Below are 288,358 nucleotides of genomic sequence, written 5' to 3'. Positions count from 1 at the left end.
ATGTGACACATGGCAGGCTTTGTTCTTGTTGTCCATAAACAAGTGTGTGTCGTGTTTAGAGCAGAGTGATGCAACCTGGAGGCACATTCATCTTCATTTCCTGCTCACTGACTTGTGCTATGTGCTGTCAGATCAATATCTGAACCAGTCACTGCACGGAAGTTGTTCTTTCGTAAACCGCATCGTGCATGTAGATGTTTCCGCACACCATGCATTTGTACTGCAAAAAAAAATGACATCATCAAACTTTCCCTGCCCGGTGTGAGTACAAGCATAGTCCTTGTTAGTTACGAAAGGCATGTTTTCCAATCAATGGCTGTCAGCTCTGATGATTTAAACCCGCTGTCGTGACTTCATCACCTCTAAAGAACGCTGCCGGATCAATAGCGTTTTAATTTGTCCACAAATCAACAGCAAGGCCACAGAGCACACACACGGCAGCCTGAATCACATATGTGAGTCACCCAGCACTGATCACTCGGCTCCAAGGTGTTTCACACACATTTCCATACAACTCCCACACAGTAACACAGCCATTCACACACAGAGGAAGCAGCCCGGGTCAAACATGTGAATTGGCTTGAGGCGAATGAGAGCTCCGGCCTTGTGATGTGAATAGTTGTCACATCTTTGACGCTGCGTGTAACGACCACCGCGCGACCGTCGTGTCAGGTGGAGGCAGAGTTTATCTTCGCGCCGCGCTGATAATTAGGTCGACACAGCCAACTAATCAGTTCACAGTGCGCTTGCACCGACGTGTGGAATTCTGCAAGATGAAAGAGAGGTGTGATTTTACACGGTTGTTGGCAGTGTTTGGGATGTCCGCTGCCTCAAAGTGCAAATTGACACAGAGAAATACTTGATTCTAAATAACAGATACTGCTGCGACAGCTATTTCATGACAATTGTTAAACAATGATACTCTCAAGCCAACACCCAATAGGGTGGCTTATCCATCCATCCATTTTCTATACCGCTTCTCCTCTTTTAGCCATCTTTAATTCATATACTGACCTGACCTTTCTCATACAAGTCCACATTAATACACTGTACATCATGGGTGTCCAAAGTGTGGCCCAGGGGACATTTGCAGCCCACCGCTGTTTTTTTTTTTTTTTTTTTATTGGCAGCATATTTAAAAAATGTAATTTAATGAGAAAACTTAAAAAAAAAAAACAACAGCAAAAAAAATAAGCAGTAATTTTACAAGAACAAAGTCAAAATATGAAAAGAGAAAGGCTGGAATATAACAAGAAAAATGTGTACTTTTCAGAGAATAACGCAATAAGATAATAATAATAATAGTAATAATAATATCAATACACTTTATTTTAAAAACGCTTTACATGGTAAAAGCAAACAAATACAAGTGTACAAAACAGCAAAATAACAGAAAGTGAAAACCAAAAAGCAGAGTTCAGAAGAATTAGTTAGAAGAGCATACAAAAGACAAGATTAAAAGATTGCGATGTGATGCGTTACTAAATATGTTCGTTTTTAAAGAGTTATCTGTTAAAAGCAGTGCAGAACAAGTGTGGTTTGAAGTTAGTCTTGAAAGTGTTAAGGTCAGCAGAGGCGGAAGTGACTTCCAAAGGGAGGAGGCGGCAACAGAGAAGGCCGAGACAAACATAACAACGAATAAATCAAAATTCGGTTCCTGAAAATATATAATGTTACAAAGTTATAATGTTACAAAATCAGAGTAGAAATATTATGGGAAAACAGTCATAATTACGAGGAGGAAATTTACAAGAAGAAAGTTGAAAGAGTTAAAAAAAAAAAGCAAAAATGAAAAAATGCTGTAATTTTAAAGTCCCTGTAAATAAAGTCAAAATATTAAGAGAAAAAAGTTGTTTTCTAGGAAAAGAAATCTACATTTTACGGGAATAAACTCATAACATTACGTGGAAAAGTAATGTAATTTTAGTAGCATAGAGTTGAAATATTAAAGAAAAAATATTTTCTTTTTTTAAAAGTCATAATAATATGAGAAACAAACTAAACAAAATGAAGTTGCAATTTTTTTAAAATTAGGTTGGGGAAAAAAAGTCATAATATTATGGAAATAAAGTCAAACTATTCGGGGAATAAAGTCATATTACAAAAAGAAAACTTACAAAAATTCTTTAAATGTTATATAAAATATTATACTGCATGTATATTATTTATAATTTACAATATTATATACAGTATATATATAATATTGTATGAATATGTACTGTACGCTGCTTTTCCTGGATAACAAGTGACATCAAAGACCTTCTGAACCTGAAAAAGATGACCTTCAAAGATGGTGACACACAATCACTGCGTAAGCGGGTACAGAAGGAACTAAGAGTCAAGGAGCAGTACAGAAGGAGAATAGAAGACATGAAGGAGGTGTGGCAGGGAACCATCACAGAAGACCATCACAGGCTGCAGCTCAAAGAGAGGTAGGTGCCCACATTGAGGGGGATGTGAGAAGAAACCACTTAAACCATTTTTTAAGAGGTTTGACGAGCCCATGCCACACACAGCAGCCTCCACACAAGTCACCAGCACGGAAGAGGACACCTCTCCTCACCCTCTTCCCCTCACACAACCCACAATAACAGCAGCTCAAGTACGTGGGGAGCTAAGGAGGTTGCATCGCAGCAAAGCAGCAAGTCCGGATGGAGTGTTGGATCGAGCATGGCCAATGTCCCAGTTAACACACAATCTTTACAGCGCAAACACCGTCAAAATACGTCATCCATCAAAACATCTTGCCCCATCCACTTAATTGCAGAGCCATTTTGTAATGTAATAGTCATTTACAACAGAGATCTTTATCCAATAGTCGTGAGCTATGGAACAAGCCATAGCACCTTTAACACCATCCAGCCTCAGCTCCTCAGGGACAAACTGACACAGATGGAAGTCGGATCACACCTGGTGGCATGGATCACAGACTACCTGACTGGCAGACCTCAGTACGTGCGACTGGGGAACTGCACGTCCGACACTGTGACCAGCAGCACGGGAGCATCGCAGGGAACTGTGCTCTCTCCTGTTCTGTTTAAACTGTACACGTCTGACTTTCAGCACAACTGTGAGGTCTTCTACCAGACTGTGGTAACTAGTGCCTTCCCGTATGCAGTTGGGTGCTGGAGGTGCAGCCTCAAGAAGAAGGACGCCACACGCCTGGATAACCTGGTGATGAAGGCAGGCTCTGTCATTGGCACTGAGCTGGACAGCCTGACATCTGTGGCAGAGCAAAGGACACTGAGGAGGCTCCTTTCCATCATGGACAACCAGCATCATCCAATGCACAGCATCTCCCAAAAGAAGAGCAGTTTCAGTGGCAGATTACTATCACTCCCCTGGTCCACCGAAAGACTGAGCAGATCATTTCTCACCCTTTCAACACAACACAGGGGGAGCAATAAAAACACACACAGGACTGGACTCTGTCTCTCTTGCCTTAATTGTTTTATTTTATTTTGTGAAAGTATCTATCTATCTATCTATCTATCTATCTATCTATCTATCTATCTATGTCTGTCTGTCTGTCTGTCTGTCTGCCTGTCTGTCTGCCTGTCTGTCTGTCTGTCTGTCTGTCTGTCTGTCTATCTATCTATCTATCTATCTATCTATCTATCTATCTATCTATCTATCTATCTATCCATCCATCCATCCATCCATCCATCCATCCATCCATCCATCCATCCATCCGTCCGTCTGGATATCCATCCATCCATCCATCCATCCATCCATCTGTCTGGATATCCATCCATCCATGCATCCATCCATCCATCTATCCATCTACGTATCTATCTATCTATCTATCTATCTATCTATCTAATGCCATACAATTGCTTTTGTGAAATCTAGGGCGCCGTGTTGGGTGAAGGCCTTGGCCCTACTCAACTGACTTGAAATTTCTCACACAAGTCTAGCTTAACACACTCAACAGCAACCAAAAATTGCTAGACTGTAACATTTCATCAGACGAGGGTACTGTTAATAGGTTAAGAAAACTACCAAAAGTTTAGCCCCTCACCCGACAAGTTTGATTGACTTGAAATTTCTCACAGAGGCCGCTCTCACAAGTGAAGCATATCATTTTGACTGTTATTAAGCTCCAAACTTACATACAAATTGAATCGAGATGAAAAAGAAATAGCCAGCACGCTGGCCCTATGTGGTCTCTCCAGCAGAAGGTGAACATCTCCAACAAGACAATAAGATACTCTTTAATCCTCACCCCAGGCCCTGTGAGAGTGACAGTCGACTAATTAAAATGTCTGAGACGATCCAGCTAATTAATTGAAGAGATTAGTGGTTTCACTCATTCCACTGGGAGAAAGGCCTCTCAAACAATGTGTTTTACGCTGCAATTTCAACAAGGAAAGACCGGCAGACAGAGGGGGAAAAAATGTTATTAGCCGGTTTGGATGTGCTGTTTATAGGCTCCCCATGTTGAATTAATTACTCAATTTTAGTTTGTATTTCCACTGAGCCTCTGAGGCGGCGGCGTGTGTTTTTGATTTATGAATTATTCACACCGTGGCAAGATGGCAGTTTATCATTTCAATAGAGGCACAGACAGTGTAAATAAAAGACTTTTTTTTCCCCCATTAGCATCTTGTGATGTGGCTTTGCAGTTATAAATCTAGAAGCGCTCAGAGAGTTACACAGCACACGTAATAACTCAAAGCCTTCAAGGATTGTTGGCTTTTGTTGAACTACATTCTTAAACAGGAAAATTTAACGTTAAGACTGAAGATTAAGGGGGACAATGCACTATGGAGAAGTATTTTATATACATCTTTTACATAGATTGACGTAGATTGACCCTTGGGACCTCCGAGTCACATTAATAAAATAGTCATGATTAATTACCATTCCCCGCTATGTCTGAAATATGCCAATTTATATACTGTACAGTGGAACCTCGGTTAGTGTCTGCCCCGGTTAGCATGTTTTTCCGTTAATGTCGTAAATTTATGCTAAAAGTTTTAACATTTTCTACTTAGCATACAATATTACGGAGCTCCGCAGGGGACATGGAGAAAAAAAAATATTGATGGGTAAAAAATATATATTTTTAGAGATCTCGCAAAACTGTTTTGCGTTCCGTCGCAAAACTTTTGCAAGAGAACGTAAAACTATTTTGTGAGATATCACAAAACTCTTTTGCGAGATAACGCAAAAGAGACTGTGGTAAAGTTCGAAACATATTCACATATTCAATAACTCCCAAGTGAATGGTTCTAACACAGCAAACCATACTTCTTTCCAACCGTGGCAACACAGACAAACAGCTACAAGCCAGTTTTTATCAAAACGAGCCGTCTTCTGTGCAGTCTGACTTCTATTGATCTCTATGAGAAGCCGGCAGCGCAGGGACCATCTACAAATGTCTTTTTCTTCTTCTGTGTTATGGCTGTTGGCATCAATGTTGCCAACTCCTCAGTAAGACAAGTATCTATTGGCTGTTCTGAAAGGTGATAGATGGTGTCATAGGCTAGTTTGCATATTATTTGCATATGATGCTGTAAGAGATAAAACCACAAGTCGAATTAGATTAAAAAAGTGAGTAAAAACACCTTGATTATGTTTAGAACTACAAATATATGTACAAAGCAAAAAGTTTGTGAAAATGGACTTTTACATAATTTAGGGCAACTTTTATTAGGTTGTGAATAAATTCACTTCTGTAACGTGTAGGACCACAAAACTCACCTCACACATCAACGGCCTTCTCCTGTTCATACTACAGCAAAGACTTTGGGAAAATGTGCTTTTAAATCATTTTTGGGAAATTTTATTTTTTGATAAATGCAATTCTGTAACATGCCCGTTCAATAGCTTCACTTGACCATTGATTTATGAGGTGAATTTTGTGGTCTTACTCTTCACGGAAGTGAAGCTATTGAATGGACATGTGTCAGAATTGGCATTTATTAAACAATAAAAATTCCCCAAAATGATTTAAAACCACAGTCTCTTTTGCGTTATCTCGCAAAAAAGTTTTGCAAGGGAACGTAAAAGTTTTGCGAAATCTCGCAAAATATATATATATATTTTTTACCCATCATATTTTTTCTCATGTCCCCTCCGGGGCTCCGTACAATATGGTGTGCGTCTTGTCATGTTATTAACACACTGTGTGAGTCCAACTGTGTTCCTAATGTATGTTTTTTGTAAATGACAAAACATCAGTAGCTTCTAGCAAAGAAGCTAGCTTCCTAACAAAATAGCTCCCAGACAGGAAGTGAGCAATTTATTTTATTTTTTTAAATTTATTTTGTATTTTTTTTCCAATCAACTTTATTAATGCCTTACAAATTACATTAACAGTGCATCAAACCATGGGCATTAACAAATAACAGTTGGATAACAAAAACACATAATATAAATCGTACAGAAATCGATATTAAAGAAATAAAAATGTAACAGAAAAGTGATGAATCAATTTTTTAAAAAAGTGAGCAAATTATTATTAAACTATTATTAAACAGTTTATGATCAGCGGTTGACTCAAAAATGTTAACACAAAACATGATTTTATAGTTTTATTTGCATAAAACAATTCTAAATGCATATAAATGACGAATGCAAGAGATGAATGAACATTTAAGGTTACCTTCACCTTCACTGAAGACGTGATTTTTGAGGTGAGTCTTCCCAAAGACACGCTGGACACCATTTCCTCTTTTGTCATGAGTTATTTCCTAAATTAAATTCAATTAAGTAGTGTTTTTCGTCTTCTTTATCACAATGTTGGCACTTGAAACTTTCTGTGCCTCAATTTTTGGCTATTGGTTATTTAAATCAAGCTAATAAAAATACCACACGCGTGAATATCAATTTGCTTTTAACGAACCGTGTTTATGATGAAGAATGAAGGACTGCGTCCAAAGACGTCACGTAATTTAAGATGAATTCGCATGTTTGTACTGAGGACGTATTCTATGGGATTTCCGAGTGTACCTAAATGCAGCAAAATGTACTTCCGTGGTAAGGGTTGCGGTAGTGAGTGATAAGAATATCCACTTACTCTTTTTCTTTGTTCAGTTTATTTAGACCACACATACAGGCATAATAAAGAGGCTATTGTGATGTTCGGAGTGTCTTTGAATGCACCGCGCGGTCGTCTCGTGACACTGAGAAAGTGTCGTTACAAATGACAAAGGGACTAGAGACGTGCTTGTAAATTGGAGATGCAATGTTGGAATTACACTGCTGTTGACGTGGGCAGGTCAGAATTAAGTTATGAAAGAGCCTTAAACTTATTGTGACACTGTGGGGGGCACTACAGTGTGCCCCCGTCTACCTTAATAACAGAGAGGTGTGGCTTGCCGTGATGCACATGTGTTAATTATCTTAAAAAAGTTTAACGTAATTAATAAAATATTACTTGCCGCCACAACCGCGACATTTTTGAAAGCCCGACCTCAAAGATCCGTTCAGTGGTTTCTTGAAACATGCAAGAGAAGGGTTTTGTCCAGCAGGGGGCAGCAGCCTGCCGTTCAACAACAATGTGTGTGCACTGACGACTGGATTCTTCACACAGAGTGAATATGTATTGCATCTGTAAAGTCAGTGGGATGCGAACAAGATGAACCAGAAAAAAAGAATTCAAAGTGTAGGAGAGCACAAAGCTGGAATGGATTGAAAAAGTATGCAAGAGGAGAGGACGGAGACACAGCATCTTTCATTGGGGCCACAATGGCAGCCTTCACAAGTGGAATGTGGGCATTAATAATGCATACAGTCCAGGATGGTAGCTCGCGAGCAGAGGGGTTGTAGTTTATAGGGGTGAAAGGTCATTGTAAGCATCATCACCAATGGAGAGTCATTGTCTGTCGATGTGAGCTTTTCATGAGTATCCTCAGAAAATGAGAATATGAGGAAGATTTTCATTTGTCATTGGTGAAAAACAGCAGAAATCCTTCCGCTGTCCTTCATCTATTTGGCAGTTGTCAACCTCAGGATGTAATGCACATCACTGCCACCTACAGGACCGGGGTGGCTCACTATCAAACACAGATACACAGAAACTGTTTATTATTATGTGTATTATTAATAATAATACTGTGTATTATTTTTCCTTACAATATTACATGTTTATTCTCGTAAAATTGCAACTTTTTTTCTCGCTAGAATGCAGCTTTTTCCTCTTAATACTTTTTTTTTTTGTAAAATTACTGCTGTTTTTTTCATTTGTGCTGTTGTGTTTGTTTACAATTTTCCAACTATTTCAAATTTCTTCATGTACATTTTCTTCTCATAATTATGACTTAATAATCCCATAATGTTTCAACTTTTTCCGCAAACAAATTTTCCAAAAATTACAACTTTATTTGTTTGTTTTTCAGAATATTACAGCTTAACGAAAATAATGTCATATTTAAGCTTTATGTTACTAAAGTGACTTAAAATGAATTATTTAAATTAATATTTTGACTTCATTCTTATAAAATTACTGCCGATTTTTCAATTTTTGCCGGTTTTTCACCCCTGCTTTAGGGTGTTTAGTCGAATCACCACCAAATTTGGTGCACACCTTAAGGGTACTGACAAGCACGTGTTTGTAAAATTTGAGCAAGGCACAGGCGGGACTGACCAGCTAAGTGTCCATAAGCCATGGGCCATTTTGCTAAGGATAATAAAAGTTTGGGGATATTTGTATTACATGTACGCTAGCATGTCTTCCTTAGAATTTTGGGTTGTATTATTGTTTGGCCTTCCTCGATGGAGGTCTGTGCTCTGCTGAGAGATATGATATTGTTGTTTTTCAAACATTGTATGTTGACTTGACCTTGAAAGCACTGTCTGGAAGGCAGACCTCTGGGACGTCCCGCTCCCCTCCCCCCCTCCGCTGCAAGCCCCGCTGGATCAATACTGGCTTGATGAGTGAGTTCATGTGAGCTCAGCAAGATGACACAACAGGTTGCAGAGGCTGACAAAAGTGCTCCGTCAAACACACTAATGACCTCCTCGATCGCCCATCGCAGGCGCTCGGCTAAGTTTAGCAGGGAATCCAGGACGGGTGGGTCGGCTTTCACACGACAGTGCTCAAGTAAATATCTACAGAGGACGCAGAGAAAGACAAAAAAATGATTAATAAAGGGTCCAGTTGCAGAAAATGACTCGTACCTGTCAAAATTTGGGCTGGAACGTGTGGCCGCTCATTGCTGCATAAGGGGCGGATGCTGCTCTTTGTCTTCTGTCTTTTTACAGCATGAATTTGTGTAAATCAACCTATTTCATTATGCACAGCATCAACAGAGGACTGGGCTCCCACACTGGCACGGCTCTTATTTTAAGATGTGTAGAGAAGCCTGCTTTTTTACAACGCTGTCCTCCATGAAGTGGTGGACGTATACACAGGATGAGATCATCTAGATGGGGAGATGTGGCATCATGTCTTTAAGGAAGGGGTTTTTTCCTTCATGACGTCATGAAATCCCAGAACTTAAAAAGCACCAATTCTCTCAAACGTGGAGCAAGCAAGGGAGATGATAGATTTTTCTCACATAAACAGGCTCTTAGGAGACATATTACTATTGTAACCTTCCAAGAAAACGTCACTTTTGCATAATAGGGGATCTTTAATACAGATTACGCTGTGGCTGTTTTTTTATTGGCCTGTAGCGCATTTAAAAAAAATAACTTCATAAAAAAAATTGAAGAAAATAACCAACAACAGCAAAAATGGCAGTAATTTTAGAAGAATAAAGTCAAAATATTAAGAGAAACCGATTGTAATCTAACAAGAAAAAGTTGTAATTTTACGAGACTAACCACATAATATTATGAGGAAAAATAATAATTAGTAGCATAAAGTTTAAGTATTAAAGTAAGACTTTTTTTTTTACAGTCATTATATTATGAGAAACAAACATAACAACAAAGTTGTAATATTTAAATAGTTGGAAAAAGGGGAAAAAAACAGCTGTAATTTTAAAAGAATAATATCAAAATATTAAGAAAAAATATTACAAAAAATGATTAAATAAATGAAATGTAAGTAAGAAAGTATAAAGTCAAAATATTAAGACAAAAAAAGTTGTCATCTACGAAGAAAAAAGTCATCATTATATGAGAATAACGTTTTGAATAATGTTTTTTTTTTTAAAGTTGTGATATTATGAGAAACAAACAAAACAAAATAAAGTTGTACATTTTGGGAAATTGGGTTGCAGAAAAAGTTATAATATTATGGGAATAAAGTCAAAATATTATAGAAATAAAGTCAAAGAAAGTTGAAATAGTTGGGAAAACAAACAACATCAGAAATGGAAAAAAACAGCTGTAATTTTACAATAATAAGATTCAAGAGATTCAAGAGAGTTTTATTGTCATGTGCATAGTAAAACAGCAGTTATACTATGCAATGAAAATCTTATTCTGTTCATTCTCCCAAGAAAAGAAAGAAAACACAAGAAAGAATAAGAACATAAGAAACATAAACACATAAACATATATACCAATAAATTAAGCAACAACAACAGAAGAGACATTAATACAAGTAAATAATACAAATAAATAAATAAATAAATAAAGTGCTATGAGTGTGTGCGTGTGTTGCGTGCGGCGTGTGCGAGTGCTTCGTTGAGGAGCCTGATGGCCTGTGGGTAAAAGCTGTTTGCCAGCCTTGTGGTCCTGGACTTCAAACTCCTGTAGCGTCTGCCTGACGGTAGGAGTGTGAATAATGAGTGTTGTGGATGTGTGCTGTCCTTGATGAGGACTTAATAAAGTCAAAATATTAAGAGAAAAAAGTCGTATTCTAACAAGAAAGAAAAGGTCGCAATTTTACAAGGATTAGTAATGTCATTTTAGTAGCATGGAGGTGAAATATAAAAAAAAAACAACACAGTTTTATTTTTTAAAAGTCGTAATACAATGAAAAACAAATAAAACAAAATAAGTTGTAATTTTTGGAAAATTAAGTTTGGGAAAAAGTTATAATACCATGAGAATAAAGTCAATATATTATGGGAATAAAGTCATAATTACAAAAATAATATTTACCAGAAGAAAGTTGAAATAGTTAAATAAATAAAAAAAAACAGCAGACATTAAAAAAAAGAACTGTAATTTTACAAGAATAGAGTCAAATATGAAAAGAAAAAAGTCTTATTTTAATGAGAAAAAAGTAGCATTTTTGAGGAGAATAAATGTGTAATATTATGATATAAAATAAGATGCTTTTAGTAGCATATAATAATAATAAAGCAATCAAAGCAAAGCATATAATAAAGAAACAATATGCTAGTTGTAATATGAGAAACAAACTAAACAAAATAAAGTTGCATTTTTATAATGTTATAATATTATGGTAATAAAGTCATCATATTACAAAAAGAAACTTTAGGAAGATTATTTAAGAAGAACGTTGAAATATTTGATCAAATAAAAAAAAAACATCAAATATGTGACATATGGAATAGTTCATACGCCTGTGTGAAAAAGCTGAGATGCAGTTTTTTAAAAATATATATAACTCCTTAGCATATCTACATGTGTTGCTTTACTAAACATCAAATGTGGCCCTTATTTGAAAAACGTTTAGGCACCCCTGCCTATTCGTGCAGGTAGGTTGTACCTAAAGCATCCAAGACTCAAACTTGCTCTACAAATAAACAGCCCCCATGTAGACAAGTGTGTAATTTTATTTGTGGTATAATGAATGTGTTGCTTGCCATCTCCCATCTACCTAACGTAAGCTCTCACAGCAACTCCTCTTGCAAACACCTATAAACACACACACACACACACACACACACACATATGCACGCTGGAGTTAATGGGACGCGGCATTGAAGCAGCAGAGGATAATAGAGCGCAAACAAGCAAGGCTGTAGCAGGAAGCGAAAGGTGAAATAGGAAAGGCAGCTGGGTCAGCGAGGGGAGGCGATATTACGGCCAAGCAGACGGGGTTGAAGGTGGAATTGGCAACACAAAGCACACATCGGACTATCTGTGTCTGAGTAGCTCTGGGGAGGGAAGGCACTCCACTCGTTCTTTTAATGGAATATGGAATGGAGTGTGCTCATAATGCAACTTTAATATGCATTTGTGCACTGAGACGCAGAAAAAGGAATTAGAATTTGAATTAAAAATGATGAACGATGCAAATTGAACTCGTATTTTTTTCAACTCTAATACGTGCGCCCACTTCTATGGTGTGTGTTTAATGGAGAGCGCATACAGCATTCCATGCTTTAAACACACCAAAATAAACAGTGCAGAGAGTCACCTGGTAAGCATGCAAGGTGTCATGAATACACTTGGGTAGATCATTAATGCTCACATGCAAGAACAGGACATAAAACACAGGAGCCACACTTTAATGTAGCGTTATTGTTGACTCAGCATTTAGCTGGACTTTACACTCCATGCCACAGTTTTTTTAAGCTAAATTGTTCTGGAGGCTCCATTTTCAAAAATCTAAGGACAGGGTGGCCTTTCACTATTGTTCTTATTTAGTTTTTTTACCTCACCAAATACTGTAGGTGGTTTAGTCAGTCATCAATAAAATTATATAATAATTAATATATATTATAATATAAATAGGCTGCTCATCAGCTGATCAAAAGTTTGAAGACTACAGCTCAAAAAATCCCGAACCCCCCTAAAATAGAAATGAAATGTTGAAAAAAGGGGTGAGTAATGATCAGTGGTGCTATTCTTGTTAATCAGCTGAAAGATAGGTTTGTGCATGCTTGATGCCAGTGTTTCCAGGAGGCTAGTGGGAATGTTGCTCCAGGTGGTGAAAATAGCTTAGCGGAGGGCATCCACTGTCTGGAACTCATGTCCGTTTTTGTAAACGTACCTTGCCGTCCATCCTCAAATGTTCTCAAATGGATGTAGATCAGGGGAACACACAGGATGGTCCAAAAGAGTGATCTTATTCCTTTGGTAGAAGTCCTTTCTCTTGTGAACTACAGCGTTGTCCTGTTGAAAAAGCCAGTCATTACCACACAGACGAGGGCCTTCAGTCATGAGGGATGCCCCCTGCAACATCTCAACATAGCCAACTGCTGTTTGACGCCCCTGCACAACCTGAAACTCCATTGTTCCATTGAAGGGTCATGATGGCCCCCCTCCACTGTGCCGTGTAGAAAACATCTCAGGTGGGATCTCCTTGTCATGCCAGTAACGTTGGAAGCCATCAGGACCGTCAAGGTTACATTTTTTCTCATCAGAGAATAAAACTTTCTTCCACCTTTCAATGTCCCATGTTTGGTGCTCTCCTGCAAATTCCAAGCAGCCAATTTTGTGGCCTTGAAGACAATTTTTTGTCTTAAAAGCCTCTGGCAGATGGGGGTCTGTTGATTATTGGACTGCACTCGGCACCAGTAACAACCTTCATTTGGGCCGAGGACGGTCCCGTGACAATTTTTTGTGTCTACCCCTTGACTTTTTTGTTCCATAACCTTCAGGATGTTTGAAGAAGTTTCAAATGAGTGTCTTACTGCGTCCAACCTCAGCAGCAATGGTGCACTGCGAGAGGCCTTGCTTATGCAGCTCAACAATCCCACCGCGTTCAAAGAGAGAAAGCTTTTTTGCCTTTGCCATCAAGAGATCATGACAGTGTGAATACCTGACACTAAATCACATTCAATCCACATTTTTGCCAAAATGTTGCCCTTTAAAGGCTGTGCACTTAAACGTTTGATCGGTTGATGAACAGCCTATTTCACTTTCGTGCTTCTTTGCAAGAAAATGCTTACTCAAAAAATGTTTTGTCTCACTCCCATTTCTTCTTTTTGCATTTTGAAGCTCTACTTAAAACCTCCTTAAGATCTAACGGTGCAAAATGTACATTCTTACAATTTTTCAACTGGTCTTCAAGAAAGGTGTAGCTATGTAAATTTGACACATACCTGTAGTACTTAAAGCAACAATGGTATGTGAGCTTGGATGACTCATGAGGACACATTGGAACAAACCCATCCTTGGTTTTATGCATCGTTATGTGAAGTAGATGTATAATTGTCTTAGTACTGCAAACGGCTGCAAACGTAGCCTTGTGTTTCTCCCACCACACACAGATCACGACCTTCCAGGCTGATACCAAAAGTGGTGCGAAACCTGTGAGGGTAAAAACATGAGCCTGGAGTGACCACAGCATGAGGTTTGTAATGTAATGTCATCCAATACAAAAGAAGCAACTACCTCGGTGTGATGCATATTGTTAAATAAACAGCTCTCTTACCGCTCGCATTTCAGTAGATCAGTACCCACTAGTGTGTCTATTAGCGCCACTTTTGGTGTATATACTGTAAATATGTACACACAGCTTATTGCATAGTTTGTACTGCACACAAGTGTATACCCGTACCATAACAAACACACACACACACACACAATAACGCATCACTCAGGTGGATACAATCTGCTGCTGTGTAAACGCTGCGATTAAGAGATTTATCACCTTCCCAGCAGCACGGCAGACTGACAGCTTGGCTGCTCAAATAAGAACTCTCTGTGGTCCCGAGTCACGTGATTGCTACACATGTTGCAGTCTAAGTTGGAGATAAGAAGAAAGCAGCAAAGATCATAGCACTTCCACTGATGCCCTGCCTACAATGCTTGCAGCCCAGCGGGAGCATTAGTGTCTGGGGTTTGCTCTGACATGCTGTGATGTATCAAGCTGCAGTGCTAACATTACACTCACATTTTACCAGCAACATCATGTTAGGTTTGCCGAAGAAAAACTAAACCAGGGGTGTCCAAACGTTTTTCCAGCGAGGGCCAAATGGTGAAAAATGAAAGGATGCAACTTTGCCACTTTGATTATTTGTAAAGCAACACATGTAGATATGCTAAGAAGTTATACATATTTAAAAAAAATGCATCTCAGCTTTGTCATATAGGTGAAAAAGCTGATTATTAATATCAACTTCATTCTTTTTTTACCATTTTTGCTGTTAAAAAAAAATTCCAAATATTTGAAATTTCTTCTTTAATTTTTTTTGTCATATCATGAATATATTCCCATGAAATAACATCTTCCCCCAACCTACTTGTCCAAAAATTACAGCTTTATTTTGTTTTGTTCAATTCTCATGGTATTACAACTTAAAAAAAACTATTTTTTCTTTAATATTTCAAGTCCATGCTACTAAAATCACATTATTTTTCTTCATAGTATTACGAGTTTATTCTCGTAAAATTTTGATTTTTTTCTCTTTATAGTACGACTTTTTTCTCTGAAATTCTTGTCTTCATTCTTGTAACATAACTTTTTCCGCAACCCAATTTTTCCAAACATGTTGTTTCATAATCTGTTTTTTTCATTTTTTAATATTTAAATTCTATGCAACTAAAATGATATTATTTCTCTCCTCAAAATTATGACTTTATAGCCATAATATTTTGACTTTATTTTTATAATATTCTAACTTTTTCCCAAACCAAATTTTCCAAAAACTACAAACTTATTTTTTTTTCTCGCAATATTACGACTTAACATTTTTTTCTAGTTTTTCTTTAGTATTTCAACTCTATGCTACAAAAATGACATTATTTATCCTCCTAATATTATGAGTTTATTCCTATAACATTTCAACTTTTTTACTCGCCAGAATACAACTTTCTTAATATTTTGACTTTATACTTGTAAAATTATAGCTATTTTTTCAATTATCTAACTTTTTCAACTTTCTTCTAGTACATTTTCTTCTTGTAATTATGACTTTATTCCCATAATATTTTGACTTCATTTTATTCATTTTTTCTTTAATATTTTAACTAAAATGACATTATTTTTCCTCATAATATTATGAGGTTATTCTTGTCAAATTATGACTTTTTTCTTATAATATTTTTACTTTATTCTTGTAAAATTACCGCTTTTCAATTTTTTCTTTCTTTTTAACTTTTTTTTTTTTTTTTAGTTTTATTGTTAAATAAATTGTATTTTTAGAATGGGCCACGAGCCAATAAAAAAAAGAGCTGCAGGCCACAGCTAGTCCCTAGACTGCACTTTGGACACACCTGAACTAAATGATCAAACTTTGTGGCAGACTAACAGATAGTTGGCAGGCCTTATTTTAAGATGTGTAGCAAAGCCTGTTTTTTTAGACTGAAAAAGTGGTGTGTGTAAATGTTTGTGCGAAGTGAGCAAGTGAGTAATGGACTTGATGAGCGTGTGACCTAATGAACTGTCCATTACGTGTGCTACAATCTACCCTGAGTGGCTTACTCTTCGCTCTCCCCTCGATCACCTCGCTCTAAGCCAACAGCATATTTGTTATCACCGTAGCGCTCGGCTTCTTCACTCACACACCATCCCTTATCTCCTTAGCCCCCCCTACTACTCCTCCTCCGTCTCTGGGGCGCCAGACAACTGTTTTTTTTTTTTTTTTAAATGAACCACAGTTCATCTGAAAGGCACATGTCCTACCCTGCAGGGCTTATCAGGCAGGCTGGCACCTCTCCTTCCTGCCCGTCGTGTGTTTGCAGATCTGTTTAAATGACACGCAGCATAAAAATGTAAAGACAAACAGTCCTTTAACTGTCTCACAAGAGGGGATTTCAGTCTGCACTGTTTTACAGTGTTCCCTCCTTTATCGCCGGGGATAGGTTCCCAAAATAGCTCGCAATAAGTGAAATCCGTGAAGTAGTCAACTTTATTTGTTTGCAATTATTACACTGTATATGTTTTAAGGCTGTAAAACCCCTCACCGTACACTTTATACACTTCTCTCACACAGGCATTAACATCTTCTCACATTTCTTTCTTGTTTAAATGCTCTCAAAATTCAAATTTCATATGAATTTTAATGATCAACCCACAGGCTGGATACAAGAAATGGTGAAGTGACTCACGTGTATTTCACTCCTGTAAACATGTCTTTTCGTCCTGGCGCCATTCTGATGTACTGTTTTTGCCAGGGAAGCAGAGAGGAGATTGATTGACAATGATCTACAGCCAATCAGGATTCAGAAGACAATAGGCGTGCAGAGGGAAGAGAGAGACACTAAACTTCCCATAATGCAATTCTTCTGAAAGGGTCAGGCTCGGCCTGTAAAAGTGTTCATACGCTGTAATAAAAAAAAAACCCAGCGAAACAGTGAATCTGCGAAAGGGAGCGAGGGAACACTGTACTCGCAATAGACACACCTGAATACACACACACACACACACACACACACACACACACACACACGCATCCCCATAGAGAAAGATGGGAGGGTCAGACGGACCGCACCCTGCACCTCACTTTGCTTAAGCCAAACTTTTTCACGCAGTGAAAAATAAAAGGAAGCAGCTTTGCCACTTTGATGTTTTGTAAAGCAACACATGTAGATATGATAAGATGTTATATTTATTTGAAGAAAATACTGCATCTCTACTTTGTCAAATGGCTGAAAAAGCATATTATTACTGTAATATCAACTTCAATCTTCCAAATATTTCAACTTTCCTTTTAACTAATCTTTGTAAATTTCATTTTTGTAAAATTATGACTTTATTCTCATAATATTTAGACTTTATTCCTGTAATATAATATTTCCCCAACCTAATTTTCGAAAAATGACAACTTCCATCCATCCATCCATCCATCCATTTTTTGTTTTGTTAATTTTGTTTCTCATAATATTACAACTTTTGAAAAATAATGTATTTTTTCTTTACATATTTCAACTCTATGCCACTAAAATGATATTATTTTCCTCATAATAATACAAGTTTATTCTCGTGACTTTTTTTCCTTGTTGGAATGCAACTTTTTTCCCCTAATATTTTGACTATACACTAAGTCCCCAACTTACGAACATCCGATATGCAAACATTTGGAGATACGAACGCAAGCTGACTGGTCTATTTTTTCATGTATTTTGCCTTTTGGAACTCCATATTTATACTGCTACATGCTCGACCAGTAGAGGGCACTGTGACACTGCTAATGGGACCAACAGGTACAGGAAGCCGCTCGGGAGAGAAAGCTAAATAGAAAGCTAAGTTGTAGCTGTATGATACAACCCGGACAGAGCGTGTGATTAAAGTTTATGAAGAGTTAATAGGCCTGCTTAATTCTACACCACCCACAGAACACTACCTCTTACGACCATTTGTCCTTTTTTCAATATCTCCTCCTCCTCCACCACAACGACGTATGCTGGACCACTCCTCTTCAAAGGTAAATAACATTTATCATTACGTATTATTATATCACTTTTATTATTGTTTTTTTCATTAATTATCCTCGTTTAATATTACTACTGCATCCAAACTCATATTTACATACATACACATATACTGTATATGTATACACGTACATGTAGTACCGATATCATTGGTAATATTACCTTTTCCCCTACTTAAGAACAATTTGACTTAAGAACGGTCGTCTGGAACCAATTGTGTTCGTTGGTTGGGGACTTAGTGTATTCTTGTAACATTATAACTTTTTCCACAATCAAATTTTTGAAAAGTGAACTGTATTTGTTGTTTTGTTTGTTTTCATAATATTAGGACTTGTTGTTGTTTTTTTTTTTTTCAATTTTCTTAACATTTGAATTTTCTTCTTAATTGAAAAAAAATGGCAATATTATGACTTATTAGCTTTATATTATTTTTTATGATAACTTTTAACCAAATTTTCCAGAAATTACAACTTTATTTTGTTTTGTTTGCTTCTTATAATATTACAACAAAAAAACAACACATATTTTTCTTTAATATTTCAACTTGATGCTACTGAAGTTATTTTTCCTCATAATGTTACAGCGTTATTCTCGGAAACTTACAACTTTTTCTTGTTAAATTGCAAATTTTTACTCTTAATATTTTCAGTTTTTTTTTTTGTTGTTTTCTTATTACATTATCCATCCATCCATTTTCTATACCATATTTTTCGAATGTAAAAAAACAGGTGCAGGCCACAAATGGCCCCCGGGCTGCACTCTGGACACCCCTGCCTTAAGGCAACACATGCAACCAGCTGCAATTTCTATGTTTACTATTCAAACACGGGGCCGCGTGGTGGCCTAGTGGTTAGCATGTTGGCCACACAGTGAGGAGATCGGGAAGATCTGGGTTTCAATCTCTGTTGGGCATCTCTGTGTGGAGTTAGCATGTTCTCTTCGTGCGTGCGTGGGTTTTCTCCGTGGTTTCCTCCCACATTCCAAAAACACAAATGTTCGGTTAATTGGCGAATCTAAATTGTGTGTGTGAATGGTTGTTTGTCTATATGTGCCCTGCGATTGCCTGGCGACCAGTCCAGGGTGTACCCCGCCTCTCGCCCGAAGTCAGCTGGGATAGGCTCCAGCATACCTGCGACCCTAATGAGGATAAGTGGCATAAAAGATGGATGGACTATTCAAACACTGAGAGCCTACAGTATCTTAATGTTTGAGTGGATGTCCACCAATGCAATGACCTTTATGGCTATGACTGTATTATACTGGACATAACAATAACAATACACAAGCAGTGTTCTTTTTACCCTTTATATTCTACCTGGGCTATGTCGATCAACATGATGGAAGTGTTAAGTCGAAGGCAAGCTTGCAGCTTATGACCCAAAGACATTCTATTCAGTTGGCTGCTGCTGTGGAAAGTAACGACCCCAGCGGGCATCAGCAGCCCTGATAGCATCCGTCAGGCAGCACAGCCACGCCATTTGTCATCCTGACAGCCTTACTGTGGATGTTCACATTAGATGACAGCACAACGGATGGATAGCTTTTTCTAGCTCTTATTAGTCAGGTGGGATAGGCTCCAGCCTTGAAACCTAACAGGATCAGAGGCTGAGAATGAATGCACTCTCATAAACGCACACAATGTGCTATTGTGGAAAAAAAAACACTACAAACCCGACGTCTGGAATACAAATGTCAGGATTGTCCAAAGTGCGGCAGAATTTAACAAGAAAATAAAAAAAACACAAACAAACCAAAAAAAAGAAAGAAAAAACATTGTTATTTTTCACTTATAAAAAAAGGAGAACAAAAAAAATTCAAATATTGAGAAAAAAGTTGTAATACAATGAGGAAAAAGGTCACAATTTTACAAGAATTAAGTAAAAATATTAAGAGAAAAAAGTTGTAAACTAACGAGAAAAAGTGGCAATTTTACAAGAATGATGCTGAAATATTATGAGGACAAATAAGTAGCAAAAATTTGAAATATTAAGGAAAAACCTTTTGTTAAAAGTTGTAATACTATGAAAAACAAACAAAACAACAAACAAAGTTGTCGTTTTCTTTAAAACGAGGTTGCGTAATATATAATGCTGCAAGAATGAAGTGAAAATATGATATAAAAATCGTATTCTAACAAGGAAAAAAAGGTGGAACTTTCTGAGAAAAAATAAGGTCATGTCATAGAGTTGAAATATTAAAGAAAAAATACATTACTTTTTGAAAACTCATACTATTACGAGAAACAAACAAACAGTTGAAAAAGTTATAATGTTATGGGAATAAAGTGAAAGAAAAGAAAATGGACAAAGATTATTTAAGAAGAAAGTTGAAATATTTGGAAAATGTAAAAAAATATAGGGAAAAAAAGAGTGAAGTTGACACTAATAATATGCTTTTTCACCGAGGTGAAGTATTTTCTTGAAATATATAAAACATATTACGTAGCAACCACAAAATATCAAAGTGGCAAATTCGTATCCTTTCATTTTTCACTATGTGATCCTCGCTGGAAAACGTTTGGACACCCCTACCCCATGTTTTCAGGTCTTTGATGTGTGTCTTTACAATCCTTTTTTGCAATCCTTTTTTGCAACCCTTTTTTGTCGCAGGTCGACCACATGCATGATAGAGCCTAGCACAGCACGCCCACTTTATGCCTGTTTGTGTTAGCTTGGCAGTCTGAGTCATTGACTGTCAGTCAGGTGTGAATTATGCTAACCTGGCCAGCACGGTGTTTGTACTCATCCCCTCTTATACAGTAGATAGCCCAAAAGGGTTGCGAAACATTCCCACTAATGTCCAAAATTGGAATTGACGGTGCAGTTTTGTGTGGTAAAGTTCATAAACACTGTAGCAATAATGTAGCAACAAAAAGGCCTTTTAAGAAACCAGGAGTTTTGGCGACCGCTTCAGGAAATGCAGGATGTTTTGTGATGTTCCCACAGTAGTGTTGCCGACTTTGGCTCGTTCACAAAAACCATCTGTTGAGGGGAAACATTGTGCTCCAGTTGTCCTTGGTTACAATAATAACAAGGGGACCTTGGTGTACCAATCCACAGACAGTTTATCACCAAAACCTCAACCTGGAATGACCAGTGTGCTCAATAATAACAAAAATAATAATAATAATGATAATAAAAAGGGTGTGTCATAACTGACACAGTGGAAACACCACCTGATACAAGTGTAAAAGTAACCCGTAAACCTCGAAGCTGCTGTATATCATCAACACGAAACTGCCTCTAACTTTCAAAAGTACAGCGAGCGTTATGTCACTCATTGTATCATTATGCAAATCATGTCTCTTAACACGCACGGACACGCACCAGTTAGACTGTTTGTTGTCACCTAATGATAGTGATCTGACAAAGTTTAGCTACAAACGTTAGTTATCATTGAATGTATATCCAAACTTTTTCCAGCGAGGGCTGCATACTGAAAAATCAAAGGGCCATTTTTACATTTTTTAACCCAAGCCATGTAGGTCTGCAAATACATCTCATTGACAAAGTGTATTATTGGTATGAATGAACTTTTTCTTTTTAAGTTACTCTTTTTTGCTCATTTTGCCATTTTTGCTGTGCTTATTTTATTTTTACAAATACAGTCATGGATAAAATGATCAGACCAGCCTTGTTTCTTCAGTTTATTGATCCATTTTAATGCCTGGTACAGCTAAATGCACATTTGTTTGGACAAATATGACGATGATAACAAATACAGCTCCTAAAAGTTTCATTTAAGAGCTGACATCTCGCAACTTCCAAGGTTTTCTTGATGATAACCAAAATCACTTCAGTTCTTACATGAATAGCTATAGCATTGCACTGCCATAAAATTTAAAGGGATAGTTCATATTTTTTGACATGAAGTTGTATGACATCCCCATCAGTGTTGTGGTCCATTAACAGCGACTTACCCCCCCACTCGGTCTCCTTAGTCCAGTTCTGGTCAGATTTCCGTGATGAAGAACGTAGTCGCTGGGGACAATTAAGTACACTAAGTGGGGGGTAAGTCGCTGTTATTGGACTACAGTGCTGATGGGGATGTCATACACCTTCATGTCAAAAAATCCAAACAATCCTTTTAACTCTTATGAGCTGTTTTTGTTGTCATTGTTGTCATTGTTATATTTTTTCCATGACTGCATTTCAACTTTCGTCTCATACATTCTTTTCTTTTATTATATTTGTATACTCATAATATATACACAATAATCTATTGATATATTAATATTTAAAATAGATCATTATTATTGTAATATTATAACTTACCCAACCTAATTTTCCTAAAATTTCCCACTCTATTCTCTGTTTTGTTTGTTTCTCATAATATTGACTTAAAAAAACGTGTTTTTTGTCTTTAATCCTGTAAAATTCCTGCTTTGCTGTTGTTTTCTTGTTTAAATGTATTTTTAGAACGTGCCCCCGGGCCACACTTTGGTCACCAGTACGTGAATATCAGAGAGCCATGAGTTACCAGTCATCTTAGTCGGACTCAACGACAATTTACACCAACTTTTATTATTTAATTGTGAAGCATATGAACATGTTTTAGGCTCAACACGTTCTTTTAAATCATTATCGGTAACATATGCTAGCCAGTGGTGGCGTTCTTCTGTTTTTCGGTTTAAAAAAATGTCATCTTAAGCCAATGACACACTTAATTGTCGCGTAGGTGTAACATGTAAAAATAATACAACATTTAGCGCTAAGTGACGACCTGTGTGGTATGTCTTCCATTAGCATCCCTTGTTGAGGCTGCTCCTTCTTGTGTTATAAAGAAGGTTAAAAAAAAGAAAAACAGACGGAAAAAACATTTGCAAAAATCCCATGAGGTACGCTGAGTGCTCTTTTGGTAGAGTTTTACAGAGAAGTGTGGTTACAATTCTGAATTGTACCACGCGGGGGGCGTCCGACTGTCGATATTCAACTCTAGAAAGAAACACAGGGCAACGGTGTTCCACCTACAGAACAATACAAAGCTCCTCCTAGAGCAGCGGTGTCCAAAGAGCGGCCCGGGGGCTATTTGCGGAGCACAGCTGTTTTTTTTTTTATTGGCACATTCTAGAAAAAAAAAATGTAAAAAGCAAAATTGGAAAAATCAGCAGTAATTTTACATGAAGAAAGTCAAAATATTGAGAGAAAAATGCTGTAATCTAACGAGAAAATGTCAAAATTTTGCAAGCGTAAAGTTTGGAGCATGAAGTTGAAATATAAAAAAAAAAACAAGGGGATTTTTTAAAATTTGTATGATTATAAAAAACAAACAAAAACAACAAATACAGTTGCGATTTTTGGAAAATTAGGTTGTTAGAAAAAATACAATGTTATGAGAATATAAAGGCAAAATATTATGGGAATAAAGTCAAAGCTATGAGGAAAAAATGTACAAAGAAGAAAGTTTAAATAGTTGGAAAAAAAAATGATTTTTACAAGAATAAATCAAAAATATTAAGAGAAAAAAGTCACATTCTAATTTAAAAAAAAAGTCACAATATTATGAGAATAAACATGTAATGTTATGAGGAAAATAATGTCATTTTAGTAGTATAGAGCAGAAATATTAAAGAAAAAGTATACATATATTTAGAAGTCGAAATATATTGCGAAACAAGCAAAACTAAACAAAGTTGCCATTTTTGGAAAATTAGGTTGGAGAAAAAGTTATAATATTATGGGAATAAAGTCAAATTATTATGGGAATAAAGTCATAATATTATTTGGAAGATTATTTAAGAAGAAAGAAAAAAACAACAGAAAAAATGGGGAAAAAAAGATAAAAAACTAAAGTTCATACAAATGTATGATTTTTCACCTATATCACTCAGCTGAGGTGTATTTTTTATTTGTTTTATATAATGTATATAACTGTTTAGCATATCTACATATAAAATATCAAAGTGGCAAAGTTGCATCCTTTCATTTTTCACTATGTGACCCTTGCTGGAAAAAGTTTGGACACCCCTGTCCTCGAGGACTGGCATCTGCACACAACTTGAACGGTGCCAGCTGTCTTCATCCAACTACTATTAGTAGTCAGTGTGCTAATATGCTAATGAACCAACCAGTGTCTCAATGTCCCTCGCATTGTCATTTTGCTGTAGACAGGTGGCGCCCCTGAGATGGATGTGTTTGCGTCGCATCCCGACATGGTTCTGCATGCACAAGCAACACAAACACATGTAAACAAAGTTAAGTGTCTTCGCTGTACACACAACCTTATAAGGTGTGTCCTCAGTGTCTTACCAAAGCGCCTTTTTCAGCTGTTTTTTTTCAGAGTTTGGGCAACACAACCTTCCGTTCATGAATCAAGGGTGCACAGAGAGGACAGGATATAAATCACGGGACGTAAGGACGGGTGTCAACCCTTAACTCTTGTTTGGACAAAGAGAGCAACGACAGCTTGGAAAAGGTCTCGATCACCTTCAGGCGTCCAGTGAAAGACACTCACACTAAACTCGGAGATGGAAAGCTGTTTGTATTCATATGTCAGGCAGGAAGGTCTGTGCCCACGGCACCACGTGCACTTGGGTTCCTGCCAACAGCTTCACGGCCCCACCCGCATCCTACCCCACCCATTGTGACAGACACAAAAGCTGTCTTAGAATGAGCTCGGAGAAAGAGGTACTACTTTTTATTCCTCTGTCATTCCGTTCCTTCCTCCTGGCAATGGTGAAAGAGAAAGTCAACAACCGTGCAGAAAGAGCAGGAGGAGGCCGCAGGAAAGACAGACCTCTGCACGGAAGTCCACTCAGCCTCAACAGAGAACATGCTTCAATGAGAACACCAGGAAAGAACATTGGGGAGTGTCAGTGGAGTATAGTTTGTCCACCCCACTCAAAGATACATCTGTCAGGTGTTGGGATTGACCCCGTAGTCCCATATGAATCTTGACTAGTAATCAGGGACACCTTTCATAAAAGACAAGACTGCAGTGACGTTAGCAGTGTGTTTAGTTTTACCATTTAAAGTCGTCCCTTGTATATCACGGTTAATATGTTCCAGACCTGACCGTGATAAGTGAATTTCTGCCAAGTAGGATTCAATATTCATTTTGTAGTTATGGCATACAAAACCTGTTTATGACTTTCTAAATACAGGCTGTAAGATTATTAGAGCCCTGTAGATATGAAATAACACCCTAATAATCACTTTTACACTCCTGTTATTCTTTGTTTACATCACATCGGGCAGGCTACGGGATCACTGCAGGGACATAACAGACAGCCGCCGCTAGCATAGCAAGCAACCGAGCAAACTAGTTAGCCCCTCCAATTTACTTATTCTAAACTTAAGAAAGTGTTTCAAACGGAGTGGGGAAGAAGGACAAAGAAGCCAAAAACCTACCACTTCCACACTGAGTGACATGGCATGTCCGTCTCAGCCTTGGCACGTCGGCTCGGCTCTGCTGGCTCAGTAGCCAGTCTCCATGCAGTGTGAAAGATAATGTAATCTAACGTCATGTCTCATAACATTACTGATGAGCACAATACTACATATAACTTGTCTAATAATAGGCTAATAATATATTAAGGACTATATATATTCTCAACTGGTGGGTCAGTACCCAAAATCGCAGACCCGTTTTTAATGCGGGTCTTTCCCTGGCAAAAAAAAAGGAAAATTATCTTGCACTTTTATTCCAAAGATGTTTTTTATGTGGCGGGATGTAGTCTGTTAATACTCCTATAGGTGGTGACAACACTCTGCTTGTACTGCAATGTGAAACCCGCTGTCACAGAAGTAGAAGCACAAGGTTTGTTAGTAGTTTACTGCCATTATGTGATGTTGAAAGTGTTAGTAAGTATTTTGTGCTTATTAAGTATCAGCTGTTTACATGGAACTTGCATCTTAGTTTCCTATTTAATTGTCATATTGGGAGGTGTTTCAAATGCTCTACACGTTTGCCCAACCAGTCTACATGTGTTTTGTGGACTTGGAGAAAGCATTCCACCGTGTTCCTCGAGGACTCCTGTGGGGAGTACTCCAGGAGTATGGGGTACCGGACCACCTAATTCAGGCGGTTCGGTCTCTGCATGACCGATGTCAGAGCTTTGTCTGCATCACCAGTAATAAGTTGGCCTTGTTTCCAGTGAGGGTTGGACTCCGCCAGCGCTGCCCTTTGTCACTAATTCTGTTCGTTACTTTTATGGACAGAATTTGTAGTCACAGCTAGGGCTTTGAGGGGATCCGGTTTGGTAGCGGCAGGATTGGGTTTCTGCTTTTTGCAGATGATGTGGTCATGCTAGCTTCATTGAGCCGTGATGTTCAAATCTCACTAGATTGGTTCGCAGCCAAGTGTGAAGCGGCTGGGATAAGAATCAGCACCTCCAAGTCTAAGTCCATGGTTCTCACCTGGAAAAGGATGGAGTGCCATCTCCGGGTCGGTGTTGACATGCCTGCCCCAAGTAGAGGAGTTTATATACCTCGAGGTCTTGTTCACGAGTGAGGGAAGGTGTGGTACTGCTGTGGCATCTTCAGTGATGCAGACTCTGCATCTGTCCGATGTGGTGAAGAGGTAGCTGAGCCGAAAGGCAAAGCTCTCAATTTCCCGTTTTTATCTGTTTTCCTACCCTCACCTATGGTCATGAACTGTGGGTAGTAATTGACAGGACAAGATCGCAGGTGCAAGCTGCCGAAATGATTTGCCTCGTTAGCGTGGCTGGGCTCTCCTTTAGAGATAAGGTGAGAAGCACTGTCATCCAGGAGAAACTTGGAGAGAGTAAGATCTGCCGGATAGTTGAATCTCGGATTCAGGAGGAGCAGTGTGGTTTTCGTCCTGGACTCGGCAGAGTCCTTGAGGGTGGATGGGGGTTTGCCCAACCAGTCTACATGTGTTTTGTGGTCTTGGAAAAGGCATTCGACCGTGTTCTTCAGGGAATCCTGTGAGTAGCACTCCAGGAATCTGTCATCCGGGAGAACCTCGGACCAGAACCACTGCTCCTTCGCATTGAGAGGAGCTAGAAGAGGTGCCTCCCGGACGCCTCTCTGGGGAAGTGTTCAGGTCATGTCTGACCGGTAGGAGGCCTCGGGGAAGACCCAGGACGCCTTGGAAAGACTATGTCTCTCAACTGGCCACCATCCACCACCACCGCCTTCCCTTTCTGACATGAGTTGTTTCTTGAATTCAATAGTTCTCACCTCGCTACTGTAACCCAGAATGGAGACAAAGAAAATTGAAGCATTTTGATAAAGAAGGTGAGAAACACTATCAAATTCAAGCAATAACAAAATAATTTCATTAATAAATAAATAAATGTAATTTTTAATTAATGAATTAATTAAATGTCTTCTATTTTTTATGCTATGATATGAAATACACTACTTTTTAAAATTTACCCGGCACATTAGGTGAATTTGCACAAAGTATCGGTATCGCCGATACCAGCCTGAATTTTACGCAGTATCGAATCAGTGGTATCGCACGTCACTAGTATAAAACAAGCACACACAAGTTCTTTACCGTAATGCAACACTGTTAAAACACACACTGTTTACTTTGAGGCAACTCCAAGTTTTGAGTGTTCCTCTTTAAAACATGATTTTTTTTTTAATTCTCCATGTTGCAGTCAAGTTTTTTTAGTGACAGTATTTGACACCAGACACAAACTAAGCTCATACGTCACAACATTTACAGTATATGAAGAAGAACATTCACTGCGGCACCATATACACAGAATACTGTTGGTAATATTATGTCTTGTTTTTTTCCTTTTTAACACCATTGCGGCGACACAGCCGTATAACCTCAACCTCCCGTCAGGAGGCAAAAAGACAGAAGAAGAGTAGGAAGAGACGGAGGAGGGAGGCACAGGCCTTCCTGCTTGTGTAATGCATTAGGATGGCGACAAACTCCATATGTCAGTGAATTCACATTTCACTATCACTGGCCATTTGTTTAGGTACACTGATCGAATACATGAACTATAAAAAGAAAATCGTACCTGACCTCCTTCTAACATTTTGTTTTATCGGCAGAATCACCTTTCGGTATGATGCATGTGTAGTTTTACAGTACTTGTATTGTACCGAATGATGTGTACCTAATGTTGTGGCCGGTGAGTGGATAAAGTCATTCCAGTCAGTAGCACTCTCTAAGCCACTCACTTCCAGCTGCTAAACAGCTATTGATGAACCGTCCGTTCCGTGGCTTCCAGAGGGCGCCTTTCCAATCTTTTTAATCTCTTTTTATCCTCCTGTACATCGACGGGAAAGCAACAAACCTTTTGCACCTTTGCTCAGCTACTAGCAATCAGAATATTAGGTACACCTGCATGAGTTGTATGTAAAATAACATGCACTTAAAAAGATAGTAATTTGAATTATTGTGGTTGTAGTTTGCAGTGGTGTAACGCGACATTGCATTGTAGGAGTGTTTTGTTATATGATGCTACAGCAAATGACAGCCACCATAGTGAACATATCATTGAAGAGCCCCTATCGCACAGTAATATGTGTCCCTAGAGTCTATTTATGACCACCAGAAGGGAGAACAATCTATCATGTCTTTTTAGTCCACTTTTTAGAGAATAGGCACTCAAACGGAGGCTTTTGCAGGCTTCGCTACACATCTTTAAACAAAGCCTGGCGCTCTATACCAGGCACATTGGCAGCTGTAAGTTTAGTCATTTTGTTTATTTTCACCAAATAGGCTAACCTAGCATAATGTTGCAGGTTAAAATGTGACTAATGATACCACCACGTTTGTGTCCTCCCGTCCCGCTCCTTAATTTTACATTGGACAAGAGTTACATTGGCACGGCAGTGGTTTTCACCACCATCACCCTTCAGTGACATTGCAAAAAATGTTCTACTCAAACGTCTTAATGTCTTATATTTAAAGGGTTTGTTTGTGACAACTGTGCAGCTGACTAGAGGGCGCTAACTTTGTGTTACAAGTGTCATGTGGACAGCACATTAAATCCACCCACTTTTGGGTTGCGACCCACTAGTTGAGAATCACAGGTGTACAGTACACAGTAATCCCTCGTTTATTGCGGTTAACTGGTTCCAGACAAACATGTGATTGGGATTTCTCTTCGTGAATTTTTTGTAGTTAAGAGCATAGAAAACATGTTTACCACCTTCTAAATACAGTTTTTAACATTATCAGAGCCCTCTAGACATGACATAAGACCCCTAAAGTCATCTTTTGATTACCCGATATAGGTGACATACTAAGAGAAAAAAAGCCATTTAAATAATACTCATGCTGGTGTGTGTTGCTATAAATGTGTTCATAGGGGAGCTGAGTGGCAGGCAAACAGGAAGTGTTGTCGGGGTTCAGAGTTGTCGTGAGTTATGGCTGCAACTATTATTATTATTATTATTGTGCCTGTTGTGAGATAATTTAAACCTGCAATAAAAGCCTGTTGTTCCGGTGATGAAGTCTGGTGCTTGTCTCACCAGACAATTACTGACACCTGGTGACCATTGTAGAATACTGCATTCACAATTTGAATTGTCTTCTAAATGACTTATATTTGTATTTTAGTTCATTTAGACATTTTTATGCTTGGAAATGCTTCATGTAGGCAAAAAATATGTAACATTTGCTCAAATATGCATTTTGTTTTCGAATAAAAGGCCGTATTCAACCACAAAACAGGAAGATTTATTCATGAAATTCCGTACGTGTGTAAGACAGGAAGTGATGTCGGGGGTTCAGAGTTGAGTTTTAACTTGGAGTGGATTACGGCCGCAACAATAGCCCATGTTATAATTATGATGATTATTATGTTATTATTAGGGTGGCTGTTGTGAGATAAGCACCTGTTGAGTGTCTCTCTGAACAATACAGTAACAATACTGACACCTAGTGACCAGTGTACAATACTACATTACTTTGCGTCTTTGCATACGTCTTCTGAATGCCTTACATTTTTATTTCAGTTCATTTAGCCATTTTAATGCTTGAAAATGCTTCATTTAGGCAAAAAATATATAAAATTTGCTCAAGTCTATGTATTTTTTGACTAGTAATAGGCTATATTCAACCACAAAACAGCATGATTTATTCGAACTGTGATGTGGCGAGGGACGACTCTGTAAAAATTGGATACGACGCACAACAGTGCTTCCTGGAGACAGACACTCAGGTCATTAGCATTAAAGCAACAAACACGCAAAACTGTGTGCTCCCAATAGGGCTTACTTAAAGCACATTTAAACATGTACAGTAAATTCCAGCATCAAGGCTAGATGTTTTGTTGATAATCATATAGTCAAAACTGAGTATTATCTTTTTTAGCTTGCAGGTGTACCTAATGTTGCGGCCAGCACGTCTCCACAACAACACAGTACTGAGCTTATCTGTATTGACATTCATCACAAGGTTAAAACAGAGCATTCATCCTACTGTTCAAGGCCTTCAGGTCCACACAGAGCTTCTATTATCCAATACTGTTGCTTCTAGATAATAAGAGCTCACATTCGCCGCTCTCCATTCTCCACATACTCTGCCAGGCTGTTCAGCGCCGTCTCCTCGCTTTTCGACTGGAGCACGTGATCCCCCTTCTTGGACGGCTTTTTGGTGGCCCGTGACAGCTTCCTCCTGAATGTATCGCCGGCAAGGAAGTACAGAATAGGATCCACGCAGCTGTTGAGGCTCGCCAGGCCGCGGGTCACCTGGTAGGTGGCGTAGACCCTGTTGTTAAAGTCGCACATGGCGGGGCTCTGGAAGTACAGCCTGGCCCGCATGTTGAGATTCTTCATGACGTGGAAAGGCAGGTAGGAGACAGCAAAGACGGCAAGCACAATGATGACCAGGTGAATGGATTTCTGCCGCAGGGGTGCGTTGTTCATGTCGTTGTAGATTAAGGCTTTGACGATCATGCCGTAGCAACAGAAGATGATGATGAAAGGGATGCAGAAGCCGAACACAGTCAAAGTCATGCTGTAGATGAAATAACCAGGCAGCTCGTCCTCTGTGGTGGTGTCGTAGCAAATGGTGGCGTTACGCTTCAAGCCAGTGCGAGAGTAATAAAGGATGGGCGAGATGGCGAGGATCACCACAGCCCACACCATCGCGCTGGTAATGACCGCGTTCTTCTTCTTGAGTCGGCCCAGAGACTTGAGCGGGTGCACCACCCCGGTGTAGCGGTGCATGCTGATGCAGGTGAGGAACAGAATGCTCCCGTAGAGATTCACGTGGAAGATGAAGCGCTGCAGCCGGCACAGGACGTCGCCAAATATCCAATCGGTCTTGTTGAAGTAGTAGAAGATGAGGAAGGGCAGGGAGAGTACGTAGCAGAAGTCGGCCAGTGCCAGGTTGAACATATAGACGGAGATGCTGCTCCACGGCCTCATGTGGCACACAAACATCCAGATGGCCAGACTGTTGCCCACCAGGCCCGTGATGAACACCATGATGTAGACGGTGGGCAGGTAGTAGAACTGGAAGCCCGTCTTGGTGAGGGAGCATCCTCTCGAGTGGTTGTGCAGTTCGCTCACGTTCAGCAGGGAGGTCAAGTTAAGGTCAGAGGTCATTGTGTCCGTCAGGGGCAGAGGCTTGACCTTTTACTGCAGAAGAGCAAAGAAAATATTGATATGAAGACACCGGAGTCTTATCTCGGCTGGGCATGCCCGGAACCCCCAACCAGGGAGGCGTACGGGAGGCACGGGAGGCACCTGGACCTCAACTGGCTCCTCCTTATGTGAAGGAGCAGCGGCTCTACTCTTAGCCCCTCCCAGATGGCCGAGCTCCTCACCCTATCACGTCACAACCGGACGTACAATTTTTTGCTGCAGGTTTTTTTTGTTCATGAAAAATGTAGGTGTGGTGACCATGAAGGAGTAAGGTCTCAACACACACGGAGGACATAGGAAATATCTGAACGTGCGTTGGCCACACTTATTTACGTATGTGGGGTTCACATACGACACACATAGGAGTCCAAAAAGTGCGACGTATGAATAAATTGACATTTTTCCCAAATCTGAAACCATCAAACTGAACGAAAGACACACGTTGACTGTACAGACGATACACGAAATGTACGAATCCGGGCGGGGGCCATTTGCTGGCCTCAGCTTATTTTTTATTGGCCCCAAATCCAATTAAACAACCCCGCCCCCCCAAAACACCCCAGCACCACTGGGGAAAACAAGGAGCAAAAGATGTAACCTAGCGAGGAAAAGCCGAAATATTGGGACGGTTAGCATGTTTTTCGGTTAACGTAAAAAAAAATTGTGTGCATTCTCCGATTAGCGTCTTGTCGTGTTGCTAATAGTGTGAGTCCAACTGTGTTGTTGTTAGCATCCTATTAGCTATCTTACAAAATGGCAGCCTGTTATGTTACGTCACCTGGCTATGATGTCATCAGCGGTTGACAATGCAAATAAATGATGAATAGAAGTGACAAATGAACATTTAAATGGTCAGTGACATGATTGATCAACTTTGCTGAAATATGTTATATATTGTTTATAATTTTGTTCTACATTGTTAGTTTTTTGAAAACGAATGGTAATTCTGCAAAAATTACATTTATTGTCCATGGCGCCACCCACAACAAGCTAGCTCTTATTGTTCAGTCTAATTTCCGGAAGTGACATGATCGGGACGACACAAACATAGCGGTGTACGAGACAGAGGATGTTTAAAGTGATTATAGTAAAGATTTGAACGATGTGTCAACAGTTTTCGAGGAGAAAAGAAGAGAAAAACATTTGAAGATGAAATAGAGAACTTGCAGAGCATGGACTTCAGCCTTACGCCTTCAAAACACAGAATGGTAAGTGTAAATTACTCTGCAGTTGCTTATCCTTCAGTTATTGTTTTAAATCGGCTTCTTAATTAACGTAAAGGGGTCTTTTTAGCCTTTTTATTGTGTCGACGCCCCCGCCGCCCAACGTCAACATATCGCTGTGAAAAGATGTTTATATAACATGTATAATGCTTTGCAGGCTTGTCGCAATCATGGAATAGTGTTTACAATACAATATGTAAACAAGACTTGACTTACTCTGTTCTGTGGCAACTGTGACGTTGTTATACTGTAATTTCAAGCCAAATGCTTCTTGTAAAGGTGTTCCTTCATAGCAGTCATCAGTGAATTGTTCACTGCAAAGAACAGAACTCGAGGTGGACGTCCATTTGTTTCTCGTTCTCTGTACTTGCTTCATCCATTGTAGTCTTTTGGAAAAGAAAACAAACTTACAGTTTCACTTGGATACTGCGAACAGCCAGCAGCAACACAATATTTTGGCATGACTACAATTTTGCTGAAAAAATATACTGAACGAAGTTGATGAGCTACCTCGAGGAGCGTTTTTTTTACTCAGCTTTAGCTGAAAGGTGTTACTCCGCTCATGTCACTTCCGGAAACGACGCTTTGCTGCGACGAGCTGGTCATGGCTGGCGCCACGAACTATAAATGTAATTTTTGTGAATTTCTCGTTCGCTTTCAAAAAACAAACAAAGCAGAACATAATTACAAACAATATATAACATGTGTAAGCAAAGTTGTTAAATCATGACAGTGACCTTTTAAGGTTACTTTTACCTTCATTGAACATGTGACTGTTCCCATAGACGCGATGTGGCGGCAAGATCAACCACTGCCACCTTCCTGTTTGAAGTCACGTCAAGAATCACGTCTTCAATGATGGTAAAAGTAACCGTAATTAAAGGTTAATTGATCCCTATCATTCATCATTTATATGTATTTATATGCATTTGGAATTGTTTTCCTGCGATTGGTATACCCCTGCGACCCTAATGAGGACTTAACAGCAAAAAAAAATGAATGAATGAATGGAATTATTTTATACATGTAAAATTATAATTGTAAAACTATAAAAACGTATTTTGGGTGAACATATTTGGCTTTCTGGAGGAGATGCATTGGATTTACATTATTTCTTATGGGAGAAATCTGGACTATCTGGAATGAATTTGTGACGCTAACCAGGGTTCCACTGTACTAACAATTACTAATACACGCTTTGTCACCTATAACACAAGGCTGACTTTGCATGCATATAAAACGTTGTTGTTTTTATCAAAATGGTCCCCGCATCCTCTGACTTTTCCATATGCGACCCTCGCTGGAAAAATTTTGGACACCCCTGACGTAGACGAAGCACCTGTCAATCACAGGGAGAGAGACGAAGATTCACATTCACACTTACACGCAATTTTATAGCTTTTTTATGTTATCAAATATTCAAAGAGCTGACATTCAAAAATACACCGTGCTGCCCCAAGCTCAATTTTCGGTCGCAAATTCACATTTAAATGCACTTGACCTCTGGGTTTAATTACTCCCATCATAGCACACACACCGTTAGCGGCACGGTGGAGCAGTGGGTGGTTTTGTAGCACCATGGGGAGCATTTTAGGGAGGTATATGGTGACTTGCTCAAGGGCAGCTGCGTGGGGCGAATCAGACCCAGAGGCTTTTGGTCACAGGTTGCATTTGTAAGCACTACCTGTATATTTTCTTTACTGTTTTGGCTTTCATGTTGTGTAACCGGAACCATTATACAGTGTATGTTTATACATATTCTGCATTTGACACATGATTACAGTGTTGCAGCAAACACACACGCTGGATGACGGACACATACACACACACACACACACACACACACACACACACAAGTACTCACCGCTCAGATCCACTTGAAGCCCACATTCCTTTTCCCGCTTGGGAGATTAAAAAAAAAGATCAGGCTGAGTCAGGTGTCTACCTTCAGAAAGTTGCGCACTTTCGACCTTGCGCTGACGCACCAAGCCCGTGTGAGTGAAAGTCAGTTTCCATGCGCTTGTTGCGTGGAAGTGGAAGGCGGCCAGCAGGCAGGCAGCGCGGTGCAGGGACGGAAGCAACAGAAAGAGACAGCTGCAGGCGTTGGCATGAATGAGCTCCAGAGAGGGAGAGAGAGTGGAGTGGAGCTCTTTGCGGAATGGAGAGGGGAGGTGCACCAAAGCCACAAAAACCACTCAGTGCCTTCCCAGACGCGGACTAACTCCTCCTCCTCCTATTACTGAACCTTTGGCTGTGTAATGAGCATTGGATTATAGGATCATCCCTCATAATAATATCCCATATCTGAAATTTGTAGTCTAGCCCTTAATAATACTTTTAGGGATGTGCTTTTGGGGGATAAATTCCACCCTGGCTCTCCAAAACATTGCTCGTGAGCTATCAGTTAGCATGTGATGACATTGGTTTAGTTTCTGATCTGATACTGAGTAAAATTCTGGCTGGTCTTGGCGATACCAATCCGGTACCAACTTTGTGCAAATTCACCTAGTGTTTGGTAAATTAAATAAAAAAGGTGTGTATTTCATGTCATAGCATAAAGAATACATGACATTTAATTAATTTATTGATTTTTTTAAATTTTTTTGGCCCATATCACCCAGGCCTAATAGAAAGAGTGCCATATTTATTTGAAGCACTTTGCCTCAACAAATGTCATTAAACATTATGAGTAATAGTCAACTAAAATAACATGTTTTCCTTCTATCAACAAGTAAGACAGGTTAGTCTTAATAAATTAGTCTTAATAAACTCACAAGTAAGAATCAGGTTAAATAATGCTGGCAAGGATACCATTTGGAAAGCTGCACAAACATCTGTAAAAGGTCAAAGTAAAGCGCAAAGTATGAAACTCTGGATTAATACAATCAGTAAAATGATAAACTGTCCTCATTCAGCACGTCATGCACAAACACAACATCAACCAAACATATTCAAATAGAAGTATTACAGGAAGACGCCGTACCCCCTCCCTCGCACAACTGGCACTTTGTAGTCATTGCAAATTGCATATTTACACAACCGAAGGCGAAACATGGAAATACTTGTTATTCTAGACCGCGGACATACTGAGCTGAACAAGCTTGTTACTATGTGGAGCACGTTATCATTCACGATATCATTACAGAATATACATCAACAAATGATACCAGTTTGAACCAATATCAAATTTTTATGCCGATCGATCGTCCATATTGCATAACCTCTCCTTTCATTTTTTAGTAGCTCTAATAGTGATGAATATTGGACACCCCTGCTGTGGACAATAGTTATTATAGTCTGCACAATATGAATTATACGCTACAGTTGCTGCTGTGGAATGTGTGATGAGAAACTGATCTGCCATAACTTTAGGTCCACCTGCATCTAATAATATAAGGGTGCCTTTACGAAGACAATAATGCTCAAATGTTGGTTTCACTTTGGGAAAAATAAGTCAATCATAAATATATACTGTATATATAATGTATATATACTTATACATGCAAATATTTGAATTTTTTTTCATTTTAAATAAATGTTACTTTAATATAAGAATAAAAGTAGCAATATAAAAAAATAAGGATAAACAAAAAATATTTTAAAAATAATAATGTATTTAAATTCAGTCATTTCAACACATTATAAAATGGGAATACAATTCTATTTTAAATTAAGGATGATTTAAGTAATCGGATTTAATACTGCATTAGATAATGAGGATGATGAAGCTACCCATTTTTATTGGCACTGACATAGAAGTATGAATTGAACAATATGATTTTATTGCTTTTATTATATATTTTATTGTTATGATTCCACCAATGGGGCCCTGATACTACAATTCACCATGGCAACAGCGGTCAGAAAACGGTCGTCTTTGTTCAGCCCAGTGAAAGTGAAAGTGTTAATGCGTGCTTATGGTGACTATGAACACATTGTATAGAAAGAAAAGCAATTTAGTAAAATTAATATAGATCTGATGTGGGAGAGAATTGCTGCCCGAGTCAATAAGCAGCAGTTTATTGACTGAACTTTTAATCACATTTTCTTATTAGCCCAGAGGTGGAAAAGTGGTGGAATGGCATGGAATACAATTTCATTTTAAATTAGGTGCAGTCCCAAGGGGGACAAACACACAGGGAGGCAGCTGAAAATAAAATATAAAAATCTTGATCATATATGTTATTTGTTTTAATTGTATTGTACATGTAAAGTAAATATTGTTAAGTGTGCCTTTAATGTTTTTCAGACATATATAAATTAATAAATCATGCTCTTTTGTGGTTGAATATGGCCTATAATTAGACTAAAAGTATGCATATTGAAGCAAATGTTACCTTTCTTTGCCTAAATTAAGCATTTTCAAGCATAACAATGGCTAAATGAACTAAAATACAAATACAAGGAATTCAAAAAACCACATTCAAATTGTGTATTCTAAATGTAGTATTGTAGAACGGTCACTAGGTGTCAATAATTGTTGGGTGAGACAAGCACCAGACTTGATCGCCGGAACAGCAGGCTTTTATTGCTGGTATAAATGATCTCACAACAGGGACAATAAACGAAGGGCTTTGCACAGATTTTCCTCTGATGTGAGGGAATGTCGGTGGTGTGCGATATTGGTATTGATATGTATGGCTGGAGGATATTACTCAAGTTACGAGCTATGTGGCTGTCATGAAAGACAGTGTAATGTTTGCTAACTGACCATGGTAACTATGACTCCAGGTTTGCCTTTCCTCTCTTTCTGGAATGGAAAACATTTATCTCCCTCATCTCAGGGTTTACAGGCTCAGAGTTTTCCCTGAACCTGCTTTCTGGAATACCCCTGTGCTCTGCATCATTGTGGTTCTACACCCCCCCAAACTACAACCACAGTAATAAACATATTGTTTAATTCATTTAATTATTGTTTAATTGTTTAACGACTGGTTAACGACTGATTCATGGGACCCAGAATTCCTAGCTGCACCCCCACTACTGGCTACATGAAAAACATATGACTTACTTTTTCAAGAGTACACATATCGCACGTGAAACTGACACAGGATGAGACAACTTCTTTAAGGAGACGTTGGATGTGACCGCACGTTGATGGAGCTCTAAGCAGGACCTCCAGATAAGTGAGCGAACACTCGGCGAACCCGGTGTCTTCTACCGCTGAGACCGCTACCGCTGGTCATCTCGTCTGATGAATTCAATTATTTTTCAGGTTATTAGCTTAGCCTTCTGACTGTGGCGCACATACGGGCGAGAGTTTGGCCACATGGCTGCGTTATCTGACTGACTGATGATCACACCGTGAGCCTCGAAAACTCACCATACTCTGTCAAGTGTCTGTTCTTCAAACGCCGTATTAAATTAAGGCTAGTCCCGCGAGATAGTTTTCGTGGCATGTGTTGGTAGTTAAGTTCCACACAGTAGACAGGACTGTTTTTCTTTTGGTATGCCTGCGTACTGTGAAGGAAAGTGGGAGGAGGACACTGCCCAAGACACACGCAGGGATCGCAGGTGATCGGCTTTTGTGATTAGCATTAAAAGGCATTTATCGGCATTACGTGAGCTTTCATGGAAATCGGGCAATACTGATCGGTGGCCGATTGATCGGAGCATCCCTAGTCGTAAGGGTCATGGCTGTACAAATCTCTTCCTAGTTTCTACCTGAAATAATCCTCCACAGTCATAAGGTGCCGCACGTGGCAGCATACTATAAATAAAATCAACTAATGTCTTGTTTACCTCAGTCACTGTCTATGGAGGAGACAGCAGAATGTGTTCATCGCAAGAGACTGCAGGGAGAACAAATGGTGCATGGCTGCCAAGGATGCAGGGGCAGAAGGTTAAGTTAATTATGTTGGGATGTCTCAAAACGTCTGCAACATGCAGAGAGCCAAGACTGTAGTGTAGCAAAAATCTAATTCAGGTTATTCATGAAATGCCCGTTGAAAAAGATATATATATTTGTGTTTCTTAGGCCGCAGGTGTCAAACTCAAGGCCCGCGGGCCAGCCGTATTGTTTTATGTGGACCGCGAAAGCTGGAATTAATGCATGTCGAAAAAACTTTTTAGCATTTTAAAAATATTTTTAATGTTCATTTTATTTTTATGTTTTAATATATTTATATTATATGAAGTAATAAATTAATTTAAAAAATCAGAATGACACTTAAAAAATTAAATGCTTAAATGTATTTGTTACTTTTTAATATATTTATATTGTATTAAGTAACAAAATAATTGAAAAATCACTTACTAAATGTATTTGTTCTGTAAATTTGGACAAAACATTTTAACTGCATGCAATTAGAGTTTTACTTTTTTTTTTTTGCCAAACCCCATATAAAAAGAAGAATATATTATTTGTATACTCACTTTTCTGCTTGGCACCTTGACTTCATCCAATGTAATTTGTTGGTAAAACAATGCAAGGTGAAAATGATAAGAATCAAATGTGTCATAATATCATGAGGCGATGATACATTCATATGGTTCCATAGTTACAGGTGGCCCTCTGAGGGTAACCATAACTGCAATGTGGCCCATGGTGAAAACCAGTTTGACACCCCTGCACTAGACCAAACAAGAAGCAACATACACAATGTTAAGAGGAGCTAAGCTTAAAAAAAAACAAAAAAAAAAACATTCTCGCTCCTGGCACATTGCTTTTTTTGGCTCTAGTCCCCAACCCCACCCCATCTGTTGGCTGATGCATTGTAAGACGGATTCAAATGTATTAAGTTGGCAAGGTGAATGGACCTTCCCTGCATCTACTGTGTGCTCTTTAAAGTCTCGCCACATTTCACAAACTGCTTCAAGCCACTTACAGCTTCCTTGTGTGACAAATAAGTGTGCATCAATGTTGCTAAGTGTTTCTATCAGCATGAGGCCGTCTTATAAATATAAATCACGTCACCTGAATTAAACTAAGTAGTGTGTCTCCAAAGACTTGAGCCATTTGTGTTATTGTTGCCCATTTAATATACTTCTGATAAATTATATGAAACAATCATTAAGCTATGTCACGTCATCATTTGGATATTCTGCTAAAGAAAAAAGTGCCATCTGGTGGCCCTAAAAAGAAGCTAAAAAATCAACAGTAAATAGCCCATTGATCACCTTGATGTGTTGAAAGTGGATAAGGTGTCTCCCACCTAATCTTAATGACAAGTGTGAAGCAGTGAACATTTGCTCCGGGTTCTGACCTGTACTTCTTTCCATGCCGCTCCACTGGCTCCACCAACAATCCAATCAGCATCACTAAGTCACACGTTCCTGCTTGTGTCATTTTCATTAGGCAGATGGAAAGCCACACTCCAGCGATGCTGACCCTCGTTCCGGTTGCATCCTCAGCCGAGCGTCTGTTTCATTGGGGAAATCAACATGAATGAATGAATATTATTCATAGGTTGCGTATTTGTTGACGCTGTCCACCCTTACATTTGGTATTTGTCTCCTAGCATTCATTATGGAAGACTTTTCCATTCTTTTATTTACATCCCCTACTTCTCATCCATAAAAGCAACACCACACTCCTACTTTTGCCTGCTTTATCTGTATCTTAACACCCTTCTCTGATCTTTTGTATTCTATCTACTTGTAGGTTCTTCCTTTTTGTTCTTGCATGCGCATATTTCACATGAGAATCCACATTCCGGACAGCTGCTGTGGTCAGCTGGTTTGAATGAACGCTTCACACACATGGAAGTTGTCAGTTAGGCCTGTCCTGCTCTATGTGCCCAGTCTTTACAGTCTTAAAATACATGATTGGAATCACAAGAAAACACATAGTTAAACAAGTACCATAAACTGCATGGTCAAGCAAATGCAATAATATTAAATAATTACAGAAAAATGAATGTTAAAGTGTATAAGAAAAAAAATACAGTAACAATATTGTAGATTTTATAGTAGACTGTACTGTACTTTCAAATATTTCAAAAATAATAATAGTATTTCTTTTGTTTAGTTGAAAAGTCTTCCCTCAAAACGGGTAGAATTTAAGTCAGGGGTGTCCAAATATTTTCCAGCGAGGGCCACATGGTGGAAAATTAAAGCAATTTTGCCACTTTGATATTTTGTAAAGCAACACATGTAAATATGCTAAGAAGTTATATATATTTCAAGAAAAAAATACATGTCAACTTTGTCATATAAGTGAAAAAGCCTATTATTAGTATCAACTTCACTCTTTGCTCTTTTTTTCGTCATTTTTGCTGGGGTTTTTTTTTTTAATTCAAAATAATTTCAACTTTCTTTCTACAATTTATTTTTCTAATATTATGACTTTATTCCGATAATATTATACATTTTTCTCCAACCTAATTTTCCCAAAATGTTATTATGGTTATTATTTATTTAAAAATATATTATTATTAATATTTTTTATATTTCAACTGACACTTTTTTCTCATATGATAGTTTCTTCCTCGCTAGAATACAACTTTTTTCTCTCAATATTTTTACTTTATATTCGTAAAATGACAGCTTTTGAAAATGTTTGCGTTTTTTTTTCGAACTATGTCAACTTTATTCTTGTAAATGTTCTTCTCAAAACTATGACTTCATTCCCATAATATTTTGACTTCCATCCATCCATCCATTTTCCATGCCGCTTGTCCTCGCTAGGTTTGCGGGGGTATGCTGGAGCCTATTCCAGCTGACTTTGGACTGGTTGCCAGCCAATCACAGGGCACATATAGACAACCATTCACACTCACATCTACAGGCAATTTAGAGACTCCAATTAACCACACATATTTTTGAAATGTGGGAGGGACCCAGAGTACCCGGAGAAAACCCACGCACGCATGGGGAGAACATGCACATTCCACACAGAGATGCCCACACAGAGATTCGAATCCAGATCTTCCCGATCTCCTGACTGTGTGGCCAAAACGCTAACCACTAGGCCACCGTGCAGCCTATTTTGACTTTATTACCATAATATTAGGACTGGGCGATATGGAACAAAACGTATATCTGGATATACAGTAAGTAAGGTAAAGTAGGTCATTCTCTTGTTGAAATAAATATAGAAAAAGTCAAGTATGATCTTTTTTTGTAACAAATCTTCAGCAATGCTCAAAATCCTCAGCTAATAACAGGGTAAACTCTTTTAGAAGACACAAGCATGTCCTTATTTTGTGCCAGGAGCACCAACCAGTCAACTGCATCAGGCTTAGCAACTGTCTGACTTGAACATTTGTGGTAGAGCTTGTCGTGCTAAATAATTGTGACTGCGAAGATCACTGGACATCGCGAGTCCATTGTTTTCAGCAGGTGTTTGAATCCATTTTTTCCACTGTTGCAACGGGGACCATATCTTGAGCAATGTGATAGGACACCACTTCGTGCTGTGGCAGGAGAATGTTTTGGATGTATTCACGTTTGGTGGCAAAAACTATTTTTGTAATGCTCTGAATTTGAAGTACCTCCAAAATACTGAGCTACGACGGAATATTAGGGCCGCATTCTGACTAATTCTTCCAGCCGGGCTTCTGCTCCACCCCTCCCCCCTTCTCTTGCGTGCACGGAGGGGGGCGGCCCATGAGCTCACACAGTGCAGAGAGATGAGGGACAGCACAAATCCGGTCTATATCGATGTGAACGATATGGCTGTTTATGATATCGTGCTTAAAGTAAATATCGATATATTAAAAATATGAATGTATCGCCCAGCCCTACATAATATAACTTTTTCCACATCCTAATTTTCCAAAAATTACAACTTTATTTGTTGTTTTGTTTGTTTGAGGAGGTCTTCAAAGTATTCCTTCGACTGGTCCTCAACATCTCAAGTCGAGGTCAGCAGCACACCATGCCCACCATACACGGGGTTGACAGTGTACTGCTTCCTCCTACTGAGACGGCGGACGGTGGTCCAGAATCTCTTCAAAGCCATCTGTAAGTCATTCTCCATGACATGCCCAAAGTCTTCTACATCCGAGTTTTTGGACAGTGTTTATTTTGTGCAGCAGCCGAAGACTTTTTCCGCAGTTCAATCGATGGCTGTGAATGTCAGTGAGGTTTTGGGTGAACCACGAGAAGGTCAGTGTGCCCACCCAATGGAAATGCCACCGTGATGGAGTTCTCTAAACAAACTCTGATGTTGCATCAGTGATGCATGTATAGTGTGTGTTATTGGAGGAGCATCATCCCATTGATACACTGTGAGGTTAGGTTGACCAAAGCCTCATGCATATTTGATCCTGTGGTCGTGTTTCATTTAGCTGTGTGTAATGTGATCAATCAATTCATCTGACAAATATGCGTTGTAATGAAATGCCAGCTTGGTCTCCAGTGAAACAAGATGTTAATGTTTCCTTTTCAGCTGGTTTATTCCCCAGCGTAATCCTCTGACAAGCAGCCCACACAGTTTATGTTTATCACAGCAAGTAAACAAACTTTTATCACAGTGGGAACTTGCATGTTCTTATGTTCACAATAAAAAAAAAAAAAAACACAGAAGTATGACGGATGATGCAAATGCTCACACTAAGGCACCGTCAATCGCTAATGTGTTGCGATTTCTTATCTCACGGGAGCTATTCTAAAATTGTTCTCATGAATGAATTGAAAAACTAAGAATTAGGAAACATTTCATTCAAAACATTTGTATGCCCACGCAACATGAAAAACCTGTAGCACAGGGGTGTCCAAACTTTTTCCACTGATGGCCGCATACTGAAAAATGAAAGGATGCTAGGGTCCCATTTCTTTTTCTATCTCTTTCTTATATATATATATATATATATATATATATATATATATATATATATATATATATATATATATATATATATATATATATATATATAAATATAAGTAACTCAATGTACCAATACGAGCCAGTTTGAATTTAAATATGAATTTTAGGCTCTTAAAGGTATTGAAAGCTTTGAGGGTTGTTTTATAATTGGATGTAATGGAAGTAAACAGGAAGAGAATACTTGAAGCGCCTACAAGCCTCTCTTTCCATTATATTTACTCTTCATGGATGTTCAGCAGCCCTTGGATACAATTTCACCTTTGAGCCTCATAAACATACCCCTGCTCCTGCTCAACAGTTGTTTTTCAACATAGTAGCATAAAAATATAAGCTACTGATATGAAACAACAGTGCTATGACTAATGGAATGGCTTTAGCTAGCTTGTTGAAATAAATTGTTACAAGAACAATTTCTACTTTTACAGCAACAGTTAAAAGCACAAATTAAAACAGTGATTAAAATACGCAATAAGAAATTATTCCAGGCTCCCCCTACAGTTGTACTTTATTTCAATTATAATTTTTTGTTTTTGTATGCTGGTTGTTATTATTTTGATCAGGCACCCATTTGGACAGCCATTATGGGGACACTGGAGAATGAATGGAGTAAGTTCAATATTATGCATTTATGTCAGTCATTTAATATAAAACATGCTTGTGAAGAAGTAAGTGATTAACAAGATATTGTGTTTGGGATATTGTGGTCTTATAGAGATTAATGTTACGTTTGTGGTAACTTTAGTAGTGTTTAAAGAAGGACGTTAGGAAACATGTCAGGGCGTGATCAAATGCAGGACAAGTGGGGTTGGCAGGACGGTGATTTCAGTGAATTGAGTACCCATTTCAAGCAGGTTTCTGTGCATGCTCTCTGTGACAAGTGATTTGAGTGAATCGAAAACCAGATTCACTTTAAGTGAGTGACTCGTCAGTAAATTGATTCGAGTCCCCCATTACTACTGTCCTGTTTTTTTTTTTATCACAGCACATGGCAAATAAGTTAGTCCATTTGGTGTTTATGAGATACTTGACAAATCGTCTTTAAATGTTAATATACATTTGTCTATATGTGCCCTGCGATTGGCTGGCGACCAGTCCAGGGTGTACCCCGCCTCTCGCCCGAAGCCAGCTGGGATAGGCTCCAGCATGCCCCGCGACCCTAATGAGGATGAAGCGGTATAGAAAATGGATGGATGGATGGATGTTAATATACCCCTAATGTATCTTTTCGAGAACACCAAGTGACATTGTGGAAGTCCAAGCAATCTGAACTCTTGTGGTCTACCGCTGCAACAGTTTTCAATGAATCGATGATTAATCGATTATGCAATTAATCGTCAACTATTCTGGTATATGATTGTTTTTTTAATTTCAAAATGTCCTCTAATTTCAGCCTCTCAAATATGAATATTTTTTAATTGTATTAGTCGTCCTTGAGGGCGGGCCACACGGTGGTCTAGTGACAGTGACAGTCTGGAGATCGGGAAGATCTGGGTCGATTCTCCCTTGGGCATTTCTGTGTGGAGTTTGCATGTTCTCCCCATGCGTGCGTTGTCTCCAGGTACTCCGGTTTCCTCCCACATACCAAAAAAAAAACATGCATGTTAGGTTAATTGGCGACTCTAAATTGTCCATAGGTATGAATGTGAGTGTGAATGGCTGTTTATCTATATGTGCCCTGCGATTGGCTGGCGACCAGTCCAGGGTGTACCCCACATGTCACCCGAAGTCAGATGGGATAGGCTCCAGCATGGCCTAGTGAGGATAAGCGGCATAGGAAGGTGTATGGATGGATAGTCGCACACGCCGCACGCAACACACGCACACACTCATAGCACTTTATTTATTTACTTATTTATTTGTATTATTTACTTGTATTAATGTCTCTTCTGTTGTTGTTGCTTAATTTATTGGTATATATGTTTATGTGTTTATGTTTCTTATGTTCTTATTCTTTCATTTGTTTTCTTTCTTTTCTTGGGAGAATGAACAGAATAAGATTTTCATTGCATGGTATAACTGCTGTTGTACTATGCACATGACAATAAAACTCTCTTGAATCTTGAATCTTGAATAGTCATCCTTGAAAGCAGACCTATTATCTTTGTGTTTCAGGCAAAGCAAGATATTCACATACATTAGCTTTGACTTTGGAAAACAGTGATGGACATTTTTGCCTCTTTTCTGACATGTTGCAGACCAAACCACTATCCGTTTGTGTTTGGCTCATATTGATTTGGCCCGTCTTGGAATTCTTGTTTTCAAAAACCTGGCCCAACTGAAGTTGAAGTTGAATAGCCCCGGTCTAGGGCCTAACGGACTACTTGATTAATCGAAACAACAAGCAGATTCAGATTCATCGACTAAGAAAATAATCGTTAGTTAGCCCTACTCCCATCCCATCACCTTAATTGTTCCCAGACCTTATTTACTGCCAATGACCAGAAGAGTGTTATTCAAGTGGCATTTAAGGGAATTAAAACTCTAATGGGTCAGGCTGCTGAAAGTGGTCCCAAAAGTGTGACACGGCAAGCAAAACCTACATTTTCCACTTTTACTTAAAACAACCCTCATTTAACAACAAAGCAATGTTTACTGAACATGTAGCATTCAACGACTGCACAGTAAAATGCTACACGTGCTTTCAACTTACCTTAAATTGTCACAAACATGCTCCAAAATTACGATGCATCTACGGGACACTTGTAGCGTAGCGAGCAGTCAGTCCATGATCCCAGGTGGGGGAACCAACAGGCCGAGGCCGTGTGTCACCTTGGATCCAAGCCAACCCAGAGGCAGGGAGTACTTTCAATGTTAGAGCAGACCTGCCAACATTTACAAATTTCCAGTATCATACTCAGCATGCAATTTGACTCTTGAATACGCTTTTATCCGTCACTGCCCTCTGATTGTTGCATTTTCCTGAGTTGAGTCTGTACAGTACAGATAAAGAAATAGATATTATCAGTTTCTCAATAGTATTTCAAATTGGGGGAGGCGTGAAAACACTTACCACCCACTTTGGGCTGTATTCCCAAACAACCCGACTGAGCTGGCCTCACACTGTCCACCGGCAGAGCCTCCGTCAGAAGGACTTGGGCCTTTGCGTGGCACTGGGCAAAGCGGGTTTCTGTATGCCACATTTTGGCGGGGATTCGGTGCTAGGCTCTTCCCTCTTTGCTCGTCGGGAATCCTGGTTAGTTTCTTTTCTGCCACTTAGTTATATGCTTAAATTCCGTGGGTTGTAAAAGGGAGGTGTAGCCGTGGCTCCGAAGAGGCTTCCTCTCATGTGGTAGCTGGCGTGGATGAGCATGGAGGGCACCATTCGATGTGCTTGTAGTAGCAGAGAAGTGCTACTACAGTACTTCCTCCGTGCTGCAAGGGGCAACAGCGAGGCGTACGGGTCACAATGAAGAGGCAGTAGAAGTAGATAGCCAGCATTTAAATAAGAAAAGTAGATGCTGAATGGAACTTGGTTATGGAGTAAATGTGGTTAATGGAGGAATATTACTGTGACAGTATAAATGAGTGAAAAGTGAAAGGAGCTAGCTATATCATTGTCATTGCACGACTGTTCATCTCGTTAGGCTGAAAGCTCCATTCCCTCACTCCTCCTTTAAATGTATGAAGTTGCAACATCAAGTGAAAGAGCGGTCAGGTCAAATGACAAGATCTTTCCAGAGTAAACATTTTGAAGCATCAAATGTGGGAAAGAATGCAGCCAGACGGATGCACAGGATTGCATGCCAGCCTAATGGACAATTCTACTCGATAATTTGTTGGCCCCCGCGGCGGGAAACGAGGATGCAAGGAAAGGCTGAGTGCAAAGTGCTGGAGAAAAGAGTCGCAGGGCTAATAGCACACATTAGCTCTTTGTTGGTGCCCCTTGGTGGACATAGTGCTGACTCATGAGCGAAACACACAGCAAACAGGATGTACGTGATCTTTCCCAGCAGAGGCTCACGTCCACCCACGGCGAAATAAATGAGATTTTATGACAGTATCACTTTCTGCATTTACGAAGAAAATAATGCTCAGTGTTGACTGCGACTGTCAGAGTATTAATTTAACAATTTTTATTATTGTGGTTGTAGTTTACAGTGGTACAGCATACTGAGAGCTTTATGACATTTTGTCCCTCTGGTGGAGCTAAATAAGATTGCTCTCAGTATGATGCACAACTGCAAACTACTAGAAAGTGACACAAGAAATATCAAGTTACTGCCATCAAGCATAGTCATTGCCATCCCTATTGTGGGGAATTGATTGCTAATTAATTACGTCTTGAAGCTGTTAGGAATGAAATATTTTCCACTCTGTTTTACACAAGTATGGCAACATATTTATGCCTATCTGTCACAGAGACATAACACACTCAGAAGACCTTTCACTTGGAACAAGTTGTTTTTATCTGTGCACATACACAGACATAGTTTCTAGATATGCCACCATTTTAATCTCTGTGTGAGGAACGATCAGCTGTCCAAACTAAAACCGTCTGGAGCCAGTTTAAACTAATATCCCAACAACTAAAAAAGAGTAGTTTATACCCATTACGCCAACTCTCTGACAGAAGTCATAAAAGAAAGCAGAACAGAGTTCCTTTTCAGAGATTGATTGGACTTCACTAAACCTTTGTTGACCGCTAATCGCTCTCTCCAGCGCTGGCATTGGAATTGTTTGCATCTACTCCTGTTTGAATTCAATTGTAAACTGCCCTTGAGACTCCTAGACTCATTTCACAGCTGTTAGAATAAAAGAATCCAGGTGGACTTTCGTCTTGTAAAAGGGCCGGTCTGAACAAAGCAATTGAGTAGAAATGGAACGCACTACTTGGCTGCAAACCAGCAGAGGCGCTGTTGAGCCATTCTCCACTGGTTTGTAGTCAACTACGCTATATCCACTCGACAATTTTCAGCATCGTCTCCTGAAACGCACAGCTAATGCTTCTCGAGGTCGTCATCCATGTTTTTTTTTATTGGATCTCGGGAGCCACAAGTGAGATTCCCATTTCCCAGTGAGGCACTGACATGACATCATTTCCACATTATTGATTTTCTGTCCAATATTTTGGAAGTGATATATGATTGGGCTAAGAAAAGTAATAGCTCATTCCCACCTGCCTCACACTTTGTTCTACAATGGACTGGTTGTTTGACACACTATAGCCAGCCATTCATCAGTCCACCTCTCCAAGCAACACTGAGGATTTTTTATTATGTTTGTAAAAACATATTTTTATGCAGCTCTCATCAGACTGTGTACGTGTACCTGATCTTGTGTCCAGCAGATGTGCTGCAGTTTTGTGCTTTAGAAGTAACATGACTGACTCATCGTGTGGAAATGAATCAGAATGGCTACAATTCACGTTCAAAAACGTGCTGGAAAACTGAACAAAGGAACAAAATAATGACTTGGTTGAACTTTTCCCATTAAGGGAGGAAGCCACCATAAAATGAATGATCTCCCAGCGTGGCCTGTGCATCTTATGAGCTTTATGGAGTCTTTATGCACAATAAATGAAGAGTGTGAATCATTTCACACGGTGACCGTGTGAAATGATCTGCCTCAAGACGCTAAGGAGCACACAGCTGTGAACGGTGATACGTGACCCTGAGAACCAAGAGTGAGAAGGAAAATGTAAAAAAAGAGAACGTTGACATGTTGTAACAAGATTATTTTGCTCACTGTGTTTCTGACAAAATACATTCTGGACCTGTTAAACAATCAATGCAATATCATAAATAATATCATAAATAAGTGTCATATTTCTAGGAAAGGATGTTTTACACATTGTTATATGTTTTTATTTATATTTTCATTTAAAAAAAGATTTACTTTTATTATTTAAACATCTGACTAGGTGTTATACTATTATCAACATTTTTGTGGCCAATCTAGCAAATGGTGAGGACAAAAGCATCAGTCGAGTAACTACATAGTATTGTAGTATTGCTAAAGTGACCAATATTGTATACAGTAATCCCTCGCTACATCGTGGTTGAATACAGCCTATTAGTAAAAGAAAAGTGCATATTTTTCGTCTTTTTTTTCCTAAAAAAAAAGTGTAAATGTGATCGCTATAATGTACGCATTACTACTATTTACATCCATTCTTGTCCTCAGTCATGGTAAGCTACAGTGAATGCGCGATAATCCTTTCGCTGGCAGCCAAGGCGCTCGTATTATTTAAGACACAGACTGTCAACCAGTTGCTAGTCTTACGAAGCTCGGTGCATGTCTCTACAATTGATTAATCTAAGGATTTATGGCTGATTCTAATCAATCCAGGAGGTGCAACCTATCTCTCACTTGTCCCACCGGATATCCGGTTGCATCGGTTTATCATTCACAACCCTTGTAATACTAATGTAATGTAATAGGGGTGTTATTTCATGTGTAGAGGGCTCTAATATGTTAAAAACCATAGCTACAAGGTTATAAAAAGGTTTTCTATACCATAACTACAAATAATATAGTGAAATATAGGTGCCTCAGACTAGTTCATAGGTCCAATTTATGTTTGTCACGGTCATTCATAATTTTCTGCATTTTTTAAATGTCTTTTTTCTGTTAAATTACTGATCACGAGTTACGCAGCTTGCCCTGGCAGCTCAAGGTCAAAGGTCGCACCAGCAGGTATTCGCTCTTTGTCAGTGCGTTAGCAGCTCCAAAGTTAAAATAGGATTTACCTCACCACTAATTAGTCAAAGTGGTACGTAACAGTTTAATTGTTCACCTTATCTCCGACAGAACGAGCCAGCGTTTGAACCAGTCCACATACAGACGCTTACGTGGAATGAAAGGTAGTCCTGGGCGGATGTCTGTGAAATTAAACATCAGGTATGTGCCGTCAAAGGGACCCCCCAAACCTGCCCGCCCCCTCCCGCTGTCACATTGCTGCTTATCAATATGCTGCAGCATGACAGGAGCTGCAGTGAGATGGATAAAAAGGCTCAGGGGGGAGGAGGACTTTAAAGGCACATGAGGTGGACGCCACACAGAGAGAAAAGAAAGGTGACAACAGGGAGCTTTGGTGGGGGAGGCAAAGGTTGAATGAGTAAAAGAGAAAGCAGGACCAAGGACGAAAAGAAAGGCGAAAAAAGGCTTGACAGAAGAGATGAAAAAAACAAACAAAAAAAAAAGAACAGGCAGGAGGCAGCAACGCATTACATCTGGCGGAGAGAAAAGGCAACGCAAATAACCGAACAATCTCCTCTTTCTTGTTGTTGAAGGCAAAGCAAAGCAGAGGAAGGCAGCGGTGCACTATGGGAGCTCGGAGACACTCACTGGGAGATGGGAAGCTCCAAAAGAATAGCAGCAGAAACAATAAATGCACTGTTGCCACAAAATTTTTACTCCAGAAGAAACCCTTTTAAAGAAATACGTCAATGAAAACGAAGCTTTTGATGATAAACTGTACAGAATGTAGTGTATTCTTACATTTATCCTAGTCTATTCCAGCTGGCATTAGGATGAAAGGAACCCTGGACTGGTTAAACTATCAAAATGATTCCAGTGGTTTCTGAAGCAAAAGAGTTCTTTCTAGTGATGTACTGGTCACTGTGTCACAGCAGCTCCACGAAACAGAGTGTGTGTGTGTGTGTGTGTGTGCGTGTGTACAAAGAAGGCAGGGAGGGAGGAGTATACACTCCTGAAAATTTTAAGATCAGCTGAAAAATTCCAAGAATTTACATTTTGCACTGTTGGATCTTAAGTCGAGCTACACAATGAAAAAAGAAGAAATGGGAGTAAGACAAAAACAATTGAGTAAGCAATTTTTTGCAAACAAGCATTAAATTGAAATAGGCTGTTCATCAGCTGATCAAACATTTGAGACCATGACTAAAAAAATGTTTGGTGCATGCTTGATGCCAGTGTTTCCAGGAGGCTAGTGGGGATGTTGCTCCAAATGGCTTCACTGTCTGGAACTGATGTCCATTTTTGTAAACTTCCCTTGCCATCCATCCCCAAATGTTCTCAACTGGATTTAGATCAAGGGAATGCGCAGGATGGTCCAAAACAGTGAGCTTTTTTTTCTTGAAGAGGTTTTGTCAGGCGGGCATTGTGAAGTGCAGCTGTTGAAAAAGCCAGTCATTACCACACAGATGAGGTCCTTCGGTCATGAAGGATGCCCCCTGCGACATCTCCACATGGCCAGGTGCCGTTTGACGCCCCTGCACCATGTGAAGCTCCATTGTTCCATTGAAAGATAATGATGGCACCCCCTCCACTGTGGTCCTGTGTCTTGACGGACAGCCAACGGGATCCACCGACTCATTTTTTGGGTCTACCACATGACTTTTTTGTTCCATAATCGTCAGGATGTTTGAAGAAGTTTCAAGTGACTGTCTTACAGCGTCCAACCTCAGCATCAGTGGTGCGCTGCGAGAGCCCTTGCTTATGCAACTCAACAATCCCACCGCGTTCAAAGACAGAAAGCTTTTTTGCCTTTGCCATCAAGAGGTCATGACAGTGTGAATTAATCCACATTTTTTACAAGATTTTGCCTTTAAAGGCTGTGCTCTTGAACTTTTGATCAGCTGGTGAGCAGCCCATTTCACTTTAATGCTTGTTTGCAATAAATTGCTTACTCAAAACATTTTCTTGTCTCACTCCCATTTTCTTCTTTTTGAATTTTGAAGCTCTACGCAGAACCTCCTTAAGATTCAACAGTGCAAAATGTACATTCTTGCAATTTTTCAGCTGGTTTTAAGATTATGATCCCAGGTGTATGTGACTGAGAGAGAGACATTAAAGCTGTCTGCGACAAAATTCTGCGGAAAAGTGATATTTTACCGGACATTTGGGTATTTGTTAGCTTTTGCTTTTGCTTGAGTGCAAAACATGTCGAGGAGGTGGACGGAAGTAAACGAGGGACGTTCATATGCTAATGGTAAATGTTTTAATGTAAATCCTACATCCTTTATTCACGTACATTCTGAGGGTTTTGTTCAGTAAAAACCTGTAAATTTAAAATTCATGTTTTTGAAGTGGTCTGTCATAAATTCTTTTGCATTATTTCATTAATTACGGTTTGTGATTGTTACAAAAGGCACTAAATAATGCATGCAGTCATCCTTCGCCATGCAGTTCAAATTTTGCGGGTTCACTCTAGCGGGGTTTTTCAAAATGAATGAATTAATAAATTAGCGTGGTTTTGTGGTTGACTACGGCCTATTGTTGGTAAAAAAAAAAATATGCATATCTAACCAAATTGTACATAATCTTGGCCTAAATTAAGCATTTTTGAGCATAAAAATGGCTAAATGAATAAAAATACAAATATAAGGCATTCACAAGATGCATTCAAAGACGTGATATGTAGTATTCTACACTGGTTGACTTTTTCCTCTCTATCCACTTCACACGTTATCAAAAATGAACTGATTTACTGACTCGCTAAATCCAAATAAAGGACTAAAAGCAGATAATGACTTATCAGAAAGTGAATGAAGCGCTGGTTAATGTTTAGCTCATAAAAACATGAGTCATGGCCGAAAATTGTTGTACAGAAATAGCCCATAAGAAAATAAATGTAAAAATATATTTTTTTCAATGTAAACTTTCAGTCACCTTCGGTTTGTTTCATATATTGTGCATATATATATATATATATATATATATATATATATATATATATATATATATATATATCCATCCATCCATCCATTTTCTATACCGCTTCTTCCTCATTAGGGTCGCGGGGGCACGCTGGAGCCTATCCCAGCTGACTTCGGGTGATATATATATATATCTCATATATCATATATATCATATATATATCATATATATATATATATATATATATCTCATAGTGTATATATATATATCATATATATATATACTGTATATATATCATATATATATATATATATATATATATATATATATATATATATAATATATATATACATATATATAAGGCTTATCTGATTTACTCTTGAAAGTTTCATTTTGTATAAATATACTAAGAATCTTACAACTGGTTTCACTGTCTGATGCATTACAAACAAGTTTCAAACAAAAGAGATAAAAATTATAAGATTTATATTTATGTTTTCCATATGGGAAACTAAAGTGTGGCATTATGCTAAGTACTCCCTCATTATTATTTCATGGTTACCTCACCAACCATTTACTTGACCTTTTGTGAGTGATGCATTCTGAGTATTCATTAAGTGTTATGCATTACCTTATGGTTTTAGCCCTCGCAATTAGCTAGCAGTGTTGAGTAGTTGTGGTCATTTAATGTATTTTTGGACTGAACAAGGCCAAAATATAAAAATGGTGGCATTCTGAACAAGTTAAAGTTTCATAAATTCCACTGTAGATCAGCAGGGGGCAACTATCACATGATGGATGTGATGAAGCAAGATGTTATCTTGCAAACTTACTAATAATCCATCTTTAAAAAACTATTTTTAAGATTAAACAATCTGTTTATTATGCTAACAACAGTACAGCTATTACACACTAATAAGCAATCATCATGCCAGCCGCTGTCAAGACGGGTTACACCAGGGGTGTCCAAACTTTTTCAAGCGAGTGCCCCATCGTGAAAATGAAAGGATGCAAGAAGTTATATATATTTCAAGAAAAAAACACATCTCAGCTTTGTCAGATACAGTAGGCGAAAAAGCCCATTATTAGTATCAACTTCACTTTTGCAGTTTTTGTTTTTTAATTTTCCCAATATTTCAACTTTTCATCCATCCATCCATCCATTTTCCTCCACTTATCTGGGTCACGGGGGCAGCAGTCTCAGTAGGGAAGCCCAGGCTTCCCGGTCCCATACCACCTCCTCCAGCTCCACGGGGAGGACACCAATGTGTTCCCAGGCCAGCTGTGAGACATAATCCCTCTGGTGTGTCCTAGGTCTGCCCTGGGGGATTCTCCCGGTTCGGCATGCCCGGAACACATCACCAGGGAGGTGTCGAGGAGGCATCCGGACTAGATGCCCGAGCCACCTCAACTGCCTCCTCCTGATGTGAAGGAGCAGCGGCTCTAATCTGAATCCCTCCCGGATGACCGAGCTCCTCACCCCATCTCCAGCCACCCTACGGAGGAAACTCATTTCAGCCACTTGTATCTGTGATCTCGTTCTTTCGGTCACGACCCAAACCTCATGACCATAGGTGAGGGTGGGAACATAGATCGACTGGTAAATCTTCACCACGACGGTTCGGTACAGCGACCGCATTGCTGCAGACGCTGAATGCTGATCCGCCTATCAGCCTTATGCCCCAAGCTTTTCTCACTCGTGAACAAGATCCTGAGATACTTGAATTCCTCCACCTAGGGTAGGATCTCATTCCCAACCCGGAGGGAGCAAGACACTCTTCTCCGACTGAAAACCGTTGGCACAGATTTGGAGGTGCTGAGTCCCATCCCAGACTCTTCACATTCAGATACAAACCGCCTCAGTAAATGCTGAAGGTCACAGCCCGATGGGGCCATCAGAACCAAATCATTTGCAAATAGCAGAGATGAGATCCAAAGGCCACTGAACTGGACTCCCTCAATGCCTTGGCTACGCCTAGAAATTCTGTCCATGAACAGAATCTTATGAACTGAATCTGTGACAAAGAGTAGCTTTGGCGGAGGCCAAAGTTCACCGGAAACAAACTCGACCAGGCTTCTGCTCCGGTTGTACAAGGATCCAATGGCACGTAATAGTGCGCCACCAACACCATACTCCCGGAGCACCCCCCACAGGACACCACGAGGGACACGGTCCAATGCCTTTTCCATGTCCACAAAGCACATGTAGACGGGTTGGGAAAACTCTTGAGTACCCTCCAGTACCCTCGCAAGAGTGTACTGTGAGGTACTGTTCCCGACATCCATGCAATGTTGAAGAGACGTGTCAGCTAAGACACACTCAACATCCAGAGCCTTGAGGAATTCAGGGCGAAACTCGTCCACACCCGGAGCCCTGACACTGGGGAGCGTTTTGACTACCCCAGATACCTCAGCCACAGTGATGGAACTGTCCGCGTTTGTGTCCTCTAACTCTGCTTCCTCTATGCAAGGTATGTCAGTGGGATTGAGAAGGGCCTAAAAGTATTCCTTCCACCGTCAGACTATATCCTCAGTCGAGGTCAGCAGGCCCCCGTCCCCAATGTAAACAGTGTGTGTTAACACTGCTTGCCTTTTCTGAGGAGTTTGCCAGAACCTCTTCGAGGCCAACTCCATGGCCTCACCGAACTCCACCTCGACCTCGCCTCGACCACCGCCGAAGCCACGTGCCGCTTGCCCTGCCGGTACCTGTTAGCTGCTTCAGGAGTCCCAAAAGCCATCCATGCTCGATAGGACTCCTTCTTCAGCTTGACGGCAGCCCTGACCTCTGGTGTCCACCATCGGGTTCGGGGTTTGCCACCACGCATCTCCAATCGGAATATGGCTCATTTGGACTCAATATCCTCATCCTCCCGTGATACAACTACAAAGTCGACCATTGACCTGCGGCTTAGGGTGTCCTGGTGCCAAGTGCACTGGTGGACATCCTTATATTCCAACATGGTGTTTGTTATAAACTGTGGTTCGCACAGAAGTCCAACAACATCACACCACACGAGGGGAGAGGTCGTTCCTCCCAATCACGCCCCTCCAGGTCACACTCTCATTGCCCAAGTGGGCGTTGAAGTCTCCCAGTAGAACGACGGAGTCACCAGTTGGGGTGCTCTCCAGCAATCCTCTGATGAACTCCAAGAAGGCTGGTAACTCTGAACTGCCGTTTGGCGCGTACGCACAAACTGTCAGGACCCTTTCCCCAACCTGAAGGCATAGGGAAATGACCCTCTCGTTCACCGGGCATGATTCCAGCACAGAGGCACCGAGCAGGGGGGCTATTAATAAACCCCAGACCAGCTCGCTGCCTCTCCCCTGCAGCAACTCCAGATTTTCAACGTTCTTCTTAAATAATCTTTGTAAAATATATTTTTGTAATATTATGACTTTATTCCCATGATAGATGTTATTCCCACAATACTACCTCATTTTCCAAAAATAACAATTCCATTTTTTTCATCACGTTACGACTTTATAAAAAAATTTGTAGTATTAGTATTTTTTTAATCTATTTTTATTTTATCTATCCTACTAAAATGACAGTATTTTTCCTCATAATAGAAATAAGTTCATTCTCGTAAAACTTTTTTTCTTGTTAGAATACGACTAATTCTTCTCTTAATATTTTGACTTCATTCTCATAAAATTCCAGCTGTTTTTTACATCCTGCTGTTGTTTTTTTTTAAACTTTCCAACTATTTCGACTTTCTTTTTCTACATTTTCTTCTCGTAATTGCAACTGAATTTCCCAAAAAATAATTTTTGTTTTGCTTGTTTCTTGTAATATTATGACTTTAAAAATATAACATTTTTTGTCTTATTATTGTCACTTTATTCTTGTAAAATTACTGCAAAAGTTTCCATTTTTGCTGTTAGTTTTTACCGTTAAATGATTTTTTTTTAGAATGCGCCACGGACCTTTAAAAAAAACTGCCACTGGCAGCAAATGGCCCGCAGGCCGCACTTTGGACACCACAGATTTCCACAAAAGGCAGTGTGTCAAGTCTTATAAAGTATGAAAAAAAGTATTAAAAAAAGGATGTGTTTGAGCGAGAAATGACCCGGCAGAGCTTAATAAGTTCAACTTGATGCTGCTGCCGCTACAGCCAACTCTCGGAGGGAATGTCTCGATTAATATCTTGCCTCCAATATCCTTTGGTCTTTTCGCCTCCTCAGAACCATTTATTCTGGGAGATATTAAAAAGGAGCCGAGCAGAACTAATATTATTTGACTTTGCATTGCACATAGCCAAGTGAGAACAGGTTATTTTAAAGTCTACTAAGGTGACAGAGGTGTTCCAAGCAATGGGAAATAACACTGATATTGGCTAATCAGTTAGTGCACGTTGAATTAGACATGGTTAGACACAGCTTGAGATAGTAAATGCATGTGTGTGTGTGTGTGTGTGTGTGTGTGCGTGCGTGTGAAGAGGTTTTATCTGGTGGGAATGCGCCCTGGGGCTGAGACGGCACTGAGCAGGCAATGACTAAGCAATGATCGCACAATGAAATGAAACTGATTCTCTTCGTCACCTTTCGACCTCCCGCATCCTTTCACGGTCTTATCAAGAATGCATTTGATACGTTTAAAGAAGATATTATTTCAGGCGAGAGCTGTGCAGTAGCTGGAACAAAAACAATCAACTTCCTGATGACTATCTCTTTAAAATGTTTGTTCTTCCTGTTTGGCTGGAGAAATACAGCATTTGAGCAGTGGAGGAGGACAAGTACATACAGGACAGACCAAAAGTTTGGACACACAGGTGTGACTTGTAGCTTCTTTATAGCAGGGGTGTCTAAACATTTTTCCAGCGAGGGCCACAAAGTGAAAAATGAAAGGATGCAACTTTGCCACTTTGATATTTTGTAAAGCAACACATGTAGATATGCTAAGAAGTTATATATATATTTCAAGAAAAAACTGCATCTTAGCTTTGTCATATACAGTAGACGCCCCTACAACGTAAATAATCCGTTCCGAGAACCTTTATGTTATAGGGTTTTTATGTTATACGAAGCGTAAAATACATGTAAATAGCCTAATTCGTTCCAAGATCTTCCCAAACTCACCCCTTTGGTCCTTCAAAATATTCAAAGTCCACCTAATATGGTGCGAAAATATAAGAAAACGTTAGCATAAACATAGTAGAGTAACATTCCAATATAAAATAAGGTAATAAATAAGATTACTGTAAATGAATAAAACTGAAAATCTTACCGTTCACGAAATGTCTTGATCAGGAGCACACAAGTGGAGGCAGGAAGGAGGAGAAGGAGGAGGACTAGCCTCAAAGAGTCTAAGAGTCATCTGGTCTCAGAGACAAACGCATACGCACTACACGATAATGCTGTGTGCAAAATTTTAATTTGTAAATTAACTTAATTGTTTAAGTTAGTTTCAGGGGGACTACGAAGAGGAAGGAGTTTGAAGGGAGAAACCTGTCTCTCACACAAAAAGCTGTATAAGTCAGCCAATGAGATGAGAGCGTAGGCGGTGCCCCAAAAATCAGCCAATGAGATGAGAGCGGAGGCGGTGCCCCGGAAATCAGCCAATGAGAGCGTGAAGCGTCCGAAGGCGTCACCAAGTGTTAGTCTGAACTTGCACCGACCTGAGGCATTAATAAAGTTGATTGAAAAAAAAAATACTTGCACCGACTTGACGCTTTACGTTATATGGAATTTCTTCCGTAATATGAAGCAAAAACGTTACATAAATTCTTTACGTTCAGTGGAATTTATGTAAAAGGAAGTTTATGTTATGCGAGGTACTACTGTATGTGAAAAAGCATATTATAATCTTTTTTATAAATAATTTTAGATTTTTTTTTTACCATTTTTGCTGGGGTTTTTTTCAATTTTTCAAATATTTCATCTTTTTTTTTTAAATAAGCTTTGTCAATTTTCTTTTCATAATATAATGACTGTATTCCCATTATATTTTGCTTTATTCTCATATTATAACTTTTCCCCAAACTAATTTTCCCAAAATAAACTGCAAATGTTGGACTAACAAACCGCATTAAAGACTTTGCTGTGTAAACAATTAGACTCATAAATTGTACAGCAAATTCTGTGATGATAACCAAGAGATAGTCTTTTGTACTGTAATTGGACTGAAACTGCAACCCCCCCTAATGCTGTATCATTTATAGCTTCCTTGGTCCAGAGCCTCTTTGGCAATAGAAGAAGAAGTCAGACAAAAAACGGGTCACACAACGAGGGCAGCTGTACCCGCAGATGAACGGCTGCCATTCACACGCTGGCAGGATGTCCGTCTGCGTTAATGTGTTTAGCGAACAAAGGAATGAGGGATATACAAGACTTGTAGCTGGCCTTCATTGTGGGTTAGTGAAAAAAGCCTTTGGAGAAAGATCCCAGAACCAGCCTGGGCTGCATGAACGATGCGGAGGCTAACGGCTAAGCACTGCCACTTGAAGACAGGGAGGAACCCGGAGGTGTCAGTGCCTGTATAGACAGGCGGGACTTCCGGTATCAGTGTCTTCATACACTGCCTGCATGCAAGGTATTCATGCTTGAACGATACACAAAAGCTGTAATAGTTGGAAAATGCAAAAAAAAAAAAAACAACAACAGCAAAATTGGAGTCAAGTTAATTCATCCATTCAGCAGAGCATAAACATATCTTTAATGCATTTAACTTGTTGCTAAACAGATGCTCTAACAAGAGCTGCTGAAAAAAACTCAAAAAACTAACTAACAAGGCAGTGGAAAGAAGGCAGTGACAAGCGCCTTGCAGCTCATGTACACATCCAACCCCTTCATTCTGTGTATTTTACATGAAAGAAATTATGAAAGTCACGGTGTATAATAAATGTTTCTGCAAACATCAGTGCACTCAGTGCAGTGCACTCAGACAGTAGGCTCCGCTGCGCACTTAAGAGGAGAGGAGAGATTTGCTGCAGCCTCATCTCAGCTTTTTGCCCTGGATTTCGTCAGAGACTGTGCAAATTCAGCAATTTTTACATGAGACAATTTTAAAAATGATTGGAATTACCCAAAAATATATTTATAACACAGTTCTATGGATGAATATTAATATTTCTGCCTCCACTGACCGCACGTCACTGGTCGCAACAGCCGGGGGTGTGAGTTGCACATGCCATATTCTTCCACGGTAACTGGTTCTTAAATTAAGTTTTTAATTAATGTACGGGAGCGTGTCTGTTCGCGGAATTCTGGACCACGTATAATGCAGTTTAACACCATTACAAAACCAATATTATCTTGGCAAAAACAGAATTCATGCCACAGCTTTTGTATTGGATCACCAACCACTCACAATAGTCCACTTACTGCAAGAGAACTGCAGGCAGGTTCCTGTTGTTCTGCATTAGAAGGTTGGTGTTAAACTGTGGATCGATAGAGCTCCTCTCCAGGGGAAAAGATGTGATTGGGTTGAACTGCTGCTGCTGCTGCTGCTTTGGCTACTTTCACTCCACTTTCCCATCTGCTGCTGCTGCTGCTGTAAACAAACACACTTACGTGTAATCACACACACCTCCATGCACACACACACACATACTCCTGATCCAAATTTTGCAAGAATGTACATTTTGCGCTTGTTGGATGTAAGTAGAGCTTCAAAATGCAAAAAGAAGAAATGAGAGCGAGACAAAAACATTTAGAGTAATTTATTGCAAACAAGCATTAAAGTGAAAAAGGCTGTTCATCATATGATCAAATTTTAAGAGCAAAATGGCCAGAATGTGGATTGAACGTGTTTTAGTGTCAGGTCATGATGAACACTGTCATGATCTCTTGATGGCAAAGGCAAAAAAGCTTTCTCTCTTTGAATGCGGTGGGATTGTTGAGCTGCATAAGCAAAGCCTCTCGTCGTGCACCATTGCTGCTGAGGTTGGACACAGTAAGTAAACATCGTGAGGGTTATGGAACAAAAAAAGTCAAGTGGTAGACCCGAAAAAATGTCACGGTCCCTAAGCCGGAGGATCCTATTGGCCGTCCATCAAGACACAGGACCATCCTCGGCCCAAATGAAGGTTGCTACTGGTGCCGAAGTGCAGTACAATAAGCATCAGACACCATCTGCCAGAGAAGAAAACATCAAAAGCCTCGTCTCCTGCAACGCCAGAAAACTGTCCGTTTCAAATTTGCAGGAGAGCACAAACATGGGACATTGAAAGGTGGAAGAAAGTTTTATTCTCTGATGAGAAAAAATGTAACCTTGATGGTCCTGATGGCTTCCAACGTTACTGGCATGACAAGGAGATCCCACCTGAGATGTTTTCTACACGGCACAGTGGAGGTGGCGCCATCATGAGCCTTCAGTGGAACAATGGAGCTTCAGATTGCGCAGGGGCGTCAAACGGCAGTAGAGATGTGGAGATGTTGCAGGGGGCATCCCACATGCCTGAAGGCCCTCGTCTGTGTGGTAATGACTGGCTTTTTCAACAGGACAACACTGCACTTCACAATGGACTTCTTCCAGAGTATTAGCTCACTCATAAGGAAGAATAAGGAGGAGAAATAAGCTCAACATTTGGGGATGGATGGCAAGGGAAGTTTACAAAAACGGACATCAGTTCCAGACAGTGGATGCCCTCCGTGAAGCCATCTTCACCACCTGGAGCAACATTCCCACTAGCCTCCTGGAAACACTGACATCAAGCATGCATAAACACATTTTTCAGCTCATTAACAAGAATGGTGCAGCTATTTATTACTAAGTACATATTATTTTTTATTGTGGGTTTTCGGGTTTTTTTGAGCTATGATCTTTACATTTTTGATCAGCTGTGTTTGTGTTTCACTCCCATTTCTCCTTTTTGCATTTTGAAACTCTACTTAGAACCTCCTTAAGATCGAACAATGCAATTTTTCAACTCGTCTAAAAGGAAAACTGCACTGTTTTTCAGAATTGTTCCCATCATCCACAATGCTTATGTGAAACATGACCACACGTCTTTTTCTTTTCCGTGTGTTCTAAAGAGAGAGAGAGAAAAAAAACAGCTACCATGTGGGTGCTAACAATACACGTAAGGGAACACACCTATTTCGACTATAAAGTAAAAAAAACTCCAAAAAATGATAGTGGCGTGAGGCGCTGTTCAAAACAATGCGATAGGACACCAATCTGTACTGACTAGGAAACAACAGAAACACTCCATTTCTGCCGGCATGGCTTGACAAGCTACACCACCAAGTCATGCCGGTGCAAAGACCTGCCCCCCATCTCTTTTGTGTTGCGGGCTCAGCTTCTAAAACCTGTAGCTCACCCTCCGTATATCCAGGCTTAAAAAGATAAGCTTCTGGACCCTCATTTGACCAAAAGTAGTCGTCGTCGGCGGATCTCACAAAGTCTGCCATGATTAGTAGTAGCAAACAGACACGCGCTTGACACTCTGCTGTTGTTGATGCAAGTCAACATCAATGCGGCCAGGAAAGAAGTTCGGTGATGTTTAAAATGATCAAAAACAGCAAAATACTGTCAGTATTCCCTGTTGACATGAATGTTGATGTTAGTGAATAGTCACAGCATGTATGGAAAACCATAAAACCTTCTTGGAGGTGCATTGCTAGCGCCGTCATGCTCACTGTATTTCTCTCTTGAGAACGTACAGAAAAGGGAAAGAGGTGTGCTAATGTTTCACATAAGGATTGTGGCTGATGGGTAAAATTCCAAAAAAAGTGCACGTTTCCGTTAACATTTTGTTCAGCAGTGTGTTTGCCATAGTCATGTGGATGCAACGCTTAAAAGCCAACTCGGCATCATTTTTAAGATGAAGTGAAGAATGGGGCATGGAAGATTCAGAATACAAACACTAGCCAGGAGCTCACGACTCACCTTCCCACAATGCACTGCATTCCAACGCCACTGGTTGAATCTCTATAATGGGGTTCAAGATGAGGTACAGTGAAGAGCGACAGCCATGGCACAAGGTCGTAGCGAGTGAGTGTGAGGAGGGCAACAGAAGTCACATGATTGGATCAGCGCTGCTTCATGAAGTGACCACATGACTACATCACATGGCCAGCCAACTGTAGGATGGTTGGTAAGAAGGAAATTATTCTGAATTCAAACAAGCTATGATGCTTCCTCCAAAGATAACAACGCTCAGCTGTGAGGTCACAGAGGTTTACCGTTATGTTTATTATTGAGGTTGGAGTTTGCACTGTCTGCATAATGTTAAGATGTTTCTAATATTTTAGCAGGTAAACAAACACTTGCTTATCTTTGTAAAGGCAACTTTTTCAAAATAATTCTTCTACTGAATTTTAAATCTCTCATCCTAAAATATCAGCGGCCCATCCTGACAAGGCGGTCGCTCCATCTAGCGGTTGGACTGTGCATTGCAGTATTGTTACTGGAGCCCTTGTAAGGCCTCCTATTTTTTTCAACATTTACCTGTAATGCCTATAAAAAAATGACACCATTTAAGTCATCGTATTTTTTATTACATTTTTTCAAATCCATAACAGCAAGAATCAAATATAGCAATGCAGGCCCCCTGGGAGGCAAAAAAACCCCAAACAAATGTGTGAAATTCCACCTCCGGTCTGATTGGACATTTTATGGCTTTAGACTAGCTAAACGTTTAGTCTCTTGACTGACACATCCTCCCTCGTGCGGGAGGGAAAAGGGGTCCGCTGCAGTAAAACACGCAGAAACAAACGGGCAGCAGAGGACATAATACATCATATCAGCACTACTAGCAGAGAAAACAAAACAAATGGTTCTATCTACGCATGCGTGCTCGCAGCAGGTGATGACGACCAAGGTGATGTGGTTGCTGACCAAACCACAGAAAAACCCCCACAAAAAAACGGTTGGTTTCATCTTTTAGAAGCACAGCTTACATGAACGTGAAGAACACACGTAGCGCTATGGTCTTTGTGCCGCACGTCTCCTAGTGGCGACTATACTGTAGTCTCAGGATTTTTTTTTATTTTATTTTTAAATAAACCACTATTCTATTTTTTGTATAAATATCTTATTCCATTACATGTTGATATTGTATGAATAATTTAAATACATCTTCCTCTGTAACATGTTTTCTTAAGTCTTAGTACTGAGTGTTTTTTTTGTTATGTGTTTCCTTTAACATGCATGTGTCCCCGTGTTAAAGAGACGGTATGTGTTGTGTTGTTTCGGCCTGACAGTAAAGTGAGGGGAGTGACCCCCCCACCCTCCCTCTTCCGGACGGTTACCTGGCAAACTACAAGCTGCTGACAAATTAAAACAAGGAGGAAGAGCGACAATAGACCCTTTTTACGGTGACATCAGATCACTCAAAGGAAACGTGCACGTTTTTTTTACCTTTTGCCCATCATCCACAATCCTTGAGCACATGTGTCTTTCTCTTTTCCGTGCGTTGTAAAGATATAAAAACTGCTGAAAAAAGGCAGCTAAAATGCACAAAATGAGACACACCTATTCCACCTATAAAGCCTTCTGAAAAACCTCAAAAAGCGCCAACAACGCCCTATTTACATAATGTGACCTGCATATTAACCAAACTACAGCGACATTGTTATTATTGGTATTAACATTTTTACACCTAAGAACTACTTTACTGGTGTAGTGACACCACGCAATACCACACCAGCCAGCTACTAGCCAGCTAGCAAATAGCTCCACCACACACTCAGGCCACTACCGAAAGGTAACGCTACGTATTGGCACTGCCGCCACTGCTGTGTTTTTCTCTTTGAGTTTGAAAAAGCTAACGCTAGCTGTGGTGTTCCTTTCTACGTTGCTATGTGAAATCAATGCACCCGGGAAGGAAGTTGCGCTAATGCTTTAAAAGACCAAAACACTGTAAGTCTGACATGTTATCACAGCATGGATATAAAACCTTAAAACCTTGTTGGAGGTTTTTGAAGATGCTTTAATAGCAGGCTTTCTAGGTGGAATAGGTGTGTCCCATTACGTGCATTAATTAGCAGCCTCGTTTTAGCTGTTTTTAGATCTTTTCAATGCACAGAAAAGAGAACTATAGGTGGGTTCATGTCTTACAGAAGGACTGTGGATGAAGGGCAAAATTCTTTTCCTTTAAAGGTCCCATGTTATGGTATTTTTCAACAATTTTAAATGTCTTAGAGGTCCTGTTCTCAGGGCATTGAACCCATCGCAACTGGACTGTTCAGGTTGAGCAAACGGGTGAGGGAGATGATGTGGGAGACATATTAATGATATAACAAGTTTAAAAAGTTTGTTTTCTATAATAGGGGACCTTTGAGCGCCGTCTTTTCCTGGAGTTATCAGCACTTAAACGAAACATCTTCCCCTTTAATCGAAATTCCTTTAGGGTGGTCAATAACAAAACATGATTTAATGTCTGTGGTGAATTTCTTTACATTTTATGATATAAAGCAGAAGTGCCGTCACCATAAAAAGGTCTACTGGTCTGTCCTGAAAGGGGGCGGGGTTAGAGAATGGCAACTCTTCAGCACCCTTTTTGACGCAAGCTATTTTTTTTGACATGTTTGTTCAGCCTTTCATAAGATTGTTTTTGTTGTTATCCTAGCAAAACACTCTGTCATTACAGACATATTTTTTATATTCAAAATAAGATCTCAATATACATGATTCTCTCTTTTTTTTCGACTATGTACAGAAGTGCAAAAAGTCAAACTTTCATCGCCCCATTCTGTCCCCGCGTGGGCTTCCTGTCATGTGACACCGCCGGGGCAACTCCGCACAATACCTGTCAACATTTGCATTTGAAAATAAGGAACATTTTCCAGAAAATGAGGGAAAAGAAGGGAAATTCTGGTCTTTCCGACACAATTTTACAAAGCACAGTGAAAAGATCCGACTGCTTAAAAGACCCGACTACTGTGGCGCAACCTTGTCGTGTTATCCTACTTTTATTCGGAAGACCTGACTGTACCGGCCGCCGATGTTGCCCGAGTGTTGCCAAACGGACCGGAAGCTTAAAGTAAAATTACGGGAACAATACGGGAAACAAGGGGCGGGGGGTTGACAGGTATGCACCAGACAAAAATACAAAAACAGAGAGATCAAATATGCAGCTTGTTTTCCAACATGGCCCATTTTCCAAGGAGTAAAAATATCCAAACAGTAATTATTATTATTATTATTTGAAATGGATACAGTAGAAAATAACATTTGTACTCTAAACACGCAAGAACAATATCTTTTTTTAATAGTCTTTTTTTCTCTTTTGAATTTATATGACTAATTACAAACCTTACAATCAGTTAAAATACTACCCGGTTGCCGTGGCGACAACCCTGCCTCTCTGTTCTATTATTATGTCATCACTTATATAAAACGTATTTGCTCAAAGAACACAAAGAGACTAGATAAGTGAACAATAATAATAATAATAATAATAATAATAATAATAATGCATACGCTTGGTCAATATGCATAATGTAGAAAATATTGACCTTTACAATCGTCATACTCAAACTAAATATACATACACGGAATTCCACGCAAACAGACATGAGAACACCTAAAGTCTGCTTAGAAGAAAGATAAATAGAACCAAACATCGTACAAAGAAAAGGAAAAGGCGTCAAGATCAGGCAAACGCTTGGTTTGAAATGTTGCATTGTGCTGACCCGACGGTACATTCTAAGGCTTCTGATGAGGAATACCACCGTCACATGAAATACGGCAGACATAGCGGAGATCTCCGTATGATCTTTCCTTGATGACGCTCCCGAAAACTAGTCCAGCCACCAAAAACAGCAACACAAGAAAATACTTTGGCAAAAAAAAGAAAAAATCCAAAAATCTGGTAAACAAAAGTTCTTAAATGAATCCAACAGCAAGAAGAAATCTACATTGACGATCTGTGGGAAACAAAAAAAACAAAAACACACACAAACATCCGCCAGTAGTTGTCCTGCCAACTGATTACTTATTATCACCACCAGGGGGAGTCTTGGAGCAACCGCGTGGAACTTAAGGAGAGCGACATTCAGTGGAAGATTTGAGGATTGTGACGACAAATAGTGACGCATTAAAGGGAAACTGATTGCTTTGCATGACGGCTGATAGAGAACCATTCACGTGTTAGCAAAGTATGGCCTTGCGCTCCACTCCCACCTGCATCCATAACATACTCACTCACGCGTTTCCACACCAGCATGTGCGACAGAGTCCCCGTTCTTCGTCTCCTCTTCAACTCAGACATAACGTGCGCCTTTGTGTGAACACACCAGAGACAACAACCAATGACGAAACATACAAAAGACGCCATCCTTTCTCCTCCGTGACGTACAGTACGCAGCGATCTGCTCGTCTTTTTCGCTTCATGTTGACATTCAAAGTGTGCCCGGTGAATAAAGGTTAAATGTATGCAGTGTGCATGTAGTGCACGGGAATGGGATTGGAGCAGACCCGCCTCTTGTCCTCTTCACGCGGAGATTCGGGAGGTTTCTTTCTGCTTCTTTTGTTTGTTGAACCGCCGGTCTTGCTCTCCAGTTCCACCTGGAAGGAAGTTGACACAATGAAAAGATGACATCAGGGGTGTCCTTCTAAAACTAGAATTTAACAAGAAAACCACAAAAAAAAGCCCAAACAAAACAAACAGGTCGTAATTTTATAATAACATTGCAATATATTGAGGAAAAATGATGCAATTTTAGTAGCATCATGTTGGAATATTACATTTAAATACAGTATTTTTTTTGAAGTTGTAATATTATGAGAAACATCCATCCATCCTTTTTCTTTGCCGCTTATCCTAATTAGGATCGCGGGGGCTGGAGCCTATCCCAGCTGACTTTGGGCGAGAGGCGGGGTACACCCTGGACCGGTCGCCAGCCAATCACAGGGCACATATAGACAAACAACCATTCACACTCACATTCATACCTATGGACAATTTAGAGTCTCCAATTAACCTAACATGCATGTTTTTGGAATGTGGGAGGAAACCGGAGTACCCGGAGAAAACCCACGCACGCACGGGGAGAACATGCAAACTCCACACAGAAATGCCCAATGGAGATTCAAACCCAGATCTTCCAGATCTCCAGACTGTGTGGCCAACATGCTAACCACTGTGTGGGCCAGAAAGTTTAAATATTTGGAAAATTACAAAAAAAACCCAACAACAGCAAAAATGGGGAAAAAGAGCAAAGTTGATACTAATAGTAGGCTTTTCCACCTATATCAGCCCCGGGCCGCGGCCCGTTACCGGGTCGTGCGTCATTTGGTACGGGGCCGCACAGAAAGAAAAAAATATTTTTTTGTTTTATTTTGAAAAGTGGCCGGATTCTCTCTGTTACATCCGTCTCACTTGACGCATGTCCATTGTGCGTGTGCTAACTTTATCTCATGCCGCACAGATAGACTACTACTGTATTTTTACCATTTTTCTTTCACCTCATATTTGGTGTCAAATGCTGATACTATGTGGGAAGGCATAAAGGTAAGTTTTGATGACTTATTGAGTGCTAATGTGCTCATTTGTCTCAAGTGAATTCATGCTAGCTCACTGCCTTTGACCTCACACGACATACAGCGATGTAATCATCTCTCTGGAAACACTTGGCTGGAACTTGAACTGGTGGATGGTGGGGCGGCATTCATTTTGTGCTTTTAATTTGATGTTATTCATGTCTTAGTTTTACACAATACATAAAAAATAAGATAAATTAGATCGCTATAATGTACGGACCAAGCCATGACAACTTCTTTACAACTTCGTAGCATATCTACATGTGTTGCTTTACAAAATATCAAAGTGTCAAAGTTGCATCCTTTCATTTTTCGCTATGTTGCCTTTGCTGGATAAAGTTTGGACACCCCTGATATAGATGGTACATCCATAAAATGTCCTAACCCCAATCACTTTGAAATGATGACAAAAACGTTACATTTTCTTGGAAAAATCTGGGAATATTTTGTCAAACGAATCCCTGTCAAAACTCAAACCTAAGCGTTATTATCACTGCAAAGAAATGTTTGCTCTTCTTGCGCTTTGCGGCCGTAAAGCATGAAGAAACATATCTGGAAGAAAGATTTGATGATGAAACTGTTGCAAAAGTAGCAGATGAAAAGTTCTTTGCTTGCTTCATGTTACGTCATAAACAGCATTTTTGATTGGCAGGTGAGGTGAGTTGAGAGTACATACTGTTCCGGCCGATGCTCCTACATCTGGGTGACATATTTGTGACTAGTCAGATGGTCTGCAGATATTATCGGAATCTGATGGGGAGGGGGGAAACAAGAAGAGGTGAAAACACCACAAGAAAAACAAACAAGGATGATGCTCACAAGTAAAAACGCCGAACACGCATGTAAACTTCTAAGCAATCACGACAGCTCACAAGTTCAGAAGATTCAGCCTCATGCTTTCTCATTCATATTTCATCAGGAGGAACTCCAGCCAGACACACAAACAGCAGAGGGCGCCGGAGAGACGGGGAGCGAGAGAGAGCGAGCGAGAGAGAAAGAGAGAGAGAGAGTGGAGCAAACCTGATTGGCTGAGGCGGTTGCAAAGGGAACACTTGTGGCAGATGTCGTGGCTGCAGACACAGTGGCCGGAGAAGCACCGTGCATCATGGGTACTTTGGAGGGAAAGATCACACAGGCGTTTCAACCACAGCCTCATTTGCAGCATCCTTTCTATGCCTGCCCATACCAGAGCTCTGAAACATGACTGCATGACTCCTTCCATCAGGATTCTTACACTTAATCCACAGGTTTGTAACAGTATAACTTAGAAGAAAAACAGACAACCTTATTAGCAAGGGGAACAGAATAATAATTCCCCCCAAAAAATCAATAATTACAAATAATTATAGTAAGAAATATTTTAAAAAAAAATCTGAAATGGTAAAATAATATTATATTTTTCACAAAATAAAAACTACAATCAGTTATCTCTTGATGGTAAAAAAAAAATGCATTTTAGAAAAATAATAAGTCATCAAAAAAATAAGTCATCAATAATTAAAAAATAATTAAGACTTGTCAGAAATATTTGAAAAATAGCTGAAATGATAAAATTCTATATTTTTCATAACATAAAAAGTACACTCAGTAACCCCATAATGATAAAAAAATTTGATAATTAAAAATAATTAACCCTTGTCAAAAATATACAACAAATCTGAAATTGTAAAGTAATTCAATGTCTTCATAAAATAAAAAGTATGCTTTGTAACCCCGTAATGATTAAAAAAATAAATAGAAGTAATCAATAATTACAAATAATTAAAACCTGAATTTGTAAAATAATATTCTATTTTTTTATAAAATAAAAAGTACACTCAGTAACCCCTTAGTGCTAAAAAAATATATATTTTAGAAAAAAAATAATACATTTTTAGAAAAAAAATAATACATTTTTAGAAAAAAATAAATAAGTACAAATAATTAACACTTGTCAGAAATCATTTTACAAAATGTCTGAAATTGTAAAATATTCGATTTGTTATTTAAAAAAAAACTACTGTCAGAAAGTTAATGACAAAACAAAAAAAGTAATTTTGGAAAGTAAGAACAAAAATCTATAAGAATAATAATTACTTGTAAAAAAAATCTTAAGAAAATATCTGAAGTTGTTTATATATATATATATATATATATATATATATATATATATATACACACTGTATATATATATATAAATTGTAATTGTGGGCAACAGAGTTTAGCTTTTTGTGGAAGAAATATGATTGGTGAACATAAATAGAAACAATTTAAGAGATGGTGTCTATGTGTTTTCTGAGTGCACAATACAGGCCATTACTTTTACAAATAGTGCAAAGAAAGTATACAGACTAGAAGCTCTCAGCGCTCTCACATTTAGGAGTCATGTGTATAGGCAGACATTGTAATGCAGTGTTCGAGATGGTTAGGGAGCTTGGGGACAGAAATTCTGCAACAAGCACGAGGTGACAGGCAGACCTGCAGCACAGCACAAGTGTGTGACCCAAACAACAACAATGTAGTTTCATGTGAGGTTGGAGGTCAGCCAGACGTTGACTTGTGTGGAGGTGGAAGGTGTCACTTTGTGTCGTGGCTTCACATAAAGCATGGCTTTCAATAGAATCAGGAAGTAAAGCTGGCACCTACCAACACTTGTTGCAGGCGTCATGCACAATATGGAGCCTGCCCATCATGCATTGCAACAGGAAGTGGAGTGGAAAGGGAGGGGAACAAAAAAAAAATGAAGAAAAGTCATTACAAGTGTTATAAAAATCAGACAAGATTGGCTTGAACCTGCATGACAACACGACATCCTCGTACTGTTGCTTCACTACATTGTCTTACTACAACTAGTCCAATTCATTGTGCATGAAATCCTACTAAACTACCATCACAACAGGATCAGGATTCAGAACCTTCAGAAAGCGTGCAGCTGAGTCCTGCCAGCCCAGTGGTGCAGCGTCTATTGTAGAGTTTGGATCTCTCGGTGGCAGCCTATTCTTATAGACTCTCGGAGGAGAATGTGGCACACAGCGGAAGGTGACAGTACACACTGGATGTGCGTTAAATGTGTCATGCCCACTGGTCATTTACGTGGGCTTTGCCGCCATTTCACGCTCGTACTCCTGCACTTTCACTCTTTATATGTCACTTATTTCCCTTCTTAGACCCACACATTTGAGACAAACGGAAGCTGTTGTGTGACTTGGCTATCTGGTCGCTGAGCTCTAACAGGGCACAAAAATATGATGTTGCATCTGCTAGCAAATATGTACTTTATCTTCCTACGTGACTTTATTCTCTCAATATTCAGACTGTTTTCTCAGTAAATTATGACTTTGTCTTCTAATATTATGACCTTTATCTTGTCTTATGACTTTCCCCCCTATAATATGAAGTCTTCATTCTCATTACTTTTTTCATAAAATGACTCATTTTTCTTGGAAATTCATTAGACTTCATTCTTGAAAAACTATCACCATAGTTCTAATAAAAGTTTTATTCCAATATGCTAATATGTGTTCTTGGAATATTTGACTTTATTGTCATCATTCTCTGACTTTAATACTTCCGATATTATGACTTTATTGTCACAGTATTACAACTTTTTCTTTTTAAATGTATGATTCACTTAATGCTAGGATTTATTCCTCTGCTATTTTAAAACCTTGGCACAGTAGTCTAACTTTTGGTCATAAAAATAAGAACGTTTTCTTGGAATTTGACTTCTGAGTATGATTTTCATATTATTACAAGACCTGAAGTATTTTTGACTTTATTCTCATAATTCTCTAACTTATCTTTCAATATTACTGCCACAGTATTGCAGCTTGTTACTTTTAAAATGAGGAATTTTCTAGTAATATTGTGACTGTTTTTCCCCTCATAAAATAATGAGTTCTCGACACTGTCACTTTTTCCTCATAAACCCACCTTTTTTCCTGAAATATTTTGACTTTATTTTCATAATTCTTCTCTGACATTAATCCTTCCAATATTCTGACTTTATTTTCACAGTATTACAACTTTTTCTCTTTAAAATGTTGACCTTTTTTTGTCAATACACAAGTTTTTCTTGTAATATTACAACTTCATTCTTATAATGTCCTGAAATATTTCGACTTTATTCTCATAATTCTCTGACTTATATCTTCCAGTATTATTGTCATAGTATTGCAAGTTGTTACTTTTAAAAAGAGGAATTTTCTATTCATATTCAGACTTTTTTTTTCCTCATAAAATATTGACTTACCTGTATGATCACTTTTTCCTTACAAATTAAACCTTTTTTGCCTGAAATATTTTCACTCCATTCTCATAATTCTCTGACTTATATTTTTCAACATTATCGCCATAGCATTGCAACTTGTTACTTTCAAAATTAGGAATTTTCTCGTAATTTTATGACTTTTTTTTCTCATAAAATAATGACTTTTCTTGTACTATCATACCTTTATTCTCAGTTCATGACTTCCTAAATGGGATGCTGTTAAAAGGTGTTTTTCCTCGCCTCCATCGCCAAAGTGCATGTTTTCTTGAGCTACATGGTCTGCGCTGTCTCATCATACCTTTTCCCAGAATGATGGTTTCATTTGTGTGCGCATGCGTGTGAATGTACATGCACATGCCTAAAATGATGGTGACCCTCCCCCCACTCAAACCCTGCTTGTGCCCCCATCCCCACCACCAGGAAACATCATCATCATCATCACCTGACGGGATGAAGGCAGCCTGCTGCTGGAACTGCATATTGGCCAGAGCCTGTTGATACTGGAATACGCCGGCGTTGAACATGGTGGTGGCACCGTTGGCTTTTTCAAGTGCAGGTCTCTTTGGTAAAGGGGGCAGGACAGGAGGGAGCCCCTGATGAGGGCGACCACGAGGGACGACGCGGGACATTCAGGAGAAGAGAGAGGAAAGATAAAAGTGAGTACTGGAGAAAGACGGGAGAGCAAACACTATGAATCAGATGATGGATCTTATGATGGGCATAACAATCTGGTACAAATGTTGAATATGCCGTGCAAGACTACGCTATTGTTAGACATAAAACATACATTCCACATGCATTGCAGGCTCGCCTGAGGTGATGAAATGACAATTTTAAATATTTTTAAAACATCATTTACTTATTTTCAACAATAACAAGCTTGTTTTCTGTACTATACAAACCCAGTATTTCCTCTTTGTTTACTCAACTGCAGAAAGTACCAATCATCTATTAGAGATAAGGCTTTTGTTAAGGTGGAGGTCTTCAGTTGTGCATATACATTTTTATAAACATATTACATTATATCAGGGGTGTCCAAAGTGTCCCCGGGGAAAATTATTTAAAAAATGGAAGTCATTTTACAAGAATTAAGAGAAAATATTAAGAGAAAAAAGGTTTTAATCTAAGGAAAAAAGTTGTAATTTTATGAGAATAATGTTGTAATACTACAAGAAAAAAATAATGTCATTTTAGCAGCATAAAGTGAAGTGAATTGTTTTTTTTTTTTAAGTTGTAAGGATGAATATTGTCATTTTTGGAAAATTGGGTTGGAGAAAAAGTTATGTTATTCAAGATTCAAGATTCAAGAGAGTTTTATTGTCATGTGCATAGTACAACAGCAGTTATACCATGCAATGAAAATCTTATTCTGTTCATTCTCCCAAGAAAAGAAAGAAAACAAATGAAAGAGTAAGAACATAAGAAACATAAACACATAAACATATATACCAATAAACTAAGCAACAACAACAGAAGAGACATTAATACAAATAAATAATACGAATAAATAAATAAAGTGCTATGAGTGTGTGCGTGTGTTGCGTGCGCCGTGTGCGAGTGCTTCGTTGAGGAGCCTGATGGCCTGTGAGGAGCCTGATGGCCTGTTATGAGAATAAAGTCAAAATATTATGGGAATAAAGTCATAATTACAAGAAGAAAATGTACAAGAAGAAGGCTGAAATACAAAAACAGACAAAAACAACTGCACAAAGCAGAAATTGAGAAAACTGTAAAAAAAAAAAAAAAAGCTGCAATTTTATGAGAATAAAGTCAAAATATTATGAGAAAAAAGGCGTACTCTGAAGAGAATAAAAGTCACACTTTCACCAGAATAAACTCATAATATTCTGAGAAAAAATAATGTAATTTTAGTGGCATAGAGAAAAGGTTAGGTTGGCGAAAAAGTTAAAATATTAAGGGAATAAAGTCAAAATATTATGAAAAGAAAATTGATGAAGAAATTTGAAAATATTTGAAAAATAAAACCAACAAGAAAAACAAGGAAACAACAAAAAAAATAACAATAGCAAAGAATAAACAGCAAGAATAAAGTCAAAATATTATGAGAAAAAAGTTGTAATCTAAACAAACAACAAAATAAAGGTGCAATTTTTGGATCTTATGGGAATAAATGAAAAACATTAATAAAGTCATATTATTACAATAATAAAGTTTACTAGAAGAAAGCTGAAATAATTGGAAAATTTAAAAAAACAGCGGAAATGGAAAAACAGCTGTAATTTGACAAGAATAGTCAAAATATTAAGAGGAAAAAGCTATATTCTAACAAAAAAGTCAATATTTTACAGGAACTAATATTATGCAGTGATTTTATGAGGGAAAATAATTTCATTTTAGTAGCAAAGAGTTGAAATATTAAAGAAAAAAATAAGACAATAATATGAGAATCAAACAAAACAAATTAAGTTGGAATTTTTTTTATTATTATGTTGGGGAATACATTCTAATATGTCTGGAATAAAGCATAACGAGAAAAAAAATGTATGAAGATTTTTTAAGAAGAAAGTTGAACTATTTGGTAAAACAACAGCAAAAATGGGAAAAAAGAGTGAAGGTGATACTAATAATACGCAGGGCGTATCGGGGCGGCATGGCTCAGGTGGTATAGCGGTCGTCTCCCAACCTGAAGGTTGCGGATTCGATTGTCCGCCCTCACGTGATCGTGTCGAAGTGTCCTTGGGCAAGATACTGAACCCCCAGTTGGTCCTGATGCTGCGTCATCAGTAGGTAAATGTGTAGGTAAAAGTGTCAAAGCGCTTTGAGTGCCTTGGAGGTGGAAAAGCGCTATACAAGTGAAAGACCATTTACGCTTTTTCACCAGCAAAGCAGTTTTTTCTTAAAATATATATAACTTCTCAGCATATGTGTTGCTTTAAAAAATATCAAAGCGGCAAAGTTGCATCCTTTCATTTTTGACTATACAGTATAGGCCTCAATAAATAATGTTTGGACACCCCTGCTTTATATTTTTATCTTTCTCCACAAATGCATTTATACCTACTACTACTACTAATACTACTCAAATAATAGTATTTATTGTACCATTCCACCTTAAACTTTACCTTTACAGATGCCATGTTATTTTTTTTCTGAGCGAAGGCCACTATTATGTAATAATCAGTTCATCACCCTCATGTGTTAATAAGCCAGCACAGGTAAAGTAAACATCTACAGCAGGACACAAACAGCTACATGCCAGGCTAAGAGGTGAAAGGTCATAGGTACCAGGTCACAAGCCGCGTCGAGGGGCCGCTTCTGTGATTTGACAGCCGACCGAGTCTTAATTAGCGGTGCAGCGAGCACGTGATGACAATGGGGCCAATGGGGTTCAAGCGCATTAACATAAACCAGCAAGCGGAGGGGGTGGGTGGGGGCGGTGCATCATGGGAGCAGCAGTGTATTGTGAACAAAGAAACAAAACAAAGCAAAAACCAGTCATTGCAGTGCAGTTTACAACCATAACAACACCTGAGCATGCACATTAGAATTATCCACCCATCCATTTTCTGTGCCGCTTTTCCTCATTAGGGTCGCAGGGGCATGCTGGAGCCTATCCCAGCTGACTTCGGGCGAGAGGCGGGGTACACCCTGGACTGGTCGCCAACCAATCGCAGGGCACATATAGACAAACAACCATTCACACTCACATTCATACCTATGGACAATTTAGAGTCTCCAATTAACCTAACATGCATGTTTTTGGAATGTGGGAGGAAAGCGGAGTACCCGGAGAAAACCCCCACACACACGGGGAGAACATGCAAACTCCACACAGAGATGCTTAAAAGAATTATTTGAATGTAAAATTTGTTTTTGTTTTTTGTTTTTTTACATTTAATTATGAGGAAAACATATTTTTGTTTTTTGCAAATCAAGTCCCAGAGGAAAGGGCCACACTGTGACGTTAACTCGTGAACACAAGCAAGACAACCACATTGGTTGCAAAACACAAAATGACGTAAATGGCGAAGTATTTCGCCATTTCAGTAAAGATTTCATGGTTCTTTGTAAAAGGTGCTGCCATCACCACCTTTATCTGAACTCTAGTAGTTTGAAAGGCCATTTTCTATGTTCAAGCTCAAGCTACTAATTAAAAGTGAAATGTCAGACTACCTGCTGGTACTAATGGAGAGAGCGGTTGAGCCGTGATAAGATCAAATTGAGAGCCATATAAATGTTCCAATTAGAAACAACAATGACGATGCTCTCTCTTGCAGGGAATCTCCATGGTGTAAAGTGCACTAACCCAAATGACGTGGCCCGGTGAAAGCATACATCAGTGGTGTCCATTTATGGCCCGCGGCTGTTTGTTTATTGGCCCTTGGCACATTCTAAAAATATAATTTAACAAGAAAACTAAAAAAAAAAAAAAAAGAACAGCACAAATTTAGAAATCAGCACTAGTTTTACAAGAATAAAGTCAAATTATTAAGATCATTTTTTTTATCTAACAAGAAAAAGTGGTAAAACAATAATAATGTAATATTTTGAGTAAACATAAAATAATTTTGGTAGCATAAGGTTAAAATATGAAAGATTTTTTTTTTCAATTATGAGAAACAAACAAAACAACAAATAAAGTTGGAATTTTGGGGAAAATTACATTGCGAGAAAAGTTATATGCTTCCCAGAATAAAGACAAAATATTGTGGGAATAAAGTCATAATTATGAGAAAGTTGAAGTGGTTGGAAACCCCCCCAAAAAAACAGCAGAAATGCAAAACACAGCTGTAATTTTACGACAATAAAGTCAAAATTTAAGAGAAAAAAGTTGTATACTAACGAGAAAAAGTCACAATTTTATGAGAATAATAAAATAATAAATCATTATGAGGAGAAATAATAATGTTCAAGGCATAGAGGTGAAATAATATTTTTTTTTAAGTTAAATTACGAGAAAACAAAAAAAAAACTGATGTCATTTTTGGAAAAGTAGGTTGGACGAAAAAGTCTAAATATTACAGTAATAATGTCAAAATATTATGGGAAAAAAGTCATAATTATGAGAAAAAAATTTGCTAAAAGAAAGTTGAAATATTTGTAAAATGCAAATAACCGCTCAAAAACAGCCAAAATGAAAAAAAGAGCAAAAGGGTGAAGTTAATATTAATAATAAGCTTTTTCATATATATGACTAAGCTTAGATGCAGTTTTTTCTAGAAATATATATCTAACTTCTTAGCATATCTACATGTGTTGCTTTACAAAATATCAAAGTGGCAAAGTTGCATCCTTTCATTTTTCACGTGGCCCTCAATAGGAAAAACATTTGGACACCCCCAGCATACAATGATCCCTCACTTATGGTGGTCAATTGGTTCCAAACCTGACCATGATAAGTGAATTCATGCTAAGTAGGATTTCTTCTTTATAAATGGAATATTTTCATAGTTAAATCATGGAAACTCTGTTTACAACCTTCTAAATATGATTTTGAACATCATTTGAGCCCTCTAGACATAAAATAGCACCCCTATAGTCACCTCTATACTTCTATTACCCAATATAATAGATATAATTGGCGGAAATAAGCAATTTAAGACAAAAATAATAAACTCGTGCTTGTGTGTATTTAAAAAAATGTGTCTCAGACATGTGGACAGGAAGTGAGTTGAGTTTTAGCTGAAGTATGGCCACGACAGTAGCTCATGTTATTATTATGAAGTTGATGATGATGATTACGTTATTATTGTGCCTGTTGTGAGATAATTCAAACCTGTAATAAAAGTCTGTTGTTCTGGCGATCAAGTGTGGTGCTTGTGTTACTAGTGACACCTAGTGGCCAGTGTAGACTACAGTTCATCAGCGTCTTTTAAGGCCTGAAAGCAGGGGTGTCCAAACGTTTTTCCAGTGAGGGCCAAACGAAAGGATGCAACTTTGCCACTTGGATATTTTGTGAAGCAACACATGTAGACATCCCATGCTGCTGCCCACGGACTGACCATGGCTGGCTACACGTCCACCCTGCAGACATACGAGGTCAAATGCGTCCTGAAATCAGTCAACACAAAGAAAGCAGCAGGGTCTGATGGAATCCCAGGCAGGGTTCTCAAAGGGTTCTCTCACCAGCTCACAGAGGTTTCAATTGACATTTTCAATCTCCTGTCCCCGCCTGCCTTAAATCGACCACCGTCATCCCGGTGTCAAAACATGCCAACATCAGCTCCCTCAACAACTATAGACCAGTGGCCCTAATCCTAATCATCAAAAAAGTGCTTTGAAAGACTCATCCTGGGGCACCTGAAGACATCTCTCTCGCCCACCTCGGAGTAGCACCAGTACGCTTATAGAGCAAATAGATCCATGGAGGATGCCTTAAATTCTGTGCTCTACATAGCAAAGTCCCACCTGGAGCAGAAAGGGGCATATGTGAGGCTTTTATTCATTGATGTTAGCTCTGCTTTTAATATCGTTGTCTCCAGCATTTTAGTCAAGAAATGAGTGGATCTTACTTTATCACTGCATTGCACCTTATGATCATGCACTTTACCACTGTATTTATTGATATCTGCCTGTGGGTCTTTGGGTGTGTGTGTGTGTGTGCGAAAGGATAACTGGGAAGAGCTTTTAAATTGTGTTGTATTGTATAATGCAATGACAACAAACCCATTCTATTGTATTCTAGATATGCTAAGAAGTTATACATATTTCAAGAAAAAACTGAATCTCAGCTTTGTCAAATACGTGAAAAAGCACATTATTATTATCAACTTACATTTTTGCTCTTTTTTAATTTTCCAAATATTTCAACTTCCTTCTCAAATAAACTTTGTACATTTTCATCTCATAATAGCATGACTTTATTCCCATAATATTATAACTTTTCCCCCAACCTAATTTTCCAAAAATGTATTCTGTTTTTCTTTTTTTTTGTTATCGCTTTTTTCTTTATTATTTTTACTCCGTGCTACTAAAATGACATTATTGTTCTTCATCATATTATGAGTTTATGCAGTTTTTATTTTGGACTTTATCGTTGGAAAATTACAGCTTTTTTTTTTTTTTTTTTTTTTTACATTTCTCTTGTTTTTCTTTCTTCTTGGAAATTTTCTTTGTGCAATTATGGCTTTAATTCCCATTATATTTTGACTTTATTGTCATAACACAACTTTTTCTGCAAGCTAATTTTCCAAAAATTCCAACTTTATTTATTTATTTATTTATTTATTTTGTTTCTCATAATATTATTTTAACTTTATGCTACTAAAATGACGTTATTTTTCCTCATAATACCATCCATCCATCCATCCATCCATCCATCTTCTCGTATATATATATATATATATATATATATATATATATATATATATATATACACAGTATATACGTATATAAGTATATACAAGTTTATATTTTTAGAATGTGCTGTAGTCCAATAAAAAAGCAGCAAGAGGCCGCACTTTGGACACCCTTGCCTTAAACTGTATTTGTATTGTAGTTATTTTATCCATTTTTATGCTTGAAAATGCGTAATTTAGACCATAAATCTGTACATTTGCTTAAAATGCATATTTAAGCAAAAAAATATTTGACTAATAATAGGCTATAGTCAACTGCAAAACTGTGATTATTTATTCATTAACAATTTTTTTGCAACACTGATGGCGTGAGGGTGCGATCTTTGAACCGCAAAGTGGCGAGAGACTATTCTATTTGTGCTTCAGAGCAGCATTTTTCAAAGTGTGAGGGGCAGCTTGAGTAAATGGACCTCCGCTAACTTCAGTTATTTTTAAAGGCAAACAAAATGGATTTTTGTACAATCAACTAAAGTAAACAGTAAACAGACGGGGGTTCGTAGAAAACACAAAATATGCTTCCGAAAATCAGCGTTTTAAGAAGCAGGGGAGGCCCCAACTGAATTATATTGTCTGAGGGGAGGCTCGCTGTACCCCCCTGTGCTTTAGATCATGTAACTGGATGAAAAATGAATGAGCACCTACCATGGCGGCAGCAGCCGCAGCCTGGTTGACTTGATGTTGGGCTGCTTTTATTTTGGCCTGCAGGTGAGCTGGAGGGTGGAAGTACTTGCACTTCTCCCGAGAACAGCGGCCTTTAATGTAGTCCATGCACACCGTCACCGTGTTGTCATTGGTGTCAATCATGGTGCTGTCCGCCGGGTGGGCGAAGCGGCAGTCGTTCTCCCCGCGAGTGCAATTGCCCCGCTGGTATTCCCGACATACCTGGTGCACCAAAACATCAATAAATAAATAAAATTACATGTATGTAATGTATGCAGAAAGTAAATAAATCAAACATATTTCATTATTATACTTTAATAGTCTAGTACTTTAATAATCGGAATAGTTTGTATTCTATTACATACATACTGAATATGAGGATTTCATAATTGTATTTGTACAATTAAATTAACTATAATAATGGTTAAATGTATATATTTAAAGTAGGGCCGGCAATCAATTAAAATGTTTATTTGCGATTAATCACATTTTTTGTCCATAGTTAACTCATAATTAATCACAATTAATCCCAGGTAGAAATACATTTTTATCAACAGTAAATAGGGGCGTAACTCTCTTTGTGGTAAATCATTCGATACAGATCTAGATACACGGGTTAAGATATGAGTCAAAAACGATGTATAGTTTAAAAACAGAACGATCTGATACAGTGTACAAACAATATGATTAGATTCGATATGATATGATTCAAAGGTTAACTTTTTTGATGTAGACATGAATCTTACATTGTAAAATAAAGAAGCCAAAAGGGGCATGTGTAAAAGAGCACATCATATCCCCAAGCATGCTGTAAGGCAGGGGTCCCCAACCACAGGAAACATTCACGCACAATGATAAAAAAAAAAAAAAACTCTTTAAAAAAATGTAAATAACTACATCGAATTGAATGTAAATGTATATCAATTTTGGAAATATGGGCCATTGTTTTATTCAAAACCCAATATACAGTTAGAAATCCCACAGTTTTGCATGCTTATGTTGTTTGTTGCAAGTGGTAACCTATCCCACTTTGTTCGATGGTCTTTGAATGCACCTTCTAACCTTCTCCCATGCTGCACAGATAGACTACTATACTGTATTTCCCCCTTTTTCTTTCACCTCATATTTGGTCCAAAATGCTGATGCTATATGGGAATGCATGAAGGTAAGATTCGATGACCTTGTTGAGTGCTAATGGGCATATTTGTTCCACCTCTCAAAAACAAAGTCCAGGCTCGTACTGCTGGATGGTGGGTCTGTATTCATTTAATGCTTTTAATTTGATGTTGTTCCGGTCTTAGTTTTACACAATACATAATAAATAAGATCAATTACATCGCTATAATGTACTTACGTATGTTTTGCTGATGTGTTGAAAATCTTTCCTGGTGACTAGCTAGTGCACTGCTAATGCTATTTAGAGCCATTCTCTTCAGCCATAGTCACATTGATGCAAGCCCTCAAATACTGTAGCTGTCCTTGGCTATGCCTGCCGGTAACTAGCAGCTTGTAAACCAAATTTTAGCTTGCAGTTCAAAGCAAAAAATCAGCGGAGAAAAAACACTAATTAGTTGGGACACTCGTATGCCAAGGTACCACTGTATAAATGAATAATTAAAAAAATACCGGCAGTGCTCCAGTACCTCTTCACTTCTCTCTGGCAGTCGACGTACTCCCGTGACAACTCAACTCACAGCAACAGTCGATACAAATAACTTTGGTCTTGTCGCGAGAGCCATCTTCCAGGGCTTTGAAGCAAAATTTTCCAATCAAAATACCCTTTTCTTTGTCCATTTCTGCTCAATATTTGTTCCTGGCTCCACATCCACCACGGCATTTCCTTAAACTACGGTGTGGGCTGAGGGTCGAACAGGTTAATTGGGCATAAAAAATATTGTTCCATTAAAGGAAATAATTAATGCGTTAATTAATGCCCTAATTTAAACATATAATATACAGGAAATATTATACATATAATATCTACAGTGTATATACTGTATTTTAAAAAATCTATAATATATATACAGTAGTCTAGTGAGGGCCACGTAGTGAAAAATGAAAGGATCCAACTTTGCCACATGATATTTCATAATGCAACACATGTCATGCTAAAAAGTGAAACATATACTGTATTATAGCTCAGCTTTGCCATATAGGTGACAAAGTCTATTATTACTATCAACTTCACTCTTTGCTCTTTTTTTTTCCCCAATATTTGCTGTTTTTTCTTTCAATTTTCCCAATATTTCAACTTGATTCTTTGACTTTATTCCCGTAATATAACAACTGTGGTTCAAAAAAATGTTCAACTTTATTTTGTTTTGTTTGTTTCTCATATTATCGTTTCCCTCACAATGTTATGAGTTCTCATAAAACTTTTCTTGTTAGAATATGACTTTTTTCTCTTAATATTTTGACTCTTTCTGATGTTTTTCCTGCTGTTTTTTGTTGTTTTCATTTTCCAACTATTTCAACTTTCTTCTTGGAAACTTCCCATAATATTAAAACTCTTTCCCCAACTTAATTTAGAAAAAATTACAACTTTATGCCATAAAATGACATTATTTTTCCCCATAATATTACGATATTCCTGTAAAATTGCAACCTTTTTTCTCATTAGACTACAACTTTTTTGTCAGAACATTTTGACTTTATTCTTGCTTTGCTGTTGCATTTTTTTTAAAGTGTTTTTGTTATATTGCATTTTTAGAATGAGTTGTGATTCAATAAAATAACAGCCGCGGGCCGCAAATGGCCCCTGGCTTGAACTTTGGGCAGCCCTGATATACAGTACACAGTATGTTGAATATAGGAAGTGAATAATAAATATCAGTGACTGATGGTTGGATTATATTTAAGACTTTATCATGTTGTTAATATTTTTATGTTTTAAATGAACCTTCAAACGCCAAAAAAAAAAACAACAACAAAACATCCTCATCCACAGCCATGACTAACCCACATCTTCATTTACTTCACCATTTGATGAATTCATGAAAAGGCCTTAGCCTGTTCACAAGCTGATGATCACGTTAAGCGCACTGAGACGATCAATCTTATTGACAGGTGCCGCCATTACTCTTGATTGATAAGCAGAACAGAGCAGAAGCGGCGCTTTTACGGGTCCATCAATCACAGTGCATTTATCCGTTATGCAAATTAACCACGTTTGCTGTTCCTGGGTGAGCCACTCGGGGGCAGCAAAGGGCTTGGCCGCTCACTGAGGCCCATGGGAAATATGAGACCTGAAAGGGGGGGATGGGGGGGGCTTACGTATTTACCAACACACACACACACACACACACACACACACACACACGCACACAAGGTTAGTGCACATATAAATTGAGACCGTTTTTTCCCCCTTTTAGAATAACATTTTGACACATTTAAGAGCCACGCAGTAACTTACCATCCCTGCTTGAGCTCAGGCTGCGTCTCAATTGCGCTAAAAGACATTTAATTTCATAACACCCTATATACTGCACATCTTTATCTCCCCTTTTTCTCCCCCAGCAAATGTCTGCTTACTAGCCTAGCCATCTGCATCAAGTGATTTGTGGCGGACCCGGCTGCCACGCAAAAGGCCACCGCTGCCATTCTCCACAAGCTAACTGTCGCCAGGACGGCTGATCGTCTCCAAACAGCAGACAGAGCGAGCAGTTGGGTTCAAATCTCAATGCATCTAAATATACACCTCCACATTCACATAATGCACATTCATTCCCTTCAACTGGTCTTATTGAAACAAAACGAGCCCGCCTTGTTGTCAGGCAGATGTTGGCGAGGCGGTGAGGGAGGGTGAGAGAGGAACTGTAGGAGTAGGTGATGAATACGGAGTAAAGGACAGAGAGATCAGGATCAAGGAGACAAAAGAGAGAGTGTGTGATGGCGGCGGCCTTGGGCAAGTAAAAAAAAATTCAGAAAAGAGAGTGAAGCTAAATTGGAGTAATTTGATGTCCTCTGCAGCCGCCGTGGACCCACGCCGTGTCTTCCTTAACGGTGCTTAATCATGCATTGGAGTGAGCTAACCCGCCCCAAAGTGCTTAGGTGGAGAAGCAAATGAAGGGCCTGTTAATCATATTTCCGTCCCCATGGTAACTGTCACCCTTGGCCATTTGCATCAGCGCCTTGGCAGGTAAAAAGCAACATGTGACTTTATGGATTTCCTGAATGCTGCAGTGTGGCAACACTTAGGAGAGAAAATAATAGCGAGGGAGAGAGAGTTCTGGAAAATATTTGTACAAAGCAGCTTGTCTTCTAAAATAGGAGATTTCTCTCTGACTTGGGGAAATTGTGCGTAACATATCCGTTGACTGCAGTGCATGATAGTCAATGCGTTCCGAAGCTGTGTTTATTTTGAATGGCATACCAAAAAACTCAACTATGTCTGGCTCCCAAGATATTTTTAGACCTTCAAACCGAGCTTTAGTTTCTGATGAATTTTCACATTCAGTAGCATCACAGGGAGTACTGACCGAATGGGGCCGATAACAAGCAATAACAGCATTTGGGCTAGGTCCACATGTACAGAGTTATTTATTAAATCCATTACATTTTATCACAGTCATTGTAAATAAAGAGATGTCAGATCCATACCAAAGCAACAGGTGGTGCTGTAACACATAACCAATAGATCATTTTAGCCAATCAGAAGCCTGAAGGAAGTAATTTTTGGCATATTTACAGTAACTTAAAGGGTTCATCCATCCATCCATCCATCCATCCATCCATCCATCCATCCATTTTCTATGTCGCTTGTCCTCACTAGGGTCACGGGGGTATGCTGGAGCCTATCCCAGCTGACTTCAGCCGAGAGGCGGGGTACACCCTGGACTGGTCGCCATTTAGTCGCAGGGCACATATAGACAAACAACCATTTACACTCACATTCATACCTATGGACAATTTAGAGTCTCCAATTAACCTAACATGCATGTTTTTGGAATGTGGGAGGAAACCGGAGTACCCGGTGAAAATCCACCCACGCACAGGGAGAACATGCGAACTCCACACAGAGATGCCCAAACGGAGATTCAAATCCAGATCCCCGATCTCCTGACACTGTGGCCAACATGTTAACCACTAACATGTTAACCCTGCGGCCAACTTAAAGGGTCCCTGACATGATTTATTAACTTTGCTTAATATGTTATATATTGTTTGTAATTATGTTCTACATTGTTCAGTTTTTGAAAGTGAGCGGTAAATTCGCAAAAATTACATTTACATGACGAGCTCGCTCTCGCTGTTCAGTCTCATTTTCATTCATAAGGAAGTGACATTATCGGAGCGACTCTTCTCAGCTACACAAACATAGCGTTGAACGATACAGAGGATGTTTACAGTGATTATAGCGAAGATTTGAGCGATGTGTAAATAGTTTTTGAGGAGAAAAGTAGGGAGAAACATTTGGAGGTGAAATAGAGTACTTGCAGAACATGGACTTAGCCTTACGGCATGGAGATGAAGATTGGTAACCTTCAAAGCACAGAACGGTAAGTGTAAATTACTCTGGGGTTGCTTATCCTTCAATTATTGTTGTAATTTCGCTTCTTCATGAGCATAATGGCATCTTTTTAGCCTTTTTCATTGTGTATTTCAGCTACAGGAGCAACGCTCATCAGGCTTCAAATGACTGATTGGTTTCATGGAAGAATAAAGAGATTCTTCAGAACTTTTACAGCGATTCAGTGAAACCTTGCCTGCTACTGGGATATGCGCAGCTCCTCTCACTAATGTGCCTTTCTCTTTGCTTAAGTCTGGATAATGACTGTATTATGCTAATGCCTTGTAGTGTAACACAAACTGTGTACTGGATACCTAATTAAATCTACAAACAAAAGCTGTTTGAGGGAACAATTTCCGACTTGTGTCTTTAATATTCTGAACGATACATCGGATATGGATGTTCAAAGTTTTTCCAGTGAGGGCCACATCGTGAAAAATGAAAGGATACAACTTTGCCACTTTGATATTTGGTAAAGCAACACATGTAGATATGCTAAGAAGTTATATATATTTCAAGAAAAAACTGTATCTAAGCTTTGTCATATAGGTGAAAAAGTCTATTATTAGTATCGGCTTCTTTCTTTGCTCTTTTTCCCCCATTTTTGTGCTACTCAGGGTCAAATTTCATTGGCCAAAAACATGATAATTGTCCCAAAATGTGCAGGGAAGTTGCAGGGATTGGACAAATTTATCCGAGGCCGGGTTGCATGGGCAGCAGCCTCAGCATGGAAGCCCAGACTTCCCTCTCCCCCAGCGGAGGTCATGGAACTGTGGACCAACCCTAACCTCTCGGGAGGGTCCTTAAGGGTGCATGGGAGTTTGCCCAACAAGTCAACATGTGTTTTGTGGACTTGGAGAAGGCATTCGACCATGTTCCTCACGGTATACCTTGAGGAGTACTCCAGGAGTATCCACCTAATTCCTAAATTATCAGTGTCAGAGCTTGGTCCGCATTGCCGGCAAAAAGTCGGACCCCGTTTCCAGTGAGGGTTGGAATCCGCCAGGGCTGCCCTTTGTCACTGACCCTGTCCATTACTTTTATAGACAGAATTTCTAGGCACAGCCAGGGTGTTGAGGGGATCCTGTGTGGTGGCAGCAGGACTGGGTCTCTGCTTTTTGCAGATGACATGGTCCTGCTGGCTTCATGGAACCGTGATCTTCAGCTCTCACTGGATCAGTTCGCAGCTGAGTGTGAAGCGGCTGAGATGAGAATCAACACCTCCAAGCCCAAGTCCATGGTTCTCACTCGGAAAAAGGTGGAGTGCCATCTCTGGGTCGGGAATGACATCCTGCCCCAAGTGGAAGACTTTAAGTACCTCGGGATCTTGTTCACGAGTGAGGGAAGGATGGAACGCGAGATCCACAGGCGGATTGGTGCGGCACCTGCAGTGATGTGGACTCTGCATTGGTCCGTTATGATGAAGAGGGCAAAGCAAAGCTGTCAATTTACCGGTGGATCTACGTTGCAACCCTCACCTATGGTCCTGAGCTTTATGTAGTGATCGAAAGGACAAGATCGCGGTTACAAGCAGCCGAAATGGAACAGCTGCAATAGGATCAAAATGGACTGAAACTATATTGGGAATGCCTGGATCAGAATGCAAACAATCATTTTTTGACTAGAAAGTGTTTTTATACTATAAAAACCGACAGACACTTTGTCTCTTCAGCAGGAACATGTGACTCTGATATGAAATCCAATCCCTACTCTGTCTTTTGCTTCTGTGATCTGTGCTTGCCCTTCTCCCTTGTTGACCACAACTACAAATTGATTTCTGAGCCACACCCCATCCACATTCCCCCTCCACCATCTATTTTTCCTGTCATTGACCCAATCCCCAACGCCCCATGATGTCTGCCCGCCGACGTCCCAAACCCCCGCCACCATCAATTACCTGACCACCCACTGTTACACGTTAAATGCAACCTTCCTAACATTCTCACCCACCTCCTGCCTGCATCCAGCGATTAGCTCGTTATTCTGCCGTGATTGTTTCCCAGGCGGGGCTGCATAATGGATGAGATAGAACTACAGTCCAATTAATGATTAGTTGTGCACAGCTACAGGAGCAACGCTCATCAGGCTTCAAGTGACTGATTGGTTTCATGGAAGAATAAAGAGATTCTTTAGAACTTTTACAGCGATTCAGTGAAACTTTGCCTGCTACTGGGATATGCACAGCTCCTCTCACTCATGTGCCTTTCTCTTTGCTTAAGTCTGGGTAATGACCGTATTATGCTAATGCCTTGTAGTGTAACACAAACTGTGTACTGGATACCTAATTAAACTACAAACACATTTTTGCTGTTGTTTATATGTATATATGTGTCTATATACAGTATATGTTGCAACTTCCTTCTTTCTTCTTCTGTCATCATCGTAAAGTTCACCAACAGGGAATTCAAATTGCTCTGCTGACTGCTGATGTCCTTTTCGGACATGTGGAATTGCGAATTGTAACATAAAGCATTCAATACAAACTGTATGCATGTTTAAAATAAATTAAACCATAACCATTATTAATATTTTGACTTTATAGTCATTAATATTACGTTTTCTTCCAACCTAATTTTCCAAAAATTACAGCTTTATTTAGTTTTGTTTTTTCTCATAATATTCCAACTTTAAAGAACATAATTTTTGTTTAATATTTCAACTCTATGATAATAAAAATACATTATTTTTGCTCATAATATTACAACATTATGCCTTCCTATCACGTACAACACGTGATAGGAAGGCACTCCAGCGGGTGCTCAAGACCTCACAGAACATTGTTGGGGCAGCCCTCCCCTCACTGCAAGACATTTATAAAACTAGACTCCTACGCAGAACACACAACCTCATCAAGGACAGCACACATCCACAACACTCATTATTCACACTCCTACCGTCAGGCAGACGCTACAGGAGTTTGAAGTCCAGGACCACAAGGCTGGCAAACAGCTTTTACCCACAGGCCATCAGGCTTCTCAACGAAGCACTCGCACACGCCGCACGCAACACACGCACACACTCATAGCACTTTATTTATTTATTTATTTATTTGTATTATTTGCTTGTATTAATGTCTCTTCTGTTGTTGTTGCTTAATTTATTGGTATATATGTTTATGTGTTTATGTTTCTTATGTTCTTATTCTTTCTTGTGTTTTCTTTCTTTTCTTGGGAGAATGAACAGAATAAGATTTTCATTGCATGGTATAACTGCTGTTTTACCATGCACATGACAATAAAACTCTCTTGAATCTTGAATCTTGAACATTGTTCTTGGAAAATCACAACTTTTTTTCTCTTAATATTTTGACTTAATTCCCATAATATTGTGACTTTTCCCCCAACGTAATATTTTCCATAAATCACAGCTTCATTTTATTTGTTTGTTTCTCATAATACTCTGACTCTTTTTTTCAAAAATCATTTTTTTTCTTAATTTTTCAACTCGGTGCCACTAAAACAACATTCTTTTTCCTCATAATATTGCAAGTTTATTCTTGTAAAATTGTGACTTTTTTTAAAGAGTAAATATGATTTTTTTCTCTGAATATTTTGACTTTATTCTCGTAAAATTACAGCTGTTGTTGTAATTTGCCCCAACTTTGTTCATTTAAACTTTCTTCTCATAATTCTGACTTTACTCCCATAATAGTTTGACTTTATTCGCGTAACATTACACCTTTTTCGCAACCTAAATTTCCAAATATTACAACTTTATTTGTTGTTTTCTTTGTTTTCATATTACAACTTCAAAAAAATAACCTCTTTCTTCAACATTTATACTTTATACTACTAAAATGACATTTTTCCTCATACTATTACATTATTCTCATAAAATTATGCCTTTTTCTCATTAAATTACAACTATTTTCTCCGAATATTTCCACTTTCTTCTTGTAAAATTACTGCTGATTTTTCTATTTTTTCTGTTTGGTTTTTTTTTTGTTAAAATATATTTTTAAAATGGACACTTTGGACACCCCTAGGCTAATATATAGCTATTAAAAAATGTAATATAAATGTAATAATTTTGCAAATCCTGTAATTTGTGTGGTCTGTGGTGTCTCACCTCCAGCCTGTCCGTCCTCATCAGTTTCTGTGCAGCAGTGGCAACCGGGACCGGGACGCTGGTGTTGCTGGTGAGCAGTACCGGGGCACTGGGCAGGATCTCAGCAGGCATCAGGCCGGGCGACACCGGGCCAAGGTAAGGGTTAAATGCTGCAGTGGCACCACCGTTGGCATTGGTTGCAAGGCTGGGTGTGACTGAAAACATGGGCTGTGGACATGAGGAATGAGAGAAGTGGGTCCCAAGTCAAGAATGGCGTCTCATTCAGATCACTTTAATACACCTTTGTGGCGCCCCCTAAGGCGTTGTGCTCCAAATTCCTTATAATACATGCGAACATACATGTAATACATGTAATATCCTCAGAGTTTTATAATCATGGCACAAATAGTCAATGACTTAGAGACCATTAGTTACTAACTCCCCCCGCCCACAACGACGTTGATGGCGGCCATATTTTTCAACCAATCTTGCTTAAATTTTACGGACATGTGCGTGCCAGTCCCCTAAAGGTGTGTGCCAAAGTTTGGAGGGATTTGGCTAGACCCCCAGAAGTTACAGTGGGTTTTTCTGTAGCGTGCATTGAGCTTTCAATTTCAAGTCAATCCATCTTGTGTGGGTCAAACTTTGGAGGATAAAAATGTGGAGTATTTGCCACAAAAATAACAGCACAGGCAACACAATAGGGTTGCATGTTTTGACCCCCAATTTATACCCTTTTGTGTGCTGCAGTTCATCAAATACAAGCAACCCACATTACTGTACAACCCAGGCTGAGACTTTAGTCCTGATGGTATTATTTTACATGATGAAGTCAACCATATATCAGCAATATTTAGTCACTTTATCCTTATATACCAGCTTCAAAACCACTGTGATGGAACACTAGCTTGTAATAACGACACACGTTCTCATAATGATGCCAATAATACCTTGTTTATCACGATTAAACCAGACCCGATAGTGATAAGTGAATTTCCGCAAAGTAGGATTCCTTATTTACAGAACAAATGCAATACTGTATTTTTGTCGTTACAACATAGAAAACCTGTTTACGACCTTCTAAATACGGTTTACAACATTATTAGAGCTCCGTAGACCCAAAGTCACCTTCACGCTCGTATTACCCAATGTACGTAGTCAAAATAATAACAGAAACTAAGACATGAATAAGGCTTGAGCTCATGTGTGTTGCTATAAATGTGTTCCCTCGGTGATTTGAGTGGCGGGATGGACAGGAAGTGACATTGGGAGTTCAGTGCTGAGTTTTTAGTTTGCCGTGTATTACGGCTGCAAAAGTAGCCCGTGTGTTTATGAGGGAATTTTATTCTGGATTATTGTGCCTGTCGGGATGAGAATCAACACCTCCAATTCTGAGTCCATGGATATCACCTGGAAAAGGGCGAAGTGGCATCTCCAGGTCGGCCTCGGATAAGCGGAAGAAGACGGATGCTGTGTTGTGAGGTCATTCAAACCTGCCATACAAGTCTGTTGTTCCGGTCATCAAGTCTGGTACTTGTGTGTCTCACCCTGAACATTACAGTAACATGACTGGCACCTAGTGACCAGTGTAGAATACTACACATTATCACATCCTTGATTGTGTCTTCTGAATGCCTTATACTGTATTTGTGTTTTAGTTCACTTAGCCATTTTTAAAATGCTTCATTTAGGCAAAAATTTTTCTAAGACATGCATTTTTTTTTACTAATAATGGGCCGTATTCAACTACGAAATAGCATGATTGATTAATTGATATATTTTTGAAAAAACGTCATTGAGTCATGAAATTCGAACCACGGTGTGGTGAGGCACGACTGCACGTGCATAACATTAGCCGTACGCTAAAAATGATCAGGTGATGTTTATGTCAAGAGCTGTGCTTGAGTTTAGAGTATATCTCCATTTATTAGATTTTTATAGCTTCTGACCAAAATTAATTTACTGCTTTTAGCAATTTTTGTTTACTGCTGTCTACTTGTATTTACCACAGCTGGCTTTGGTACATGAATGAATTATCGTATCTTTTCAAATCCATCAGCTGAGTGAGGGAGAGATCAGTTTTAGCTGTTTACATTGAGACAGTGCTGAAATGCTTTGTTTTCTGTGCTTCACTCTTAGGGATATTTATCTCTGTTCTGAAACTTGAACTCTATTGATTTTATCCTATCTGAGTTGTTTCAGGTATCCGGGGACTGACGTTTTCCTTTCACTTTGCGGGAACAACACACTGATACTGTACTAAGTACCTAAGTATTGAATCACACTGTATCATATCATATTCCACAAGGGGTGTCCGAACTTTTTCCAGCGAGGGCCACATAAAAATGAAAGAAAAGAAAGAAAAATGAAAGGATGCAACTTTGCCACTTTGATATTTTGTAAAGCAACACATGTACAGTAGATATGCTAAGAAGTTCAAGAAAGAACTGCATCTCATCTTTGTCACATAGGTGAAAAGGTCCATTATTAATATCAACTTATTTTGTTGTTTTTTTTTTTATATTTTCCAAATATGAACCTTTCTTCTGAAATAATCTTTGTCCATTTTGTTTTTGTAATATTATATCTTTATTCCCATAATATTATAATGTTTTCCCCAAACAAATTTTCAAAAAATTACACCTTAATTTTGTTTCGTTTGTGTCATATATTATTACTTTAAAAAATGACGTACCAGGGTCCCCTACTCCGCTGCGCCTCAGGTCCCCTGCGTGGGGTGTTGCGACGAGGCTTTCAGGTGTCGGGGGGGCGACCACGGTGTGTGTGTGTGTGTGTGTGAGTGCTTTTCATCTATTTATTTATTTTATTTATTACAGTTTTTTTTTTTTAAGAGGGGTACACAGGGGTTTCCTCCGTGGGGGCGGGTCCTGGGTGTTCCATCTCTGCCACCCGGGACTCCATGAAGTTGGGTGGGTGGGGGTGGGGGGTAGGTGCGATACCTCCTCCGTCCCTGGGTGGGGTGGTCCTGTGTTGGGGGTCGGGCATGGGGTGTGCTTGGGCGGGCCGGGCTCTGCTCCTTGGGGGTGGAAGGTGGCGTGGGGGGCTGGCACTCCCGGCCGTGGGCGGGCTTCTTTCCGGTTGCGGGGGCGTCTCTGGGCCTGCTGGTGTGTGGCCCCCAGGTTCCCGTCTGCCCCTATGGGGCGTGGTCTCTCGCCGGTCTCGGGGTTGGCTGTCCACTGGCCTTCCGGCGCCCTGTTTCTAGTCAGGGTTGCGTCTTTGCGGCCTCTTGCTGGTCTTCCCGGGTTGGGAGGCTTTGTGGGCTGGCTCTTGGGGGGCCGGTCTTGGTTCTGCCCTCTGCCCGCCCCCATGGGATGGGGCCGGTGGCTCTCTGGTGGTGGGGGTCCGGCCTGGTTGTGTGAGGTGGGGCTTGCTGGGTGGTGGGAGGCAGTCCCTCTCCTTTCATACATTCTCAGTGACAATTACACGTTCACACATACGAACACATTTCTATACATGAAGACATGCACACATAGACAGCGATACCCGTACACGCGTACATATACACACTCAGTACATACGTACTTCCCCACATAACTCACTGACTTAACCAGGGTGTTATTATGTTGTTGGTTTTATTACAGAGATGGTGATGTCAGCAATATGATTCTAGTTATTACAATTGTGTGTATTACAGTTATTGTCATTCTGTTCACTATCATGGTTAATAATTTCATTACTCCTAATATGTATGACTGTTTGAATGCAGTATTATGACTGTGGTTGTTAATATTATTTTGTCTCCTCCATCATGGTCTTCATGGCCATCTGATGTAGTCCTGTTTGTTTCTGTTGTTTTGTTATTGTCATCACAATTGTTGTTGATGTTGTTCTTGCCTCTGTCTGTATTGTCCCCTTCTTGTGCCCACACTCCCACCTCTGTTTACTTTTCTGTTCTTCTCTATCTCCTCCTGCTCCGGTCCGGCTGCTCCAAATTTGCGTAACAACAAAACATCAAATAAAGTCGAATTCTGTAAAACAGGGGAAGTGTATCTCACACTTTTCCCTGGCAGAGCAAATCTGTTGAACACTTAAGGGCATTTAGATTAATACTATCTGCCCTAATGGCTGCACAGGAAAAAAACAACATATTTTTAATTTCATATTTCCTTTCTACGTACGTTACTAAAATCACATTATTTTTCCTCATAATATTATTAGTTTATTCTTGTAAAATTGCGACTTTTTAAAAATATTTGGACTTTAAATATTGTTCTCATTATATTACAACTTTTTGGTCTTAATATTTTGACTTTATTTTTGTAAAATTACTTCCTTTTTGTGCTGTTATTTTTTTCTTTCTTGATTTTTTCTTTTTTGTTAAATCAATTTTTAAAATGTGCCGCGGGCCAATAAAAAAAAAAAGCCCCCGGGCCACACTTTGGACACCTCTGTCATAATATTTTGACTTTATTACTAAAATATTAGAACTTTTTCCCAACTCATTTACCTAAAAACTCTATTCTTTGTTTTGTTCGTTTCTCATATTACGACTTTTTTTTTACGACTTTAACATCATGCAACTTTTTCTTGTAATATTTTGACTTTACTCTGAAATGACTGCTCTTCTTTTTTCTTCTTTAATTGCATGTTTAGAATGTGCCGAGGGCTAATAAATAACACCGCTATATTAGAGCATAGCGTTCTATATTGTAGTGGTATGATAAAATACAATGTAACAAGTAGCAATTGTGCTGGAATATGAAAGAGTAGAAGTGTTTTCAAGCCTTTCTCTTCTCTAAGAGGGCAGGCATAACACACTGCAAGTTTCCCCTGCATGTTGTTGACCCGAGCCCCAGTCTAAGAGCTGTCCCTTGAGATCCTGCCAACAAGACACAATGAGTAATAGAGCAGCAGCAGCAGCAGCAGTAAAAAAAAAAAAACAACCCTCCTTGTACTCATTAAATCAAGAAAAAATGCATGAAATGTTGTATTATTTCTAGTGATGTCTTCTGCAGCAACTGGAGACTTAAATCTTATCACAAGGTGCACTTGAAAAAAGTGCATTTGCATCCCTCGAGGTGCTGTGATATCAGTTGAGCCGTTGAGTCACGACTCAAGGTTTGGCCGGAGCAGACATGATGTCATTGAAATGAATCTCAGTCATGTGGCTTGATCAGTGCAATGATGTCATGTGCAAAATGTTTAAGAACCCTGCTCACGGCCGTGACTGGAATATCATTTCACAATGATGTTTTGCTTAAAATTGGCTTTCATTCAGTTATGTGAGATTCATTACGCTCACGCTGCGTGCCTTTTCACAGCAATTGACACTGGAGCATTGATGTGTGACACATCTAACCCCCTTAATATAACCAGCCTTAATAAAACCATCACCCGCTTTAACATCAAAGATATTTTTCATTTGACATTTGACATGCAAACAAGATGAGAGGATCGTTAACGATGCTTTTTAAATCATCTGACTTCACTTTCTAACACATTATTGAACGTGCGTTAATGACTGATCTTTCTATAACGTGCCTGTTATATGGACAGTTAGTTTGCACACAATTAGGATTAGTATCACGGGTAAGTGAGTAAGTGAATAAATGAAACACTAAGTGACTCAATTCCTAAGTGAACATAGGAGTCAGTAGCGAATTAGTAACTGAGTTAGTCAATGAGCCAATGATGGAGTCAGTCAGTGAATGAATCGCCAACCGAGTGGGTGGGTGAGCAAGTGACTAGATGAGTGAGTAAAGAAATGAGTGAGTAAGTGAATGAATGAGTCGGTGAGTGTTAGTGAATGAAGCAGTAAGTAACACTGTAAAGTAGGGATGCTCCGATCGATTGGCCACTGATTAGTATCGTTCGATTTTCGTAAAAAGCATGTGATCGGCATATGCCGATAAATGCCTTTCAGAGACGAACACAAAAACCAATTGGCCTGCGGCGGCAAACCCTGCATATGTGTTGTGTTGCCAACACTCATATTGAGCCGACGAGGGGCGCACTTTGTTCCGTACTGCCGCGAGAATCAACACTAGCCTGTAAAACCTCAATGGTTTCAGTGTGACAGCTTGACACAGGCTACGCTAATCCATGCCAGTGTATTTGATCACTCCCTAAACAAACCTATTGTTGTTTGACTTTTCTTGCATAGTTGTCACTGGCGGCAGCTAGCTAGCTAGCAGGCTAGAATTATCCGTCTTCGGACTCCAAAAGGGTACGTACTAACTTTTTCAAGTGTCACAGAACAATATTGCTCTGTTGTTGTCATTATACTAATTATGTCTTGTCCTCAAAACACTACCACTGTCTGGTCATTCAATTAACATAAACACATAGTGTGTCCAGCCTTATGATGGTCATACTATCTCACCAACTGATTTTGAGTAGCTCATCAAGTTCAAAGAATATATGTTTCATGCTCCTTGTATTTTTTATTATAACTGTTCAATTGACACTTCATGCCTTTATATAATTACAAATGAGCACAAAATAGCTTAAAGATGATGGCCACACTGTTTGAGTGGAGATGTGTTTGGTAAAAAAAGTAGTGTACAATTGAAATGTTGCTAGTCAAAAATAAGACACGAATAGTTGACAGCACTATTAGTGATGAAAGTTAGACACCCCTGCAATGTGGACTGTGAAAATAAAGGGATTTTAAAGGGATAGTTTGGATTTCTTGACATGGAGTTGTATGACATCCCCATCAGCAGTGTAGGGCATCAACAGTGGCTTTTCCACCACTTCGTCCCGTGACCCAAGTTATGGTTGTGTTTTTGTGCTTGAGAAAATAATTCAGTTTAGTTTGTGGGGTCACATAAGTAAAGCATTCAGCTTCTCAAAAAACTATGCGTCGCAAAACCGTTCCCCCCAAAATGTCAGACCTCTCAATCGCTCTGCACTATTTCCTCTCCGTTGCTAACTACGCGCTACCACCAGCTGTCAAATGTTAGGCACATTTCCCTCACCTGCTTCACATTGTTTACTGCTGGGTTAGTGAAAGTAAACATGTCTGACCACGAAACAAGTGGTGGCCACATTCCTTTTAGCACAAAGCCAAATTGATACCTACATGAACAAGAATACACGGATGCTGTACTTCGTCGGATGGAGTTAGAACGGGCAGAGAAGACCTGAAGCTGGGAGTAGATCTTCACTTTTTTCCATCTTATTTTGATTGCTTTCCAAATGAGTATAGTTAGTTCTTACCTGGAAGAGCAGATCTCTTCAAAACATGTTTCTTTCCTCTGGGCCTGTAGGAATGTAATCCTTCTCGCTGAAGTGTGCACTATGAAATCCAGTATACAGCAAGAAGCCGAAGTTGTCTAACGTCCGCGACAGGAAAATGACGGAATCTATAGGGCGATTCAGACACATTCTTGTTGTTACAGTCCAGGGGCATCACTTATAAAACTGTGCGTGGGAATCTGACTAAAAGTCTGCATACGCCAGAAACCCAAAATGTGCGACAAAAACATTCAGACGTAAAAAAAAAGTGCCGTACGCACACATTCACGCAATTTGTGCTTCACCTGCTGTCCAAATGTGCGCACACAACTCCACCCCACGTCACGCCCTCTCCACGCCTTCAATAAATGCTCACCGCAAAGTGGCTCATGAATGCGGCGTCCATATTTAATGACACTTGATTGCATTTTGCTTGGTTTTTCTGAATCATGGCTGCTGAGATGCCGAAGACGAAGAAGCGGAACTTCACCAAAACTGAGGTGGAAATCTTAGTTGGAGAGCTGGAGGCCCGTAAAAATATAATATTTGGAGTGGCATTATGAACAAGAGGAAGATGAGCGAGTGGCAGCAAGAGCGTCCGCTGTCAACAGCCTCAGTGGAATGGGGCGCACGTGGCTCAACTTAAAAAAAGTGGTTGAATATCAAGGCACACATTTCCATTTTAGTGAGCATGTTCTACATTTTTCCTAACTGATACCATTCATTTAGATGAATATAAGATCAAAACGGGGAGGAAGTTATGTTGAAAATGAATTGCTATAATTCCACATGGATAGTTTAATAATATTTAATGTAATGATGACATTAACACCATGAAATTATTATGTATATTATCATTATTTTATGAGGAACTAATGTTGTGTGTTATTTCAAAGCACAACAAAAGAAAAGCTCATTATTTGTGGAAAATGAAAGAGAAATTTTAAGCACACGGCCCTAACACTGGCCGTGCATGGTAAATAAATGTTGCAAATGATGATATACTTGACATATGCAAGAAAAAACTCTCTTATTTTTGATAAACTGTCCATAGAAAAGCGAGAAACGGAGCACTAAGGACATACAGTATTAGCTCTGTGTCTTCTGAACTAAACCTAATTGACAACCTGATGTTTGTTATAATTAATATTAATTGAACACATAATATTATCATGACTACGAGAACAACGCTAGAAACCCGCACCATTTCAGTATGTGGAATCAAATTATGGAACGGATTGAGTACGGGACTCAAACAAAGCACCGAGATGAGCGATCTCAAGAAACAATACAAGCAGTTGATGTTTGCAAAATACAAGGAAGAAGAGTCATTAACTTGTTCTGTTATGTCTATTTGAATGGATTATGATTTATTAGTTATTATATTGCTTATTATATATGATTATTATTTACTATGATTGTGGAAAAACCTTGACAATTATATTACCACATTGATTTATTACCTTATCACTTTTCTATGCATTAAAGAGACCACATATGAAACATAGGAAATGAATAAATGTATTGCAATTGATGTGAAACGGATGGGGGGGTAGGATTCAATAAGCTTTGCTTCTTCCTACTCCTTCTGGACATGTGGCACTTCGAATTGTGCTATGTGATGTATTCCATTGTAACTTGTATACATGTTCAAATAAGATTAAAGCATTGCCATTCCCATTATAAAATAAAATGATGAAGTGTTCAAGCGCTGCGTTGTGTTTTTCATGTATGTTTTAGTGCGGATGCTATACGCTCATGCGTAATGGTGTTTATGATCAATGACAAATGATATCCATCTGTGTCATGTCAAATAACAACACTTTCCACAAATGTTTTAAGCCGATTACAGCGTGACGTTTTCATGCAATGATGGATTAATCTTAACTGGCTTCCACTGCATGTTTATTTCTAACATATGATTTCACCTAACCACGTGAAACGTGCGTCGCCTTTTTGCAATGTCTCCAAAAAGTGCGTACGCCAACTACAAAGGTGCCGTAGCGGTGCGCACGTTGTCACGTCAAGTTGTGTTTTTATAGGTACCATACTTTGCGTGGAAAACCATACCAACGCAGAGGAAATAGCGCAGAGCGATTCAGAGGTCAGACTTTTTTGGAGGGAACTGTTTTATTATGCAAATGTATTACTCTTTTGAACGCATATTACGCTTTACTTAAGTGACCCCACCAACTAGCCGGAACTACTTTGTTAAATGCAAAAAATGGACCAGAACTAGGCTCATGGGACCAAGTGGGGGTAAGTCACTGTTGGTGCACTACACTGCTGATGTCATACAACTTCATGTCAAAAGATCCCAACTATCCCTTTAAGTTGAGCAGGACAGATTTATATTTAATAGAGGTATTTATTTGTATAATTTTATTCTGTTAACTTTGTTATTTTGAACTAAAATATAAATGATTGAACTATTTATTTCCCATGTATACGTATTACTCCAAAACATTCATCAAATTCAATTCAGTTTTGTTTCAAATAGTAGAAAAATTATTTCACACAAATAAATGCAAAAAAACTACGTTTATTTTTTAATAATTACGTATTTGCATCCCTCCTGTACATGAATGTGAAGAAACGAGTGAATGTGTCCCTCTTAGTGAGTGACTGAGTAAGAAGAGTCAGACTGAGTGGGTGAATGTGTGAGGGTGAATCAAATACCGAAGGAACCTTTGTGACAAATGAGTCGAGTACGTTAAGTTTAGTTGCTTTAATGAGGCAGAGGGTGAGCCATTGAGTGAGTGAGTGAGCGAGTCAGTCAGAATGACAAAATCTGTAGCAGTGTAAGCGTGTGCCTGAGTATATTACTCAGTTAATGAGTAAATGGACCAGTAAGAAAGTGAGTGACTAGATACAATCGAGCAAGTGAGGGGGGTCGCTAAATGAACCGGTGAATGATGCAATGAAGTATGCGCAAGTGAACCGATGCGCGACTGAGTAAGCAAATGAGAGACTATGTGAATGAACCAATGAGTTTGAGAATGTATAAGTGAGAAACTGTGTAAATCAGTGTAAATGAATGGGTAAATGTGTGAGTCAGGTAAGAAGTAAACCAGTGAGTCAGACTGAATGGGTGAATGTATGAGGGTGAATCAGTTACTGAATGATTCTTTATGACGAATGAGTAGGGGTGTAGGGGAGATTAAAACGTGACAAGATGTCTCGTTTGGAGAAAAGCTGTATTGCGAGAAAAGGGTCAGCCAGAAGCCAATCAGGCTGTGAACTATGGCATGGCTACTATGAAGGATAATACAGTAATATGGAAGTGGCAGTGTGCAAGGTATTATTGGAAGCGCACATTAACGCATTCAATCCCAGCCATCCATCCGTCCATCTTCTACCGCTTATCCAAAATTGGGTCGCGGGGGCAGCAGCCTAAGCAGGGAGGCCCAGACCTTTCCCCGGCCACTTCGTCCAGCTCCTCCCGGCGTATCCTGAGGCGTTCCCAGGCCAGTTGGGAGACGTAGTCTCTCCAACATGTTCTGGGTCTTCCTCGAGGCCTTCTACAGGTCAGACTTGCCCTGAACACCTCCACAGGGAGGCGTCCGGGAGGCATCCTGACCAGATACCCAAGCCACCTTATCTGGCTCCTCTCAATGCGGAGGAGTAGCGGTTCTACTCCGAGTCTCTCCCGGTTGACAGTGCTTCTTACCTTATCTTAAGGGAGAGCCCAGCCACCCTACGGAGAAAACTCATTTCAGCCGCTTGTACCCGCAATCTTGTCCTTTCGGTCACTACCCAAAGCTTGTGACCATAGGTGAGGGTAGGAACGTAGATCGACCGGTAAATTGAGAGTTTTGCCTTTCGGCTTAGCTCTCTCTTCACCACAACAGACCGATGTAGAGTCCGCATCCCTGCAGACGCCGCATCAATTCGCTTGTCGATCTCGCGTTCTATCCCTTCCTCACTCATTAACAAGACCCCAAGGTACCTAAACCTCTCCACTTGGGGCAGGATCTCATCCCCGACCCGAAGCACTCCACCCTTCAAATCCCAGCCATTTTTCAAAATTCAACCTCTTCAGTACTGGCAATTTTAGACGGTTTTGAATATTGTGTTCTATGGCTATATACACATGGAACCTACCAAAAGAAAAATTGGACTCTTGTCTTTCATCAGAAAATAAAAGTTTTTTTCTACCTTTTTCCGTTCTTTAGTAATCAGCAGTAGAACATAAATATCATTTCCCAGCAAAAATGGACAAAAACAGCTTTTTGGGAAAATATACGTACATTTAAAGCATAACTTTCACTAGCTCAAATATCTAAAGAACTGCACCACAACATAAACAACACAAAAAAGTGTTGTTTATTTACAAAGAAACACCATGAACTAATCTGTGTGTGTGTATGGGTGTGCGTGCACATGTGTGTGTGTGTATGCGAAAAATGTACCTACTGTATAATGCATAACCTTCTGCATGCTACACTCCTCCACGCTCTCTCACTTCCTCCTTGCTGTCGAGCGTGTTAACACATGCAAATGATCCATGCTGAGCTCTTATCAAATGCACTTCTCCCACCTTGTGGCCGTTTTATGGCTTAAAACTTGCTTTATTGTGCACTTTATTGAGCGAGCGTTCAGGTTTAAAAAAGCATATGTCCAATATGTCTTTGGTAATGAATGAGTTAAGTGCTTTATGCACACCTTGCAATCCAACCTACCTCGGTCTTCACAGCGTCAGCATTAGCGAGTGACATGTGGCTGTTTTTTCCATTGAAGTAAAACAGCTTCTTGCTAATTGTTGATGTCCAAGCAGAAGCTGTAGTAATTCTACATTTGATCAAATTTTATTTAATATTTGTCAAATCAACTCACATAGATGTTTGGACTTGCCTGCACCCTTAATCACCAAGCAGTTCTATTGACGCTCATTGCATTTGGCTCAGTACCAGCGATCACCGGTTCCGTTTCATAACACATCGCATACATAGAATACACAGAATAGATCCGTGTTGATCCGAGGAAGGGTGCGCATATGTGTTTCCTGTGTCATGCATTTATTCAGTAATTAAACACAAGCCATCAACAAAAGTGAATAATCTGCTGAGCATGCAAGCAGGAGTGAGCTCCATCTTCGTAACGCTGAAAAAAAAAAAAAAAAAAAACCTCTCCACAATGCAACCTAGCCTCTGACCAACACAGCCAAGAAGGTAGAGCCTGGACACAATAGCTTGCTGCAGCATACCTTCCTGATGAAACACGCATTGTGGCGCAGGGGCCATCTGTGGAACGTGGCTCATTGAGGAAAAAAAGAAAAAGAAACAAAAAAACAGCAAAAGTGGAAAATAGAGCAAAAAGACATAATGTAACTAGAAAAAGCTAAAATGTTCATAATAATAAGTAATAAAAACACAAATATTTGTCTTAATTATATGTATTTATAATGTACGTTTTTGTTTATTATAAATTGTTAATTAAAAATATCTACATATAGATAAATATATAGGACAGCTGGACAGCCCTGACATAAACAGTGAGCTGTATTATTATTATTATTATTATTATTATTATTATTATTATTATTATTATTATTATTATTATTATTATTATTATTATTATTATATTATCATAACAGTGATTTATTTTGCCTCAAAAAATGTTGACAGTAATATCTTTGAGAGTCAATTTGTGGGACAATAAACGCACCTGCATTGTTTTGTGACTCGGTTAAATAAAAAAGCCTGTTTTTCCAGTCATACTTTTTCATTGTACTTTTCTTAAAATCAATGTTAACATCTTGTCTCGTCTCGTTTTGTGGACCCAATCTCATACATCGTCTCATCTGAGTTGGGTGTCTCGTGACACCCCTATGAATGAGTCAACGAGTAAGTTCGTTCGTTCGTTAATGAAGCAGAGTGTAAGTGAAATGATGAATGATGGAATGATTAAGCAAATGAGTGAGCCATTGAATACGTGAGTGAACAAGTCAGTCAGAATGACAAAGTCAGTAGCAGCGTAAGTAGGTGCCTGGGTAAATTACTGACTTAATGATTGAGTAAGTGAGTGACTTAATATGCAATTGAGTAAGTGAGGGGGTAGCTCAATGAGCTAGTGAATGCCTGAGTGAATGAGGCAATGAAGTACTGTATGTGCAAGTGAATAGATGAGTGATGGAGTGAAGAAGTTACTGAAGGAACCAATGAGTTAGAGAATGCCTTAATAAGTGAGTAAGAGTGCAAGTGGGTACCTCGAGTAGAGTGGATGTATGATTGACTGAGTCATGTAGCAAGTAAATGACTCAGTGAGAGTGACTGAGTCAGATAGAGTGAGTCAGCCAATGAGTGACTGAGTGCCTGAGTGAGAGAGTAAACAGATGAATGAGCACGTGAGTAAATGAGTGAAAGAGCGGGTGATTATGTGAGTGAGTGGGTGTGTGGCTGAGTGAATGAATCAGTGAGTCAGGGAGTTAGTCTATGAAGTTGTGAATGAAGCAGTGAGTGAGTGTGAACATGAGTGAATGAGTGAGTGAGTCCGTTAGCAAATGAAGCAGTGAGTGAGATAAATGAGGGGTGACTGGAGTAAAAAGGTGGATGGGCGTGACATAGTAGGAGAGGGTGTCAGTAAATGAGCACTGAGGTTGAGAGGGTTAGTAAGTCTGGGTGTCACGGGAAAAAAACTGTCTCGCGGAAATAAATAAATAAATTCATCACAAATGAAAATGAACTAGATAATTTTGCCGGCCTCCATATATTGCCATGTGCATGTGTAGGAGGTTAGAGGTGCTACATGCAGGATTGTAAATGAAACAGCCACGCCCACACATTTTTGTCAATAATTGAACCTTACTAACTACAATTTCCTATGTACCGTAGTGTATTTCATTTTGGCAGTGTAATAACGTGTTTACACCAGCAGAGGGTGGGTGATGGTGCGAGTGATTCAGCAGGAGTTAGCTTTCGCCATGCACTGCTGATCAATAAACGATCTCAATCATGTGAAGATGCTAACTTTGTCTCTCTCTCTCTCTATTGTTTCGCAGTCACTTTTATTGGCTACACAGTACTCCCTAGCCTGTGTAACCTTTACTACTGGTCCAGTTTCCAATAGATCTGGTGCCGCCTGTAACACATTTGCGTCTGTTTCCCTTGTGTTTCAGGCAGGCAGGCGCAGGATTCACTCTGTGCATTGGTTTCAGTATCTAGACAAAAATAGTGTGCGTTCACAGAGAGTGTAGTTGAATACACCGCAAAAGAAATACTGCTTATTAATACAGTTGAAAAGCCAGCATATCGAGAAATGCTGCAAACCTTTATAGACAGGAATTGCCTGTGTCAAAATACACGTCATAAACGGCAATTCCACAACTTCACAGAGTGAAAGATAACATATTAAAGGAAATATTACATTATTATGACGTATTATTATTACAGATGCACGATAGATTTTTTTCAAGCTGATACCAATACCGATTTTTTAAAACGTAGATTTAACTATAACTTGTGCACACCTGGAGGTAAGAAGGACTGGAACACATTTGGATTTGTCCAACTGTACCTGTTGATTTGCCCTAGTGAAATATTATGACCTTACTACTACCACTACTATCAGGAGAACCAGAGTATAGAGTGGAAGGAGTCACCGGCCGTGGCCCAGCAAAGTGCACAATATTCAGACACGTGCTCCGAGCAGCCAGTGTGACACCATGGAGGTCTCTGGCAAACCTTTTGCACTTTTGAAACGCTGAGGCACAACATGCCCCAGGCGTGGTAGCGATGTGGTGTTTCAGGTGACTGATAAGGTTTTTTGTTTTTTGTAGCACGTGAAATGTCTCTGAAACAGTGAATGTTTGTTTACTAATGAGCTTAGGGGAAGTCACAACAGGCTGTTAACGTCACAGGCAGGAGAAAAAAGGAGCAAAGAACTAATAATTATCACGCAGACTTAATTATTATTATACAGTATATTACCATAACATTAGTTGCTGATTTGGTCTAAAACATGCTGACAATACTACCCCTTTAGCATCACTTTGTGAGACGATAAACATTTCAAAATCTGCATTGTTTAGTGACTCAGTGTAGAAGTTAAATAAAAAAGTTGGTTTGTCCAGGCATATTTTTTCATTGTACTTTTCTTAAAATTAATATTAAAATCTTGTCTTGTCCTGTCCTCATGGACCCAATCTCATGCAACATCTCATCTCGTGAGTGACATACTTATTAGTTAGTGAGTGAACGAGTTAGTAAGTGGGTGGCTAGTGTGCGTGAGGGAGAATGATACACAAACGTGGTAGATGACAGAATGAGAGAATGGTAGGTGAAAAAGATAAAACCACAAAGGAGGACACAATTTCTCAAAAGAACAGTGCTGCTTTTTTTATCCTTTTGCACCCTTGTGTACACAACAAGTGTGGTGTTTGCTTGACTTTGTAGTGCTGCTGTCTGCCCTCACCCTTGTCATTCTATCGCCTTCACTTTACCTGGCTTTCCATTTATCTCTCTTTGCCTCTCTCTTCTTTCTCTTCATCCGCTGCTGTGTCCTTCCCTGTCTAGCCACCTTTTTTCTCTTTTTCGCTCCCCATGACACAAACAGAAAGGAAAGGCTTTGCAGTCCCACTGAGATCTATTGCCTGTTTAAACCCTTTCATGGTTTGCTCTGTTCCTCTCCAAGGGGCTCTCCACATGATGAGGGCGATAAGCCATGGGCTAAGTGTGCCTCTGCGCAAGTGTGTGTGTGTGTGTGTGTGTGTGTGTGTGTGTGTGTGTGTCCAAACAACCTGTTTTAAATAGTACCAGACAAATTCACTCTATGCTCAGACAGTCTTGACACTTCTCATGGTCTCATGGACCCTCTATCACCTACAATGTCGTCACAAAAGGTGGTCAGGTCAGGTGTGATTTCCGATCTGTGGGTGTGTCCACGGTGGGGTATGATTAAAAAGGCTGTCGGGAAGCCAAATATTATATTGCGAAGGGAAAAGGCTTTGGACTTTTAATGGGAACATTCAGTCCCAAAAGTGTTGGGACACTGGGCCATTAACAGCAAATGAAAGTGGAAGAAACGATACTGTACTGCCTCAAGATGGACTTAAGAGGGAGCCTGATCATGTTCTTCCACACCAAACTCAGCCAAGCATTGACCAGAGAACAGCATCCCATGTATATAGTAATCCCGCGTTTATAATTGATTCCAGACCCAACGCTGATAAGTGAATTTCCACCAAGTAAGATTCCTTACTTGTAAATCAAACATTTTCACAGTTAGAGCCAAGAAAACAGTACAGTAGACATAACAAGACAACAGTAGCCTGTGTTATCATTATGATTATTAAGTTATTATTATTGTGCCTGTTGTTACATCATTCACACCTGCCATAAATGCCTGTTGTTCCAGCAAGCAAGTCTGGTGCTTGTGTGTCCCACCTAACATTAACAGTGACATTCCTGACACCTAGTGACCAGTGCAGAATGCTACATGTCATCACAACGTCTTTGAATGCCTCTTCTGAATGTCTTCTCTTTATATTTTACTTCATTTAGCCATTTTTATGATTGAAAATGCTAAATTTAGGCAAAAATAAATACAATATGCTTAAATATGCATATATTTACTAAAAAATAGGCCATAGTCAAGCACAAAACAGCATAATTTATTAATTAAATTCATATTTTTGAAAAACTGTGATGGAGTGAAGCTGCGAAATTCGAACCGGAATGTGGCAAGGGACGACTGCATCGGCCAGGGTTGTCCAAAGTGCGACGAAATTTGCGACCCGTGCCTGTTATTTTATTGGCTCGCGGCACATTCTACAAATATAATTTCAAAAGAAAACGAAATCAGCAGCAAAAAATAAACACCAAGTCAAAATATTAAGACAAAAAAGTTGTAATGTAAGGAGAAAAAGCTGTAATTTTATGATCGTAAGTAGTTATATCATGAGGAAAAATAACGTCACATTTGGAGAATAAAGCTGAAATATTAAAGCAAATATTAAAGCAAAAACATAAACCAAACAAAATAGTTGTAATTTTTGGAAAATTAAGTTGGGGAAAAAGTAAAAAAAAAAATACAGCAGAAAAAAACCCCCAGAAAAATAATGTCATTTTAGTAGCATGGAGTTGAAATATTCAAGATTTTTTTAAAGTCGTAATATTATTTTTAAAAAAAATGGAACAGTTGTAATTTTTGGAAAATTAGGATTGGGAAAAAGTTATAATATTATGGGAATCAAGTGAAATTATGGAAATAAAATCATATGTTGGTTTACAAAAGTGGCCCTTGCATCTTTTCATTTTTCAATATGTGGCCCTTGGTGGAAAGAGTTTGGACACCCCTGGTAAAGGCTGTACTGTGCATGTGTGCACGTGCATCCTCTTACCACAGGCTGCAGCTGGGTGCCAGGCATCATGGCGTTTGCGATCTGCATCTGTTGGGCCAGCATGGCCATGTTCTTCTGCTGGATGAGGTTGTTCCTTCCGTTGATCTCCAGCTGGGTCTTCAGGTGGGGAGGAGGGTGCAAGTACTTGCAGTTCTCCCTAGAACAGCGGCCCTGTTGGCATAATGGGGGGAAGCGGATGATAGGGATGAGTGGAGGCAGCAGTATCAGGCAAGTAAAGACATGCATAAAAAGTGTTCAACCTTAATTGTTGCATTAAACGGGGATAAGTAACCAGCCTTGACCTGACATACAGACGTATGTGCTACTAGGGTTAATCTTTTGTGTGCCCTCAGCTCTGCATTTGTCTACAACAGTGGTTCATACACTGTTTACACTAAGTATCACCTCCGATATTGATGAGTGCATTTCCGTAAAGTAGGATTCCTTCTTTATAAAACAAATATTTTTGTAGTTATGGTACAGAAACCCTTTTTACGACCTTCTAAATAAGGTTTTTCACATTATTAGAGCCATCAATGAATGAAATAACACCCCATCGTCACCTTTACTCTCATATTACCCAATATAGTAGACATAAGAAGAGAAAATAAGACATTTAAGACAAACAGTAAATGTGTTCCGTGAGGAGAACAGGAAGTGATGTCGCGGGTTCAGAGTTGAGTTTTAGCTTGTCGTGGGTTACGGCCGCAACAGTAGGCCGTGTTATTATTATGATTATACTATTATTGTTATTATTGTGCCTGTTGTGAGATCATTCAAACCTGCAATAAAAGACTGTTGCTGTGGTGCTTCTCTCACTGAATAATTACTGACACCTTGTGATCAATATAGAATACTACATTCACAATTTGAACGTGTCTTCTTAATGCCTTATATTTGTATTTTAAGTTCATTTAGCTTGAAAATGCTTAATTTAGGCAAACAATATGTACCAGTTGCGTAAATATATGTATTTTTTAATTAATAATTGGCTGCATTCAACCACGAAGCATCATGGTTTTTTATTTTTTATTTATTATTTTTGAAAAACCGTGTTAGAGTGAAGTTTTAAAATTCAACCCGCCATGTGGCGAGGGATGACTAATTGGCTAGTGGCATACGAGATGAGTTGATGAACGGATTTATTTGTATGTACTTTCACAGTTATTTTATACATATTTAATGTATATAATTTCAAATGTATGAATGTGAGTGTGAATGGTTGTTTGTCTATATATGCCCTGCGATTGGCTGGCGACCAGTCCAGGGTGTACCCCGCCTGTCGCCCGAAGTCAGCTGGGATAGGCTCCAGCATACCCACGCTACCCTAAAGAGGAGAGGCGGTATAGAAAATGGATGGATGGATGGATAATTTCAAATATAGTTTCCATGTTCTTTTTTTTGTGGAAAATTGTGCGTACCTCCAGCGGTAACCGTACCACAGTTTGGCAAATCAATTGTATTGTTTCAACCAAATCCAAGGTCGACCAGTGTCCTGGACGTGATTGAGAGATTGTAGTGTATTAGATACACAAAGAAGTAGTATCCATGTACTGATTGCTACTAATTACTATTCGGGCTGTGTCTCTTGCAACATTTATTTGCAACTATTTTCTCTGAGGCCAAAGTGAGCAATTCAAGTTCAAGCAAAAGGAAAAGCAGCTGCCCCCCCATCCCCCCGCAACATCGCAAACACCCCACCCCACACGCCCACCCCCAGTTGCTCCTTTATAAATCCTTTTTTTAACAAAAGCATATAAAAAAAAACACTCTCCACTATCACTATTAGTGCTCAAACACCTGAGAGGCAGCGTGAGTGGATGATGGATGCTTAACAAGGTCTGCTGAATCATTATTGATCCCCCTCCAATTGAGACAAGTGTCAATATTTGACATCATTTCACAAAATAAAACAAAGCAGGATGTAGTCATGATTGGAAACCTCATCATGCCATCATGCTCTCCGAGACTTATATAGACGGAACAATTTGTGACCGTTTTCTTCATGCCGGGGGTCATTATATCCTCCCAGTTCTACCAGGAGAGGGATGGTGGGGTGGTGAGGGGGTGGGAATGCAATTTACACGCTTATGATGCCCGCTGAACTCCCCTGAAGAGATGTAATATCTTAGATATCGGCTGCCTTTCTTTAGTGCTTCATTCCCTTTCGGTTCACGTGTGTGAGCACCATGCTGGCATACATGGTGATGAATACGTAGAAGCATGGATGGTGTTATCTGTGAGCATGGTCATGCATGCATCCAGTGCCATATTACTCCAATACGAGGGAGACCAAGATCACCACTCCCCATGGGGAATTAAGGTTGCCTGTCGTGCTACTGCTTATCACCCTCAAATTACGGCTCTGTATGACACCTGCAAGCGAACACTAGTCTGCCTAGCGACAGCATGAGAAGACACTTTGCTGTGAGCAAGAAGAATGTCAAGAGTTCTTTCAGCGTCTCATTGGCTGAGAGTGGCGGTGCTCCCAGCCAGAGGCGCACATCAACAATGCTCAGTATGTGTGTTTGCACAGGCTACAGTTATTGATCAGCGCTAATTGGGTAATGTCTTTTGATTTTCAGGGCACAATACCCTCCGGGGGGCTCAACGATAGCATGTCAAGCTTCTGTGTTTGCTTGTGATTAGGTGGCACTGTGACGTTTACTGTAGAGGGGTGGACGCAGCAGGATGTTCTCTGTTTTGTGCAACAAAAACCATGTGAACCTCTACGGATGATTATATTAGTGTTTACTGTATTGGCCGGAATATAAGATGAACACTCTTTTTCAACTCGAAAAATGTTTTTAAGACAAAATGAAAGACAACAAATTTGTGTTCAAGATACATTAAATCAATGGTGTGTTTCTTTATTGGCCAGCGGCACATTCTAAAAGTATAATATTGGAAAAAAAACCAGCAAAAATGGAAAAATTGAATTGAATGGAAGAATAAAGTCAAAATATTAAGAGAAAAAGTTGCAATTTTACGAGAATAGCGTCGTCATATTATGAGGAAATTTTTTTGTCATTTTAGGAGCATAAAGTTGAAATATTAAGGAAAACAGTTGTAATATTACGAGAAACCAACAAAACAACAGGAAAAAAGTTATTGACAATAAAATCAAACTATTATGGGAATAAATTCATATTTACGAGAAGAAAATTTACAACAAGAAAGTTGAATGAAATTGTTGGAAAATTGAAAAAAAATCCAGCAACAGCCTAAATCTTAAAAAGCAACTGCTGTAATTTTACCAGGATAACGTCAAAATATTATGAGAAAAAAGCTGCAATTTGACCAGTATAAACTCATAATATTATAATATTGCATTATAATATATATTATTACATACTATATTTTGAGAAACAAACAAAACAACAAATAAAGTTGTAATGTTTGGAAAATTTGTTTGGGGAAAAAGGTACAATGTTAAGAGAATAACATTGATAATTACGAGACGAAAAATTACAAAAACAAAGTTGAAATAGTTGGAAAATGAAAAAAAACAAAAAAAACAGCAGCAAACGTGAAGGGTAATGGTAAGGAAGTGGGCTGCACACACCATAAATGGAGATGAGGGAGCATACATGCTCTCTCACACCTGGGACTCTCCTCCAGACACCAGCAAGCAGCGGGGGGCGTGGCCAACGGGGTGGACCTGCCAGGTTTGCCCGGTTGGCCACGCCTGGGAAGTACAGCTGATATGCACCACGTCACAGTGGCCCGCTGACCCTTCTGAAGAAGACTGCAGATGATAGTCGAAACGTGTCACGGTAAAATTTCCACTCAAAATACCTTAAAAAAGTTTGTCTGAACATAAAAAATGGAACGTTCACGATATTAGGTGGCCCCTGGACACCATGAAGACAGTCATTTTCTGAAAAGACACCTGAGTAACTGAGAAACAACTGAAGCTCCCACAAAGTAGGAAGAATACAACTGTCCAAAATGTCTCCATAAGTGGAATGAATTGAGTTTGAGGGTGAAAGAAGGGGGGTAGCCCAACTCCTGGTTGATTGATGAAAGGAAATGAATTCCAACATGAAGCAGCACATGGTCCCTTCGTCTATAAACTAAACAATCTGTACACAAAGTTATATCCAAGTTTCATTTTTATAGTACTGCCCCTTGAGAAAAAAATAAACAAGATAAAAATGGTTGAAATGTAAGGGGTGTACTCTCGTGCAATCCTGCAGATAGATGGATGGTATCATACTTCCCACTGCTGCATTATTCAATAGCAGTGACTGTATCACATTGGTCTGGTAATGACCTTGGGCTTAATCAGAATCCCATAATCCTCTTTGAATATGACTTCACTATCATCAGGAAGACCTTCTAGAAAGTATCGTGGGACTGTATAACAGACAAGTGCTCTTTTTTTTAATTGCATGGGATGCTTTGTCAGTACTCCAGTTTTATGTCTGTGGAATCCCCAGACTGCTACTGCAATGAAAGCATTCCACTCAGACTAGCGAGAGAGAAAGCGAAGAGAAGAAGAAAGAAGGTAGACAGAGAGCGAGCGAAGCAGAGACCCCCTCTTATTAATATTAATCAAAGCAGTCTGTGCAAGCGATTTGAGCATCTTGCCTGCCGTCTATCTTCAATACATCCTCCAAGGGGTGACTCGTGCAGCGCTTTTCCGCCAGGCCCTTGTGCACGTTTGCGCCCGTAATCACGCATTGATCCCAAATAATCTTTTAATCAACACGTCTGTGAATTCATTCCAACTCTAACCTCACGTCATCCAATAGCCTCTAATCTTTTTTCCTTTTTTCTTTTTTGTGACAAAACCTTGAAAAACCGGCAAGTGCCGTGACCGGTGTGACAAAAGCTCAGTGGTGCAAAGACGGTGTCCCGAACTCTTGTGTGTTATTAATTCTCTCTCTCCTGAGGGTACCTCTTCCTCCCCCGGCTGCCAGCATCAAGCATCAATTGGGGAGGAAGTGCTGTCTGGGTGAGGGCCGTGATCAGAAAACACAACAGTCATCTTCCTTCACCTTAAACTGACACTGCTTGTACCCAAAACACTTAAAAACAGACTAAAATGGCGTAGCTGGTAAAACAAATCAGGTACTGAATGTGTTGGTAAGTGTATCAGGTACATTATATTATCATATTGTATTTATAAATACTATTTGCGGTCGAGAAATGTATACAGTAGTCCTTCGTTTATTATTATAATTACAACGAAGTATGATTCCTTATTTATAAATGGAATATTAAAGCATAGAAAGCTGTTTACAACCTTCTTAATACGCTTTTTAACATTATTAGAGCCTTCTAGACATGAAATAACACCCTTATAGTCACCTTTACACTCCTATTACCCAATATAGTAGACATAATAACATTAAATAAGACATTTAAGATGTGAATAAGACTGGTGCTCCAGTGTGTTGCTGTAAATGTGTTCCTCAGGGAAGTGGAGTAGCGGGTGGACAGGAAGTGACTTCGGGGGTTCAGAGTTGAGTTTTAGCTTGCCGTGGGTTACGGCCGCAACAGTAGGCCGTGTTTTTTATTAGGTATTGTTATTAGGGATTATTGTAATTCAAACTGTGTCTCACCCAACATCACAGTAACATTACTGACACCTAGTGACCAGAGGAGAATACTACATATCATTCACAGAGGCTTTGAAAACGTCTTCTGAATGTCTTATAGGGAGTTATGATGGCAATTTAAAGATAATTGTGCTTAATTGATTATCCAATTAATCAACAACTATTTAGGTATTAAATTAAGCGTTATTTTAATTTAAAAACATAAATATCCTTTCATTTCAGCCTCTCAAACATGAATATTTTTTTAATTTTTTTAGTCATCCGTGAAAGCAGACCTATTGTCTTTGTGTTTTATGCAAAACAGGATATTCACACACATCAGCTTGACTTTGGAAACAGTGATTGACAGTTTTGCCTCTTTTCTGATATGTTGCGGACCAGACCACTAAGTGTTTGTGTTTGCTTCATATTGATTTGGTCCATTTAGGGCCTAACCAATTACTCAATTAATCCAAACAACAAGCTTCTGATAAATCAAGTAAGAAAATCATCATTAGTTGAAGCCGGAATGGTGACCAATTGTCAAAAACTGTTAAACGGTTGAGAAATACAATTCATCAAATATGATAAATGAAATATGATTCTCTGATCTTGAGAACAGAGAAAACAGCTATTGCAAAAGAGGGACCCTCTTATATTTGGGTTAATACGGTGTAAGAGCTTCATCGCTTTAACACTGTATTCTCATTAAGACCAGCAAAACAATTATTTGAGAAGGAAAGCCGTTAGAAATGTGGATATAGAGATCCGATCAATGATGTTGAACAGATAAGACTGTAAGACTGTAAAAAAACAACACATTTTAAAGGAAAAGTGCGCTTTTTTGGAATTTTGCCCATCATCCACAATCCTTATGTGAGACATGAACACAAACGGCTTTCTATTTTCTGTGCATTCTAAAGCTAAACAGGCAGGTAATTCATGCACGTAATGGGACACACCTATTCCACCTACAAAGCCTGCTATTAAAACACCTCCAAAAACCTCCAACAAGGTTTTATGGTTTTACGTCCATGCTGTGAGCACATAGTAACAGGTTCATTCATGATAACATGTAATACTTACAATATTTTGGTCATGTTAAGCTTTAGGAGAACTTCCTTCCTGTATTGATTTCACATAGCAACATAGAAAGGAACGCTACATGTAGCGTTAACTTTTCCAAACTCAAAAACAAAAAGGCAGCAGCTCCAGTAGCCTTACTTTTCGGTAGTGGTCTGAAGCATTGTGAGCGAGCATGTGGTGGAGCTAGTCGCTAGCTGGCTAGTAGCTAGGCAGTGTGATGTGGCAAGGTGTCACTAGCAACATAGTTCTTCAGCGTAACAATGTTGTTGGTGCTTTTTGGTGTTTTTTAGAAGGCTTTATAGGCGGATGCGGTGTGTCCCATTGCATGCATTCTTAGCTGCCTCTTTTGTTGTATCTGTTTTTATATCTTTATTACGCACAGAAAAGAGAAAGATATGTATTCACGTCTCTCATAAGGATTGTGTATGATGGGCAAAATTACCCCCAAAAGTGCAGTTTTACTTTAGATTGCATGGTCCGGAATCTTTCCAAAAAACGTTATGGGATGTTTCCACGTAGATTATTTTCAAATCCCATACATTCCTGCTAATTCCTATGGAACACACCAAATCCACTCAAAGCTTTTAGGCATCAATTAGCCAAAACCTCAATTTCATCCCAAATGCATCAATTTAGCCACATCGGCTGTTAGCATGCTGGAGGGGTTGGGTGTTAGGGGTCATAGTGGCCCGCACAGGAAGCCAATGATGGTACAAAGTCAATGAGCTGTGATGCCACTAGCTAGCAGATCTCATTAAAAGTACCAAAGCAAGGATTACCAAAAAGGTAGTCAGTGCTTCTATTTACTGGGATAGACATTGGAATAGCTCCTGAATGTGAAAGAAAACAAAGGAGAGGATTCGGTTGTCCTTGTGACAAAAACTGCTCGTGCATTGTGATGAGATCTTAAATGGCTGCACACATGATGACTTTTCAAACAAAAGATATTTGGAAACCAAAGAACCCAAAAATGCATGAGAGAACACACAAATGGCTCATATATCCTCGAACGAGCCTGGAATGGAATAAAAAATGGCAGCTGTGAATGAAAAGGCTGGAATGTTCCATTATTTTCCACATGAGATGGGTGGGGGTGGGAGTTGGGTCTGACCACGCCTTGAAACGCCACGGTAACACAGTGAGGAAAGGTGAGATACAGTTGTAAATAGTCAGTATGGACGATGGGACAGACAAGCATGCTAATACTGCCCACACACCCACACACACACACACACACACACCCACACACACACACACACACTGTCGTCTACTAACACAGCATGACACTGGAGCAGCTCGTCATTGCCTCGAGGTTAAAGCAGATAAGAGAGGATTAGCATTCATTACTACAGAAAGAGATGATACCCAGCAGACACACACACACACACACACACACAGTACAGTACGACAATGCTCAGCACACAAGTACAATGGCCGTAACAATGACAGAGCTTGTAATCCTTTTGTAACAACCACTGCAGCGCTGCTAAATACTGACTGAAGCCTCAAGTGGTCATGATGAGAAACAACATAAATCAAAATAAACACGATTGTTTCATTTTCATGTGTTCATCAATGATTGTGGGATTTTGACATTCAAGGGGGAAGGTTGCACAGAATGTAAAATAATGTCATCATGCCTGACATCGCACAAGACGCAAGGCAGCGGGGTCACCTAACTTGATAGCCGTTCAGTGTAAATTCAGAAACACATAGAAACATCTATTTTTGACACGCGACTCGCTCCCCCTCAACCTCCTGCTAGCTTGAATTCACGCAAATACCAGTGGAATTGTTTTGTGACGTGCGCGATTCCATTGCTTTGCGTTGTCAGCAGTGTCTGGACCAGAAGGGACATCAGTTTGACACCCTGTATATACATATATACAGTACATATATATATATAAATGTATATATATACCCATCCATCCATTTTCTATGCCGCTTTTCCTCATTAGGGTCGCAGGGGTATGGCGGGGTACACCCTGGACTGGTTGCCAGCCAATCGCAGGGCACATATAGACAAACAACCATTCACACTCACATTCATACCTAGAGTCTCCAATTAACCTAACATGCATGTTTTTGGAATGTGGGAGGAAACCGTATAGCAGAGCCTTTTAAGAAAAAATGATGCGTCTCCACTGACACTGACAAGCTGAGAAGACACCAACTGTGAAGTCCAACGTGGTCCTTGAAACACTGAGCGACAGCCTGTTGGATGTTCAGTGAAAGAACGGCGTTCCCGTGTGGATGACTTCGATAACGAAGCGGGCTCGACACCGGGAGCTGCATCATGGTGTGTTTGTGTGTGGGAGTCGCCGAAGGAGGCGTTTTTATCACTAAACATGGCTTTTGTTGGTGTCGATCAAAATTCTGGAAGCTAACGTTCGCTTCCAGCTAGCGCGGCAACGGCATCGCGAACCTGAGACTCCCTGAAGTTTTTCAGCGCTATGGAAACTACACGGATTATTTTTTCACTTATTTTTCATTTGACTGATTGATGCAATACACGGGACAAAGACACGGTAACTGCAGACGTCCAGACCTGGAGGAGATTAAAAGATCACTCAACTTTATGCGGGGTGAGCTGACAAGATTAGCTTCACTACAGGAACGACTACTTGGACTAATGGAGGAAGTCAAAGTATTGAAAGACATGCTTAAGGAGAAAGATAAAAATATTTTTGTGCTGGAGCAGAGGGTGGACGAAATGGAACAATACCCAAAAAGAGACCATTTGGTATTAACAGGCCTGGAAACTCGACAGCGATCTATGCTTGAGCTACTGCAGCCTCGGAGACAACAGAAGATGCACCACAGGACGGACTGCTGACACTGGAACAACAAGTCGTGGGATTTGTGCTCGGTAAGTACATAAACATCCAAAGTGATGATATTTCGGTTTGTCACGTATTACCAAGAAAGACAGAGAAGGAAAAACCAGCTATCGTCATAAGATTCATCAGCAGATGAACGATCTGTTAGTGCAAGCAGAGAAATTGAAAGCCACTAATGTATACTAAACGAACATTTAACAAACAAAAAAATGGGGACATTGCACGAGAGGCAAGGATGCTCCGAAAACAGAAAAAAAATCATGGACTCGAAATGGCAATGTATGGATAAGAGAACAAGAGGAGTCACAGGCTACAAAAATGTAGAAGAGAAAAATGAAGCATTGCTGTTAAATGAAACTATTAGATATAGACTTAGGATAATGGGTTGTAGAGCGGATACAGAAAATCAACATATACAGGAACATGGATGCATACATGAATTTCGATGTTAATTTAGACAGTAAAATACAGTATTTCATGTCGACGAGGGTACAAACAAAAACGGACGGAAACGGAAATTTAATGATAAAGTAATGATGAATGGAACACTGTCTATCATTCATTTCCACAGTAGTATAAGTAAGTAAGTAAGTAAGTATAAAATGTAACTTATCCAAAATGAAAGATTACTTAAAGCAAATTACAAGGCGTTTTAGTATAACTTTAGTGTCAGAAACATGGATGAAGGATGGAGAAATTGATGAAGTTCAGATGTGTGGTTATCAACTGTATTATGTAAACAGAAGGATTAAAAAAAAGGTGGAGGTGTATCTTTGTATGTCAACTGTAGTTTGAAATGTAAGGTTGTTAGTAACACGACATCTGCTGTTGACGGTATTAGGGAAATGATCACAGTGGAACGTATTCATGAAAAAGCTAGAAATGTTCGAATCAGTTGTGTTTCTAGATCACCAGGTTCATGTGTTAAAACATTCACAGATATAACAATGGACCTGTTGGACCTGTTTTTATGTGGAGACGTAAACATTGATCTGGAAAATTCAAGGTCATCCAGCACAAGTGATTTCATTCAATGTCTAGCTTGCATCTGTTTCCAATGATATCTAAGCCCACAAGAGTAACATCAAAAAGCGCAACTATTATTGACAATATTTTCACATCAACGCAGTTGATGGAAAAGTAGTGAGTGGGATCATGATAATTGATGTAAGTGATCATTTACCTGTTCTTACAGTTTATAAAAATGGTACTTTGTTACGTCACAATTAATAAAAGGTTTATGATGGTGACAGGTTGCACTGCTCTATATCAGTAATGTCTTAATACAACTGACATGCATTATGTTTATTATTGTGGGTGAAGTTTGCAGTATAGGATGAAAAATGAACAATTGATTAATTGAATTAATGTCATTAATTAATTACATGTGACTCAACTTTCCGTAGTTGATTGAATTCTGTTCTTTAGGTAGCAAACTATTTGCAACCGAACTGGTGCACTCCATTTGCTTTACGATGCAATTCATCAACGATCAACAATTGCACGTAATTAATTCATCGATTATTATGCAGTTTGCAGTGAAAACAAAAGTGCATCTTCGTGACAGACACACACACACGCACAAACATACACCCAGACACACAGAGAGACAGAGCGACAACGTGAGAAGGCCGTCACCCCTCCCTCTGCACCTTCTGGTAGAATACTCATCCTCATCAGCGCACAATGATCAAAGTCGCTTGTACCACTTGAACAAAGGGCAGAGTGGTGGGGGCTAGTCTAAGCAGGGTGAGCACCTTCCAATAATGGGATTGTCTGTGTTGTAGTGTAAAAAAAATAGAAAGAAAAAGAGCAGAGTAATAAAAAAAACCAGTACAAATGGTGTTATCTGTGATGTTTCCATCATGTCAATCATTGTGTGAGGGGGCAGCAATGATGAGGGGTCGTCACGGCGACGGGATGCCGTCAACAACACAACACAGCTGCTGTATCTCCAGCGATAATGCCACCGTAATCCCCCTTAAAGCCTTTTTGACGAATCACAACATCCAACACCGAGCGTAGCGACATGCGCTACAACAATAAAGGGATATTACACACATTCTTCAATTTCACACGCGCGCTCAACAGGCGACTTGCGCCGCCGCCATTCACTTATTACTTCCCCGCCATCTATCTCCCTCTTTTCCCTTTCCATCTGTCCATCAGTGTGCATGTAACACCATTAAATATCTGCCTAGCCATCCATCACTGCCTTTCTTTCACTTTCTGCTCTGTCTATAATCTGCCCATTGACACCAGCCGCCCTTTGTCAGACTTCATGTCGTCATCATTCAATCATAGAGCCAATTACTGCTTTGGCTTACTGGCTTACTTACACAACTGTTTTTTTGGGGGGAGGTTTACCTCCACCAAGGAGCTTCCTGTACATTTCATCATATTATGTTTATTAGAAGGATGGGACAACAACTAAAAAAAAAATAATAATAAAAATGTCAATTTGATAGTCAATTGATTTTAGGTCTGGGCTCTGGCTACACTTAAATTTTCTCTCAGTGGCACCAATGTTGTGTTGAGTTGGATGTGCACTCCTGATCAAAATGTTAAGATCATTTGAAAAATTGCAAGAATGTACATTTTGCACTATTGGATCTTAAGGAGGTTCTAAGTGGAGCTTCAAAATGCCGAAGGAAGAAATGGGAGTGAGACAAAAACATTTTTTTGAGTAAGCAACTTATTGCAAACAAATATTAAAGAGAAATAGGCTGTACATCAGCTGATCAAAGGTTTAAGAGCACAGCCTTTGGAAAGGCAAAATCTTGGCAAAATGTGATTTAGTGTCAGGTATTCACACTGTCATGATCTCTTGGTGGCAAAGGCAAAAAAGCTTTCTCTCTTTGAACGCGTGCGATTGTTGAGCTGCATAAGCAAGGCCTCTCGCAGCGCGCCATTGATGCTGAGGTTGGACGCAGTAAGAGTCATTTGAAACTTCTTCAAACATCCTGAGTGTTATGGAACAAAAACGTCAAGTGGTAGACCCAAAAAAAAAAAATCAGCCCTGAGCCGGAGGATCCCATTGGCTGTCTGTCAAGGCACGGGACCATACTCGGCCCAAATGAAGGGTGTTACTTGTGCTTAGTGCAGTCCAATTACCATCAGATACCATCAGCCAGAGAAGGCTTTTAAGGACAAAAAACGTCTTCAATATGTCTCCTTCGAGGCCAAAAAACTGCCCGTTTGGAATTTGCAGGAGAGCACCAAACATGGGACATTGAAAGGTGGAAGAAATCTGATGAGAAGAAATTTAACCTTGATGGTCCTGATGGCTTCCAACGTTACTGGCATGACAAGGAGATCCCACCTGAGATGTTTTCCACACGGCACAGTGGAGGGAGAGCCGTCATGATCCTTCAGATAGATATTTATCCCCAAGAGAAATTTCCAACAGCTCTCCAAAAGTGTCTTAATAAATAAACTTAATCACTCAAAAATAAAACATAAAAAGCAAAGTAGGAGAAATGTGTGTGTTTCAGGTTAGAAAACAATAAAACAGCATGTTGATGTGAAAACGGGTTAATGCACCGTAGAGCAAAAGAGGCAGGTAATAAAAGGCACAGTGAAAGCAGCACACAGCACTCCACAATGCAATGGTCCTGGAGGATCAATACTGGATGGAGACAAAGTGCTGATAAACAGTGAGGTTTTGCGCTAATTAGCACTGACGATCTCTCCTCCCTTCATGCACTTTATCACAAGCTTTTCCCTGTCTGCATGTGTTCATTTTGCCCTGACAAGCAATGTGAGGCGCGGCAGCAAAAGTGAGGGAGTTCTTTTCAGAAGGGTGATAAATATCCCACTCCCGTATTGTTTGTGGCCGATGGCTCCTATGGATGAGATTTAATGAACCTCTCATCCAACTCGGATTATTTTCTAATTAAAAGAGCATGAGCGATGGCGACATGAGCCTGTTTATGACGACGCCAGTTAATAATAACTGCCGGTTAAAAACAACAAATGACAGGCGGCGAAAACAGAAATCTAATTCATTTGAGTATTCAGCAGCATGTCGTTCGTCGGAAAGACAGATTCGGAAATAGAACCAATTTGAATATAAATGTAAAATCATCCACTCCCGCTGCCGTTAAATAACATACAGTCTCAATAACAAGCAGGGTGCTAACTGCATGGGTGGGGCTTTTTGGTGAAAGCTACACTTCAGATTATTTTTACTGCTTTATTTCAACATGTTCTTATCTTCTTATATCTGACCTATCCACCGACCTTATCCACCAATCCTAACCAACAATCATATCCTACCGATCCTATCTGCCAACCTTATTCACCAATCTTATCCACCAACCTTATCCACTAATCATATCCACCGATCCTATCTCCCGATCTTATCCTACCAATCCTATCCACTGATTTTATCATACTGATCCTATCAACCGACCTTATCCATCAATCTTATCCTACCAATCCTATCCGCCGACCTTAACCACTAATTGTATCCACCGATCCTATCTCCCGATCTTATCCTACCGATCCTATCCACCAATCTCATTCTACGGATCATATCTACCGATCTAATCCAATCTTCCTATACACCAATTCCATCCACCATTCTTGTCCACCGGCCTTATCCACCGATTCTATCCAGTGTCTTATCCACCGATTCCAACCAGTGTTTTATCCACCTATCATATCCACTGACCTTATACACTGATCTCAATCACTGATCTTACCCACTGGACTTATCCATCAATTTTATCCACCGATATTATCGCAATCATATGCACTGATTTTATCAACGATCTTATCCATTGATCTTTTCCACCTATCTTATCCACCAATCTTATCGTTCCGATCCTATCCACCGATCTTATCCACGATCCTATCCTATGATCCTATCCACCGATCTCATCCCCCAATCTCATCCTACCGATCCTATCCACTGATCTTATTCTACTGATCCTATTCACCGACCTTATCCATCAATCTTATCCCCCGATCTTATCTACCGACCCTATCCACCGATCCTATCCACTGATCTTTCCGTACCATTCCTATCCACCGATCTTATTGTACGGATCATATCCACCAATCTAATTCACCAGGCCAAGCAGTCAGCAGCTCTGGTGGCCGCTGAGACTCAGACATGGGAGGAGTTCGGAGAAGCCATGGAGAACGACTTCCGGACGGCTTTAAAGAGATTCTGGACCACCATCTGCCGTTTCAAGAGTCAACACCGTTTATGGTGGGGATGGTGTGCCGCTGACCTCGACTTGAGATGTTGTGGACCGCTAGAAGGAATACTTCGAAGACCTCCTCAAATCCCACCGACACGTCTTCCAATGAGGAAGCAGTGCCTGGGGACTCTGCTGTCGCCTTTTCTATCTCTGGGGCTGAAGTTGCCGTGGTGGTTAAAAAACTCCTCGGTGGCAGGGCACCGGGGGTGGATGAGATCCACCTGGAGTTCCTTAATGCCCTGGATGCTGTGGGCGTGTCTTGGTTGACACGACTCTGCAGCGTTGCGTGGACATCGGCGGTGGTGCCTCTGGATTGGCAGACCGTGGTGGTGGTCCCCCCTTTTAAGAAGGGGGACCAGATGGTGTGTTCCAAATATCGTGGGATCACACTTCTCAGCCTTCTTGGTAAGGTTTATTCAGTGTGGTTTTCGTCCTGGTCGTGGAACTGCGGACCAGCGCTACACTCTCGGCAGTGCATGGGAGTTTGTCCAAGCAGGCTACATGTGTTTTGTGGACTTACAGAAGGCATTCGACCGTGTTCCTCGGGAATATGGGGTATCGGCTCACTGACTTCAGGCAGTTCATTCCCTGAATGACCGGTGTCAGAGTTTGGTTCGCATTGCCGGAAATAAGTAGGACCCGTTTCCGGTGAGGGTTGGAGTCTGCCAGGGCTGCCCTTTGTCACCATTTCTTTTCATTACTTTTACGCACAGAATTTCTCGGCGCAGCCAGGGCGTTGAGGGGTACCGGATTGGTGGATGCAGGATTGGGTCTCTGCTTTTTGCAGATGATGTGGTCCTACTGGCTTCATCGAGCCGTGACCGTCAACTCTCACTGGATCAGTTCTTAGCTGCGTGTGAAGCGGCTGGGATGAGAATCAGCACCACCAAGTCTGAGTCCATGGTTCTCGCTCGGAAAAGGGTGGAATGCCATCTGCGGGTCGGGGATGAGATCCTGCCCCAAGTGAAAGAGTTTAAGTACCTCGGTGTCTTGTTCACGAGTGAGGGAAGGATGGAACATGAGATTGACTGGCGGATTAGTGCGGCGTCTGCAGTGATGCGGACTCTGCATCGGTCCATTGTGGTGAAGAGGGAGCTGAGCCGAAAGGCAAAGCTCTCAATTTACCGGTCAATCTACCCTTCCTATTCTCACCTATGGTCATGACGTTTGGGTAGTGACGGAAAGGACAAGATCGCGGGTACAAGCGGCCGAAATGAGTTTTCTCCATAGGGTGGCTGCCAGGAGATGTTCACGGCACGTCCAACCTGTATGAGCGCCCCGGCAAAGACCCAGGACACGTTGGAGAGACTATGTCTCTCAACTGGCCTGGGAACGCCTCGGGATCCGCCGGGAGGAGTTGGACAAAGTAGCTGGGAGAGGGAATTCTGGGCTTCCCTGCTTAGGCTGCTGCCCCCGTGACCCCACCTCGGATAAGCGGAAGAATATGGATGGATGGACACTAGTTTGAGTTTTGAGATTGCTATTGGTTCATATTGGTAATGACATGCTGGACAATATCGGTACATCGGATATCGGTAAGAAAGCCAACATCAAGCATCTCTAAGTTTTAATGTTTTAGAAATGACGACACGGCTTTATTAGTTATTGTCCCCTTGCAACAACGTCCTTTGATAGTGTATTCTTACCTTACCTTTTAGTTATTTTGTGCTTCCTGCAGTGCATTCACCATAATTAGCCTTAATTAATCGCACCTGCTGCGATGTCCTTGCAGCCTCGGGTAGCGCTTAACCAAATCATAGCAAAACATGACAAGACAGGTGTTAGCACTATCATTCTGTTCCATCCATTAGTGCCAAAAACCAAATGCATTCCTGTAATTGCGCCTTTCAATTTCCAAATCCTTACCAATGTTTTTTAACAAGCTTCAACTGTTGCCAAGCAGACTCATGTCGCCATGACAACCAAGACATTACATTTCCCCCATAGACATGCAGCTCCCCCCGCCCCCTTTTGTTTGGACTAACCAACCAAAAAGACATGCAGTATGTTATGGGACATTTCGGACCAATTAACTGCTTGACTAGCTACAATGAAGTCTGGAATATAGAGTGCCAAGAACGACTTGCTTTAGCTCCATAATGTCATTTCCCTCCCGAGGTCACGTTCATGATTTGGCAGGAATGTGTTGCTACATTAAGATCAGTGTAGCACTACGCAGACAAAAGCATTGAGACATTTAGGAGTGGGATGGGACTAGCTCAAAACTACAGTAACTGAAACCTTTTCCAGCGAGGGCCACATAGTGAAAAATGAAAGGATGCAACTTTGCCACTCTGATATTTTTGTAAAGCAGCACATGTAAATGGGCTAAGAAGTTATATATATTTCAAGAAAAAAACTGCATCTCAGCTTTGTCATATAGGTGAAAAAGAATATTATTAATATCAAATTCAATCTTTGTTCTTTTTTCCCAATCTTGCGGTTGGGTTTTTTTTTCATATTTTCCAAATATTTCAACTTTCTTCTTAAATAATCTTCGGTAATTTTCTTTTCGGAATATTATGGCTTTATACCTGTAATATTAGAACTTTTTCCCCAACCTAATTTTCCAAAAATTACAACTTTATTTTGTTTTGTTTGTTTTTCATAATATAACGACTTTTAAAAAAACATATTTTTCTTTAGTATTTCAACTCTATGCTACTAAAATTATTTTTCCTCATAATATTATTATTATTATTAGTAGTAGTAGTAGTACATTATTTATTCTTATAAAATTGTGACTTTTCTTGTTAGAATATGACTTTTGTCTCTTCATATTATGACTTTAATCTGATAAGATTTGGACTTTATTCCCAAAATATAACTGTTTCCCCCAACCTAATTTTCCAAAAATTGAGCTTTATTTTGTTTTATTTGTTTTTCATAATATTATGACTTAATAATACAGTAGTACCTCGCATAACATAAACCTCCTTTTACATAAATTCCACTGAAGTTTTTGCTTCGTATTACAGAAGAAATTCCATATAACGTAAAGCATCAAGTCAGTGAAAGTCTTTTTTTTTTTTCAATCAACTTTATTAATGCCTCAAGTCGGTGCAAGTTCAGACTAACACTTGGTGACGCCTTCTGACGCATCACGCTCTCATTGGCTGATTTTTGGAGCACCGCCTCCGCTCTCATCTCATTGGCTGAGTTATACATCACATACGTGAGTTTGTTTGTGTGAGAGACAGGCTTCTCCCCTCAAACTCCTTCCTCTTTGTAGTCCCCCTGAAACTAACTTAAACAATTAAGTTAAGTTACAAATAAAAATTTTGCACACAGCATTATCGTGTAGTGCGTGGGCGTTTGTCTGTGAGACCAGCTGACTCTTAGACTCTTTTAGGCTAGTCCTCCTCCTTCTCCTCCTTCCTGCCTCCACTTGCGCTCCTGATCAAGACATCTCGTGAACGGTAAGATTGTTTTTGTTTTTCAGTTTTATTCATTGACAGTAATCTTATTTATTACCTTATTTTATATTGGAATGTTACTCTACTATGTTTATGCTAACGTTTTCTTATATTTTCCCACCATATTTGGTGGACTTTGAATATTTTGAAGGACCAAAGGGGTGAGTTTGGGAAGATCTTGGAACGGATTAGGCTATTTACATGTATTTTACGCTTCGTATAACATAAAAACCCTATAACATAAAGGTTCTCGGAACGGATTATTTACATTGTAGGGGCGTCTACTGTATATTTTAATAATAATAATAATATATTTTTTCTTTAGTATTTCAACTCTATAATACTAAAATTAGATTACTTTTCCTCTTAATATTACAAGTTTAATCTCATGAATTTGCAACTTTATTTCTTCAGTTGTTTTCTTTTTTAATTTTCCAACTATTTCAACTTTCTTCCCATAATAAAGACTCTTATTCACCATATATTTTGACTTCATTTTTGTAATGTTTTAACTTTTGCCACGATCTAATTTCCCCAAAAATTACAACTTTATTTGTTGTTTTGTTTGTTTTTCATTGTATTGCGTCTTTTGTCTTTAACATTTCACTTCATGCTCCTGAAATGGCGTTATTTTCCTTCATAATATTACGACATTATCCTCGAAAAATGACTTTTTCTTGTAAGATAACAACTTTTTCTCTTAATATTTTAACATTTTTTCTTGTACAATTACTGCCATTTTGCTGTAGATTTTTTTTTTTTAGTTTTCTTAATAATAATTTTTTTTAGAATGACCCCTGGGTCAATAAAAAAAACACAAATGGCCCCCAGGCCACATTTTGGACACTCCTGAACTAACCAATCCAACCCTAGTGTCAGTTGTTTATCATGCAAAGATGGTGAGCCAGCAGGTCCTCTGCCACAAATGACCTCACAAATGGACAAAAAGTCCCACAGACACACTACAACATGTTACAGCTGCAAACTCTCATATGTTCTTCCATTTCCATTTGCTATAAGTGTGAGCGTGTGCTGTACAGCAAGTATCTCCCTGTTTTATGTGTTGTGGGATGGAAAGCAAATGCTAGCAAAGTGCACGGCCGCCAGATTCCGCCGTATCAAATATAGAGCAGAGGGTCAGTGACATTTAAGAGGAAGATGAGACGCGGGGACCACGCAAAAGCACGAGCGGAGAGACACACAAAGCAGCTCGCTGACAAAAGCCAAGACAACACGTCGAGCAGACGGATCGGCGTCCTCCAGCGAATTCATGTTGTGTCACTCCCTCTCCATCTGCCTCCTGCCTCCGCCCCATTACGCCTTATTTGTCTGCACTCTCGTTTAAACGTTTGTTTAAACCGCGGCACTCCCGCAGAATGACAAACGGCGTTTAAAGGCGGATGGCGAGGTAAAAGGTGTTAAGGGGGATTTAGACTGGGATGAGACAAACTAACGAGAAGTGATTGGATATTCCGTTCACAGCAGCAGGCGGGAGCAGCAGTGGGATATCACGACTCAGACAGAATGATGTCACTTCTTCAATGCCTCTCAATATGACGTTTGAGTGATACATTTGAATTGTTGCCACAATAAATCTGTTGTTCCGACCAAAAGCCAAGTGTCCAAAAGGTCAAACAGCACAATCAAATAGTGTCCCAAACTTATTTTGGAATGCGTTTGTGTTTATTTTGGCTCTGATCACGTCTCCATGCTGATGCAGCGCGTTTTAAAGATGGATGTGTGTCTGTGCTGAGGCAGCGTATCCACAGATGGATGGAAAAACGGTGGCCAAGATCTCTAAGGACATACAGAGACATTTAGAGGAGACGTTTCACAGGAGGGGGAGGTGTGGGGCACTGGTCCATGATTTGAGCAAGGCAAAGTTGATAGCTGCTGTCTGGTGTCTGCTGCTTGTTTCATGGCCACAGGCTAATAAAAGCCTCCTTTCGTAATGTCTTGTGTGGGACGAGAGATATTTATCCTGTTTAGCCAGGCCTTCTAAATGTATTTGTAAAACCAACGAGCACACTGTCAGACAATAACGTGCAGGAGTACACCCACTTTGTTTTGACAATCTCTCACGCCTACGTCATATATTTGCAACGACAAGTACAGTATCTCACAAAAGGGAGTACGGTCGTCCCTCGACACTTCATGCAAATTTTGCAGCTTCAATCGATGACGGTTTTTCAAAAAATGCATTAATTAATAAATGTTTCATGGTTGGCTATGGCCTGTTATTAGTCCAAAATATGCATATACAAAATATGCACATTTGATACATTTCTAAATTGAGCATTTTCAAGCATAAAAATGTCGAAAAGAACTAAAATACAAGTATACAGTACAAGACTTTCAGAAGATGCATTCAAATGCATGTTCTTGATATGTAGTACTCTAGGTTGGTCATTAGGTTGTCAGTAAAGTTAGATTGATTAGACCAGGGGTCCCTTTGCGATATATTTTTTTAACACCCAAGTGGGGAAATTACTTTGAAATTTTGAAATTAGTTGAAAATGTCAGACTTTCTGTAAGACTGTGAATGCATCCTGGCTGAGTTGTGACTGGTAATTGGATGAGCACGAGGAAGGGAGGGGGAGCCGGTGTTTGCCTGCCTACTTGGGTTGAGACGTGACAGAAACATCTCAGAAGAAAATAGAGCGTTTTAGTTCTGCCAACAGTCTTCTCTGCCAACATATACAGGTACTTGATATGTGGAGAGAAACAAGAAAAAACGCTGAAACATTTTCTAAACAAGCAAACAACACTTTCTGAAAAGTAGTGATTTATTGCATGTAGACCTACATATGTAACAGTGGTCATCCCTGCACATGCCGGGCTCGAACGAGCGGCCACATCAGACTACTGATGGGCTCTACACACGGGAGGCCACCTCGCCTCCAGTCCACTAATTTCTTGGAACCTGCGCAACAGGGCGAGTATTGCGAGTCTCTGTCCTGCCAAGCGACACGGGAAATTTGTGTGTGTTAAATTTTGTGCACGTGCTGACTTGTGCCGCAATACCCGAGAGTTGAAACATTTTTAACTTTCATCGCTGTCGCCCAGACGAGGACCAACCAACGAGAGTTTTATTGACCGAACAATGAGCGGACAGGATGCTATTGAGTACGCTCTCGCAGGTAAAGGGGTGTTATTTCATGTCTAGAGGGCTCTAATGATGTTAAAAGCCTGTATTTAGAAGGTCGTAAACAGGTTTTATATGCTCTAAGTAAATATTCTATATTCCATATTTTCTGTGCAATATAACTGTGATAAACGAGAGATATTCCATTTATAAATAAGGAATCCTACTTTGTGGAAATTCACTTATCACGGTTGGGTCTGGAACCAATTAACCGAGGTACCTTGGCACACGAGTGTCCCAACTAACGGGTGTTTTTTAGATACGAGCCGTCTCTCGGGTGATTTTTTTGCTGCAAACTGGATTTTAAATTTGTGTTACCAGCTGCTATTTACTGGCAGGCATAGCTGAGGACAGCCATTCGGGGGGTTTGTGTCAATGTGACAAAGGCGGAAGTGAGCGAGCAAACACACAGTGCTCAATGAGATGGCAGTAAAGGCTTGTGAGGGAATTTATTAGCATTATTTATTATTATTTATTAGCAAATTATTAGCATTTACGCATGAAATGCTGTTTGTCGAAGACGACAGAATAAAAGTTGCATGTTGAAAGACCGGCGGTGTCATACTTCCACATCAGTGAAGTGGCCGGACCAAGAAAAGTGTGATAAAGTGAGCGTAAAAGAGTGTTTGTTTGTGTATGTGTGTGTAAAAAGTGTTTGGAAGTGAAATATAATCTATAGCCCGACTGCACTACAGTATATGGGTGCAGTCCTACTTCCATAAACTCTAACTGTAAACTTCTTCAGCACTCTATTTTTTGTAAGTTGTCAATATTCATTTTGACACCCTGGTTTTATTTCACTTAATTGCAGGGTGTTTTTGCAAACCTTTATTTGTAATTTTAGTCACAAATATATTTTGTGAGATGATTTGCTTGAAGAGAATGATACACATCTACATCAAATCTACATCAAACTAAAAGGAGTGCTTGTTGTCCAAGATATCAGCGATCTGGATACATATTCAAGATCATATTACAATGACAATAAGGATAATGGAGCAAACGCCCTACAAGACAGACCAATGCAACGAGAAGGACTACATTCCATAGCAATAACCTTGACATAATGAATAAAAGGAACTCTTGTATGCAAACCCAGCGTCATTCGCAGTGCAAATACCGAAGAGGATGTGGATATCGACAGGAGAGAAAGGACAGGATAAATAGAAAGGGAAAAGGAAAGGAAAAGGAGAAAAAAAGGGGAAAAAAAAGAAAACATGTGTGTACCTGTATGCTGTGCGTGTACTGTGTATGTATATATGTGTGTACTTGTGTAGGTGCAGATGTATGTGTATATATATGTATGCGCGTGTTTATATGTATACACATGTATGTATTGGCAAGTGATGTACTACGAAGAAGGGGTAGGATTAAATAAGCTCTGCTTCTTTCTACTCCTTTTCGGACATATGCATGTTCGAAACAAATTAAACCATACTCATGCCATAATGACATTTAGTTTACCTTGCCAATGTCTAGTTGTTGTACATTGTGTTTGTTTTTTATACACTGATTTTTATACACCATTTTGCGTTAGGCTGTTTAAAAAAAACATCATTTAAAAAACAAAAATGCATGAAGCGAACATATCACCCGGTCTCATGTTGATGGAGGTGTTAAGAACTTTAAAATGATCTTTCAAAGGTACACTTATTAGAGATAAAAACGTATTTCTAGCTGTGATTAATTGGAATTACCGGTAATTACAAATTAACTATGGGCAAGATGCTATTAATCGTGACTAAACATTTTAATCGATTGACAGCCCTAATAGTTAGCATCCACTGAAAATGACTAAATACACAGCCAATGAGTTTTGACACCCCTGATTTAGACAATAAATGAGTCAAATGAGTCAAAACTTATTTTCATTAAGGGCCACAGTTATGGCTGCCCTCACAGGGTCACTTTTAACAATGAATATACTGTACAGGAATATAAATGTAGAATTGCTTCATGATATTATTACACAATTGCCCATATGTCCGATGGATAACTTGCTTTGAAATGATAAGTCAAGGTGACAAGCAGGTACTCGAGTACTTATTTTGATAGCAAAATATGGTTGGAATAGCGTGTTGCATGATCAGATATTACTATTATTATTATTATTATATATGTTTCTGTCAAAATTGAAAGAACATTTATTTTTAGCATTTACCTTGAATAACATTTAATTTTTACAATTTGCCAAGAAGGACGAATTGATTTTTTTATTTATTTTCTTTTTTTTTCTTTTTTTTTCTTTTTTTCTCTTTCTTCTAACCGTCTAAATACGCTTTCTAACACTATTAGAGCCCTCTAAACACTCTTATTTCCATATAATAAATGCATTTTTCATTGAAAAATATTTTATAACAAAGTAAAATAATTGTACAATGAATTGAAAAAAAAGATAAAATAAGCTTTTCATTTATTTTGTATGAAACTGTTTTGTGAGAACAGAATTTTTAACATATATGTTTTTATTATTACATTTGTATTAAGTATGTTTTCATTATTGGATATTTTGACATGGTTGGTTTGGCTGGTCTCCCTTCGGAATACTTTAGCACTTTAGCACTGCTTTAGCATGAAGTGCGTTTATGCTGAAAGTAAGGCACGCGGGCCGTGTACTCACATGGGGAGTGATTGCAGTGCAGGATGGGATGGGATGGGATGGGATGGGATGGGATCTCAATGAAGGTACTGGGCTGGTCATAGTGATAATGACGGTACTTGATGTTTTTTTTTTTTTTTTTTTTTTTTTTTTTTTTTTAATGCACATTATTTCTAGGCTTACCGTAAAATGATGTGGCAGGCCAGATCTGGCCCCCGGGCCATGAGTTTGACACCTGTGGTCTAAGTAGCTGGCAACGCAAGTGAGAAGAAAGACAATTGTGTCTTTCCGGTCTGGGGCTGCACGAGTGCTGTCGACACTGGCTGCGGTTCAACCGAGGCCTCCTCAAGCGGTGGTGAGAAGATGCGATAACGGTAGGTGAAATACATACAGTACGTGATTCATGCACTAATTTGACCAGAGAACATGTTGGTGGTGTTCTAAACAGCAGGATTCTTGCAGTGGCATAAGTGTTGATTGTGTATTCTTTATCTCTCATTCATAGCTGGAAATAGAATAAAAATAAGAAATATATTGCCCCAAAACATGCTGGGAAGTAATGCAGAGGCTGAGTGGAGTAGTACGTGTAATGAGAGTGAAGAGCATGACAGCAGCAGAAAGAAAGAGAGAAGATTAAAGGAGCTGGAGTACGTTTCCCTTTCAAAGACTTCTTATCCAATATGCAGCATCCCAACTGGATTGGCTGCGGGACCCACCATTGGCCCTTTATGGCAAGCGGCGACCCAAATTGCAGGCATTTTTCAACTCAAATATCATCTATTTCATGAAAAGACAGTGCAGTTCGAACTTGAGGGAGTGCAAAGTAATAGCGTGTGCCAGCACAAGTTTAATGAACATTCCAGTGTGGTCACATTACAGCTTCATGCCTTGATGGCTTCATGCTCTCCTTTGCCGATACCTCGCCGCACACAACACACTGAGCTTTCTGTTCCTGTTTGTCGTCAATGTCGGAAAATCCGCCTATATACAAATTTATATAGGCTGTGTCGTACTTGCTTTTCGCCACGCTCAACTGTTACTGCGAGGATGCCCAGCATGCCTTGTGGGTATGGTTTTGCATGTAGTGCGAAAGCGGATTTTGATTCCCGCATAGTCCGTGATAGCCGCTGTGTGTGTTGGCAGAAAGTGTTTCAAATTAAGATCACTTCCTTAATGCAAACTGAAGACGCCTGTGGCCATTTCCTGTGACAGGTTCATGCTGTGACGTGAACCTCACTATCGGCTATTTAGGTATTGGATATTTAGGCTGCAGTGGAACCTCAGTTAGTGTCCACCCCAGTTAGCGTGTTTTTCAGTTAATGTCAAAAATTTACGCCAAAATGTGCTAAAAATGTTGCCTCGGTTTGCATACATTTCTCAATATGGTGCGCGCTTTCTTGTGTTATTAATACACTGTGAATCCAACTGTGTTCTTAATGTATTTTTATCACCAAATGTTCTTGTTAACAGCTTGCTAATACATGGAAACAAGAAGCGGAAGTCAGCTCCCATTTATGATGTCATTGCGGTTGACTCTGTAGTTCTTTGCTAACTAACACAGGTACGCCGCAAGTTTCAAAAATGTTAACATAAAACATATTTTTATAGTTTTACCATTATAGTTTACATAAACCAATTATAAATGCATATAAATGATGAATGAAAGAGATAAAAGGTTACTTTTACCTTCTTTGAAGACGTGAGACAAAGACACAATGTGACCGCGAGATCAACACAGACAACACCTTCCTGTTTTGTCATGAGTTATTCCTCGAATTCAATAGTCTTTTTCACCTTTTTTATGGAAATGCTGGCACTCGCAACGTTCTTTGGTTCTATTTTGGCTTATTTTGCAGCCACGATCAAAAGAAATGCAGTTTTACATGATTTCATATGGAAAAAATTGATTTGGCATGATTTTGACTTGGTTTGAGTATATTTCGGTTAGAGTTGGACATTCTGGAACAGATTAATGATGCTAACCAAGGTTCCACTGTAGATTTTATTGACACAAGACATTGCCTTAAATGTGTGCGCATTTACACAGTGACATTAATTCCCACTATCTGACGTGCAACAACATCCAACTCAGCATATGGTACGACGTGAAAAACAGTTGGCGGATAGCCACAATGTTTGCAGCATACCAGAGTGGGAGTAGCTTCCTGGCGTTGCAGGTTCCGCTTTCACGCAGGCGGATCTGGCCTCTGTTACGCCTCTGAAGCGGGAAAATTTGCAGGTCCGACTTTGACCCTACCATTCTGTTACGTTGTTTGTCTTAGGAAGGACTTTGTAGACCACGGGTGTCCAAAGTGCGGCCCCGGGGCCATTTGCGGCCCGAGTCTTTTTTTATTGGCCTGCGCCACGTTCTAAAAATCAAATTTAACAAGAAAACTTTAATAAAAAAAACAAAAATGGCAGTAATCGTCGGAAAAATGAGGAAGAAAACGCCATCTAACAAGAAAAAAAGTCAATTTTACGAGAATAAAGTCATCATATTATGAAGAAAAATATTACTGTGACAGTCCGCACGGTGCCCGAGTGGTTAGCATGTTGGCGTCACAGTCAGGAGATCGTGATTTCCAATGTCCGTTTCCATGTTCTCCCTGTGCGTGTGTACTCTGGGTACACAGAGTACACAGAGTACTCCGGGTATTCTGGTTTCCTCCCACATTCCAAAAACATGCATGTTACGTTAATTAGAGACTCTAAATTGTCCATAGGTATGAATGTGAGTGTGAATGGTTGTTTGTCTATATGTGCCCTGCCATTGGCTGGCGACCAGTCCAGGGTGTACCCTGCCTCTCGCCCAAAGACAGCTGGGATAGGCTCCAGCATACCAGCTACCCTAGGGAGGAGAAGCGGTATAAAAAATGGATGGATGGATGGATTGATAATATTGTGAGAAACAAACAAAACAAAATAATGCTGTAATTTTTGGATAAAATGTTATATTATTACAGGAATAAAGTAAAAATATTACCAGAAGAAAATTGAAAGGAATAAAAAAAAAAAAAATGCAAACAAAAATCGAAAAAACTTTAATTTTATGAGAATAAAGTTAAAATATTAACAGAAAAAAACTTGTATTCTAATGAGAAAAAAGTCATATTTTTTACAAGAATAATGTCATAATATTTTGAGGAAAAATTATGTAATTCACGTGGAATAAAGCAAAATAGTAAAGAAAACATCATGAAAGAAAACATCTTTTGGAAAATTAGGTTGGGGAAAAAGTTTTATTTTATGGGAATAAAGTAAAAATATGACAATAAAGTCATAATTAAAGGCCGGAAATTTACAAGAAGAAAGTTGAAAGTGTTGGAAAATTGAAAAAAACAAAAACAAAAGCAGAAATGGAAAAAAAAACATCTGCAATTTTACAAAAATGCACTGTGGCGCATGCTTTCACGCGGGCACCGTCCTGCCTCTGTCACGGCTCTGATCCTACCTGCCTTCTGAAACTGGAAGTGTTCTACTTCAACATCCCCTTGCTCTTCTGTGTGAAGAGCACCGCCATATTCAAAAACAACAAAACAGGAAAAAGAGCATTTTCATGGGCAGTGTGAAAAGTTCCATACCCGCGATTTCCACAACATGAAGTATTTAATCGAGTCCTGACGTAATGAACACCCCACCCCTCATAGATTAGACACTCTCACCGCTTGAGTATAAAGCACTTCATATGGACAATGTACTGTGTCTTTAAATCAGTGGCTTGGCCGTTTATCCTGTTCTCCTGACTCATTGTTACACATTTGAATCACCTGCACATATGATGATATACAGTAAATACTGTAATACCTTCAATTAAACTTGTAAATACCTCCACTTTTGCGCCTGTAAATAAAACATGCACTCCTCATTAGCTGAACTTCACTGGCCGTGTATCTGTACAAGGACAATAAAGTTGACTCTAATTTGCATACACAGGGGAAGGATGGAAACATTTGTTTTGATTAGTGTTGGCAGCCCTTCTGTCTAAATGGAAGGACATTTGGTATGAAACTCCACACCTTCCGTCTCGTCCTTCCCTTACGTGTATCTTTGCAGACATGCCTCCACGCCTGGATGTGTGTTATGGCTCCATGTGCAGATAAAGCACATATATCAAACTGTCATGGAGGAACACTGTGGAATGCCCTGGCTCTGACAGCCGGGTCTGTTTTCATGATCCAAGCAGGCCCCGGCAGCCCACCCGCCCCATTTGTCCACGCTTGTCTTACCTGTACCTACCAAACCCAGCACAGGCATCCCGGCAACCAAGCAGCCCGCGTTTATAATAATAATAATGATGATAATGATAGTAATACAGAGGGCAGCTGAGGCAGAAACAGGCTCCGCTGTAAGCCAAGGTAAGCTACGGTTGGCTTGACAGACTCGCAGCACTGCTCTCTGGTTGCATGGTTTGCCAATCAGATAGGAGCCAAATTACACGCCACTCACCAGTAAATACACTCCAACCCTAACAACGCCAATGAACCACTTGTCTACATGCTGGAATAAAGAGAGTGGCAGCACCTCCTCACTTATCCCTTCATCCCGGGGTGTTTGTTTTTTATTGGCCGCGGCACATTCTAAAAATACAATTTAACAAGAACACCACAAAAAAAATAAAAACAACAGCAGCAAAAACGGAAAAACCCACAGTAATTTTACGAGAATAATGTCAAAATATTAAGACAAAAAAGTTGTAATCTAACAAGAAAAATTTAAAATTTTATAAAAATATTGTATTATTATGAGGAAAAATATTAAAGGGAAAAAACGTTATTTATTTAAAGTCCTAATATTATGAGAGACAAAAAAAACAACAAATTAAGTTGTAATTTTTGGAATGTTGCGAGAAAAGTTCTAATGTTAGAAGAATAAAGACATATTCTAACCAGAAAAGCTGCAATTTTACGAGAATAAACTTGAAATATTATGAGGAAAAAGAATGTCTTTTTAGTAGCATGATGTTGAAATCTTAAAAAAAAAATACTATATGATGTCGTAATGTGAGAAACAAAACAAAACAAAGTAATTTTTTAATAATTAAGTCATTTTTGGAAAATAAAGTCAAACTATGGGAATAAAGTCATAATTACGAGAAGAACATTTACCAGAGGAAATAGTTTCACATTTTAAAACAGCAGAAATTGGAAAAAAACAGCTGTAATTTTTACAAGAATAAAGTCAAGAGAAAAAACTCATAATTGAATGACGAAAAAAATTACATTTTATGAAAATAAACTTGTAATATTATAATATTATTAGAAACAAACAATACAAAGTTGTACTTTTTGGGAAACTAGGTTGAGGAAAACGTCATAATATTATAGGAAAGTCAAAATATTATATAGATATGATATTATTTAAGAAGACAATTGAAATCACCTTTCATTTCATTTGTCACTATGTGGCCCTCGCTGGAAAAAAAAAAACAAAAACGTTTGGACACCCCTGCCTTAATCTTCCCAAAAGCTAGTTTTAAGTCAACTCAGTGCAGACGTTTCCATAAACTTTTCCTTAAACACATTTGAAGCTTCCAGTTTACCAATCTCTCAACTTGTCCGCCTTTCATGTCTTAGAGAGAGTGAGAAAGTGGAGCTGCCCAGTGGGAGTGTGTTGTCTCCGTGCCAGGGCAAAAAATAGACTCAATTGCAGACCTTTCCGAGAACACCCCACTATGCTGCATGACCTCAAAATAAATAAAAAAAAACACACACTCACATAATAGCAAACATCAAACATAAAGTGTGTGCTGCTCTAATTCTCTCTCCGCCCGTTCTGCCAGCTGCTGTGACCAAACACTTAAATCCCGCCCAGAGACCCCATGTTAAACTTATGTGCCAATGGAGGAATCTCGCAATCGCATTCACAGATGTTGATGACTGCCTTGTCTCGGCTCACAGCGGAACACACAAACAGATACATGCTTATAGTCACACAACACCTGACTCAACTTTAGGTACACCTGCACAATCTAACGAGCTATATTAAAAGGTCCCATATTATGATAACTTTCATTCCATTCCGTTTTCCTCCGTTTATCCGGGTTATCCGGGTCCGGGTTGCAGGGCAATCAGTCTCAGCAGGGAAGTCCAGACTTCCCGGCCCTCGGCCACCTCTTCCAGTTCCACCGGGAGGACACCAAGCATTCCCATTCCAGCTGTGAGACATAAACCCCCCAGCGTGTCCTAGGTCTGCAAGCCCGGAACACCTCACCAGGGAGGCGTCTGGGAGGAATCTGGACTAGATGCCACCTCTGAGCTCCTCCTGGATGGCCGAGCTCCTCACACTATCGCTTAGGATAAGTCTAGCCACCCTATGGAGGAAACTCGTTTCAGCCACTTGTATTCGCGATCTCGTTCTTTCGGTCACGACCCAAACCTCGTGACCATAGGTGAGGGTGGGAACATAGATCGAATGATAAATTGAGAGCTTTGCCTTCCGGCTCAGCTCTCTCTTCAACACGACAGTTCGGTACAGCGACCGCATTACTGCAGACACTGCGGCGATCCATCTGTCGATCTCATGCTCCAACCGTCCCTCAATCGTGAACAAGACTCCGAGATACTTGAACTCCTCCACGTGGGGCAGGACCTCATTCCCAACCCGGAGGGAGCAATCCACCATTTCTGACTGAGAACCATGTCCTCGTATTGGAGGTGCTGAGTCTCATCCCAGAAGCTTCACACTCAGATGCAAACCGCCCCAGTAAATGCTGAAGGTCACAGCCTGGTGGGACCATCAGGACCACATCGTCTGCAAATAGTAGAGAAGAGATCCTGAGGCCCCCAAACAGGACCCTCTTGACGTCTTGGTTGCGCCTACAAATTCTGTCTATAAAAATTATTAACAAAATCGGTGACAAAGGGCAGCCTTGGCGGAGGCCAACCTTCACCAGAAACAGGCTCGACTTACTGCTGGTAATGCAAACTAGGCTCCTGCTCTGGTCGTACGAGGACCGAATGGCACGTAGTAGCGCCACCAGTCCCGTACTCCCGCACCACCCCCCACAGGATACCACGAGGGACACGGTCGAATGCCTTTCCCAAGTCCACAAAGCACATGTAGACCGGTTGGGAAAACTCCCTCCAGTACCCTTGCAAGGGTGTAGAGCTGGTCCAGTGTTCCGCGAACGGGACGAAAACCACATTGCATCTCGTGTAGCCGAGGTTCGACTAATAGTCGTACCTTCTCTCTAGCACCCTGGAGTAGACTTTCCTAGGGAGGCTGAGGAGTGTGATCCCCCTATAGTTGGAATACACCCTCCGGTCACCCTTCTTGAAAAGGGGGACCACCGCCCCGGTTTGCCAGTCCAGAGGTACTGTTCCCGACTTCCATGCAAACTCGTCCACCCCTGAAGCTTTGCCACTGGGAAGTGTTTTGACAACCCAACCACGGTGATGGAAAAGTCTGCATTCGCCTCCTCAAACTCTGCTTCCTCTATGGAAGGTATGTTAGTTGAGAAGATATTTTTCAATAACTTTTAAAAACATCTTAAATGTCCCACAATGGTATGTAATTCGTGGTGTCTTGGTGATTAAATCTAGCCTTGATGATGGAATTTTAGTTGTAGTCAAGGCCAACTGGGAACAAAGCATTTTGTGTGTGTGTGTGTGTGTGTGTGTGTGTGTGTGTGTGTGTGTATGGCTTCAATGCTAATGACCTGTGCTTGTCTCCTTTAGAAGCCTCTATAAGTCTCCACTTATACAGTCTCCCTTTTAGTGCTCAGTGTGATTATGGCTTTATTCTCATAATATGTTCAATTTATTTTTGTAATCTTATACATTTTTCCACAACCTAATTCCCCTCCCCAAATTTTTTTTTTAGATTCAATGCTACTAAAATGAATTTTAAAAAAGAAAAAAAAAGAAAAAAAAATAGAATGTGCCACGGACCAATAAAATAACAGCCGCAAATGGCCCCCAGGCCGCACTTTGGGCACCCTGCTTTAGCTTGTTAAGATTTTAAATGGTGTCCGTCAATAAGATAAGTTTCTAAGTCGCACTGTTTTTTCTGTTATGGATCACCACAGCGTTGGTCTCACTGTGACTCCGTGGTAAATAAAACAGGCACTCATGCCTCTTTGTATTGGAAGCCGTGAAAAAAAAAGCAAACAGTTGATCACAGTTGCTCACCTTGAGCGAGTCAAAACAGGCGATGACTCGGCCGTTCTCCACTTGACAGCTCTTGGCAGGATGGGCGAACTTGCACTCGTTGTCTGGTCGTGAACACGTTCCTCTTTGGAATTCCCGGCAAACCTCCAAAGTCAGCCACTTTGTGTCCCGGATAGGTGCCACGTTCACCGCCATTTTGAAGCAGCAGCGGCAGGAGCAGCCGGGGGACGCAGATGAAGAGTAATGTATATCCAGCGAATGCGGGTATGAGTGCTCCTGTGTGTTGTTAATGAGGATGAATAAGTCAATGACATGGGAGAAGGTGGACTTTAAACGTATTTGTCAGGACGGCGTTGGAGCCTTAGAGGCTTCTTTGGGGGTCCTACCACCTGTAGCTCATCCTCAGGGAGGGTTTGGCTCAAACAGGAAGCCTTTAGTGGTCAGATGTTGCGCTTTTTAATCTCTCGAACGCTATCAAGCTTGCTCCTCGGCTAAACTGTCAGACGAGAGGATGCTAAAACATTATTGATTGCGTCGGCCCATGATGGGAAGATGCAGGGCTCGGGAAGGATGAGGAGAGGGGAGGAGAAGGGTGTGGTGGCGGGACAAAAGCACAACCAAGTCTTTCCCGCTCACAGGAGTTGATTCGATCTCTTGGTCCTTAACGTCAGGCTTTATCTGGAGAGGAGCAGGGAGGGGGGGTGCTAGGATAAGGAGAATGGAGGTAGGGGTGAAGTGGACGGTGTCCTTGGCCCGAGAAGTCCGCGCTGGTGACTCCGACAGGCCCAGAAACCCAGGTGATTCAGTGCAGAACCACAGGCAGGCGAGCAAGAAGGCACTTCTCTCTGTGGAGAAGGAGGGAATAGTGTCAGTGGGACAGAACAGTCATTCAGTGGTGGCTTTCACACTTCCAATTCCATGCGTACCAAAATACTGTACATCACAACAAGTCACATGACATCACTCTTTTCTCTTATTAGTCAGCGGTGTATGAATGGCAAACAGGAAAAATCATACAACGTTTGGGGTTGTCCTGACATCAAGAACAAAAAAAAAACTCCTTCCGTATGGACCCACCCCTAGCTAGATGAGCACGCCCGGCCTGGATATCAACCTCCGCCAAGGCTGCCCTTTGTCACCAATTCTGTTCATAATTTTCATGGACAGGATTTCTAGGCACAGCTAAGGCGTCGAGAGGGTCCTCTCTGGGGGCCTTAGGATCTCGTCTTTGCTATTCACAGACGATGTGGTCCTGATGGCCTCATCAGGCTGTGACCTGTTTACTTGGGTGGTTTGCAACTGAAGCTTCTGGGATGGGAGTTGGGAGTGAGGTCAAGTATCAAGTAAGGTCATGTGGAGGAGTTCAAGTATTTTGGGGTCTTGTTCACGAGTGCGGGAAGTTTGGCGCGTGAGATTGACGGGCGGATTGGCACAGCGTCTGCAGTTGTGTGGTCGCTGTACCGGACCATCGTGGTGAAGGGGAGCTGAGCCGGAAGGCAAAGCTCTCAACTGAGAGAGCTTGAATGACTTTCCTCCGTAGGGTGGCTGGAGGAGCTCGGCCATCCATGAGGGGCTCAGAGTAGAGCCAATGCTCCTTCACATCGAGAGGAGCCAGTTTTCCAGATGCCTCCTTAAAGCCTCCCAGGTGAGGTGTTCCGGGCATGCTGAGCCAGATGGAGGACACGCTGGAGGTTATGTCTCACAACTGGCCTGGGAACACTTTGTGGTCCCCCCGGTGGAACTGGAAAAGGTGGCCGGGGAGTGGGAAATCTGGGCTTCCCTACTGAGACTGCGACACTGAGACTGGATAAGCGGAAGAAAATGCATGGATGGATGAATATGACAATGTTATTCTCGTAAAATTATTCTCCATTTTTGTTGTTGTTTTTTTGTCATTAAATTATATTTTTGGAATGTGCGGGGGGCCAATAAAAAACTAGCTGCAAGTGTCCTGCAGTTTAGACGCCCCTGATGGACTGTAATCCCTCGTTTATGGTGGTTAATTGGTTCCGCACTCAAAAGTGCTAAGTATTCCTTCTTTACAAATCAAATACTTTTGTAGTTAGAGCATAAAAAAACTGTTTACGACCTTCTAAATATGCTTTTTAACATTATTAGAGCTGTCTAGACATGAAGTAACACCCCTATATTACCCAATATAGTAGACAGAATCAGAGAAATAAGCCATTTAAGCAGTAAATAAGACTTGTGCTCTTGTGTGTTGTTATAAATATATTCTGGACTGGAGGACAGGAAGTGACGCCACGGGTTCAGAGTTAAGTGGATTGCAGCTGCAACAGTAGCCTGTGTTATTATTATGATGGTATTATTCGATCATTCAAAGCTGCAATAAAAGCCTGTTGTTTGGGTTATCAAGTATGGTGCTTGTGTGTCTCTCAACCAACATTACAGTGACATTACTGACACCTAGTGACCAGTGTAGAATAATACATTTCATCAAAGTCTTTGAATGCATTAGATTTGTATTTTACTTCATGCAAAAAATATGCAACATTTGTTTAAATACGCATGTTTTTGACTAATAATAGCCACTATTCAGCATGATTTATTTATGATAGATTTTAGCAAGAATTCATGTAAGGTGCACCACACATTCAAGTTATTGATGTTACTGAACAAAAATATAGTGCAGAAATGCCATTTTAACGTCTAACGTATGTAAACATACTGCATGTGAATGAATTCTGGCTCTTCTTTAACTCGGTGGCTGTGCCCTGAGTTTTTGTCACCGAGCTGTCAATCTTCCCAACCCTAAATGAGATGGGAATCATCCAATGAGCGGCTGGGATGTTTCTAATATCAGTGTTGGCAGCTGGCCACTGGGAAGAGAGAGAGGAGGGCCATGTGAGGTCTCTCATCACAATGGGAGGGAGAAGTGATGGTATTGTCTTCCACTTCCTTGTTAGATCAGCTCAAGCAAACACATTCTGACCTCCACGCTCACTTTGGGATGTCAAAACGGCCACCCCGCCCCTTCCCCCTCCAAAAAAACAGCCGCTCCGTGCACAGTAAGCACCCTCATGCCCACGGCCCACATGTTGTTACATCACTTCTTCATTCAACCTACGCACTCCAACAGATGTGTTTGTGAATACGCTATTGTCATATTGTCAGCGCTTTATTTAAAAACCAGTTTTCAACTTTTTCTTTCCACAAAAAAAAGCCCACCATGTTATTAATCTGTTGAAAATTGCTCTTAGTAGGCTACTGAGTAATATTAATGACTAGACTTTACTTCAGACGTAAACAGAAAGGTCACACTGCCTTTGGCTTATTTCATTTTATCGTCATTATTAGTTTTATACAGCTGGGAAACACTAAAACAATTAGCTATATGTTGAAAAGCAGCATGTACTGCCTTACACTTTGGCAGCGTTGGAAGTCAGCTTTTCCCACTTGCAGCGAACGCACCACAATAACTAGCAACTGGCCTGAAAACTTGCACAAAAAGGAACAGGCCAGCTCATGGATGTCGTCGCACAAACGTAGAGTGTTTTGTTGATTTTAAGAGTTGTCAGGTGTTTCGTTTTAACATATTTTTACTTCTTTTTACACTTGCATGAAAATATTACTTAAAAACTGGAACTGATTTGTTCAATTTCCATTATTTCATCTGTGGAAACATGGTTTTAAAACCCTTGCAAATTAGAAAATGAAATTTTTATCTATGATAAGTGAAATGTCATTTTAAAGTCTTTAATGCACCTATCAACATGAGACTGGATAATATATTTGCTTTATGCAAATGTTTCTTTATGAAATATCCTGATTTTTGAAACAGCTCAACACAAAATGGACCTCAGTGTATAAAAAAACAAACACAATGTACAACAAGTAGACATTGGTAAGGTAAACTGTCCATCACTCACATATCATTCTCTTCAAGCAAATCATCTCACAAAATATAATTTTGACTCACATTACTAATAAAGGTTTGCAAAAACACCCACCAACTATGTGGAATGAAAACAGAGATATAAAAATATTAGAGTGCTGAAGAACAGTCAGGAGTTTACAGAAGTAGCACTGCGCCCAATATCCTGTAGAGCCGTCAGGCTGTAGCTTTTCTTAGTCTGGGGACTTAGCATGACGCCGCTGGTCTTTCAACCTGCAACTTTATTCTGTCACCTTTGACAAACACAGCAGTTCAAGCACAAACACTAATAAATCGCTAATAAATAATAAGAACGCTAAGAAATCCCCTGAGCCTTCGGCCTTTGTCACATTGACACAAGCCCCCAAATAGTTGTCTTCGGCCGTGCCTGCTGGTAACTAGCAGCTCTTAACCCAAATTTTAGCTTGCAGTTCAAAGCAAAAAATCAACTGAGAGACGGCTCGCATCTAAAAAAAGCACAAGGTACCACCTGTATAAATGACAATAAAAAATACCTGCAGTGCTCCAGTACCTTCTCTCTGGCATTTGAGAGTCGACGTACTCTGTGACAACTCAGCTCACAGTGACAGTAGATAAAAAACAACTTTGGTCTTGTCATCTGCCCGAGCTTTGGACTAAAATTACCATTCAAAATACCCTTTTCTTTCTCCATTTCCGCACAATATTTGTTCCAAATTGTGGCAAACAGGACGTGTGCACGTTAATGGTGCGTCAAAAAAAAATAGTGCCGTTAAAGGAAATTTCTTTTGACAAAGTGTATATTTACCCATACATCTCCTCACCAACACTTACCAACAGTATGCTCCATCTGCTGCCATTTTTACACCAATTCACACAAACAAACACCACCATAGGCTCCCTTCATTGTCCACAAGTTGCAGGCCTTCTCCGTGTATGTTTTACGCTCGGTAAGCGCTTGTCGATCGTAAACTTTCATTTATGTTCCGACACCTTGTGCTTCTTTTACATTGCGGAAGCGTTGAGAGCAACCCATAGGGGTGATACTTGTTGGTAAATGAGAGCTGGTGAGAGATTATCAATGTCAGTGTAAACAAGGACGTGAAGATGTGGGTCGGCCATGCAGAGACACGTCGCTAAATCCTGGAGGGTCTGGTCTTTATATCCAGATTGGGGCAGTTATGTCTGTGGTGGAGTAGTTTTTAGGTCAAAAGTGATATTCTGGTCTATGTGTATGCGTGTAAGAGTGTGAGGTAAAAAATAGAGCAACAAAATGAGTCTCCTGCATGGCATCTCAGTCTGTTATTACCTGACTATTGTTACAACTTCTCCCTTAATGCACCTAAGGGGCCAGATGTTAAGATGGGAGGCGTGATTTTCCTTTGTGCAAATAAAACACAAAGACAATGAAATACGCCTGCAGGATATTAAGGTGGCGTAATTAAACAACAAAAAAAAGCAATTTTTAATATGCATGCAGCAGGTGTGAGCAATAATTCAAATGAGCCTGTCCACATCTGGAATGGTGTTCTGGTGTCGAATGCTACCAAAAAAAAGCAGCACTAAAGGAAAGACGGAGTGCAGAGAAGGATCATTGATGTTTCACTATATAGGGGCAGAATGTCACTGAAGGACGGCGGCCCATCTCTTATCCAAATTGCTCCCCCGGCTCACACTGTCAATGCAGACTCCTAATGAGCCAATGTTTGCAAAAAAGGCCTTATTGCACCCTGGGTGCAATACACAGCATGCACTGGACACAACATTAGGTACACCCGCAGACATCCACATTAAAGTTATGTATTTAAAAACCACGCTTAGTTGTGACTGACGTTTTAAAAGAGGTAATACCATCTCATGGAAAACACATTTTAAGAAAATGACGACACCAAGCATCAGTTAATGACAATTTGCTTTTTTCTTGAGTTTTTGTTTGACAGTTGTTTTTTACCCGTGAGCACTGAACACATCACAATAACGCAACATTCAAAACGCCTCAACAATGTTGGAATTTGAGCACAATTTGAGAAAGATACAGTACGAAGCTATTTGGCATAGTTTATCTACTAAGTTTAGCGACTGAGGTTAGCTATCGTTGAATGTGTAACCTGTCGTAACAACAATATGACTGCAAATTGTTATCGCCTCCACCGACATCTGAGTGACAGCTATGAACATCGATTATTTTATTCGGCCCAAAGGGGAATATACGACTACTTTTATGTAGTTTAATTTGTAATTGTGAAAAATATAGAGATTTTTTTGGGACAATCTGTTCTTTTAATCCACCATTGGTAACATATGGTAGCCAGCGGTGATGTTCTTACAATTTTTTTAAATTTTTGATTCAAAAATTCTTTCAAAAACAGAATTTTCTTTCAAAATCTTCTTTTAAAGTCACTTTAAAACAGATTGGTCCAAAGTGCAGCACATCCTAAAAATATTATTTAACAAGAAAACTAAAAAAGAATTTAGCCAAAATGGGAAAAATGCTTCAAAATATTAAGAGGAAAAAGTTGTAATCGAATGAGAAAATGTCGTAATTTTCAAGAAGAAAGTCTCATTATGAGGAAAAATAACATGATTTTAGTAGCATAAAGTTCAAATATTAAAGAAAAAAGACTTTAAAAGACTTAAGTTGAAATATTATGACAAACAAACAAAACAGCAACATGAAATTTTACTTTTTGGAAAATTTCAGTTTTATCACAAGAATAAAGTCAAAATATTCTGGGAATAAAGTTGTAATTATGTGTAGCAAATTTACAAGAAGAAAGTTGAAATAGACCGGGGGGGGGGGGAACAACAGCGGAAATGACAGCTGCAACATTACAAGAATAAAGTAAAAACATTAAAAGACAAAAGTTGTATTCTAAATGCTGCGATTGGCTGGAGACCAGCCCAGGGTGTACTCCGCCTCTCGCCTGAAGTCAGCTGGGATAGGCTCCAGCATACCCCCGCAACACTAGTGAGGATAAACGGTATAGAGAGTGGATGGATGGATGTATTTTAATGAGAAAAATAGTCGCACTTATATGAGAATAAACTTGTAATATTATGAAAGTAAATAACATTGCTTTAGTAGCATAGAGATTAAATATTAAAGAAAAATATTTTTGTTGTAAAAGCTGTAATATTATGAGAAACAAACAAAACAAAATAAAGTCATTTTTGAAAAATTAGTTTGCCGAATTATAATGGTTTGAGAATAAAATCCAAATATTATGAGAATAAAGTCGTAATTATGCGACTTTAAGAAAGTTGAAAAAGTAGGGGGGGGGGGGGGGGGGACACCAGCAGAAATGCGTCTGTGTAGGCTCTCAGTCGTACAGGAGTTGTCCATCGAGGGAAAGGCTTCTTGAGACGTCATCTGTACTTCTGTGAAGAAGGTGTCGGACGTTTCGCTCCTCATCCGAAGAGCTTCGTCAGCGAACTAATAAGTGCTGGTAGCTTAGGCCTTAAATACAGTAAGAGTGGGCGGAATTGACATCAACATCGCAGGGACAATTCTAGTGGTCCTCAATCAGCAGTACATCTACACCTGAAAGCTACCAATCACTCTTTTCAGGACAGCGAGGTAAAGATTTTGGCCAAAGAAAACAGATGGTTTGAAAGAGGAGTAAAGGAAGCTATTTTTGTCAAACAACAGAACCCATCATTGACTCGGAATGATGGTTTGAGGTTTAATTTGGACCCTGTGTTCAGCAGGTTACTGACACCAAAACCCACAGCTCTTAGTCTTGCAAATGAGGTGAAGCCAGGGCCGAGCCAGAACAATAGATGCTAACAAGCCAGTATCAGAGTCGTTCATACCCAATTCAGGGAGCGACACTTCCCTTTTATCGGAGGTGTTAATAACAGGATAGGATTAGACCACTACTCCGCCCAGGCTTAGTGTAACGAACCAATAGGAGGAGGGTGTTGGCACACCAATTCCGCCCACTCTTACTGTATTTAAGGCCTAAGCTACCAGCACTTATTAGTTCGCTGACGAAGCTCTTCGGATGAGGAGCGAAACGTCCGACACCTTCTTCACAGAAGTACAGATGACGTCTCAAGAAGCCTTTCCCTCGACCAGCAGAAATGAAAAAAAAAAAAAAAACAGCTGTAATTTTTACGAGAACAAAGCCAAAATAGTAAGACCAAAAAGTCGAAGTCTTAACAAGAAAAAAAGTTGCAATTTTATGAGAGTAAACTCGTCATATTATGAGGAAAAATAATGTCTCTTTCGAAGTATAGAGTAAAAATATTCAAGAGAAAATATATACATTTTTAAATCATAATATTATGAGAAACAAGCAAACAAAATAAAGTTGTACTTTTTGGAAAATGAGGCTGGGAAAAAGTTATAATATTATGGGAATGAAGTCACAAAAGGTTTGAATATTATGAGAAGAAATTTATGACGATGATTTATGAAGAAAAGCTTTACAAAGTATCAACGTTGCACCCTTTCATTTTTCAGCATGTGGCCCTCGCTGAAAAAGTTTGGACACCCCTCCTTTAAAGCGTTGGGGGTGATTTGACCCTGGAAGACCATTTCTATTCCCAATATTTGCTACAGAAAAAAAGTTTCCCAAATCCAAACAAATCGGAGGTGTGCTGCGTGATGGTAGGGATTGTTTTCTCATATTCGATGGCCTTTCGCTCTTACGCTGCATGTCATTAGTTCCTAATGAAGCGGCCTCATTTGCACATGAACGCTCACACATAAAGGAGCGCAGTAAATCTGCCAAGCATATTTCCATTTCCTCAGCTGTGCTGTGTGTTTGAACGGGGCTAAAAGCGAATACGTTCTACTTCCATTGACGTACCCTGACCACATGAATGCACGGGAAGCGTGGAACCGCAATTAGACAAAGCAATCCCGCCAAGGCCGTGCTGCTTGTTCTCTCATCAATAGATGTGTCAAAAAGGGGCAGAGATAGGGTCCATTTTATGAACAAATGAGGCCGTGACTGGGGCTGACTGAACAAGGCTAAAACTCTGAGGAATGACTCTGGCTGGTGAGGAGGGGAATTATATAAATAAAGGCGTCATCAATAAGCATCTCAGCGTGTGTGAATAATGCATGCGGCCATTTCCCATAGCTGCAGGCAGCAGAGATGATTACACCATCACATCACAACTCTAGCCAAAGTTGAAGAAGAGAGAGAGAAAGGTGTGGAAGGCACACACACACACACACACACACACCTAACACCCTTTGACCCCTGCCACTGCAGGAATAAAGCAAACTCATCTCATTAACAACTACAGGGCTGAGACAAAATATAGATTGTATTTGTATTTGTATCTCCTACGCTACACTATCGATTAGGTGTGGGAGAATATATTGATCCTGTGATATATCGCATCGTAATCTCTTATGATACATTATTGATTCACCACCATTAGATATGTATATATATATTTTATATATAGATATTGTTGCTGACCGGGAAAAAAATGTTTTTTATTCTTAAATCTGCAAGAATGTATGATTTAACACGTTTTCCGTTTTTTAGAGATATTTTATATGCTTTTCACATATACAGTCCCTCGTTTATTGCGGTTAATTGGTTGCAGACCCGACCGTGATAAGTGAATTTCCAAAAAGTAGGATTTCGTATTTATAAATAGAATATTTTCGTAGTTAGAGCATAGAAAACCTGTTTAACACATTCCAAATAGATTTTTTAAACATTATTACAGCTTTGTAGTCATGAAATAAGACCCACTAGTAAACATAATAAGAGAAGATAAGGCATATAAGACATAAATAAGTCTCGTGCTTGTGTGTTGCAATAAATGTGTTGCGGACAGAAGTGACATGGGGGGTTCAGAGTTGAGTTTTAGCTGGATTACAGGCGCAACAGTAGCCTGTGTTATTATTATGATTATAATGACTAGCACCTCCAAGTCCGAGTCCATGGTTCTCACCTGGAAAGGGTTGAGTGCCATGCTGCCCCAAGTGGAGGAGTTTAAGAACCTTGAGGTCTTGTTTTGATTGAAGGAAGGACGGAAGGCGAAAGGGACAGGTGGATTGATGCGGCATCGGCAGTGATGCAGACTCGGCCCATTGTGGTGAAAAGGGAGCTGAGCCGAAAAGCAAAGCTCTCAGTCTGCCAGTCGATCTACGTTCCTACCCTCACCTATGGTCATGAGCTTTGGGTAGTGACCGAAAGGATGTGATCGCGGGTACAAGCGGCCGAAGTTTTCTCTGTAGGGTGGCTGGGCTCTCCCTTACAGATAAGGTGAGAAGCACTGTCATCCGGCAGAAACTCATCGTAAAAGCTGGTCCTCCGCATTGAGAGTTAGGACACTAAAGACGGATTCCAGGGAATCCCATAATCATATTTATTATAAGTGTGTGTGGTTTACTGGCTCATATAATACACACAGCAGGATGAACAATTCTGTTTCTGTCTTTTTTCTTCCTTCTTATCGGCACTTGGACACCCTGCACTGATGAGGTGTTCAAGCGCACTACGTATACCCGAGTGTTCTGTGCTCTTTTTTTTTTTTATTCCGGTTGCAAAATAAACTTCCAAAGGAAGTTGCAAGTGGCAGAAATTAAAATTAAGAAGAAGGTTCGATTCAAGATTCAATTCAAGAAAGAACTCTTAGCAAAGTACGAAGAAAGCATCTGTTACAATAGGATTGTACTGTAAAGCTTTCTTAGCTAACACAGGTTGTTCGGGAAAAGCACTTATTGTATATTTAATGTGCAAGAAGAAGACTGTGTGCTATGAAAACCTTTCCGTCTTTAGTTCCATCGACATTATGATGAATTGCAGATGTTTTTCTGTCCTTTTATTAATTGCACTGTATCAGTGTATCAGTGGCAGTACATGATAATATTGAAACATTACTCCGTGATTCACGCACATTAACAACAGGGGCAATAATGCAGCTCCTTGTTTGCGTAAAGCCATGAGATCCGGTGCTAATGTTGTTGCTATAATGGTGCTGCTCATTTGGCTCTACTGCTTTATTCGTAGGCTGTGGCAATAAGCCTGATGTGGTCGAGGGTGCTTACTTTTCATTCTTGATAATAAACCGTGGTTCTCCTACTGGCAAAATTGTGAATTGAATTTGCTGCGCGACTATTTTAGTCTACTTTATTCTTTTTATCAAAGCGACAGCAACGGGGTCTTCTTTGCTAGAGTTGCTTGAACTCTGATCTGTGAAGTTTGCAGTCTACACATTTGCTGCAACCTCAGCTCAGCAAAGAAGGGAGAAAAAAAACAACCTGGCGTGGTAATTCAGTAACATGAGCAGTTAAAGGGCGCTGACTGACGCTGCAAAAAACAGATGTCGGATGTGTCGTATTACAAGAGCATCGCTGGCGGAGCAGGACGCTACTGTTGACGTCCGACCTGAGCTGACCTTTAAACTGATAGGAGGACCGCAGGGAAAGGAAGGGAGGGAGAGGACACTGAATGAGCCCAGCGGTGGTTGCAGGGATGGGAGGAAGCCAGAGGAGGAGCGATGCGGGCTTGTTGGTGAAGTTGGTGAAAGGCTGAGAGGCGGTAACAAGGTGACAAAGTGTGTGCTCTCTCACAAAGAGTCCCTTTCTGTCAACCGAGGTACAACTTGAGCCATGCTCATGTCGTGTTTGTTTCCCCATTTGTGCCGACAAGCATGGCTAATGAACGGCATGTTTTGAGCAGATGATTGACTCATTTCTAATTTTCCTTCTAATTTCTCCCAACTGTCTGACTGATTGTAGGTTACAAAGGTCAAAATCAAGTGGCTAAATGAGCCATTAAACGATATCAGTGATGCTGACAGACTGACAGGAGGCTTGAGGATGTTAACTACAGTATCTAACATAAGTAAGTATGCCTCACATTTCAGCAAGCATTTTATCACCGTGTATCCTCTAGAGCCAAAACTAAAAATAGTTAAAAAAAAAAAAAAAAACAACAAAAGCAAAAATACCAAAAAATCTGAAGTAATTTTACATGAATAAAGTCAAAATATTGATTGAAAAAAGTTGTAATCTAACAAGAAAAAACCTTAATTTAATTTTTAAGCCGTAACATATTATAATGTCATTTTCGTAGCATGATGTTGAAATATAAAAGTCATAATATTCAAACAACAAAAAGTGTAACTTTTTGGAAAATTAGGTTGCGGAAAAGTAATAATGCTAAAGAATAAAGTCAAAACATTATGAGAAAAAGAGTTACCAGAAGAAAATTTACATGAAGAAATTTGAAATAGTTGGAAAATAAATAAATCAAAAACCCTGCAGAAATGGAAAAAACACCTGTAATTTTACGAGAATACAGTCAAACTGTGAAGAGAAATAAGTCATATTTTAACACGGAAAGATGAAGCACTTTTAGAGAATAAACTCGTAATATTATGAGGAGAAAATTGTGTCATTTTAGTAGCATACTGTAAAGTTGACATGTTAAAGAAAAAATACATCCATCCATCCATCCATTTTCCTCCACTTATCCGGGTCCGGGTATTGGGAGCAGCAGTCTCAGTAGGGAAGCCCAGACTTCCCGGTGCCCGGTCACCTCCTCCAGCTCCACTGGGACGACACCGAGGTGTTCCCAGGCCAGCTCTGAGACATAATCCCTCCAGTGTGTCTTAGGTCTGCCAAGGGGCCTTCTCCCGGCTTGGCATGCCCGGAACACGTCACCAGGGAGGCGTCCGGGAGGCATCCGGACTAGAGGACAGAGCCACCTCAACTGGCTCCTCTCGATGTGAAGGAGCAGCGGCTCCTCCCGGATGACTGAGCTCTTCAGCCTATTTCTTAGGGTGAGTCCAGCCACCCTACGGAGGAAACTAGTTTCAGCAGCTTGTATCCGTGATGTCGTCCTGTCGGTCAGAACCCCAAGCTCATGACCATAGGTGAGGATGGGAACATAGATCGACCGGTAAATTGAGAGCTTTGCCTTCCGGCTGAGCTCTCTTCACCACGACGGTCCGGTACAGCGACAGCATTACTGCAGACGCTGCACCAATCCACCTCTCGACCTCACGCTCCAACCTTCCCTCACTCGTGAACAAGACCCCGAGATACTTGAACTCCTCCACCTGGGAGGCAGAAATCCACCCTTTTACGACTGAGAACCATGGACACGGATTTGGAAGTGCTGAGTCTCATCCCAGAAGCTCCACACTCAGAAGAAAACCGTCCCAGTAAACACTGAAGGTCACAGCCCGATGAGGCCATCTGGACCACATCGCCTGCAAATAGCAGACACAAGATCCTAAGGCCACTGAACTGGACTCCCTTGACGCCTTGGCTGCGCCTAGAAATTCAGTCCATGAAAATTATGAACAGAATCGGTGACAAAGGGCAGCCTTGGCGGAGGCCAACGTTCACCGGAAACAGGCTCGACTTACTGCTGGTAATGTGAACCAGGCTCCTCCTCTGAATGGCACGTATTAGCACGCAACCAATCCCGTATTCCCGGAGCACCCCCCACAGGACACCGCAAGGGACACGGTCAAATGCCTTTTCCAAGTCCACAAAGCACATGTAGACCGGTTGGGCAAACTCCCAAGTACCCTCGAGGACCCTTGTAGAGCTGGTCCAGTGTTCCGCGACCAGGACGAAAATCACATTGCACTCCTGTAGCCGAGGTTCGACTAACGGTGGTACCTTTCTCTGTATTTTCTATATTTTTTTCTTTTTGGAGAGAAAAGAAAGAAAAAATACACAAATTTTAAAATGTCATAATATTATGAGAAACACACACAACAAAATAAAGTTAGGAAAATTAGATTGGGGAAAAAGCTAGAATATAATGGGAATAAAGTTAAAATATTATGGGAATTAAGTCATAATATTATGAGAAGAAATTTTAAACACTTGGATAAAAAAACACAATAATGGGGAAAAAAGAGCAAAGAGTGAAGTTGATATTAATGATCGACTTTTTCACCCGTATGACAAAGCTGAGATGCACTTTTTTCTTGAAGTATATCTAACTTCTGATCACACTTTCCAAAATACCAAATGGCAAAGTTGCATCCTTTCATTTTTCACTATGTGGCCATTGCTGGAAGAAGTTTGGACACCCTTGCTATAAAGTGACAACACATAGAAATCTAAATTGGATATACTTTGGAGTAGTCAGTGTCAAGTTTGTAGTATCCACTGAACATGACGCAAATAATAGCTGGCAACACCAGTGACTACCAATATAATTGTTAGAATTGTGAGTGCTGCAGCAAACACAAATTCCAACACGTACCGTGCATAGAGAAAGAGCCCCCGTCTTGGGAGAGTGGGCCACATGGCAGTTTTCCATAAAATGTGCACACATCACCTGCATTTTAGGACCCCAAAGACAAACTCTGGCCCGTGCAAAGACTAGAAATGTTTGCGTAACTCCACTATCCATGTTAATAAATCACCGCTAAGTGGACATTCATGGAGGCTCCAGCTCACCCATAACCCTAATGAGGACAAGCGGTATAGGATAAGCGGTATAGAAAAAGGATGGATGGATGGATATTCTCATTTTCTATTGTGGAAAAGGTGTGGGTATGTTCCCAAGGTGCAAAGATCAAGTGTCACATGAGCATGTTTAAATGTACCACCCTAATGACAAGACATTGGTCCCAAAATGTGCTTTTTGAGTATGTGGATGTACAGTATCTGAATCACCGCCTGTTCTCTCGTTCATCATCATGCATATCTGATTGGCTGCACTCACACCGTCACGTGTCTTTGATTAGTGTAGCTCGCCTTTTAAGAGTAAATGTCTTCATTCTATTTGCTCCCCCTCTTCTCTATTACCCTCTCCCGACCCCCGGGTTCCTTCACACAACACACACAGGGTGCGGCGCCATCACAGAAATGTGCTGCAAGGTCACCAGCGTTGCTGCAACAAGAGAAACGGCTTTGAAGGCAAGGACAAAGTGGCTAATGGTGTCAGGTCCTCTGTGGTATCAATGCAATATGAGGTAACATCCATTACAAGCTCATTGCAATCATGGAGGCAATCTTCTTGTAGACAAAGAAGAGAAAATAACAATCAAATGGGATGTCCATGGTAAAGGAAATACTACTACCATTATTATCATTGTTTTTATTATGCAATATAATATATTATTATGTCTACTAAGGTGTTTGAATGACGTAAAGGGCTGGCAGAAACAGGAAGTTGGAAAGACATACACTGAGAAAATGCATTTACATGCTGCACATTATTATTAGGTAATTATCAGGCTAGTGCTGGGACAAAAATAAAAATAAAAATAAAAATAAAAATAAAAATAAAAATAAAAATAAAAATAAAACAACAGCAAACACTGAAACATCAGCAGTAGTTTTACAAGAATAAAATCAAACTATTAAAGGGATAGTTCGGATTTTATGACATGACGTTGTATGACATCCCCATCAGCATTGTAGTCCATTAACAGCGACTTACCTCCCACTTGGTCTGTTAAATCTTTCCGTGATGGAGAACGTAGTTCCGCTTAGTTGCATATTTGTGATGCGAACGTATTCATCTTTTGAACGCGTATTGTTTTGAGAAGTCAAAGTCCTTACTTAATTGTCCCCAGCAACTAAGCGGAACTACGTTCTTCATCATGGAAATCTGACCAGAACTGGACTTAGGAGACCAAGTGGGGGGTAATTGTGAAAAATATGGATTTTTTTTTTTTTTGCACTTTTTTTTTTTTTGCACAATCAAAAATGTAATTTGGAGTGAGCTGCATAGAGTCACGATATTGACTTCAAACATGGCGCTCATTCAGCTGTATCGTTCTTTTTTTTTTGCGCAAATTCTAAGTATACGTTGAAAAAAAAATCTATCTCTGACTAACAAGCTTCGTAATCAGGCCCAACTTTTTAATTGACAATAGATGGCTTAAGGCCAAATATAATTCCATCAGCCCAAACTTTGTGTTCATCACTGATTACTTGTTTCCACAGAAAAGATCAATTAACATTTCAGCGTCCCTCAACGGAGGTGTGGCGACACTGTCAGCATTTCCAATGAGCTTATCGTCTTTCCAGCTGTCCCATTTTTTTTTTTTTACTTTTTACACAGATGGTGTTACCACTATTGTGTATTACCTACGATGCATTTTCATCTCAGCACTCATGGCCTGCGAAGTGTTGCATAAACCGGGGTTACTGAGAGCCTCGCAAGCAACTATCTATTTTACTTCATATCTACAGCAATATCTAAGAGCGGGATTATTAACAACATAAAAGCATCTCATTAAAAATATATTAAATCCGATGACAGAGAATAACGTGAGCTGGATCCATGAGAGCCAATATGATCCAAGTGAAAAACAAATAGATTGTTCGCAGAGTCAATAAATCTACTGCATTTTTAAAATACCATTCTTACTTTAAAAAAAAAAAAAAAGACTGATACATCCCTGCAACATTAATGAGCCTTGCCAAAGGGGCAGCCCTTTTAATTAATGAGGCTTCCAGAATCCATGTCAAGAAACAGCTCGGCCCCGCCCCTGCAAGCTCGCGATTCCACCCTCCTGTCGTTATGAAGTCGGATGAAGTCATTTACACTGATCACACCATCAGGGCAATATTAGACATCATCTCTATTGTGCGCACGTACGCAGCAGTGTGGACTAGCAAGCATGAGGCAGCAGATCTGCATCATCTAGAGAGGATACAACCGTAGAGATGAATGGAAGGTCAGCCGCTGCATTGATATTCAAGACATGGGTGCATGAATAATATGTGTGCATATGATTAACATTGGTTACCTCTCTTTTCAGAGAGGACTCCTCTCCTTCAGGTGTCAGAAAAACAGTGTGTTGTGGGAGGGGGTGGGGTTGGGGGTCAGTTCAGTAGCACAAGCTGTCATCTCAACACTGAGAGTCGATGCAATGCTGTTATTACATGAAAGGATTGGCCAGGCATCAACTAGTCAGTCACACTTGTTGCTAGGCAGAATTTGTGCTTGTGTCATATGCCAGACACGCCAACTAGGCTGTTTGAATGACGTAATGGGGTAGCAGGAAGAAGAAGTTATAAAGACACTCCCTAGGGAAATTAGTGCTCTGTATTAAATATCAAATACATACAGTCATGGGGAAAAACGGTGCACTGTGCTATTATTTTTATGACAAATTTGCAGATTCAAGGTGTTTATTTGTCAATCCAATAAAAAACATGTACAGTTGTCCCTCTTTTACCGAGGTTAATTGTTGTGACGGTGACTGTGATAACTGAATTTCCGTGAAATAGGATTCAATATCAATAAACAGAATATTTTTGGAGTTAGAGCATAAGAAAATCAGTTTATGACTTTCTAAACGTGGGTTTTAACATTATTAGAGCCCTGTAGACATGAAATAACAGCCCAATAGTCTTTTTTACAGTCCTGTTATTCTTTGTTTACATCACATTGCACAGGCTACATGATCACTGCAGGGACAGCCCCCACTAGCATAGCAAGCTACCAAACTAACTAATTAGCCTCTCACAATTTACTTATTCTAAACTTAAGAAAGTGTTTCAGACAGAGTGGGAAGGAAAGAAGGACAAAGGAGCCAAAAACATAAAGGAGAACCTAGCGTATTATTTGGAAGTATTTGTAAGTCTTTTTTTTCACCCATTTTTGCTGTTTTTTTTTCCAAATATTTCAACTTCTTTCTAAAATAATCTTTGTAAATTTTATTTTCAGAATGTTATGACTTCAATCTCGTAAAATTTTGACTTTTTTATAACTTGTCCCCAACCAAATTTTCCAAAAATAACAACTTTATTTTTGCTTTTTTAAACAACTTTAAAAACAACATATTTTTGCTTAAATATTTGATGACATTATATTTGACATTATATTATTATATTATATTGACATTATATATCCTCATCATATTTTACCACTTTATTGTGGTCAAATTGTATATATTTTTTGTATATGTATTTTATATATTTATAAATAGGGCTAGGGTTTGTTATATATTTATATATTTAAATTTATATTTATATATATTTATTCTTTTGTATATTTACGGTTTTTTCTATTTATATTATACCTCTTTATTGTGGTAAAATTGTGCTTTTTTTTTCCTGTTGCAATTTTCCTTTTTTCTCATAATGTTTTGACTTTATTCTGGTAAAATTACAGCTGTTTTTTTTCCATTTCTTTTGTTGTTTTTTCCCCCAACTATTTCAACTATCTTCTTGTAAATTTTCTTCCCATAATTATTTTCTTCCCATAATTCTCATAACAGTATAACTTTATTCATTGTTTTGCTTGTTTCTCATACTATTAAAATAAAAAAAAACATATATTTTTTCTTTAATATTTGAAGTATACTCTGCTAAAATGATGTTATTTTTCTCGTAAAATGCACCTTTTTGTCATTACATTTTTGCTCTTTATTCTCAGAAAAATGTACATTTAAAATTGTTTGCTGTTAGTTTTTTTTTTTTGTTCAATTACATTTTTTAGAATGTACAACGGGCCAAAAAAAAAAAACAGTCACGGGCCACAAATGGCCCCTGGGGCGCACTTTGAACACCCGTGACGTAGAGGAAAAGCAGCATAAGTCATCTAGGATAGACTCCATCTTCCCCGTGACCCTCAACAGGATGAGCAATAAAGCAAAAGGATGGATGGCTATAAGTTTTAGTGTGCACATATTGTGAAGAAAAGCATACATTTCATACGTTTTACTACCTGCATGTGGCAACGCTAGTGTGGTGTAATGCAGCAGCGGCGGCGGTGAGGGTGTTACTGAGTTCATGGACATAAACCACAGCACCGCCAGACCAGTCTGCTCCTCACAGGAATAGCAATGCAGGAGGCGCACGTACAAGCAGTATACATCTCTGTGTAAAGAGAGCAGGGGATGAGAGAGCGAGGCAGCGACAGACACAGACATAAAGGGTATAAAACTGCAGGAGATGCAGTCGTAAGAGGTGGGAGGTTGGCTGAGAAATGCCGTTGGAAAAAGTAGGGAAAAGCTCCCTTGGGTGCTTCTTCACCCACGGAGGCTTTATCATTATCATTATAAAGAGACAAACATGCGGCACATGGTCCTTTTTTTCCACCACCTTCACAAGCAGGCATTAAGTGTCCAGACAGGTGCAAACACAAAATAACAGACAGGCAGATGAAAGGAAAAGGATGGAAAAGGCCTATACACAAACATAGGCAAGTATACAGGTTATATGATATGATATGATATGATATGATATGATATGATATGATATGATATGATATGATATGATATGATATGATATGATATGATATATGGTATATGGTATATGGTATGATATGATATATATGATATATGATATATGATATATGGTATGATATGATATATGACACGACACGACACGACACGACACGACACGACACGACACGACACGACACGACACGACACGACACGACACGACACGACACTACACTACACTACACTACACTACACTACATTACATTACATTACATTACATTATATTATATTATATTATATTATATTATATTGCATTACATTACATTACATTATACTCTCCTGACCAAAATCTTAAGACCACAAAAATTGCTAGAATTTGCATTTTGCACATTTGGATCGTAATGAGGTTTTAAGTAGAGGTACAATTTGCAAAAACAAGAAGGGGGAGTGAAACAAAAAGCACTTTGAAAAAGTAATTTACTGAAAACTGAAATCAGCTGATCAAAAGTCGAAGAACATCGCTCAAAAAATAACAAAAAACTCTCCAAACCAGAACAAAAAATGTTCTCAGTAGGACTCATTAATGAGTAGCTCCACCATTCTTGTTAATCACTTCAAAAATGGGTTTGGGCATGCTTGATGGGAGTGTTTCCAGGAGGCTAGTGGGAACATTGCTCCAAGTGGTGAAGATGGCTTCATGAAGGGCATCAACTGTCCGGAACTGATGGCCATTTTTATAAACTTCCCTTGCCATCCATCCCCAAATGTTCTCTATGGGATTTAAATGAGGGGAACATGCAGGATGGTCCAAAAGAGTGATGTTATTCTCCCTGAAGAAGTCCTTGGTCAAGCGAGCATTGTGAACTGCAGCGTTGTCCTGTTGAAAAAGCCAGCTGTTACCACACAGACGAGGGCCCTCAGTCATGAGGGATGCCCGCTGCAACATCTGCACATAAGCAACCACCGTTTGACGACCCTGCACCACCTGGAGCTCCAGTGTTCCACTGAATGAAAAAGCACATTTTTTCTCATCAGAGAATAAAACTTTTTTTCCACCTTTCAATGTCCGATGTTTGATGCTCCCTGGCAAAGTCTAAACGGGCAGTTTTGTGGCGTTGAAGGGGACGAGGCCTTTGAATTTGTTTTTTGTTTTTTAAACCCTTTTCCCGCAGATGCCGTCTGATGGTTATTGCGCTGCAGTCGCCACCAGTTAGGGCTTTAATGTGGGTGGAAGACTGCCCTCTGTCTTGATGGACAGCCAATTGGATCCGGCTCAGCGCAGATGTGATTTTTTGGGGGTCTACCACTTGACTTTTTCGTTCCATAATGCTCAGGATCTTTAAAAAAATGTAGAATGACTGATTTACTGCACCCAACCTGAGCAGCAATGGCACACTGCGAGAGGCCTTGCTTATGCAGCTCCACAATCCGACCACTTTGAAAAAGAGAAAGCTTCTTAGCTTTAGCCATCAGGAGGGCATGACAGTGTGAAGGCCCGACAGAAAATTAAAATTTTGAGCAGATTTTGGCATTTATAGCCTGTGGTCTTAAACTTTTGATCAGGTGATAAACCTTATTTATTTATTTATTTTTAAATTACAAGTTCCAAATGTTTTTTGTCTCACTCCCCCTTCTTGCGTTTGCATATTGTAGCTCTACTTAAAACCACGTTAAGATCCAAATAGTCAAAATGCAAATTCAAGCAATTTGTCAGCTGGTCTTTAGATTTTGATCAGGTCTGTATTATATTCACACTTTCATGATCTCTTAATGGCAAAGGCAAAAAAGCTTTCCCTCTTTGAACGTGGTGGGATTGTTGAGCTGCATAAGCGAGGCCTCTCGCAGTGCACCATTGCTGCTGAGGTTGGACGCAGTAAGACACTCATTTGAAACTTCTGCAAGCATCCTAAGTGTTATGGAACAAACAAATAAAGTGGATCCAAAAAAAAATCAGCCCTGAGCCGGAGGATCCCATTTGCTGTCCGTCAAGACACGGGACCGTTCTCGGCCCAAATGAAGGTTGTTACTGTTGCCAAGTGCAGTCCAATAACCATCAGATGCCATCTGTCGAAGAAAAAGGTTCAAAGGTTTTGTCGTCTTCAAGGCCACAAAATTACCCATTTGGAATTTGCAGGAGAGCACCAAACATGGGACATTGAAAGGTGGAAGAAGGTTTTATTCTCTAATGAGAAAAAAGGTAACCTTAAAGGTCCTGATGGCTTCCAATGTTACTGGCATGACAAGGAGATCCTACCTGAGATGTTTTCCACACGGCACAGTGGATGGGGCGCCATCATGATCCTTTAATAGTGCAGGGGCGTCAAACGGCAGAGGGGCCATGTGGAGATTTTGCAGGGGGCATTCTTCATGGCTGAAGGCCCTCGTCTGTGTGCTAATGACTGGCTTTTCCAACAGGACAACGCTGCACTTCACGATTCCCGCCTGACAAAGGACTTCTTCCAGAGGAATAAGCTCACTCTTTTGGACCATCCTGTGTGTTCCCCTGAACTAAATCCAACTAACAACTTTTGGGGATGGATGGCAAAGGAAGTTTACAAAAATGGACATCAGTTCCAGACAGTGGATGCCCTCCGTGAAGCCATCTTCACCACCTGGAGCAACATTCCCACTACCCTCCTGGAAACACTGGCATCAAGCATGCACAAACCCATTTTTCAGCTGATTAACAAGAATGGTGCAGCGACTCATTACTTAGTCCTTTTTTTAACATTTTATTTCTATTTTAGTTTTTTTTGTTTTTGTCTTTAAAGCTAGAGTCTTAAACGTTTGATCAACTGATGAACATCCTAATTCACTTTAATGCTTGTTTGCAATAAATTGCTTACTCAAAAATGTTTTTGTCTCACTCCCATTTCTTCTATTTGCATTTTGAAGCTCTACTTAAAACCTTTTTCAGACCTAACAGTGCACAATGTAATTTCCTGCAATTTTTCAACTTGTCTTAAAATTTGGATTAGGATTTTATAGCCATAATTAATAATAATCAGAAAATCCTACTAAACGCTGAACAAGAGGAGTCTGTGTAAAGAACCAGAATAAAACAACATCTCAGCATGATCCATCCATCCATTTTCTATGCCGCTTATCCTCACTTGGGTCGCAGATATGCTGGAGCCTATCCCAGCTGACTTCGGCCGAGAGGCGGGGTACACCCTGGACTGGTCGCCAGACATTGCAGCATGATTCAAGACTAAAAAAAGACATGAAACCGATGACCACAAAGCACGTCTTGTATGAAGTGCAATATCAGTTCACAGTCTTGGCTGACTCAGGAAGTAGCAGAAGTGTGATTAAGGGCAAAAACACTCATGATGACCTAATGCACAAAACAGTTTCCAAAAATGGTCAAATACCAAACAAACAGCAGTCTCCTGTCTGACGCTCTGACCGTTTTGTTGCTTAAAGTCATCAAAACGCTTTGTCATGGTGGCTGGCATCTGATACGCACGCATGCAAGAAAGCATCATAAATCTAAAAGAAATGCCTCATCATTCCCCATCACTGAAAAGTATCCTATCATCCTTTGGGTACAATATAGAAGACCACAACAAAACAAAGATCCAACAGTTTTTAGTTCAAATTGTGAAGGCAGCCAACCATGGTGTATGCCAGGGATCGTCAACATGTAGCCCGCGGGCTGACATAGGACTGTCCCGAGAGTTCAGAGCAACTCACATTTTTGCAGCAGATTTCTCTAAAAACCAAAAAAAAAAAGCAGAGCACTTGTCGTATGGAGAATCCCATGTGACCAGCTTGTGTTCAGTCAAACCCCCGACAGACCGGATGGGTTCAGTAATCTAATATAGTAAACATGCTAGTGATGCTATTTTGATTTACAGATGTATGTATTTGCAGATGTACGATAATAGCGTGGTTTGATGTGTGTGGGTGACACCGGATCGGACGAGAATTGCAATGTTTTCAATGCCATTGTCGAAAGTTCCGGGCAGTTACTTTTCATTTTAATCCAAAAAGACGAAACACAAGTGGTTTAGAGTAAAATTTGTAAAACACCGTGAATTCCAGACTATAAGCCGCTACTTTTTCCCACATGTTTTAAATGTTGTTGTTTAAACAGTGATGCAGCTAATTTATGGCTAAAAGAACTACAGTTCCCATGATACTTTGAACACTGATTCAGGAAGTAGTCAACCTAATATCACATGTTTTATGTTTTATTGAAGTCGTATGTAGCGATCGTGTTTTGATGTGACAAATCTTAAGTAAGTTTGATCAAGTGTAGACTTACTACAGCTTCTGCTTGAACTGCTTGGACAGCTTGGCAGCTCTTGAATTCTCAGGAAAAAAGTTTCATGTATCACTCATCGGAACTAACGAGTGACGCTGGAAACACAGAGCGTTGGTAGGATTGCAAGGTTTATAGAGGTTTATAGGTTTATAAGAGCAAAACAATTATTAAAAAAAATGAAATCATTGCTTCAGAAAGTTTAGTGACCGAAAGGACAAGGTTGCGGGTATAAGCGGCCAAAATGGGCTTTCTCCGTAGGGTGGCTGGGCTCTCCCTTTCAACTGGCCTAGGAACGCTTCGGGATCCGCCAAGAGGAGCTGGACGTACAAGTAACCAGGGAGAGGGAAATCCATGCAACCTTGACAAGTGGATGAAGATGGATGGATGGATAGGGTTCAGAAAGTTTTCTGCCCGGTGGTTGGGCACCCCGATGTAGAAGATCTTTGACAAACATCATAATGAGATCCTGCTGCATTAAAACTTCCAAAAGACCAAACATTATAAACCAATTCACTGCTTTTTAACCAGAAGGTGCAGCAACAGATCAACAAACTGCACGGCTGCTTGTTGCCATGCCGATTTTGTAAAGCACAATTTGCACCCCTGAAGCCGGGTAAAACGTTCTAGCATATGCCAGTCACAGCCAAAGTCAGGCAAATTACTCCAAAAACACCCCCGTAAGCATCCAGTCAAACAATTTACATCCCCCAAAACCGAGCACCTAATGTCTGCAATGCACTGTGCTGCTCTTGTCCTCGGTCTTATTAGATTCTGCAGGCGTAGCTCTCACCTGAGTGGTGAGTATATCGCTTTCTTTTTTTTTTTTTTTTTACTGCATCATACATAGGAAACCTGCCTCTTGGTTGTTTAGTTGTTTTTGGAACATTTATACAAGCTCTGTGGCCATTTCTCTTGGCAAGACAAGTCTCCATGAGCGCAGCGTGAGGCCAAACAGGCAGTAATCTGTCCTCTTCGCCTGTCGATGACTAATGGCTCACTTTGACACCATAATCTGAGGAAATCGCAGTGGGCAAACTCGGAGCGCCCCCAGCACCCCCCCAGCTCCCCATTCCCACCCAGCTGTATTTACCAAAGATTACATCTTCAGCTAGCGTGCGTTAGGCTTGTGACAGCTTTACACACTGCTGGGAAAACAGCAATCACACACCATTGACTGACTCGCCTGTGATTTTGCCACTCGCCAAATGGTCTCAAAGGACTCACCCAAGACATTTTTTTTGTGCGTGTGTGTAAATGCCTGTGGCGTGCTCTGTGTTGAGTGGCACGCTATTCAAAGTCAAGTCACCTTCTTCTGCTTTCACCTTGATCACTGTGGTGCTCGGTGAGGTTTTTTTTTTTTCCCCCACAAACACACACTTCTGCATTCAACAGACTTTTAAAAGATGAGGAAGAATTGGGGGAGGACAGATTTATCGTTTCTTTTTTATATAATTCCACAAATTCCACTCCGCATGTTTTCTCCTCATACGGACACACTGCTGTTCTTTCATACTGTAGATGTGTGCGTGTGCGTGTGTGTGTGTGTGTGTGTGTGTGTGTTACAGATATGAGATGCTCTGTTCTATCCTCAGATGACCTTGTAGATCTGGCTGCTCTGATCTGCAGCAACGCCTTTTCAAGCAGATATTAAAAGAGAAACGTAGACAAGCCACCAAAAAAATCAAAAGGAAAGGAAAGGAGAGAAAAGAAGGTGGAGGGGTTGAGATTAGAAGGTGAGACGAGGAGAGTCATTTTAATAAATCTAAATGTAAATCTAAATCTAAATGTAAATGTAAATCTGCAACGCTATACAAGTTGTACACAGAATGCGCTAAAGCACAGGTGTCAAACTCAAGGTCCAGGGGGCTAGATTTGGCCCGGCTTATCGTTGTATGTGGCCCACGAAAGCCTGAAAAAAAACCCACGTCAAAAAGACACTTAAAAAAAAATAAAAAAATAAAAAAATAAAAATTAAAAAAAATTAAAATTAAAAATAAAAATTAAAAATAATATATATACTGTATATATACACTTTAAAAAATATATGTTTTATTAATCGTATTTCTATTTTTAATATAATTTGTAATTTATTTTTAAATAATAAAATAGTATAATTTTTCAAATGAAAAAAAACCACATAATTCATGTCAAAAAGACACTTAAAAAATGTGATTGTTTTTTTTTACATGGTTTAAATTACGGCTGTCAATTGATTAAAATATTCAATCGTGATTAATCACATTCTGTCCATAGTTAACTTGAAATGAATCTCCATTAATCACAAATAGAAAGAAACTTTATAAGTGCACCTTTGAAACATCATTTTAAAGTTTTTAATACACCTATCAACCTGAGATTCCATAATATGTTTGCTTTATTAATTTTTTTGTTTATTTAGCTTACATTTTTTTAAACACCTTAGCACCAAGTGGACCTCAATGTATAAAAAGCAAACACAATGTATAATAAGTAGATACTGGTAGGGTAAACTGTCCGTCACTCACATATGATTCTCTTCAAGCAAATAATCTCACTAAATATAATTGTGACATTACTAATAAAAGTTTGCAAAAACAGCCACCAACTAAGTGAAATGAAAACAGGATGTGAGAAAAATAACTATTGACGAGTGCTGAAGAACAGTCAGCATTTTAAAGAAGTAGCACTGTGCCCAATATACCGCTGTAGCTTGTGCTCTTTTACACACACATACACACATACACTTTGACCAACACTTTATCACACTTTTCTTACTGTGACCACTTCAACAACGTACGACGAAGTACGACAACGCGGGTCTTTCAACATACAACTTTTATTCTGTCATCGTTGACAAACACAGCAGTTCAAGCTCAAATACTAATAAATAATACATTTGCTTGCAAGCCTTTGCCGCCATCTCATTGAGCGCTGTGTATTCGCTCGCTCACGTCCGCTTTCACACATTGACACAAGTCCCCAAACAGCTGTCCTTGGCTATGCCTGCCGGTAACAAGCAGCTCGTGAGCCAAGTTTTAGCTCGCAGTTCAAAGCAAAAATTCAGCCGAGAGACGACTCGCATCTAAAAAAACACTCTTTAGTTGGGACGCTCGTATGCTAAGGTATCACTGTATAAATGACAATAAAAAACCCTGCTGTGCTCAAGTCTCAAGTCAAGCCTTCTGTCTTCTCTCTGGCATTTGCAAGTCGACGTACTCCGTACAACTCAAGTCACAGTGACAGTAGATACAAATAACTTTGGTCTTGTGGACAGAGTCATCTGCCAGGGCTATGAAGCTAAACGTACCATTCCAAATACCCTTTTCTTTCTCCATTTCTGCTCAGTATCTGTTCGTGCTTGTGGCTCAACATCCACTGCCACACCGTTGTGTTTCCTCCGGGTCAAACAGGACATGTGCATAATCGGGCGTTAAAAAAAAATAGTGCCGTTCAAGGAAATATCCGTTAACACGTCATTAACACGTTAACTTTGACAGCCCTAGTTTAAATGTTTCATGTATGTACTGTATATTATATTACTAAAAAATAATAACAAAAGGAAATAATGTTAAAAAATCCAAAAGGCACTTAATGCATATCAACGACATTTAAAAAAATATATTTTATTTTATTAGTTTTGTCTTTATGTACTTTTACATGTATTTTATTTCTTTAAATGTTTCATATATTTTTATTATATTACTAAAAAAAATAATACAATCAAATTGTTACAAAAACTAAAATATACACCAAATCTTTCTTGCTAAATTTTGGCAGCAACTTGTCCTGAATTTCTGATTTGTTTTTCAAGGTGCCCAGAATTGCTGGCCGCACCCCTGCTATTGGCTTTATGATCTGATCTGAAAAAAAGAAGCAAATAATCACCTTCATTTAGACAAAAACATATTTGACTTACTTTTTCAAGAGAGCATATATCACTGGTGACACTTACAGAGGATGAGACAACTTCTTTACGGAGATTTTGGGAGAGTAAATTGTCTGATGCTGCTCTAGCAGGACTTCCAGGTGGCACACAGGTGGGTTCCAAGTGACAGAGCAGTCGGTCAACCTGGTGTCTTCCACCGCTGAGAAAGGCTGGCCATCCAGTCCTATTAATTCTATCATTTTTGGGGTTATTTGCGTAGACTGTCACGCGCATACGGGCGAGTGTTGGCTGCATTAGCTGCCGTTTGACTGATGCTGCACCGTGAGCATCAAAAAGTCACCATACTCCGTCTTTCAAATGCCGTATTAAATTAAAGTTTTTTTTAATGTGCTACCCCCGCCCGATATTTTTCGTGGCATTTATATCACTCTAACAGTTCCGCACGGCAGACATGTTTGTTTTGGCTTTGGCATGCCTGCGCAGTGTGAAGAAAAGTGGGAGGGGGATGCTGCTGCTCTGTACACTACACTGCACAAAGAGATTGCGATAGGCTGCAGACTGCAATAGTACCAGCCACAGGTGATTGGCTTTTGTCATCGCCGTGGAAATGATCAACGGCAATTATCGGCGTATGCCGATCAAATGCTTCTCAACGGAAGTCGGCCGATATTGATCGGCGGACGATCGATTGGAACTTACCTATTACATATCATTCACAGTGTCTTTGAAGGCCTTACATTTGCATTTTAGTTCATTTTGCCATTTATATGCTTGAAAATGTTAAATTTAAGCAAAAATACGTAACGTTTGTTTCAATATGCATTTTTTTTTACTAATAGACTGTATTCAACCACAAAACAGCATGATTATTAATGAATGTATTTTTGAAAAACTGTGATTGGTTCAAATTTCACGGTTTCACTCTAAGAAATTCAAAGTGGTGAGAGACGACTGTACGACTTTTACTTTTACCAGTGACATGATCAAAGCCTGTTGCAATGGTGTCTCATTCACATGGCAATTAAGGGTGAGGAAGGAAAGTTAGTATTCAATCCCGCACCGATGGTGACGTACCGGCAAGGCTTAACTGGAGGTTTCGTGTCATGAAGCCGCTTTTGTATTCCATGTACTTAATTGTGTGTGCGTCTGATGTCTAAAAATCCAAATTTGGATGCATTGCAGATGTCAGCACTCGGGCACAGTGCAGGTGTTAGCCAGTGCAATATGAAAAACATGACCAGAAGATGAAGTGACTGTGGAGCAAATGCATCAAGGCCACAATCTATAGGATGTTTTGAATGCTAAGCAGCGAGTGATGTCATTTTTGTTTAGATAGAAAAAAAAAAAGGTTGTGAAGACATTCTCTTATCTCCGTCAAGCATTACCTTGAATGTCAACTTCATGCAGGCACATAAGGAGAGCGGAATGCAAAAGTTTGAACCTTAAACGCAATTTGCGTCACCAGCAAATGCACAAGTCAGTGATGATTTATAGTGTGTGTTTGCACACCACCTGTGTAATGCAGCATTGCTTTTAGGTAAAGTGTATGCATGTGGATTGGTGCGTATCTGTGTGTGTGTGTGTAGGTGTGTGTGTGTGTGTGTGTGTGTGTGCTTTTCCCCCCTGCCATTCATCCACAAATATGAGTGCACAGTGTTAACAGTGGGAGTCACACCACAGTGTTGTCCAACTGGAAGAAGTGTGAGGAATAGAGTCTGCCAGAAGAAAGGATATGTATGTGTGTATGTGTGTGTGTGTGTGTGTGTGTGTGCTACCTACACATAAACGCACTCTAACTACAACATTAAAACGCTAACACTCGCCCATTTGTTTGTCTGCTCAGCTCTTTTCCACATTAAAAACTGTCCCGCCTCATACGACTGCACATTAGCAGAAAAGCACGCTCACCCATCTGCATGTTAAACACACACACAAACACACACATATACAGTACATGGATCTATCACAGTGACCAACCAGATGGTTGGTGAAATATTCCAAAACTAATATGGCAGAAGAGAGCAAGGAAAAGTAGTGAGAGACAACTGACACACACACACACACACACACACACACACAGTAAACAGACTTACTGTGTGCAAGGACTCTCATCTGACTGCTGCTGGGAGGAGAATGGAAAGTAAAAACCTCATGCTTGCTTCACGGCACTCCTCTCTCCGCTGTCACTCTCCCCTCCTCCTCCTCCTCCTCCTTCTCCTCCTCCTCCTCTTCCTACCCTCCCCTCCCTTGCCCTTCACTCTCTCTTCCGCCTTCGCTCTTGGCAGAGCCTCGCTGCATTCACAGCCACCCGTCTCCATCTAAGGCAGCGCGGCTAAACATGTCACACACAATTTATCCGCAGCAGGAATCTGCGAGTTCACCTCTCCCAGCTCACGCTGGAGGTGTGGTAGGGGAGCTTAATAGACGGGGGGGGGGGGGGGACTTCTACTGTCAACACTCCCACAATTTCACATGCTGTGAAAATGCTACCGAGGAGCAAAATTCAAGTCACCTCCGCTGTGGCAGCCCCTCCCTCGTCCTTGTCTCTCTACCATCTGCAGGCACTAACTCTCATGCAAGATGCAGTTATTTTAGACACCTGCACATGCCCCCCCCCTCCTCTTTTCATCTCCATCCACATGGGGGAATGAACAATGTGAGGGGAAGGAAAAAAAAAACTGCATGGCAACTACAATGGAACCTCCAAGGTCAAACACAATAGGTCAGGGACAACGGTTGACTTTAGAATGTCATTTTTAGATGGGGATATAATCTGTTACATCATGTAACCTTTAATGCAGGGGTGTCCAAACTTTTTTCCAGCAAGGGCCACATAGTGAAAAATGAAAGGATGCAACTTTGCCACTTTAATATTTTGTAAAGAAACACATGTAGATATGCTAACAAGTTATATAATTTGGATCTCAGCTTTATATATATGTATATATAGGGGAAAAGGCATATTATTACTATCAACTCCACTCTATGCTCTTTTTTCTCTTTTTTAAAAATTTTTCTAAATTTTCTTCTCATAATATTACAACTTTATTCCCCCATTTTGACTTTATTTCTATGATATTATGGCTTTTCCCCCAACCTAATTTTCCAAAAATTACAACTTTGTTTTGTTTCTCATAATATTCCAACTTGAACAAAAAAAAAAAAGAAATATTTTTTCTTTAGTATTTCAACTGTATGCTACTAAAATTGCATTACCTTTCCTCATAATATTATGCGATTATTCTGTTAAAATTGCAAATGTTTGCTCTTTAGAATACAACTCTTTTCTTTCAATATTTTGACTTTATTCTGGTAAAATTACAGCCATTTTTTTCTATTTTTGCTGTTGATGATTTGTTATTTTTAAGTTTCCAACTATTTCAACTTTGTTCTTTTAAATGTTCTTCTAATTATGACTTCATTCCCCTAATATTTTGACTTTATTCTCGTAACATTAGAACTTTTTCTGCAAAATAATTTTCCAAAAATTACTTTATTCTTTGTTTTGTTTGTTTTTCCTATGTATTTTACCTTACCATTTTACAATGTATTTTAATCTAGCAAAGAGTACATTTGCAATACAGGAAGTTAATGAATGTATTGCAATTGATGTGAAACGGATGGTGGCTTTGTTTCTTCCTGCTCCTTTTGGACATGTGGAACTGTCATTTGTACTACGTGATGTATTCCAGTGTAACTTGTGACATGACCATTACTATAATATTATGATTTTAAAAATAACATATTTTTATGTAATATTTGAACTTCATTTTTCCTCATCATATTACAACATTATTCTCATAAAATTACGACTTTTTCCTCTTTCGACTTTTTCATTTTTTATCTTTTTTTTTAATTGTCTTGTGAAATTATATTTTTAGAATGTGCCACCAGCTAATAAAAATATATCTATATCATTATAATAATAATGTCAATAACGCACTTCACCTTGCTCTTTCTAAATGTATTTCTTCCTTCATTTTGACAGGAAAATTGCCGTTCTTCTAAACTTGACTATTATGTGATCACGCAACAAAATATTACCAGCATTTTTTGTTATCAGAAATAAATACTTGAATGTCTGCTTGTCTCCTTGACATTCTCACTGCACTTCTCATTTCAAAGCAAGTTATCCCTCAATTTGTTAGTAAAAATATAATTATCAAATTCATGGGCAATTGTGTCATACTATCATGAGGTTATATTCATATTTATATTCAATTCAATATTCATATTGATGATATTAAACCGCTACAAGTGGCCTTCTGAGGGCAGTTATAATGACAGTGTGGCCCTCAATGAAAACGTGTTTGACACCCCTGCTTTAGAACGTTAAAAAATGTGCACTTTAGAAGTGTTTCTTTTGTAGATGCAAGGAGAGGGAGAGAACAAGAGCAAGGGTTAGGATACAGTGTGTTGATTAGCTTCATGACTGTCATCACCTGGTCTTTGGCAAGGCTTGGGAACAACAATAACGAAGGTGTTGGGCTCTGTTCAGGTGTTCAAATGGTGCTTTTACAAATTCCATCAATCCGTCCATCCATCCATTTTCTATGCCGCTCATCCTCATTAGGGTCGCGGGGGTATGCTGGAGCCTATCCCCGCTGACTTCAGGCGAGAGGCCGAGTACAGGATGCATGCTTTTGGAATGTGGGAGGAAGCCGGACTACCCGGAGAACATGCAAACTCCACACAAAGACGTCCAACGGAGATCCGAACCCAGGTCTTCCCCATCTCCTGACTGTGCGGCCAGCATGCTAACCACTCGGCCACAGTGCGGCCCCTTTTACAAATTCTCCAGCTGCAAAAAACCCCCACTAAATACAAGGGGTGTGTCTACTATTCTGCTTAATGCTTTTGATTGACACTGTCAAAAACAATATGTTTATTATTGTGGTTGGGCTTTGCAGTGGTGTACACCTGCACTGCATCATCATCACTTTGTAATATTTACAGTATGTCCAGTATTTTATAACAGCTCTCAGCATGATGCAGTGCCGTTGCACACCACTGCAAACTATACAACCACAATAATAAACACATATACACACGGTGACGTGTAGTGCAGCCTCTCCTCCGCAGCATCAGTCAACTCACAAGACAGCACAAGAGTCACAACTGTTGCCATGACGCCCAACTCCAAACATTACATCAGGTGCGTGTGTCAGGTGGACGTTACCAAGTGACTCAAACACACCCCACCCCACCCCCATCGACTTGTGACTGCAACATACAGTATGTGTTAGGAATGTATCACGGCATCGGCTTATGTGTACGGTGTTGAGCAGCAGCCTTCCCTCTCAAGCGCCTCCGACGGATGCCTGCACCGCTCTGAGTGTTAATGCGTTGCTATTGCGTCTATAAATATTTATCAACATGTCCACAGAGTCCAGCAGAAGCGCGGCAGACGTAGGCAATGTGAAATGACAATATTGTAATGCCGGCAAGTCCCTCCCCATGTGCCGCAAAAAGCGCCTGCTGTCTTCAAGGAATTCCACAGAATCACAAGATGATGAGTGTTTACAGATGGACTCTAAAAATACAAAGTATGATGTCATGCATTTCAGGGGAAATAACACATTTCTCTGTAAAGGCAAGGTTGGTGTTTACTTCCCCTTGCATCAGACCAACATTTAAACACTACGAACAAGACTACAAGAAGTCCTTCAAATATCCCCACTCATTTATACCTAATGACAAAAATGTCAACTTCCCCAAAACTGCTGCAACAACCTTTAAAAACTACTTGGACCTGAAACACAGTCCAGTCGTCCCTCACAGTTTGAATTTCGAGGCTCCACACTATGTTTTTTCCAAATAAATGAATTGCCTATTTTTAATGGCCTAGTATTAGTGAAAAAATATGCATATTTAAGCAAATAAGATGTATTCTTGGCCTAAGGTAAGGATTTTCAAGTATAAAATTGCTCAAAATGAACGAAAATTCTAATATAAGGCATTCAGAAGACTCGCTTAAAAGAAAACTGCACTTTTTGGGGAATTTTGCCCATCATCCACAATCCTTATGTGAGACATGAACATAAAGATATAAAGATGTAAAAACAGATAAAATACCATCTATCCCTCTACTCCATTTTTATATATCAACCCAAACAGTCGAGACAGACGGCCACCCCACAGAGCCTGGGTTCTGCTCAGATTTCTTCCCCAGAGGGAGTTTTTCCTTGCCTCCGTCGCCAAGTGCTTGCTCATGTGGGGTTTCAGTTGGTTCTCTGTTTTGATTGATGAGTGTGACCCTCATGTGTAAAGTGTCATGAGATACCTGTTGTTACAATTTGGCGCTATACAAATACATTGAATTGAATAAAAAGAAGCAGCTAACAATGCATGTAAGGGGATGCACCTAATTCACCAAAAAAGCCTTCTGATAAAACCTCCAAAAAGCACCAGCAAGACTCCATTTGCGTAATGTGACCTGCATATTAACCAAGCTACAGTGACCTTGTTATTATTATTGTTATTAACATTGTTACGACCGAGAACTACTTTAATGGTGTAGTGACATCTTACCACATCACACCAGCTAGATACTAGCCGGCTAGCAACTAGCTTCACCACACACTTGCTCACAATGCCTCAGACCACTACCGAAAGGCAACGCTACATATTGGAGCTGCCGCCACTGCTGCTGTGTTTTTGTTTTTGAGTTTGGAAAAGTTAACGCTAGGTGTAGCGTTCCTTTCTGTGTTGCTATGTGAAATCAATACACCCAGGAAGGAAGTTCCGATAATGCTTAAGATGACCAAAATACAGCATAAATACTGTAAGTATTACATGTTATCATGAACGTTCCTGTTACTACATGCCTACAGCATGGATGTAAAACCATAAAACCTTGCTGGAGGTTTTTGGAGAATAGCGAGCGTTGTAGGTGGAATAGGTGTGTCCCATTACATGCATTAATTACCTGCCTCTTTTTATCTGTTTTTACATCTTTAGAACACACAGCTGAATGACACCATGTCGGGATGTAAATTAGTCAGCCTTTTTTACTTGAAATAGACACATGGCCCTATGTCTTACAGGCAGATGCTCAAAACAACAACACTTCCTAGTTGTCTTCTTCTACGGACTTATTTCATGAAATAACACTCCTTTAGTCACCTTTGCATTGGTATTACCTAATAAAGTAGATATAATCAGAGAAAATAAGACATATTAGACATAAATAAGATAACATAGACTCACACTTTAGCAGTTCCTTGTCGTACTTCCGTGCGGCTTTAAATGGCTTTACACTTGTGTTAGCCAATATAGTAGACGGAATACGAGTACTGTAATTTGCATAAGCTTTTTCCTTCAACTTTGAACCCTGTGGCTTATACAACGTTATAGCTAATTTATGACTTTTTTCCAATCTTGTGACATCTCCAACACTTCAGAACTACTACTGTTCATTTAAATACTGTGCCGCTCACGAGTCAGTGAGGAAACACTAGTCCTGTCTTTGGCAGGAGTCAATCACAAGCTCATGAGCTCCCTCTGGTGGCCCGGTGCCCGGCAACGGGCAGCCACTGGCTAATTAACTGCTCTGCTGCATTATGGGTAGAGGTTACCTTGTCTTGTATATTTACTAGATACCTTTTGAGTGTTAAGTTACTGTCGGATGAGTTTCGTGTTCTTTGTAAGATGACACCGTCAGACTGTTTTATTGAGTAATGACCTCCTGCAATTTCCGGTTGACAAGCTCGTCGTGAGTTTTTTCACAGCTCATGATTGGCTCCTGTCAAATAAAGAGCTGCCTGGTCCTCACGGACTTGTGCATACGCCGGAATTTACGGTAAATAAGCCAAGACTAGTGCTTGTCTCGCCGAACACCGACACCTAGTGACCAATGCAGAATACAGTACTACATTCACAAGCAGAATGCTTCTTCTGCCTTGTATTTGTATCATTTAACCATTTTAATGCTTGAAAATGCTAATAATAGACTACATTCAACCATGGAACAGTAATATTTCATTATTATTATTATTTTTTTAAAGCAATATAGCGAAGGAGTGATAATCAAACCGCCATAGTGCGAGGGATGACTGTATTACTTTGTTATTTTATTTATATTATTGACGTATTTCAGTTACTATTCTGTCCAACTTGCATGTCACAAAATTGCATAAACATAAAAAGGCATTGTTTTGTTGGTTTTACTGATTTGGCGGCAGTACCAGATAATATGTAAACAGTACCCAACCCTACCATGCACCTGGGTCTGTCAAGAAAATTAGCAAAATAAATACGAAATTAACACGCTTGGAATAGAAAATTAGAGCTTTAATAATCCCGCTGAAGTAAATGTACTTTTCCGCTGATGATGATGTACTTCTCGCTTAAGAGGCACACTGATGAGAAAACGAGGCATGTTGAAAGGTTTTGGACTTGACGATAATTGCTGCAATTGCAGATAATTTTGGTGAGCGAGGGGTTTTATGCACTGCTATGCGTACGTGAGTGTATGCATGTGTGTACGTGTTAGTGTGTGTGTGTGTGTGTATGTGAGACGTGAAACAGGCAAGGTTTGCAGGAGGAGAGGGTGAAAAGGCACGTCTTAACACAGTATAACAGCTGTGACACGCAGCCTCATTGTGATCACATTAAAAGGAAAGGCCTTGTATTCCGAAAAGGGGGAAAGGCTTCTTCAGGTGTGGAGTTTCCCTATTTATGTACCTGTTGGGATTGGTCACACTAAGGTTGTTGGTGAGCAACCGTCCTGCATAAAAATAAGCCCTTTGCCTTCCTGGTGGCAAAACTCGTCTTTGGGAGCGAGATGTCAGGACATTGTTGTAAGCAGATGATAGGTCATCGCTGTTTAGTGAGGTCATTCTAGTTTGGCATAAATGGCTTCTTACACAAAACAGCGGTCCTATCTATCCAGAATTTGGAAATAATTGTCCTCAAAGGAATGTCACTTATTTTTGATATGCAAATGAACTGCTGACTCTGGCTCGAAAAAACTGCTCTCTTATATTACGCCATGCCATGTCCCAAGCCATAACGGTTGTTTGGTCTCTCCAATGTAATGGTCATAGCACTCCTCACTATACTGCACTGAGTTTGCTTCTCGGGATTTTGTCCAACTGGTTCACCCCAAGGATAAAATCCAGAGAAGCAAACTCAGCAATGTGGTTTATGCAGTGCCATGTAGTGAGGAGGGCAATGACCCCTACATTGGAGAGACCAAAAAACCCTTATACAATTCCCAACGGAAAGAGTGGCCAGTAACAAGTTCTTTTGCCACCAGCCAGGCGAACAAGCTATTATTAGGCAGGACGGTTGTTCACCAGCCACGCTGAGCCACAATAGCAACAACGACCCTATTACGATCACCCCCGGGGGACACACTCCACACCTACAATTCCACACCTACAATTGTAGAACTGAAGAAGCCTTTTGGACAAAAGGTGAAATGTCTTCATAGCTGAGTCCAGTTGCCTCGATTCAACTTTTGTGGAAAATTTTTTGATACGTGATGCTCAACGGAGCCAGAGCTGGACTGACGGCAGACTTTTTTGTTTTCACTGTATGGAAACTTCGAGGTAGGCGAGCTGATCTCTGCTTGGGTCTATTAGACTCCACGTCAGCTTATCAACGCGTTCCAGCTTAGTGAATTTCACCTTCTTTTTTAACAGTATGTCCCAAGCTAAGAAAATTAAACAAGGAAGATAAATAACAAAATAGAATCAGCCAAAGCACACCAAACTTTTAAAAGAGTAAAACATTTGAAATATAATATACTGTACTTATTATTTTAGCAAATACTCCCACATTCCAAAAACATGCATGTGAGGTTAATTGGCGACTCTAAATTGTCCATAGGTATGAATGTGAGTGTGAATGGTTGTTTGTCTATATGTGCCCTGCCATTGGCTGGCGACCAGTCCATGGTGTACCCCCCCTCTTGCCCAAAGTCAGCTGGGATAGGCTGAAGCATACCCGCAACCCTAGTGAGGATAAGTGGCATAAAAGATGGATGGATGGATTAGTGTTATTATAAAATATAATAATATAATAATATATACTAATGTACTACTACTACTAAAAATAATAATACTATATAAAATACAATTAATAAAATTACAAATATAAATAATTTAGCTTTTATTATAAATTACTGTAGTACATTACAAAAATGTTCTTTTGAAAATGGTTTGTCACTATAAAATATTTTCCCTCTTTTACAAACTTATTATCCATCCATCCATTTTCTATTCTTCTTCTTCCTCATTAGGGTCGCGGGGCATGCTGGAGCCTATCCCAGCTGACTTGGTGCACCCTGGACTGGTCGCCAGCCAATGGCAGGGCACATATAGACAAACAAGCATTCACACTCACATTCATACTTATGGACAATTTGAGTCACCAATTGCATGCATGTTAGGTCACCAATTAACCTAACATGCATGTTTTTGGAATGTGGGAGGAAGCCGGAGTACCCGGAGAAAACCCACGCACACGGGGAAAACATCCAAACTCCACACAGAAATGCCCGGGGGAGAATCAAACCCAGGTCTTCCCGATCTCCAAGCTGTTACTGTGTTGGCCAACGTGCTAACCACTAGACCACCGCGCGGCCCAAACTTATTATAATAAATTGATTTGTACTCTTATATATTTTATTGATCATTATATCACACTGCAAGATTTATTGAATGCAACTTTTTCCAAAATGAAATCTAACATATTCATGATAATGACATATCAATAAAATATATGTTCATTATAAATGAGTTTATTCTTTTATGTCAAATTATCGCAGTACCATACAAACACTATATCAAAATTCTCAATCTCCATCATTATATTTCTAATAATGATATCAGCAACATATATTTTTCCATCTTCCATTATCATGAATGATTTAAAATTCACATTTTTATTTTTAACCACTACAATTAACAATTAATTTTTTTTTTTAGTTTAATAACTTTTAGAAACTTTTTAACAACACGTATTTGTTATATATCAATATAATATACTTGCATTGTAATGAAAGTATAAGTTACCAAATCATTGCTATTGCCTTTGTTTGCTGGCCAGCAAAAACCTCCTGGTTCTACTGGCTCACGGTGGGAAACGTAACTCGTAAATGGAACATCACATGTTTGCACACTCATATTCATATGTTCAATAAGCTGCTTTTCATCACTAGAGTAAGACTGGTAAATGATTTCAGAGTGGAGGTGTGGAGATGTGTGTGTCGGCTGTGAGGTCATAATGAAATAAACCTTCATGAAAAAAAAACGAGGGGTGGGTGTCGCCTCCCTTTGGAGTTTTGACAGGTGGATCTGCAGGAGGAGAGAAGCGGTGCTTTGAGCTAAATAGCGCAAACTGAAAATGTAAAAGACTTTACATCTGAACCGCATGCTATTTTCATATTTAATTGCAGCGCTACACATACTCACATAATGCCTGCCTCACACTGTGAACACCGAGCCCAATAAAAAGGAACAACTGCACTGAGACTTGAGTGTGATAAAGGCCAATATAAGTAAAATTGCTTGTGATGTAGCTTGTGGTCTTCAGGGATGGCAGTGCAAACGCCCTTTAAAGAATATCACATTTGGAGGGCTTTTTTTTATTTGATTTCAAACCTATTTTTCCACTCAGTCTGTATGTTGGGCGTACACAAGGCTGGGACGTGATTTCACTGTGGAATCGCATGATCCACAAACAAAATCTCCCATTTGAGTTTCTTAATAAAGTAATTACATTTCAAGAGCTCCTGCTCAAAGCTGCTGCACCCTCCAGCCCTCGTCTGTCTCCACTGCAACACGGCACGCCTCACTGGCCGTTAAAGCACACCCGACCTTTCGAGACAATGCCATACAGATGTGGACGCAAGTCTACTATACAGTGGAACGTCCATGGAACACCCCAGTTTGAGCATGATTCAGACTTCGATGGAAATATCTGCTCAAATTTTGTGCCGGTAATTGTCCTCCAGCTCCGTCGCCTTCCTTTGATGCCATCAGCAGTTGACTCTGTAGTTCTTTGCGAGCAAACACAGTAACGCCACAAGTTTTTATTGATTTACGGAGCCAAGCAAAGTTGCAAGCGCCAGCGTTTTGATAAAGGAGGTGAGAAACACGATTGAATTCAAGGACTAACTCATAGCAAAGTAGGAAGGTGTCGCCCGAGTGCTCCCTCGCCGCTGCCTCATCGGCGTCTTCAGTCAAGGTAAAAGTGAAGTTAAATGCTAATTTATTCCTTTTTTTTCATTTATGTGCATTTCTAAGCATTTCGGATTATTTTCTGCATGTAATGCTGCAGATCTTCGGTATTAAAAGTATTTTTGGGTGTGTGGCAAGAAAAAATTGATTCCTATGGAAAAAAGTCTTTCAGTTTTCGGAGCATTTATTTTTAGACAGACCTTTTGGAATTGATTATTCACAGAAACAGAGGTTCCTTTGGTTCCAAACAGACAAAACACAACAAAAATAAAATAAAATAAAATAAAATAAAATAAAAGAACTTTGCAAATGTATGGCTTGGTATAGATTCCATATAAAGTATAAGGTTCAATTATCGCTTCCTTGCTTTATCGCGTTTTTTCAGAAATAAATAAATTAATAAATGATGACTGTTTTGTGGTAGACTATGGTCTATTTTTAGTGAAAACATATTGGAATACAAGTGATATGTAGTATTCTGGTCAATAGGCGGCAGTAATGACACAAAACATGGAGACATTACCTTACATTACATTACCTTTAGGCTGAGCTGCGATCTAGTTTGTCATGGCTTTTTGCACAAACTATAAATATAATATTTGAGAATTTACCATTCGCTTTCAAAAAATGAACAATGTAGAAGATAATTACAAATAATATATAACATATTTAAGCGAAGTGGATGGATCATCTCATGGGCCCTTTAACACTGCATGAAGTCATGAAGTCAGCCATGGTATGTCCGACGTGATAGAGTGAAAAAAAGTTATCCTCCCATTCCGTGTGGAAGTGGTAAGTTTTGGGCTTTAGAAGTTTAGAAGAAATAAATTTGAGGCTAACTGATTAGCTCGCAAGTTCGGTAACTTGCTAGTTAGTGGCGGCCTGGGTCCCTGCAACATTAGAGTTGTGCAATGTTTTGTAAACAATTAGTAATAGGAGTGCAAAGGTGACGACAGGGGTGTTTTTTCATGTCTACGGGGCTCTAATAATGTTAACCAGATTTAGAAACTGGTTTTCTATGCTCTAACTACGAAAATATTCCATTTATTAACAATGAATATTGAACAACTGAATATTGGTGTGCTGGCCAAAATCTAGCTGTGATGCTGGAATTTTGACAGTTTGAAAGTGTTTTTAGTAAGCCCAACTGGGAGAGTGCCGTTTTGTGTCTCTGTAGCTTTAATGCTAATGAGCAGTTTGTCCACACCTGTCTCCAGTGTGTGGCTCCAAGAAGCGCTATTGTGCAGATTATCTACTTTTAACATCTACAGTAATGCCTCGTTTATGCTAATTGGTTCCAGACCCGACCGCGATAAATGAATTTCCACAAAGTAGGATTCCTTATTTATAAATGGAATGTTTTTGTAGTGCATAGAATTTATATTTGAGCATAGAAAAACCTGTTTAGGACCTTCTAAATTGTTTTTTTTTACCATTGTTAGAGCCCTCTAGACACACCTATATTCACCTTTACACTCATATTACTTAATATAGTAGACATAATAAGAGAAAATAAGCCATTTAAGACATAAATAAGACTCATGCTAGTCTCTGGGACTATAAATGTGTTTCCCAGTGGAGCTGAGTGAGGGGCGGACAGGAAGTGATGTCTGGGGTTCGGAGTTGAGTTTCAACTTGAGTAGCCCGTGTTTTTATGAGGGATTATTGCGCCTGATGTGAGATAATTTAATGGTGGGTGTTTCCCTTGGGCCATGTCCATCCCATCGATGTTCCCATTACATTGGGAACAGAAATATCACACTGGCAACATTAAAATTTTGGATAAATACGGTGCCTGAGAGTGAGTGTCTAATAAAATTGCAGATATGAATGTTTTGCTTTTTTCTTGGGCTTGTTTGTGTTTTTTATGTCACCACAGAAGAGGAGAGCGGAAAAAGTGATGACCATAAAGAAATGAAACATAATACACACTGGTACACGCACCTCTGTTCTGGCTGCTCAGTTCCATCAGATTTGACAGTTATTTGGTGGTCTTATGGTATTTACAGGGCCGCACGGTGGCCTAGTGGTTAGCGTATTGGCCACACAGTCAGGAGATCGGGAACATCTGGGTTGGAATCTCCATTGGGCATCTCTGTGTGGAGTTTGCATGTTCTCCCTGTGCGTGTGTGGGTTTTCTCTGAGTTTCCTTCCACGTTCCAAAAACATGCATGTTTTCTAAATTGTCCATAGGTATGAATGTGAGTGTGAATGATTGTTTGTCCATATGTGCCCTGCGATTGGCTGGCGACCAGTCCAGGGTGTACCCCGCCTCTCGCCTGAAGTCAGCTGGGATAGGCTCCAGCATACCCGCGACCCTAATGAGGATAAGCGGCATAGAAAAAGGATGGATGGTATTTACATTTGTTTTCAGATGTTCTTTTTAAGAATGAAACTTTTAGCTATTGAGATCCAAGATCGCAGGTGTGAAACTCAAGGCCCGGGGTTCTGGATTTGGCCCGCAATATCATTTCATGTGGCCCGCAAAATCCTGGAAGTCAAAAAGATATTATTTATTTATTTTTTAAATTATTTGAAAAAAATATGTTGTACATATATTTTAATGTTATGACTATTAATTATATATGTGTTTATTTTTTTTCATATAGTTATATTATTTCTTAAATTATTTGTTTATTAAAAAAAGTTTTATATATATATTTATTTTTTTCCTTTTAAAAAATATTTTAGATTATACTTCCAAAATAATATAACTACATTAAAACAAACTTGTATTATTTTTTAATAATTGCATTTATTTGTTTTTTTTATATATTTTAACGTATATTTTAATTTTATGTTTTTACTTTTTACAAATCATTTTCAAAGTATTTTTTAAATATAAAAGACACATAATCATTTTTGTTCATCAGTCCAATCCCTTCTTAAATGAATCATAAAATAGTTTATACTCCAGTTCTGCTTTCATTGTACGTTGGGGAAACAATACAAAGTGAAAATGCTAATAATCAAATGTTCTATAATAGCATGAGGCAATTGTACATTTTTATGGTTTCAAATAATGTAACTCGAGGTGGCCCTCCGAGGGTACCGTGACCATAACTGTGATGTGGCCCACGCTGGAAACGAGTCTGACACCCCTGGTTTAAGTAAATGATACTTGATTGATTTCCAGGCTAGCGCGCTCTCCAAGCTGGGGTTTGAATTCAACGACTTTTCAAACAAAACATGTACTTATTCAATTTACACCACACCAGTGACATTAGCAACATTTCATCCATCATTCTCCGATTCCGTAGCCTGCTGTACATGCAAAACAGTCCCATGCAGCACATTCAAAACAGCCGTAATTAAACAAACTACGGGAAGGACACAGGAAAGACGAACTCTGTCATCTGTCGTGGTTATCCCATGTGTAACAACTCCACGCAAGTTAATACAAATACAGCAGCGGTGTGAGAGACGGAAATTGCAGGAATCCCATCATGTTAATCATGATTGACAGACTACACTGCCTGTACAGCAACTCTCCTCTCTCCTCCTGTCAACAGACGAGATCATTTTTAGGAGAAAGAGACGTGGCTTACCTGCCGGCTTGTCGCTCTCCTGCACTCGCTCAGGCTTTGTGAGTGTGAGCACACAATCCTGCTGTGAGAGAAACTGATGAATGTGCACGACGTGTGTGATGGCGTCTCTCTCTCTCTCCCCCTCTCTCGTTCTCTCAGCTAAGGGGGATGTCCTCACCTCCTGTCTGGAGAGAGGAGGGTGAACTCACACACTCTGCGTCCACTTACAAGAACACGATGCAGAAGAAGAAGAAGAGGAAGAAGAAGCCTCATGGTGACGACCAGCGTAGCTACCGTTGCTGTGGCAACAGCCTCCTATGCCACCCTCTACCTTCATCTCTTCCTACACCTCCACAGCTCTCCACTTCAGCTTTATGTTTAAATAGTGGGAACGGGGGAAAAGGACACACTAAAAATGCCTCACAAAGCAAGGTACTATTTTGCAGTGAACTCAAACAGTAGGCTCCTCGTGGTCACATGATCACTAACTGTTGCTTCTGCCTTGTGAGATAAAGAGAGGGTGGTGCGTTGTGAGAGGATACAGTGTTTGTGCACGTGTGTGTGTCTGTGTGTGTGTTTGTGTTGATGTTGCTGGGTTCCTGGAAGCAGGCTATAGTTCCTGTTTATACTCTCTTCGAGCCCCCCCCCCTTGCTAGTCCACTGAGGCCTGCCGCACTTTGATAACACACACTACAGCTTCTTCACATCAGCATTGATCAGATGAATGCCTGTGGCACACATATTATAAATATACACACACACACACACACACACACATATAAATATATAGAAATGCAGTCAAGAGATTGAAAAAAAGGAGAGATTAATTAATTATGATCTGTAATTAATTGATCTGATTAATCTCTTTTAATTGCATCTAATTGCGGAGAAAAGCCCTCACCTTGAGGTACTTCTATTTCAATGCATGACATTATTGTGACTGATAAACATATTGATATGTAACCCAAAAAAGTGGCGTTATAAAGTCATTTATTGTTTTGAACAGACGCAGTCCTACACATTTACACAGCATTGCATTTGGGACGACAGTCGTCCCTCGCCACATTGTGGTTCATTTTTCAATAAATCATGCTGTTTTTGTGGTTGGATACAGCCTACTATTAGTAAAAAAAATATATGCACATTTAATTTAAGCATTTTCAGGCATAAAAATACCTAAATGAACAAAAATAGAATAGTAATAGAGAAAATGGTATTCTACACTGGTCACTAGGTGTCAGTAATGTTACTGTAACTACCTGTTGGTGTTGTAATATTGATACAGTAGTACCTCGCGTAACGTAAACCTCCTTTTACGTAAATTCCACTGAACGTAAAGTAGTAAAGTCACCTTCACCACTTTACTACCCTGGAAGCCTCAGCTGATGCTAAACAAACCCAAAGGCAACGACAGCCAATTCATGTCTGCTTCAGGGTGTGACTGACCATTGTTTTCCACCTCCAACACCTCAAGCACAAAAAGCCCGAAGCATAAAAATGGATTTAATGCAACTTGCATAACAACAACACCAAATTCAACACACCTGCTTCCCATTCACACCTAAGACCTTGTAACACTAACGAGTCACATGACTTTTAGTTTAAAATAGGGGTGTACTCACTTTTGTGACATACTGTACTAGAAAAAAATACAGACAATGAAATGGAAAACGTGAAGAGACGGCCCTTCCTCTCTGCCGTCTCCCATGGCGTCAGAGTGGGTGGAAGGCCGTCATCGGCCTTCAGGGCCTGTAAATCCTACAGTGCAATCATTCACTCTCAACCCCGACTGCTTAGCCGCTCGACATGGAGACTTCTTGTTTTACGCTCGTAACTGTCACGTCCCGCATGAACGGACTTAGTGGGCTGCAAACGCACTATGACCCTCCAGCCTCAGGACTGAGTGCATGTGTGATCTCACGTGGGCAGTGCCACCATGCTGCTGAGGGAAGAAGGTTTCGGAGCAGTCTGAAAGGGTTCTGCTTGATGGTATACTTTGCTCAAGGACACCACATCAGCGCGTGGGTTGGAGTTTCTCCAGCAACCTGTCCCCAACCATAAAGGTGCCAGAGCACTGCCACTACGTTGTTTCATTGAAAATATATTTTGTCATTCTATTTTGTCATATGTATTGGTACTGAAACATGCATTCATGTTGAAAAAGGTTCCATTGAAGAAGTGGGAGTGCTTTAGCAAGGAGCGTGGGGGTTTGAGAGAGAAGGCTGGCCTCTGCTCTCTATCACCATTATTTTAACACCAAATGATTCTATGTGGAAAAACAACAGACCAACACACTTTGGGTGTACTCACGCTCAGCCAGGGGTGTCCAAACTGTGGGCCGGGGGCCATTTGCAGTCCGTGACTGTTTTTTTTTAAATATATGTTTTTTATATAATATAATTTAAAATATCATTTAACAAGAAAACTAAAAAAAACCCAGCAAGAATAAAGTTATAATATAATGCAATTTTACAAGAATAATGGAATATGAAAATAATGTAATAAATAATGTCATTTTAGTAGCATAGAGTTGAAATATTAATATAAAAAAGACAACTTTTTTTAAGTATATTATGTATATTTTAAGTATAATATTATGAGAAACTAATAGAGTTGGAAAATAAGGTTTAGGAAAAAATAATATTATGGGCATTAAGTCAATAAAGTTGCAATTATGCAGAAGAAAATTTACAAGAAGAATGTTGAAATAGTTGGCGAAAAAACAGCACAAATAAAAACAAAACAGATGTAATTTTACAAGAATAAAGTCAAAATATTAAAAGAAAAAAGTTGAATTCTAAAGAGAAAAAAACAACACAATTTTATGACAAGAACTACTTTACTGGCGTAGTGACACCTCGCACAACTAGCTTCAACACACACTCGCTCACAATGCCTCAGGCCACTACTGAAAGGTAAAGCTACATATTGAAGCTGCCGCCACTGCTGGTGTGTTTTTGTTGTTGAGTTTGGAAAAGTTAACGCTAGGTGTAGCGTTCCTTTCTATGTTTCTATGTGAAATCAATGCGCCCAGGAAGGAAGTTCCGCTAATGCTTAAAAGTACCAAATTACGACAAAATACTATAAAAGTATTACTTGCTATCATGAACGTACCTGTTACTACATGGCCACAGCATGCATATAAAACCATAAAACCTGGTTGGAGGTGTTGGAGGAGTTTTAATAGCAGGCTTTCTAGGCGGAATAGGTGTGTCCCATTACGTGCAGTAATTGGCTTCCTCTTTTTTTTTAAGATCTTTAGAAAACACAGAAAAGAGAAAGATGTGTGTTTATGCCTCACATAAGGATTGTGGAAGACGGGCAAAATTCCAAAAAATGTGCAGTTTTCCTTCAATGGCAGTATTGTGGCTCCATCGATAGATAGAACCCAGACCCTCCATGGCCATCAAGCCCGTAAAGCCTGAGTGTATTTTCCTGCATGTAAATTATGAATGAGATCTACCTCAATAGAATTGCATCCACATAAAAACAATGAGCATGCATTTTGATGTACGTTTAACAGCTGGCATCCTTGTGCTCCAGGTAATGAAGGCTCCATGAATTTCATTTCAGTAATGATGAACACATTTGAAGACCGGGATGATTAGTCGGCCCTCTCTGACTAATGATAGCAGCAGGTGTCCACGGCTCAATGTTCTGCTTCTATTCATTTAAGACATCATTTAAGACAACTTACACACACGCACATGCACCTCTCATTGTAATGATTCATTCCTCGAACGTACATGGATCATTGATTAAGCTCATGCATAATAATAATAATGGAGGAGAAACTGCTAGAATTACACGGTTGTATTTATCTGCGTTTTGTGCTTTAATCCCATTTTCTTCCTGTGTATGTGTGTATGGGGAGAATTTACTGTTATATATACAGCTGTGGTACATGAATATTACAGTAAGGGGTTTCTTGAGCTGAGCTTGCCATCTCTGTGGTCACTTTCCGCTCGAAGCTAGACTCCATAACTTGTGTTTGCGTTGACAAATTGCTCACTTCGGTCTAATTGTTAAAGAAACGTCAGACCATAGTATATCACACAGGAAAACGATGAGCAAATACAGTTGTGGTATTTGCTGTTGTGAGCAGTAGGGGCTTGGGTAAAATAAACAGCACTTTGAGGCAAAGACAAAGTGTCAGAGGCTTAACAATGGATCTTTTGAAAATCATAAATAAACAGTCATTGAACGCATAAACAAAAAAATACGTTATATGTTGTAGAACATATATTGTTGTATGTATGTATGTACTTTATTTATCCCACAGCGGGGAAATTTACTTTATTATTTATAGTATATAGTTACAGCAGCAAGCAAGCAAGATACGCAAGTAAAGAGTACAGTGTAAAGAATACATATTGACTACAACATGGTTCAGGTGGTGCAGGTGTTGTAGAGCCTAGCGGTCGATATGAAGGACCTGCGGAACCTCTCCTTCTTACATTCATAAGAACATTCATTAGAAGCCAAAAGAGTTTTTTGATAAAAACATGGAAAAAAATGTAGTAATCCTTCATTTATGGTGGTAAATTGGTTCCAGACCCGACCGTGATATGTGAATTTCTGCAAAAGAGGATTCCTTATTTATAAATCAAATACTTCCATAGTTACAGGATAAAAAAAAACCTGTTCACAACTTTCTAAATACACTTTTGAACATTATTAGAGCCCTAAGACATGAAAAAACACCCCATAGTCATCTTTACACTCCAATTACCCAATATAGTAAATACAAAATGCAGAAAATAAGCCATTTAAGACATAAATAAGACATAATAAGACCCACACATGCTAGCATTGATAGACTCACAATCACCAGTCATCAATGTCACATGACCTATAGTGATTGGTGCAGAATACTACATATCAACAACATGTATTTGAATGCGTCTTCTGAATGCCTTACAGTATATTTGTATTTTAGTTACGGTAATTTCGCCATTTTTTTGCTTAAAATGCACAATTTAGGCCAAGAATATGTCAAATGTGCTTAAATCTGCTTTTTCTAAAACTAATAATAGGCCGAGTCAACCATGAAACACTTGATTAATTAAATAATTCAATCACAGCCATTTTTCAAAAGACAACCCCTTCAGTACCGACCATTTTTGATGATTTTGACTGATCTTTCATGGCACACAGAATATTGTGTTCTATGGCTATATAAACATGGAACCTACCAAAAGAAAGATCAGACTTCCGTCTTTCATCAGAAAAAAAAAGTTTGTTTCTACGTCTTTCCGTTCTTTAGCAATCAGCAGTAGAACGTAGGTAAGTTTCAGGAAAATATCAGTTCCCAACTAGAAAAGGGAGAAAAACACCATTTTGTGAAGATACATTTCAAGTGTAACTTTTACTTTGACACAAGTATTTTTTGCTTTTGTGACATCTCAAATATCTAAACAACTAGACCAACATAAATGACACCAAAAAAGAGGTTGTTTTACAACAAAATAACAATTTACTTAAAAATATAACACCATGAACTATTTGCAATTTTAACATTTGGAACCGAACTATGTGTGTGCACGTGTGTGCATGTGTGTGCACGTGTGCGTCCATGTGCATGCATTAAAGTTTCCCTACAAAGCGTAACCTTCTGTATGCTACACTCCTCCACGCTCTCTCACTTCCTCATTCCTGTCATGTGTGATTGTTCCATTAAAACGATCCCCGCCGAGCTCTCATCAAATGTACTTCTGCCACCTTGTGGCCATTTTTATGGCTTAAAAATGCTCTGAAACATTAATGCATTAGTGCAGAGTTGCATCATTACCTGTTTTTGCCTGTCACGCAAACAAACGTAAAATACGTATAAATATGTTGTAGGGATCGGGCGTGGGCCTAGTGGTTAGCATGTTGGCCACACAGTCAGGATTAATCTACCTAAGTGGTTGATGTCCAATCTGTAATATCTACCTGCATATAGTTTCATTATACATGCATACAGGGCAGAGTGTATGGAGACCATGTGCTGCCCATTCGACATGGCCCCCCTCCTCCCCACTTGGCCTCGCCAGTTTGGTCCAATGGTACGCGGAGCGTTACAGTTTGGAGCTGCAGGAGCAAAGTGAGTCTTTGTTTCATTCGTTGTGCCACTGCTGTGTCCTCCAAATATTCTACTTTTTCCAGGAATCCCATCTCCATTTCCATGAAAGTCAGCTTCACTCCCTCGTTGTCTTCCAAATGACAGCAGCCATGGTAACAATGCAATCAAGGCTCTTTAAATATGGACGCCACATTCTTGAGTCACTTTGCGTTCACCGTTTATGGTGAAGTGAAGGTGTGGAAAGGGCGGAACTTGAGGCGGAGTTGCAGACGCGCACACTCACTCACACTACTCAGGGTGCAATGAAAGAACCAGAAATTGCATGAATGTGTGGATACGTTATTTTCTATATATTGAATATTTTGCCTGTACGCACATTTTGGGTTTCTGGCATACGAAGACTTTTAGTCGGAATTCCGCGCACATTTTTATAGATGAGACCCCTGGACTTTTGGTCAGTGGTCCAAACTCCTCTTTTCAGATGACAGTCAATGGTGCATGTCATTTGGAAATCAAGTCCCCAGAGTGCGGAGGCTCAGAGTGCACGTTGCTCATCCAGTCCAGTGTGATCTGCTGGTGTCGGTCCACTGTTTCTAAAGTCAACGCAGGCATCTGTCAGTAAATTATACAGTACTTCATGATTTCTTCTGCTTACAAGCTTTATGGAAAGGCTGATTTCATTTTCCAGCAGGATTTGACACCTGCCCACTCTGCCAAAGGTACCAAAAGCTGCTTCAATCATTAGGTGTTACTGTGCTCGATTGGCCAGCAAACTGACCTGACCTGAACCGCAGAAACAATCTACAGGCCAGGGTGTTGTCAAGAGGAAGCTGAGAAACACCAGATCCAACAATGAAGATGACCTGAAGGCTGCTATCAAAACAACCTGGGCTTCCATCACACCTGACCAATGCCACAGACTGGTCACCTCCATTCCACGCCGCATTCATGAAAAAGTGCATAGAAATGAACACACTTCCCAGACGGCTGACATTTCGTTTTAAAATATCATTTTTTATTGAGCTTATGTAATGTTGTAATTTTCTGAGACATGGAATTTGGGTTTTCATTATCTGTAAGCCATAACCATTAAAATTGCAAGAAATAAAGGATTGAAAACTTTCACTCGATGTGTAATGACTGCTAATATTCTACTTTCTCAAATGAATGACAAAAAATATTGAACATTTTCATGATTTTTTTTTCTTTTAGATCCACCTGAATAAGAAATGTCCCCTCCATTACAGTGTCTATGCTGTACATTGTAAATACTTACAAATCTTATGAAGCCTAAGCAATAGTCAGTACAATAGCCTAGTCAATACGGAACATCAATCCCTCGTTTATGGTGGTTAATTGCTTCCAGGGACAACCGTGATAAGTGAATTTCTGTGACATATGTTGGATATTTTCTTAGAGCATAGAAAACCTGTTTGCCACCTTCTAAATACACTTTTTAACTTTATTCTATAAAGCCCTCTAGACATGAAATAACACCCCTATAGTCACCTTAACACTCCTACTACCCAATATAATAGACATAAGAGAAAATAAGACATAAATAAGATTTGTGCTCATGTATGTTGCTACAAATGTGTTCCTGTCCGCATTTTTGCAGACAGGAAGTGATGTCATGGGTTCAGAGTTGAGTTTCAGCTTGGTGGCATTTTTATTAGGAATTATTGTGCCTGTTGTCATCCATCCATCCATCCATTTTCTATGCCACTTGTCCTCACTATGGTCACAAGGGTATGCTGGAGCCTATCACAGCTGACTTTGGGCGAGAGGCGGGGTACACCCTGGACTGGTTGCCAGCCAATCACAGGGCACATATAGACAAACAACCATTCACACTCAGATTCATATCTATTTGACATTTTAGAGTCGCCAATTAACCTAACATGCATATTTTTGGAATGTGGGAGGAAGCCGGAATACCCGGAGAAAACCCACACACGGGGAAACTCCACTAGGCCGCAATAAAAACCTGCAAATCTGGTGCTTTTGTGTCTCACCCAACATTAACTAATGTTACTGACACCTAGTGACCAGTGTGGAATACTACATACTGTACAGTATTGTCAACATCTTTCAAAGGGCCTTATATTTCTTATATTTCTTAATTTACTTCATTTAGCCATTTTTATGCTTGAAAATACTTAATTTAAGCAAAAAAATAACATGAAAATATGCCTCAATATGCAGATTTCTTCACTGATAATAGGCTACATAGTGTATTAGTTAGTATATTTTTGAAAAGCCATGACAGAGGGAAGCCACGAAATCCAAACATCGAAAGTGGCGAGGGAGGACTGTATTTACTTTGGTATTTTTGCAAGATGCAAGATTTATACCTCAAATGTGCTGACTCATGGTGCCTTTGGGACCGGCAGAATCGTCCCCAGCCAACTCGTACTGTCCTGGATCCATACTCTATACTCTTCTGTTCCTCGAAGACATGTGATCCCCTTGGATTATGGAAAATGTTCTATCACCGTGGTTGTTACTGCACAATAAATCAACACCACCTCTTCCTTGCCTGACACTGGAAGAGAGAAAAAGGACAAGAAAAGAAAATCAACCCTGCAATCTTGACATTCTCAGCTCCCCATAAGCTTAGATATTGTACTGACTGATCTCATTTTGGGATGGCTCTCGTTTTCTTGCCCTAGCAACATCCACACACGGTCCACGACAGCAAATCAATTTCACTGAGCGTTGAACAATTAATTTCCCCTTGTGTGTTTTATTTTTCGATACATCTCAGTTTTGATATCATCTTGTGTCTCACAAATTAGCTTTTGCAGAAAAAATAAAAACAGCAATCATGACATTTTTCTCCTTTAGCTAAAAATAAGCCTCCTTCCAGGAGGTGCTTGCTGTCTTAATTAACTGTGATCCCAGGTGTACTGTAACAGCTAAATGAAATTTAAAAAAAACAGCTCACACAACACTTTGTGTAAGAGCCATTGACTGGTACACTAGTTGACATGAATATCCCCTTTTAATCCCCTTTTTCTCTCTCACAAACACTGGAAACATGCAAATCTGTCTGATTTTCCATTTTTCACGCTTTTTCCACCCCTTTTCGTTTCGAGACGGTAAGCCAAAGCTGCAATACTAATAGCATTTGCAAAGCATGTCCAATCCCCTTATAGCTTTCTCACAAGGAGCACACACAGCAGCTCCTGCACATACGCCGCATAACCACAGAGAACTACTCTTCCCATGATGCAACTTGCCCAAATTTACTCTGGTTACTGGACAGCAAAATTCTATTCTAATTCTATATCTAATTCTATTCTATTCTATGGACTCAAATTTGGGAAAAGCTTGTAAACTCCTGATCAAAGGGTTAAGACCAGTTGAAAAATTGCAAGAATTTACATTTCGCACTGTTGGATCTTAAGGAGTTTCTAAGTAGAGCTTCAAAATGCAAAAAGAAGAAATGAGAGTGAGAAAAAACATTTTGAGCAAGCAATTTATTGCAAAGAAACAATAAAGTGGGATTGTTAAACTGCATAAGCAAGGCCTCATGCAGCGCACCATTGCTGCCGAGGTTGGACGCAGTAAGACACTCATTTGAAATTTCTTCAAAGATCCTGAGGGTTATGGAACAAAAAAGTCAAGTGGTAGACCCAAAAAAATGTCACTGGCCCTGAGACGGAGGATCCCATTGGCTGTCCATAAAGACAGGGGACCATTCTTGACCCAAATGAAGGTTGTTACTAGCGCTGAGTGCAGTCCAATAACCATCAGGTGCCATCTACCAGAGAAGACTTTTAATAAGAAAAAAGTTTCTTGAAAGGCCTCGTCTCCTTCAAGGCCACAACATTGGGACATTGAAAGGTGCAAGAAAATTGTATTCTCTGATTAGAAAAAATGTAACCTTGACGGTCCTGATGGCTTCCAAGGAGATCCCACATGAGATGTTTTCCACACGACACAGTGGAGGGGACACCATCATGACCCTTCAATGGAACAATGGAGCTTCAGGTTGTACAGGGGCGTCAAACGGCAGCTGGCTAGGTTGAGATGTTGCAGGGGGCATCCCTCATGACTAAACGCCCTCGTCTGTGTCGTAATGACTGGCTTTTTCAACACTTCACAATGCCTGCCTGACAGAAGACTTCTAAGCTTACTCTTTTGGGCCATCCTGCGTATTCCCCTGATCTAAATCCGACTGAGAACATTTGGGGATGGATGGTAAGGGAAGTTTACAAAAATGGAGATCAGTTCCAGACAGTGGATAACCTCCGTGAAGCCATCTTCACCACCTGGAGCAACATTCCCACTAGCCTTCTGGAAACACTGGCATCAAGCATGCACAAACACATTCTTCAGCTGATTAACTCCTTTTTTCAACATTTTATTTCTATTTTAGGGGGGTTGTAAGTTGCAAGTGCCAGAACTTTGCTAAAGAATGTGAGAAACACAACTGAATTCAAGAAAGAATACGTACCCAATTGCAAAGGTAGCGTCTGTTACAATAGGATTGTAATGTAAGTTGACTAGTTAACATTAATTAAAGGGGTGACGTTTTAAGGGAGACAAGAGTACAGCAAGTGAGCCGGGCCAGTGTGTGTAATGATGATTATGCCTGGACTTTAAGGGTGTCCCAAAATATTTGGCGTCATTTTACAGGCCAACACTTTTGTTAATTCTTGTTGAAATAACATAAAATTTCCACAGAATGTAGAGAAATAGATCAAGATTTTATGATTAATGTTTTATTTTTGTTCTGTTTTCAGGTTGAGCCAATCTGTTCACCTCCAAAGAGAAGTCATTTTGCATCTTGGAATATGCTCGCACACAGTCACCCAAGAGTGTGCAGCCATGCCACAGGCGGTGCGCATACTAAACACTGATGAAATCGGCCCCCTAATAAATTTATGATGGTCAACACATAAACTGTTCAATGTAATTAAGCTAGACGTAGTACTTTTCAAGATAATTGCTTTTAAAATGATGTAAATTGTTTGGAACACCCTGTATATCTGATTCCTGTAGATTAGTGTAGGAAAGAAATGAAGGGTTTAGCGTTTGTAGGAGTCTCAAAGCCATGTTACCTTCTGAGGCTTCCAAGTAAAACTGAGCCAGCCCACAGTGGACTTCCCTCCAGACCCCGTTAGCCGGCCTGCCAACCACTCGACGGCTTCCATTTCTCAGCTCTGACCCAATGCTCAGCGTGAGTCACTGGTTTGAAAAATGGTTGCAGGCCACCACAGCTTTAACTTGCACCATCCAGAGTCAATATTGTTTTTTTTTTTTTCTCCTGTTTATGTCTGAGGGGGAAATAACGAGAACAGAAAACGAAAAAACACACACTCCGAAGCAGTTGTCAGGCAGAGCCTAATGATTGTAGATGAAACCTGACTCTTGGAGATAAGTCAATTCTTTGCTCTGCTAGTTTCACTTCTTTGTTTAATGATTTTGCTCCGCACTGCTAATGCCAAAGCCTGTTGCCTTTTTTTTTTTTTTTTTAGTAATATGGCTCTCTTTTTTCCTTATGTTGTAACCCCTCCCACCTCATGCATGCACAGAATGCCTAACTTAGTCTGTTCTGCACCCTGCGCCACATCCTTGCTGGTGTAAACACACAAAGCAAGTACATGCACGAACCTGCGTGCAATGTTTACATAAAAGACATCACGGCATATCTGCAGGGCTTATGTGCAGTACAGAGTAAGGATGGAGCTACACGAGGAAAGGGGGGGTCTTTTTCAAGGCTATCAGAGATGTGAGGGGCAAGGTGGGTGAGGAAGACGCAAGACTCCAGTTTAGGAATGCTGTAAAAGCTGTTTGTAGAGGCAGCAGGTCGTTGAAAAAGCTTAGCTGCTGGTGCTATGCCAGCAGTGATGGGATGAAACGAAGAAGAAGAAATGAAAGAAAAAGGCTCCACAGAAGAGAGAAATCTCAGGTGAGGAGTTTTAACACAGAGCGAGAATGCAGTCTGGGAAGCTTCCCTACAGAATTGGATCAAAGCCCTTCCCGTCTTCCTGCAGCAGCTCTACCACTTTTATTTCTACTGAAGAAAGGACGGCATTCATGCTTATTAGGATTATATCTGTTCCACACACATCTCTCTGTGTGAAATCCACACACTGGACACTTGATTAAGTACACCTGGACAATCTAATGAGAGCCAATACAAGAGCTGGATCAGAAACGATGCAGTTGTGGAGAGTGGCGGAATTAGCAATTTTGGGGCCTAAGGCAAACATAGCCAGGGGCCCTCTTCATATGTTCTTTTAACACAAAAAGCAGGAAAGGCAGCCTCAAAGGCCCCTATCAATATACCTGTATAACCTTGCACTAAATTAATATGGGGTGAACAGAATGAGAGAATGAAGTTTCAAATAAAGTTTCTTTTTTGTTCTGTTATTTGTTTGTTTAGTATGCTAACATAATTAGACATGAATATGGTTGGGGTGCTGCTGGCTGTGGTGGCCCTGGCACGTGCTGGTTGGGGTGGGGCAGCTGGTGGGGGGCCTAAGGCAATTGCCCACTTTGCCTTACTAGCTGATCCGCCCCTGGTTGTGGAGAAGCACAATTTTTATTATAATATTTTGGATAAATCAGCTTCATATGTGGTAAAATGTCAGACGTACCGTGATGTAGTAATGTGTGTGTGTGTGTGTGAATACAAAACACAATATATAACACAATACATAACTTATTAAGATGACCACTAAGCTGTGAAAGCTTAACATGAAGGCAGAACGACTACCAACACCACACTTCTGGCCTTCACATTAACAGTGCTGGCACAGCTGTGCATTACATTAGTGATGTAAATTCCAGCTCTTTTCAGAGAGCCGGTTCTTTTGGCTCGACTCACTAAAAAGAACCGTCTCGTTCTGCTTCCAAGTCGCTGCTCAGATTTTTTTGTCTTAGTTTATTACCAAATTATGAGTATTGTGTAAAATGAATTCCTAATGTAAAAAAGACATTATATATGAAATTTTTACTATTTAAATTGATTTATTTAAATCCTCAGTGGACAGCTACAAAAGATATATTATAATAACATATTATAAAATACAAAAACGAAGACCTGTTTCAATAGACAGGGTCAAATCTCTGCAAGCAAATGTCTAACGATTTACAGTCAAACAACACAATATCAACAAAACACCACACAACATAACAAAATTAAAACAAAAACACAAAGAAAAGGGAGCAACCAGGTAACAGTTGTGTCTTTACTAAAAAAACAAACAATTGCCTCAGCTTTGAGGGGCTGATCCTGTTTATAATAAACAAATAAACTTGGTTCTTGGTTTGTTAACTTAAAATTGGCTATCACTTCATCAAAGAAAAAAAAGTCAATATTTTATCTTGGCCAGCGCCTCTCAGAGTCTAGACGGCGTAATAATTACAGTGATGTGAAAAAGTGTTTGCCCCTTTTCTGATTTCTTACTTTTTTTGCATGTTTGTCACACTTAAATGTTTCAGATCACCAAAAAAATGTAAATATTAGTCAATGACAACACAACTGAACACAAAATGCAGTTTTTAAATGAGACCTTTTATTAATAAGGAAAAACCTACATGACAATGTATGAAAAAGTGATTGCACCCCTGTTGACACCCCAGACCTATCAGTGTAGAAAAGGTTATATGGATGACCCGATCCGATCTGCAGGATCGGCTGTCGATCCTCTGTATTTGTGAAGATCGGATAATATCGGCTTCCGCCATGAGATCGGGCCGATCCGGTTGCCGTACGATGTTCGTAACTCTGAGCTACACTCCAACATGGTAGGTGCCACTCGACTCACACCACCCGCAAGAAGAAGAAAACACACCACCACCATGCAGACATGTCCACGGTGTACCGTAGTGAAGTTAGTTTCATGTTGGATGTCGGACATTTGGCTCCGTAGCTACAGCGGTACTTCCCTCTCACTGTGTCCGGACTTCTGCGTCATGGTGTAGGGAGCTCGCACGGGAAGTGCCGTTCTGGTTGCTTATAATAGGGACCGCACAAACGCTGCAAAACATGTAGAAACGGCGGGAAAAAAAACTTGGAAACTCCTCTGTTACGAAGCCTCAATGGAAGCTAGCGGGGTTAGCTTAGTTTGGGTAGTGCAGCTGTGTGTGTTAGTGTGTGTGTATTTTCACTGTGATGTGGCCACTGACGACGTGCAGTTTCTGAGTGAAAAAAGACAAGAGGCACGTTTATTCTCGCACCCAGCGCGTATCAACCATCAATTACCATTCTCTAAACACATTCCGGCCTTCAAAATAAGAGCGCTTTTTATCACATTTGTCTAATTGCATAAATAAAATAAGGGTGTCATTAAAATACATCTGTGACTCCATCTTCCTTATTCGCAAGCACGGGCATTACAGTTTGTTGAAGAATTTGTAGCAGTATGTGCTGAGGCTGGCATTCCATTAGAAAAGACAAAATGGGCCAATTATGGATTGCATCAATAAATGTACTGTAAGGATTTTTGCATTTTATTCACTAACCCAAATAGCACACACATGTAAAAATTGAGAGCTTTGCCTTTCGGCTCAGCTCCCTCGTCACCACAACGGACCGATGCAGAGTCTGCATCACTGCAGACGCTGCACCAATCCGCAGGTCCAACCCTCACTGGAAATGGGTCCGGCTTATTGCCGGCAATACGAACCAAACTCTGACACTGGTCATACAAGGAACGAACCGGCTGAATTAGGTGGTCTGGTACCCCATATTCCCAGAGTACTCCCCGCAGAATTCTTGTAGGATCACGGTCAAATGCCTTCTCCAAGTTCACAAAACAAATGTAGACTGGTTGGGCAAACTCCCATGCACCCTCAAAGACCCTGCTGAGAGTGTAGAGCTGGTCGACAGTTCCACGACCAAGACAAAAACCACACTGCTCCTCCTGAATCCGAGATTCAACCATCCGGTGGACCAGGACCCTTGACCATCCAGGACCCTTGAATAAACATTACCAGGAAGGCTGAGAAGTGTGATCCCACGTTAATTGGAACACACCCTCCGGCCCCCCTTCATAAAAAGGGGGACCACCACCCCAATGTGCCAATTCAGAAGCACCGCCCCCGATGTCCACGCAACGCTGCGAAGTCGTGTCAACCAAGACACGCCCACAGCATCAAGGGCCTTAAGAAACTCAGGGTGGATCCCATCCACCCCCGGGGTCCTGCCACCGAGGAGTTTTTTAACCACCTCGGCAACCTCAGTCCCGGAGATAGGAGAGCCCACTGCGGAGTTCCCAGGCACTGTTTACTCATTGGAAGACGTGTCGGTGGGATTGAGGAGGTCTTCAAGGTATTCCTTCCACTGGTCCATAACATCTCGAGTCGAGGTTAGCAGCACACCATCCCCACCATACATGGTGTTGACCATGCACTGCTTCCCCCTCCTGAGACGTCGAATGGTGGTCCAGAATCTCTTAGAAGCCGTCCGGAAGTTGTTCTCCATGGCTTCTCCGAACTCCTCCTTTGTCCAGGTTTTTGCCTCAGCGACCGCCAGAGCCACGGACCGCTTGGCCAACAGCTGCCTCCGGAGTCCCATGGGCCAAAAAGGCCCGATAGGACTCCTTCTTCAGCTTGCCGGCATCCCTCACCACTGGTATCTACCAACGGGTTCTGGGATTATCTCCACGACTGGCACCAACCACCTCAAGGCCACTGCTCCAATCAGCCTCCTCGACAATGGAAGCACGCAACATGGCCCACTCAGACCCAATGCCCACCGCCTCCCTCGGAACATGGTCGAAGTTCTCCCGAAGGTGGGAGTTGAAACTCCTTCTGACAGGATACTCAGGAACTGCCAGATGTTCCCAGCAGACCCTCACAATACATTTGGGCGTGTCAGGTCTGACCGGAATCCTCCCCCACCCTCGGAGCCAACTCACCACCAGGTGATGATCGGTTGATCGGCTGACACCCAGCTCACTCTGCACCCGACCCCTTTGTCCCCTCCCACGAGTGGTGAGCTCATGGGAGGGTGCACCATGTTACCTCTTCGGGCTGTGCCAGGCCGGATCCCATGGCCCGGCCACCAGACGCTCGCCACCGTGCCCCACCTCCAGGCCTGACTCCAGAGGGGGGCGCCGGTGACCCGCGTCCGGGCGAGGGAAATCTTGGTCCAAAGTTGTCTCTCTTTATTCGGGTCTGTTGAGCCACTCTTTGTCTGGTCCTTCACTTGCCTCAGTTAAGCCAGTGTTCATGACTCCATGATAAGAAAGACACTGGGCAAAAACGGCCTGCATCGCAGAGTTCTAAGAAGAAAAACACTGTTGAAAAAAAAGAACATTACAGCTTGTCTCAATTTTGCCAGTAAACATCTTGATTTCCCTCTGGGGAAATACTCTGGTATGACGAGACAAAAGTTGAACTTTTGGAAAGGTTAATGTCACATTACGTCTGGCGGAAAAGTAACGCCGCATTTCAGAAAAAGAACATCATACCAACAGTACAATACAGTGGTGGTAGTGTAATGGTCTGGGGCTGTTTTGCTGATTCAGGACCTGGAACACTTGCTGTGATAAATGGAACCATGAATTCTGCTGTCTACCAAAAATTCCTGAAGGAGAACGTCTGGCCATCTGTTTGTGACCTCAAGCTGAAACCAACTTGGGTTCTGCAGCAGGACAATGATCCAAAACACACCAGCAGGTACATCTCTGAATGTCTGAAGAAAAACAAAATGATGAAAATTATGAAACAAAATTCATTTCTCTTGGAGATCAATCTATCTGAAGACTTTGGAGTGGCCTACTCAAAGTCCTGACCTGAATCCTTTTCAGATGCTCTGGCATTCATGCTGGAAAACCCTCCGATGTTGCTGAATTACAAGAATTCTGCAAAGATGAGTGGTCCAAAATTTCTCCACAGCACTGTAAGAGACCCACTGCAAGTTATCGCAAACGCTTGATTGCAGTTCTTGCTGCTAAGGTTGGCCCAACCAGTTATTAGGTTTAGTGGGCAATCGCTTTTTTACACACCATGTAGGTTTGGGTTTTTTTCCTCTCTTAATAATACAAATTTTCATTTAAAAACTGCATTTTGTGTTCAGTTGTGTTGTTGTTGACGAATATTTAAATTTGTTTGACGATTTGAAACATTTAAGTGTGACAAAGTCATAAACAGGTTTTCTATGCTCTAAGTATGAAAATATTCCATTCACTAACATTGAATCCTATATCGTGGTTGAGTCTGGAACCAATTAATCACTTTAAACAAGGGATTACTGTACTGTTACAAAGGCCATAGGTTTTGCATGTTTATGCCATTTTCTTTCATTATGTTTTGCAAAATGTTTATGGTTTTAACATTATTAGAGCCTTGTAGACACCCCCTACTATTGCAGCATTCAGCCTGTGGTGATCATCTCCCACCCACTTTCCCTTTGAAGACATGCCAAAGCCAAAATAAGCATTTCTTATGCTGCCACACACGGAAGGTGACAAAAAACTGCAATCGGCGAAACTCATTGGCAACACGTAGCAAACCCTGCAGACGGGAGGCGCTCACATCCAGAGCGAATTGTACCAGTCTCCCACGGTTTTGATTGGTTGTCAGATGTGGAGGGAATTTGGGGGCATCAAAGTAGTTCAGCGGAGGAAAAGCAGCCGGTGTTGATCAAAAACTCTTGCTAGTGCTGGATCATGCTAGTAATGAAGATAAACTAACATAAATGTCTGTGTAAATGAATGTAAACTTAGTAAAATATGTTTACTCTGGCTCCAACGAGTTCCCATTTCGCTGTTTTTGTCTTTATATCTCTATATTATTTTTTTAGAAATGTCAAATAGCTCCAGGAAATCTGACACAGCAAGTATTAATCCATGTTTACCGGCAAGAGCATACTGATTAGTATCCTGTCTGCTCATTGGTCGATCAAACCCTCACTGATTGGTCCTTGTTTGGGTTGAAATAAACTAATAAACTAATAAATGTTACAAAAATGAGTAGCCATTTTCATTTAGTACAAGTAGCTCTCACAAGAAAAACGTTGGTGACCCCTAATATAGCCAATAGTACATTTAAAAATGTATGCACTTAATCTATGTGATTGGTATCGGTATTGGTATCGGCTGATGCCACTCAAGGATGATCAGTATCGGCAGCATAAAACCCTGATTGGAGCATCCCTATAATATACTGTACATTATTTGCTAATTACTTTTTGCCACAAATGCAGCTGCACACAAGGTGAAGCCCCACCCGAACGGCACATAAAATGCCATCCATAAGCATAACTGTAAGCAACAACTAATGCCACAACACTCATCACAAATATGTTTAAAAAAGACATACACCACTGGCAATACAAATGTCACAATGGCACCAGAGGCAAATTCAGAGCACCACTGAAGCCATTATGCTTCTCCGAGAGACCACTGCGGTCTTCACAAACGTTCATGACAATCCATCTTGTGAAGTTAAATAAAGATTACCATGCACAGAGTCACGAAGCTATAGCATATAACAATATACAGGGTCACGCTTGACGTTACAAATGCAAATAAAAAGAACTGCCGCAGAGAAAAAGAGGATAATCTGTCGCATGTTCATTCTAAATGTGTCTCCATCTGAGCAAAAATCCAATTTAGGTCCACCCTGCCTTGACCACCAAGCCATGCAGCCCCCCTCCCCCCTTCACCATTCACCAAACATAAGTCAAGGACAGTGAGTCAGCCAGCCGATATGAGCCTCATCTAATCCAATCCATGGAGGTGAAATGGGAGCCACAGCGAGACAAGCAAAGTGCAGTCATGTCACAGAGCGGGACCTCTGGCCCATCAACGCATGTCTGTCCCTCCAGCTAATTATTTAACTCCAAGGTAGTTATACTGTACACTCCTCATCAAAATCTTAAGACCAGTTGAAAGATTGCAAGAATTTACATTTTGCACTGTTGGATCTTAAGGAGGTTCTGAGGCCGTGTCCACACAAGAACGCATCTTTTTTTTTTGGCAGGTTGAAAAATATTTGCGTCCGTACGGTGACGGATTAGTAAATAGTTGCACCCAGACGGGATCGGATCACTGATGTAATACACAAGGCACACCTACGTGTGGCGCTGCGAACAGACACGTAGACAGGACTACATGACACAACAAAGCCTAGAAGAAGAACGAACTCAGGCGCATAAGTCCGTCCCGTCGTCTTCCGCTTTCCAAAGCTCATCAGACTTACGACGAAGTGGAATTACTTCTGCGAGTCATTATGGATTCTAAAACAACAAAATATCAAGAGAATGTCGACTGGGATGAGTCGTGCTTGTCGGAATACTCAGATATCATGTTGGCATGTTGACAGCGCTCACCTCTGGTCACATGATGGCGACAGGTCAGTGACGTCATTGTTTTCAAAAAGAGGTGGGTTGCTTGTCTACACGAAAACGACAAGCCAGCGTTTTCAAATTTTCCCACTCTGGAAGCTGTTTTCAAAAAATACCGTTTCAGGGCACCCAGAATGTTTCCGTGTGGATGAAAGGCTGAAACCATAAAATACTTTGCCGGTTTTGACCTGAACACTTTTCCTTGTGGATCGCCCCTAAGGAAAGCTTCAAAATGCAAAAAGAAGAAATGGGAGTGAGACAAAAACATTTTTGAGTAAGCAATTTTTTTGCATACAATCATGGAATGTGCAAACTACACTTTTGGGGGAATTTTGCACATCAGCTACAACCTCATGTGAAACATGAACACATATTTATTTTCTGTGTGTTCTAAAGAGAGAAAAAGAGTTAGCATGGGGGAGCTAACAATGCACATAAGGGGACACACTTATTTTGACGATAAAGCCCTAAAAAAAGAGATTAACAATGTCCCTTTACATAAGTGACCTGTATATTAACCAAGCTACAGCAATGTTGTTATTATAGCAGCTAACACAAAGAACTATATTTTTCTGGCGGAGTAACACAACGCCTCGCTAGTCTCAGCGTCACTCACAACGCCTCAAGCTACCGAGCGGTAACACTACCGTGCTTTTTATGAGTTTTGCAACATTGACGCTAGCTTATAAATCATGCCTCACACGTGTATTGTAGAAGGTTGCGGCAATAAACCGAAAAGTTGGTCAACTTTGAGATTCCACACGCTACCAACTAAACAATGGGACAGACTGAAGCAGTAGATACCGGCTCTCAACCCGACGATATCGCTACAAAGACTAGCACTTGCACTCTGGGCGGTAAGTGGGCGTTTTACCTGATAACCTGTAGCTCATTATCCGTATATTCAGGCTCAAAAGACACGGTTGTGGTTCCTCATTTGTCCAAAAGTAGTCGTCGGTGGCAGCTCTGACGTCTGCCATGATGGAAGTAGTGTCATGTGAAATCAATGTGCCCAGGAAAGAAGGTTTAAAATGATCACAATAAGGCAAAATACTGTATGTGGTACATGTTATCATGAATGTACCTGTTACTACATGATCGCAGCATGGATATGAAACCATAAAAAATTTGTAGAGGGTTTTTTTTAGAGGGCTTTATAGCCGAAACAGGTGGGTCCCATGAATTGCATTGTTAGCTCCCTCATGCTAACTCATTTCCTCTCATTAGAACACACAGAAACGGGAAAGAAGTGTTCATGTTTCACATAAGGATTATGGATGATGGGCAAAATTCCCCCCAAAAAGTGCAGTTTTCCTTCAATGTGAAATAGGCTGTTTATCAGCTGATCAAAAGTTTAAAAACAAAGCTAAAAAACCCCCCACAAAATCCCCCTAAAATAGAAATAAAACGTTGTCAGTAATGAGTAGCTGCGCCATTCTTGTTAATCAGCTGAAACATTGGTTTGGGCATGAAAATGGGTGATGAAGACGGCTTCACAGAGGACATCCACTGTCTGGAACTAATGTCCATTTTTGTAAAATTCCCTTGCTGCCCGTCCCCAAATGTTCTCAAATTGGATTTAGATGAGGGGAAAACATCTTAGGTGGGATCTCCTTGTCTTGCCAGTAACGTTGGAAGCCATCAGGACAGTCAAGGTTACATTTTTTTGGACAATTGGACAATCTTGTGGCGTTTAAGGAGACAAGGCCTTTGAAGACCTTTTTTCTTCTTAAAAGCCTTCTCCCTGCAGATGGCATCTGATGGTTATTGGACTGCACTCGGCACCAGCAACAACCTTCTATTGGGTCGAGGATGGTCCCGTGTCTTGACGGACAGCCAATGGCTCAGGGCCGGTGACTTTTTTTTTGGGTCTACCACTTGACTTTTTTATTCCATAACCTTCAGGATGTTTTAAAGTTTTAAATGTCTTACAGCGTCCAACCTCAGCAGCAATGACGCGCTGCCATAGGCCCTGCTTATGCAGCTCAACAATCCCACCACGTTCAAAGACAGAACGCTTTTTTGCCTTTGCCATCCAGAGATCACGACAGTGTGAGTACCTGACACTAAATCACATTCAGTCCACATTTTTGCTAAGATTTTGCCTTTTAAAAGCTGTGCTCTTAAACTGTCAATGAGCTGATGAACAGCCTATTTCACTTTAATGCTTGTTTGCAGTAAATTGCTTACTCAGAATGTTTTGTGTCCCACTCCCATTTCTCCTTTTTACATTTTGAAGCTTTATTCTTGCCATTTTTCAGCTGGTGTTAAGATTTTGATCAGGCGTGTATGTGCTACCTGTTTCGGGGCCAGAAAGGGATTTTTTTTTCACAAAGCTGTAAAAGTAAAAGTGTCAAGGGGTAGAAGACACAAGGAAGTGTTATTTCTGGCCGTGTGAAGGGGAAGCAGACGGAAGGAGCTGACATGTTTTCCCCTTGTCTAAGTGCAGCAAAGCAAACAAGTCAATACACAGGTATCATAACAAGGTGCAGAAGAAGGAGTCAAGGTGAAAGAAGACACGGTGGATGAGTAAGTGAGACAACATGCAGGTACTCCCTCTCCATTTGAGACAACAGCGTGTCAACCTTAAAGGTTCTTTCATCCTGCACCCCCAAACTTGACCTCACAGCGTTACAAGGAAGCAGACACAGGCACATTCCTGTAGGCGAGTTATTTAGGAGAACAGTGGGCCGCTTTGACAATGACTGGCAAAAAGATGATGGCGCTCTGCTACCAACGCATACGAAATCAGCACGTAAAATTGGTCCATTTACACTTCAAACGCTGACAGCCTCTTGAAGGGGAAGCTGCACTTAGCGGTCATCGCATTAGCCACAATCTAATCCAATCCAAGAGGTGTTGGCGAAAAATCTGCCTTTACAAAGATTTAAAAAAGAGCTCAGTTTTGACTGACGCATGGGGATGAAACCTGAGGGACCAAATCCCACTCGCTTCAGTTTTTTACATACGTGACTGCAGTATTTACGTTTTGTGTCGTCCACAAGGTCCGCACCAAACTTTGCTCTTGTTTGCTTTCAATTTCAGTGTCAGCTCATTTAGGCCGCATACTAATGCTGCACAGTACCTGCAAGTCGGGACACTGCAAAAACCATGCGGCATTGAACGCATCAGTCGGCACAAGCCATGATGAGAACCAACAACAACGGACTCGCATCTGTATTTACTTTTCAGCATGTGGACTAAAATAACTGGCAACAGAGCAAGTTAATGTTAATATGTGTTTTTATTTTACACCACTGAAGCAGGGGTGTCCAAAGTGCGGCCCGGGGGCCATTTGCGGCCCACGGCTGTTGTTTTTATTGGCATATAGCACATTTTACAATTTTTATTTAACAAGAAACCTTTAAAAAAAAAAACAAGAGCAAAAATTTAAAAAAAAATCAGCAGTAATTCTACAAGAATGAATTCAAAATATTAAGAGAAATAACCCTTTTTACCCTATTAGGAAAAAGTCATCCTTTTATGAGAATAACTTCTTATGAGAATTTTTTAAAGTCATAATATTATTTTTTTTAAATATGAATAAAGTTGTCATTTTTGGAAAATTAGTTGCGGAAAAAGTAATAATGTTACGAGAATAAAGTCAAAATATTAGTGGAATAAAGTCATAATTACGAGAAGAAAATTTACAAGAAGAATGTGGAAATATTTGGAAAACATCAAAAATGGAAACATTTTATGAGAATAAAGTCAAAACATGAAGAGAAAAAAGTTGTAGTCAAGCAAAAAAAAGTCTAATTTTACAAGAATTATGTTGTAATATTATGAGGAAAAGTAACATATTTTTAGTCACATAAAGTCTAAATACTAAAGAAATACGTTATTATTTTAAAGTTGTAATATTATGAAAAACAAACAAAATAACAAAGATGTAATTTTTGGGAAATTAGGTTGTGGAAAAGTTACAGTGTAACAAGAAAGAGGTCAAAATATTATGGAAATAAAGTCATAATTACGAGAAGAAAATTTACAAGAAGAAAGTGGAAATTTAAAAAAATTGTGGAAGTGGAAGGTGGAAATAATAAAACAAAAACAGCAGAAAATGGGAAAAAAAAGCTGTAATTTTATGAGAATAAAGTCAAATATTACGAGAAAAAATAAAAAAGTAACGTCATTATAGTAACATAAAGGTGAACTATTAAAGACATTTTTAAGTCAAATTAAATTTATGAAAAACAAACAAAAAAATAAAGTTGGAATTTTTGCATAATTAGGTTGTGGAAAAAGTTCCGTTACAAGACTAAAGTCATAATTTGGGAATAAATACAAGAAGAACATTTACAAGAAGAATGTGGAAATAGTGTGGAAATGGAAAAAAAAGCTGTAATTTTATGAAAACAAAATGAAAATATTTATATTTTTTTATTTTATATATGTATTTAAAAAAAAAAAAAAAAGCAGTGAAATGTGCCGGCATTCAGACTTGTCCCTGGGGTGACTGTCATGGTGCTCGGCTGTCACGTCACGCTGCAGCTGCCAAAAAGGTTGAGGCACAATGAGGGAAGTTAAAAATCTCATGTCTGAAAGTTTCTGTCCTCCTTGCTGTGAAGGGAAAAGGGAGTTTTATGTAACGTAACTTGTCCTTAACACAATGACGTCATCAAGTCAAGACAGAACAAGAGGGCCGTTATTCTCTAAGCCATGTGGTAATGTCCGCAAGGCTGTTTGTGCTGTTTGCGTGCTGGGAAAATGATAATGCCGTGCACCGAGTGCCACCTGCTTAAATGAATGGTGAGCACTGCAGGAGTGGGAGAAGAACACACCAGGCAAATCATAGCCAGATGTCTGTGTTTGGAGCGCATCCCCGCCCGGGTCACCTAGCTGCAGTTTTACTGCGAAAAACAAGCTCCGAACATTTGGGCTCACTGAAGCTTCTGTTTTGTTTTGTAACATCACACGGACGCTTGCTGCATTTTGGTACGTTAGCACAGGGGTGTCCAAACTTTTTCCACAAAGGGCCACATAGTGAAAAATGATATTTTGTAAAGCAACACATGTAGCTATGCTAAGAAGTTATATCAATTTCAAGAAAATACAGCATCTCAGCTTTGTCATATACAGTAGGTGAAAAAGTCTATTATTAGTATGAACGTCACTCTTTGCTCTTTTTTCCCCCCATTTTTGTTGTTATTTTAATTTTAATCTTCCAACTTTCTTCTTAAATAAGCTTTGTAAATTTTGCAAATGTTCCCATATTATAAGTTTTTCCCCAACCTAATTTTCCAAAAATGACTCTATTTTGTTTTGTTTCTCATAAAATTGACTTTAAAAAAAAGTAAATATATTTCAACTCTATGCTATGAAAATGACATTAATTTTCCTCACAATATTTATAATACAGGGTTTATTCTCGTAAAATTGTGACTTTTTTCCTCGTTAGAATAAAAAAGTTTTTCCCCTTAATATTTTTGTTTTGTTCTCATAAAATTACAGCTTTTTTTTCCATTTCCGCACTATTTCCACATTCTTCTTGTAAATGTTCTTCTTCTATTTATTCCCAAATTATGACTTTAGTCTCGTAACGGAACTTTTTCCACAACCTAATTATACAAAAATTCCAACTTTACTTTTTGTTTGTTTTTCATAAATTTAATTTTACTTAAAAATGTATTTAATATTTCACCTTTATGTTACTATAATAACGTTACTTTTTTCTTTTTTCTCGTAATATTTTGACTTTATTCTCATAAAATTACAGCTTTTTTTCCCCTTTTCTGCTGTTTTTGTTTTATTATTTCCACCTTCCACTTCCACAATTTTTTTTTTATTTCCACTTTCTTCTCGTAAATTTTCTTCTCATAATTATGACTTTATTTCCATAATATTTTGACCTCATTCTTGTTACACTGTAACTTTTCCACAACCTAATTTCCCAAAAATTGCAACTTTATTTGTTATTTTTCATAATATTCCAACTTTAAAATAATAACGCATTTCTTTAGTATTTAGACTTTATGTGACTAAAATTATGTTACTTTTCCTCATAATATTACAACGTAATTCTTGTAAAATTATGACTTTTTTTTTGTTAGACTACAAATTTTTTCTCCTTATGTTTTGACTTTATTCTCATAAAATGTTTCCATTTCTGATGTTTTCCAAATATTTCTACTTTCTTCTTGTAAATTTACTTCTCGTAATTATGACTTTATTCCACTAATATTTTGACTTTATTCTCGTGACATTTTTAATTTGTAGCTTTTTCGGCAACCTAACTTTATTCCTTTTTCATATTATGGCTTTTAAAAAAATAAAGTTTTTAATATTTCAACTCTGTGACTAAAAAGACATTATTTGCCCTCATAATTGTACAAGTTTATTCTGATAACGTTTTTCTCCTCATATTTATTCTTTATTCTTGCGTCTGTCCCCCCCCCCCAACTACTTCCACTTTCTTAAGTGGAAGTAGTAATTGACTTCCTAATTGACTTGATGCCCATCAAATTTAAATGTTATTCTCATAACATTGTGACTTTTTCCACCTAATTTTCTAAAAATGACAACTTTATTCATTGTTTTTTTGTTTTTCATAACATTACGGCTTTAAAAAATAACGCCTTTAATACTTCAACTTTATGCTACTAAAATGGCGTTATTTTTCCTAATAATATTACAATGCTATTCTCGTAAAATTATAACTTTTTCTTGTGCGATTACAACTTTTTTCTCTGAATATTTTGACTTTATTCTTAATAAATGACTGCTCATTTTTACATTTTTGTTGTTGGTTTCTAGTTTTCTTGTTAAAATACATTTTAGAAGGTGCCATGGGCCAATAAAATACAACAGCGTGCCACAAATGGTCCCCGGGCAGCACTTTGGACACCCCTGCGTCAGTAGCTTGTGAACAAAGTTGACCTTAAATTGGGATAAAGAACCTGCTGAGCCAACTTCGGGTGTGTTTAAAGGTAGAATATGCTCCAGAAAATCAGTTTTGGGGCTAAAGAGACAACATTATTTGTCACATTTGCTTCTGAGTGGTTTGCCACGCTGGCTTCCTCGTTATGGTTACTCATATAGACATTGCTCAAGATGTGATCCAATTAAGTCACTGCCAAATGTAAACCATATTGATAATTATAGTGCAGACTTTGGGGGGTAAAAGCTTTAACTGTGTCACCTTCCAGAAGTGGGCCAGTCAAGGCTAATGGGAGCCCTCGTTTAAAATGGGCCAGCATGTGACGCACACTCACCCCAGTCACTCACATTGAATTGACTAGATTTTCATCAAATAAACTTGTGTTGTTAGACAGTTACATTTTATTTTCTTGTCTAAAGGGTTTTGGTGTCAGGTTAAATGTAGGACAAATAGTGCATCACTGGGGGAAGGAGAAGAATTGTTTCTGTATTGTATTTCCTCTTTTCATTAGTAATGAGGTCATTGTAACTTTACACAGCTCTACCCATGATCAAATCAGAGCATCACGAGGTTTGTTATCTTTTATTAGATTTATTGTCACCCACTCTTCCGCATTCTTGGTTAACCCGAAGCTCTGTACTCATTGCATATTCTTATTCTATTAAGATTTCATTCTAGTAAAAAATACGCCCAAAATAAAGTAGATTATCACACGGTTGCACACTTGTGGCGCATTAGCCAATGAAGATAGGTATATACTGCCCCCTGTCGAATTTCCTTGGTATCACATATCTCCACTGCACTGCAGCATACTGACAAGCGTGAGTTGGCCCAAAATATTGGAAACAACTCTCAGCATGTAGTTACATCTCTGACACCGGCTGCAGAAAAAGAGCAGTATTATGGAACTGCACGTTTACTTAATGCTGTGACCAGTGGATTATGCTTCTGGAAGGAAGGTCATTCATGCAGTATGTCTATTTGTCATTAAACATGAAAAATGAAAATGTTTTCCGATTTTAAAGGTGATAGATGCTAAAGAGTTTAAAAAAAATGTGTTACAGTCGACTTTTGCAGAAGATCAAATAAATAATAATGTTGCGTATGTACACTCCTGATCAAAATTTTAAGACCAGTTGAAAAATTGTGAGAATGTATATTTTGCACTGTTGGATCATAAGGAGGTTCTATGTAGAGCTTCAAAATTCCAAAAGAATAAATGAGTGAGACAAAACAAATTTGAGTGAGCAATTTATTGCAAACAAGCACTAAAGTGAAATAGGCTGTTCATCAGCTAATCAACAGTTTAAGAGCACAAAATCTTGGCAAAAAATGTGGATTGAATGTGATTTAGTGTCAGGTATTCACACTGTTAAGATCTCTTGATGACAAAGGCAAAAAAGATTTCTCTCTTTGAACGCGATGGGATTGTTGAGCTGCATAAGCAAGGCCTCTTGCAGCGCACCATTGCTGCTGAGGTTGGACGCAGTAAGACACTCATTGGAAACTTCTTCACACATCCTGAAGGTTAGGGAGCAAAAAAGTCATGTGGTAGACCCAAAAAAATGTTACCGGCCCTGAGCCAGAGACACAAAATGTTTTACTGGTGCTGAGTGCATTCCAATAAACATCAGACGCCATCTGCCATAGAAGGCTTTTAAGAAGAAAAAAGGTCTTCAAAGCCCTCGTCTCTTTCAGTGCCACAAAATTGTCCGTTTGGAATTTGCAGAAGACATTGAAAGATGGAAGAAAGTTTTATTCTCTGATGAGAAAAAATGTAACGTCGATCTTGATGGTTTCCAACGTTACTGGCATGACGAGGAGATCCCACCTGAGATGTTTTCCACACGACACAGTGGAGGGGGCGCCAGCATGATCCTTCAATGGAGCTTCAGGTTGTGCAGGGGTGTCAAATGGCAGCTGGCGAGGTTGAGATGTTGCAGGGGGCATCCCTCATGACTGAAGGCCCTCGTCTGTGTGGTCATGACTGGCTTTTTCCACACTTCATAATGACCGCCTCACAAAGGACTTCTTCCAGAGGAATAAGCTCACTCTTTTGGACCATCCTGCATGTTCCCCTGATCTAAATCCAATTGAGAACATTTGGGGATGGATGGCAAGGGAAGTTTACAAAAATGGACATCAGTTCCAGACAGTGGATGCCCTCCGTGAAGCCATCTTCACCACCTGGAGCAACATTCCCACTAGCCTGCTGGAAACACTGGCATCAAGCATGCACAAACACATTCCTCAGCTCATTAACAAGAATGGTGGAGCGACTCATTACTGACTCCTTTTTTCAACATTTTATTTCTACTTTAGGGGATTTTTCAGCTATGCTCTTAACCTTTTCATGAGGTGGTGAACAGCCTATTTCACTTTAATGCTTGTTTGCAATAAAGCGCTTACTCTAAAAACTCCCATTTCATCTTTTTACATTTTGAAGCTCTACTTAGAGCCTCCTTAAGATCCAACAGTGTCAAATGTACTGTAAATTCTTGCAGTTTTTCAACTGGTCTTGAAATTTTCATCTGGAGTGTATCTGCAGTGTACCTCTCCCTAATCCAGTTTTACTATAAAAATGGTACTTCCCCTTGTCCACCACCAGAGGGAACTCTCATTTTGATTAAAGAGGTAATTGAGATGGATTATTTCTCAAGGATATAACGATGTACAATTCATCCCCATCACAATGGTTTGCTTTGCAGTGATGCTGTGAGAGCTTTGGTAATTGAACAAATATTTGTTCTGTGTTATCTGGATGGGGGCTATTCAATGTTACCAAATAAAAAACGACTTACGCCATGACCCCACTAGTGGCCTCCGACTGGAAGAAGTCCTAACACTACTAAAGTGCAGGAATGCTGTAAGATCACTTCTTGAGCTCACAGTAATAAAAGCAAATAAACCACCCAGGCCGGGTCTGCTAAGGACATGCAGATACCTACTGTAGATTACTGTCTCAAAAAAAAGGAAAAAAATGTTTTTATCCTGGCTTAGTCTCACATGTCTCTCAGCAGTGAATCATGTGCTCTCAAAATGTGGATCGACATTGTGGGCATTGTTGCCAAAATATGCAGTGGGCTGCATGTCCGAATCAATGTCACATTGTGCAAGACCACTTGAAACCAGCAGTTGAAAATGAAAAGTCAACACCTTGCCATTATTCTCTCTATCTACACCGAACACAAGGTTATGTTTGGTTCTTGCACACATGACACAGCTCCTGGGTGTCCTAACCACTGTGGGATCATTGTTGTGGCTGCCTTTTTTCAGCTGTGTCATACAAAAGTCAGCAGTACCTGCAGGTTTCTGTGTTTACTGTTTCCACTTTGCAGCGAGCAGGCTGCACCTGCGCCTTTAGTCTCAACTTATTCAAGCTTTAAGCAACTACAGTTGGACTACGTAATGGTGAGTTGGCTCGAAACGCTCTCATTTCAAAGGTTGCACTGAATTGTGTGTCTGTTGTTACTCAGCAGTTGAAGTCTTCTTGTACCTCTTGTCATCTCTCCTTGCTAGGTGTTGAATTGTACAAAGATAGATGACATACTGCATAAGTACTACCTGTCACCATCTTATGGCCTGGAGTTCTGCATTGGTTTCCCTGGGAATCTTGTGGTTGTTCTTGGCTACCTCTTCTGCCTGCCCAAGTGGCAGAGCTGCAATATTTACCTCTTCAACCTCGCAGTGTCTGATCTCATCTTTCTCTGCACGTTGCCACGCCTCTCCTACCTCTACGCTAACCACCAGAAGGAGACCAGCTCCTACGCATGCGTCATCAACCGCTACGTCCTGCATGTCAACCTCTACTCATCCATCCTGTTTATGGTCTGGCTTAGCATGGATCGCTTTTTGCTCATCCAACGCCCGTTGCGGAACCACTTCCTGCTGAGGCCGCAGGCAGCACTGGTTGTGACCGCGCTGAGCTGGCTCGCCGTCAACATAGAAGTGAGCCCCATGATCGCCCTGATGCTCCAGGATCTGCAGAATGCAAACGGCAGCCGCTGCATTGACTTTGCCAGCCTCGAGGGGGACATCAGTGTTTTGGGCTACAGTATGGGGCTCACCTTAACTGGCTATGTTCTCCCTCTGCTTGGACTGTGTGGTTTCTCCCACCAGATTGCAAGCCTCCTGCAGACCCAGGAAGTGGCAATACATCGCAGGGCGGTAATGTACAAGCGACCTCTGAGGGTTGTGGCGTCAGCAGCAGCCATGTTTCTGGTTCTGTACACACCGTACCACATCATGAGAAATGTCAGGATAGTGTCCCGGCAGGCCTGGGCGGGTGTGCAGTTGTGTACAAGGATGTACATCGAGGGGCTCTACATCTTGACCCGACCATTAGCTTTCCTGCACAGTGTCGTCAACCCTGTCTTCTACTTCTTCATGGGTGACAAGTTCCGAGAGCTCCTACTGATCAAGTTTAGAAATCTGGTCCGCAAAACAAAGCAGCCGAGAGAACCGGCATCAGGAACTTAATACAAATACCATATTTCACATAAGAGGAGTATTTCATCAACCATTTTTTGTTACAGTATACTTTCTCACTTGACAATGTAACATTAGACTTAAATACACTTTCAAGGTGACCTGGTCTGGGACTGCACTGGAAAGCTGTGGTTCCTTAAGGGAAATGTACTGCGGCATTGTGAAGCATGATCTCCTCTCTTGGAAAACTAAGCTGAATGAGATTTTTCCAACATGATAAAGAGCCCAAACTCACGTCCAAGATGACAAAGTGCCTTGCTGAGGAAGGTGGCGGTGAAGGTGATGGAATGGCTAAGTATGTCTCAATAAAACTGAGCACCTTTGAGGCATCCTCAAGACGTACAAATGGAGGAGCGCATGGTGTCTGAGGCTGTCCACACGGAAATGATTTCAGGTGAAAACGTCAAAGTATTCTATCGTTTCAGCCTTTCATCCACATGGAAACGTTTCCAGGTCAAAACGGCAGAATGTTGAATCCTTTCAGCCTTTCATCCACATGTAGACGCCATTCTGGGTGCAATGAAACGGTATTTTTGTAAAACGGCTTCCAGAGTGGGAAAATCTGAAAACAGCGGCTTGTCGCTGTCGTGTAGACAAGCAGGCCGCTGCTTTCTGACCAGAAGTGACACGCCAACTAGCGATGGCAAAATGAGCCCGAAGCCTCAAAGCTTGTCACACTGCTGAAATGCTGATACTGCTGATAGTATAAATACACTAATCACAAAAAGTTAGGGATATGCACAACTGTTATGCTAGAGAACAGCAAGTTGTAAGTTGTAAACATGTTGGACAAATGCATTCAAATTTAGAGACGCTCAGATTAAGTTCTCCTGTAAAGTTGATACTATATCTGAAAACATCCCTAGCTTCTTGTGAACCCCGTATATAAACATATATATCTGTTATAATAATGCAATATTTACTTTAAAATGTCATCTTTCCCACTGTAAAGTTGTGGAATTGCCGTTGTTTGTATTTTCTCACAGGCAATTTGTAATGTCTGTCAAACGTTTGCAGCATTTCTTGAATGAGAAACCCAAGATCTTGTGACACCCCTACTCTCCTAGCTGTGTTGCCAGCTATTTAGACAATAATGGCTGTCCATCCATCTTCTTCCACTTATCTGAGGCTGCAGGGGCAGCTGCCAAAGCAGGGAAGCCCAGACTTCCCTCGCCCCGGCTACTTTGTCTAGCTTCTCCTGACGGTCGCTCCCAGGCCAGTTCAGAGACGTAGTCTTTCCAACGTGTCTTGGGTCTTCTCTGAGGTCTCCTACCAGTTGGACGTGCCCTGAACACCTTCCCAGGGAGGTATCCTGACAAGATGCCCGAGCCACCTCATCTGTCTCCTCTCAATGCGGAGGAGCAGCGGTTCTACTCTGAGTTTCTCCTGGATGACAGTGCTTCTCACCTTACCTCTAAAGGAAAGCCCAGCCACCCTACAGCGAAATCACATTTCGTCCGTTTGCACCCGTAATCTTGTCCTTTCGGTCACTCCTGAAAGCTCATGACCACAGGTGATGGTGGGAACTTACATTGACCGGTGAACTGAGAGCTTTGCCTTTTGGCTCAGCTCACCTCTTCATCACAACGGACCGATGCAGAATCCAGATCACTACAGACTCTGCACCAATCCACCTGACGATCTCCCGTTCATAACGGCTGGTCGTTAAGTTATTTTCAGTGGATAATCAATCTATACTGCGATGTATAAAGTATACCCAAGTTTCATGTCTATAGTATTGTCTTTTGAGAAGATACAATAAAATGGTTGCTGAAATGTGAGTGGTGTAGTCATTTTTGTGAAATAGTGTACCTGTTCCTTACATAATGCCTGACTCAAATGCAACGATTGAATGAGCAGCAGGCAGGAGACGAGAGAAAGGGGGAAAGGCTAGTCTGACTCATGTGAGGCAGTTTTTGGGAAAAGATCAGCGATGTCACGACTATTGTGGAACAAAAATACATGGAGTAAAATCAAAACCAGAAGAAAGGTTAAGCCCAAACCGAACACTAAATGCCCTGAGGAGTGGGTGAAAAGAAAAAAACAAGCATATCACCTCATGCATCAATATTATGTGGATTCCTGCACGAGTCAGGATCCATGTCAGCGCTAGAACTTCCTTTCCTGGAAGTCATATATCCCCTACTCCTGCACACTTAAAAAACATAAAGCACACAACGAAACATCTTTGATATACAGTATTATTAAATACTGTAGATTATATCTCAGGGGTCGGTGGTGAAGTGCCAGGGGTTAAAAAAAAAAGGTAAGGTTACCCAAAACTAAAAAAATAATGTGTATTTCAGAATTGTACAAAAAAGGCCTGTTTCAGGGACCACAAAATGTGTCAACAATTTCAAACTGTTCTGCAGAAACGGAGGTTGATCAAGCCTTGGCAGTTGGTGCAACTAATTCCTACAGGTGTTCCAAGTTCTGGAGTTCTCACTACCTCCTATGTCTGCATAAAAACAGTGTTCGGAACACACTGTGGTATTACACCCTCGTGAACATCAGTTGAACAGCATTGTACTGGAGAAAGTAATTTGCTGCTACAAAAATGGCAACAAATGTAGGTTTTTCCTCCAGAGAAACTGGAGTGTTCTAAAACTTTTGACGGGTAGTGTACTTCTTACCATTAATGCGACTTTTGCACCGTACTCTTTTCGCCATCTTCTTTGTCAAAAGGGTTTGCTCTGCAGAATTAGCTAGCTGACTATTTGATTAAAGGAGGGAAGTTTACTTCTTGACCTCTCAATGACCCGTGTAGTAACGCATTATCCAGTAATAATACGTTTTGGTGTCGAACCTGGAAAATATTGGAAGGGCAGCTGACATTGACTCTGGCCACCCATATTGTGACGTCACTGTGGATGGATTAAAATGCATTAAAAAAAAGTTTTATATTTTCAACGTTATTTTCAACACTGTGATTTCTGTACTGTTTTACTTTAAAATGCCAGTGGAAAAAAATTTAAATAAAAATAATAAATAAATAAATAAATAAATAAAATACATTTTTATCATGTTAATAAATGCCTGAGAGCCAGATGCAGTCATCAAAAAGAGCCACATCTGGCTCCCGAGCCACACGTTCCCTACCCCTGTCATATATTACAACATTATTATTATTATTAGAAATCATGTGTCTTGTTTTTCAACTGCACACTTCGGCAACTAATTTAAAACAAAGAGGGTTTTAGAGGGGTACGACATCTCCTGGCAGGTTTGGCTTCCGTACAGAAATCAATAAGGAAATGAATCCAATGAGGCTTTCTAACATAGTCAGTGCATCCAGTCAACAAACGACAGGCTCATGCAGCTCAGAAAACACACTCAGTCAGAGCACCACGTAAGACCACCAGCTCTCATTTAGCACACAATGTAAATGATCTTGAAGAATCTTCAAGATTAAACGCTTTTAATGTATAAATAAATAATAAATAAGTATAAATAAATAAAATAAATACATAAATGAAGCGTAAATACAAAATAACTTAAATAAAAGTAAAAAATAATTACAAATAAATACAAATTACAAATATGTAAGTGTAAAAAAAATTACAAAGTGTAAAAAAATATAAAGAAAAATGACTTAAAAGTCTAAGAAATAAAAATATACATACATAAATATACATAATTAAAAATACTGTAAATAAAAAATCAAAATGACAAATCAAAGTGTAAATCAGAATTAAAAATAAATAAAAGCAAAAATGATCGTGACAAAATGACCAAAGAAAATGTGGGTCCCAGGTTAAGACCAGCTGAGAAGCCCTGATTTAGATGGTACACCTGAAAAGTGTGAAGACTAGTTTGCCCAAACTTTGCGCAAAGTTTACGCATAAGGCATGCAATTCATGACCGAAAATCGTGCGCATTGGCACAAAATGCCACTCTCCCGCACAACCTATTTACACCTACAGTAAGTCAAGTACTGTTTACGACTGGTGTGCCACATAGCACACGCGATGCTCATTGTTCCTGCATCCGTGGCATTATTTGGTCAGGCTTTGTCTCAAGCGACGCAACGCTATGGCATCACTTGCAAGGGACCTACAGGATGTCGAACTCCAGAGAAGAAGCTCTAATTTGCTGAAAAGAAAAGGTGTCTACATTAGCTCGCAGCTGCAACACTACTATTACTTGCCGACGACCAGGAGTGAATGCAGAAAGAAGGTGGGATGACCCTAACTAGGAAAAGGAAAGCAGGACAGTGTGGGTGAGGACATGGCTGACTAGAAGGCATCACTTTAGGCATTATGATCAGTTTGTTTGGGGGCTGAGGACGGCAAGCATGTTGATATGAACAAGACACACAGAGCTGGATCATTCTACCACAGGGGTGTCTAAATGTTTGGACGGTGAGGGCCACATGGTGAAAAATGAAAGGAGGCAACTTTCCCATTTTGATATTTTGTAAAGCAACACATGTAGATATGCTAAAAAGTTATATATATTTCAAGAAAATACTGCATTTTGTCAGATAGGTGAAAAGGCATATTGTTAGTATCAACTTCACTCTTTGCTCTTTTTTCCCATTTTTTCTGTTTTTTTTTCATTTCTTTCTCTCAAACACACTTTATATTTTTTTTTATTTTATTACATTATTCTAATCATATTTTGACAGTATTCCTATAATATTATATATTTTATTACCCCAAGGTAATTTTTAAAAAAATCCAACTTTATTTTGTTTTTCATTACTTTTTTTAAAACATATTTTGTCTTTAATATTTCAACTCAATGCTACTAAAATGAAATTTTTCCTTATATTGCGAGTTAATTCTTGTAAAATTGCAACTTTTTTCTCATTAGAATCATTTTTTTTTACTTTGATTATATTCTTGTAAAATTGCAGCTGTGTTTTCTATTTCTTCTGCTTTTTTTTCCACCAACTATTCTAACTAATTATGACATTATTCCCATATTTTGACATTATTCTCGTAACATTATAACTTTTTCCGCAACCTAAATTTCCAAAAATTACAACATTTCTTGTTTTGTTTGTTTGTCATATTACGACTAAAAAAAAAAGTTTTTCCTTTAATGTCTCAACTTTATGCTACTAAAATGACATTATTTTTCCTCATATTACATTATTCTCATAAAATTACAGATTTTTTCTAATAGACGATATTCTTGTAAAATTACTGCTGATTTTTCCATTTTTAACTTTTTTTTTAATTTTTTTTTTTTTTATTAAGAACATGACCCTGGGCCGCACTGAACACAGACATTCTACTACAATTATAACCCGAACCCCAACTCTTTGATACATACCAGCCACATTGTTTGCCAATACGTTGCATTGCGTTCATGACCAGTTCACGCAAGTGGCACATAGATTATGCATGCCACGCTGTCCCACGCACATTACACATACTTCACACCTGTTTGTATGTATTTACTCATTGGCAGGCGTACCACTGCGGGGACAAAATTGGTGCAAGTGTCAAGGCGGCTTAAGGAAGAGACGTGTGTGCGAGTTGAGCTGCATACTGTGTTGGAACTGAGCACTCATGTTGGCAATAAAACTTCAAAAGAGCATCAGTCTCTGTGACTCTCCGGACGCTACAATATGGAAGTCGTGTGATATGAAAGAGGCCAGCAGCAGCACCACAGCATAATGGATGACTAATAAAACTGTCCTTGAGCTGTCTTTAATTTAAAACACTTGTTCCTTCCGTGTTTGTAGTATTTTAACAGAAAAATGCTATTGCAATTAGGGGAGTGAAGTGGAAGGTAAATGCACAAACGTGCGAAACCGACTTGAACAATGCTGAAATCAAACCTACGCATTGTTCTGAGTGACAGGAAGGGGAACTGTGACATTCCATTAGTCAGAGATTCAACATCAAAAGCTAAATTCATCTTGTCAGAATTTGGCTTGAGTGTTTCACACATGGACACAATCACTTTTATTGGCAAATGTTTGCCAAAGCTGAAAGCAAAGTGCATACTTTTAGAAAGCCGTGTGTGTACTCCCAATACTACAAAAGTATGAGCAAAGAAAGAAAGTGGTTCCGCACATTCCATACCTTATGCAAGTATAATCCATCCAGCACTACGCATTTTTCACACACAGTTTTTCCGGAGTCATCTGTCTTAATCCATTTCACGTTACTGTTATTAGCACTGTGCAGCGGTGAAGGAATTCAGGAGCAGGTGGGCTTGAAGCGCACACATTAACAGCTGAGACCAGGGGTGTCCAAACTTTTTCCAGCGAGGGCCACATAGTGAAAAATGAAAGGATGCAACTTTGCCACTTTGATATTTTGGTGTGTTTTGTTTCATTGTCCTTCTGCAGAACCCAAGTTGGTTTCAGCTTGAGGTCACAAACAGACGGCCGGCCATTCTCCTCCAGGATTATTTGGTAGAAAGCAGAATTCATGGTTCCATTTATCACAGCAAGTCTTCCAGGTCCTGAAGCAGCAAAACAGCCCAGGCCATCACACTACCACCACCATATTTTACTGTTGGTATGTTGTTATTTTTTCTGAAATGCGGTGTTACTTTTACGCCAGATATGATGGGACACACACCTTCCAAAAAGGTAAACTTTTGTCTCGTCAGCCCAGAGTATTTTCCCAAACGTCTTGGGGATCATCAAGATGTTTTCAGGCAAATTTAAGACAAGCCTTAATGTTCTTTTTGTTCAGCAGTGGTTTTCTTCTTGGAACTCTGCCATGCAGGCTGTTTTTTCCCCACAGTCTTTCTTATAGTGGAGTCATGAACACTGACCTTAACGGAGGCAAGTGAGGCCTGCAGTTCTTTGGATGTTGTTGTGGGGTCTTTTGTGACCTCTTGGATGAGTCATTGCTGCGCTCTTGGGGTCATTTTGGTTGGTTAGACACTCCTGGGAAGGTTCACCACCGTTCCATGTTTTCACCATTTGTGGATAATGGCTCTCACTGTGGTTCGCTGGAGTTCCAAAGCTTTAGAAATGTCTTTAAAATCTTTTCCACACTGATAGATCTCAATTAATCTAAGTTAAGTTTTAACAGGAGGACCAATCGCTTTTTCACACAGGACCATGTAGGTTTGGATTGTTTTCCTCCCTTAATTACAGAAAGTTTCATTAAAAAACGACATTTTGTGTTCAGTTGTGTTGTCATTGACTAATATTTAAAGTTGTTTGATGATCTGAAAAGCAACACATGTAGATATGCTAAGAAGTTATATATATATTTCAAGAAAAAACTGCATCTCAGCTTTGTCATATAGGTCAGAAAGCTGGCTTGGTATGAACTTCACTCTTTGCTTTTTTTCCCCCATTTCTGCAGGGTTTTTTTTTTATTTTCAAAATTTTTCAACTTCTTCTTACTTTTCTTTTTGTTATCTTATGACTTTCCTATAATATTTTGACTTTATTCCCATAATATAACTTTTTCCCCAACCCAATTTTCCAAAATGGTATTTTGTTTTGTTTGTGTCTCATAATATTACAACTTTTAAAAAGTACCGTAGTTTTTATGTTTCAAATCTATGCAACTAAATTGCCATTATTTTTCCTCATAATATCGGAAAACCGCAACTTTTTTCTCATTAGGATACAATACATACAGTATGTACATTATCAGGGATGTCACAAGACATGAGATTGGGTCTACAGGACAAGAGCGTAACATTACTTTTAAGAAAAGTACAATGACAAAAATCTAAAAAGTATATGACAACATATTGCAATCTTCTAAAATAATTTCTACTACGTTACATTCTTCTGCACTCTGTGTGGATGCTAGCCGCCCCGCCGCCACCCACCGAGACAAAGAGACCGCATGACTGACAAAAGGGCTCTCTCCGTTCATGTTGTTCTATGAAACAAACTCGGCAAGGCACAGAGTGAATCCTCTCCCTGCCTGTTTGGAGGCAAGTGGCAAGGAAAACAGACACGCATGCTCATGGAAATATATTTAGGCTGGCAAAATGATCCAGTTCATTTTAATTTATTGTGTGATTAATTAATTTCTGTATTATTATCCCAGGCCTAGTGCCCACGAGACTGAACGGGCAATTCTGTCACATTTTAATCTTGCGGCACAAGATCTTGTGACACCCCAAATATATAAATATATATATTTTTGACTTTATTCTTATAAAATTGTTTTTTTTTTAAATTTTTTTAAAATATATTTTTATTTTTGTTTTATTTTTTAACTATTTTAACTTCTTGAAAATGTTCTTCTTGCAATTACGACTTAATTTCCACCACATTTTGACTTCATTCTTGTTACATAACTTTTTCCCGCAGCAAAATGTAAAAAAAAATACCACATTATTTGCTGTTTTTTTTTTCTTTCTCATAATTATCATAGACTAAAAAAAAACAACAACATATTTTTCTTGAATATTTTGACTTTACGCTGCTAAAATGACATGATTTTTCTTCACGATATTACATTATTCTTGTAAAATTTGGACTTTTTTCGTTAGATCACAACTTTTTCTCGTAGTATTTTCACGTTATTCTTGTAAAATTCCTGCTGATTTTTCCATTTGTAGAATGTGCCACGGACCAATACAGTGTTAAAACAGCCGCGTGCTTCAAGAATAAGACAGTGTCATGTACAAGCGGACCACTCCACAGTTCTACTTCAAAAACAAAACGGAACTTCTAAGGATTTTGACTGACCTCTGATGTGGTCAGATTTGGGATTTCAACCCGTAGGTAATAAGGGACGGCAAATGAATCTGTTACATGGCCAGCTGTTATTATATTAACGGTATGTTTAAAGCAACATTTTAAAATTCTCACGTCTTGGAAGTGTGAAAAGAAGTTTATCAATGTAATATGGTATGAATACGTTAAAACAAGGCAAATGCCAGCTAGCAATGGTTAGTTGCGGTTAGTTCCGCTTAGTTGCTGATGCCATTTAAGAAAAGAGTTTGGCTTCTCAAAACAATATGCGTTTGAAAGAGTAATACTGTACATTTGCGTCATAAAAATGCCTCCTTGAAAAAAAAATCTGACTTCACAAATCACTCGGTTACTTTTTGTCCCGGCGTATCAACGGACGTTATCGCCTGTTCATTGTTGTGTATGTGATGACGGTGGCTGCGATGCTCGCATCTTCATCCGCTGTGGAACACAAGATGGTTACGACGCGAGCCATCATCACATAACACAGCAACGGACAGGTGATAGTGCGCAGTGATACGACGGAAGGGAGAAAGTAACGCCCGGCGATTGTGATCATATTTTTCCAAAATGGCCCCAACTAACCAGAACGACATTCCTCATCACTGAAATCTGTCACTGTTGATGGACTACACTGCTGATGGGGACGTCACACAGCTTCATGTCAACAAACCCCAACTATCCCTTTAACTTAACCCCTTCAGTATGTGCAGGGAAGTCAATGGCGCCCACAGGCCAAATGGACAGGAATGAAACAAGGAGACAAATCACCTCATGATTTGGGGCCCTGAGGGAAATATGCATCTTTACAGAGGGGTGCTGCAAAATTCCTTGCAGTAAAAAAACAACACAAACATGACTGGAGAGCTGTGTTCCATCCTGAATGAATTACGATTGACCTCTTCTGACACTCAGTTATTTCCTGTTTATTGATCAACTGTTAAAAGTTCAAAGCAACGCACTGGCACCACAGTAACCAAATCATGCATTGACAAAAGACACTCATGCTGAAAAGTTTGTATTTCTGGGAGAGGAGCCTCAAGGAAAAGGATACTTTTTTTTTTTATTTTGTGTCCGAGTGCTTGACCCCCACTATGCAGAGACAGGCATGGGTGGTGGAAAATAAAAATACTTAAATTCATCAGGTGCAGGAAAAACAACAGAAAGCGACAGAGGAAAGCGGCTCTGTGAAAAAAACATACACGGAAGACTCGGCAGTAGCAACAGGTCAGGGAACCGTCTAGGTGACAGCACAGGCGAAGTGCACTAAGGAAGCAGGCAAAGAGACAATGAACTTGGGCTTTTAACCCCCACAAATTGTAATTGCTGCCAGCTGAGCAACAAACCACTGGGGTGAAACAGCTGCAGCTTCCCCCCAGCAGGAAGTGCAGCACACCAAAATAAGAGCGGAGGACAGGAAGTGCTGGCTCCTGTCCCTCGGAATATCCCATTTTGCCCATCCGCAATCCTTATGTGAGACATGAATACATGTCTTTTTCTTTTCTGTACATTCTAAAGATAAAAACAGCTAAAAAGAGGCAGCTAATTAATGTACGTAATGGGACACATCTACTCCACCAATAAAGCCTTCTGAAAAAACCTCCAAAAAGCACCAACAATACTCCATTTACATAACGTGACCTACATATTCACCAAGCCACAGCAACACTGTTATTATTATTAACATTGTTAAGCCCTATAACTATTTTAATGGCGTACATACTTGTACTAGCCGGCTCGCAACAAGCTTCACCACACACTCGCTCACAACGCCTGAGGCCACTACGGAAAGGTATGCCACTGCTGCTGTGTTTTTACTTTGAAGTTTGGAAAAGGTGACGCTATGTGTAGCGTTCATTTATATGCTGCTATGTGAAATCAATGTACCCAGGCAGGAAGTCCCAGTAATGCTTCAAATGATGAAAATACAGCAAAATACTGAAAGTAGTACATGTTACTACATGGCCACAGAATGGATATAAAACCATAAAGCATTTTCTAAGAAGGCTTTATAGGCGGAATAGGTGAATCCCCTTTACATGCATTATTAGCTGCCTAATGCTAGCAGTTTTTCACTATTTAGAACGCACCGAAAAGAGAAAGATGTGTGTTCATTCAGGATTGTGGATGATGGGCAAAATTCCAAAAAAAAGTGCAGTTTTCCTTTAACTCCCAGGTAGGTATACTGTATGTACCTGGTCCTGGGCCAGAAAGGGAATTGTTCCCAAAGCTGTAAAAGTGAAGCGGCAAGGAGTAGAAGACATCATAACCCTAAAAGGCCTTGTTGGGGGTTTGGGTGTTTTAATAGCAGGCTTTAGAGACAGAATATGTGTGTCCGATTACGTGCATTGATTAGCTGCCTCTTTTTAGCTGTTTTTATGTCTTTAGAACGCACAGAAAAGAGAAAAAAAGGGGGGAAATGTCTCACATAAGGATTGTAGATGATGGGCAAAATTCCAAAAAAAAGTGATCTTTTCCTTAAATATGGCTGCAATATACTTTTTAAAGCTGAATATGAAACATGCTTCACATGAAATGCTCCACATCCAGTCACTGAACTCTTCTGCTCACATCGCTCATGCTCTTTCCAGCGCGTACGTGTAGGAATGTCTGACGCCCTAATGAAACATCAAGTTGTGTGGTCTTCGGACAACATGCAATACAGTAATAAAGATGAATTTGACAAAGTGCTCAGCTGTAGCTGACATATACGGTGCGATTTAATCAACAAAATAAGACTCCTGTTCTTGTGGCAACTACCACTTTATTCTGTGTGTGCTATTAAAATATAGTCTGACTTCTTAAACTTTACAAGCCAGGAATTATAATAATGCTAATAATAATGGAAGTCCTATAAGTCTTGGGACACCTTAGCTCCTTGTCACTTAAATAATCAATCAGGACTTGCTGTACTTACCACGACAATGTGTACAATTCCATGCTTCTAACTTTGAGAGAACAGCTCCAAGAATGTTGGGTTCTGTTCCTCAGTGAACAAAGCAAGGTCTGTAAAGTCATGCTTGGATGTGGAAGAAAGCCATCAAACACCTTTGGGATGAACTAAGACTGAGAAGTTGAGCCAGTAGGCCCTCTGTCAGTGTCTAACGTTAATGACCTCTCAACTCACACATGTTCTTGTGGGTGGACGGCCAAACCTCAACACTCCAACATCTTGTAAAAAGCACAAAAGAAGCTGACAATATATTGCCATATCGTGTATAACGGCAATGGATATAAAATCAGGTGCACTCGTTCCTCGTTATATCGCGGTTCGAATGTGATTACTGTTTCCTGGATGACTGTGGCATATTCTTAGTACAAAAATATTGAAAGGCAAGTTATATCTAATATGCCAAGCCGACATGTCATGGCTGAGATTGCATGAAAAAAAGGTTCTCCTCTTGTTCCGTGTGGAAGTGGTAAGTTTTTGGCTTTTTTGTCCTCCTTCCCCACTTACTTGAAACACTTAAGTTTAGAATATGTACACTGGAGAGGCTGACTAGTTAGCTCGCTATCTTGCTATGCTAGCGGCAGCCGTCTTTTGTCCATGCAGTGATCCCGTAGCCTGCACAATGTGGTGTAAACAAAGAATAATAGGAGTGAAAAAGTGATTATCGGGGTGTTATTTCAAGACTTCAGGGACCTAATAATGGAAAGTCATAAACAGGTTTTCTATGCTGTAACTAAAAAAATATTCTGTTTATTAATATTGAATCCTACTGCGCAGAAATTCGCTTCTCGCGATCAGGTCTGGAACCAATTAGCGGTGTTAAACGAGGGACAACTCTAACAGGTCCTGTGGTGGAAAACCAGAGCAGAAACTCATTGGGAAGCTCAAAAAATGTACTATGTAAGATGTACAAGCCTATGACAGGTTTCTTCTGTACATTGGCCAGCACATATTAAACCACCCCTCGGAGGCCAGTCCCGCTATTTGAGAAGCACTTTAATGGCTCTCTCTAACTACCTTTTTTTTTTAGGTTTAGAATGTTGTTTTCCATACCATTTTGCCATTGGTTGCCTTTTTTGACAAAATGTACATTTGTTTTCAATTTAGAAATTGTGTTTCTACAGTCATCCCTCATTTATCGCTACTAATTGGTTCTAGACCCGACCACCATAAGTGAATTTCCGCGAAGTACAATTCAATATTAATAAATTGAATATTTTCTTAGTTAGAGCATAGAAAACCTGTTCATGACTTTCTCAGTATGGGTTTTAATATTATTAAAGCCCTGTAGACATGAAATAACAGTCATTTTTACACTCCTGAGCTAACTAGTTAGCCTCACCAATTTACTTATTCTAAACTTATTTCAAGTATTTCAAACAGAGTGGGGAAGAAGGAGGAAGAAGCCCAAAAAAATTACCACTTCCACATGGAATGAGAGGAGAAGCTTTTTTCCACCCCCATTTGATCTCAGCCATGGCATGTCGGCCCGGCTCTGCTGGCTCAGTGAAAGGTAATGAATTCTAACGTCACGTCTCATAACAGTACTGATGCCTAGTGACCACAACGCTACATACAACTTCTCATTCAATATTTTTTGATTAATAATAATATGCCATAGTCAACCACGAAACAGCCATCACTTATTCATTATTTTTTGAAAAAGCACGATAAAGTGAAGGAGCGATATTTGAACCGTGATATAGCGAGGGGTGACTGTACTTAAAAAAAACAACAACGATGCGACGTCCTGTAATTGTCAAATCTTACAATGTCATAAAAATGTGACAAATATAACAGATGCTAAGTTAATTCATAATACGTATATTCCATTTACAGAAAAATACAGCATAAGCAAAATAAAATAGAAGATGAATGCCAAATTGGGAGCAATTTGCACCCAACAACACACTAGTGCTTCATTGCAGAGCAACTGGATTAATCGTTAAAGTTTTATTTTACAAGTTTTCCTTAAGCCATTTCACATAGTTGTCCGTCATGCGGCGAGCAAGGAGAAAGTCAGTGGGCCACACGGTGAACATCAACGCTCCATGAAATCCTGTGTCGTAGTGTTCATGTGTCACCTCGACACCCGCAGTGCGAAGGCGTGTGACGTACATGATCCCGTCATCTCGTAGAACGTCATACTCACACGTCAGAATGTAGGCTTTGGGCAGGGAGCGCAAGGCTGTGTCTGGAACCAGCAGCGGAGATGCCCTCGGGTCAGCTAAAGACCGAGATGGTGCGCTGGTTCCGAACTCTTGCCCTGCCTCCCCTTGCACCACAGCGGGGACACTGTAGTTGTACTTCCTGTGATACGTTTCAGGCAGGAAGGCGCTCCAGTTTACAAACTTAAGCAGGCTGGAAGACTCTGGATTGTTGTGTGTGTTGGCCATCATGGCTCTGAAAAAGGCTTTGTCGCTGGTGAAGTACTCACTCCAAAATCGTACCATGAGGGTGCGTGGTAAAATGGGCATGTCTTGATTCTGTTGGTAGGATGGCGTGTTAAGGTCCAGCGCCTGGAGCACAGGGTAGATGAGTGCTTGGGCTTTCAACTGAACCTGTTGTGCAGGGTCCTTCAGCAACTGTAAAAAGTTGAAAACCATTTCAAAATTACATGACCAATTGAAAAATGGCAAGAATTAGACATTTTGCACTGATGGATCTTAAGGAGGTTCTACATAGAGCTTCAAAATGCAAAAAGAACAAATGGGAGTGAGACAAAAAACCTTTTGAGTAAAGAATTTATTGTAAACAAGCATAAAAGTGAACTAGGCCCTTCATAACTGATAGCCATTGCTTTTGAGGTTGGACGCAGTCATTTGAAAGTTATTCAAACATTATGCTGGTTATGGAACAAAGAAATCAAGTTTTAGATCCAAAAAAAATGTCACCGGCCCTGACCCGGAGGATCCCATTGGCTGTCCATCAAGACACGGGACCATCCTTGGCCCAAATGAAGGTTACTGGTGCCGAGTGCAGTCCAATAACCATCTGCCAGAGAAGGCTTTTAAGAACAAAAACGTATTTAAAGCCTTCTTCATAAACGTCACAAAATTGGCCGTTTGGAATTTGCAGGAGAGCACCAAACATGAGACATTGAAATGTGGAAGAAAATGTTATTCTCTGATGAGAAAAAATGATAGCGTTCCAACATTACTGGCATGACAAGGAAATCCAACCTGAGATGTTTTTCACACAGCACAGTAGAGGGAACGCCATCATGATCCTTCAATGGAACAATGGACCTTCAGGTTGTGCAGGGGTGTCAAACGGAAGCTGGGTATGTGGAGATGTTGCAGCGGGCGTCCCTCATGACTGAAGGCCCTAATCTGTGTGGAACTAACTGGCTTTTTCAACACTTCACAATGCCCGCCTGACATAGGACTTCTTCCAGAGGAATAAGATCACTCTTTTGGACCATCCTACGTGTTCCCCTGATCTAAATCCATTTGAGAACATTTGGGGATGGATGCCAAGGGGAGTTTACAAAAACGGACATCAGTTCCAGACAGTGGATGCCCTCCGTGAAGACATCTTCACCACCTGGAGCAACATTCCCACAAGCCTCCTTACTGAGTCCTCTTCTGAAAATGTTATTTCTATTTTAGGGGGGTTTCGGATTTTTTGAGCTACGGTCTTAAACTTTTGATCAGCTAATGAACAGCCTATTTCACTTCAATGCTTGTTTGCAATAAATTACTTATTTTTTCTTTGTCTCGCTCCCATTTCTTCTGTTTGCATTTTGAAGCTCTACTTAGAACCTCCTCAAGATCAAACATTGCAAAATGCTTGCAATTTTTTAAATTGATTTAAATTTTGACCAGGAGTGTATAAACTGATATCTTCTAGAACTAACAAACAGCATTACATAAAACATGTGTAAACGTTAAACACTGTACAACATAAATACTGTATACCTTTGCTAACAAATAAAAATCCTTTTTGCTAGTAGTCGATCCCACTTCCCAGACTTTAGTCTTCAATCTCATAATCTTTACTATGATCAGATATTGCCGTGGCTATCACTCACATTACCACTGTTTTATGCATGCAAATGTAGGTATTGTATTAGGTAAATTACTTGACTATGCTCGAGAATCACAACTATGTTACTAGCTGTAGAGTGTTCCGTTTACCACATCTGATGTAACCAATTCACCTTCTTGTGCAACAGAAAGTAAACATTCAATGAAATATACCTGCTGGGAGACAGCAGCTGCCAGGTTTCCCCCAGCACTGTCCCCGGAGACTGCAATACGTCCTGGGTCCACAGAAAACCGGGCGAGCACCCCTATCTGGAGAAAGTGTTTCACAACACTATATACATCCTCATATGGGACGGGGAAGTGGTGAGCAGGGGCAAGGCGGTACCTATAAAGGACAGAATGAACCCAGAAATGACATCTTTTTTGCAGAACAAGTCAAAACAACCTGGCAGAATATTCAAGAGTCTCAGGCTGACTTTGGAAATCTTCATTAGTCTCTCTCTCTTATGTGTTTTTACTGTTTCATCTGTCTGATCATATAGGTTCCCATGATACTTGAGTGACCCCACAAAATCATCCTGTCCTAAATTGATACAACAGCTCAAACCCACACCCAAATTATTGAAGTTACTGTAAAAGTTTTCAATTCTGATTCAGAAAAATTCTTCCATCCCGATGTTGTTTCCATCCTGATCTTTTCAAGTCAAGTCACATACTGTACATGGCGGACCTTCAGAGTGTGAAATTTTGAAACGATTCAGGGTACTCTTCATCAAGGACAATTGTGAAATTCCCCCAGCCCACACACTATAAATCACATACACCAAACATACATTTTTTTAATTTTTTTTTTTTTAACCAAGGGTTGACAAGTATGGACTAATGTCAGGAGGTGAGGCACAGCCTCAAAACCAATGATGATAAATTGTAACAAATATTAATATCTGTGCATTGAACAGTATTATGAATATATTTTCTGTATGATTCCAATTGTTTAACATTTTCTTAAATAAAAATGGCTGAATTTGCAAATTTCCTGATCAAATACAAGGCAGAAACCTAAGATGTGGCTGCCGCCAGCATCTCTCCATAGTGCGCAAGCCCAAACCGGTCTGAGTGCACTCAGTGAGTGCACTGAGGTGTACCATGGAGCCTGCCAGTTTCTGCACCGAGCTAGTCTTAGCTGCTAAGATACATTCTCAACACACAACATACTTCCGGCTTTCAAAATAAGAGCACTGTTTGCTGCATCTTGTCTAATTGTGCAAACTAAATATGGGTGTCATAAAAATATCTTACATTAATAACGTGATTGGAATTACATCGATGACTACATCTTCTTTAATCACGAGCATGGGCATTACAGTTTGTTGAAAATTTTGTAAAAATGTGTGCAGGGGTTGACTTCCCATTAGAAAAGTTAGCCAGGCTACATCCATTTCTCAATTACGAGGCACAATTGGCCAATGATGTGTTGCATCAATAAATGTAAGGATTTTTGCATTTATTTAATGGACATTTTATTCACTAACCCAAAAAGTGCACACTCCATGCTGGTAAAATAAGTGCAAAAGGTAAAAAACAGAATTCTAAAAAATTCAAATAGAAAAAAAAAATAAAAGAAATTATAAAGGCCCTAAGGATTATATAGTCAAACTCACCAGGAGGTGATCACATTTTTACAACAATGTATCAGCGCTTTTCCTGGAGAAGGATAGGTTGCATGAACTTCATACACTAACAACAGGTAAGAACACAAATGTTTTTCAGTTGATAAAAAAACTAAATAAAAAGGGAGTAAGAAGTATCAGAAAACACTTTTTATGACCAGAGTCAATTATTTTCCTCTTTTGTTGTTATCCTGTTAGTAAAATAAATAAATAAATAAATAAACTAGAAAAGAGTCAACAGGAGCCTCACCGGCCATGAACCTCACCACACGTCACCGGATTAATAAACTAGTTGTGTGTCAACATAAGTTTGAAATCCTTTGAACTTTATATAGTAAATGCACCTTTCAAATTTATGGCCATGAACAAATCACCCCCTTACGCAGACATGCCACTCTGGTGTTGGTAAAATACACTTACTAGAGGTGTCACAGGTTCTCGCCATATTAACCCGTGACAAGATTTCTTGTCCCGAAAAAAAAACAAAAAACTGTCTTGTAGGCATTAAGGCTGGATGTTAATAAATTAATTGATCACACAAAAAAACTGAAAACAAACTCGATAATTTTGCTGGCCTCAATATATTTCCATGTGCATGTGTGACTGTTTTTCTCGTCTCCAGACTCCTAACAGGCAGGAAGAGAGATCACTCTGTGCATTAGTTTCAGCACCTCGGGGCATTTGTTCCATAGAACAAAGGCATGAATGGTGTGAGTCCTTTTGTCGGTCATACAGTCTCTTTGTCTCGGTGGGTAGAGGCGAGGTCGCAAACATACACGCAGAGGGCAGAAGAGTGGAACCTCGTGAGGAGCAGTGTTAGGTAATGTAGTAGAAATTAAATTAGTACATTGCCGATTGAGTTTTCCATTGTACTTTTTTTTAAAAGTATTGTTAAAATCTCGTCTTGTCTTGTTCTTGCAGACCCAATCTTGTATCGTCTCGTCTCGTGAACTGAGTATCTAGAGACACCCCTAACACTTATTATGCAAAACTATGAAAAGAAAAAATACTATACTTACTCTACAGAGAGTATTACTGCGTTCAGCTCAGTGGCCAATTTTCTGGCTAGCAGATCATATGGACTCATGCCTGTGACAAAAAACACAACACAAAAGGCTTCAGAGACAACATAAACCACCACTGTGACTGACATTTACTCATTCCAGCATGCTGCAAATGAACCGGCTGATTCAGCCTCAACTAGTTTGCTTTCTAAAGTGCAACATGGGAAGTTGAGCTACATCTACAAAGACTTCCACAATGCAAACTCTTTATTCCGCATTACTCATCCAAGCAAGAGATTTTCCTATACAATTGAAAACATTTTAAAAAGATATAATTCCTCTTCAATGAATGTGAGAGTGAATGATTGTCTATATGTGCCCTGTGATTGACTGGCGACCAGTCCAGGGTGTACCCCGCCTCTCGCCCGAAGTCAGCTGGGATAGACTCCAGCATACACGCGAGCCTAGTGAGAATAAGCGGCATAGAAGATGGATGGATGGATAATTCCTCTTCACTTTTACCCAGCCCTATTTGGCATAGAAAGGGTTAGGATCAACAGATTGCAATAACAGCGTGACATGTGTCAAACTGAATGGTGTCTTAAGGCTTCTGCATTCGAGAGGCTGGGCACCCTCTGAGGTCCCCACCGTTGCAACAGACGGTGTGATATTTCCTCAGGAATGGATGGAAATGGATTATGTCTGACAGCTTTGTCATCCATGGGTCTATTCTAACCATTGTCATGGGGAATCTTTATAAATCTCTCAAATAACGCAATAATTTAGGCAAAACCAGGGGATTCCTCTCAAAGCATTACTTTACTACACTAAGTTGACTTTTACATTGTGTACCAATGGAGGGTACTTACGGGAGCTCCCCAAACACCATCCTCCACCATGCAGGTATATGACCGCTCTCCTGAGCTCTGTGTCGCCACTTTGCTGCTTGGGTTGGTACAGCACCACCTCCACCCCTTCAAAATCCTCCACAGTCACTGCGACATGTTCATCGGAAACAGGCACAATGTTTTCAATCAGTGTGATGAAGTACATCACTCCCATGTAGTCCTTCAGTCCTACTAACTCACTGAAGTCTGCCTGCAAGGCAAAACAAAACAAAAGGTAAATGTATTGAGAGTTTAAGCTATTCAACATGTTCTCACAGGATATCAATTTTCTACTGCTGATCTTGTCCAGCAGCACGAGCATCAAATGCAAAGTCACAAATTGTTTTAAAATAACCCTAAAATGTGTTCCCCCCCACACAAACTGCAGTGCTGTCACGTCTGTTTGATGATCTCTGCTCAGCAATGCTAAAGGGCTAAGTTAAGACAACCACAGAGGGAGATAAATGTCAACATACCCCTGCAGTCATTTGTTTTGATTAGTAATAATGACATTCTAAGAGCATGACTTATGCCTAACTATAAATGTTGAGGCCGGCATGAGGCTGATCAACTGATAGGCTACTCGTACCACAACAACCGCATGACAACAAACATGTTGGCTCTCTTATTTTGAGCAACCCTTTCAGAACACTTTATCTTTGTGCTTTTTCATCAATATTGGCCAATTGATGCATTTAACGGCATTGGTATTTACATAAAATTTATCATTTTGGAATTGTCAATGTCTCTGCTCCATAAGCTATACCACTTAAAAAAAAATACAACATCCTATAGCGTGACAACAGTGGCAGCTTCCAAAATATCATTGCCACATCCCAAACACTTGCAGAAAAAAAAAATAAATAATATAACTAAACTTCCATGTGAATGTACAGTGCATCAGTTGTGAATTTAAAACTATAAATAGACCTTAATGACTGCCAGGGGGATAAGAAACATTATACTGCATGCACATAAGAGTTTCGTTAATAGGCTCTATTATTAGAAGGTGTGAGCAGGACTATACTACAAATGGATTAGCATCTGACATAATCTGTGTGTAGCCGATATGTATAACCACATCAGCGAAATGCATTAAGACCATTTACAATACAGCAACGCCCTGCAGAATAAATAAATGTATAATGAAGCAGAATAGTTTTTCATTTAATATATCATTACATAGCTGTAACGGGGTTTTAAAGTGATATCAAGCATGAATGCACTTGATATATAATCCATAATATCTTATTCTGCTAGACAACTACAAGAAAACTTTAGTGCTTACCAGGTGGCTGAGACTTCTGAAGAAAGTGTTGGTCAGCATGAGTTTCCATCTCTCCTCTATCTCCTCCGGAATGGGCTCATAAACATAATAGGCGCTAAAGGAGCAGAGAGCCACGAATAAAATGATGCTTCCCAGCCTCATCGTGCAGCCTGCGTGTAAAAGAGACGACCCCCACTCAAGATTGCACACTCACTGCAATGCGCGACTCAATTTACAAATTGATTGATAGGTTTTCTTTTTTTTTTAGCACAAGTGTCTGCACGACTTGTTTAGTGTCCTTTGATAGTTGTAGGCGTGCATGGTCAAGACGAGAGTCTCTGTGCGCATGTCCCGTCCGGTGGCGCCGTCGCTGGGGTGGCCAAGTTGTAGTTGAGTGTGGACAAAAACAGAACCGCGCGCGCGCATACACACACACACACACACACACACACACACACACTGGAGGACGCTTACTCGGAAGGAACCGTCCCACCTTGGCCGGCTACGCGAATTCTTCAGGTGCCTCTGGCTGGATCAGATGCAGCTCTCGCAGTGAGTGGGAGCGTGGTTGGAATGATGCGCGAAGAGTTGCAACTTGTAATGGTGATGGGGGAAGTGGTGAAAAAACGGCCGTGGATTTACTAACAATATTCTTGTGCCATTCACACATACAACCCACGCGTTCAAACACCTTACAGGATAGAAGATACCATCATATCTATAAATGTGATCATACAATCATTATACAAAATAGTATGTTTTAGAGCTTTTGTTTTTTTTTTTTAAGTATGTCATAAAAGTGAGCACACTTCTCACATTTGAACAACCATTACCATATTAGGGACAATACCATAGAAAATAAATCTGAATATACTGTACTTTATAGCATGGGTGCTCACACTTTTTCAGCCTGCAAGCAATCTCTCTCATAAAAAACATATATGAAATCTAACCTGCAAAATTTTAAACTATAGTAAATACTAATACTAATTAGTATTTCACATTCACAAGTTTACAGGTAATCAAAGTAGCTTTTCTACATGACTAGCCGTTGCAAGTGAATGGATAACTTTTGTTACAGATATAGGCATCTTGCTGCTGCTGAGGCAAGACACAATTATCTTGGTACTCACTTGTGTTTCCAGCTGCCAACTATGAGTGGAGTCATTTTAAGTGGATGGTAAACCTATCCTAAAGTGTACCGTCATCCCTCGCCAATTTGCGGTTAGAATTTTGCGGATTCACCCTCACGGTTTTTCAAAAATATATTAAAATTAATAAATCATGCTGTTTTGTGGTGGAATACGGTGTATTATTATTCAAAAATATGCATACTGCAGCAGATTTTGCCGAAACTAAACATTTTCAAGCATAAAAATGGCTAAATGAAGTAATACAAAATACAAAAAGTAATACAAATACAAGGCATTCAGAAGACGCATTCAAAGACACTGAATGACATGTAGTATTCCACACTGGTCACTGGGACCAAAAACCACAGCTCTTAGTCTTGCAAATGAGGTGGAGCCAGGGCCGAGCCAGAACAATAGATGCTAACGAGCCAGTATCAGAGTCGTTCATACCCAACTACAGGGAGCTACACTTCCCCTTTGATCGGAGGTGCTAAGGGCAGGAGAGGATTAGACCACTACTGCGCTCTCTACCACTACTCCGTTAGTGTTTGTGAGGACATGCTGCTGTGAATGAGCGATCCGATGGGGAAATATTTCCACACACTCTTCCCGTGCGAGCTCCCCGCACCGTGAGAGAGCAGTCCGGGCACAGTGAGGGGGAACTACCGCTGTTGCTACGTAGCTGTATAGCCAACTGCCAATGTGAAATTAGCGACGGAGACGAATATCCAACATCCAACATGAAACTAACTTCACCAATCTTCAGAGTGAACCCTTTTGTCATCCAGCCTGTGCAGTAAAGAGAGAGAGGAAAACAAACACGCATGCACATGTGAATTTATCAAGGCCGAATCAAGCCTGTTTTACATTTGGTAACCTTCAGTGCTGTCATATTATATTGTTAATGGAGTTTATGAGAAGATTCTGAAATATTCTTTTGCCAACAGTATCCTCAGATGGCATGAGAAAACTGAAAGGCACTCTGGACTTCATTTAAATCTTTCTTCCCGTGCCATCATCATTTTTATTTGAGAACTCCTCAGAGATGGGAGGGGAGACGGATGCAGAGCACAGTCACCATGGAAGGGAGTCTTATGTGCATACTTGACAGTGGTTTTGTGTTGCTTCTAGAAACCACCAGCATCGGTTTTCTGTTGTTTGTGTTGTTATAGCTTCAAACCTTCTTCTTAGTGAGTTTAGATTAGCTAGAAATTAGAAAGCACCCCCTATCAGGCTATAGAGATGCTATAAAGAAACGCAGCATCCAAGGAGTGACAGGCAGCTCAGCGAAGCTGATCACTGCTGAGTGGTGGAATACTAAATGACTTCTTCAATACAAAATGATACTTCAGACACTCAGGGATTCCCTCTGAAATTCACGACCCTCCTCCTCCCCTCAACAAGCATCCTCCACTACAAGCTTGAGGGAAGATCACGTTATTTGGCTGGTACATCTTTCATCAAGCTCTTCACTCTGGTCACGTAAGTCAAGATGACGGGTGTCAGGGAGTGTGGGTGTGGATGTCTTCATCTACGCTGAGCCATGCTGTGCGATGCCTCGTGGACGCCAAACACCCTGCTGTGCATGAGGGAAAGCGTGTGCTTGCATCACCTTAGTGTGTGTGTGCTTCCTCCCACAAATGCATGTTCATGTGCATAAATTGCAGCCCATGTTTTACTCACATTTTATGTGCACAAACTTCAAATTATCACTGGAGGTGCATACAGTATATTGCAACGGCTTTAGAATTGTGAAAAGTTTCAAACTTTGTAACTTTTGAATATGCAGAGTCCCACCGGTGAGGCAATGCATGAGCAACATGACAAGAAGCAGTTGGAGGGAGGGGGTCTCAGCACTGTGTTGAAGGTTAGAAGAGTACTTTTTCTAACATGAAAAATAAAAAAAGGTTGTTGGCTTCCACATAACATATCTTGTTATGTATGAAAAAATAAGTAAAACAGTGTATGTACAATAATATTCAATAAATGATATATGGACTGCTCTGATGTACAGGGAGAGAGAGCTTGCTGAAGGCAGTTTAGTTCATGTAATGTGATTCATAAATGCCATACAAGTGTCAAAATAAGTCAGTCACTATACAGTCGTCCCTCGCCATATCGCCGGTCGAATTTCACGGCTTCACGCTATCATGGTTTTTCAAAAATATATAAACAAATCATGCTAGTTTTGTGGTTGAATACAGTCTACAGTATTGTTAGTTAAGAAATATGCATATTGAAGCATATATTACGTTTTTTTGTTGTTGCCTACATTACACATTTACAGGCATAAAAATGGCTAAATTAGAGTTTTAATAACGATTCGATTCACGATTCGTGGTTGCCGATATGATTCAAGGACGACATTGGTTCATTTAGAAACCAAAACGATTCAGTAGCTTTAAATCGATTCAGTAACTTTTTAGCCAAAAATTCAATCAGTGTGACTGTGAAATAAATACCTGGATACTGGACACTACAGGTGAAATTTCCTAGATTCCCGTTTTTTTTTGTAAGGGAATCAGGTAGAAATTATTAATGTACATACTTAAGAATAAATGATCAGTGAGTACAAAAAATAGTTAAAAATTCAATACAAAGGATGACCAGAGGGTGGTATAGCTTGTCATGATTAATTATTTAGTTTAAATCCCCCCTCTCTCTCTCTCTTTCAACAACTTTCTCACCTGTACAGGCCGAAGGAAGCAGAGGCTTTTTTTGGCCTAATAATCCTCCTGATAGGAGCGGTGAACGGTGCAGCAACTAGCAAGAATACACTGAATACATGTGCAGCGCACATATGTCAGGAATGTTACAATCTTGTGAAATATGTAAAATCAAGACTCTGATTAATTCTGTCTGATAAAATATGTCATGAACTTTAATTTGATAAGTCATTCATTTCTCAACCCCAAGTATTAAAGAAGTTAAAGCAATTTCATACCAGAAAATAGTGCCTTTGGTTCCCATTGCTTTAACATTGAGTCAAGACAAAAGCTGCGATCGACCCACATACCTTGGCAAGTGCAACCCATCCATCCATCCATCCATCCTCTGCCGCTTATCCTCACTAGGGTCGCGGGTATGCTGGGTGAGAGGCGGGGTACACCCTGGACTGGTCACCAGTCAATCACAGGGCACATATAGACAAACAACCATTCACACTCGCATTGATACCTATGGACAATTTAGAGTCGAATTAACCTAACATGCATGTTTTTGGAATGTGGGAGGAAACCGTAGTAACCGGAGAAAACCCACGCACGCACGGGGAAACTCCACACAGAGATGCCCAATGGAGATTCTAACCTAGATCTTCCCAATCTGTTGACTGTGTGGCCAACATGCTAACCACTAGGCCACAGTGCGGCCCTGGCAAGTGCAACCGTACTACAAAATATATCATAACTTGGGCTGTGACATTTGTTTTAAAAACTCAACAGTTTTTTTGATAATCAAAAAGGTCCAGGGAAGAAAATCAAGTGTCATAAATCAAATCAAATCAAATCAAAGTTTATTTGTATAGTACCTTACAACATCTCAATGGTGCCCTAGGTGCTTCACAAGAGTAAAAAACAGGTAATAGCAAATAAGAACAGGGTAAGATTGAATAAGATAAAAACAAATGAAACAACTTTTTTAAAAAATAAATAAAAAATACAGGCACAGAATCACAACTAAAATATATATAATCATCATGCGTCATAAGCCAGTCTGAATAAATGCGTTTTTAAAAGACATTTAAAAACCGTATATGTAGTAGATCTGTAGTAGATCATAGTACAGGTGGAAGGGATTTCCAAAGTATGGGGGCAAACGCAGCAAAAGCGCGATCACCACATTTTTTGTATTTCATCCTTGGGACTTCTAATGGTGTGTGTTGAGAAGAGCACAGAGCCCTGGAGTGGTGACGGACAGTTAAAAGCTCAGCCAAGTATGCTGGAGCAAGGCCATTAATGGCCTTGAACACAAATTAAAGGACTTTAAAATTGATTCTAGACTGTACCGGGAGCCTATGGAGAGAACGGAGAATTGGAGTGATATGGGCGTATTTCGCAACATTAGATTTTAATGAAATTTCATGTGCAGGTAGATATTAAAGTGGATTTATATCTTACATCCCTTTTATCTTATCCTGAAGCTCCGATCCATGAGTTTGAAAGGCTTAAAGTTGGACTTTACTTTTTTGTATACGAATGAAAATACACAGGATATCATAAGAAAAAATTGCATTTTTACGGACGTCCCCACGGACTCTCCTAATCAAGTGCGCATGCACAGTGTTAGGTGTTTGCATCGCTAAAATACGGGGATTGTATCTGTAACATTTCTACATTGGTGTTTTTGACCTGGACATGGCACGCTGGATGATGACATCATTAAGCATCACTGCTACTAGACTGTAAACTATCCTCCAGAGGCGTACAAAACTTCCTTACTTTGCATATTGTCCTCATAAATGTCACTTAAAAAGAAGTTTTAAATAAGGCCAGTTGAGTTAAATATGAATACTGAATAAAGTGAATGAACTGACCAAAAGAAGAAGACGCGAATCAACTGTATTTCACAGGTCAACTACAACTCCCATGACCGCCACATACCCGGGAAGACAAAGACATCACCGACAGGCAGACTGTAATGTTCAACGTCTTTATCATTAAAAGTGCTAAAAAGTAGCACATCTGTATAAAGTCTGCCGGTGTTTAAATTCAATGCTTCATTTCCTAGTATCGATTCAATCGATTGATTACCTTGTCAACGATGTTACAAGATAGAAATCTCGTCCTGAATGGATATTTGAGAACCCAGATCGATGTAGTTGAATCGTAGGAATATAAATCGATGCATCGATGTAGTGAATGAATCGTTACACCCCTATTAAATTAACTAAAATACAAATATGAGGCATTCTGAAGACGCTGTGAATGATCTGTAGTAATGTACACTAGTCACTCGGTGTCAGTAATGTTACTGTAACGTTCACAATAATCCCTAATCAAAACAGTCCACTGTTGTTGTGTGTAGAGGACTCTAATAATGTTAAAAAAAAACATATTTAGAAGGTCGGAAATAGATTTTCTACGCTCTAACTACAAAAATATTTCATTTATAAATAAGTAATTTTGTGGGAATCCACGGTCAGTCTGGAACCAATTAACCGTGATAAACTATATTCATCTTACAAACAAAACAAACATTTTGGACAGTTTTCAAACTGTTACCCCATAAGCTTGGCAAAGTGACTAGTTTTGATTGTGCGCTACAGGCCAGACACATTGCAACAACAGGACCATTTGTAGGTACTTGTCCAGCCAAAACACCTCACACCAGGTCTGTGCTTCTTTTTTTTTTTCCCCACCAGTTTATTTGAATTTCCGGCCAAATGTCAATGCAGTACTGTGTCAAAACCAATACGCTGTCACCTGATGAGTGTTTGCTAAGGTTAAATATCACACAGCCAGTAACTGGCATGTAACATTTAAACTGATCCATGCGCAAAACAAAGTAAAAACAGAAACAGGCAATAGCTCTGCAGATAAAACATGCAATGCGGCAGCCATACAATAATATGTGCAGGGGGTGTCCAAACTTTTTCCATCGAGGGCAGCATCATGAAAAATCAAAGGACGGAGGTGCCATGTTCATATTTTACATTTTATAAACCATCCCATGTACTGTAGATGTAAGTAATATATACAGTCAAACTTGTCTATAGCGGCCACTAGAGGGAGTCTGCAAAAGTGGCCGCTATAGACAGGTGGCCTCTATAGACAGGTTGGCGTCCAGTTTGAATGTTGACCAGTAAAGGAAAAAAAAGAAAAAAAAAGGGGGAATTTTTTTTTTAAATAATGCTGACCAGTAGAGGGCACTGCGGACTGTGGATAAAAGTTGTACAGCACTACTAGGCTTGTTATTATCATGGTTCATGGTTCATGGTTTTAATCCTGATCATGCATGAGTCAAACAGTAGCACATCACATAGTACAATTCATAATTTTGCATGTCCAAAAAGGAGTAGGAAGAAGCAAAGCTTATTTAATCCTACCCCTCATCAGTTTCACATCAGTTTCAATACATTTATTCACCTCTTGTTCTTCCAAGTGTACTTTGTAGGTCTACATGACAATGTAGTGCAATCATAGCCAAGGTTTTTACTTACTAAAAGGAAGCTAGAGGCTTAATAATAACTGATAGAATATATCCACGACCCACAGAACAAAGCTGTGCTAGTAATGTCTTACGCTTGTTTTTAATATTTTACTTTTTATACGGCAGTGTCATTACAGCTTTAGTTCATCAGGAAGTGACGGGAAGTGACGGTGGGCGTCCCGCAAGTCCTGCAGTGTTCTCCGCTGTTAATAAAGCCATTAAAGTGCATCGGCGACGTGAGTCTCTCCTTCCCCACAACAAGCGGCATTACAGTATTGACCAGTGCACACCAGGAAATAAACGGTGTCATTTCTTACAGGCATTGGCTGGACAGCTATGTAGTGGGGCTTGTTTAACCTTTGCCTTGTGGGCAAGCAGGAAGGAGAGACGATGCTGAGAGATGTGTGTGTGTTCTGAGCTGCTGTCTGGTGGCCGCGTTCAATAAACAAAGTTGGCAGAAGCAACAGGAGAAGTTTCCTTCTTTGCTTCGGAGCTGAATAACACTGTCAAGTTAACAGACTAGTAGCGAACGGAAAAGAAGATGGCTTTTTTTGTGTGGAATACAGAAGATGAGGACTTTGATGGATTTGTGGATGAGGATTGATCAAAAATAAAGTGAGTACATTCTAAAATACTTCAATTAAGTACAACCGAACTCAGTTTTGCTTCCGTTGCCGCATGCATGCTAGCGTATGTTTTTTTTTTTTTTTTTTTTTTTTATTGTAGAGTCGCTGGGAGCACGTCCTGTTCCCAGCCTTATTTGCGGTAATGTTTTGGTGCAAATGGTCTTAAAGTTACATGTTTGACCAGGAAATAGCATGCTCAAAAGAAGACGGCTTTTTATGTGGAACAACTGACAGTTTGTGTGGATCTTGTGAATGATTGTGACTGAGCTAGAACTCAGTAATTAAAGTCTACACACGACGGCTTCATTGATTGAAAAACGAAACTTTTTCGTGCATGAAGCTTCTACTTGAGTTGGTAATTTGGCCGCTATACGCAGTCAGATATTGACCAAGGGAGACAAAATGGGTGGCCGCTGGCCGCGTTGGACAGGTGACTGCTATACAGAGGGTCTATAACATGTAAATTTGCTGGGGGGGATTTTTCAGTGGCTGCTATAGGCAGGTGGCCGTTCTATAAAGGTGGCCGCTAAGACAGGTTTGACTGTATGTACTGTGAGTGTGCATACGTACGTGTGTACAGGTATCTCTGTATTTGGGGCAAGTCTTCATGTATATGAAGGTGCACTAATGTGTGAGCGTGTAATTGTGACTGCCGGCTCTTCCCGCTGGTTCTCCCAGTCACGATAGCCATAGGTGCCGTAGGAAGCCAGTACGCCCATCTTGCGATCGAAGTGTGTGGGCTGCACGAGCCTCATACGATGCGCACACACACGTAAGTCTCCAGTGAGTGAAACGTACGACAGCCTTACATGAAGCGCACCTAGCACGCACCAGTCGCACGCTGCACTCACGATCTAAAAGCTACCAATGTAGGGCGAGTGGCAAGCACGTGGGTGTCACAAATCACTTGCTCCATAAGCACACACTGACACACTTGCAACCCCTCTGATGCCCTACTTCCTCAAAAATTGCAGAGCCCGTGCGTGTGGTAACAAGTACGTCGGGATGTAAGGCCCGCTTAAATAACCTAAAACATCTTGGGCAATGATGTAGATCTACAGTTGACACCACTGATTTACTTCTGCCTAGTTGCTTGAGATGTTTGCATAATTCATAGTGCTCAATCATTACAGACCCGTTAGCCAATGACATCTTATATGCTAATAAGAAGAGATTTAAACTCACACAAACCCCAAAAAACAGCACCATAACAATTATGGAATATGTTTCTTTATACTCATTCATTTTGCAGTTGAATCATTGCTCTGACATAAATAGAAAATCACATACTAGCATGCATACTGTACCTGCAGCCATCCTTGGCCGTGATGCAGATTTTCTGCTGGGAATGATAAACATGAAAGCTGCATCATACTTTCATGCTATGTACTTTCATTCAACGGTAAAGTTTAACTGTCTTCAACAGACTGTTGGCCTCCTCACGTGACCAGCGCAGAAGCTTGGGAACTCAACATGTATTATTTCCACTCTGTGCTTCATGATCACGGGACTGGTAGTAAGAAACAGCAGAGGATTAGCTCTTTCCAACACCTGTGCAACACTTGTGTGATGAGGAATGCTGGACTCTGACACCCTATTCCACGTGAACGATGCTATCAGCAGACATGCATGATTCCATGAAGAATGTGTGTGTTACTCTTTCACAGTGCAAATAATACAATAAAAATACGGCAGAATGTGAATTTGACAGATTTTTCCTTAAAGACTGAAGAATCATTTTGCAGAACCAACAACAAATTCATTCTGTTGCCATGAATTCTCGTTTAGTGTCCAGGAGATGGTGCTATGATCTAACTCCATCTTGAGAAATACCCTTGCAGTAACCAACTGTGGCTTAAAGATACATACTGTATATTTGATCAGTTTTAATTCTCAAAAAAAGTAAGGTTGTCCTTGAATTTTCAGAGTATTTTAGAGGTGAATCTTCTACAAACATTGTTGCAACACTATTAAGCATAAGGTAAGTTAAGGTAGTCACATATGCATGATCCATTGTAATGCTACAATCAGATAGAGGTAAACATGTTTAAATTGCCCTCCTACCCATTACAGTATAATATCTGGAGCAGAACTCACAATTTTAATCATCCTTTAGGTAGTTTTTGTTGCTCTGGTGACCCCTACAGGCGACAAAGTGTAGCAAATCAGCTTACAACATTTGGTCCTATAGCACAGAAAAAGACCCTAGGACATAGGTGACCAAACCTTTTCCAGCGAGGGTCACATAGTGAAAAATGAAACCATTCAACTTGTTGATATTTTGTAAGCAGTGCATGTACATATTCTAATAAGTTATATATATTGAAAGAAAAAGCTGTATCTAAGCTTTGTGCGAAGAGGACTCCAGGAGGAAGATGACTCCGGTGGAGCCCATTTGAATGGTGATGGGCCAGGAGGTGGCAGCAGTGGACCACTAAAAGTACCTGGGAGTCCACATGAACAGCGGACTGGACTTGGACAACAGCACTGCCGTCTACAAGAAGGGCATAAGCAGACCCCTGAGCAGCAGTTTCATGAGACTCATGAGCAGGTCCTTCAATGCATGCAGCAAGCTGCTGGAGATCTTATACCAGTCTGTGGTAGCCAGTGCCCTGTACTTTGCTGTGGTTTGTTGGGAGACCAGCACCAACAAAAAGGACAAACTGTATCGACAAACTGCTCCGGAAAGCAGGACAAATTATTGACACTCAGTTGGAGGTGTTTGTGACATTGAGAGACAGGAGGGAACTGGACAAAATGCTCTCCATCAACATCACCCAACCGCTCCAATAGAAGGGCAGCGGAGCTCAAACTCCAAAAGACTTCTCTAATTCCACTCCAGTTCCACTCCCACAGTGAATGCTACAGGACTTCATTCATTCCACATGCCATCTAGCTCGACAATACCTCACCTGTCTGTAAAAGATAATGCACAACATTATTGTGCTGTACTCTCTGTCCTCCCTTGTAGAGTGTGAATCTACTTGTATTTACTTTATTTTTACTCACAATTTGTAAATATGCAAACCTTGTTGATCTTATTTCATCCTCCACCCATCCATCCATCCATTCATTCATCTTCTACCGCTTATAAGAGATCAGGTCGCGGGGGCGTCCAGCTCCTCCCGGCGGATCCCGAGTCACTCCAACGTGTTTTGTTTGTGGGTTTTGTTGGTTTCTCATACTATTATGGCCTAAAATTGACTTTTTTTTCAACTTTATGCAACTAAAATGATGTCATGTTTCCTCATAATATTATGACATTATTCTAGTAAAACTACATCATTTCTTCTTAGATTACATCTTTTTTCTTTTAATATTTTGACTACCAAGATGACTGCTGATTTTTTACATCTTCTTAAATTGTCTTCTAAGACAACCTGAACAGTCCAGTTGCAATCGATGAATGAGAATACAGTATTCACAGGCATACGTCTTAAATTGTATTTTTAGAATGTGTCAGGGGCCAAAAAAAACAGCAGCGGGCCACACTTTGGACACCCCAAATAATATAAAATAATATATTTTCAGATTTTAGATGTCATGAGCCAGCTTTCCACTGTTCTATGGCTGTACCATTAAATGATCCCATGTGTGTACAACGTGCTGCTTTTATGTAAGTGTTGATCAGGGTTACTGGTGACAAACTGACAGGATTATAACAACACCAGCGGGAATTTAGCATCCTATAACAGCTCTAATGAACCCTGCAGGTTTTATTGGGACTGCTGAGCCCCTGAGGCCCACAAAGCAGGAATGCATTAAGACGAAATGAAGGTAGCATAGAACAGCAGGCTCACCAAGGCCATATTGTGTCTTATTAGATCAGTAACCTATAGTATGTCGCCCATGTGTTCTTTATGTAATGCTGTAATCTCTGGAATGACTTTGAGCTATTGCTGCTCAGCATGGGAGCAGTATGTTTGCTATACATCAGAAGACTCTGTAAAAACAAAAAAAGCAGGCTGGTAATGTGCAGGAGTCTAGCAAAGAGTGGGAGGCAAAATCAAGAGTAGGGTGAGGTATCGTTTAGATTTGTGAATCTCAACTGGTGGGTGAGGATACAAAAGTGGGTCATAGAGCTGTTTTCAGTGAGTCGCGAGTCTATGCCTGGGCGTTTGTGTCTGCTATTCACTTGCTACGCCACCAGGCTTGTGTCATTCGTCCAGAAGAGCGTGCAATAGAGAGGACAGTGTCTCAACGCTGCAGCTCACGTTGAGTTCCAAACAGTCGGTTTTCATATAAGATATTTGAGTTGAAAAAACATTCTGAGGTCAAGTACAACCAAACTTTCCAGCGTTCTTGCGTAGGCATCTTAGCTAGATCAAGGGTCGGCAAAAGATCCATTTGGGCCTGTTTCGACCAATTTGGAGTCACAAAACGTACTTGACCACTAAATTGAAGTAACACCACATACAGAGTTGTGAAAAAGCGTATGCCCCTCCCTGATTTCTTTTCTTTTTTTTTTTTTTACATGTTTGTCACACTTAATCGTTTCAAATCATTAAAAACAAATTTAAATATTAGTTAATGACAACACAACTGAACACAAAATGCAGTTTTTAAATGAAACTTTATAATTAAGGGAGAAAAAAACTACATGGCCCTGTGTGAAAAAGTGATTGCCCTCCTGTTAAAGCATAACTGAATTGAGATTAATTGAGATCTATCAGTGTGGAAAAGGTTATAAGGCCATTTCTAAAGCTTTGGGACTGCAGCAAACCACAGTGCGAGCCATTATGGCGAAAACATGGAACAGTGGTGAACATTCCCAGGAGTGGCCAGCCAACCAAAATTACCCCAAGAGCTCAGTGACGACTCATCCTAAAGGTCACAAAAGACCCCACAACAACATCCAAAAACCTGCAGGACTCACTTGCCTCAGTTAAGGTCAGTGTTCATGACTCCATTATAAGAAAGACAAAGGTCAAAAACGGCCTGCATGGCAGAAATCCAAGACAAAAACCACTGCTGAACAAAAAGAACATTAAGGCTCGTCTCAATTTTGCCAGAAAACATCTTGATGATCCCCAAGACCTTTGGGAAAATACTCTGTGGTCTGACGAGACAAAAGTTTAACTTTTTGTAAGGTGTGTGTCCCATTACATCTGGCGTAGAAGTAACGCCACATTTCAGAAAAATAACAACATACCAACAGTAAAATATGGTGGTAGTGTGATGGTGTGGGGCTGTTTTGCTGCTTCAGGACCTGGAACACTTGCTGTGATAAATGGACCCATGAATTCTGCTGTCTATCAAAAAATCCTGAAGGAGAATGTCCAGCCATCTGTTTGTGGCCTCAAGCGGAAACCAACTTGGGTTCTGCAGAAGGACAATGATCCAAAACACACCTGCACGTCCACCTCTGAATGGCTGAAGAAAAACAAAATGAAGACTTTGGAGTGGCCTAGTCAAAGTCCTGACCTAAATCCTATTGAGATGCTGTGGCATGACCTTAAAACGTTGTTCCATGCTGGGAAACCCTCTAATGTGGCTGAATTACAACAATTCTGCAAAGATGAGTGGGCCAAAATTCCTCTACAGCGCTGTAAGATACTCACTGCACGTTATGGCAAAACGCTTGATTGCAGTTGTTGTTGCTAAGCGTGGCCAACCAGTTATTAGGTTTAGGTGGCAATCACTTTTTCACACAGGGCCATGTAGGTTTGGATTTTTTTTCTCCCTTAATAATAAAAAGTTCAATTTAAAAATGGAATTTTGGTTCAGTTGTGTTGTCGCTTACTAATATTTAAATTTGTTTGATCATCTGAAACATTTAAGTGTGACTAACATGCAAAAAATAAGAAATCAGGAAGGGGGCAAACACTTTTTCACACCATAGTTTCCTTAAATGTTTTGTCACGTTTCTTTTCTGTCTTCCTGTGGAATGACAAGACACACCTGTTGCCACCTGGCAATTAGTCTTCTTAAGCCTTCTCCACCAATTTCGGATCAACAGTCGCAATAAAAGTGTTGTTACACATGGATTTGTTCCGGTTCCAGTACCCCTCTCCATTTCAATCTAGTTGCCATTGTTCATTAGCAGCAAAGGAAGCTTACAAGCTTACTAGTTGATCAGCATCATGGTTTCTCACCAAGTTGACTAACCAGAAAACATTGTCCCTAGCACTTCGGTGGAGAATTGCATGACACACGCTCAACTACGACGCAGAACTTTGAAATAAATAATATGTACATATTTTTCCGGTGACTACTTTCGCTTACTACTGTTTATGACGGCATTGGTGCCATTGGAGTATTGCTGTTTTCTTCATCTTTTTCCCCCCTTGTCCTGTCCAGCCAGTGGGGTAAATATATTGTTGATTTAGATGCCCGAAACAGATTTGTTCTGCCAGGGAAAATAACAGAACAACAGAAACAAACAACCGGACTACATCAGCAAATGTCTATGACAGCTATAAAGAAATACTGTATATACCATCGAAATAACAAAAAAATATCAACAGCCACAGTGATAATACTGCATTGAGACAGTAACACACTGTGTGCACAATTATTAGGCAAGTCAGTATTTTCACCCTATTCTCATTTTTAGGCATATTTTCCAACCCTAAGCTGAATAAACTTAAATGCGTATTGGGTTTAAGCAGGTGATGTGTATGTGTGAACTGAGGGTTGGTGTGGCCTGAGCAGATCAACACCCTTTGTTAGGGGTGCAGAAAATGCAAATGTGCCAGAGAAGAGATTCAACAGTCCTTGAAAAGTCAAGAACTGTAAAACTTCTTTCATAGGGACGCAGAACTCTTGAAATTGCCAAGATATTAGAACGTGACCACAGAACCATTAAATGTTAAGTGCACAAAAGGGTCGCAAGAAACGTGTCGAGAGAAAAACATGCTGTACGGTTAAAACTGGCCCCCACAGAAAAGCCCCCCCCCCCCCCCCCCCCCCGCACCCCCAGCACAGGAGCCACCACCAGCGATAGCGCCCACAATGCCACCCCCAAACCACCACACACCATGGACCAGCCACGTGCCCCGAGGCAGCTCCAACCGTCACCAAAACAGCAGGATCCGCGCCCCACGTGACACACACACCACCATGGTAGCCCAAGGAGCCGCACCACAGCGACCCCAAGAGAACTGGGCCCCGCACAGAATGGAGAACGGCCGCGCCCATGAAGCATTGCAAGCCAAAAGCGGCAAGGAGGGGCCGAGGAGCGAGCACCACACGACAGGACCCACGAGAGGAACGATACCCCGCTGGATACCAGGGCACGCACCCCCGCCAGCCCCACCTCCCACCAAGCTGCAGACTGGTCACCGCGCCACCCATCCACTAACACGCCAAGGAGGACACCCCGGGGCCAAACAGACCCCCGAGAGCCTGGGGACGAAGACCAGCCAGACACCAAGCCAGACACCAAGCAGCGGGGGGCGCCCGCCAGCCCCGTCCCCAAACCGACAATACCCCAATAAGGCCAAAACCCCCCCAAAAAACAGCCACCCCACCCAAACCCCAAAAACATTACCCCCTCCCCGCCAAACCCGGCCAGCGCTGCACCGAACACCACCAACCACATCACAGCTGCCCCGGAAGGGAAAGAGGTGGGTGGGGTGTACAGCCTGAAGATCCCCTCCCCAACAACACACACTCCCCACCCCACATCAAGTCCAAGTTGCACATCTGAGACCCCCTAGCCATCGGCACTTTGGGCACCCCACCTCGCAAAACCCAAGAGGATTAGGCCCCACCCCCAAGCCGGCCTGCAGTAATGCCCCAGCACAACCCCCAGAGCAACTGACGAAGCAGATCTGCTGCTATCCGCCAAGGGGAACAGCCATGAGAGTGGGACAACAGAAGTTCCCCACACGTCACATGTACCCCTACACTAAATTGATAAAATACAATAAGGTAAGTAATAAATTAATTAAAACACGAAAGATAAAAAAGGGATTAAAACAACCCTCCCTCAAGATACCACCCTCCCATCCTTGGTAGACAACTACATAGAGGCAGCTGAGCAAAAGCGCAGGGGCTGGCCCCATGCCCCGCACCAGATGATCCCACACGGCAGCCGAGCAGGAGGGCCCGGGCGGACCCCACCACCAGAGGCAGGGGAGACCGAGGGAGAACCAGTGCAACTGGCTTGTTTCTAAATCAACTGCAGAAAGACCTCCCAACTACTAAGCTAATAAAGGACTGAAGATCCCAAGTGCCAAAGATAGGTCCTCACACACTCCATGCCAGAAATTATTAATTTGAGGACAGGCCCACATCAAGTGTAAGTAGTAATCTACTCTATGGTCTGACGAGTGTACACAGATGTCATAAACCCATTCTCTGACCTGTGTATAGTGTAGTCTATGAAGAGTTTGAAACTGAACCATCTGTAGGTTGGGATTTGTGATTAACCGGGAAGCATTGAGAAATATTTTCTTACAGAATTCAGGGTTGCAGCCCATAGATATACTGTATCTGAGTTCTATTTGGAGGTTGAAATGCAGACTGTGTTGTCATATTTAGATAGCAGAACATATACAGTCAAACCTGTCTTAGCGGCCACCTTTATAGAAGGGCCACCTGCCTATAGCAGCCACTGAAAAATCCCGCCCAGCAAATTTACATGTTATAGACCCTGTGTATAGCAGTCACCTGTCCAACGCAGCCAGCGGCCACCCATTTTGTCTCCCTTGGTCAATATCTGACTGCATATAGCAGCCAAATTACCAACTCAAGTAGAAGCTTCATGCACGAAAAAGTTTTGTTTTTCAATCAATGAAGGCGTCGTGTGTAGACTTTAATTACTGAGTCCTAGCTCAGTCACAATCATTCACAAGATCCACACAAACTGTCAGTTGTTCCACATAAAAAAGCCGTCTTCTTTTGAGTTTGCTATTTCCTGGTCAAACATGTAACTTTAAGAGCATTTGCACCAAAACATTACCGAAAAGTAGGCTGGGAACAGGACGTGCTCCCAGCGACTCTACAATAAAAAAAAATAAAAAAAACATATGCTAGCATGCATGCGGCAGCGGGAGCAAAACTGAGTTCGGTTGTACTTTTATCAGTTATCAGTTATTATTAAGCCTCTAGCTTCCTTTTAGTAAGTAAAAACTTTGGCTATGATTGCACTACATTGTCATGTAGACCTACAAAGTACACTTGGAAGAACAAGAGGTGAATAAATGTATTGCAACTGATGTGAAACTGATGAGGGGTGGGATTAAATAAGCTTTGCTTCTTCCTACTCCTTTTTGGACATGCAAAATTGTGAATTGTACTATGTGATGTGCTACTGTTTGACTCATGCATGTTCAGGATTAAAACCATGAACCATGATAATAACAAGCCTAGTAGTGCTGTACAACTTTTAGCAGCAGTCCGCAGTGCCATCTACTGGTCAACATTATTATTATTATTATTATTTTCCCTTTTTTTTTTCTTTTTTTTCCTCTACTGGTCAACATTCAAACTGGACGCCAACCTGTCTATAGAGGCCACCTGTCTATAGCGGCCACTTTTGCAGACTCCCTCTAGTGGCCGCTATAGACAAGTTTGACTGTAGTTTTAAAAATTGGTTAATGGTGGGATTGCTTTCCCATGTTTTATTACTGAATCTTACCCAAATTATAGATTTGATTTGCATGTATTCAAGAAATGTGTCATGGTTTATTCCATACTGTGGTACAAGGTCATTAAATGGGTTAGACTTGTTTCCTTTTATGATATTTATCATGCATCAAAATCTTTTTTCGTGGCATGTCAGAAATCCATTGGTTTCTTTTTAAACAAGATGTCAGGATTATTCCAGATGGGTGTGTATTGGCAAGGGGTGAGCGAGGACCTGGTTATTAAGACAAGATAAGAAATTCTCACCAAGCTGTCAGAGAGGTGCTTATACAGGTATTTTACAGCAATTATTTTTTCCAGAGGATTTGGCTAATGAAGGGTAAATTAGAAATGGGGATTTCTTGGCTAAGTGATTGTTCAATCTATATCCATAAATAATCCAATGGGTTAGGTTTGTTTCATTTTAAAATATACTGTAGCCTGTTCGCAAGGAAGTAGTAGGATAAATCTGGGACTTCTAAGCCCCCACATTCCCTGGAATTTTGTAATGTTCTGAGACTTATTTGTGCTGGATTGTTTTTCCAATGAAATGTGTTAATATGTGAATTTAATTATTTGACCCATGTTATAGAGTGTTTAGTGGGGATCATGGAAAACAGACAATTAACCCTTGGTAAGATCATCATTTTCATGGTAGATACTCATCTATAAGTGAAATGGGCAAGGCTCTTGAACGTGCAAGACCATCCTCGATTGATTTCAACAGTGGAAAAGAATTCAAGCGGATCAGGTCTGATAGGTTGGAGGAAATGCTAATACGCAGATACTTTATGTTCCCAGAACACAGTGGTGTATAGAAGGAGTTGTTCATGAGTGAGATTGACTCGTGAAGTCAGGTTCAGGAAAAGTAATAAATCATCAAATGCTTTTTCAGCATCTAATGAGACGATTGTGGTTTCTAAATTATGGATGACAGAGTAGTCAATCAGATTGATTAGACGTCAGATTTTATTAGAAAGCATGGCATCTCCTATCACTTTTATGCAGATGGCTGCCAGATCTACTTACCTATTACATGAAATGACCATGCCCCCCTGACACCCCTATTTGAGTGCTTAAGCGACGTCAAGGTCTGGTTGGCTCAATGACGGGAAGACAGAAGTTATCGTGCTTAATAATAATGACCCCCTCTTGGACTTGGGCCGCATCAAGAACCAAGTCAGTTCCACAGCCACCAGCCTTGGCGTCATAATGAACAGCGATTTTAAAATTAATAAACAAATCAACGCCGTTGTAAAATCCTGTTTTTATCATCTTCGGCTTCTATCCAAAGTCAAACCGTTTTTATCATTGCGGCATTTTGAACAAGCCATGCACGCTTTTATTTCATCACGTCTGGACTACTGTAATGCACTTTACTCTGGAATAAGACATAAATTACTCTCTCGCTTACAGTTAATCCAGGACTCTGCAGCACGGCTTTTAACAGGAACCACAAAGAGGGAGCATATTACCCCAATTTTAGCCTCCCAGCACTGGTTGCCTGTGCATTTTAGAATTGTTTTTAAGATGTTATTGTTTGTTTTTAAGGCTTTGAATGGGCTGGCCTGTCAGTACATCTCGGACATCATCCCAATGTACACTCCAGCGCGCACATTGACGTCTGAAGGCCAGCTCCAACTTGTGGTGCCTAAGACCAGACTTAAGACCAGGGGAGACTGGGCCTTTTCCATAGTTGGCCCAAAGCTGTGGAACACTCTCCCCTCTCATGTAAAAACGGCCCCCACAATTGATAGCTCGTCTTAAAACCCACTTTTATTCTCTGGCTTTTAACTCGGTGTGAGTCGTGTGGTCCTTTCTGTCTTTTATTCTTTTTTTTAGTTTTAATGGTTTTATTTATTTTAGTTTTTTATTTTTTTTTTATTTATTACCTATTTCTTAGATTTATTGCTTTTATTGTTTTTACTTCTTGTTTTAAATATTTTACTGTTGTACGTTTCTTTGTTTTAATTTGATGTTTTTGTTTTTACTGTTGTCATTTTTACTTTTACTAATTATTTATGGTTTTACTAGTCTGTGCAGCACTTTGGAAACAGTGTTTATAAAATGTGCTATAGAAATAAAGTGGATTGGACTGGATTGGATTGGATTGGATTGGATAGATGTACATTGTTCGTGTCTCCCATTTATAAATCCAGATTGATCAGGGTGTATTCTATGAGGGGTAACATTTTCCAATCTTCTAGCTAATAATTTGCATATTATTTTTAAGATCTGCATTAATCAGTGAAATTGGTCGATATCTGCCATTATGGTATTGTACTCATAGCTATCCCTAATACATAATCTGTTACTGCAGGTCTTTCTCGTACAACAAAACACTACAGCACTGTATGTGCTAAATTGTGATATGAAACGTGTAATTTTACAGCAAAATGTATGGATTAATCATCCCTAAGGCTTGTAAATAGGGGTGTCACGACACACTCGGCTCACGAGACGAGACGATGCTTTTGGGTTCACAAGAACAAGATGAGCCAATATTTTAACATTACTGTGAAGAAAACCACATTGACAAAATATAGGACTGGACAAACAGGCTTTTATTTGAGTCAAAAGTAATGAAGGTACATTTTGAAATGTTGGATAACTTTGCATGCATTTTCTGATATGTTGCGGACTAACTGTAACTAACTGTAGGTGTGTGCTTCATATTAATTTGGTCTATCTATGGCCTAACCGATTACTCCATTAATTAAAGCAACAAGCTTCAGATTAATCGACTAATAAAATGATCATAACTATATTTTTGTGCACATTTGTTGTTTTACTGAAGCTATTTGACAGACATTTCGATTTTTTATAATTTAACATTACAAAAGTTTATCGCAGGGGTCTCCAACCTGTTGATCGCGATCGACCAGTCGATCTTTGGGAGTTGCCAGGTCGATCGCAGTTGTAAACTCCCTAATTAAAGGTTTATATTTAGTACAGGCCATGTTCAGGACCGAGTTCATGTTTTTATGCCAGGCACCTTGCAGGGCAGCTAAGGCTCCTTCTTAGAACCGATGGCGCATTCGAGCCATTAAGGGCAGCTGTTGCTGAAATGAGCGTATACATGTTTATGTCTGTCTGTGTTGGTGATAAAAGATTCCAGACAATAAATCAGACATTATCTTGTCTAGGCTCATTGCTGAGACCAGGGATCTTGGGCTCAAAAAGGTTGGTGACCACTGGTTTATGATGTGCAGTTCCAATCCTACCTTGTGCACAGCCAGTTCCATATTACATGCATTACCATTCACAGTAGCGATGCCATAGTTCACAGTATTCCTGCGAGACAGCTTTTCTCTGAACGATAAATGTCAGACTTGCCATATTAAACCAAAGTGACAAAATTCAGATCTGTGCAGAAGGTGTGCATCTATGCCAGAGATCGAAATGCAATTTCATCCATGTCTGGTATTCTAAGTGGTATTATGAAGCATCCATCCATCAACCCTTTGACGCTCATCTGCTTTTGGTACAGCATTGAATAGACAATAGTGTGTCAATAGTGTGTCATGTCAAACCTCAGACTACATTTAGCACAGTGCTGTAGATCCCACATAAAGTTGCCGAACATGCCGCCTTGCTGTCATGAGTCGCTGTGGTCATTCTACCACCGCCGTGATTTATACGCTCACTGACATGGATGACAGTCAGTGGCGTGTTTGTAAATCTTCACAATGAGGTCAATGCCAAATGGCCACGTGGAATTTAAGCGCTCCAATAACATATCAGGATAAAAATACAGTATGACCAAATTCCAGTCTCTAACTGTGGCCCAGCAGAAATGCCTCAGCCGATTATTACTTTAGTTATAAATGTGTTGCTCTATGCATGATGAATAGCAATGCCCTGGACTATTCCATAACTTACTAAAATCTTATGTTGAGGCCAATATAAACTAGAATCATGATTTCACTTTTATATGCCAACAAAGTCAACAAAATGTAAGCTAGGCTGTAGTCAGAAAACACTATCACTAACTCAGATCTAAAAAGGTACACCACACGTGACAGCAACAGCAACTCTTTAGTCCCGGGGTTTTCAAAGTGTGAGATGGATCTCCCATATAGGTGCCCGAGTAGAATTACTACTGAAACAACAACACATCATCAGTAGGGTAAAACTAACCTGTTGCTTGACGGTCTAATCCCAGCTCACATTCCCTATAATAACAATCCAATGCTTGGTGAATTCTGCTTCTCTGGCATTCAAGGAGTGTGCAGCAGCTTGAAAAAAACTAAGAAAAACATTTTACAAACCAAAAGAGCCTGGGGTGAGCAGAAAACCTTCCATCATAGTTTTTTGGGGAGGCCCCAACTGCATTTATATTCTGATGGGAGGATCACTCTGCAAAACTTTGAAAACCCCCTGCTTTAGTCTAAACTAAGGATGCTATCGGTGGACGATCGATCGGAGCATCCCAAATCTAAGCAGCTCTTAACAAATACAGACTGTTGACTGAGGACCGGCACCTCCCAAAGTTACGCAAGAATGAACTCTGCCATGTGATTTGTAGCTGAAGTGACTACAGACTCCACGTCACCGGTCCACAAAATATTTTTGCAACATCCTCCTTTGTAAAAATCCCATTATGTGGGCTTTCAATGGCCTTTGAAATTAGCAACATAAAAAAAACAAATAAATGGAAAAATGGTCAAGGATGTTGAGGAGGCGTCTCATGTAAGAGGATATACGTTCCCGAACCACTGTACACTATTCCTGTTATTCATTTCCCACAGTGGTGAGCCTTCACTCTTAGAACCAAGCACGAAGTAGCCACAGTCAGAGTGATGTTATAAGCTCATCAGCTTGTCACCGAAACTTGAGCGTGCGGAAGTGCACTTTATCATATGTTACATTCTTGAGCTGTATGAGAGGCAACCTATTAGAAACACCTCAGTGACATTATATACAGTACAGCACCACTGCAAAAAAGTTTTGAAATGAGTGTCACTCAAAACTATTACTATTATTATTACAGTAATCCCTTGTTTATCACGGTTAACTGGTTCCAGACTCGACCGCGATGAGTGAATTTCCACGAAATAGGTCAATATTAATAAACTGAATAATTCCATAGTTAGAGCATAGAAAACCCGTTTCCGACTTTCTAAATACGTTTTTTTTTACCATTATTACAGCCCTGTAGCCATGAAATACCACTCCTGTTATTCTTTGTATACACCACATTGCGCAATACTAATGTGCAGGCTACGTGATCACTGCAAGGTCATAAGAGACAGTTGCTGCTCATAGCATACAACAAGCTACCGAGCTAATTTATTTGTTCTAAACTTTAGAAAGTCAAACGGAGTGAGGAAGAAGGACAAAGTAAGAAGCCAAAAACGTACCACTTCCACACGAAATGGGAAGAGAACTATATCATGTCGGACATGCCATGGCTGACTCCATGCAGTGTTAGGTAATGTAATCTAAGGCAATGTCTCATCAATGTAATATTACTGACACCTAGCGACCACAATACTACATATGACCTGTCTTTAAATATTTTTTTAACAAATAATAGACCATAGTCTACCACGAAACAGCAATCATTTATTAAAAAATGCAATAAAGCAAGAAACGACTGTATCATCTTTGTAAAGGTAGACCTTTTTGTTACTGTTCTGGAATTAGATATAATTTGATTGTTCGTGTGTGCCTAATGAAGCATCTGTGGAGTGCATGTGTCCCACAGCTTCCTGAAGCCTACCTGCTTGCTGTGACTTTTATACGTTGAGTCATCCCTTTGGCCCAAACTCAGCGTACTTGTACGTAAGATCTGCAGTGAGTCAGAATAATGAGCATGCACTGGAAATTAAATACACCAACAATATCAGTTTGACCAAATTTGAAGTATTGTTGCTTTAAGAACAACAAAGCTGGTCTTCCTTCAACTGACAATCCAAATTCCTTGGCTTAGGAAAGCCATGAAACAGAATCAACAATGCAATCAGAAGAATCACAAACAAACCTCATCCTCTCCTCCCGGCCTCACAGTGTTACTCATCCAACACACACAGACACACAAAATATCACAAATCTATGCTATTCCCTATTCATCCTCTTTCCTCAGCTCCCTAAGCGTCTTATTGCTACCTAAGAAGAGGCTTAACTTTTCATTTATAATCATGACTTGGGCCAGAACATAATTAACTCTGGCAAGGAGGAAAATCTGCTCTGTTAGCAGATTAAATTGACTCTGGCTAGAGGGGATAAGCCACCAATCTTGCATAATTGAATTAATTCATGCTTGTAAGGAAAGGGATAAGAACAAGAGGGATGAGAGTGTTTGCATTACCAGATGAGCACTGTAGCGAAGAAGACAAGCCCTTTAACTTTGGCTTCGGGCGGCTTGCGGTGCTTCCCTTGGACTGACCTGGGCCCTGGGCACTTCTGCACACTTGAGGGGGATGTCGTGCTACTGGTGGCCAGCATGCCGCCGTGGTAGCCTGGGGTTGCCGTGCCGTGGTGGCTGCTGGGGGGCCGGGCTGTGTGATGGGGTGGGGCTTGGTCTTGCTTGTGGGGGCCGTGGGCCTAGGTGGCGGGCGGGGGTGTGGTGCTCTGCCGAGCACTTGGACGTCTGTCACTGCTGGTCTTTGTGCTTTGCTGGGCTGTTGTCCGTGTTTTTGCCACCCCCAGCTCTGTCTGCGGGCTTGTCGGGGGTGTTGTCCTGTTTGTTTCTGCTGTTTTGTTATTGTTGTTGCAATTGCTGTTGTTGCTGTCTCTCTCTGTATTGTTCCCCTCTTGTCCCCGCACTCCCCCCTCAGTTTTCTTTTCTCTTCTTCTCTATCCCCTCCTGGTCCGATCCGGTCGCTCCAAATGTGTATAACAACAAAACAGTATCTGACACTTTTCCCTGGCAGAGCAAATCTGTTGAGCACGTACGGGCATTTAGATCAACAACACTATCTGCCCTAATGGCTGGACAGGACAAAAAAAAAAAAGTAAGGTTTTCATTGAATGCTTGTCACTATGGTGGCATAGTGTTTACAATACTACTGTATATATGTAAATAAGACATGACTTACTGTGTTCTATGGCAACTTTGAAGCCTTTCTCCTCTAGTCCTGTTACTAGCTTACTAGCATCCAAAATGCTTTATACCGTACATGTAAATGTTTCTTCATAGCAGTCTTCAGTGAAATGAATGTGAGGCGGTGGTCCATATCACATACACCAAAATTAGCACTTGCTTCATTCTCCAGACAAGCTCTACCCGGGGCTGCTTACAGCACTGTTACAATGCACTGTTCTCGTCCACGGCGGGTAGCTCAGTCCCCGCTCTCCTGTGTGGTTCTCCTGGCATTCACAGCTGCACGTTGGGCAACTCACAGCCCGTGTCCGCTTAAAGCGCTTTAAGTACTTGCTTGGTTCAATGTAGTCTTAAACCTTCGTGTTTTGAAAAAGAAAAACTTAAAGTATCACTCGGACACTGTGAACAGCAAGCGGCAACACGTTTTGGCATTACTAGTATTTTGATGAAAAATATACCGAACCAAATCGACTAGCTAGCGTTTGTTTACAATCCTGCTCCTTCACCAACATCACTTGGGAAACGCCCCCTTCTGACGAGCTCTGACCAAAATGGTCGCTTGGGACATACAAAAATGCAATTTTTACTAATTTAACGTTCACTTTCAAAAAAACAAACAACGCAGAACATAATTACAAACAATATAGAACATAATAAAGTTGAAAATCATGTCAGTGACGCTTTAAAATTAGAAGAGAAGAGGCGACTGTTGTCCAAATAGTGTGGTGTCCAGATGTTAGCATAAACAAGCAGTGAAGACACAACAAGTAACAACTTTAATCGCCCCAGTGATGTGAAGCAACAGATGAAAGGGACCCCATTATCCTTCATTCCATCCACATGAATAATCCATCAACACATTTATGAGAAGGTTATCTGATATGCTTGCTTATTCCCATGTGGTTGCAGTGCGACTGAAAGTTCAACCTGTCCATAAATAGATCTTTTATGTACCTTTCTGACAGAGAAAAGAGCCTCTGGTCGGGTATAAGTGAATACAATGAACTGTTGTGGTCACATGTAATAATGTTCATGTCTGTCCAGAGGTACACTCATACGTTGATGCTAAACAGTGAGAATGTGGGTGGTGGTAAACCAGCAGCTTGCTTTAGGAGACAGATGAAGGAATTATGTAGCAGGCCAAATTAGGAGAGAGATGAAGGAATTATGTAGCAGGCCAAAACACGCATAGTTGTTACCGGCGGGTTCTGTTTCATGGATAGACTTTACAACCAAGTGACTCAGAGATGCTAAGGCCACAAGCCACAAACATAGAACATGCTCAATGCAAAACATTAGCGTCTTCTTTAAGTTTAACCCTGAAAACAGATTTATTCTATGGCATGGACAGGATCTGTAATGGGAGGGGGCTAGAATTTCTTAAAGTCTGCAAAATATCCATAGAATAAGGACTCAAAGTGTGGTACAAGTATCATGATATAGGTCATGGGATGCCAGTGTATGCCTCTTTTTCCCGGGATATTGAATAGATTTGTACCCTTCTTCTCGATATATGGATATTTGTAAAATATCAATATTTGCTTTAAGCACGATATCAAAACCAACCATATCGATATCAGTATAGACTGGATTTGCGATGTATCTCCGTCATCCCTGCATGCAGGCGGCTCCAGTCAAAGCTTAGCGAAAGCGTCTGCGGTGGAAGAATTAGTCAGCAAGGAATAAGCGGTGCCGTCCAGTGGCCTGGTGGCTAGCGTGGTGGCCAGACTGCCGGGAGATCAGGAAGATCTGGGTTTGAATCTCCGTTGGGCATCTCTGTGTGGAGTTTGCATGTTCTCCCCGTGCGTGTGTGGGTTTTCTCCGGGTACTCCGGTTTCTTCCCACATTCCAAAAGCATGCATGTTAGGTTAATTGGCAACTCTAAATTGTCCATAGGTATGAATGTGAGCGTGAATGGTTGTTTGTCTATATGTGCCCTGCGATTGGCTGGCGACCAGTCCAGGGTGTACCCTGCCTGTCGCCCTGAGTCAGCTGGGATAGGCTCCAGCATACCCCTGGATGGATGGATGGAATAAGCAGTTTACCTTGAATTCAGAGCATAAAAAAACATTTTTCCACCATCTTAAAACGTGGCACAAACTCCAATATGAGGAATGTGTGAAGCTACGCGCTCCTGTTGCGTTCCTCATGATAGGAAAAGCAAAGCGGTGTGCTATTATATAGGTGTCCTATCACATTGCTAAAGATATGGTCCCCGTTGCAACAGTGGAAAAAAACAGCTTTAAAAACCTGCTGAAAACAATGAACTCAATGTCCAGTGAGCTTCACAGTCACAATTATTTAGCACGACAAGCTCTACCACAAATGTACAAGGAAGACTGACTGCTAAGCCTGATGCAGTTGACAGGTTGGTGTTCCTGGCACAAAATAAGGACATGCTTGTGTATTCTAAAAATGTTTACCTAAAAAAAATACTACTGTTCAATTTAAAGTATTTTTGAATTGCTGACATTTTAAAAATTCCTTTTAAACCGGGCACTCCTTCATATGTTCTTCTTTTGTTATTACCTGAGGATTTGAGTATAGCTAAAGGTTTGTAATAAAAAATGATTAGATTTGACTTTTTCTATATTTACTTAAAAATGAATGGCCTACTTTATTTTACAGGCTATTTTTAGATAAGACTTTTTTATGTGCATCTTGAAGCTTTCAAATTTCATAAAACATCCTCATGTTAAGTATTTCTTTTAATAAAACAACTTGACACGCATATTTGGCTTTGATTTTGTCTAAACTCACTTTGCTTAAAAAATATCGGGATATTTATCGTATATCGATATTCAACCAAAATATCGGGATATGAGTTTTGGTCCATGTCACCCAGCCCTACAGCAGCATATCATGTACCGTCTTTAATAAAGAATCTTATTTCGTTGACAGCAACATCAACGTACATCTATCACACACTGAGCATGCAATGATGTACAGTGGATCCTCGCATATTTGCGATTCAGCATTCGCTACCCAGCAAATTTGTGGATTTTGGGTCAAAAAAATATTTTTTTTTAATTTGCATTTTTTTCCTCTGAAAATAGGCATTTTTTTCCCCACAGAAAACACATCTCAGTCACCCTATGATGGTAAAATTTCTAAACAGTCGTCCCTCGCTACATCGTGGTTCAAACATCACTGTTTTGTGGTTGAATACGGCCTAATAGTAAAAAATATGAATATTTAAGCAAATTGTACATATTCTTTGCCTAAACTCAGCCTTTTCAAACAAAAATGGCTAAAAGAACAAAAATGCAAATATACGGCATTCAAAAGACGTGATATGTAGTGTAATATCTGTGACTTGCGTACGCCTTTAAGGAGCAGGGCCTGGGAAGTGCCGTGTGTGACTAGAGTTCACTGTGTTTAACTGAATGTTAGCAGTGTGGCAAGTGAGAGTGACTGGCATCAGTTGTGGCTGACAGCAGCTCCTGTGTGAATGTTCACTGCATACGTGCTTGTTAATAAAGCCACTGAAGGGTATCGTGAGTCTCTCCTTAACCACAAACAGCGACATTACAATCGTATTTTACACTGGTCACTAGGTGTCAGTAACGTTATATTGATGAGACAATAGCCACCGCTGACATGTGAGTCTATGTGATGTTTTATTTAGGTCTAAGATGTATTATTTTCTATTATTATATATACTATATTGTGTAATAGGAGTGTAAAGGTGACTATAGGAGTGTTATTTCATGTCTAGAGTCATCTAATAATGTTAAAAATTGTATTTAGAAGGTTGTAAACAGGTTCTGTACTTCATTTCTAAATAAGGAATCATACAAAAATTCACTTATTACGGTTAGGTCTGGAAGTAATTACAGTGATAAACAATAAATTACTGTACATGAAAGTAAAGCATAAAATGTGCATATACTGTATGCAGTACAGCATACATGTAGTGACGCGATGTCAGTACAAGATGCCGCCGTCCCGTTTGTGCAACATTAGCTTCGACAGTCAACTCTTTGTTACAATCCAGCTTCAAAACTTGCAGCAAGTTGAACACAGATGAATATGATCACAAGTCATTATTCGAATTTCAACAGGCAAGCAGTGTGGATTATGTAGATGCGGCTTGGAGAAATGCCTTTTCTAGCCTGCTAACTGCTAGTGCTGGCCTGACGACCAGGCTAAAGGCTAGACAAAAAACTCCGACTCCATTTGTTCATCAATCATCTTACAGTATGATTCATTAGCAGTGGGTAATGATACATTTTAGCATTTAAAATGCATTTAAGAAGTGTGTGAGGCATATTTAGGTCTTAAACCTGGATTGTGTTTCTACGCATTTAGCTTCTTGGCTTTCTTTGCCATGAGTGAACAATGGCAATTGAAGAGAGACGGCGGTGGGTTCTGGAGCTGAATCTAATATTTATTTATATTTATTGCAAATGTTGATCCAATGTTGATCCAAAATCGGAGGAGAACATCAACATCAAGCTAGCAGGAGGGTTTGAAATGGGGGGGGGGTGCGACCCCGTGTGTCACAAATAGATATTTTTATGGCCATCTCAAATACTCGTGAATTTTCGCCATGCCAAGTACAGTAATAGCGGAGATTTACTGTAATGGCATAAAGTCACGTAGCCTGACTTTTATCTACTCTTTCTCAGTTTCATCGGGTCCTGTCAGCACAGTTTAACACCCTTATGCTGTGTGTATACATTTCTAGACCGTAATGCGTTTGATGTGCCGGAAAACACCCACCAAACACAAAAAGCAAGGAGCAAAACAATAACAGCACAATGCTTTCTGAACACACCTCCAACTGAAATCAATACCAGAAGATTTCCATCTGACGCAAATATTCCTAGCATGTTCTGAAGGCAAATTGGTGGTATATCTGTTCTGTATTCATTTAAAAAAAGACAATCATGCCAAAATACAAAATCATAAATATAGAAGAAGAAGAATCGAGTCATTTTAAATGTCTGCTTTATGTCTTTCTTCTATTCTACGAGTTCAAAAATATATAAACAACAGTGAAATACTATTATCTTGGCAACGATGGGTAATTCCACTGTTTTGGCACGCTTCAGCGCTTCCCTAACAGATGTGTGCTGTTTCCAGAAGGCCTTATACTTCACTGCTACTCCCGGATTACATTTGTGCAGGTTGCACAGTAAGGAAGGGTGAGGGGGCGGAGAAGACCAAAAAGGAGCTCTCCGCTTCAGGCGGCCCCTCAGTCAAGCTCTCCACACACAGCGGGCTCATCTAGGAATTCTATCTGAAGGCTTACTGGGATTGGGATCTTCCACTGGATTTCTATTTTGTTTGAAGTGCGATTTCTTGCGAGGTAAGGTAACGGCCTATTTTTTTTTGTAATACTTTGCTACCTCACACCACTATATTCTGTAAAAAAAAAAAATATATATATATATATTTGCATCAAGGTTGAGGAAATTGAGATGCTACATTTCAACAGTATGGAAGACAGATCACAGTTGGGATAACTGTTAGAATAAAAGGAAGTAACACACCAGATCAATGCAAGATTTAATTTGTATCACATCACGTGGACAAGATTTAGCACAAAAAAGCTACAGTTTTGCAAATGTGTTGATTTGTACTACATTTAATGTCGTTTTAAAGTCACATTATTCTTATAGCTATAAAAGCACATCTTTATGTACTTTTACATTTATTCTACATAGCAACTGTATGGAAAAAAGATCATCACCTGTTAGGATCGAGGGGGTTATATACTTTAACAGAACAATATTGACTGAACATAAGCACAAAAATTGTGCATATGTTCAACTGAGCTCAACTGATTGTATTTAATATGATTTTAATATATGTTAAAGTCACAATATGTCTCTTTTTGTGCAGCACTTTACAATAGCTACATCAGGGGTGTCCAAATTGAGGCCTGGGGGCCATTTGCAGTCGGCAGCTGTTTTTTTTTTTTGCTTTTTTGTTTGTTTTTTTTTTTTAAATCGGCCCACAGACATCCATCTATTTTCTATGCCGCTTATCCTCACTAGGGTATGCTGGAGCCTATCCCAGCTGACTTTGCACATTCTAACAATATAATTAAACAAGAACATTTTAAACAAAACAAAAGAAAAAATTGAAAAATCTGCAGTAATTTTACAAGAATTAATTAATTAATTAAGAGAAAAAAGTTGCAATTTTCTAAGAATAACGTAGTCATATTATGTGGGAAAAAAACATTTAAGTAGCATAAAGTTGAAAGAAAAAAAATATTTTTATAATTTAAATTATATTTTTAATTTTTTTTATTTTAATTATATTTTCTCATAATATAATTATGAGAAAAAAACATGGAAAGTTGTAATTCTTGGAAAATGAGGTTGCAGAAAAGGTTATTATGTTACAAGTACATACTGTATTATACAAAATATTATACAAAAAAGTCATAACATTACGATACGACAATTTACAAACTTGAAATAGTAAAATTTAAAAAAAAAACAGCAGAAATGGGAAAAACAGCTGAAATTTTATGAGAATAAAGACAAAATATTAAGAGAAAAAAGTTGCAATTTGTGGGAATAAACTTAATATTAAGAGGAACAAAAAATAAATTTTAGTAGCATAAAGTTGAAATATTGAAAAAAAAATAGTATTAGTTTGGGGTTTTTTTAAGTCCTAATATTATGAGAAACAAACAACACAACTGTAATTTTTGGAAAACCAAGGTTGGGGAAAAGTTATAATATTATGGGAACAAATTCCAAATATTATGGACATAAAGTCATATATTACAAATAAAAATGTATTAAGATTGGTTAACAAGAAAGTTGAAATATTTGGAAAATAAAAAAAAACAGCAAAAATAGCGGAAAAAAGAGCAAAGAGGGAGGTTGATACGAATAATAAGGTTTTTCATATAACACAAAGCTGAGATGCACTTTTTTCTGAAATATATATAACTTCTTAGCACATGCTGGACAAAATATCAAAGTGGCAAAGTTGCATCCATTCATTTTTCACTGTGTGGCCCTCGTTGGAAAAAGTTTGGACACCCCTGAGCTACATAAAGCTTTGTTCATTTACTTAGCTTCCAACTACCGTTAATCATTTGGCAAACCATTCTGCAAATATATACCATGTGCTCTGCTCTCTCTGGGTGCATTTTTATTTATGATCCAGGGCAAAATGAGTTTTACATCCACGATGAGCGACTGCAGAGGGTCTTACCTGCAGAGGTGTGTGCTCCCAGGGGGGGCTCTGTCGTTGTTGATCCTGTTGGCCGCTATGCTACCGGTGAGGGGTGACTGTCCCGAAACGTGCGTGTGCTCCGTGCCGAGTGAAGTGCACTGCACCTTCCGATACCTGAACGCAGTCCCTGCCCACATCCAGCCAGCTGTGGAAAGAATTAATCTTGGGTGAGCTCCAATGCTATTCTCTATAACATTACAGTGTATCCATTCACCACTGCACACTCTAGCTTTATTAATATGCAATGTTACCATTTACTGTGTTGATGTACACGATAAAAACAATGCATACAGTCAGTTAATACATACAGTTAATTCAACAGTGTCTCAATCGCTACCTGTCGTTTCAAGCGAGGCTAAGCGAGGCTAACTTCACAACAACAAGCCAGCTTCTAAAACGTTGAGTTTGAATGTCCTTTTCTTCTAGTGGGTTACCTTTTAATTAACTCCATTGTCTACAAAATTGGCCCCTGCCTTATCATTTTCTTCTCTGAGGATGAGGGATGAGGTACACACACCCAAACATACCTGTTCATTAGCACGTTAGCTAGCGTCTTCTCCTTCCTGTTCTTCTTCTTCTGTTTACTCTTCTTCTTCGTTTATTGGAGAAAACCGGTATTTGATTTATAAGCTTGCATTAATGATGTGCGGATCGATACTAAAATATCAATACTAGATCTTTATGCTCTAAAATTAATCCTGAAATGAAAATGTCGATACTTAAGTAATTTGTAGCCTACATCACTCATAGGATCACAGTGGAAAGTAACTGCATTATTGATGTCTTGCCTTAAATGATACGCATTTGATGGGAGCAACATTTTCTTCCGTAATGCATAAGCCAGTGTTGAAACGAGCTATGTACAGTTGTGATGTGCGATACCACCGATTTGCTTTCCCATCCGACACTAAAACTCAGGCTGGCAACAGCGATACCGATCCGATACCAATACTTTCTGCAAATTCACCTTTGGTTTTGTCTGGTAACTTTTTAAAAAGTAGTGTATTTCATATATGTAGCATAAATAATACAAGACAAAGACCAAGAAGACAAGAAAATGTATTAATCAAATGAATTATTAATTTAAATAGATGAATAATGTAATAATTAATTTAGGTTATTTAATTATTTATTTATTTTAAACCCTGAAGTATATTGACATAGTGGGGTGATACAGTATAGCCAAGCTAATATACAACAACAGACAAAACAGGGGACAAAATCATATAAAATATGTGAACATTTTAAACAATAAAAAAGAAAATAACTAAATAAAACCATTAAAATCAATGATTAATTATTAAGAACTATAAAAGTGAAAACTTTATTCACAATTCACACATGGCTCCGTTTGTGACCGGTCATCGTTTCAACAGTCAAACATTTCAGACAAACATGACCTCAAATGACTGACGTATCAAAAGTATGGATATTTTCATTTGAGAATCAATTTTAGAACATGAAGATACGGTATCGGAAGTATTGATTGATGATTTGTCATTCTTATAGTAGGTCTTCTTAATAATAATTAATTCACATTAGCTTGGCTATATTGTAAATCACACCGCTAGCTCAATACACTTCAGATTTTTACATAATTAAATAAACTACTCTGATGTATGGTATTCTTTTTGCTATGAGCTATGCTATGTTATTTGTTATGTTATGAAATACACTACTTTTTCAAATTTACCAGACACATTTGTTGTGCTTACACAAAGTATAGTTTCCGGCTTGGTATCGCCGATTCCAGGATACGATACCACTAATTTTCTTTCAGAACCAATGCTGAGTCAAAGTCAGGCTCTTATCGGCGATACCAATATTTTGTGAGAATACACCTACATTTTAAAGGAAAACTGCATTTTTTTTGGAATTTTGTCCATCATCCATAATCCTTATGTGAGACATGAACATACTGTACATCTTCCTGTTTTCTGTGCGTTCTGAAGATCTAAAAAGCTAAAAAGCATTGATATAAAACTATAAAACCTTGTTTTGGAGATGCTTTAATAGCGGTCTTTCTCAGCGAAATAGGTGTGTCCCATTACATGCATTAATTACGTGCCTCTTTTTAGCTGTTTTTATATCTTTAGAATGCACAAAAAAGAGAAAGACATAGCAGTTAAACACATTTAAAGAAAAAAATTGCCTAAATCTGAGTTTATTCAACTATTTCCCCCAACATTTTGCCTCTTTTCCCATAATATTTACATTGTTTATTTCCTTTTCAGTGTGGTAATAATCTTCTTTATAATGTTTTGGTGTGGGTGGTGTTTAATTTTATTATCAGAATATTCACAAGGGCCAAGAAAATACACCCAGCCCTGGTCCAATATCGCAATGCTCGAATAATGTGAAGCAAATGGTCCCCATTCTGCTTAGATGTGTTTGAGGGATTCTAAGCCACCACGACATGTGTTTCAGTGTAACAAGTACACTGTAAATCAAGTTGGAACAGATAACTACTGGCGGTTCTGGCTTGAATGACGCCCTGGCTAATAACCTTGTAATTAACCTGAGGGCTGAGGCCCAACGGCACCCGCCCACCTCGCTTCTTCTTGGGTTTATCAGCATGGGGGCGCGAGTATCACGCCTGTAGGGGGACATATGGAAAGTATTCCATTCCTAACAGTTGAATTATTATTGATCATTTTGATCCGTATGTTGACTGTGGTGCCCTGACATCATCCAGATGTAGCTGTGTGTATGTGTCTGAGTAGCAGTAAATAAATGACTGAACAGGCTAGTAAAATAATCAGCAGGAGTCTTTCAGTCTACACCTAATGAAAATACTTTCCATTACAACAATGAAAACTATTTTGGTCTTGTCATTCATCAAAAACTTTCAAATTTACTGATCAAAATGTAAACATAACCTTCCAAAGATGCGTCCATCATTAAAATATAACAGACACCAATTCTCTGAATTTTATTTATATTTTTTTTATTTTTTTTCTTGCAGATACAACAGTATAACTGTCTTACGAAAGAATGCTCTTTCGGGACTGGAGAAATTAGAATTACTAATGCTGCATAGCAACCTTATTCACAGTATTGAGGACAGAACATTCCAGGACCTACGCTCGCTACAAGTGAGTCACATCCTAACGATCATATCAAAGAGAACAGGTCTATCTCAAACAAATATAGTGTGCTATTAGCATTTTCTATTTTAATGTATCACTTACCTTTTGAGAAATATCCTAAATTCTCTGTTATGTTCTGCAAGGTCCTGAAGATGTCCTATAATAAAGTAAAGGAACTCAACAAACAGACATTCAAAGGCCTGGAGAGTCTGCAGAGACTCTACATGGACCACAATCACATTGAGTTCATCAGCCCAGAAGCTTTCTACGGCCTCACCAGTCTACAGTTGGTCCATCTGGAGGGCAACCGCCTGCAGCAGCTCCACCCGGACACATTCATCACCCTCAGACACAGCCAGGTGTTCAAGGTGTCCTCGGTCAGGACCATCCACTTGTCTGACAACCTTCTCACCAGCTTGCCTGCAGAGATTTTTTCAGGGTGCAACCACTTGGAGAACCTCTTCCTCCACGGCAACCGCTGGGCGTGTGATTGTCGAATAAAATGGTTTGCACTGTGGACGCAGAAGAACACAGGTGAGTGGAATAAAAACATTTTAAGCAGTACCTGTATTTGTAGTTACAATAGAACTTCTAAATCCAAGTCGGAATTTGACTCAAAACACCCCTATGCAAAATGCCACGTAAGACCTCAGCGTACCTCACACGACTTCAGTTCAGCAGGCATCAAAGGATTAATTAGCATTTCTTTTGTGTAGTTTTATTCCAACAAGGAACCGTGTTAGAAAAATTAGAATGTAAGAAGAGGAGATGCAGATTTGTTGCCTTTTCATTTGTTATCAAATCACTTCTTACACTTCTTGCAAGAAAAAATAGGATGCTTGAGAAACATTTGTGACTCACCTTTGTGTTTCTCATTTCAAGTTAAGACTAAGAGTTGTACTGTTTTTGCATTCTACTGTTAACAGTGGTTAATTTATTTTAACACTTGTATGCCCATTAAAAATGTTAAAATGCTCCTCAAACCTTCTTTCTTTGTTCCTTCTAAAAACCTTCTAATAGATTCACCTTTAATCCCGGAATATAAGCCACTACTTTTCCACACGCTTCGAACCCTGCGACTTAAACATTAATGCGGCTTTATGACTAAAGGAACTACAGTTCCCATGATGATTAGAGTCCAGATTCAGAAAGTAGTCAAGTGGATGCACATATCATACGCATACGCAATATCACATTTTGAATTCTTATGCAGCGATCATATTTTGATCTGACAAATCTTAAGTAAGTTTGATCAAGTGTAGAATTACTACAGCTTCTGCTTGGACCGCGGCAGCTGCTGAGCTCTGATGAAAAAAAAGAAGTCTTACGTCTCACTCATCGGAGCTAACAAATGAGATCTGACAAACCTTAAGTAAGTAAGTAAGTTTGATCAAGCCCTTAGATTGCGGTAGCTGTTGAACGAGTGCGGCTGGGAACACCGTGGACACCTGCAGCTTATTAAGTGTGGCCTCAATGTATAAACAAAAAGAATTCTCTTTAAATTTGGTGGGTGCAGCTTATATTCAGGTGTGCTCAGATAGATTGCCATATTGGATCATGTCGGGGTCACCAATGTGGTAGTTGGAAAGAACATGCAGTGTTAGTATCAAGCAGGTCTTTTCCAACCGTCAACACAGAATGAATGTCAAGACAGAAAACTTCGAGATAGCGCCAATACTTATGCACCCAAAACAGTCTACCCACCACGGCCCCAGCCCAAGCTGAATGGGTGAGAGGCCTCCCCTCTAGTGTCTGCCACACTGCTATATTTTCTTTTTTATTTGAGAATGTAATTTAATTCACCAATAAATCAAATTCGCAAATAATAAATCGCCCAAAATGCAGCCCACTTTTACACACAATAAAAAAAGATGAATGAAGAAAAGTTCAACTTATAATTTACGACTTGGCTTCCAGGAAAGCAAATCATAAATGACAATTCTGTACTTGAATAATATGGTCTTTATGGTCTTTTTCCAACATTTCTATACAATACTTGATTCAAATGTTTCCAGGAGTGCTAAAATGCAAGCGGGATAGGAGGTATCCTCGAGGCCAGCTGTGTCCTGTTTGTGATCATCCTTCCCTGTACAACAAGCGACCCCTCTCTCTTCTTCCTACGGAGGCCTTCACTTGTACTAAACCCTGGATTTGGTCCCATCTGAAGCAGAAAAACATCAGCATGGATGAAGGGGATTTTACACTAGTTTCTCCAAGAGATTTTGTTGCTCCACTCGGGTCCATACAAATGAACATGACAGATCAGTTTCAGAGTGGTGCCAGCCTACTATGCACTGTCCAAAGGCCATCTCATTTTGACAACCTTTCACTTACTTTGGAGGAGGAGGCTGGTAACAATATCACTGCACTTGCAGCAAGCATCACAACATATCTGGTTTGTAACACTGACTATGAACACATTCGAAATTTGTGGCAAGTCCTAGCAGCCTACAGCGAGACTCCCATGAGACTGGAAAGAGGCTTGATGTTGGCTAAAAGTCCAGAAATGGTGTACAAATATAAGCAAAAGTTGGTTGAGGATGAGCCACACTCGAACATTGATGCTGAAATCAAAGCCCTTCCAGCATGGTTGATGCAAGGTGAGGTCAACCTGCAGCTCGACCGTGCTACCACCACTTTTTCTACTCTGCATATCAAGTACCAGTCTGTGGTCAACTTACGCATAGAAAACACAGCGCTTATGAAGGACAGCTACTCGTGGACCATGATAAAGAAAGACAACAAAACCAAGACTGAACACACCGTAATAACAGGTGGGTGTTAGGGATCAAGGTTGTACTATTGCATAGCAAAACCTGAACCCAAAAACTTAAAGGTCTTTTGTATTTCAATCTGAAATATAGGTGGTGTGGCACAGCTTATCTGTCAAGTCCGGGGAGAGCCCAAGCCTTTGTTGGAGTGGATTTTACCAGATGGAATTAAGGTTCGAGCCCCTTACATGAGTGAGGACAGTAGGATCATAATCACAGCTGAAGGGAAACTCACTCTTCGGGGTGCAGATGTCTCGGACACAGGCCTCTATCGCTGCATTGCCACAAACTACTTGGATGCAGACATTCTAGTTTTTAGAGTGACAGTTCTCTCTCCTGATGTGGAGGAGGCCGATGTCAATGGTGTCCAGATATCACAGAGACTGAGGGAGAATATTCTTTTTGACTGCAGCGCCACGGCAAGTCCTGAGGCTTCTATACAATGGATACTCCCAGACCACTCAGTACTGGATACGTCCCATGGAAACAGGAAAGTGTATAAGAATGGCACCCTGCTGATTGAGGGTCTCACTGCGAGGGATCGAGGATTTTATCGGTGTTTAGTATCTAATCACTTGGGAGTTGACCTTTTGGTTTCTCAAGTGATGGTAAGTGAACCCTCTGAGGTGGTGACAGGTTTTGATATTGACGGATCCGGGATGGAGATGGAAAGCCGGGTGGACCCAACTTTAACTGACCACCCAGTCACCCCCACTGACAGAGATACGGAGGAATCAGTGGGCATCACTTTACATCGACCTCATCCCAAACTGAGGTCACGGGGAAAAGGAGGTTCAGGAGGTAGAATGGGACACAGGAGGTATTCAGTCAACAACAGACGCACGTTTGGCAGTAGGGTCTTTGATAAAGCAACAAGGAAAGTGGATCCAGTGAAATTTGCAGAATTGATGAAGAAGGCTCAAGATGGAGCTAAAGAAAACATTCAAACAGGGAGACAGATGATAAAAGAGTCAAAGACTGATTTTTCAAACAATGATGAAATTGGCTCTGGTGAGGTACACGATGACAATCTCATTTTGCTTACTACGATTTTGCCAAATTCACATAACCGCCAAGAAGGTAGTGTATTTGGGACGGGAAACAGACAGTCTGACATAACCACGAAAAACAGCGTAGAGGACAAACTAGCAACAGATTCTATGACAATTCAAAAATCTGTATTTAAACACATTCCAGTGGAAAGTGAAAGAGAGAGAGTCACGTCACATGACCCAGTTTCACACAACACAGGCATCTTTAGTTTTGATGGAATGACTGAGCATTATTCCCTTGAAAGAACTACCAAACCACAAACTCTGACAGATTCCTCACAAGAAACTCAGCTCCAGTCCTCCGGAGAACATCCTGCAGAACCAGACACATCCACTGAGGCATCACTGTCATCTACAATTGATCCTAATGTAACTCCAATGAAGGATGGCACAGACCCCATGGAGTATTTCGTCCATTCAGATCCAGAAAGTCAGTCTACAATCACAGCCGTCACCACCACACAGAGACGGGAAGATCAAATCACCTTCCACACAACGCAAACAATAAAATCTCCACCTTTGGGGTCCACCATTATCTCCCGCCAGCACATTCATATCATCCCACACAAGAACAATAGAGGAGGGGGGCGCAGGAGAACGTTCCATGGCCGCAGAAGAATCCTTAAACCCAACAGGATAACTGACATACAGTCCATTATCAACAAACTCATTCAGCCATCAGAGCAGAATACTACAGAACCATACAGATTTGAACTTTCCACAGGTAAGCAAGTTTTTCACTTATTTTCCACTTTAACGCAGCAGTCCCCAATCTAATATACTAATCTAATGCTATTCTCATTTACCAATGTATAAAACAAAGAAAAGCACCTCATCAATATTAAACCATAAAATGAAGACTGACTCAGCATCAGCAAGAGCCAGAGAGAAGCTCATAATATCATGGAACACACAAGTGGCTTGGGGGCATTAGCATGGCAGTAACAAGTAACATGAATTGCATGCGCCCAACTTCGACCCAAATTCATCCATCCATCTATTTTCTATACCGTCTGTCCTCACTAGGGTATAGAGCCTATCCCAGCTGACTATGGGTGAGAAGCAGGGTAAAACCTGGACTGGTCACCAGCCAATCAAAGGCCACATACAGACAAACACAAACCAAGAGATAGAAACCCAGATCTTCCAAATCACCTGACTGTGTGATCAACATGCTAACCACTAAGCCACTGTGCGGCTGACCGAAATTCTATAGATTTAAATACATTTTCTTTGTATATTATTTTTCAAATAAAATGTCCTTCGTTATAATATATATATATATATATATATATATATATATATATATATATATATATATATATATATATATATATATATATATATATAATATTGTTTTGCATCTACATTATATTTGCTGTAGTTATGTATTTTTTAACATGTCTGTTAATTAATGTATTTTTTTTCTTAAATTTTTATGATGCCAAGTTTGGCCCTGTCCAGGGACCAGTGCCCGGCCACGGAACGGTTTGGGACCCCTGTCTTACTGTATGTAGAGCTACAAGATCAAAGCTGTTTTACAGGGCCACCTAATCCACCCATTCAAACAATGATTAATGATAATGATTATTTTTTTATAGGACTATATATTGTAATACACTGATTTGTATAGGCTCACATCCACATGACCCATAGTACAATACATATAATATTGACAATGTATCTGTTTTTTTTACCACAGGTAAGGAGCTATCCATTTCTACAACGCCATTTGGGGGACGAGAGAAAGGAGGCAACAAAAAAACAACTAAAAGACAAAGGAAACCATTAATCACCACGGAAACTGTAACAACTCCTCAGATTTCAACAGTAACATTCACTACATCCCCTACTACTCTGCTACCCATCACTGCTCACCCACTGACTATAACCAAGGATCTTATCCCTTCCCCAAAAACAAAGACCACAGTAAGCTTATTTGAAGACGACAACTATGGAGATTCATTCTCGGCAGATTTTGAAGTGCCAAATCTGAAGCCCAGTGTCCAGCATCATACTACAATTAGCCCTACGTATTACCCCACCACTGCTAAAACACCACTAGAATCACTAACTCTTGCTTCACCACCGACGGTCAAACCACCTTCAGGGAGAAAGTCTGACAAAGAACTTGTCTATGGCTCTGGTAGACTCCCTGATGATTTTTCTACAAGCAGGAGAGGATCCAATGGAAAGAGAGGCCGGCAAGGAAGAAGAAGAGGACCCTCTAAGGGAAGTCGACCTTTAAAGAAACCTAAAACAACAAAATTGTATCCTACGAACGCACCTGAGTCCCGCAAGAAACCAACGACTGAGATAGTCGTGGAAGGGATCATCCAGACAACTGTAGTGCCCCACAAGAGTTTCTCCAAACCCCTGCACACACCATCAAGGCCAATATACATAACTCCAGGGACATCAGAGCAGGAGACATACGCTTACAAAGAAGTCGACTGGGGCATTTCTTATACTCCAACCAAAACACCTTTCATTCATTCAACACCACAAATGCCATCTACATCAAGGGGACCTTATAAAACAGTTCAGAACAGACTCCACAGTTCTTATCGACCCCCAACACAGAGGAATAATGATCACACAACAGTTGCAAGGAGAACCAGACCTACAGTTCAAAGTGGTGCCAAAGACAATGCAGATAAAGTCATTTCTTTTGCTACAATGACAATATACACAGCAAAGCAAAACTACACCAATACATACAACAGCAACAATGTAGAACATCTCCATGTCACTATGAGTCCCACTGTTGCTGGTTTAGAACAAACTACTAAGGTCCCATCAAGCAAACCCAGGATAGTTGGTGGCAATGCAGCCAGTTTTATGGTCTTGTCCAGCTCGGATGCTTTTCTGCCCTGTGAGGCTGTCGGAGACCCTCTGCCAGAAATATCCTGGAAACGCTTCTCCTCAAGCACAGGTATACTTGACAGACACCAAAAAGATGTAATATGAAATTAATTGCACTGTCCACTGTACAGTATGTATATTTGTGTGTAGGAGCAATCCTCATTCTATAACTGTCTTTCTGAATTCTTGTCTTTGAATGTTTTTGTGATCCTGAGTGTGTTCATTCTCTTTCTGCCAGGAAACACAGTTACCATTAAGGGAAGAATAGGCAAGTTTGAGGTGTTCAGCAATGGCACATTGGCAATACGGAATGCCAACATCAAGGACCGTGGCCAGTATCTTTGTATCGCTGAGAATGCTCATGGGTCAGATAAACTTATTGTCACCCTCTCTGTGGTGGCTTACCCATCACGTATCCTAGAGCCCAAAATGCGTGAGATTAAGTCTCATGCAGGAAATACTGTGGAGATGAAGTGTAATACAGAGGGTCGGCCCACACCTACAATATCCTGGATTCTGGCAAACCGGACACAAGTAAGAGGGCAAAACACAGCAAATGGAAGGGTGACGGTGACTGCTGGTGGCGCTCTAGTCATTACACAGGTATCTGTTTTTGATAGAGGTCATTACAAGTGCATTGCTAGTAACCCAGCTGGAGCTGATACTGCTACAGTCCGCCTGCATGTGGTAGCTGCTCCGCCAGATATCTTGGAGGAGAAACGTCAACAGGTGAAGGCTGTTTTAAACCAAAACCTATGGCTGCACTGCACAGGACAAGGCAACCCTAAACCTAGGATTCACTGGGTGCTGCATGACGGTTTGGTAGTCAGTTCAGACAGATTTTCCTGGGACAATAGGATATCTGTTCATGAGAATGGAACCCTGCACATCAAGGATGTGACTCTAAATGATAAGGGTAAATATGAATGTATTGCAACCAGCTCTACAGGCTCAGAACGAAGGGTGGTGACTCTGACAGTCGAGAAAAAAGAATCTGCACCGAAAATAATAGCAACATCCCATTATGTTACTGAGTTGTATTTTGGAGATCAGCTGAAACTGGACTGCTCAGCAAAAGGAGACCCTAAACCAAGGATTATGTGGAGGTTACCCTCTGAAACAGTGGTGGACCAGTGGCACGGGTAAGATCCTATGACTTAAAAAGCAGAAATGACTAAAACTGCACTTCCTTTTAAACAGTGTGTTCTCTGTACTTTCTGCTGTTAAACACTAATTCATATACAGTCAAACCTGTCTATAGCGGCCACTGAAGGGAAACGGCAAAAGTGGCCGCTATAGACAGGTTGGTGGCCATTTTGAATTTGTGCGCACACATATTAACATGTATTCACAAAAAGACTGGAGCAAAACCAAGAGACAGAGGGGGAAACGCTCTCTTGACACATAAACAGGTAGGTAAATCTAGGTAACAGCTCCGGTGAGGAAACTAGTCATGTCAATAATAACAATGAACCGTACATTCGACGGCGCTGGCCTTTTATCCGCCACAAATGTTAATTGACCGCAGCTGTGCGGCCACCAGGCATGAAGCGGCTGCCTCTTCCTCCCCGGAGAAGGCACAGCCCGCCAAATAAGAGCGCAGGACAGGGGGCGCTCGCACCTGTCCTGTAGAACGTCACAAATTTCCATCTTTGATTTTTTTTAAAATACGATTTTAAAAGCAAGAAATAAAAATTTTAGTGAACGAGCCCGAAGATATATGTACAGGATACACGTGAAGCAGTCATGAATGGGTGTGTGGGTGAACAATTGAGTGCGAAAATCGTCGTAAACTAGCAATACCATCGCTCCTTTCTTATTGAATGGGCTTCTAATCTCTAATTACTCGGCAATTAAGTGATATTTTAGATGTTTTATTCAGGTGTTTTGGCTATTTTAGAATCTATTCACGGCATTGCAAAGTGGGAAGATTACCGTTTTGGCCGTCAATAAATCTTTTCAGGGCGGCACTGCAAAGTAAGAAGGCGGCTTTTTTATGTCGAACTAGGACTCAGTAATTAAAGTCTACACACGACGGCTTCATTGATTTAAAAAACGAAAATTTTTCGTGCATGAAACTTCTGCTTGAGTCGGCATTTTGGCCGCTATATGCGGTCAAATATTGACCAAGGGATACCAAATGGGTAGCCACTGGCCGTGTTAGACAGGTGACTGCTATACACAGGGTCTATAACACGTAAATTTTCTGCGGGGGATTTTTCAGCGGCCGCTATAGGCAGGTGGTCATTCTGTGCAGGTGGAGCTAAGACAGGTTGGACTGTACACTCAATAAAAATCTAAATGCAACACCTTTGTTTTTGCGCCCATCTTTCAGGAGCTGAACTCAAAGATCTCAGTCTTTTTCTATTTACACAAAAGTCCTATTTGTCTCAAACATTGTTCACAAATCTGTCCATATCTGTGTTCATGAGCACTTCTCTTTTGTCGAGATAATTCATGAAGTGTGTTGTATTGCGTGAGGCAAATGGTGGTCACTGACTGGTACTGACTGGTTTTCTTCCCTCTCCCAGATCACCCCAATACAGTAAAATTGCACATTTTTATTGTAGCCAGCCTAAGGCACACCTGTGCAATAATTATGCTGTCTAATCCGCATACTGATATCCCACACCTGTAAAGTAGTTGGATTATCTGGACAGAGGAGAATATTTCAGACATATAGGCCTTTGGTGTACATAGAAAAAGTTTTAGATCTTTGGGTGCAAAAACAAAATGTTTCATTTATACTTTGAGTGTATATGTTGAGTGTATGTAGAAATTACATGTATTTATAATAGACATCATATGGCAGTGTGTTTGGCATGTCTGCCTCATAGCTAGGAGAGGCAGAGTCAAGAAGCTGCTACATATCTTCTACCAGACTGTGGTAGCTAGTGCCCTCCTGTATGCTGTTGTGTGCGGGGGGAGCAGCCTCAAGAAGAAGGACGCCAAACGCCTGGACAAACTGGTGAGGAAGGCAGGCTCTGTCATTGGCACTGAGTTGGACAGCCTGACATCTGTGGCAGAGCAAAGGACACTGAGGAGGCTCCTTTCCATCATGGACAACCAGCATCATCCAAAGCAAAGCATCATCTCTCAACAGAAGAGCAGATTCAGTGGCAGATTACTATCACTGTCCTGCTCCACTGATAGAATGAGCAGATCATTCCTCCCCCACACCATGCGGCTTTTCAACACAACAGAGGGGGAGTGATAAAAAAACGCATTTCTCTTGGAAATAAATAGAGTATCTATCTATCTATGAATATGACACAGAAAACTTTTAATAAACTATGGAATTATTTACATAATATAAAAGTAAATCAGACCTATTTACACTACAGTATATTTAAATGGACAACAATCTGCCTTCAGTGATCTTTATAATGTCTATATCTTTCTCATTTTATTCATTTCCTTAGGATGGGTAGCAGATTCCAGGTTCTGGAAAATGGCACACTCATCATCAACTCTGTGATTGATAAAGACGCAGGAGACTATCACTGTGTTGCTAAAAGTGCAACTGGTGATGACCAACAACTTATGAGGGTCAAGGTGTCAATGAAGCCCGCTAAAATAGAGCATAAGCTCTCTTCTGGCAAGAAGAAGGTTTTCTATGGTAATGACTTAAAGGTTGACTGTAAAGCCTCTGGGGCTCCAAAGCCAGAAATCTCCTGGGGACTTCCAGATGGTACCCTTGTTAACAGTGCTCTGCAGGCAGATTCCTTTAGTGGAGGAGGGAGAATACGACGCTACACTCTGTTTGACAATGGAACACTCTACCTAAATGAAGTAAGCAATATATACACTATATTTTCCTCACCTTCCATATGAAACCTTGTCCTGATGGCATACATTTATGTATTATTTGTCAGGTCAGCATGTCAGAGGAAGGCGACTACACTTGCATTGCTGAGAACCAAGGTGGAAAAGATGAGATGCACGTACATATCACTGTGGTGACTGCCGCTCCGAAGATACGCCAAGACAGCAAGACCTTTGCCAGACTAAAGCCTGGAGGTAACATCCGCTTTGACTGTGAAGCAGTTGGTGAACCCAAACCTAAGATTCTGTGGACGTTGCCTAACAATGACATCATCGCAGCGTCCAACGAACGCTACTTACTGCATGTAAATGGCTCTCTAGATATAAGGAATGTAAAGCCAATTGACACTGGAGAATATGTTTGTATGGCTCGCAACCCTGCTGGTGAAAACAGAAAAGTGTATAGGCTTGAAATTGATGGTAACCCACCAGTGATCAATGGCTACCATCAGAATAGGACAGTAATAAAAGATTTCTCCACAAAATATTCAAGGAAGCTTATGGACTGTAAAACTGAAGGCAATCCCACTCCTACAATCACCTGGATAATGCCCGATAACATCTTTCTGAGAGCACCATACTTTGGTGGTAGAATTAATGTCCATCATAATGGGACTTTAGAAATTCGTAATGTGCGTACTACCGATACGGGAGAGTTCATCTGCATGGCCAGGAATGATGGTGGAGAGGCGGTAATGGTCATACAGCTCGAGGTGACCAATACGCTTCGAAGGCCTATCTTTAAGAACCCTTTCAACGAGCGGATTGTCTCTCCATTGGGGAAGACCAATGTTCTGAACTGCTCTGCTGATGGACACCCAAAGCCAGAGATCACCTGGATCCTGCCTAATGGAACACGACGTACAGGTGGGCATAACTCCCAAGATGGGACTTTGGTCATCTACAACTCTCGCATTGAGGATGCTGGGAAATACCGCTGTGGTGCCAAGAATATCATGGGCTACATAGAAAAGCTAATCATTTTGGATGTTGGACAGAAGCCTTTCATCCTGACGAGGCCACGGGGGATCATACGCAGTATGTTTGGGGAACCTCTATACCTTCACTGTCTATCTGATGGAAATCCAAAACCTAGGGTCTACTGGACCCTCCCTGGGGGCCACACTCTCACGCGGCCTCAAGTCCTGGGACGCTACAAGTTCCAAGAGAACGGTACACTAATTGTCCAAGACACCACTCTCCATGACAGAGGGAACTATGTCTGCAGAGCTCGGAATGATGCGGGGGAGGCTTTGCTAACCGTCCCTGTTGTTATCATCGCCTACCCTCCACGCATCACTACGATGCCACCCCCTAGCTTGAGTGTAATGGCTGGGACACCTATCAAGCTAAACTGTGCTGCTGTTGGATTACCCAAACCAGAGATCACCTGGGAGTTGCCTGATTATTCCATTCTGTCTACAGCACAACATGGGAGGCCGATGGGAAGTGAGTTGCTTCACCTTCAGGGTACGCTAATCATTCAGAGACTCACAGCCTTAGACTCTGGCACTTATAAGTGTCTGGCCAAGAACCACCTGGGCACAGACCTGAAGGCTGTATATGTGCATGTGCTGTAGGAAAATAAACCAGGGCTGAAGGATTCACTTGGGTGAACACAGGGTAAACTGCCTTTTTGTATGTAGATTGAAGAGACTCACAACATATTCCCAAAAAAATATCTGGCATTAATTTAAAATGAGAAAAACACATGAGAACAAAACCATTTTAACTGACAAAACACAGCTGGGGGGCTGAAATGTGTTATTGTAACTTGGAAGCGAACGTTTAGAAAATCATACAGTAGGTGGTTCTCATTCATGTGGGTGATTCTCCCAGGAACTGAATGTGTTCATACACTCTAACCCAAAGTAAGAAGGGGGTGGTTTGCTGGTAACACATGGACACAATTACAGCACATACAGTCTTGTCAACAACTTGTTGTTTAACAGCAAACAATGAAGACCAGTGACAGGACATATATATATATATTTTGTAAAAATATTTGAAGTGGAAACCATCAAATGTTGTCTATTTTTTTTAATCAAAACATAAAAGTATGAAGACTGTTTTACACTGGATGCATATCTTGTTGGCTACAATGTCAGTGATTTCAAACCGGCGTTACAGCAGATTCTGGTTGAAAGCAGATTCCCTTTTTTTTTTGTTCAGATAATTACTTAAAACAGTTTTAAAGAATTATGATCTATTGTGTTGTACACAAGAATTTACAGTAATGTTATACATTATGCTTATCTGTAATAATACAGTATTTTTTTTTTCAAATCTATTAATGTTTGGGAGGAATAATAAACATTTAAACAGGGTTGGGAGTTTTCATTCGGGAGTTTTCCTTTTCATTACCGTAAATTCCGGACTAGTTAACACACCTGAATATAAGCCGGACCCACCAAAGAGAACAAACTGTTGTACAAAGGTATATGGGCCGAACTGGTCTATAAGCTGCGGGTGTCCACTTTGTAACGTGAGATCTTTACACAGAAAGACACACTATAAACCTTGCAGTCCTACCTACACCCGGTGTTTCCAACATCACTTGTTCAACAGCTGCCACGATCCAAGGGCTTGATCCTACTATCAGATCAAAACACAATCGCTGCATAAGACTTCAAAACATATAATATTAGTTTGTGGCTATTTTGACACTCTGGGCATCACGGGAACTGTAGTTCTTTTAGCTATAAATTAGCCGCATCATTGTTTAATATATTTTGATTTAGAAATCATTAATTACTGGAGTAGTGAAGCATTTTTTCTATGACACTATGATACCAAGTAAACCAGGTATTAGTATCACTGATACAACAGGTTGGGAAATAAATACGGTGGAACCCATTTCTTCACCCACTTATGTCGGCATCTGTCAACCAGTCCAAGGGGCGTCGACATAACTAACCAAAACTAACCATTGCACTGAGCATGTTGCTGTTGTCGCCTCACGCTATTTAGCGATAATGGGGAATTTTACGCAGTCTGTCAAAACACAGTAATCCCTCGTTTAGCGCCGATAATTGGTTTCAGACCTGACCGTGATAAGTGCATTTCCGTGAAGTAGGATTCCTTATTTATAAATGGAATATTTTCATAGTTACAGCATAGAAAACATGTTTACCACCTTCTAAATATGATTTTTAACATTATTAGAGCCATCTAATTATGAAATAACACTACTGTAGTCACTTTTACCCAATATAGTTGACATAATAATAGAAAATAAGGCATCTTAGACATACAGTAAATAAGACATTACACAGACTGACACGTTAGCTTTGAGGATACTTGGTGGCTATTGTCTCATCAATATCATATATAGTAGACATAATAAGAAAAAACAAGATTTAAATAAGACTCGTGCTCGTGTGTGTTGAAATAAATGTGTTCCCTAGGGGAGCTGAGTGGCAGGTGGACAGGAAGTGAATTACGGAGTTCAGAGTTGAGTTTTAGCTTGCCGTAGGTTACGGCTGCAACAGTAACCTGTGATTTTGTCAGAAACTTTTGTTTGGGATTATTGTGCTTGTTGTGCGATAATTCAAACCTGCAATAAAAGTGTGTTCTTCTGGCGATCAAGTCTATCTCAATGAACATTACATGCATGTTACTGACACCTAGTGACCAGTGTAGAATATTGCATATCAACACCGATCTTTGAATGCATCTTCTGAATGCCTTATATTTGTATTTTAATTCATTTAGACATTTTTATGCTTGAAAATGATTAATTCAGGCAAAAAAATACGCAAAAGCATCTTTTTTAACTAATAGCAAAAAAAGACCCGCTCTCATTATTATTATTTGTCTTCTGTCTTGTAATTTAACATTTTCATGAGCTCGGTTACCTAAGAGCAACTGGAACCAATTTCCCTTTAAATGACTGCAATTGTGGCTCCATGAATGCCGTTTAACAAAGGCAAATAAACTTCCCTCTTGCACAACTTCATAGTTAAGGTTGTGGTTGTGAAGTTGTGTTTTGTACACACATTAGTGGAAAATGACATGGAAGTATCGAGGGTATCGATTGGATTCTATGAGTGTTGGAATGCAGGATTCGCATGGAAGCGCCATTGAAAAGAATCACATAATCGTCATGTATCGCTCCTCCAACCATATGCCCTCTGATAGTGAGGTTTGCCGAAATAACCTTCCCTTTGACATTAATAAAGGTTTAAAATGTGGATTTTTCCATTTTAATCCCTCCATTTGGGTGTTTAAAGAGAAAGAAAGGTCTATCACATCATTTGAAATGTGGTTAATATGCAGCTACTGAAAGGAAGTGTGTGTTTTGTCTGGCTGAAAGACCACAGCTGCCGGCTAGAGACTTACGCTCGCTTCAAGTTGAATAAACATTGAGTGCTTTTGCTCAAAATGAGGCGGTTAGGAGGGCGTTCCTCGGCCACCTTGAAGATCCTGAAAAAACAGAGCAATTCTGCTCCGACGCAACGTTCTGGAGTTTTTGCTCTGCTTGCCATTAGCAAATTTTTCACCATCTCCAGGGCCACACTCACAACACTGATCACCTGAAATGAAGTGAGAAAAAGGCACATTGATAGCCGAGGCAAACAGGGAAAAGGTGTCACATTTTTTTGCCTTATGGCCGAGGTGAGCGCGGTGCGGCCCGGAGGACGTTTGTGGCCTATGTCGGTTTTTTTTACATGCAGCACATTCTAATAATATCATTTAACAAGAAAACCAAAAAAAAAAAAAAAAAAAACAGTCATGATTTCACAAGTAAAAAGTCAAAATATTAAGAGAAAAAAGTTGTAACCTAATGACAAAAAGTTTTAATTTTATGAGAATAACATAATATTATGAGGAAAAATAATGTCATTTTAGTTGCAAAAAGTTGAAATATCAAAGAAAGAAGACATTCTTCTTTGAAGTTGTAATATTATGACAAAGAAACAAAAACAACAAAAACAATTTTGGAAAAGTTGGTTGCGGAAAAGGTTATAATGTTAGGAGAATAAAGTGAAAATATTATGGAAATAAAGTTAGAATTCCAAAAAGAAAACTTTGAAAGAAAGTTGAAATAGTTTAGATTTAAAAAATTTAAAAAAACAGCAAAACAGATGTAATTTTACGAGACTAAAGTCTAAATATTAAGAGAAAGAAGTCATATTCTAATGAAAAAGAAGACGTAATTTTACAAGCATGAACTTGTAAAGAAAATAATGTAATTAAAAATGTTTTACATTTTTTTAAAAGTTGTACCATTATAAAAAAAACAAAATAAACTTGTAATTCTTGGAAAATTAGGTTGGGGAAAATGTTATACGATGGGAATAAAGTCAAAATAATGAGAAAAAAATTTACAAGAAGAAATTTGAGATAGCTGGAATATAAAAAAAAAAAACAGCAGAAATGGAAAAAAAACAGCTAAACTTTGTGAGAATAAACTCTTAATATGAAAGAAAAAACATTTTAATTGTAACATTATGAGAAACAAACAAAACAAAAAAATTTGGTTGGGGAAAAAGTCATAATTATGAGAAGAAAATTTACAAGAAGAAAATTGAAATGGCTGGAAAATTTAGAAAAAAAAAACCAGCAGAAATGAACAAAACAGCTGTCATTTTACGAGAATGATGTCAAAATATTACAAGAAAAAAGTTGAAATTTTACAAGAATAAAATCTTAATATTATGAGGAAAAACAATGTCATTTTAGTAACATAGAGTGGAAATATTAAATAAAACAAATTTATGGAAAAGACAGAAAAATAATATGGAAAAAAAATCATAATATTACACAAAAAATTAAATATTTAGAAAATTTTTTTTAAAAAGCAGCAAAAATGTGAAGTGAGTTGATACTAATAATAGTTTTATTCACCTATATGACAAAGCTGAGATGCAGTTTTTTCTTGAAATATATATACTGTAACTTCTTAGCATATGTTGCTTTACCAAATATCAAAGTGGCAAAGTTGCATCCTTTCATTTTTCACTATGTGGCCCTGGAAAAAGTTTGGACACCCCTGCCTTATGGTCTGAATTCAGTACTTAGAGGCCTGAACAAGGAAATCTCCAGAGGGAATTACAGCGATGTCAAGAAGCAACCTGAGACAGTGCTTTTTCTTTAGTATACTTTAAGTGGCATACTTGGCAATATTTCCCGAAGAGACTAAAAAGGGTCAATTTTATTATATCTTCTCAAGGAAAAATACAAATATAAGGCATTCAAAGACATCAGTAATGTTACTGTAATGTAGGGTTAGACACTCAAGCACCAAATGTGATCGCCAGAACAAGAGACTATTAATGCAGGTCTGATTGACCTCACAACAGGCACAATAATCCCTAATAAAAACACGGATGCCAAGATGAAACTCAACTCTGAACCCCCGACACTTCCTGTCCGCCCGCCACTCAGCTCTCCTAGGGAAAGTTGCAGAAATGTGAGGGGTGTGAAAAGACTGATTACACGCAGTATATATAGTATTCCCAATGCACTGACAAACACAGAATGCAGTAAATGTACGCATTTGTCAGTACCTGTGGCAATGATGGAATTTCACACCAGAGTAGGACAATCCTCACGTCAGCCGTTTAGCCACAAGTAAGATGGACTGGTCTTTGCACATCGTCTTCGGGGAAGATGTGTCATGCTGTGGTCGTCACAAACATCTGCTCAGGCCAATTTTCAAAAGGTTTCCGTGGTCTTTTTCTACTTTAAAGGCAACCCTTATTTCAAATTCTCTCTAATGCTCAGTTTTGATGGACACTATCAGATAGGTATTCATTTAACAATATGCTTATATATACACTATACAGTATAATTGTACTGCTGTTTGTAATACTTTGGTTTGGATCTTAAGAAATGCTTTATGGATTTTTAATTCACCCATATATCGTAGTTTGTCTGGCCTGAGGACAGTGAAAGTACTTCAGTGGGGGGTTCTCCATTCTGATTGGATGCAGATGTGCTCCTTTAACCAGGTGATCCGCACGATGGACATCTCTTCCTAACTAAGAAATAGAATGCCTCAACTAAAGACAGTTGAACAGTTTATTATGCCTTTGCAAAGGGTCAGACAACATACAGTGTGCATGGTGGTCTGCAAATGTCCGGCCAAGAGTGGCTTCCAGACTGCAACTCTTATACTCCATCGCATGCAAATGAATTACATTGTAAAGGAAGCTAATTCCTTCCAGGTGCCCTTTTGTCTGGAGAGGGCATACATCAAAGAATGGCTTCCTGACTGCAACCCTTATAATTCATGGCGTGAAAATGAATCACAGTACAGGCCAAAAGTTTGGACACACCCAACACAACCCCATGGTCCCAACCCCATTACGAAATTCCACTAAGTAACCCTGACAGGGCACACCTGTGAAGTGAAAGCCATTTCAGGTGACTACCTCATGAAGCTCATTGAGAAGAACACCAAGGGTTCGCAGCGCTATCAAAAAAAATTATAAGACATAAAATATATGTCAAAAATACAATTATGACTTTATTCCCATAATATTTTGACTTTAATCTCATAGCAACTTTTTCCGTAGCATAATTTTCCAAAAAAATACTTCTATATTTGTTGTTTTGTTGTTTCTCATATTACATGATGTTTTTTTTTTTCAGATTTCAACATTATGCTAATTAAATGTTATTTTCCTCACAATGCTACAACGTTATTGTCGTAAAATGTTAACTTTTTTCTCTTAATATTGTGACTTTATTCCTTAAAAATTACTGCTGATTTTTCCTTTTTTTTTTTTTTTTTTTTTTTTTGCTTGTTAAATGACATTTTTTGAATGTGCCGTGGGCCAATAAAAAAAACAGCCGAGGGCAGCAAATGACCCCGGGGCCGCACTTTGCACACCCGTGCCATGAGATACCTATATCCAGGCTAGGATACGTTTACATGACATTATCTTTTGCCCACCTGCTGCACTGCATCTCTCTTCGCAGCACTTAGCCGGCTCACATACCTCGATGACATCACAGGAAAAAAAAAACACACTGTTAATAGCGTTGACTTAGCGTGGTGCGACTTAAGTTTGCCATTTCAATTGTAAATACTCCAGACATTTACTGAAATACTGGTATGAAAAGGCATGGTTTTATAAGATGTATCGTCATATTTGTTGCAGCTCATCAGGATCTTAATAGATTGTTCATGTGCACCTATTTAGGTGGCCAGTTAGTGTGCACGGTTCTGTATTCTTCCATCGGCGGAGTTAACATCTGACACTGACATGTCTTCTCGCGTCTGGCCCGTCCATGCGCTCTTGTGTGTCTGCTGAGCACACAGAGACGCTGTGTCAAGTATGTGAGGTATCTTGACTTGGCCGGCCTCTCAAAGGGAGCTGTTGTCTTTCTCTCCCCTCAGTAAGACGCTTCTCCACATCCTGTGAGGGATGATCGGACAAACGGTCAAAGCGCAATGGCATTCCTGGCCGCTGCGAGGCACACAGTATGAGCAGTGGTGTTTTTATTCTGTTGGAGAAATGTGATGGGGTAGCAGGCACATATATACCAGCTTACATACTGTACTAGAAAAAATATAGTACTCTCTCTTACTGGGGGTTTTCTAATTCCGATTCCCCTCTAATTCTTTTTCCCAGCCACTTGTTGCTAGGTAGAGTTCTTAGGGCTCCATCATAACTGCCCAATCGGCCAATTCAAGAATAGTTATATGCCAGTCACGGCCGCACGGTGGCCGAGTGGTTAACATGTTGGCCACACAATCAGGAATGGAACCCGTGTGGAGTTTGCATGTTCCCCCCGTGCGTGGAATGTGCGACCAGTCCACGGTGTACCCCGCCTCTCGCCCAAGGTGGGATAGGCGCCAGCATACCTGCGACCCTAGTGAGGATAAGCGGCATAGAAGATGGATGGATATATGCCAGTCATGCCCACTAAGAGGCTATGATTGACTGTCCACTGATGCTCTGCTTCAGAATGGCGCAGTACATGTTGAAATTTCCCTACAGTGAACCACAGCTTCCCAGTACTGGCAGCACTCATGCAGCCCCAGGCCATGACGCTACCACCACCATGCTTGACTGTAGGCACAAAACAATTACCTTGTAACTCACTTGTGTTGTCACCTATTTAAACAATAATGGCTGT

At 39.9% G+C, this 288,358-nt stretch overlaps 6 protein-coding genes and 1 long non-coding RNA gene across 26 annotated transcripts; 4 read left to right on the top strand and 3 right to left on the bottom strand.

Moving 5' to 3' along the window:
* Window positions 1-24,728: 24,728 nt before the first annotated feature.
* Window positions 24,729-35,023, bottom strand: p2ry1 (purinergic receptor P2Y1). 2 transcript variants are annotated; one of them, XM_054794765.1, is made up of 3 exons: window positions 34,752-35,023; window positions 33,104-33,273; window positions 24,729-31,658 (listed from the first exon to the last, which is right to left on the bottom strand). In XM_054794765.1, exon 3 carries the CDS (start codon window positions 31,623-31,625, stop codon window positions 30,564-30,566), a length of 1,062 nt encoding a protein of 353 aa, XP_054650740.1. In that variant the 5' UTR covers window positions 31,626-31,658; window positions 33,104-33,273; window positions 34,752-35,023; the 3' UTR covers window positions 24,729-30,563. The 2 variants fall into 2 exon arrangements, with proteins under 2 accessions (XP_054650740.1, XP_054650739.1); XM_054794764.1 differs by lacking the exon at window positions 33,104-33,273.
* A 28,628-nt stretch (window positions 35,024-63,651) lies between these two features.
* LOC129191387 (muscleblind-like protein 1) lies at window positions 63,652-266,246 on the bottom strand. 17 transcript variants are annotated; one of them, XM_054794698.1, is made up of 14 exons: window positions 266,191-266,246; window positions 265,643-265,808; window positions 191,197-191,387; window positions 182,800-182,963; window positions 139,944-140,767; window positions 107,973-108,143; window positions 90,455-90,661; window positions 80,860-81,099; window positions 76,145-76,198; window positions 73,341-73,491; window positions 71,275-71,310; window positions 69,670-69,761; window positions 69,326-69,399; window positions 63,652-67,674 (listed from the first exon to the last, which is right to left on the bottom strand). In XM_054794698.1, the coding sequence occupies exons 5-13, from the start codon at window positions 140,115-140,117 to the stop codon at window positions 69,343-69,345; spliced, it is 1,182 nt and encodes a 393-aa protein (XP_054650673.1). In that variant the 5' UTR covers window positions 140,118-140,767; window positions 182,800-182,963; window positions 191,197-191,387; window positions 265,643-265,808; window positions 266,191-266,246; the 3' UTR covers window positions 63,652-67,674; window positions 69,326-69,342. The 17 variants fall into 17 exon arrangements, with proteins under 17 accessions (XP_054650673.1, XP_054650675.1, XP_054650678.1 ...); XM_054794700.1 differs by lacking the exon at window positions 71,275-71,310; XM_054794703.1 differs by lacking the exon at window positions 76,145-76,198.
* LOC129191391 (uncharacterized) lies at window positions 68,446-77,452 on the top strand. Of its 2 annotated transcripts, XR_008573200.1 has the most exons (4): window positions 68,446-68,620; window positions 69,569-69,896; window positions 73,319-73,554; window positions 77,137-77,452. It is a non-coding gene; the product is annotated as an uncharacterized LOC129191391 (long non-coding RNA). The 2 variants fall into 2 exon arrangements; XR_008573199.1 differs by lacking the exon at window positions 77,137-77,452 and having other exon boundaries at window positions 73,319-74,114.
* Window positions 212,410-215,235, top strand: LOC129191389 (succinate receptor 1-like). Its single transcript, XM_054794713.1, has 2 exons — window positions 212,410-212,445; window positions 212,554-215,235. Exons 1-2 carry the CDS (start codon window positions 212,443-212,445, stop codon window positions 213,511-213,513), a joined length of 963 nt encoding a protein of 320 aa, XP_054650688.1. The 5' UTR covers window positions 212,410-212,442; the 3' UTR covers window positions 213,514-215,235.
* aadac (arylacetamide deacetylase) lies at window positions 223,071-235,038 on the bottom strand. Its single transcript, XM_054794693.1, has 5 exons — window positions 233,949-235,038; window positions 232,643-232,871; window positions 231,789-231,858; window positions 229,313-229,484; window positions 223,071-227,695 (listed from the first exon to the last, which is right to left on the bottom strand). The coding sequence occupies exons 1-5, from the start codon at window positions 234,087-234,089 to the stop codon at window positions 227,069-227,071; spliced, it is 1,239 nt and encodes a 412-aa protein (XP_054650668.1). The 5' UTR covers window positions 234,090-235,038; the 3' UTR covers window positions 223,071-227,068.
* LOC129191471 (uncharacterized) lies at window positions 248,791-249,956 on the top strand. Its single transcript, XM_054794851.1, has 3 exons — window positions 248,791-249,404; window positions 249,498-249,670; window positions 249,775-249,956. The coding sequence occupies exons 1-3, from the start codon at window positions 248,791-248,793 to the stop codon at window positions 249,954-249,956; spliced, it is 969 nt and encodes a 322-aa protein (XP_054650826.1).
* Window positions 263,672-282,830, top strand: igsf10 (immunoglobulin superfamily, member 10). Of its 2 annotated transcripts, XM_054794691.1 has the most exons (11): window positions 263,672-263,771; window positions 265,595-265,830; window positions 268,629-268,758; window positions 268,896-269,286; window positions 270,768-271,526; window positions 271,617-273,299; window positions 274,025-274,084; window positions 274,278-275,510; window positions 275,679-276,582; window positions 278,863-279,232; window positions 279,316-282,830. In XM_054794691.1, the coding sequence occupies exons 2-11, from the start codon at window positions 265,601-265,603 to the stop codon at window positions 280,843-280,845; spliced, it is 7,290 nt and encodes a 2,429-aa protein (XP_054650666.1). In that variant the 5' UTR covers window positions 263,672-263,771; window positions 265,595-265,600; the 3' UTR covers window positions 280,846-282,830. The 2 variants fall into 2 exon arrangements, with proteins under 2 accessions (XP_054650666.1, XP_054650667.1); XM_054794692.1 differs by lacking the exon at window positions 274,025-274,084.
* Window positions 282,831-288,358: the final 5,528 nt, after the last annotated feature.

This window comes from Dunckerocampus dactyliophorus, chromosome 12 (assembly GCF_027744805.1).
Source record: "Dunckerocampus dactyliophorus isolate RoL2022-P2 chromosome 12, RoL_Ddac_1.1, whole genome shotgun sequence".
Classification (NCBI taxonomy): Eukaryota; Metazoa; Chordata; class Actinopteri; order Syngnathiformes; family Syngnathidae; genus Dunckerocampus; species Dunckerocampus dactyliophorus.
Note: the sequence above shows the minus strand (reverse complement) of the source record. Positions and strands in the feature narration are given on the sequence as shown.

What these genes read in the sequence shown, in the direction of transcription:
- aadac (XM_054794693.1), bottom strand. Translation starts at nt 234,089, where the DNA reads ATGAGGCTGGGAAGCATCATTTTATTCGTGGCTCTCTGCTCCTTTAGC. An exon ending in ATGGTGTTTGGGGAGCTCCC is followed by an intron (nt 231,859 to 232,642) that starts GTAAGTACCCTC and finishes TTTTTGTCACAG; the next exon opens with GCATGAGTCCATATGATCTG. An exon ending in GCAGTAATACTCTCTGTAGA is followed by an intron (nt 229,485 to 231,788) that starts GTAAGTATAGTA and finishes TGTCCTTTATAG; the next exon opens with GTACCGCCTTGCCCCTGCTC.
- igsf10 (XM_054794691.1), top strand. Translation starts at nt 265,601, where the DNA reads ATGAGTTTTACATCCACGATGAGCGACTGCAGAGGGTCTTACCTGCAG. An exon ending in AGGACCTACGCTCGCTACAA is followed by an intron (nt 268,759 to 268,895) that starts GTGAGTCACATC and finishes ATGTTCTGCAAG; the next exon opens with GTCCTGAAGATGTCCTATAA. An exon ending in GTGGACGCAGAAGAACACAG is followed by an intron (nt 269,287 to 270,767) that starts GTGAGTGGAATA and finishes AAATGTTTCCAG; the next exon opens with GAGTGCTAAAATGCAAGCGG.
- LOC129191387 (XM_054794694.1), bottom strand. Translation starts at nt 140,117, where the DNA reads ATGGCGGTGAACGTGGCACCTATCCGGGACACAAAGTGGCTGACTTTG. An exon ending in CTGCGGCTGCTGCCGCCATG is followed by an intron (nt 76,199 to 80,859) that starts GTAGGTGCTCAT and finishes CCGCTAATTAAG; the next exon opens with ACTCGGTCGGCTGTCAAATC. An exon ending in TCGACGCGGCTTGTGACCTG is followed by an intron (nt 73,492 to 76,144) that starts GTACCTATGACC and finishes CGCCCTCATCAG; the next exon opens with GGGCTCCCTCCTGTCCTGCC.
- p2ry1 (XM_054794765.1), bottom strand. Translation starts at nt 31,625, where the DNA reads ATGACCTCTGACCTTAACTTGACCTCCCTGCTGAACGTGAGCGAACTG.
- LOC129191471 (XM_054794851.1), top strand. Translation starts at nt 248,791, where the DNA reads ATGCCACCCCCAAACCACCACACACCATGGACCAGCCACGTGCCCCGA. An exon ending in CTGCCCCGGAAGGGAAAGAG is followed by an intron (nt 249,405 to 249,497) that starts GTGGGTGGGGTG and finishes GAGACCCCCTAG; the next exon opens with CCATCGGCACTTTGGGCACC. An exon ending in ACAACAGAAGTTCCCCACAC is followed by an intron (nt 249,671 to 249,774) that starts GTCACATGTACC and finishes CCCTCCCTCAAG; the next exon opens with ATACCACCCTCCCATCCTTG.